The sequence below is a fragment of the Struthio camelus genome, chromosome 30 (assembly GCF_040807025.1).
Source record: "Struthio camelus isolate bStrCam1 chromosome 30, bStrCam1.hap1, whole genome shotgun sequence".
NCBI classification, from domain to species: domain Eukaryota; kingdom Metazoa; phylum Chordata; class Aves; order Struthioniformes; family Struthionidae; genus Struthio; species Struthio camelus.
Window position 1 is genome coordinate 350,279 of NC_090971.1, and position 217,089 is coordinate 567,367.

The 217,089-nt window shown below is 63.5% G+C and overlaps 21 protein-coding genes and 1 long non-coding RNA gene across 48 annotated transcripts in view; 12 read left to right on the forward strand and 10 right to left on the reverse strand.

Moving 5' to 3' along the window:
- The window catches only part of CELF3 (CUGBP Elav-like family member 3), a 9,057-nt gene extending 444 nt beyond the window's left edge, over positions 1-8,613 (reverse strand). Inside the window, exons 1-11 of the mRNA XM_068922007.1 lie at positions 8,430-8,613; positions 5,647-5,729; positions 4,164-4,212; positions 3,805-3,933; positions 3,203-3,282; positions 2,981-3,124; positions 2,216-2,354; positions 1,694-1,843; positions 1,560-1,625; positions 951-1,049; positions 1-71 (exon numbers count right to left, since the gene is read on the reverse strand). The exon at positions 1-71 is cut by the window's left edge and continues 1 nt beyond it. Of these exons, the coding sequence (XP_068778108.1) occupies positions 1-71; positions 951-1,049; positions 1,560-1,625; positions 1,694-1,843; positions 2,216-2,354; positions 2,981-3,124; positions 3,203-3,282; positions 3,805-3,933; positions 4,164-4,212; positions 5,647-5,729; positions 8,430-8,574 (1,155 nt within the window). The 5' untranslated portion in view covers positions 8,575-8,613. The remainder of the gene's footprint in view (positions 72-950; positions 1,050-1,559; positions 1,626-1,693; positions 1,844-2,215; positions 2,355-2,980; positions 3,125-3,202; positions 3,283-3,804; positions 3,934-4,163; positions 4,213-5,646; positions 5,730-8,429) is intronic.
- A 1,588-nt stretch (positions 8,614-10,201) lies between these two features.
- RIIAD1 (regulatory subunit of type II PKA R-subunit domain containing 1) lies at positions 10,202-11,791 on the forward strand. The gene is made up of 4 exons (XM_068922623.1): positions 10,202-10,269; positions 10,802-10,878; positions 11,240-11,286; positions 11,595-11,791. Exons 1-4 carry the CDS (start codon positions 10,222-10,224, stop codon positions 11,663-11,665), a joined length of 243 nt encoding a protein of 80 aa, XP_068778724.1. The 5' UTR covers positions 10,202-10,221; the 3' UTR covers positions 11,666-11,791.
- A 457-nt stretch (positions 11,792-12,248) lies between these two features.
- Positions 12,249-18,384, reverse strand: MRPL9 (mitochondrial ribosomal protein L9). The gene is made up of 7 exons (XM_068922622.1): positions 18,199-18,384; positions 17,068-17,227; positions 16,455-16,579; positions 15,300-15,350; positions 14,410-14,511; positions 13,728-13,811; positions 12,249-12,696 (listed from the first exon to the last, which is right to left on the reverse strand). The coding sequence occupies exons 1-7, from the start codon at positions 18,277-18,279 to the stop codon at positions 12,565-12,567; spliced, it is 735 nt and encodes a 244-aa protein (XP_068778723.1). The 5' UTR covers positions 18,280-18,384; the 3' UTR covers positions 12,249-12,564.
- A 2,530-nt stretch (positions 18,385-20,914) lies between these two features.
- Positions 20,915-31,858, reverse strand: TDRKH (tudor and KH domain containing). 3 transcript variants are annotated; one of them, XM_068922248.1, is made up of 14 exons: positions 31,809-31,858; positions 29,736-29,871; positions 29,226-29,332; positions 28,804-28,993; positions 27,919-28,058; positions 27,512-27,836; positions 26,862-27,028; positions 26,576-26,748; positions 26,224-26,288; positions 25,926-26,077; positions 25,511-25,636; positions 24,937-25,033; positions 22,344-22,442; positions 20,915-22,136 (listed from the first exon to the last, which is right to left on the reverse strand). In XM_068922248.1, the coding sequence occupies exons 2-13, from the start codon at positions 29,857-29,859 to the stop codon at positions 22,381-22,383; spliced, it is 1,728 nt and encodes a 575-aa protein (XP_068778349.1). In that variant the 5' UTR covers positions 29,860-29,871; positions 31,809-31,858; the 3' UTR covers positions 20,915-22,136; positions 22,344-22,380. The 3 variants fall into 3 exon arrangements, with proteins under 3 accessions (XP_068778349.1, XP_068778350.1, XP_009665757.2); XM_068922249.1 differs by having other exon boundaries at positions 29,226-29,329; positions 31,809-31,843; XM_009667462.2 differs by lacking the exon at positions 31,809-31,858 and adding an exon at positions 30,459-30,546.
- A 427-nt stretch (positions 31,859-32,285) lies between these two features.
- On the reverse strand, positions 32,286-43,473 carry RORC (RAR related orphan receptor C). 6 transcript variants are annotated; one of them, XM_068922226.1, is made up of 11 exons: positions 42,517-43,355; positions 42,337-42,415; positions 38,432-38,517; positions 38,206-38,347; positions 36,525-36,562; positions 35,866-35,987; positions 35,631-35,763; positions 34,804-34,923; positions 34,617-34,727; positions 34,037-34,146; positions 33,254-33,532 (listed from the first exon to the last, which is right to left on the reverse strand). In XM_068922226.1, the coding sequence occupies exons 1-11, from the start codon at positions 42,596-42,598 to the stop codon at positions 33,377-33,379; spliced, it is 1,179 nt and encodes a 392-aa protein (XP_068778327.1). In that variant the 5' UTR covers positions 42,599-43,355; the 3' UTR covers positions 33,254-33,376. The 6 variants fall into 6 exon arrangements, with proteins under 6 accessions (XP_068778322.1, XP_068778327.1, XP_068778326.1 ...); XM_068922225.1 differs by lacking the exons at positions 42,337-42,415; positions 42,517-43,355 and adding an exon at positions 43,373-43,472 and having other exon boundaries at positions 36,525-36,965; XM_068922221.1 differs by lacking the exons at positions 34,804-34,923; positions 42,337-42,415; positions 42,517-43,355 and adding an exon at positions 43,373-43,473 and having other exon boundaries at positions 32,286-33,532.
- A 3,049-nt stretch (positions 43,474-46,522) lies between these two features.
- On the reverse strand, positions 46,523-47,737 carry LOC104139341 (uncharacterized). The gene is made up of 4 exons (XR_011136652.1): positions 47,503-47,737; positions 47,299-47,352; positions 47,098-47,217; positions 46,523-46,629 (listed from the first exon to the last, which is right to left on the reverse strand). It is a non-coding gene; the product is annotated as an uncharacterized lncRNA (long non-coding RNA).
- A 1,176-nt stretch (positions 47,738-48,913) lies between these two features.
- LOC104139779 (acyl-coenzyme A thioesterase THEM4-like) lies at positions 48,914-52,636 on the reverse strand. Its single transcript, XM_068921936.1, has 7 exons — positions 52,561-52,636; positions 52,004-52,182; positions 51,690-51,849; positions 50,718-50,880; positions 50,508-50,618; positions 50,207-50,331; positions 48,914-49,713 (listed from the first exon to the last, which is right to left on the reverse strand). Exons 1-7 carry the CDS (start codon positions 52,634-52,636, stop codon positions 49,655-49,657), a joined length of 873 nt encoding a protein of 290 aa, XP_068778037.1. The 3' UTR covers positions 48,914-49,654.
- Positions 52,637-56,627: 3,991 nt separating this feature from the next.
- S100A10 (S100 calcium binding protein A10) lies at positions 56,628-61,844 on the reverse strand. 4 transcript variants are annotated; one of them, XM_068922240.1, is made up of 3 exons: positions 61,653-61,844; positions 57,167-57,310; positions 56,628-56,892 (listed from the first exon to the last, which is right to left on the reverse strand). In XM_068922240.1, the coding sequence occupies exons 2-3, from the start codon at positions 57,296-57,298 to the stop codon at positions 56,731-56,733; spliced, it is 294 nt and encodes a 97-aa protein (XP_068778341.1). In that variant the 5' UTR covers positions 57,299-57,310; positions 61,653-61,844; the 3' UTR covers positions 56,628-56,730. The 4 variants fall into 4 exon arrangements, with proteins under 4 accessions (XP_068778341.1, XP_068778340.1, XP_068778339.1 ...); XM_068922239.1 differs by lacking the exon at positions 61,653-61,844 and adding an exon at positions 59,152-59,252; XM_068922238.1 differs by lacking the exon at positions 61,653-61,844 and adding an exon at positions 57,750-58,026.
- Positions 61,845-61,924: 80 nt separating this feature from the next.
- DEDD (death effector domain containing) lies at positions 61,925-86,464 on the forward strand. 3 transcript variants are annotated; one of them, XM_068922236.1, is made up of 8 exons: positions 61,980-63,647; positions 64,477-64,554; positions 66,093-66,244; positions 67,303-67,533; positions 77,352-77,751; positions 82,281-82,388; positions 83,884-84,030; positions 84,513-86,464. In XM_068922236.1, the coding sequence occupies exons 5-8, from the start codon at positions 77,427-77,429 to the stop codon at positions 84,887-84,889; spliced, it is 957 nt and encodes a 318-aa protein (XP_068778337.1). In that variant the 5' UTR covers positions 61,980-63,647; positions 64,477-64,554; positions 66,093-66,244; positions 67,303-67,533; positions 77,352-77,426; the 3' UTR covers positions 84,890-86,464. The 3 variants fall into 3 exon arrangements, with proteins under 3 accessions (XP_009665721.1, XP_068778337.1, XP_009665729.1); XM_009667434.2 differs by lacking the exons at positions 66,093-66,244; positions 67,303-67,533; XM_009667426.2 differs by lacking the exons at positions 64,477-64,554; positions 66,093-66,244; positions 67,303-67,533 and having other exon boundaries at positions 61,925-63,647.
- On the reverse strand, positions 86,366-89,706 carry NIT1 (nitrilase 1). 7 transcript variants are annotated; one of them, XM_068922233.1, is made up of 7 exons: positions 89,534-89,706; positions 89,035-89,136; positions 88,683-88,943; positions 88,402-88,505; positions 88,186-88,319; positions 87,766-87,891; positions 86,366-87,280 (listed from the first exon to the last, which is right to left on the reverse strand). In XM_068922233.1, exons 3-7 carry the CDS (start codon positions 88,919-88,921, stop codon positions 87,005-87,007), a joined length of 879 nt encoding a protein of 292 aa, XP_068778334.1. In that variant the 5' UTR covers positions 88,922-88,943; positions 89,035-89,136; positions 89,534-89,706; the 3' UTR covers positions 86,366-87,004. The 7 variants fall into 7 exon arrangements, with proteins under 7 accessions (XP_068778334.1, XP_068778332.1, XP_068778333.1 ...); XM_068922231.1 differs by having other exon boundaries at positions 89,035-89,256; positions 89,534-89,696; XM_068922232.1 differs by having other exon boundaries at positions 89,530-89,696.
- On the forward strand, positions 89,694-91,885 carry PFDN2 (prefoldin subunit 2). Its single transcript, XM_068922242.1, has 4 exons — positions 89,694-89,819; positions 90,954-91,042; positions 91,118-91,241; positions 91,582-91,885. The coding sequence occupies exons 1-4, from the start codon at positions 89,748-89,750 to the stop codon at positions 91,759-91,761; spliced, it is 465 nt and encodes a 154-aa protein (XP_068778343.1). The 5' UTR covers positions 89,694-89,747; the 3' UTR covers positions 91,762-91,885.
- A 548-nt stretch (positions 91,886-92,433) lies between these two features.
- LOC104139752 (V-type proton ATPase catalytic subunit A) lies at positions 92,434-99,558 on the forward strand. 2 transcript variants are annotated; one of them, XM_068922227.1, is made up of 14 exons: positions 92,434-92,561; positions 94,733-94,861; positions 95,210-95,424; positions 95,601-95,738; positions 95,837-95,988; positions 96,512-96,674; positions 96,952-97,060; positions 97,591-97,713; positions 97,829-97,943; positions 98,039-98,102; positions 98,182-98,385; positions 98,897-98,991; positions 99,113-99,284; positions 99,384-99,551. In XM_068922227.1, the coding sequence occupies exons 1-14, from the start codon at positions 92,480-92,482 to the stop codon at positions 99,474-99,476; spliced, it is 1,854 nt and encodes a 617-aa protein (XP_068778328.1). In that variant the 5' UTR covers positions 92,434-92,479; the 3' UTR covers positions 99,477-99,551. The 2 variants fall into 2 exon arrangements, with proteins under 2 accessions (XP_068778328.1, XP_068778329.1); XM_068922228.1 differs by lacking the exon at positions 92,434-92,561 and adding an exon at positions 94,337-94,557 and having other exon boundaries at positions 99,384-99,558.
- A 1,324-nt stretch (positions 99,559-100,882) lies between these two features.
- Positions 100,883-109,230, forward strand: LOC138062896 (lens fiber membrane intrinsic protein-like). Its single transcript, XM_068922131.1, has 6 exons — positions 100,883-100,960; positions 105,822-106,981; positions 107,587-107,765; positions 108,033-108,173; positions 108,580-108,714; positions 108,874-109,230. Exons 3-6 carry the CDS (start codon positions 107,597-107,599, stop codon positions 108,939-108,941), a joined length of 513 nt encoding a protein of 170 aa, XP_068778232.1. The 5' UTR covers positions 100,883-100,960; positions 105,822-106,981; positions 107,587-107,596; the 3' UTR covers positions 108,942-109,230.
- Positions 109,231-109,796: 566 nt separating this feature from the next.
- NECTIN4 (nectin cell adhesion molecule 4) lies at positions 109,797-125,084 on the forward strand. The gene is made up of 9 exons (XM_068922110.1): positions 109,797-110,127; positions 114,896-115,249; positions 116,077-116,367; positions 119,029-119,143; positions 120,289-120,452; positions 121,960-122,107; positions 122,255-122,333; positions 122,876-122,980; positions 123,387-125,084. Exons 1-9 carry the CDS (start codon positions 110,040-110,042, stop codon positions 123,633-123,635), a joined length of 1,593 nt encoding a protein of 530 aa, XP_068778211.1. The 5' UTR covers positions 109,797-110,039; the 3' UTR covers positions 123,636-125,084.
- A 1,000-nt stretch (positions 125,085-126,084) lies between these two features.
- Positions 126,085-135,544, forward strand: ARHGAP30 (Rho GTPase activating protein 30). The gene is made up of 12 exons (XM_068922245.1): positions 126,085-126,372; positions 127,441-127,543; positions 129,923-130,067; positions 130,202-130,284; positions 130,420-130,527; positions 130,666-130,793; positions 130,947-131,115; positions 131,733-131,833; positions 132,098-132,175; positions 132,485-132,961; positions 133,074-133,288; positions 133,742-135,544. Exons 1-12 carry the CDS (start codon positions 126,264-126,266, stop codon positions 135,335-135,337), a joined length of 3,312 nt encoding a protein of 1,103 aa, XP_068778346.1. The 5' UTR covers positions 126,085-126,263; the 3' UTR covers positions 135,338-135,544.
- Positions 135,545-135,932: 388 nt separating this feature from the next.
- USF1 (upstream transcription factor 1) lies at positions 135,933-149,192 on the forward strand. 4 transcript variants are annotated; one of them, XM_068922635.1, is made up of 11 exons: positions 135,933-136,070; positions 142,692-142,782; positions 143,167-143,216; positions 143,778-143,896; positions 144,415-144,516; positions 145,027-145,219; positions 145,490-145,577; positions 146,043-146,101; positions 147,568-147,662; positions 148,060-148,188; positions 148,338-149,192. In XM_068922635.1, the coding sequence occupies exons 2-11, from the start codon at positions 142,775-142,777 to the stop codon at positions 148,425-148,427; spliced, it is 933 nt and encodes a 310-aa protein (XP_068778736.1). In that variant the 5' UTR covers positions 135,933-136,070; positions 142,692-142,774; the 3' UTR covers positions 148,428-149,192. The 4 variants fall into 4 exon arrangements, with proteins under 4 accessions (XP_068778736.1, XP_068778738.1, XP_068778739.1 ...); XM_068922637.1 differs by having other exon boundaries at positions 143,784-143,896; XM_068922638.1 differs by having other exon boundaries at positions 135,945-136,070; positions 143,778-143,862.
- A 1-nt stretch (position 149,193) lies between these two features.
- Positions 149,194-163,396, reverse strand: LOC104139738 (immunoglobulin superfamily member 11-like). Its single transcript, XM_068921937.1, has 7 exons — positions 163,351-163,396; positions 162,174-162,328; positions 151,247-151,451; positions 150,765-150,920; positions 150,520-150,642; positions 149,997-150,156; positions 149,194-149,861 (listed from the first exon to the last, which is right to left on the reverse strand). Exons 1-7 carry the CDS (start codon positions 163,394-163,396, stop codon positions 149,594-149,596), a joined length of 1,113 nt encoding a protein of 370 aa, XP_068778038.1. The 3' UTR covers positions 149,194-149,593.
- A 2,996-nt stretch (positions 163,397-166,392) lies between these two features.
- F11R (F11 receptor) lies at positions 166,393-179,550 on the forward strand. 4 transcript variants are annotated; one of them, XM_068922641.1, is made up of 10 exons: positions 172,822-172,911; positions 174,266-174,339; positions 174,414-174,470; positions 175,008-175,121; positions 175,309-175,452; positions 176,272-176,474; positions 176,554-176,656; positions 177,210-177,321; positions 177,735-177,783; positions 178,828-179,550. In XM_068922641.1, exons 2-10 carry the CDS (start codon positions 174,282-174,284, stop codon positions 178,861-178,863), a joined length of 876 nt encoding a protein of 291 aa, XP_068778742.1. In that variant the 5' UTR covers positions 172,822-172,911; positions 174,266-174,281; the 3' UTR covers positions 178,864-179,550. The 4 variants fall into 4 exon arrangements, 3 of the variants coding, with proteins under 3 accessions (XP_068778741.1, XP_068778742.1, XP_068778743.1); XM_068922642.1 differs by lacking the exon at positions 172,822-172,911 and adding an exon at positions 173,782-173,787; XM_068922640.1 differs by lacking the exons at positions 172,822-172,911; positions 174,266-174,339 and adding an exon at positions 166,393-166,462.
- A 1,499-nt stretch (positions 179,551-181,049) lies between these two features.
- Positions 181,050-190,088, reverse strand: KCNJ10 (potassium inwardly rectifying channel subfamily J member 10). Its single transcript, XM_009667382.2, has 2 exons — positions 190,001-190,088; positions 181,050-182,297 (listed from the first exon to the last, which is right to left on the reverse strand). The coding sequence occupies exon 2, from the start codon at positions 182,295-182,297 to the stop codon at positions 181,161-181,163; it is 1,137 nt and encodes a 378-aa protein (XP_009665677.1). The 5' UTR covers positions 190,001-190,088; the 3' UTR covers positions 181,050-181,160.
- Positions 190,089-194,112: 4,024 nt separating this feature from the next.
- KCNJ9 (potassium inwardly rectifying channel subfamily J member 9) lies at positions 194,113-198,013 on the forward strand. Of its 2 annotated transcripts, XM_068922536.1 has the most exons (3): positions 194,113-194,174; positions 195,335-196,252; positions 197,661-198,013. In XM_068922536.1, the coding sequence occupies exons 2-3, from the start codon at positions 195,358-195,360 to the stop codon at positions 197,957-197,959; spliced, it is 1,194 nt and encodes a 397-aa protein (XP_068778637.1). In that variant the 5' UTR covers positions 194,113-194,174; positions 195,335-195,357; the 3' UTR covers positions 197,960-198,013. The 2 variants fall into 2 exon arrangements, with proteins under 2 accessions (XP_068778637.1, XP_068778636.1); XM_068922535.1 differs by lacking the exon at positions 194,113-194,174 and having other exon boundaries at positions 194,367-196,252.
- LOC138062961 (MAPK-interacting and spindle-stabilizing protein-like) lies at positions 196,326-197,648 on the forward strand (the record flags this gene model as incomplete). The annotated part of the gene is made up of 2 exons (XM_068922548.1): positions 196,326-196,494; positions 196,708-197,648. Coding segments are annotated over exons 1-2 (1,110 nt in total), but the record flags the coding sequence as incomplete, so codon positions are not given.
- A 4,289-nt stretch (positions 198,014-202,302) lies between the features above and the next one.
- Positions 202,303-215,646, forward strand: LOC104139719 (sodium/potassium-transporting ATPase subunit alpha-2). The gene is made up of 23 exons (XM_068922208.1): positions 202,303-202,359; positions 204,862-204,966; positions 205,297-205,356; positions 206,077-206,280; positions 206,489-206,602; positions 206,852-206,986; positions 207,224-207,341; positions 207,943-208,211; positions 208,477-208,675; positions 209,302-209,411; positions 209,514-209,648; positions 209,819-210,008; positions 210,796-210,971; positions 211,145-211,281; positions 211,560-211,710; positions 212,151-212,319; positions 212,529-212,683; positions 212,762-212,885; positions 213,454-213,599; positions 214,108-214,238; positions 214,374-214,475; positions 214,632-214,723; positions 215,309-215,646. The coding sequence occupies exons 1-23, from the start codon at positions 202,348-202,350 to the stop codon at positions 215,335-215,337; spliced, it is 3,063 nt and encodes a 1,020-aa protein (XP_068778309.1). The 5' UTR covers positions 202,303-202,347; the 3' UTR covers positions 215,338-215,646.
- The last annotated feature ends 1,443 nt before the right edge of the window (positions 215,647-217,089 follow it).

Sequence of the window (217,089 nt, forward strand, 5' to 3'; positions counted from 1 at the left end):
CATCTGGAGGATCTCGGTGTCGGCGAACTCCTGGGGCAGGTGGTAGATGAAGATGTTACAGCCCTCGGGGCCTGCGGAGGGAGTGGGTGTCAGAGCGGGCACGTGCGGTGCACCCCAGCAGCACCCCCAAACAGGATCCCCCCAGATTTCCCCCCCCCCGAGCTCCATGGGGCAACCCTAAACCCAGCCCCCCCCCCCCCCCAAATTGGGCACACCAAAGCTGTCCAACCATGAGCCACTGCCGACCCTGGACGCCCTCACGACCATCACCAAAACCAGGCACCCCCTCCCTGCCAAAACCAGCCCCTTCCTCCCCTCCCCCCAAGACACACCAGCCCCAGACCCCCCCCCCATGGAGACACCATGAAACCCTAATGGGGCACCCTAAAAAAAGGGCCCCCCCCCCCCTTGGAGTACCCTCAGGCCCAGACCCCTATGAGGTACCTCCAAACCCAGCTCCACATGAAGCCCCCAAATCCAGACCCTGGTGTTGCATCCCCCCCACCAACACCCCCCCCCAAGGTGCCCCATCATGGGGCACCCCAAAACCCAGACCATTATGGGACACCTCCAAATCCAGCTGATCCCTCTCCCCCAGTGGGGTACCCCCAGCGCCAGACCCCCCCCCCAACATGGGGCTCCCCCAAACCCAGCTCCACATCAGACACCTTTCTGCATCCTCCCCACCCCCAGCCAGACTCCATGCGGGGGCCCAGACCCCCATGGGACACCCCCCACACCCAGTCCTCCCCAAGCACACCCCTCCATGGTGCAACCCCCCCCCCCAGCTCCAGACACCCGGGGGCACCCCCAAATCCAGGACCCTCCATGGTGCTACCTGCCCCCCCAGCCTCCTCCCTCTCCAGGAGCACCCAGACCCCTGCCAGGGGGCACCCCAAAACCCAGTCCCCTCCCCCCATGGGGCACCCAGCCCCCCGGGGGTCCCTCACCTTCACGCTGCTGCTGCTGGGGGGGCGGCTGGGCCAGGAGGGGGGGTGGCTGGGCGAAGGCCGGGCTCACCAGCCCGTAGGCCGCAGGGTAGGCGGCTGCTGCGGGCGAGACGGGGGTCAGTCCCCACACCCCGAAACACCAGCACCCCCCCTGCCCCACATGCACCCGCTCCCAGTGCCCCCAAAGCCACAAGGTCCCCAGTGCCCTCGTAATGCCCCCCCAAAGCCACTCATCACCCCCCCCCCAGTTCCCCCAGTGCCCCCCAGTGCCACGCAATGAGTCCTCAGGGTCTCCCAGTGCCCCCCAAAGCCCCAGAGTCCCCCCAGGCCATCCCAGTGCCTTGCAATGTCCCCCAGGGCCATACAGTGCCCTCCAGCATCCCCCAGTGCCATGCAGTGACCCCTCCAGTGCCCCCAGTGCCCCCCAAACCTGTGCAACAGCCCCCCAGGGTCTCCCAGTGACCCCCCAAAGCTACGTAATGCCCTCCCAGCACCACCCGCTGCCTCTCCAACGTCCCTCAGTGTCACACGGGGACCCCCCCCGTGCTGCCCAGCGCCCATGCGATGACCGCGCCAGGTCTCCCCCCAGTGCCCCCAGTGCCCCCAGACCTGTGTAGTGCTGCATCCCGGCGTAGGCCTGCTGCAGGGGGTCGAGGGGGGCGGCGGGGCTCTGGGCTGCGGGCAGAGGGGGGCCGTTAGGGGCGGCGGGGGGCCGGGGGGCGCGGGCGGGGGGCGGCGGGCACCTGGGTAGGGCTGGACCCCGTTGGCGTAGATGGCGTCGGAGGCGGGCGGCCCCGGGGGCTGCGTGGGCACCGGGCTGTAGCCGTTGACGCTGAGCGGGGCCGCGATGGCCGGCACCGGCGTGGCGGCGATGGCGGGCGGCGTGCTGGTTCCTGCCGGTGTCCCCATGAGCCCCCGTGTGGCCCTGTCCCTGCTGTCCCCCCACCCCGCTGTCCCCACCCCGGTGCCCCCGACACTGGTGGCCTCCATCCCCCAGCGCCACCCATGTCTCCATCCCAAGTGCCCCCCACCAGTGCCACTCCTCCATGGCTGGTGTCCCCAGCCCTGGTGGCCCCCAGCCCCTAGTGCCACCCCATCGCTGTCCCTGGTGTCCCCATCCGCAGTGCCCCAATCCTCAGTGCCCCCCCCATCCCCATTCCCAGTGTCCCCCATCCTCCAGTGCCACCCCCACTTCCCTGTCCCTGGTGTCCCCTGTCCCCCAGTGACACCCATCCCCGGTGCCCCCCATACCAGGTGCCACCTACCTGAGGAGGGGGGCAGGGGGGTGGCGATGAGCCCGTTGGGGTTGACCGTGCCCATGTGCTGCATCTGGACGGCCATGGTGGCCATGGGGCTGAGGTAGGCCGAGTGGGCGGCCACCAGGGCCGCCTGCTGCTGCATCAGCTGCGGGGACAGCGCTGGCACCGGCCCACGGACCACCGGCGGGCACCACCACGGCACCCAGCTCCCAGGGTCCCCTCCCTGGAGCAGCAACCCCAGTGCCCCCACCCCTCGCAATGGGGTCCACCATCTCCCCATGCCCTGCACCCTGGGCAATGGGGTGGGGGTGGTGGTCACCAATACCTGTCACCCCATCCTGGCCCATGGAGTCCATCATCTCTCTGTGCCCGTCCCTGCAGGGTCCCCATCATGAACTATGGGGCCCATCATCCCCCAACACCCATCACCTCAGTGCCCATCACCCCAGGCCCCCATCCTGGACCATGGCGGGGGTGGGGGGGGCCTCATCTCCCAGGGCCCATTACCCCAGTGACTCCATCCCAGCTCTGGGGGGGGGGGGGGTCCATCACCTTCCCCTCACCATCCTAGTGACCCCATCCTGGACCATTGGCGGGGGGGGGGGGCATCATCTCCAAGTTTCCATCACCCCAATGTCCCCATCCCGCCCTGGGCTCCAGGGTCCCTCTGAGCCCAGTGACCACCCATGGGGTCTCTCACTTCCCCGTGCCCCCCCACCCCCACCAGATGGCTTCTGCGCACGCCCCCCCCCCCCCCCAAGGCCACCCTACCGCCTGCGTGTAGGCGCTGTAGGCCCCGAACTGGAGGGCGATGGGGCTGAACATGCCCAGCTGGCTGGCGACCTGCTGCATCCGCCGCAGGCCCCGCTCCTTCTCCGTGTCCGCGAACTTCACCACCAGGCTGGACGAGGCGCCCTGCGAGGAGGCACCGTGCTGTCTCCCGGGCACAGCCGCCGCGTCCCCCCACCCCGGCCGCCTGGGTCCCCGGCTCACCGGCAGCGTCCGGCTCCCGTGCAGGGCGGCGATGGCAGCCTGGGCCTCCGCGTGGCTCTGGAACTTGACGAAGGCGCAGCCTGGGGACCGCGAGGGGTCAGCGCCCACCCCACACGGCCCTCTAGGGTGCTCCCCAGCCTGCGCTGGGCCCCCCCCACCCCATGGCACCCCGGGGTGTCCCCACTGGGGATGGAAATGGGCACTGGGCCACCCTGCAGGATGCCCAGCACCCTCCCCTGCCCCATGGGACTCCCTACGGAGCCCTTAACCACATCCTGGCCCCATGGCATCCCCCACCATGGGCACCTTACCAGCCATTCCTGCCCCATGGGAACCCCATGGCCCCTTAGCCTCCGTTCCTGCCCCATGGGCACCTTAACCCCCCCCCCCCCAATTCCTGCCCCATGGGCACCTTAACCCCCCCCCCCATTCCTGCCCCATGGCACCCCCCCCCGCCCAAGGCCACCTTAACCCCCCCCATCCCTTCCCCATGGTAGCCCTTTACCCCAATTGCCCCCCCCACCCTGCCAAGTCCCCCTTTGCCCCTGCAGCCCCATGGTTGCCCTGTTCCCATCCCTGCCCCCCCCCCCAGCCAGTGACACCTTTGCTGGTGCCGTCGGGCCCCCGGAGCACGGTGCACTCGTCGATGGTCCCAAAGGGCTCGAACATCTTGCGAACGTCCTCGTCCGCCTGCTGCTTGCTCAGCATCCCCACGAAGAGCTTGCGGTCCTCTGCGGGGACGGGGACACCGTGCCAGGCCGGATCCTGGCCCCGGGGACAACCCACGGGGACGGGGGACCAGGACAGGCTGTGGGGACCCTGATGCCTGGGGAGGAGGGGGAGCAGGGGTGGCCCTGGGGTCTCGGGGGGGGCACAGGGGGACAGGGCCTTGCTGGGGCAGGCTACGGAGGGAGCAGCATTGTTGCTTGGGGGGGGGCAGGGGGTTTGGGGGCACCAGTACCTCCTCGGCTCTCACTGTCTGCAGGCTTCACCTGGATGGGACGGTTCATCTGTGGGGAGAGGGGGAAGCGGGCAGGATGGGGCCAGGCCGGACCCAGGTGTCCGGGAGCCTCCCCACCCCCATCCAGCTCTGGGCCGCTCCATGAGCCGCCCCCCCCCCCCCAACCCCCAAAGGCATCCAGATTCCCTCCCTCCCACCTTGGGCCTTGGTCCCCCCCCCCAAGGCTGATACCCCCAAGATGCTCCCATTGCCATGGCAACCCCACATCCTGTTACCCCAGCAACGGGCGCTACAGTGACCACCATAGGGGGACCCCCCCCCCCCAAGATGCCAGGCCCGGGTGGGTGCTAATGAGCTGCTGTGTTAATTAGGGTGGCGGGGGGGGGTGTACCACTACCCCCACCACCCAGTAACCCCCAGGGGCTGGAGGGGGGAGGGTGCAGATGCCCAGTAACCATGGCAACGGCAGAATATGCTCCATGGCAACCGCCTACTCATCCCCAATTTACCCATCCCGTTGCCGGGCAACGCTGCTGACATCATCAGCGCTCGCTATAAACAATGACGGGGCTGAGGGGGGGGAAGGGGGGGTGGAGAGATTTAGGGCTGGGGGGGGGGGTCCCAAAAGCCTCCCTCTTCCCCCATCCTCGCTGACGTGGCCGGCGTGGGGTGCAGCGGCTGTGCCCCCCCACCCTGGGGAGTCACCCCCGATCCCCCCGCGCTGCCCCTTGCCCTCGGCTGAAAGCGAAGGTGGCCCCAGACCCGCCCCCCCCCCCCGGCCCAGCTGGTGCTGGAAACCCCCCCCGGGGGCACTAATCCCCCTAATCCTGCCGGCAGCGGATCAGCCCCGCGGGGCAGCCGGGCGGCGGGCCGGGCTGGCCGGACCCCGGCGGGCCCCGGGGGTGGCGATGCCGCCGGGCAGCTGTCGGGGCGGTGCCCGCTCTAATCCCCCCCCCCCCCCGAAAATCCCCCCCCCCGGATTTACGGCCCCCAAATCCCCGGATTATCCCGGCCAAGCCAAATCCCCCTTGGGGCCAGTGAGCCACGCGCCAGCCCTGTGCGGGGCCGGGGGGGGGGGGGCCTCAGTGACCCCAGACGGCCCCGGCACCCCCACGCCACCCGCCCTGGTGTGGCGGCAGCCGCCCGGACGCCTGGGCCCCCAGCCGCCCCGGTCCCCCCCGGCGGGCCGTGCCTGGCCCCCCCCCGCCGGCGCCAGCAGCTTTGTTAGCTCAGCTGCCCGGTGCCCGCGGTGCCCGGCGCCTGCCTGGCAACGCTTCGTTAGCTGCTTCGTTAGCCGCCAGGCCCTTCATTAGCTGCCAGCCCGTTTCCTAGCGACCCGCCGCCAGGGCGCTATTTATAACCCCCGGGGCAGATGTTGTCGGCAGGGGCATCCCGTGCAAGGCTCGCACACGCGTGTGAGCCCGTGGCAGCAGCACACGCATGATGCTGACGTGTTCCCCCCCCCCCCCGGCGCCCCACTCACCCCCGGGAGGGTTTTCTGCTCGTGCAGGGCGCTCTGGGCCTTGAGGGCCGACTCGCGGGCGCAGTAGGTCAGGAAGGCGCATCCTATGGAGGGGAGAGCCAGGGAAACTGAGGCAGGGGCAGAGCAGGGGGCCCAGGCGTCTGGGAGCCCTGCGCTGAGTGGCCCGTGGTGCGCCCATCACCGTGGCCTCAGGGCAGGGCTCACCCCGGGGTGCACCTAGGTCCACCCCCACCCCCCGCCGGCAGCACCCACGCTGCCCTGACCTGTCCCCACCACCCCCATGTACCCCTGGCGGCACAGCTGGAGCAGGGGTTCGGGGACAGCCGGCGTCCCTCCGCAAGGCCTGGCCTGGCTGGGGGGGGCGCCCCGCGTGGGGCTCATCTCCTCCCTTGGACCCAGGCCCTGGCACAGACACCCGCAGCCAGCACAGCCCTCTGCCGGCACACACCCCGCCACCGCACACCCTTACCGGCCATCACATAGCCCATCGCCATCGCACACCCTGCCACCAGCACACACCCCACTGCCAGCACGCCCCACCGCCATCGCACACCCCCTACCATCGCACATCCCCCAGGCAGCACACACCCCACCACACACAGCCATTGCACACCCCTACCAACCATTGCACACCCTGCAGCCCGCACACCCCTGCCCACTCACCGCCCGCCCCACACAGCCATCACACCCCGCAGCCGTCACAACCCTTCCAGCATCACAGCCCACGCAGCCAGCACACACTCCACAGCCACGGCGCCCCTGCCCAGCCATCGCACAGCACCTCCATCTCATACCACCCACAGCTGTCACAGCCACTGCCCACACCCGTCACCCAACATGGCAAAACAGCACCCACACAATACCCTGTGCCAGCACAGCCGCTCACAACCATCACCCACGCTGCACTCAGCACCCACAAAACTGGTCGTCACCCTCACAAACACCCACAACTCCCATGCAACACCCTCACACAACACCCCACCACCATGCACAACACCCGCTGCACACAGCCTTCCCCCACAGCCCTGCACAGCGGCTCCATCACACGCGGCTGCACAACCACCACCCAGCACACCCCACAGCCACAGCACCCCAATACCTGGCAGCAGCTGTGCCTGGGGCCGGGGCTGTATGTGGGGCTGAGCCTGGCATGTGGGGCTGTATCTGGCTCCCGGGGCTGCCTGTGGGCTGTGTCCAATATGTGGGACTGTGCCCGGGGCTGTGCCCGGTGCCTGGGACCGTACATGGGGCTGTGCCTCATGCCTGGGGTTGTACGTGGAGCTGTACCAGATGCCATTTGTGGGGTTGTACCCACTGCCCAGGGCTGTGCATAGGGCTGTACCAGGTGCCAAGGGCTGCCTGTGGGGCTGTGCCCAGGGCTGTATACAGGCTGTGCCTGGGGCTGTGCCCAGTGCCCGGGGCTATACCTAGGGCTGTACCCATCGAGGCTGTGCCTGGGGCCTGGGGCTGTACAGAGGGCTGTGCCCATTTGGGCTGGACCCGGTGCCTAGGGCTGTACATGGGGCAGTACATAAGGCTGTAGCTGTCGGGGCTGTGCCCGGGGCTGTACATGGGGCTGTGCCTGGTGCCTAGGACTGTACACAGGGCTGTACATGAGGCTGTAGCCATTGAGGCTGTGCCCAGTGCCTGGGGCTGTACCTGGGGCTGTGCCTGATGCCTAGGGCTATGCCTAGGGCTGCACCCGTCAGGACTGTGCCCGGTGCCTGGGGCTGTACACGGGTGGTGGCCGGGGCCTGGGGCTGTACAGAGGGCTGTGCCCATTTGGGCTGTGCTCAGTGCCTGGGGCTGTACATGGGGCTGTACAGAAGGCTGTAGCTGTCGGGGCTGTGCTCGGTGCACAGGGCCATACATGGGGCTGTGCCTGGGGCTGTGCCTGGTGCCTAGGGCTATATCTAGGGCTGTACCTGTTGGGGCTGTGTCCCGGTGCCTGAGGCTGTACATAGGGCTGTAAGCATCGGGGCTGTGCCCGGTGCCTAGGGCTGTGCATGGGGCTGTGCCCAGTGCCCGGGGCTGTTCATGGGGCTGTGCCCGGTGCCCGGGGCTGTTCATGGGGCTGTGCCCGGTGCCCGGGGCTGTGCATGGGGCTGTGCCCGGTGGCCGGGGCTGTGCATGGGGCTGTGCCCGGTGGCTGGGGCTGTGCATGGGGCTGTGCCCGGTGGCCGGGGCTGTAGCCATTGGGGCCATGCCTGGTGGCCAGGGCTGTGCATGGGGCTGTGCCCAGTGCTTGGGGCTGTGCATGGGGCTGTGCCCGGTGCCTGGTGGCCGGGGCTGTGCATGGGGCTGTGCCTGGTGCCTAGGGCTGTAGCCGTTGGGGCCGTGCCCAGTGCCCGGTGCCTGGGGCTGTAGCTGTCAGGGCTGTGCCCAGTGGCTGGGGCTGTGCATGGGGCTGTGCCCGGTGCCTGGGGCTGTAGCCATTGGGGCCGTGCCCGCTGCCTGGGGCTGTGCATGGGGCCGTGCCCGGTGCCTGGGGCTGTAGCTGTTGGGGCTGTGCCCGGTGGCCGGGGCTGTGCATGGGGCCGTGCCCGGTGGCCGGGGCTGTAGCTGTCGGGGCTGTGCCCGGTGCCTAGGGCTGTAGCCATTGGGGCTGTGCCTGGTGCCTGGGGCTGTGCACGGGGCCGTGCCCGGTGCCTGGGGCTGTAGCTGTCGGGGCTGTGCCCGGTGGCCGGGGCTGTGCACGGGGCCGTGCCCGGTGGCCGGGGCTGTAGCCGTCAGGGCCGTGCCCGGTGGCCGGGGCCGTGGCCGGGCGGTGGCCGGGGCCCTACCTTTGTGCATGCCGGTGTACTTGTCCTTGATGACGGTGAGCTCGTAGATCTTGCCGAACTGCTCGAAGATGGGTTTGAGGTCCTTCTCCTCCAGGTGCCGCGGGATCTGCCCCACGAAGAGTTTGATGGCATCGGGCTCCTTCATGGGGCCGCCGGGGGGGGCCGCGGGCCCCGCCGCGCTCCCGCCGCCGCCGCCGCTGCCGGGGCCGCCGGTGCCCGGTGCGCGGAGCCCGGAGCCGGCCCGGCCGCGCCGCACACAAAGGACGAGGCGGCCCCGGGGCTCCGCGCCGCTCCGGGGCCGGGGCCGGGGCCGGGGCCGGGGCGCGGCGGGGCGGGGGCAGCGCTGCCCGGGGGCGGCGCTCCCGGCGCTGGCCGGCGGCTCCCGGTAGATGCCGGGGGGTCCCGAGGGCTCCCGTTACACCGGGCCGCGGGTTTTGTTCGCTTCCCTTGCCCGGCGCCGCCCGCTTGCCCGGGGTTTCTCCGCAGAGCGGCCCCGGTGCGCGGCCCCGGTGCGCGGCCCCGGCGGGTCCCGGCCCCGGTCCCGGCCCCGGCCCCGGTCCCGGCCCCGGGGGCTGCGGCGGCGCCGCGCCCCGCTCAGCGCCCGCCCGGCCCCATGGCGGCCCCGGGCACCGAGAGCCGCCGCCGGCGGAGACCCGGCCCGCTCCGGCCGCTCCCGCCTCGGCCTCGCTGGGCACCGGCACCGGCACCGGGGACTGGGGCCGAGCCCGGCTGGCAGCGCCGCTTCCCCGCCCGCCCGCCCCGCCCCGCCCCGCCCCGCCCGGCCGGTGATGTCAGAGCCGCCACCGGCAACCGGCACCGGCAACCGGCACCGGGAACTGGGCATCAGCACCGGCACCGGCAACCGGCACCGGGAACCGGCAACCGGCACCGGCAACCGGCACCAGCACCCCCCCCCCCCCAATGCCTTGCCCGGGGCTCCCTGTCACCCTCAGGGCTCTGCTGTCGCGGGCACCTGGGCTGGGGGTGCGGGGGGGGGAGCTGATGTGTGTGTGTGTCTGTGTGTGTGTGTGTGTGTATGTGCGTGGTGGGGGGTGTGCACACGCACATAGGGCCTGTGAGCGTCTGTGTGTGCACACAGGGTGTGTGTGTGTGTGTGTGCACGCGTCCATGCACATAGGCACGCAGGGCCTTGCATGTGCGCACACGTGCACACAAGGGCTGTGTGTGCGGGTGTGTGTGTTCACGCACAGGCTGTGCATGTGTGCATGCCCGGCGGGGCGTGCAACCACGCGTGTGCACACAGACGCGCAGACAGAGGGAGGGCTGTGTGTTGGGGTGTACCTGTAAACACGCGTGTGCGCGCACATACAGCTGCGTGGGGGTAGCGGTAGCAATAGGGGTGTGTGTGTGTGTGTGCGCGCGCACACACTGTGTACAACGCACGGGTCTGGCTCCTGCGTGGCGTCCCGCTGCCGCCTGTCCCGGTGCCGGTGCCCGGGGGGGGGGGGCGCTGTCCCTGGTGCTGAGGCCGGAGCGGAGCCGCCGGCCCGGGCGGCAGAGGCGGGCTGGGGTCGGGGGACACGGGGGGGGCCGGGGCCGGGGCCACGCACGGCCGCACACGCACGGCCACAGCCACGCGCGGACACCCACCCGCGGGGAGGCGCAGGCACGTGGGAACACGCGGGGGGGGGCAGGCGCGCGTGCGGGAGCGCGCACAGGGGCGCGCACCGGCGGGGACACGCGCGCACACGCACGCGCGCTCACACGCGCAGCCGGTCACGCACTCGCCCCCCCGCCCCGTTGCCATCGCGACGCCCGCGGCGCAGCCAAGATGGCGGCGCGGCCGCAGCAGCCGGGGCGCCCGGCCCCGCCCCGACAGGTCCCGCGCGGGGAGGGGGGGGTCGCGGCGGGTGGGGGGGAGCCGCAGACGCAGCCGGGGTGCGCGCAGACCCCCACCCGGGCACGGGGGTACCCACACACAGAGTACCCCCGCACACTGGGGTACACACCCACCCCCAGGGGTACCTGCCCCCCGACCTGCAGACACACACCCGGGGGTACACACACCCTCTAGGGTACACCTGGGGGTACACCCACACCCACACCCACCCAGGGAGCCCCATGGGGGGGGCTACAGCCACATATGCAGGGACACACAGGTGCCCAGCTACACACCTGCAAGGACACATACAACACACACACGGACACGCGGGGCGGGGGGGGGGTACAACCCTGGGCCCCTGGGGTTGTGTGGGGCTGGTCAGGGGTGGGATGCGGGTGACACCCTGTGGCCCTGGGATTGTGCAGGAACAGTTGGGGGGGGGCACAGGTGACACACCGTGCCCTCAGGGTTGTGTGCAGCCAGCTGGGGCGGACACGGGTGACACCAGCACTGTCTTTTCCCTCCACAGTCCACCTGCCGCATGGCCAGCGAGAGCTACCTGCGGGCACAGCCGGCAGTGCGACTGTTGCTGGGGGGGTTTCTCAGGTAGGTCAGGAGCCATGGGGGACAGCGTGGCCCCCTCGTCCCTCAGTTTCCCCACTCACTCCTCCCCAGACTGAGACGTTTCCCTCCTTGTTCCTCCCCCGACTGCGATGCGGTACCCCTGCTTGTTCCTCCCCGGTTTGGGACGCGTTTCCTTACCAGCTCCCAGAGCTGCAAGAGTAATTGAGCAAAGACCCGTTAATTGTTATATGAAATTCCCAAGCTGAACACAGACAGAAAATAACTATTTCCCTCCAACTCTTATCAATTGGGTTATTGATTCCCTGGGCCCAAGCCAAATTCCCCAATTCTGCCCTGATCTTCCAGGGAGCAATCAGGAAAAGCCTGTTTTTGCTCTTTCCAGAGAAGTGATGCTGAAGAGACCGGAAAATATCCTGGAGTTTGCAGCAGGTGAGGGGGGGGGTGTTATTTAAACAGTGGCACAACTGTCCCTCCCCACCCCCAGAGAGCACAGCGGGGTGGCCTGGCTCTTCCAGGTACCCTGATGAGCTCCCCAGCAGCGTGTCCCTCTCCATAAGGGGCCCTTTTCCCAGTAAGGGCAGAGCTAAAGCGGATGGGGAGGAAGGGGCTCCCATCCCTGCAAGGGCAGTGTTAAGGTGATGGGGAGCAGCCAGGACGGACCACGGCTGCCTTCGGTCCCTTCCCTGCTGCTGCCAGAGCGCAGGGGGATCCTCTCTCACTCCCCACTGCCATTTCAGAATATTTCACTGACCCAGAGCTGCCCGGCAAGATCCAGAAGCAGCTGCAAGAACTGGAGCAAAAGGATTAAGTGAGCAGCACTGGCTGGAAGAGGGTTGCGTATGCACAGGGGTTTCCACTCCTCCAAATCGGGTTGTTAGTGCTCAGCTAATAACAGTCAGCAATACCTGGAGCTGTCTTAGTGCCTTTTTGGGTCGCTGCTCGCCACCAGCCCCTTCTGCCATGAGGTCCTCTCCGGACACGAGACAAGAAAGCATCGTCCAGGAGGAGGTGGCTGAGCCGCCGGGGGGTCTGAAGGGAATCTCCGGAGAAGCTGGGGCGTGAGCTCGGTCCTACCAAACCTCAGCCCAGGCCAAGGGCATGCAGGGGGGTCGAGCGCTGTGCTGTCCCCACGGAACGGCTCCCCAAGAGCTCGAGCATGGAGGTGGGCACGGGGAGATGTGGCCCAGCCTCTCGGGGGGGGGGGGGGACGACACACAGAGCCCCAACATGCAAGCATTGCCTGCTGCGACACGACTCCCACCTCCTGGCGTCACAGCCCCATGGCGCTGACTGCCACAAGCACAGCTCCCTTGCTGAGGCACATCCCCCTCCTCACCTCCCCCAGCTCAGCACTCCCGGCCCTCCTCCAGCTGTAAGCGGCCCCACCACGCTCCGAACCACACTGAGCCGTTTATTAGCCACAATGAGGTGTCCACAGCCCCCAGTGCACACAGAAACAGGTGGTTTAGGACTATCCGTTGGCCCAGACAGCTCCTCAGAGAGAAGGGCAGGGAGTCCCAGTCCAATATGGGGGAATAGACCCTTCCTCCGGTGCCTACCAGTATGAAAGGAGGTGCTGAGCACACTGGAGATCCAACTGCTGGTGGGGAAATGAAGAGCGCCATGCCAACGAAGGTGCCGGGCTCTTTAGCAAGCTGGATGGGGCTGTGCCGAGGCCCCCACGTGCAGAACAGTGTCCCCGGGCACTCAGAGGAACTCTTTCTTCCTGGCTGCCAGCTGGGCTTCCTGGAGGGCCAGCCAGTGCCTGTACCGTTTCGTCTTGGGCCGCATGAACTGCACCACAGACATGGGAACGCGGACAGTCTCCAGCCCGTTCACCTGCGGCACACAGGGGAAGGGCGGTCAGGCTGGAGAGAAACCTCCCTTGTGCCCCCTCAAACACAACACTTTGGGTCATGTTGCACCCCAAGGCAGGGGGACTTGTCCTACTGCTGCCCTGAGCACTCCAGCTGGGTGAGGGCCTATTTCCCCTGCCGAAGAGCCTCTCTCTTAGTAAAACACTGGCTAAGGTGAGAAACTGGGAGCCTCCAAGCCCCTTCCAGAGCTCCCCAGAGTCTCTGCAGTCTGCTTACAAGCATCTGCCCCTCTGCAATCGCTCTCCCTTGGACTTTCTGCTGCCTGTACCATACTCTCCCCACCCCACTCCTTCTGATCTCGTGGTAGCTTCATCCTCAAAGCCCAGCGAGGTTACAGCACTTGCACACGTGGGGAGAAGCAGGAGAAATCGCCTTGCTTGTCAGGCGCATAGCTTGGCTGCTGTGAGATGGAAACAAAGTGCCCTCGCCCCTTCCCCACCCTCTCCCGCTGCAGGAATTCAGCGCAGCAAATTTAACAGGAGACTATGCAAACGAGCCCAGCGGTGATGACATGGTTTCAGAGCTCCAGGTGGCAGCTTCTGAGCCGGCTCTGCTCCCTTGAGAGGCTGGGAAGGACAAAAGATGAATGGAAATGCGCGAGGAGATGCTCTCGTCTATCTAGGTCATGGGGGGTTTTTACAAAGCACATCTGCTCCTCACAACCTGCCCCACGCTGGAGAGCTGGCGCCACCAACTCTGCGCTTCTCTCCCTCTAGAGCCTGCCTGGGTGCAGGCGCACGGGCAGGGCAACACCGTTAGCATCAGACTCTTGTCTCTCGCAGGCATAAGCATGACATGGGAAAGGGTCTTGCCGTGCACTTCTCTGCCCTGTGGGGTGGGGAGGTGCTGAGGAGCCTCTACCAGAAAAGGGAAACTGAGGCAGAGGGCAGCCACCAAGTGGTGGCAGAACTGAGAAAAGAACTGGGGCCCAGACTCCTCTCACCAGGGCAGGAGGGGGACAGAGAGGTCCCGACAGAAAGGGGGTTCACTCACCGTCACGTCGCACCAGTATTCGCCCCACCTTGTGATGGGCTCATCCGGCAGCTTTAGCACGTGGGGAGGCACAAAGACCCGCAGCTGGGAAACAAGCCCCACGAGTTAACCCATCAGTTACAACGCAGGATAACAGGTTAGCCTGGAGCGCACCAGCCGTGCCCTCAAGCCCGCTGACAGGATCCCGAGCAAGATAGGCACATAGACCAAGGGGGGGATGTACAGAGCCGATCTCCACCACGGGGCACATGGGATAGGCAACAGCCAGGCTCAGAGGTGCCTGCAAAGACTGCCTGACTCCTGCCAGCGCCGGCTTGACTTGTAACGTGGAAGGGATGTAAGGAGGAAACGAGGCCTCTTCTCCCGATTTATCATCTTCTTTTCTTAATCCCTTAAGTTCTTAAACCTCTGCTGAGCTGCTCTCTGCAGTTCAGCACAGAGCTTGGATGAGGCTGAGGTACCAGAGCATACCACACCTCAGCTGAGTCCAAAACCAGCCACAGACTCACAAACAAGAGAGAAAACCCTTGACAACGAGCCACCATGACTGATTCCTGTGGCTCAGCTCACAAGTGGGATGTCATGACACTGTTAAAGACCTCCCAATTGGTGCACAGCACCTCCAGGGCAGAGCCAGCTCAGCCCCCTTCACCTCAGGACAAACCTGGCAGGAAATACTAACGTTTTTGAGGAAGTGGCGGGCCACAATTTCATTATTCAGCTCCCATTTCACATTGTTCTTCATGCCCACCTCCAGGCGGCAGCTCTTGAGGAACTTGACAGTCTGCAGGGTTGGGGCAAAGAAAAAAGGTGTCAGAGGAGCACAGCGATAAGGAGCAGCAGGGGCAGTGCTCGTTTCTGATGCCTGAGATGTAAAGCCAGTGACTGAACGCTACGAGATGTCCTTGCTCGCTTTGTGAGGAAGGTCCCGAAGGGCTCAGGTACGTGAGTGGGATATTGCTGGGGTAAGGGGTGTCCCCAGCTGGCTGTGTTCAGAGGGAAGCCTAAGCTCTGCTGGGCCCTCCAAGCTACCCAGGCAGAACTTGCTTTTTTTAAGAGCTAGCCCAGTGAAGATCACCTAGGTGAAACATTGCCTGGGCCACCCTGGGAGAGAAGCAGCCACACTGGGCTATGCTCTGCCAGCAAAATCACCTTCAGACACAGCCAATGGGCTGTCTTCTGCATCAAACCAATTCCCAACTGATGCCGGCTGTGTGCCACAGGCTGAGACCGCCCAAGCACAACTGCCGGACTGAACCTAGACTCAGCCTTCTCCTGCCCTCCCTCTGCTGTGGGCAATCATCATTTATTTAAAGGCACTTTAGAAAGGCAGAGACCCACTTGTCTCCTCAGCTGCACAGCCTACAAATTAGGCTTTGCTTCTTTGAGAGAACAAAAGCACAGAGAAGCGCACACGTGTATAGAAAGCTGCCTGCTAGAGCCGTAGCTGGAGGCAGAGGGTTCCCGGTGCCTTGCCAGGAGATAGGGAGTCTCTGGCTCAGATTTTCTGCTTTCCAGGACTTAGAGATTTCTCTGGAACAACTTTAGACGTGCTCGTGCCCCTCCTCTCACCTTTTCACCACTCTGGGTTTGGATTGCCTCCAACTTCCCTTCTTGGCGCAACTACAAGAAATAGGATTGAAGAGAAAAATGAAGCAAAGGCTTTGTGATGCAGTGTCCCAGTCAGCCTGCTTCCATACTGTCCAGGATGAAACGCATCATGGGAGAGAGTCCAAAAGGGTCTCTCCATGGTACGTACAGCTCTCCTTCGCTTGACAGCAAATTCAGTGACTGTCATTGCAACCCTTCAGTGTTAGTCATTTCTCTGCAAATAATTTTATTAACGAGCTGAGCTCATCCAGGTTGTAGCTGGTATGGACAGTTCATGTGTTTTTTAAGCTTTGTATCATCTAAAGGACAGGGCGCTTAAAATAAGTTCTGCAATGCCATACCCTCAGTTTTTTAGGGTTTGTGTTGCGCTAGGACACAGGCCAGGATCCTGTTGTGCTGGATGACTTTAACGGTACTTGCTCATTTGCAGAAGCCAGAATGGCTTTCCTCAACACAAGTATATTTAGACTGAGACGCTTTAATGAATTCTCCCATAAAAAGTCATATGTAAAAGCATGTGATTTGAGCCTAGCAATTTCAACTGGATGTTTTTTGAACAGTTTCCTACACATTACCTTTCAAATAATTTCTGCAAGCTGCTTGGCAAGATCACAGCACTGTATTGCTAAGGTGATGAGAAAATCGAACCCCAGGAAAAAACACAAACATGGGTGGAGAGAGATAAACGATTACAAAACACAACCAACCCTTTTAAACAAAAACACTACCTTTCTTCAGTTTCTTGATTACAAAGCTTCGACAAGCTGAAAATGTCCTAGCTATGCTCATAATAAGGCAGCAGTTTCATTCTGAGGCTGTGACCCAAAAGACTTGCTGAATTTGCTAAAATATCTCAAGATCCAGCGTTCCCCCTGCTCTCTTTTGACAAAGCAAAGAGGGAGCTATGCAAGTGACCATCAGACAACAAGTGTCTCTGCACTGACTCTAGTGAGAGTCTCTAACTGCTCCAAACAAAAAGTCGCACGAGTTCACGAATTAGGGTGGCCAAGAGAGCTGCGTGCACTTGGAGACCGAATTCCTTCCCTCCCTGCCATGAATGCCAGGAACTAACTCACCTTTTTTTCCTCCTCAAACATTTTCCTGGAACTAACTCACCTTTTTTTCCTCCTCAAACATTTTCCTGTTCTCTGGTGACGCATAAACGGCAAGCCCTTGAGGGAGGAGTTTGTTGCGACCCACAGACTTCTTAACGAAGACCACGTCTCCTCGGCTTCCCAAATCTGCGTGTGTGACACCAAGAGACAACGACAAGACAGTGCTAGCGAGGTGCACGCTGGCTCAGCCAGGAAAGGTGCCCCTTGGCTAACGCATAATAGAAAATCCCACAGGCGCTGCACCAAAACTCTGTAGTCCCAGCTGCAGCTCCATCATCTGAGGGAAGTTTAAAAAAAAAACAAAAACAAAAACCAACACCCAAAACAATGCAAAACCACAAAACAGTCATCTTTAATGCTCTACAATCCTAAACCATCTTGCGTTTCGAGTGATGAATCCCTGCCACCACTAGATCACCCAAATTTTGCCTAAGGAAACAGAGACAAGGCTAGGACCTAACCCAGGAATCCCTCCTCTTCCCAATATGAACACAGATGGCCTTTGTATGCAGATGAGTGCAGAACAGGACAGAAACAGATTTAACTTATTACTGATGCCCAGCTACAGCTCAGCTCTGCTGTAGGAAGGAAAATATATCTTAAAAGGAACCTACTCTCCACTGACTGAGTGAGGATCAGCTCCAAGTCCTTCTTGGGCAGGTGCTTGGTGTCTTCCACCAGCCTGTAGATGCGGTGCCTCCTGGGGTGCAAGCGGGGCTTACACCCCTCTTTGCTCAGTGGCACCTGCCACCACCGCTCCACCACCACCGTGGGCTGTCGCAGGAGGGAGGAATGAGGCCAAAGCACAACTCCAGACTGCAAATCCCGCTCCACCCCAGGTAAGAGCGGCCAAGAGCCTCCTCCACCACAGGGAGGAACCCGCCGGGCCATGGCAGTACCCCAGCTCTAGCCCTGCCTGATCCAGCCTGCGCAAGGAGGATGCCCCTCCCCCATATCCACCAGCTAACCTTCCAAATTCCTCCTCAGATAACCCCCCCAAACCCTCCTGCAGCCTCCCTTAACTTCCTTATGTACATCCTACACCCTTGCACTTGCACATCCTAGATACCAGACCCCCCAATACCCTCCATCCAGTCCTCCTTGCATACTCCCCCATGAACCTCAACATACACCCAATGGCCCCAAACAGCCCCCCCACTCCCCAATACCCCTGGCCTGCCCCCCCCATACTGCCTCTATCCCAATACTCCCACCTGTACCCAACCCAGTCCCTAAACATGCCCTAAGTCCCTAAACACCCCCACACCTCCAAAACCCTGCCTGTCCCCAAAAAAACCCTCTACCCTAGCACCCCTCTGCCTGCTTCCTGCCCACCTCCCTCACTTAAATCCCAACCCAGCTCCTCGGACATGCCCTCAGGCACCCCTCGACAGCTCCACACTAATACTAACTACCCCCCAAAATACTCCTCCACACCAATACTACTTGCTTCTCCACCCCGTGCCCCCTCTAAACCCTAACCCTGCCCCCAAACTAACCCCCACAAGCCCCAACACCCTTCCTGCTCCTTAAATCCCCCCCACCCCCATAACCCTTGCCTGCCCCCCACGTGCCCCCTCACAGAAACCCCTAAATCACAGCCCAGCCCCCAGACCTGCCTCCAACAGGCCCAGCTCCCTTCCTGCTCCCCGCCCAGGCCCCTTACGGAAGCCCCCACACCTCAACCCGGCCCCCAAACGCAGCCCCTCGACCGTCCCCCCCGCGCTGCTGCCCCCGGCCCGCACCCGGCTGTGGCTGAGACTCAGGGCCCGGCTCGCCGCCCCCACCAGGAGGCCGCAGCCCCGCGCCGCCCTCGGGCCCAGCATGGCGCCCCCCACCACAGCGACGGCGCCGCCGAAGGACCCCAGGATCCGGCGCGGAAGGACCCTGTCGCGGCTGCCCGCCGCGCGCCTGCGCTCGAGGACACCCCCCACCCCGGGCTGCCCGCCGCGCGCCTGCGCAGAGCGTCCGCAGCGCTCCCAGTGCACCCCCGTGCCTCCAAGCACACCCCATCGCCTCTCTGTGCCCCAAACTCACCCCAGTTCCCCCAAAAACACACCCCAGCCCCTCTCCTGCTCCCAAAACCGCCCCAATCCCCCCTAAACGCACCTCAGTGCCTTTGTCGGCCCCCAAACTGCCCCAATTCTCCTCACAACCCACCCCAGTGCCTGTTCGCCTAAAACTGTCTCCATCTCCCCCCCCCCAAAACACCCACCACTGCTTCTGTCTGCCCGCAGACCACCCATGTTTTTCCCCCAAACACACCCTACACCTGTCTGCCCCCAAACTACCCCAATTTTCACCCAAAACACACCCCAGCACCCCTGCTTGCCCCCCAAACCACTGATTCCCCCAAAACAAACCCCAGCACCTGTCTGTCCCAAAACCACCCCAATTCCCCCCAAAACACACCCTAGAGCCTCTGTCTGCCCCCCAAACTACCCCAATTCCCCCCAAACACACCCCAGTGCCTCTATGTCCCCCAAACCCATGCCAATTCCTACCAAAACAAACCCCATTACCTCTGTCCCCAAACTGCCCTGGTTCTCCCCCAAAACACACCCCAGCACCTGCCTGCCCTCCTAAACCACCCCAATTCCCCCAAAACACACCTCAGCACCTCTGTCTACCCCCTAGACCACCCCCATCCCCCCAAAAACACATCCCAGCACCTTTCTGCCCCCCAAACTGCCCCAATTCCCCCCAAACACACCTCCCTACCTCTTCCCCATCCCGGGACCCAGTTGTCCTGAGCCCCACAGCCGCTGCCGAGCGTGTTCCTCCCGCAGGAGGTGAGCGCCCGCCGGATGGCACAGGGGGAGCCCGACCCCCAAACGGGGACGATGGGGTGTAAAACAGGCAGAGGAGGGAGTCATTTTCCGTGTGCAATAGGGAGCGATTTCTCGATAGTGGCCTGCGTGGGAATACACAGCTGCTCTGTGCTGGGGGTCGCTACAAAGGGGGATTTTATCGGGGTCAGTGCTGAGCCCGGGGCCCCTGCCTGCCCTAGCGCTCCTGCGGCTGCAGGAGGGAAACGCAGCCGGGGCAGAGGAATGTCATGTCGGGGGGGATATTCCCCAGGGAAAAGCCCTGGGGGCCCATCCAGCTGCAGTGGGTGGGAAGCAGAGTGCAGAGAGCACGTGGGCTCCCCGGCCAGCGGCCCATGCTAACGGGGGACGGCTTCGGGCATCCGCGTGATTTCCCCCAAGGTGCTGGGTCCCAGCATCCCCGGGCTCCTGCCAGGAAGAGAAAGCACCTCCAGCAGAGGCTTTTTCCTAAAGCTTCCCCATTAAAGTGCTTCCCTTCCTAACAGCGATCACAGTGACAGCCTTTCTGCTCGGCAAGGAGGAGAGGGTTCAGGCACGTGCCACCGAGGAAATTGCGTCCGTGCTCACCGGCTGACCGGGCCCAGGTTTCCGTTGACGGTGCCCGACTCCTCCCGGGCAGGGAGCCATACTGCCACCCCTCACTGCAAAACCAAAAGCTGCAAATCTCAGGAAAACCCGCCACGTTTTCATATGCAATAAGCAGCTGTACTCCACAGTCAAGCAGCGCTGCAGCATCTGAACCCAGTGCCAGAGTAGTTGAAGCAGAGGCCAGCACTGTGATTCTGGGGGGTCTGCTGCTGGCCCAGACGTTTTCTATGGGTCGTTTCCACCTCTGTGCCGCAGAGATCCAGATCTTCCCTCTCTCAGCAGCACTTTGGGATCCAGACGGGCACACTCCAGGACTTCCTGAGAAGCAAAACCATCAGTTCTGGCCCCACTCCCATCCAGCCTGGTCCCTTCCTGCTGCTGTTTCCTACCCGATGGCGGTGTGGACAGGACCCCGGTGTAACGTGAGGCAGCAGCTCTCCAAAGTGACTGTTCTTCTGTCTCAAAGGTGCTTTGCTAGGGGTATTCAGCTACCTGGGCTTCGAGGCAGGCAGACGTGACCACCTGTTGCTGCTGCCCTGGGAGGACGCATTCTTCACGGCGTAGCCCCTTGAGCGAGGCTGCTGCCTCAGCCCTGGCCATGCTCCCTGGGGTGGGCGCGTGGAGTGAACAGCATGGTGACCGTACCACCACTGTGCCTCGGGCCAGTGGAGGCAGGAAAAGCCCATGAGGCCTTGTGCAAATGGGCAAAAAGCAGTATTAAAGGGTGTGAAAGCTGGAAGCGTGAATGTGCAGGGAGAGAGATAAGCCACATGCCGACAGGTTACCATCATTTCAGGGAACGTGAAATTCCTCCTCCAACACAGCTCCCTGCTGCAAACGGTCTGGCTGGGGAAACCACTAAAACCATGCCACCAAAGGCCACTTGATGGATTTTTGAATCATTCAAGGACATTTTGCATTTCTGTAGTAATTCTGCAGTGAGATGTTACCTGGGCAACAAACCCACATCTGAATCCCACCTCTAGCTCACCTCCCACTTCCGACTCCCTTCCTGCTGTCCAAGGATCAGCTTCATCATACCCCATTAGCTCTAAAACGCTCAACTTTATTGAATCAGGAAACAAAAACAGGCTCTTTCCCCTCACCATAAAAACAACCAGGCTGGGGCGAAAACAATAAAAACACAACTGAACAGAGCCAACAGCATGAAACAAAGTCACACCAGTGACCGCAAACTTGTAAACCAAACACAAAACAGAAGAAACTCATCTTAAATGCAGTGCTTTACAGTCCTTCAAATCCACCCCGGCTCGACACTACAAATCCCTCTGCCTTGGGCACATGCTTTCATTTTACCCACATGATTTCCTGCAAGGAATGGGCAAAAAGAAGCCCTAGTTCATCTTTAGTGCCGAGATGGAGACTTCACTTTTCTCTAGTGAGGGATTTTTCAGAAATGGCTAGGATTGCATTGTCCCCTTTGGGGTAGGGGAAAGACAGGCCAACGCAGCGGTTAAGATACAAATGATGCTTGGAAAACCATTTTAAAGTCAAATTTGGAATCAAAGTTTGAAAGAACTGCCTACCTTGAGCTTATTTCAGGGGAATCAGTTCAGAAATTTCTATTATAGGAAGATCTCTTGGATTTTATAGAGCTGCAGCCAGTTTCGTTTCCAAAATCCATCTGACCAGGAACAGACCGAAGCAGAGACCCTTGTCGGGCAGAAAAGGCTTTGCCCGTTTCTTCCAAGTAGTGTCAAGAGCAAGGCCAAGGTGTCCCGCTCCCCCTCATCCTCCACGGGATCGGGGCAAAGCAGGGGAGAGCTCACTCACCACAGGGGCACCACAGGGGTGTGATCAAACTGGGGGCCAGGATTAGGTCCCCAAAAGCTTTTCGTAGCCTCCTCCCGAGGCAAGGGGTAAAGCCAGTACCTCATGGGCTGGCTCTCAAGGAAGGGCAGAATGGCTGTTTCTTTGGTGAACGGACCTCATCCCGAGAACGGAGCCGAAAGGCAGGCAAGAGGCAGTGTCAGTGCAAGGCGCGTGCGTCTCAGCCCAGCAGGGCAGAAGGCTCGGCTGGGCAGGAGTGAACAGGGGCAGAGCAGAAGAGGAGGGATCAATCCTGCATTAGAGGTGCAGGAGAGCTCTGAGGGAGCCAGGGGTGCACGGCACGAGGGAACGGCCCAGGGCATGAATGACCAGAGCAGCGTCGCTGGAAAGCCGTGCTCGCCTGTGTGTTGTTCCCCTGCACGTCCATTTCTGTCCCTCCGCCAGAATTGTCTCATTTCCATCCCCGCTCCGGCCTCCTAGGAGCGAGGAGAAAGTGGCAGTGGTGAGCTCCTGGCCCGGGTGCCCAAGCCTCCCACACAGCCCTGAGTGGTTTGCTTCAGTCTTGAGGCAGTCGAGCTGAGCTCTGTGCTGCTCCTTACCCTCCCAGGGACCCCCACAGGGCCAGGGGCAGCTCAGCAACCACCCTGGGCACGGGGGCAATCCAACAGCGTGATCTGACTCACCTGAACCTGGCCCAGCTGCCTCCTGCTCACAAGGGCATCACAGGGAGCTGTTCTCCGCCACCACGACTTCGTCACCGCTGCCGGACACAGAGGCACCTTCTGCAGAGAGAGGGCAGTAAGAGCCCCGCACAGGCTCTCCTGACACATCACCTGGCCAGCACAGAGACGAGAGGATGCTGGCAGGGGAGAAAGTCCCCAAGAAAGTGGGGACTGTGTGAGCATCCAGCTGTGGGCGGACGGGCAGAAGGCAAGCGCCATGCCAGTCTCGCACTAGGAGGGGAGGAGGGATCGTTTAGATGAAGCATGCGAGAAGCCTTTTGCCTTTTATTAGAGTTTCATGCAGTTTTCAGACAAGTTAAAGCACTAACAGATGTCCTGGACCTTGTATAACTCTGGAAATGCTGTAATGCTTTGGGAAATGTTACAATCTGCAAAGCCACCGTTTAATGCTAAAACAAAACCACTAGTTGAACATCACAGAGATTGAATCTAGTGCCAGATTCCCAGGAGGCCTTGGCTTGTGTGTTACTGGGGAAATGGTGCACATCTCCAACCACAGTCTCCTCTGACATGAGGAACAAACCCAGCCAGAGCTGATGAACCCAACCCTTCTCTTCTCCAAAGCGATGAGTCTCCTTGGATTGCTGTGCGAGATGACCCCACAGGGGACGGGGTATCCCCATGTCGTGAGGGCCAGCCTGAGCCCGGTGATGTCACAAGCCCAGTGTGCCCACACACAGCAGTGACTCCCTCCACCGTGCACAAACCCTGGCAAATCTACCCCTGCGCTTGTGCAGTTGTTGCACAAGGAAGGCTGAAATCTGCTCTCCGTCACCCCTGAGGATCTGCAGATTTACACCAAGCTGCGAGAGGAGAGCTCAGCCAAGGGCTTGTGGATCACGTAAAGGGATGCAGTTTTGCTCTCCAGACACCTCTGTGTCCCATATGGTGCTGTAACAGAGCCGAAGGCCACCGTGACGTGTCTGCAGCCCTCTCTGTACCTTGCAGCCTGGTGTTCAGGGCTCTGCCCTCCTCCTCCTCACTGTCAGAGCTGATGAGGATGGGGCTTGGGAGGGGGCAGGCGCCAGGCTGGGGACTGCTGTAAAAGACGGAGGAGTCGGAGCCGGTGCCAGTGTAGAAGACAGAATCAGAGCCTCCATCTGAGAGGGAGAGGCGGTAGAAGCAGCCCCGGATGGCACTGGCACTGCTGTCTCCCGAGGTCAGGGCAGGCGGGCAGCTACCATCAGAAAGGACCGAGGCTTCACTTGAGAGGGTGATGGGGGACACCGCTCCAGTGAGGGCTACGTGCTGCCCATGCTCCACGGGACTGGACGTCAGGATGGAGTCTGCTGCAGGGCTCCTGGCATCTGGCTGAGTGCCCACCGGCTTGCTGGGCAGGTGAGGGCAGCTGGGGCCAGGCTGGGTCTCACCATCCCTCAGAGGACGGGAAGAAGCCAAGGTCACGGACTGGAGAACGAGGGTCGGCTGGAAGGGCGGCTTGGCAGACTCCACATCGCTCCGGAGCTGCTCAGGGGACTCATCTACCAAGCCAAAGGTGTGTGTTGGGCAGGCTGGGCTGACTCCCCTGTCTCTCAGACAGCAACCATGAGGAGCCATCCCTGCATGGAGAGCATCTCCACAGTTCCTGTCACTGCTCTGCCTTTACTGATTATTCCCCTCCTCCTTCTCGCTGTCCTTTAAGGAAAGGGTTGGGACCTTGCACGTCCCAGTGAGCGCGCGTCCCCTCTGAGCTCAGCCCTGAGGTGCCTCTTACAAGGCACTTGCAGGTCTCAATGCAGCTGGGTGGAGACAACGCGGGGGCTCTGCATCTCCTGCTGCTTATAGACCTCAAACTCCTCCTCCAAAGATGACCATGAACCCACAGAGACTATGAACCTACCCACAGCTAAAGGAGAGCTCCAAGAGCACCTCTGAGCTGCAATGCAGCAGCAGCAAGCCGATGCCATGTGCACACACCCCGCACCACCCACTCCTGACATGGCCAGTGCTCCAGGCAGCAGCAGCCACACGGAAACACAGCAGCCAGAGGCCAGAAACCTCAGCTGAAAAGTCAGAGCTGATCCATAAGGAGAGCTGAAATAGTTGCAGCATTTCGACAGCTTCCCAGGGCTGGAGGCTGACCCTACTGAGAGCCTCCTGCTGCATTACAAGCCCCCCATCTCTGGGATTCATGACTGGTTCCCACTCCTCAGCACCACACAGAGCTCGTTCCCATCGTACATCCCATCCTCATGTTCTGGAAAATCAACTAAGATTGCTAAGAAAAGCCGACACAACCACTTGCAGTGTCTCCTTTAGCTTCATGCTTCACTCTTTCCTTTCCCAATCATCATCCCTTTTGGTGCAGAATTATGTGTTTGGCAGGAGAGTTATCACCAAACCACACAAGATGTGGGAGAAAAGGAACAGATGCGACTTGCTCCAGTGCCACACAGGGTAAGGGCAGAGGCTCCAGGTATCCAAGACCCTCCCGCCATCCTGACCCTTCACAGGACTGACCCCTCATGTCAAGGGACACATGGATGACAGGATTCAGGTCTGTGTCTGCCCAAGGAGGGCAAGCAGAGCTTACCTGAAAGACTGACACAGGACAGGGTCAGGGAAGTCTCATTAGGACTCTTCCGGGGCTCTGACAAGAGGCTCTCGAGGGAGTCGCCCGTGATGTTCTCCTGTAGCAGGGAAAAGCCGGGTTAACACAGCTCCTGGCACAGGACAGGGGTACACGGCACGGCAGCGTGGTGAGCAGCTGCCCAGACAATCTGCCTGCCCCAGAGCTCTCCCAAAGCTGCCCCCATCTCCATGACGCAGAGCGCCATACAGGAAGGGCCAAAACTCCCCCCGTTGCTGGAGCCGCTCCACCAGAGCCAAGTGGCATCCAATTTGCAGTCCCTGGCATCTAGAGCCTCCTCCATGACTGGGAACAGAGTGCAGACACTGGGATCACAGAGGAGCTTTTGCCAAATTGCATCCAGATCCCACTGCATCTTGGCTCAGGAAGGAAGTGTCCCGACTCTGGAGAAAACGCTTCGAGGAACTAAGGGCTAGTTCCCTACCAGGCAGCTGAATTCATTCAGGAAGCTGCATCTGAGAGGATGGGAGGACAAGCGGCCCTCTCCCATCCCGCTGAAGGTCAGGTGCTTACTCACCAGCATCTCTGCCGTGGCATCCTTCACCAGCCGCGGAGGTCCATCCCCTGCTGCCCCTTCCTCATCTTCCTGGGGACGCCAGGCAGCATAGCCCAGCCGCACCAGCTCTGCCCCAATGTCGAGGTTCTGCGTGGAAACAAGATAGCGGCTGGAAAGTTGCAAGCTCATGAGAGCAGAGGAGGCAAGGAAGAGCCCCTGGAGGGATGGGGTGAGGAAGGGAAAGAGCTGTTGTGGGTCTGGGTGATGCCAGAGCAAGGCAGGTCAGCGAGGCAGGAGAGAGAGTTTGAATGAATATGGCTCCCCAAAAAAGGGGGACAGCTGCCAAGCGGGCCTGGCAGCAAGGGAGCAGTGGTGGAGATGTGCTGCCGAGGCCCCGCTAGCATCCCTGCTGAGACTGGGGCCGCATGGGGCTTACCTTCCCGTGGTGGACGTCGTACAGGGTGACGTGCGGCCAGGTGCAGAGCCCAGCCTGGATGTAGCTGGAAATTTTTGCCACCAGAGGCTTCCAGTTGGCGCAGTAGGTGAGCCGGTCAAACTCATCCAGGGCTGCCTCTTCCCACTCGTCCCCTGCGGGAGAGGAGGCAGAGGGTCAGGGTTGTACAGAAGCAAGCAATCCTGGTTGTAATAAGGGGGAAGGGACATGGACAAATTCAGCCCTTTCCTTTCCGCCTTGCCTCTCCCTCCAAGCTTCCCAAGGTTTCCTCCCAACTCACCAGCAGGCATGATCCCAGCCAGACTGCACTCGATGGCCTGGAAAGGCAGGCTCAGGAAGTCACTCCTGGAAGGGAGAAAAAGGCATGATCACTCCATGCTTGCCACAGTGAGGAGGACCCACTCAGCCCACCTTGGTCATTCTCCCGGCTTCACAGGGATCTCTGCTGCCCTTCACACCGCAGCCACCTCATAAACACTGAATTCTCTTGACTAATTCCTCCAGCAACGCAGCCATGAGCAACACTGCTCTCACACAAGCCAAACTGCAAACCTCCCTGGGGATGTTAAACCATGGCTCTGTCACCCTAGCTCTTAATGCCCGCCGTTCCCCAGCTGACGTGCAACACTCACCGCAGAGCTCGCAGCGCCTCTTGGGGGGCCTCCCCATTATCCCCAAAATCCACGTAGTAAAGATCAAAGTTGCCGTTCTCCAGAGGGCCGAGAACACGGGCCCGGTACCAGGCACTGCTATCCGTGTAGGGAGCAGCCACAATGTCCCCTGCTTGGACAGTCGAGAGCTCTGCCTGGAGGTACAGGGCAGGAGAGATGCAGTCATGGCCCGAGAAAAGGGATGAGGGAAGCAACACAGGGTCTGAGCCATGGAGGAGAGGGACAGTGCCATCTGTTCAGGTCTCACCGTGCGGCCGCTGCTCGCGTAGTACTGCGACATCTCGCAGGTCAGCTTATCCAGCTGCAGGCTGCGGTTGCCAATGATCTGGATCCAAAAGTGGTTGGGGTTTTCCGCAGCTGAGACATAAACCTCCAGGTGCTCGTCTGCGTGGAAGCTGAAATCAGGGCTGGGAACTACGAGAGAGGCACAGAGAGTCCTGGTGAGAGCAGGCCAGCCCAAACCTTTACCTGAGGAAGGCCAGGCGGGGAAGAGGACACATAGGTCTCTTTCAGAGATGGGGAAAACTCGAGACAAGCTGAGAGCAGAAAGCTGGCCTACTGCAGCACACGGCTCCTGCTCCTAAGAGCACGTTCGAGACCATCCAGACTACAAACAACTTGGCTGCTGACTCCTACAACAGCCCGGGATGCAGCTGAGCTGTGCTGCCCTGTCCGCTGGGCCCAGGGTCCTTTGAAGGATGCTTGTAGCTCCAGACACATCAACATGCTGACTAGGGAAGGAGGGAACAAGTGACAAAGCCACAAGTCAATACAGGATGACCGCAGACCCTTAAAGTGGGTCCCAACACTTTGCTAGTCCCTAAGGGACCTTTGCAAATACACCCCTCTACCACATGTTCTTTCACACGCAGGAGATGAGGAAAACACTTTTCTTACCCTCAAATTTCGGCACGGCCGTATCGGGCCTCACAGCCAGCTCTTCCAGGGACTCGCGCTCAGCCCTCATCTCCCGGCCGTCCTCAAAAGCAGCCTCATCCAGGAGCGAGCCTCCATCCCAGAATAAGCCTCCGTCCCCTTCTCCATGCTCAGGAGCAGCTGGCCGGTGGGTGAGAGCCCCATTGGGGAGTGGCACTGCCTCGGGCTCTGCCACCTGCTCCCTCCTTGTGCCCAGGGGCTGCTTGCGCTGGCACCGCATCGCTGTCGACTGGGCCAGCTCCCTCCGAAACGTGTCATCTTCCATCAGTTTCTCCATGATGAGTTTCTTTGAGGAGAGGAGAGAGTTTGGTTCAGAGTCTGTCCTGCAGCAGAGCTCAGCAGGCCACAGCCCACTGCTCACCACTCACCTTGGCAGCGGCCACCTCCTTCCGGGTCCCCGAGAGCTGGATGAGTCGGGTCAGAGCTAGGCTGGCATCGGCCTCGCGCTCACAGATCACCTTGGCCCCTGAGCTGCGGCAGATTGCCCGCACCGTCTCACCGCCCCGGCCTGGAGAGACACAGCCACGTGGCAGGTGGGGATGGGGAGAGGATCTTCCCGCGATGGAGACACAAACGGCACAGCTTCAGCCCTCTGAGAAGCTGTTTCTTGCTCTGGATGGACCACACACCTTCCCAATGGCCCAGCCTAGGGTTTACAAGGGCCAGCTCATACTCGTGTCCTGGAGGTGGCGTGGTCCTCGAAGCCCCAGGCGCAGGGTCCAACCCAGAGTTGGGATGGAAACAGGGTAAGAGCCAAACGTGACAGGGTGCAGCTTCCCTTGTGTCTCTGCTCCTCACATCAACACACCAGCACATCCTGCAACCTCCATTACCTCCCACTGTCACAGAGCCTGACTGTCCCTCCTGCCCCCTGGGGAAACTGAGGCACAGTTAGACATAGGCAGTGCACACTTCCCTGCTGAGCAGAGGCCTACTCCTGCTCAAAGTGAAGCAGCTCTTCCACCCTGATGAGTTCAAGCTGTTCAGCACCTAGAGGCCAGCAATCAGCAAGCTTTTTGGGTGCAGATCAGTAACGATGTAGCTCTATGCACCCATGGACACACAACAGGTAATGTCACGACACCTCCGACCACCTCCTGCCTCCTAGGAGGGGGGTAAGTGCTGTACTAACACACCTGCAGCCTAACACACCTGCAGCCTGTGGTCTGCAGCAAGCTACAAACTAAGTGACTGGAACAAAAGTGCCTGGGATCACACAGGCAATTGGAGAGAGAGAGTGGCTGAGGAGGTACCGATAATCCTGCCGATGGCTCTTTGGGGCACGTGGAACTGCTCCAGCACCGGTGCATTCTCTGCCACAATCTGGTGGATGGCAGCTTTCGCCTTGCACACTTGGTCGGGGGAGCCCGAGATCACCAGCACCTGCTCCTCGCTGCTGTCCTCAGCCTCCATGTCGATGTGAGCCCCTGTCTCCCTCCTCAGCTGCGGACACAGGGCACATTCTCAGCCACACGGCACTTGGCGGACCAGGCCCTGGCTGCGATTTGGGCTCCCAATAAACGACCCATGGGCGTGATTTGGCCTTTTCCCTTGGAAGACCGTTTGCAGTAGTGTTTTCAGAGCTGTTCAGAGCCCCACTTCCCCATGCAGGGGGCAGAGGGAACAAAAACAACCCCCCAGAATGAGGTGGCCTTTTCAGGCAGGCAGCACTTGCCTGTTTGATGGTGGCTCCCTTCCGTCCGATAATAGATTTCACAGCCGCCCGGGGAACTTTCATCTCAATTTCCAGGTCCTCCTCGCCCAAGAAGGTCAGCCGCTCTTCTGAGCACAAAGCGGGCAGAGTCACCACAGAGAACCTGGCGCGGCCGAGCCCCCTCAGCCCCTTCCCCGCACCGCCCACCACTGCAGCAGACAGAGCACGGGCACAGACGTGCGGGGAGGAGCAGCACACTTCAGAGACTCACACATCACCGCTCCTTACTGGGGAGGGAGAAACCCCAGGGATGTTATAAATAGTGCGAGCAAAACGCAAAGCGGGCAACACTGCTCCAACAACCTTCCTGTCCCCAGGGACAGTTCCCACGGGGCAGGACGCTTTGTCTCAGCTCTAAAAATTCGAGGGGTGTTTCTGAGCATCTGTGATTGATTGGGGGAGGCCAGGGTATGGGAGAGGTGAGGAATAGCACAGTCTCAGGACACACAGAGGCTACACTGTGACGCCTACCTCGGCTCTCCCGGTACCTGCGGTACAAGATGTAAAGGACAGTTGCGCTGGCCGGGATCCCGAGGACCAGAGCGACTTTCTGCAGGGTCGTCAGGTTATTCCAATAACCCCGTTCTGTCGTCATCTTTCCCGTTTCCTAAAGAGGGAGGGAGTTTTTACTTTAATGGCAGCAGCGACCCTATCCCCGAGCAGGAGCGTAACCCTCTGCCATGCATGCAGCTCTCAGCTCGAGCCCAGCAAAACTCCCTGGCCCTGCCCACGCTCAGGGGGGCTGGGACACGGCCAAGCTGATCGCTGCGAGCTGAGCGCGGCTGCTCCGCTCCGTGAGCCGGGGCTGTTGGAGCCCGGCAGCCATCAGGTTTACACTGTGCTCCCCTGACTGCAGCAGCAGGGAGCTGGAAGGAGCTGCCAGCTCAGACACGTGAGCAAGGAGCAGTTGGGAGGAATGACACACAAAGCTTTCCCAGCGCTGGTCCAGCCCATCTGCTCCCGATCCTCCTCTCTGGGAGCTACTGCTGCTTCTCGCCTCCCCGTCAGTGTACCAAAGCAATCTCCTTCCTAGCTGCCTGCTGCCTGGAAGGGCTGCAGGATCTCTCGTAATTTTACTTCTCCACTCACTCCTGCCTTTGTATCCCTCTATGAAGCATTCTCTCACCACCCCCTCTTCATCCCGCTAGTCCCCACTTCCCCGTCCCTATTTCAGGGCTGACGGCACTTTCTTGCCTCCCACTGAGGATGGTAAAAACGCCGATCCAGCTGGACTAGACACCATTAAGAGTTAAGATGAGCTGAGCTCGTTCTTGGTCTCATCTGATCAGGCCAAAGCCTCTGTCATCCAGGGAAAAGACCACTGCCTTGGACAAAAGTCAGCCCGGGCATAGCAGCCCAGTCCCAGGCCACTTCCCAGAGTGGGCTCAGCACCATCACACACTGGTGTCCTGAGCCAGCGCTGCTGCTTAGACCCTCAGAGTGATTAGTAAATAATTAATGAGGCTTTGAAGGGAAGGTGACTCCCTACAGGCCACACAAAGGGTTCAGGGGGAGGTAAACCAAGCCACAAGAACTATGTCTGCTCAGGCCATTCTGCCCCCCAAAACGCGTGTTTCTGGATGCGCTGCAGGCGGTGGGGCAGGGTGGAGTTTGGAGTCAGGAGCTGGAGTTTGACCGCAGGCAGGACGAGACGGGACGGGACAGAGCTGGACAGCAGGCGCACGGGGAGGGTGGCCGTGGGGTGCTGTCGCGTCCCTTCACGTCCCACCCGCCAGGCAGGATTTCACGTGAAACCCCCCCAGGTCCCAACACCACCAGGCCCACTCATGGGACCACAACCCTAGCCCCGAAGCTCCCAGGGCCTGTAACCCCCCTCCCCCAGGCCCAGGAGCCCCATTCCCAGGTTGCCCCCATCCCCAATCCTCCCAGTCCCCCTTCTCCAGTTCTCTGAGTCCCATCCCACTCTTGTTCCCAGTCCTCCCTCACTGTTACCCCATACAGAGTCCTCCCAGGCCCATCTCTCTTCCTTCCTCCAGCGCTCCCGGGCCCCCAGCCCCCCCAGACGCCCTCTCCCAGCGCTCCCGGGCCCCCCAGACCCCTCAGTCTCCCCAGACCCCCTCTCCCAGCGCTCCCGGGCCCCCCAGACCCCCTCTCCCAGCGCTCCCAGTCTCCCCAGACCCCTCAGTCTCCCCAGACCCCTCAGTCTCCCCAGACCCCTCAGTCTCCCCAGACCCCCTCCCAGTGCTCTCAGTCCCCCCAGCCCCCTCTCCCAGCGCTCCCAGTCTCCCCAGACCCCCTCTCCCAGCGCTCCCAGTCTCCCCAGACCCCTCAGTCTCCCCAGACCCCCTCTCCCAGCGCTCCCAGTCTCCCCAGACCCCCTCTCCCAGCGCTCCCAGTCTCCCCAGTCCCCTCAGTCTCCCCAGACCCCTCTCCCAGCGCTCTCAGTCCCCCCAGCCCCCTCTCCCAGCGCTCCCAGTCTCCCTAGCGCCCCTTCCCAAATCCCCCCTTCTCCCTCCTCCTCCTCCCAGTGCCCCCCAGTCCTCCCAGTGCCCCTCCCCCAGCCCCCCGCTCCCCCCCCCGTACCTGCCACCTCCCTCTCCTCACACGACCGCGCCGCAAGTCCCGCCCCTTCCCCGCTCGCTCCAATCATAACGCCTCGCCTCCGCTCCTCACCAATCGCCACCGGCGGGGCGGTGGCCAATCCCCCACCGGCCGCCCACAGGGGCGGGCCGCTCCGCGGCCAATCGGGAAGAGGGAAGCGGGAAAAGGGGGCGGGGCAGGGACCCAAGCCTGGGAATAAAGGAGCCAGTCGCAGCCGAGCGAGAGGCCGCTGCAGCCAATCAGAGAGAAGAAGGGTGGCTTCGGCACGCCCCCAAAGCGCGGAGGGATGGAACAGACCATTCCGGGCCGGGGGGGGGGGGAGAGTGGGAAATCCTACCGCGCCCTGGGCGGGGGGGGGGGCACTGCCCTGTCCCACAATGCCCCGGGGCTGGGGACTGCCCGAACTCCTGGGCCCCTGGGCCAAGGCCAGGCGGAAACATGCCAGCGTCACGCGTGTGGTGGTGTGTGGTGGCGTGGCGGTGCAGCGCCGCACCCAGAGCAGTCTTTATTGCCCGCCCATACCCACGCGTGGCTGCGGGGGCGCTGGCCTGTCCGTGCGGGTCACCGCCGGGGCAGGGCGAGGGGCCCCCCGGGGGACGGCGCGTCTTCGGGTGATGCAGCACCCACAGTTGCTGGAGCGCCCTTGGTTGATGCAGCACCCCCGGGTGATGGAGAACCGCCAGGTGCTGGAGCACCCCTGGGTGACAGAGCATCCCCGGGTGACGCAGCACCGCCGGTTGTTGGAGCACCCCCGGTGGCGGAGCATCCCCGGGTGACGCAGCACCGCCGGTTGTTGGAGCACCCCTGGGTGACAGAGCATCCCTGGGTGACACAGCACCGCCGGTTGTTGGAGCACCCCTGGGTGACAGAGCATCCCTGGGTGACACAGCACCGCCGGTTGTTGGAGCACCCCTGGGTGACAGAGCATCCCCGGGTGATGCAGCACCGCCGGTTGTTGGAACACCCCCGGTGGCGGAGCATCCCTGGGTGACGCAGCACCGCCGGTTGTTGGAGCACCCCTGGGTGACAGAGCATCCCCGGGTGACGCAGCACCGTCGGTTGTTGGAACACCCCCGGTGGCGGAGCATCCCTGGGTGACACAGCACCGCCGGTTGTTGGAGCACCCCCGGTGGCGGAGCATCCCCGGGTGACGCAGCACCGCCGGTTGTTGGAGCACCCCCGGTGGCGGAGCATCCCCGGGTGACGCAGCACCGCCGGTTGTTGGAGCACCCCCGGTGGCGGAGCATCCCTGGGTGACGCAGCACCGCCGGTTGTTGGAGCACCCCCGGTGGTGGAGCATCCCTGGGTGACGCAGCACCGTTTGTTGTTGGAGCATCCCCGGGTGACGCAGCGCCCCCAGGTGATGGAGAACCTCCAGGTGCTGGAGCACCCCCTGGGTGACGGAGCATCTTCGGGTGACACAGCACCACCGGTTGCTGGAGCGCCTCGAGGTGACCCAGCCCCCCGCACCCCCAGCCCCAGGCAGGGGGAGCCGGGGGCAGGGCAGGGCAAGGACCCAGGCGTCCGGGCGCCCCCGGGGCGGTGCTGGCTCAGTGGGTGCCGGGGGGCTCGGCCTCGGAGGCGAAGAGCTCCTTGTAGAGCGGGGGGAAGGCGGTGTGGAGCACCCCGGGGTGCCGGCGCCGGAAGGCCTGCAGCTCCTCCACGTGCTGCGAGCACAGCGCCCGCAGGCGCCCCTTGGGTGGCAGCTGCCGCCCGGACAGCACACACGGGTCACCCCCGGCACACGCGGGTCACCCCGGCACACACTCGTCACCCCCGGCACATGGGCAGCCCGCGGGGAGGGGGAGGGACAGGGACGTCACGCGTTGGCTCCGCCAAGGGGACGCTGCCGTGACCCCAGCGCCATGCAGCAGGCTGGGCATGCACCGAGCTGGCATGTCTCAGCCCCGCGCCCATGGCACCCCACACCCTCATGGCCGTCCCATGGCCCCCTCACCCAATGGCACCCCCCCACTCTATGCCCCCCCCACGGTTCCCCCCACCCTATGACACCTCCAAGGGCACCCCCCCACCCTATGTCACCCCCATGCCTCATGGCACCCCCTATGGCTCCCCTCATCCCACAGCACTCCATGCCCCACAGCACCCCCATGGCCCCTCTGTAACCCTCCCCATGCCACCCCCACCCTATGCCCCCCTGTGCCCCAGGGCCCCCTCAAAGCCCCGTGACACCCCCGGCCCCAGCCCACCTTGGCCAGGATGCCCTCGCGGTGGGTCTTGCGGAGCAGGAGGCGGAAGGCGACTTCCAGGTCTCCCTGCAGCCGGGCCACCTTTGCCCGCTCCTGCAGCCACGGGCGGTCTGCGGGGATGGGACGGGACAGGGACAGGACATGGATGGGGACAGGCAAGGGGACAGGCATGGGATGGGGACAGGATGGGGATGGGGACAGGATGGCAGAGCAACAGGACGGGGACAGGCATGGGAGGGGGATGGAAACAGGGCTGGCATGGACATGGGGACAGGGACAGGATGGACATGGGGATGGGGATGGGGACAGGACAGGGACACAGGGACAGGATGGGGACAGCACACATGAGGGCACCTTGCAGCGCCACCTACCACCAGCACCCAGCACTACCCCAGCCAGCACAGCCCCCTCCCGCCCCTCCCACTGGGAAACTCAGAAGGATTTTAGGATAAAACCATGGGAATTTGGTCAAATCCTTGTCTGGGCTTCTGCTGGGGTGGAGGAGGACCAAAGGGGAGGGAAACCAAGGCACAGGACAGGGGCGGGAGGGAAACCGAGGCACGGCACAGGCGGCCCTCACTGGCGTTGACGAGGACGAGGGCGGTGAAGAGGGCCACCTCGCTCTCGGAGAAGTGCAGCGAGCAGAGGCTGTGCGCGAAGTCGAAGATGGAGCTGATGAGCTCGGGGCAGCCTGGCGAAGGGAGCCCTTCGTTAGCACCCTTCATTAAGGCCCGCCGGCCCCCAGCCCGCCCCACCACCGCCCCTACCCAGGGACTTGAAGAGCTCCGGCCCAGCAAATTTGCCCTCGAAGAAGACGGTCCGGTTGTCCGAGTTGAAGGCCCGGCACATCCTCACCAGCACCACCTCCATGGCGCCTGCGCGAGCCCCTGAGCGCGGGCCGGCGGTGCCAGGGCAGGGGACGGTGGCACTGGGTGCCAGGTCCCCCCCAGCACTGCCAGGGGCTGCTCAGGGCTGGGCTCGTGCCCGAGCGTCCCTGACCCCCAGCAGAGCATCCCAAAGGGACCGTCACCCCCCTGGTGGCACCAGAGCACCCTGAAGGGACCATCACCCCCATGGCACCAGAGCATCCCCTCAGGACTGTCACCCCCAATGGGATCAGAGCACCCCAAAGAAACCATCACCCTCCCAGTGGCACCAGAGCATCCCCTGGTGACCATCACCCTATCATCTCTGGGTAGAGCATCCCTTTGAGACCCGTCACTCGGGGATGCTGGGATGGGTCCTGCAGGGATGCGGGGACAGTAGTAACCCCCAGGCTGGGGACAGAGGATGGTGGGGACCCTGGGGGTGGGGACAGGGGATGACAGGGACCCTGGCCACAGTGTGGGGATGGTGGGGACCCCAGGGTGGGGAATGGCAGGGACCCTGACCAAAGTGTGGGGACAGCGGGGACCTCAGGGCTGGGGCCAGGGGATGGTGGGGACCTTGAAGCTGGGGACAATACCCCAGGGCTGGAGGTACAAAAGGTAGAGGATGTTGGGGACACTGGCTGTGGTGTGGGGACATCAGAGACCTCCGAGCTGGGGCCGGGGTGGTGCAGGGGACAGGTGGCCAGCCCGCTATGGCACCATACCCGCCTTGAGCAGGATGATCTGGTCATTCTGGCAGAGCTCCATGAAACCGCCCATGCGCTTAGCGAACTCCACCACGTGCTGGATGGCCTCGGTGATGCGGCAGGCGCAGCGCTCCCACATCTCCTCCGTGGACTGCGCGGCACCGCATGTCACCCCCTGCCGGCCTGCGGGACTGTCCCCACCAAGCACCCGGCCACATCACTGCCCCCTGCTTGGCCCCCAACCTGGTCTCACCTTCTTCTGGTAGGCGCCGACCTCGTCACGGGAGAAGGTCTCCCAGCGCCGGAGCTGCAAGTCGTCGGTGTGGAGCTGGCATGTTTCCTGGTGTGACTTGAGGACATTCTGGGTAAGACGCTCTGTGGGGATGTGGTGGTCATGGTGGCACAGGTACAGGATGGGGACATGGCTGTGGGCCCTCCCCAGCATGGCCCTGGTCCCTACCTTGTCCTCAAGCCATGTAACTACCCCCACCAGTGATGGAGCCAGGTGCCGTGTGCTGGTTGAACTGGGTTCCACCAGCCTGTGGCACCCATCAGTGATGGAGCCAGGTCCCACCAGCACATGGTATGCATTGAGCCAGGTCCCACCAACCCATGGCACCCATTGAACTGGGCCCCACAGCACATGGCACCCATCAGTGATGGAGCCAGGTCCCACCACCGTTTGGCACTCATCAAGCCAGGTCCCAATAGCCTGTGGCACCCATTGGTGATGGAGCCAGGTCCCACCACTGTTTGGCACCCATCGGCTATGGAGCCAGGTCCCACAGCATGCGCACCTACTGGCAATGGAGCCAGGTCCCACCAGCCCGTGGCACCCATCAAGCCAGGTCCCACTGGTATCTGGCACCCACCAAACCAGGTCCCACCAGCCCATGGCACCCGTCAACTCACCGATGTCCACAAGGGAGGTGGTGGGGGGCTCCAGGAGGCTGCAGACACCGGTGTAGGAGTCGAGGGCGTCCCCAGGTCCCTCGGGGCCCCGCTTGGCCCCAGTCGCCCGGGCAGGCTCCAGCTGGGGCTCAGGCGCTGGCTGGGGCTCGAGGCCACCCAAAGCGCCTGCTCTGCCCTCCGCCTTGCCAGGCTCGGGGCTGGCATGGCGGGCGAGGGGGCGCAGCGACTCGCCGAAGCGGCCGTGGGTGGCCGAGGGCACTGGCGGGTGGCCCCGGCGCCCCAGGGCCAGCGGCCCCGCAGCGAGCCCCAAGGTGAAGGCCGTGGCACCCGGCTCAGCGCCCCTCTCCCGCTCCCGCTCCCGCTCCCGCTGCTCCAGCTGCTGCTGCACCTCAGCGTGCAGCCGGTCCCGCTGCTTCTTGGACATGCGCCCGAACTTGACGGCTGCAGGCACACGGCAGGTGTGCAAAAGTGTGTGCACATTATGGGTGCACGCGGTGCACAAACACATACAAGATATGCATGCACTGTGGGTGCGTGTGGTGGTGCATCGTGGTTGTGTGTAGTGCGTGAACACCTGCAAGTGCGTGTGTGCCTCATGAATGTGTGTGGTGCACGAGCACGTCCAAAATGTGTGCGCTGTGCGTGCGTGAGGTACATGAACATGGGTTGCAAAATGGGTGCGCATCACGGAGGCATGTGATGCACAGGCATGTGCAAAGTGCGTGTGCATTGTGGGTGAGTGTTGTGTGTGCCATGCATGAACAAGTGCAAAGCACACGTGTGCATCATAGGTGCGTGTGGTGTGCACGAAGGTCTGTAAAGTGCATTTGTGCGTTGTGGGTGTGTGTGTGGTGCATGTGTGCAGCAGGTGAGGCATGAATACCTGCGCTAAGTGCCCGTGCGTTGTATGCGTGCGAGTGCAGTGCATGGAATTATGTGTAAAGTGCATGTTGGCAGAATTTGTGGGGGATACCTGATCACGCGTGCACAGTACACGTGTGCTGTGAGTGGTTCATGCACACCTGTGCAAAGTAGCCGTGTGCTGTGTGTACACGCGATGCACGAACACGCCTGCAAAGTGCATGTGTGTAGAGCATGTTTATGTGTGTGCATATACGTGTGTGTGTGTGTGTGTGTGCGTGCGGGCACGTGGTCGCCCCCGGTGCTGCCCTACATGTGCTGGCCGGCTCCCCGCGACCTACATAGCTGCCGTGCTGGGGCTTTCCGGCCCCACGCGTGCTGCGCGGCGGCCCTACCGCTGGGCTTCCTCCGGCTGCGCCGGCCCCGGCCCCACCGTTTCCTCCTGCGAGGGCGGCCATGGGCCACCGTGTCCCCCCGAGGGTGTCGCATTGTCCCTGCTTGGGGACACACGGCGGGGAGGCGTTGCCTCGGGGTTGCAGCAGACTCTGCTCAGCCCTGGGGGCCGCTGGGGTGGTGGCGCCTTGGGTGGGGAAAAGCACCTGGTTCTGGATGGGCAGATGCACCCGGCTCTGGGGTGCTGGGGAAAGGGACCTAGCTGTGGGGTGGGGAGATGCACCCGGATCCAGGGTGGGGAGATGCACCCAGGGCCGGGGTGGGGACATGCACCTGGGTCTGCGTGGGGAGATGCACCCAGGTCCAGGTGGGGAGAGGCAGCCGGGCCCGGGTGGGGCGGCAGGGGGCCGGGGGCGCGGGCACTCACCGTCCCGTGACATGCCGAGGCGCAGGCACTTCTGGAGGCGGCAGTGCTGGCAGCGGTTGCGGCTCGCCCGGTCGATGGGGCAGTTCTGCTGGCGGCTGCAGGCGTAGCTCAGGCTGCTCTGCTGGCTCCGCCGGAAGAAGCCCTGCGCACCCAGGGGTCAGAGTGGGCCGGGACCCCTGGCTGGGACCCCCGGCCCTGGACCACCTGGCCGGCCCTGGGCACTCACCTTGCAGCCCTCGCAGGTGATGACGCCGTAGTGGATCCCCGAGGACTTGTCCCCGCAGATCTTGCAGGGGATCACCTCGATCTGGGCTGCCGGTGAGAGGGGCAAAGTGTGGGCAGCAGCTCCTGGCCCACAGCGGGTCCCCCAGGGGGCCATGCGTGCCACCCATGGACTCACATGTCCCCCATGGGCTCCTCTGACCCCTATGGGACCATGCATGCCACACATGTTCTCATGTGTCCCCCATGGGCTCATGTGTGCCCCACAGCCTTGCGTGTCCCCCGTGGGACCATGCAAGCCACCCATGTTCCCACGTGTCCTCCGTCTGCTGACGTGTCACCTATGCGCTCACGTGTCCCCTATGGGATTTTATGAGCTACCCATGTTCCCACATGTTCCCCATGGGCTCATGTCACCCCATAGGCTGACGTGTCACCTATAGGCTCACGTGTCCCCATGGACTCACATGTTCCCATGACACCACATGTCCCTGTGAGCTCACGTGTCCCCCATGGTCTTACAGGACCCCTATGGGCACACGTGTCCCCTATGGGCTCACATGCCCCCCCACGGGGTCCCCTGTCCCCACAGGACCCTATGTGCCCCCTGTGGGCTCTCCTGTGCCCCATGGTCCCACGCGTCTCCATGGGCCCACACATGTCCCCCAGGGGCTCCCATGCCCCCCCAGCACCCACCCACCCCGCACGTGTGTGCAGCCCTGCGCCCCGGCCGCACCACCCCGTCCCCGTCCCCGTCCCTGTCCCCCACCCCGAGCTGGGCAGCCCCGGGCACCGCCCGGATGCCTGGGTCCCCGCCACCCCCCAGGGAATCGGCACAGGAGGGCCCTGCCCGGACGCCTGGGCCCGCGGGGCAGCCGGGGCCTCGCTGGAACCGCAGCGCCAGCCGGCGCCTGCGAAGCCGCAGCGGGGACGCGGCCCCACCTCGCGGGAAAGCGCCCGGCGCTGGGCGTAAACACCCACCCCGGGGGCACCTGGCTGTAAACACCAGCGGGGGGTGTGTGTGTGGGGGGGGGACTCGGTCATAAATACCCGCCCAGGGGCACCTGGCTGCAAATACACACCGGGGAGGGGGTGGGATGGACACCAGAGTGGGGGGGGGCAGGCTGGAGCCAAGGGGTGCCAGAGCTGGGGGGACACCAGAGCCAGGGAGGGGGGACACCAGGCCTGGGGGATGCCCCACTGCCTGGACACCTGCATATGCACAGGCTTGCACACGCTTGTGTGTGCTCTTGCACACACACACACGTGCGCGCACACACACGCTGACAGCTGTTTGTGCCTGCTTGTACATGGTCACACACGCTTGTGCACGTGTGTTAGCTCCCATTTGCACGTGCTCGTGCACACTCACACCTGCCTGCACATGCTTGTGCGTATACATGCATACCTGCATATCCTTGTGCACGCTTGCACATGCTTGTGCATCTATGTGCATGCTCACACGTCTGTGCACACTTCTGCATGCACACACATGCTCATGCACCCTTGTGCACAATCATGCACACTCCTATGCCCTTCCTTGCATATGCTTGGGCTTGCTCAAACACGCTTGTGCAAGAGCACACATCCTTGTTCACGCTCGCACACGCTTAGGCACACTCGCACTCACTTGAGCGTGCTCACACAAGCCTGTGCATGCGTGTGCACATGCGTGCCCACACACGTACGCACCCACTCGCACCTCTTCCTCCCGGACACAAATCCGCTTCGTCGGCTTTTTCCACGCGACCCACTTTTGGCGCCGGGCGCCGCGGCCCAGCCCGGCGGCCGCCCTCACATCCGGCACCGGGGGGCCGCGGCGAGGCCGGGTGGCCCCAGGGACCCCCGTAGCGGCGCAGGGCGAAAAGCCCCAGGAGGCGGCGCAGAGCCGGTGGGAATTCGGCCTTTGGGGCTTTGAGTCAGCCCGGGGCGCCGGCGCCCGCATTAGTCAAAGCGGCGGCGCCGGTGCTGCCAGGAAGCGCCGCTTTCGGGTGCCGCTCCTGCCGGGAAGCCGCGAGCGAGAGGTCGCCGAGGTCTCGCCGAATTCCCCCCCACCGCTGCCCCGGCGGCACCCACCGCCCCGGCACCCACCGCCCTGGCAAACACCACCCTGCCGCCGACCCCCGGGCACCGGCCGGCACCCGCCGCCCCTGCACCCATGGGCACCTGCCAGCACCCACCATCCAGCACCCGCTGGCACCCGCCGGCCCTGAGATGGGGAGAGGGTGGGAAGTGTGTGCACCTGCCCCGGCACGGCGCAACGCGGCACAGCCAAACGCGCCACGGCGCAGCGCTGACAAACATGGTGCGGCACATGCAAACATGCCACGGCACCAGCAACCACACTGCAGCACATGCGAACACGCCACAGCACATGCAAACACACCACGGTACATGCAAACGCCACAGCACATGCAAACACACCACAGTACATGCAAACGCCACAGCTCATGCAAACATGCCACAGTACATGCAAAAATGCCACGGCATCAGCAAACACCCCAGCAGGAATCACACTACAGCACATGCAAACACGCCATGTCACAGCGCAGCCAACCCAGCCCCGGGTGCAGGACACCTGGGTCCCCAGGGAGGAGGAGGGGGTGGGAGGAAGCCAGCTGGACCCCCAAAATCCATGCTCCCTCCAGTGCCTGGGGCGAGGCGCTGCCCTGGCCGTGCCGGCTCTCCCCAGGTGCGGGACCGGGCTCAGGTGTCCGGGACCCTGGGCACCCAGGGGCTGGACCGTGCTCAGCCCTGCATCAGCCCCGCGTTCCCTGCCTGACCCCCAGCCGCAGGGGTGGCGTCCCAGGATGCCTGGGCCCCTTTGCCGGCACAGCCCCGGAGCCGCCCAGCACTGCCGGGGTGTGCGGAGCACCGAGCCCCTGCCTCGGTTTCCCTGGGGCCCGGCGAGCTGGGGTGCAGTGCAGGGTGATTGCAGCCGGGGTGCAGCGCTGGGGGGGGGGCAGCTGCGTCTGAGCAGTGCGGGGCTGCAGCTAGCTGCAGTGCGGGGGCTGCAGGGCAGCACAGGGGGGCTGGGGGTACGGGGGGGCCGAGGCTGGGCGCAGGGCAGGGGCCGCGGGTGCGGGGGGGCTGAGGCTGGGCGCAGGGCAGGGGCTGGGGGTGCGGGGGGGGCTGAGGCTGGGTGCTGCGCGGGGGCTGCAGCTGGGGCCGGGGAGCAGCACGGGGCGGCCGCAGCCCCCAACCGTGTGCAGCGGGCTGGGGTCACCCGCCTCTCCCCCCGCCAAGCGTGTCCCCCTCGGCGTCACCTGCGCCCGGCCCCGCGCACCTGCCAGCCCCGACCACATCTAACACGCGTGTTCCCGCGCCGCCGCCGCGGCACCCGCAGGTGCACAGGCTGGGGGGGGAGTGGGGGGTCCCTGTCGGGCTCTCTCCACACACACGGACACACATGTCCCCACAGGGACACGGCAGAGCTTCGCAGGGCACCCCAAGCCAGTGCAGCAGTGGTGCCAGCAACATGTGTGTGTGTTTGCACACACATGTGTGTTCGCACATGTGCACATGTGTGTAAAAAGCAGCAGAGGACAACGTAGTGATGTGAGCCGTGTGCACAGCAGCAGACGTGTGCGTACTGGGGACATGCAATAACATGTATGCACACCCGGCGGTACATTGCAGCACCCAGTGACACATGGGCTTGCACAGTATCACATGCACCTGGCAACACGCGGAGACATGCAATAAAACACCTGCACATGCTGTAACATACTGCTACGCAGCCTGACGTGTGTACACGCACAGCAGCACACGGCACCCTGCACAGCCCCGTAGCACACCTGGCTGTGCCATCACACGCATGTCCTCGCTGGAACATGCTACAACACGTCTGCAAATGTCTGAAAATATGTTTGCCCCTGCCGGGGCGCCCCGCAGCACACCGTCACACACCTGCACCCGCTGCCACGCGCTGGTCCTGGGCGCTGGCTCCGCTCCGACGTTCGGTCACGGTGCCTTCGCAGCAGGACCCCTGAGGGACCCAGGCGTCCGGACTGCCCCCACCCCGCAGGGTGCACAGCATGCATGTGTGTCCTCGTGCAAGTGTGTGCACGCTCACACGTATGCGCATACCTGCTCGCACACACTTGCCTGCCCCCGCGCTCACATGCACGCAGGCTCGCAGGCAGGATCCCCGAGGCGTCTGCATGTACATGCAGCCTAATCGGTGTTTGCACAGCTACGCAAGCAGTCTTGCACGCACAACCACATGCATGTGCTGGCTTACACACTCACCCACGCATGGATGCACATCCTCACACGCACATACACGCTTGCACAAACACACGGCCTCTCCCACAAATGCGCACACTTACATACGGTCTCCCGTGCTGGCATGCACACATACCTGGTGTGGCATGCTTGCACAGGCTTGCATACATGCCTGCATGCTCCTCAACACCTGCATGCACACACGCCTGCTCACACACACTTGCACACATGCAGGCATGCTCCCACATGCTTGCATGTACACATGCCTCCTTGCACATGCTCCAACATGCTTGCACACAAGCATGCCCACTCCACATGCTTGCAGAAAAACATATCCACTCCCACACGCTTGCACGTATACATGCCTGCTCGCACATGCTTGCACGCATGCATGCAGGCTCCCACATGCTTGCATGTACATATGTCTGTTCCCACTAACTCTCACACACTTGCACAAACACATACCTGCTCCCACACGCTTGCACAAGCACAGACCTGCTCACTCGAGCACAAACCCACTTGCACGAGCACATACCTGCTTGTACACACTTGCACAAGCACAGACCTGCTCACTCGAGCACAAACCCACTTGCACGAGCACATGCCTGCTTGCACACGCTTGCACGAGCACAAACCCACTTGCACGAGCACAGTCGCTCGCACGCACTGGCACACACCACACCCGCACGAAACCCCGCGGCCCCGCGCACGGCCCTACCTCGCATGGCGGCGGCACGGCACGGCACGGCGCAGCGGCCCCGCGTTATAAGGGCGCCGCGGCCCCCCCGGCATCCTGCCCCCCCGGCATCCTGCCCCCGGCCCCACGCACTGGAAATTTCCGACTTTCCACGGTGCGGGCGGCCCCACAGGGGGAAACTGAGGCACGGAGGGGCAGCGCGGGGACCCAGGCATCCAGGTGGGCCCCCCGCCCCCCCTGGCCCGCAAACCTGGTGACCCCGGTGGCATGGGGCAGGGACCCAGGCGTCCGGGCGCGCTAACCTAGATTCCCTCTGCCACCCCCGACCCAGGCTGGAAACCCCCCCTCGGGGCGGAGGGGAGGCAAGAACCCCCCCCCCAAGCGAAGCAGGGCGAGCCCAGGCGTCCGGGCTGCTCTGAACCTCCAGGCTTGGCCCCACCCAGGGGGTGCAGGACGCCTGGGTCCCCTTCGTGGGGCTCAGCTCTTCCCTGAGCTGCTGTCCCGCACCCTCCTCCGGAGTGCAGCAACGGGACCCCCCCCCGCATCCACATGCACCCTCCTCCGGGGTGCAGCAATGGGACCACCCCCCCCCGCACCCACATGCACCCTCCTCCGGGGTGCAGCAACGGGACACCCCCCCCCCCGCATCCACATGCACCCTCCTCCGGGGTGCAGCAATGGGACCACCCCCCCCCGCACCCACATGCACCCTCCTCCGGGGTGCAGCAACGGGACACCCCCCCCCCCGCACCCACATGCACCCTCCTCCGGAGTGCAGCAACGGGACACCCCCCCGCATCCACATGCGCCCTCCTCCGGGGTGCAGCAACGGGACCCCCCCCCCCCCGCATCCACATGCGCCCTCCTCCGGGGTGCAGCAACGGGACACACCCCCCCCCCCCGCATCCACATGCACCCTCCTCCGGGGTGCAGCAATGGGACCACCCCCCCCCGCACCCACATGCACCCTCCTCCGGGGTGCAGCAACGGGACCCCCCCCCCCGCACCCACATGCGCCCTCCTCCGGGGTGCAGCAATGGGACCCCCCCCCCCGGCACCCACATGCACCCTCCTCCGGGGTGCAGCAACGGGACCCCCCCCCGGCACCCACATGCACCCTCCTCCGGGGTGCAGCAACGGGACCCCCCCCCCCCGCACCCACATGCACCCTCCTCCGGAGTGCAGCAACGGGACACCCCCCCGGCACCCACATGCGCCCTCCTCCGGGGTGCAGCAACGGGACCCCCCCCCCGCACCCACATGCACCCTCCTCCGAGGTGCAGCAACGGGACCACCCCCCCCGCACCCACATGCACCCTCCTCCGGGGTGCAGCAACGGGACCCCCCCCCCGGCACCCACATGCACCCTCCTCCGGGGTGCAGCAACGGGACCCCCCCCCGGCACCCACATGCGCCCTCCTCCGGGGTGCAGCAATGGGACCCCCCCCCCGCACCCACATGCACCCTCCTCCGGGGTGCAGCAACGGGACCCCCCCCCCCGCACCCACATGCACCCTCCTCCGGAGTGCAACAACGGGACCACCCCCCCGCACCCACATGCACCCTCCTCCGGAGTGCAACAACGGGACCACCCCCCCCCCCGCACCCACATGCACCCTCCTCCGGGGTGCAGCAACGGGACCCCCCCCCGCACCCACATGCACCCTCCTCCGGGGTGCAGCAATGGGACACCCCCCCCCCCGCACCCACATGCACCCTCCTCCGGGGTGCAGCAACGGGACACCCCCCCCCCGCACCCACATGCACCCTCCTCCGGAGTGCAGCAACGGGACCACCCCCCCCGCACCCACATGCACCCTCCTCCGGGGTGCAGCAACGGGACCACCCCCCCCGCACCCACATGCACCCTCCTCCGGGGTGCAGCAATGGGACCCCCCCCGGCACCCACATGCACCCTCCTCCGGGGTGCAGCAACGGGACACCCCCCCCCCCCGCACCCACATGCACCCTCCTCCGGGGTGCAGCAACGGGACACCCCCCCCCCCGCACCCACATGCGCCCTCCTCCGGGGTGCAGCAATGGGACCCCCCCCCCGGCACCCACATGCACCCTCCTCCGGGGTGCAGCAACGGGACACCCCCCCCCCCGGCACCCACATGCACCCTCCTCCGGGGTGCAGCAACGGGACCCCCCCCCCCGCACCCACATGCACCCTCCTCCGGGGTGCAGCAACGGGACACCCCCCCCCCGCACCCACATGCGCCCTCCTCCGGGGTGCAGCAATGGGACCCCCCCCCCGGCACCCACATGCACCCTCCTCCGGGGTGCAGCAATGGGACCCCCCCCCCGGCACCCACATGCACCCTCCTCCGGGGTGCAGCAACGGGACACTCCCCCCCCCCGCACCCACATGCACCCTCCTCCGAGGTGCAGCAACGGGACACCCCCCCGGCACCCACATGCACCCTCCTCCGGGGTGCAGCAATGGGACCCCCCCCCGCACCCACATGCACCCTCCTCCGGAGTGCAGCAACGGGACCCCCCCCCCGCACCCACATGCACCCTCCTCCGGGGTGCAGCAACGGGACCCCCCCCCCCGCACCCACATGCACCCTCCTCCGAGGTGCAGCAACGGGACACCCCCCCGCACCCACATGCACCCTCCTCCGGGGTGCAGCAATGGGACCCCCCCCCGCACCCACATGCACCCTCCTCCGGAGTGCAACAACGGGACCACCCCCCCCCCCCGCACCCACATGCACCCTCCTCCGGGGTGCAGCAACGGGACACCCCCCCCCCCCGCACCCACATGCGCCCTCCTCCGGGGTGCAGCAACGGGACACCCCCCCGGCACCCACATGCGCCCTCCTCCGGGGTGCAGCAACGGGACCCCCCCCCGGCACCCACATGCACCCTCCTCCGGGGTGCAGCAATGGGACCCCCCCCCCGCACCCACATGCACCCTCCTCCGGAGTGCAACAACGGGACCACCCCCCACCCCGGCACCCACATGCACCCTCCTCCGGGGTGCAGCAACGGGACACCCCCCCCCCGCACCCACATGCACCCTCCTCCGGGGTGCAGCAACGGGACCCCCCCCCCCGCACCCACATGCACCCTCCTCCGGGGTGCAGCAACGGGACCCCCCCCCCCGCACCCACATGCACCCTCCTCTGGGTTCACCATTGGGACTCCCCGCACCCCTCTGCACAGCCGGCCCCATGGGGACCTTGGGGGGGGGGGTCCCGCATCCCCTGGGTGGGGTCCCATGGTGGGTTGTAGGACTCAAGTGTGGGTCTTTCTCGTGACACACCACCCTGCAAAGAAGGGCGAAAGGGGTTCGCTGGGACCCCTGGGACAGCCCTAACCCGGGGACCCCCAGCTCGGGACCCTCCACCCTGGGGACTACAGGACACCCACCCCAGGGACCTCAAGGACCCCCATCCTGAGGACCCCCCCCCACCCCAGGAAGTCCAGCCCCACCCCGAACCGCTCACCCCATGTTTCATAGCCAGCAGCTGAAGCGGACCCAGGTGTCCGGGCCCCACCGGCTGCCTCGCTCCCATCTCAGACCCAAAACTAGGACCCAGGTGTCCCCACAGCCCGGCCTCCCCCACCCCGGCTCTCCCCATTTGGCCCTGCTCCCCAGCTGGCCCTGTCGTGCCACGGATGGATCCTGTGGGAGATGGCTCTGGAGGGCTCCAAGAGAGCTGGTTGCTATTCTGGGATCCCCTCCTGGACTAGCCTGGAACGGGTTAGGGATGACTGGAGCCAGCTGGCCATACCCACGTCCATGGGCTCTGGTGGGATGCACCCATGGGGCTGAGGGAGTTGGCCGACGTCGTTGCAAGACAACTCGCAATCATTTTGGAAAGGCGGTGGAGATCAGGAGTGGTCCCTGAGGGCTGGAAGAAAGCCAATGTCACCCCAGTCTTCACAAAGGGCAAGAAGGAGGATCTGGGGCACCACAGGCCGGTCAGCCTCACCTCGACCACTGGGGAATTGATGGAGCAGCTCATCCTGGAGACATTCCCAAGCAGCTGAAGGACAAGAAGGTGATGGGGAGCAGTCAGCATGGGTTCGCCAAGGGGAGATCACGCTTGACCAACCCCATGGCCTTCAATGGTGGGATGATGGGCCAGGTGGGGCACTGCTCTCCCAAGGCAGGGAGAGCAGCGGATGTTATCTACCTTGACTTCAGGAAGGCTTTTGACACTGATTCCCATGACATCCTCATGGGCAAGCTGGTGACGCAGGGGCTGGATGAGCGGACAGTGAGGTGGGTTGGGAGCTGGCAGAATGGCAGGGCTTGGAGGGTTGTGACCGGGGCGCAGAGTCCAGCTGGAGGCCTGGAGCTAGCGGTGTCCCCCCGGGGTCAGGGCTGGCTCCAGTGTCGTTCAGCTTACTCATCAGTGATCTGGAGGAAGGGACAGGGCGCACCCTCAGCAAGGCTGCCGATGGCCTGGAACTGGGAGGAGCAGTGGGTGCACCCCAGGGTGGGTCCCAAGGACCTGGCCAGGCCAGAGATGGGCAGAGGAACCTCCCGAAGGTCCACCAAGGCAAGTACCTGCCCTGGGGAGGAGTGACCCAGGCCAGCAGCATCAGCCAGATGCCTGGGTCCCTTAGCTGGGCCAATCCTCTGTGCCTCAGTTTCCCCATGTTGTCTCCCAGCCATGGGGACAGGGTCCCTGCAGGATGCTTGGGTTCCCAGCCCACCCGTGCCTCGGTGTCCCCTGAGTGACAGGGGCCACCTCAGCCCTCCCTCCTCCCCGCCAGAGAATACAGACAGGAGGGGACCCAGGCGTCCGGGGCTCCCCTCCGGCCCCAGCCCTGGTCTGCAGGGGCATAGAGGCCCATGCGGTGGCACCAGGCAGGGACATGTGTCCCCTTGGGTGGCACTGCCAGGCAGGTGGCACCCATTGAGGTCTTGTGGGTGACACCCGTGGGTGACACGTGGCAAGACCCCATGGGTGACACCCTACGAGGCTTCGAGGGGGCACTGTGGGGTGGGGGCCACTGGGTGACACCCCGTGGATGACACCCAATGGGTGGCACCACTGGCAGGTCACACCCGCTGCTGTGTGGGTGGCACCCTGGGGGAGGGGCACTGCCGAGGGCCCCACGGGTGACACGGATGGGGCAGCGCCAACTCCCCCTGCCCCATGCCAGCCAGGGCCACCCTGGCAGGGGAGCCGCCGTGCCCGGCCCCCGAGGCGAGCGGCTCCGGGCCCGGCCCCTCGCACCTCGGCCCCATCCGGCCGCAGAGACGCCGGCAGGGGAAACCGCGCTCCCACGCCGCGGTCGGGGACAGCGAGGGGCTTCCCCCCGCGGCGCGGGGCGGGAAACGGGGCGCTGGGCCCCTTTTGCCCCCCGGGCCCTGAGGGGTTAACACGCCTGGGACGAGGACAGACAGGAACAGGGGCAGGGATGGGGACAGGGACGGAGGCAGCCCGGACCCCGCTGGGCCCAGTTCCCCGCGGAGCTTTGGTCCCCGGGGCGGCTCCATCCTGGATGCCGGGGCCACCCCTTCGCGCAGAGCCCAGTGGCACCGGGAGCCGCCCCGGGGGCAGGTTTCGTAGCGCCGCCACAAGCCACGAGCACTCGCGTCCCCGAGATGCTTTATTTCCACGCTACTTCGCGCTCCCAACAGACGAGCCCGGGGCCCGGCGCGGAGATGCCGGAGGGGGCCGCACCTCCCGGCCACGGCACGGCAGCGAACGTGGGTAGGTGCTGGCCCTCGCCGCTCCTGCGGGGCTGAAGCAATTTTGGGTGTCTCCCTCCTCTCGGAAAAATGGGACCTCCTGGCCTTTTGGCAAACAGCCACAGCCCCTTTCATCCCACCAGTGCTGTCAGAAACATGGCTAATTCCTACTGAAAACATCAATAAATATTAAGTATATTCCTTGTCAATTTAGGTGCTGGTGTTCGCTCCACAACCCCCAGCTCTGCCTAAAACAAGTCGTTTAGTACTCTGCAAATGTCCCCCCTGGGCCAGGCACCACTGGTTGCTTCAGGGAAACTGAGGCACAAGGCTGAGGTGCCGACAGGCATCTCCCTCCAGTTTCTATCCAATATGGGTTTTTCTGGCTGCTCCGAAGCTGCCTCGAATGCACTGGGATGATGCTGGTCCCAGTGGCAGGGACGAGGTGTCGCGTGGGGAACCGGACCTGGGCAGGAGCAAGGGAGAAGCGCTGCGGGAAGCATCTTTGGGGTGGCAGGGAGGGTGCATGCCTTCGCCCGGAGACATGGGAGCGCTGCGACGGAGCGGGGCGGATCTGGGCGGCTGTGACCAACGGCATTCGGGGGCCCGGAGAGCCGGAGCTGCCCCCAGCCTCATGGGGCCTACTGGCAGCTAGCCTGCTGCTTTTGGGACGTGGTGGCATCCAGCTGGATAAAGAGAGCTAAAAACAGAGAAGGAGGAAAAAGGAGGATGACTCATTAACGGACAGCAGGGAGAAGCAGGGACTGTAGCCGCTGGCGAGACAGCGCTGTCCCGGGACGTTTCCAACACTGCTGCCAGCTCACGGGGGTCCGGTCACGGCCTGAGCGTGGAGCTTGCAGATAGGGCCGGCGTGTGACGGCATGCGATGGCGTGACACGGCGTGACGGTGACATGGCAGGGCTCTGGCGCCCTCTCCCGACTGCCAGTCTCCGACTCTCTGGGCTGCACTGGAGCTTAACGGGGTCTCGGGGGTAAAGCCCCTGCCAGTGCTCACTCCGAGCCCTTTGCACCCCCAGGAGAGGCAGGGAAGAGCCACAGATCCCTGACAATTCCCCTTCCCCAGGCTCCCTCCACTTTTAAGCGCCTGAAACGGGGAAGATGAGTTTCAGCACTGCCCTGGCCACTCCCACCCCAGAGCCGGGTCCCCATCGTGACGCGGAGCGCATCTTTACCCGTCGCCTCCGCGTGGAGGGTGCCACCGTCAACGCTCTGCACTTTACAGGACAGAAAGACTTTCCGGCCCTCCACTTTGTCCACCTTGCTGTCCACGAGCACCACGGAGCCCAGCGGGACGGGGCTGTGAGGAGAGAGCACCCCAGGGAAGGGGCTCCGTTGGAAAGAGCACTGAACCGAGCCCCAGCGTTGCTGATCAGCGCCAAAGGAAGAGCCGCGGATGGAGAACGGCGCTTCCCCTGCTTGGGGGCTCGTCCTGGCTCCCGCCCTCCCCCAGGGACATTCAGGAAGGTCACTCACTTTACGTAGTTGATGCTGAGGTTGGCCGTCATCACCCTCCCCGCCACGAAGATGGCGCAGCTCCCTATCGTGCTGTCGATGATGGTGGCGATGGAGCCACCGTGGGCAAAGCTGGGGGCCGCAGGGGGAAGGAAGGGTTGAGAATGAGCCTGGAGGGAGAAAATCTGCCGCATGCTAGCTGAAGGTAGGGGGGCTTCAGCGAGCTCTTACCCGGGATGCCCCTCCAGGTAGGAGCCGGGCTGGAACAGACACACGACCCTTTTCTCCAAGGCGTTCAGGAACATCACATACTCGAAGCCCACGCCTTCGGCGTCAATGCTGCGAAGGAAGAGGCGTGTGCCCTCCTTCTTCTCTTGCACCAACTTCATCGATTCTGCCAAGGCACGAGAGAAGAGCCCAGGTTAGAAGCAAAACGGAGGGGAGAGCATCACACCAAGCCTTTCACCAAGTCCCTGGCTTGTTATAAGGGTTATTTTTCACGCGTGGGGGCTGTCTGCATTCCCCAAGCCTGCAGAGGACATGCTGGGAGGCAGTTCTGCTTAGGCCCACTGGGGAGATGTGACTCAGCGATGATTTAACTCAGCGATGAGGGTTTGCTCTGCCTCAGCAGCAGAAATCCATGAAAATTGCAGCCATGAGCCCAGATGCAGGGAAACCCAGGAGGGAGGGATCTGTGGGTGCTGATTTTTAAACTGATTTAAATTCCTGTTTTCCTGGCACTGCAAAGGGCACAAGCTGCTTGCAGGGCACCAGCAGAAGAGAGGAATGCCTGTGGGGAACAGCAGACCAACACCATGGCACAGACCGCAGGGAACAGAGGTTGTTTTGGCCCAAACTACGCCCTGCTGCTGTTTCCAGGGAGCTCTAATGTCACCCTAACAGGCTCTGCCCTGACAGGGGAAGGCTGAGGGTCTAATTCAACACGCCCTCTGGTGCCAGTCCCAACAGATGCTCCACGGTCACAGCTGCCAGGTGACAACTACAAGGATGGTATCTCGAGCTTCCCAAGACACCAGAGCTACCATCGGGGATGTTTTAGAGCCAGGCAAGGGCCAACTGTGGCCAGGAAGAGGCCCGGGAAGCACGTGAGCATGGCAGAAGCAAAGTGTCACTCGCCGGGTCGTGCCGTGAGCTGGTGACACACGGCAGCGGCATGCGGCAGGAGACACCAAAGGGCCTTGCCTGGGATATGATCGAGGATGTTGTTGTAGGAGGGAATCCTCTTCCACAGCCCGTCCTTGGTCATCTCCAGGAACCTGTTGTACAAGTCCAGCATGTCCTGGCTCCAGCTGGCATTGGGCAGGGCGTAATCCTTCGGCTGGCCCAGCTGCGAGTACAGGGCCTGGATAGATCGGGAGAGGCGCACAGTGAGCAGCTACGCCCCCGATCCCTTCGCACACGCTCCCCGCACCTAGTCTATAAGGAGCAGCTCTGCTCCTGGTTGTGCTTTCGACAGCAGAACCCAGCACTGCACGTTTTAACCACCATCAATTCACCTTTAGCTCCCCCGCCTGCTTTGGCCGGAGCTGCAATTCCTCTGCCAAAGAGTTAAGGAGGTTTTCCGAGATATGTGCGAGGCAGAACAAGCCTCCCCGCCCATGAATCCTGCCAGGTGAAAGTTGTTTTCGTGACAGCCTGGCAGAGTCTTTGACGGATGAACTAAACAGGAAACAATTTCAAGCATTCCCTGAGGTGTGTGGGGGGGAAAACTATTGTTTCTGCCCTCTTAGTCACTGTACCCAGTGAGAAACATGCAACAGCTTCACGAAAGCAGCAATTCTCCTGAACAAAGAGAGGATTTATCCCCATGCTGAACGAGCCAAGCCTCGCTGTTACTAACAGCGGTTGTGAAACCACCGCTGTTACTAACAGGGGTTGTGAAACCACCTGGGGCGGGGAACAGAGATCAACCGCTGCTCACAGTCCACCGCTGCTCACAGTGGCTTTTCGCATCGATCCAACCCCAGGGGAGCCCTGACACTGGCACAAGGGTTTTTCTGACCGAGCAGCCAGTTTGGGATGTTTCAGCCGCCCTGCTCCGAGCAGGAGTTACCTCCAGGGGGATTTAAGCCCAGAGATTGATTCACAGTTGCGCAGCCCGGGTGTTTCTGCCAGCGCGGCGCCCACATGGCGCCCGGCTGACGGTGGAGTGCCCGTCCCCGCCACCGAGGGCTCCGAACGTCACCAGCGCCGGGGCAGCACCAGCCCGGCAGCCGGGGCCGGGAGAAGCCCCCCGGGCCCGTTCGGCCTCCGAGGGACCTTTATCCCACGTGCGCCCTTGTGAGCTGCCACCGCGCCGGAGCCGAGGGACACAGGGGACGCCGCGACCTCCCCGCGCGGCGGGACGCGGCCGCTGTCGCGCTCGCCCCCGGGCGCGGTGAGCGGGGGCGACCCGGGCCCGACGCGCAGCCCCCGGGCGGCAGCACTCACCGCGGCGCCCCGGGGCGGGCAGGGGCGGGCGGGGGGGCTGGGCCCCGGCGCCCCCCAGCCCCTCGCGGCCCCGGGAGCCAGGCCGGGCTGCCGGCGGGGGGCCAGCACCTGCCCCAGTGCCCCGCACCGCCTCCACATGGCTCCCTCCGGGCCGCCGCCGATGTCACGCCGGGGCGGCGATGTCACGCCGGGGTGGTGATGTCACGCCGGGGCGGCGATGTCACGCCGGGGCGGTGACGTCGCTCCTGCTCGCGGACGACAGGCGGTGATGGCGCTCCTGGTTCTGGGGGCCTGGCCGTGACGTCCCCCCGTCAGCTGGGCCTGGTGCCGACGTCACTGCTGGCAGTGATGTCACTTGCGCTCGCTGGGCCCTGGAGGTGACGTCACTCCGTCAGTGAACGGTCCAGTGCCCACGTCTCGCCGGTGGCAGCCGGGTCCCCCCCCGGGTGACCTTCGACCCCCGGTGACCTTCGACCCCTCCCGGGCCCCCCCAGCGCCGAGGGGGCGCTCGCCCCGCCCCCGCCCCCTCCCCCGTGACCTTCCCGTGACCTTCGACCCCGCCCCGCGCTCCCCTTCCTCACCCCGAGGCACCGCTTCCAGCGCCGCGCCGGAGCGTCCTGACGTCACGCGCCCGCCCCGTGACGTGCGTGACGGCGAGGGCACGCCCACTGCCCGCCCCGCGCGCCCGAGGGGCGGGGCCGCGCGCGCCGTTGCCGGGGCGGCGGCGGGGCCCTGCGGAGCCCTCGGCGCCCCTATGGAGCCCTATGGAGCCCTGTGGGCACCTATGGGCGCCCCTGTGGGCCCCTCTACACCCCGGCACACCCCTCCGGACACCTGTAGACCCCGCTACAGCCCCGTGGACCCCTGTAGGCTGCCCCATAGGGCCCTGTGCGGGCATCTATAGACCCCTGTGTACACCACAGACCCCTATACAGCCCTGTGCCAGCCCAAAAAAACTCCGTGGGCCAAAAAAACGCGATGGACCCCTATAAAACCCTGCACAGCCCTGTAAGAGCCCTATACAGCCCTATGCATCTCCGCCCAGCCCTGTCCGGGCCCTATACACAGCCTTGTAGGGGGCCTGTACATCCTGCACAGCTCCCTACAGCACCTATAAACCCCTACACGTCCCCATACAACCCTTAGGAACCCTAAGGCCTTTACAGGCCCTATAGCCTGGCCTTTACAGGCCCTATAGCCCCCTAGAGACCCTGTACACCCCCATACATCCCTGTACACCCCATACATCCCTATGTGAGCCCTGTACACCCATATCCAGCCCTATACGGGCCTATACAACCCTATACAACCCATATAGCCCTGCTCAGGCTCTAAACAACTCCATATACACCTATACACCTCGCACAGCCTTGTATAGGCCCTATACAGCCCTCAGAGCACCTTTGTGTCCCTATGAATGCTCTACATCACTACACAATGCTGTAGACCCCTATACACCCCTATACACCCCTGCATAGCCCTGTATGTCCCTTATATCCTACACCCGGCACAGCCCTGTACAGGCCCTATACAACCCTAGGAATCCCTATATAGCCCTATACACACTGCACAGCCCAGTATGGGCCCTGCACAACCCTATACCCCCTCATACACCCTGCACAGCTGTCTATGGGTCTTATACACCCCTATAGACCCCCTACAGACCTGTGTGGGCCTTTCACCCCTAGGGACCCCTAGAGACCCTGTAGAGGCCCTGTATGAGCCCTATACACCCCTACGCACAACTGTAGCTACCTATGCAACCCGCTCAGCCCTGTGCAGGCCCTAAACACCCCTATAGATCCCTATACATTCCTGTGTGAACCTCATACAGCCCTATTCACCCCATACACTCTGCACAGCGCTGCATGAATCCCATATGTGCCTAAACACCCCTATACACTCTGCACAGCTCCCTACAGCCCCTGTACAACTCTTCATACCCCTATATACATCTCTATACCCCTACACACCCTGCAAAGTCCTGCACAAGCCCTATATATCCATATATATCCCATGCAACCCAAACAGCCCTGTGTGGGACCTATACACCCTTATACACTCCTAGAAAAAGCTGTAAACCCCATACAGCACACACTGACTTGTATAGCCCCTATATACCCCTAGAGACCTCTTTACACTCTGCAAAGCCCTATGTGGGCCTTATACACCCCTACACACTCTATATGCCCCATACACACCTACAAGGCCCCACAAAAATCCATACAGCTATACACACCCCTATAGAGCTCTTTACACCCTGCAAAGCCCTGTACAGGCCCTGCACACCCCTACACACTACTCTATGGTTCTCTATAGCACCTATAGGCCCCCTATACACCTCTGAACAGCCCTGTACAGGTCCTATACACCTCTACAATTTTCTGTGGCACCTATAGACCCCCCTAGACACCCCTGCTCAGCTCTTTACCAGCCGTGTACACACTTATGTACCCCTATAGAACCCTGTACAGCCCCTATACACTGCTGTACACCCCTGCACAGTCCTTACAGATGTCTATACAGCCTCTGAACACCCCCAGACATGGGCCTATACAGCCCTGTACATCTCTCGTCCATCTGCACCCCTGCCCCCTGCACACCGCCTTGCACATCCCTGGCTGGGGGATGTCGACACCCCTTGGTCTGGGGGCACCAGCTCTGGCACCCATTGGCTCTGGCACCCACCAGCTCTGAGCACTCCCCTCCCCCCCACTCCGTCGCTCCTAGGCTCCAGCACCCATCGGTTCCGGGCCCCCCTTCCCCAGCTCCAGCACCCTTCAGCTCCAGCACCCTTCAGCTCTGGGCTCCCCTTCCCCAGCTCCAGCACCCCTGGGCTGCGTTGCTGCTGGGCTGCTGAAGCATCTGCTGCTCTGGCACCCGTGGGTGGTGGCGGGGCCGGGGGGAGGCAGGGGTGACTCATGCGCAGCCCAGCCAGCCCCGTCGCTGCAGCAACCACCGCTGTTTGGGCCAAACACGCTGAATCACCGAAGCCAGGCGCCGCCGCGGGCAGTGGGGCCTCGGGGCGCCGGCCCAGGCGCCCCACGGCCCAGCAGGGCAGGGATGCCTGGGTCCGCTGCATGCCAGTGACCTTGCACATATGCACGTGTCTATGTGTGTGCATGGGCACGCATGTGTGTGTGCATGGGTGAGTGTGCATCTGTGTATGCATGTGTCTGTGAACACGGGTGCGCATGTATGCAGGCACGCACATGCATCTGGCTGAATGCATGCACATGCATGTGAGTGCATGTGAATGCATGTGCATGTGAATGCATGCACGTGTCGGCATGTGTGTGCATGCAAGTGCACAGTCACAAGTGTGGGTGCACACGTGTGCATGGACGTGTGTGGCATGTGCATGCATGCGTGCGTGTCCCTAGCTGTGCAAGTGTGTGCCTGCAGGCACACATACACTGGGGTGATTGCATACTTACATGTGTGAACACGTCTGCACAATGTGCACGCCTGTGCACATGGGTGTGCACACGCGTGTGTGCACGCACACCTGAACACACTGGCGTGCGTGTCAGTGTGTGCACGGATGTGCATTTGCACCCACCAGGGAGTGAGGTGTCCCCAAGCAGGGACCGCCCAGGGACACCACATCCACACCCGGGGGGGTGACAGGGACCCCAGGGTGACCACACAGGGACGGCAGCCCCAAGGGAAAAGACCCCTCCAGCATCGTAGAAAACACACCGCAACTGGGCAACTTTATTGGGGGCGAGCGGGGGAAGAGGGTGCCGGGCGCAGGAGCCCCCTGGGGCGCCGGCCCCAGCTCCCGGCCCCCTCACTTCTTCCCCTTCTGCTTCATGTGCACCACGAAGTAGTCGTTGCAGGCGATGGTGAGCCCGGCCACCAGCGAGAAGAAGCTCTGGAAGCCGACCTTGCCGTCGCGGCACTGGTCCAGGTCCTTCATGATTTTATCCAGGGCCATGGGGTCCTTCTGGTTCTGGGGGGACGGAGAGAGCAGGGCGGTTAGGGGGGAGGGGGCCGGGGCCCTCACCCTGGCGTCGGGGCTGCGGCAGGCAGGTCACAGGGGTGCCTCCCGCGGCCCGGCACGTTGAGGGGTCGGAGGCCAGTGCGGTGTTGGGGGGAGTCCGACCCCCGCCCCGCGCCACGGGGGGGTCCAATGGTGGCACCGTGCCAGGAGGGGTTCGGCACCGCGCCGTGGCGGGGTCTGACCCTGGCACTACGCCGGGGGGTGGGCGGGGGTCCGGCCTCACCTCCAGGAAGCCGGGAAACTCCTTCTCCATGAGCACCCGCAGGTCCTCCTTGGCCAGGTAGTTCTTGTCGCCCGCGTACTTGTGGAAGGTGAACATGAGGGTCTCCATGGCGTGCTCCATCTGGGACGGCATGGCGGCGCGGGGCTGCGGACATGGGGCGCGCCGTCAGCCGCCAGCCCCCCAGCCCCACGGAAACCCGCCGCGGGGCCCGCCGCCAGCCCGCGCCCCGTCTGGCTCCGAGACCTTTGCCCGGAGCAGGGCGGGCTGGCACGCTCCCCACAGAGGCCGCCGCCGCTCGGTGCACGTGTGGGGGGTGCCCGCCCTGGTGTTTTCCACCCTGCGAGCAGGCAATGACTCAGCTCCAGTCCCGGCATCCCGGCCAGGACGGGGGGGGGGGGGGGGGATGCCCTGCAAGTGCCCCCACCCTGCTGCGGGGCATCCCAGCGTGGGGAAACTGAGTCACGCCGGGGAGGCGCTTCGGGCACGCGGCACCATGGAGGATGCAAAGCGCTCCGTGCCTCAGTTTCCCCATCCCGGCCCCGGACCGCAGGGTCCCCGCAGAGGCACCCAGCAGCAAACCTGCCTCCAGCTTCGCCCCGATGCGGCTAGGGACGACCATCCTGGCAGCTCCCACCGCCAGCCCCTCCCCGCAAACCCGGGCGGGGGCCCAGGCGTCCTGCCCTGCCCCGCTCCCTGCGGCACATTTCGGGAAAGGAAACCGGGGCCTGGCAGAGGTCTGGGGCTGATGCAAGCCATGCGCGGGGCACACCCGCTCCCGCGGGACCGCTTCCTGCGCGGTCAGCGCCAGGACTCCTGGTTCCCGCCCGCCCTCCCGCCTGCCTCAGTTTCCCCTCCCGGCTGCAACGCGAGCAAAAGTGTCGGGGCCCGGGCCAAGGCCGGCGTCGCGGCCGGGGGGGACGGCGGCCCCGCCGCACCCAGCGCCGGCCGCGCCATCTGCTTTCGGAGAAGCTCCCTGGGAAGGAAAACAGGAACTGGCCCCGCTCCGGTGCCCGTGGCTCGGAAAACTGGCCGGAGCCGCCAGCCGCGGGCGACGGGCCGGCCGGCCCCGGGGCGGCACGGGGGCCGCCTGGGCAGCCGCCCGGGGGTGCCCCCAGCCCGCCGCCCCCCGCTTCGGGTGCTTGGCCGGGACTTTGTCCCCCCCCCACCGGACGGCGCAGCGCCCGCGCCCCTGCTCCCCGCCGTGGCGGGTGCTGGGGCCTCGCTGCGAACGCGAAATATGCCCTAAATCCCCCCCCGCCCCACCCCACCCCTGCGGGGGGGCCCAAACGCTGGGGGCGCGAGGGTGCCAGCACGGGGTGCAGGGAGCCCCAGGGAGGCGGGTGCTCCCCGGCGTCGTCCCGGCCCCCGTGTGCCCAAGCTGGGGGGGCGCCGGGGTCCCCCTCTCGCGGGGATATGCCTGGGGGGGCCCCCCCGGGTGGCCGTTTCTGGGAGTCCCGCTTTGGGGGCAGGATTGGGGTCCCCCCCTCTAATAGGGGTGCAGGATCAGGGTCCCCTTGTACTGGGGGGCCAGCCTGGGGTGCCCCTCTAACGGGGGGCAGAATTGGGGTCTCCCCCTCCCGGGGGCATTCCTGGGGGGGTCCCCCTTTAAGAAGGGGCAAGTTTGGGGTCCCCTGCCCGGGGGGGGCATATCTGGGGGTCGCCTCAAATGGGGAGCGCAATCGGGGTCCCCCTCTAACGGAGGCGTACCGAGGGGGGGCCCCCTCTGAAGGTGGGGCAGGATTGGGCCCCCCCCATCGGACCACGGCTGGTGGGGTTCCCCTCCGGAGGGGGGCCGGAGCGGGGGGGCCCCTCCGAGGGGGGTCATGCCCGGGGAGGAGGGGGTGTCCCACTTTGAAGGGGGGCAGGATTGGGGGTCCCCTCTAAGGGGGGGGCAGCAACGCGTTCCCCGCAAGGGCGGGCCGGGATCGGGGTCCCCGCCGAGGGGGCGGCGCCCGGGGGTCCCCCCCGCCGGGGCCGGTACTCACGGAGCGGCGCGGCGCGGCGCGGAGCGGAGCGGGGCAGTGGCGGCGCCCGGGCGCGGTGCGGGCTGCCGGGGGCGGTGCGGGGCGGCCCCGCTGACTCAGCGCCCGCCGCCGCCCCCCGCCCGGCCCGGCCCCCCCCCGCCGCCGCCGCCGCCCTTCGGCCCCGGGCGCCTCCTCCGCCCCCCGCCCGGAGCCGCCAGCCCAGCCCGCCTCCGGCCAGCCGCTCCCCCCGCCCCTCTCCTCGCACTGTCCGTCTGTCCGCCCTGCCCTCCGGCCTGCCGTCTGTCCATGCACCCGGCCACGCACGTACCCTCCATCCATCCTGCCATCCATCTGTTCACCTGGCCGCTCACCCACCCATGCGCGTACCATCCGTCCACCCAGCCATGCATGTACCCTCCACCCGGCCACGCACCCGGCCACGCGTGTACCATGGGTCCGCCCAGCCACCCAGCCGGCCACCTGGCCACGCACGTACCATCCATCCATCCTGCCATCTATCTGTTCACCTGGCCGCTCACCCACCCACGCACGTATCATCCGTCCACCCTGCCCTCCGGCCACCCACCCAGCCATGCACGTACCATTCGCCCATCCACCCATCCGTCCACCCAGCCATGCACGTGCCATCCACCTGGCCATGCACCCGTCCATGCACGTACCCTCCATCCATCCTGCCATCCATCTGTTCACCTGGCCGCTCACCCATCCATGCACATACCATCCGTCCGCCCTGCCCTCCAGCCATGCACCCGGCCATGCATGTACCCTCCATCCATCCTGCCATCCATCTGGCCATGCACGTACCATCCATCTGCCCTGCCCTCCAGCCATGCACCCAGCCATGCATGTACCATCCATCTGTCCATGCACCTGTCCATGCACGTACCCTCCAACCATCCTGCCATCCATCTGTCCACCCGGCCATTCACCTGTCCATGCACTTACCATCCATCCATCTTGCCATCCATCCATGCACCCAGCCATGCACATACCATCCATCCGTTCGTCTACCATCCGTCCACTCAACCATGCACGTACCATCCATCCATTCATCCACCCATCTGTCCACCCAGCCAAGCACCCGTCCATGCACATACCATCCATCCGTCCTGCCATTCGTCTGTTCACCCAGCCATGCACCCATCCATGCATGTACCATCCATCCAGCCATCTGTCTGTCCATCCAGGCACCCACCCGCACTTGCACATCCATCCATTCATCCACCCGCCCACCTATTCAACCACCAATCGACCCATCCATCTGCCCAGCCACTTATCCGTCCATCCGCCCACCCACTCATCCACTTGACCACACACCCACCCATCCACATATCTGTCCATCCATCCATCCATCCTTCCATCCAGGCATTCATCCATACCCATCCATCCGTCCACTTATCCACCTGCCTGTCCATCCTTCTGTCCATCCGTTCATCCACCTACCCATCCACTTAACCCTCTGTCTGTCCCTCCCTCCCTCCCTCCCTCCGTTTACCCTTCGATCCAACCATGCCCCCGTCCATCTGTCTGTCTACCCCCAGTGTCCCTGTCCCCCAGGCTGCACCCCCTGCCCTGTTCCCAGTATCACCCCCAGCCCCCTGCTGTCCTGGCCCTTGCCCACCGCAGAGGACCCCTCCCCAGCCCACAGCAGAGAACGGGACAGCTCATCACACCCACACTGGCAGCTGCTGAGCCCCAGCATGCCAAGGCCTGCAGCAGAGAACGGGGCAGCTCATGACCCCCCCACCCTGCACTGGGGTTCCCTTCCTCCCCCCAGGGGACCTTTCCCGGCCTCACAGGGCTCCCACAGCGCCTTGCACGTGGGGGTAATTAGGACTAATTGGGTAACGAGCCCAGGCACAGGGTTCAGGGCCCCGGGGCGACGGCTTTGGGTGGCAGGGAGCCCGGGAGCCGCTGCGCCGCCCCCGCAGCACCCCGGGGCGTCCTTCTCCCAGCCAGCCGGCGCACAGGGCGGCTTACGTAGTGGGGTGAATCCGCGTGGAGCCGCTGGGGTGGCGGAAGGGCACCCGGGGGGCACCCAAACCCACCTGCTCGCCCTCCGGGGGGCACAGGGACCCCTGGGGCTGAGCCCCCCAAACTTGTGCCACGTGAGAACGGGGGGGGTGCCCATTTCCTGCCTCAGTTTCCCCACCCGGAGGTGGGGGTGACCCCCCCCTTCCCCAAAGCGCCCTGAGGTGGAGGGGGGCGGGCTGGGCCGGGGGCAAGGGCTCCCCAGCACCCATGGGGGCTGAGAGAGGGGCGAGCCCTGTCCCCAGGGTCCCCCCAGCCCTCAAGGGACCTCCCCTGCCAGACCCTCCCATCCACCAGGGAGCCTCCAGCCCCCCCAGCCCCCCCTCCAGGGACCCCCCTCCCCAGGCCTCCCCACCCTGCACTGCCAGCGCTTCCCTCCTGCCACTCTGCCCCCAGGCAAGATGGCGGCGCTCCCTCATGCTCTGCAACGGGCGCGAAGCCGCGCCCAGAGGGTCCCCGAGCGCCCTCACCCGACATGGCGCCCGCACCCCGACGTGCCCTTAACGGCGGGGAGGCCGGCCGGCAGCTTGCCAGCTTGCCCTCACCCGACATGGCGGCGCTCCCCTATGCTTCTGAGGGGCGCTGAAGCCGGCCACCGGTGACCCGGATGAGCCCGCCCGCCTGCCCTTAACCAAGAGGGCGCCTGGCTCCCCAGCTTTCCCAATGGGCGTGAAGGCGGAGAGAGGTGAGCGGGGGCCCGGATGTGGGCGGGGCCCTGGCGCGCGAGGGGGGGCGGAGCCAGGGGGCCCGGATGTTGCGTCGCGCCGGAGCCGCGGCGGCCGCCTGCGAGCGGGGAGAGGAGCGGACGGAGCCAACATGGCGGCGCCGAGCCTGAGGCGGGAGTGAGGGAGGCCGCGGCGCCCTCCAGCCCGGGCAGCCCGGCAGCGCCGGCGGGGCCGGGGCCGCGGCCCGGATAGCGGAGCAGGGGGCCGAGCCGGCGGGCATGGCGGGGGCGGCGTAGGGGAGGCCTCGGCGGGTCCCAGCGGGGGTGAGGGCAGAGGCCCAGGCCGCCTCCCCCTTCAGCTCGGTCGGGCCGCCCGGCACCGGAGCAGGAGAGGCCTCGGCCCGGCCCTCGGGCATGGGGGCCTAAGGGGGCCGCTGTGCTCTCGCCGGCGGCCGAGCCGCCGCCCTCCCTCCTCCTGCCGGAGCCCCCCGGGCGGCCCTTCCCGCCGGGCGCGGGGGGAAGGCGCTGCTGGGAGAGGCCGCCCTCTGCCCGCTCCCCAAACCCCCCGGATTTGTGGCTTTTCCTTGTATTTTTTTTTAGGGGGGAGGGGAGGGAAGGGAAAGGCAGATTGACTTGTGGGGGAGGAAAGGTTTGTCCCTGAGCAGCACTTGCTGGACTTTCGACCAAGACACTTAAAAAGCTGGGCGTTCCCCACCTTCAGAGGAGGCCAAATTTGCCTGGCCAGGGAGGAGGAGGGAAGGCAGGAGCAGAGCCGCGCACGCACCGGCGTGCGGGAGCTGCCGAGCTGGTGCAGCATGTGATAATAAAAGGGAGGACGGAAGCGAGCAGAGTTTAGGAGCAAGCAATGAAACGTTAACTGCCTTCTAGCTTCAGAAAACCCTATTTTGATGATTTAGTTACATATTTTGGGAGCTTTAATTTCTGGGAGAGTCAGAGTTTTTATTTTTAGTATTTAATGCAAATGTAGGACAGCGCAGCTGTACAATTTGGGAACTGAGAGTGGAGAAGCTGGAAGAGCTGCTAGCTGTGTGACAGACCAGCTTACCGCTCCATCTCCAGGCCCAGCTTTCAGAGAAGGCTCTCTCCTGGGAGATAAGACTAGTGTTAAGGAGCTGGTGGAGAGAAGACAAGCACTAAAAGTTGTAATTGTGAGTAAATCATGAAGGAGAAGGTATGGGCTGAATTTTAAAGTAACCTAGTTCAGATTACCTTCTCTTGGCTTTTATATTAAGGTTTCTAACTTAACCCAATTCAGTTTCTGGAAAAAGGTGTTGTATTAAGAAAGCAAACTTAGATTTAAAATATTCTGAACAGCCTGCCCATCTCCTTGGTTTGTGAGGGTGGCATAAAGTGCTGCTGGTAAGAAAGAAACAGTCGAATTCTTCAAAAATGGTGTCTTTAAAAGAAATGACCTAGAGAGTGCAAGATTGGTTCTGGACCTTCCTCTTCCTCCTCCCCCATGTCAATAAATTATTTTAGGGTGAAGTAGGAAAAAAGAAGGTTTAGGCATCAGAGTTGTTAGAAAAAAATCTCTTGGGTGGCTTCTGGCAAGTCTACCAGCTTTAACATTGAACTCTGAATTTGGAAGTTAGGCTTCCCTGATATAAGAGCCATATGTGAAACTCTTTGTAGGAGCTTAAGCAGTTTTATTGGGTAGTTTATTTAAAAAGTCAAGGAAAAAAGGGGATAGAAGACTTCTTAAGAATTCTTGTTTGGCCACTGTGTTCAAATTGCCGTACCGGAACGGATATAAACAAGACAAGAAGAGCTTCTCAGTAAGGTTGGTTTTTGTATATGTATTTTTTTTCTAGTATGCTCATGATTCACCCATCCCTCTCGTCTTCCTGTAAGGAACTGCTAGCATAAGTGATAACGTTCTGCCTTTTGCTGACTTCTGCTTTGAGTGATGAGCGACTGCCTTGGTGTCAAATGAGTGTAGCCCAGTGACGTGGACAGTGTTTCATACTGGATGAGCCCTAAACCCTCTTAAAATAAGAGCCTTGATTTAGGAGGGTAGTAGAGTTTTCAAGCAGAACTGATAAGGGGGTTGCTAAAAAAGAGTCTGGCTACAACAGTGCAAAGCAGTTGCTTTCTTTGCCTTCTAGAATTGGAGTGAAGGCTAGTACAAGAATTCGTGGAACTTGGGACAGTATTTCCGTTGGGACAGGTAGGGGGAGAAGAGGCTCAGTCCTCTATGCGGTGCACAGAGACCAAGCTTGCTATATGTTCAGATTTGTATCTCGAGATTGATGGACGTTTTAACAGCCTGTGGTAACGGGGTTGTGGTTGGCCTGACTTTCTGGACTTGAAAAAGTTTGGGAAGCTTTGCTGTAGTCAAATAGTGGGTAATTCTGAATGGGGGAGGGCTGAGTAATCCTGCTCAGGTGTCTTTTTGCTGATGGAAACAGGCATATTGATAAAGTCAGCTGGGCAGTGTGTACTGTCCTCCTGATAAGCTGTTGAGCGTGGTCCAGGGCTCTGATCGTTGGCGTGGGCGGCCAGGATCTGTCAGGCCCTGCCACTGACTGACTGTGACGTTGGTCATAACGCCTGCATTTCGGTTTCCATGGCTTGAGCGTTGTGTCACGTGTTGTTACGTATTTATGTAGGGAAGGCTCAGGGAGAGCGCACGGTGGTGGTTGAATAGCTCCAGCTCAGCACTGATTGGAGTTCCCTCTCAAGAAAAGGTACTATTTCTGGTTTCTTCAACATGGTTTTGATTTCTTTTCTACTTCAAGTTGGTGTCTGGCCCTGATGCTGGCTAAGCTGTTTTTTTCTCTTTGAGCAGTGTGCACAACATAGCTTTTAACCAGCTCTGGAACTGTCAGTGCTCCCATAAACTTGGCCTGTGTCCGTGTCAAGTGAGTCTAGCGCTTGGGTGAACGCTGGTGGCTGCTTGGCCCTTGGCAGCAGCCTGAGTTAACCCTGGGCTGCTTTTATGCTGTTGTTATGGCCCACTGGGTACTTGCCTGGCTGAGGACTCTCCTATTCTTTCTTTACAGCCCACTTCAATATTTTCTGTACTGTTTTCTTCTTTTCTCCCCCTGTGTTTCTGTGTGCGGTAGCTCAGGCTGAACTCCCACCTGGTGGTGGTGGTGGTGGTCTGTTTGTGCCTCTCAGGCTCTGCTTGTGGCTGAAGCATTGTGGGAGAGCGTTCAGATGCCAGCAGTAACCAGAGAGATCTCTTTTTACAGGGGTCTGTTCCTGGGGCACCCTGACGCACGTGTGTCTGGGAGCATGGGACTCCGATGCGTGGAGAGGCTTGGTGCGCAGTTGGGCTGTGAAAACCAGCTGTTGTCTACATGGGCTCGCATTCGCTGAGAAGCGGGTCAGGGGGAGGGCATTAGATCGGCATGTGAAATCAGGGTTGTAGTTTTTACGAGATTCCTGGCTTTGCCACTTGGTGGTAGGAATTAGAAGAGGGAATTAATTGATGTGAAAAGCACTTTCTGCATTTAAAAAAAAACAAAAAAACAAAAAAACCTTCACTCCCCAACCAAATCTACACATCAAAAAAAATCCCACCTCAAAACAGCTGATAGGACTATTTTTACATCTGGTTTGTCCTCATGGGGTTACAAATAATTTGTCTAGTGACGTAAACCGTATTTAAATGTAGCATGGCCGAATACTTCCGTGAGAGCCTTAGCCCTTGTCTAACGTAGCTCCAAGGGCGGTTTAAATACATGGTGCTTATCTGACACTGTACACAGCAGCTTCTTTCTCCTGGGAATCTTGTGCCTGTATATAATGTTCAGTGTATGGTGCAGACATGGCAGAAGCTTCTAAAGTTACTGCTAAACAGGTCAGAGGGTTTTTTTTTAATTTATTTTATTTTTTTTAATGGCCAGGCCTTGCCTCTGGTAGAGTTTCTAGTGATGGCAGTGTAGTTTTCAACTGCAGCTGCAGATAAAATCAAGTGCACTTTTCTGGACTGGGACTAGTCTGGTCTGCTCTAATTAGAGTAGAAACTTTTAGATGATTTTTCTGAGCTATTGACATTATTGTACTGGCTCAGACCCACTGTTCTGTCCCTAATGCTGACCCAAATACAAAGTGATCCAAAAGAAAGGGTCAAAAACCTCCAAACAGGACGATTATGGATTAATCTTATTTCTTCTCAAGTCTCTTTTGGTGATTGCTTTACGCTCTGTGCAACAGCAACTATTTATATGTGCTCTTTTCTAACTAATCTCTCTGTCTTGTCCTCTAATTAATTTGTCAGCTACCTCTCCCAAGTGTACAGTGTTTGGTTGCGAGCGTCTTTGGACAGGAGTCGAGGCAGTCCCTCCATGTTGTGTCAGCCGTGCTGTGAGCGGAGGGCTGCGGGTTGTCGTGAGCAGTGCCTGCTCGTGTGCTGTCCTGGGAACTGGGAAGGTGCGCTAACTGTATGGCTAATTTTTTGGATCTATGTTGCTGAGAAACATGCAGGAATCTGGTTGTTATGTCAGTTCTGGTTGTTATATCAGTTCTACTCATCTGGTGGGTTGAAATATGAAGCTTGGGTATATTTAGGAACTGTATGTTAAATATGTTCCATTTCTGGCCGGGTTTGGGGAGCTGATTGGGGCAATCTATCCTGCAAAATGCTACCCTATTTCTTACGTTTTAAAGCTCCATTGTATTCGGAAAGGGTCCAACATCTCAAGCAATATGGAAAGGAATATTTTGAAAACAAGCTAGTTTTAGCTGCTGTGGATGTCTGTCAAATCATAAAATGCTCTCCCAGCCTTATATATAACAAATACTTTAGTGTGTTAGATCTCTCTGCGCTTGCTAGCAGTGATACAACATAAAGGAAGAAATGCCTGAGTGCTTTTCCCTCCCTTGTGCAAAAAAAACCCCTCCTAAGCCAAAGGTAGGGTGCTGTTCCCTTCCCAAAAAGCGATTGTGACAGTGGAGGAGAAGGGCCAGCTGCTAAGGAGAGTTGAGGCAGAGATTCCCGATGCTGGCACTGCTGCCCTCCTGTGAAGTCAGAGGGGTTGACCAAGCAAAATTTGACACTTTGTGCTCAGAAGAGAGTGTGAAAGGCAGTGAAGGACTCGGTCCTTTATGGGTCAGCTGGGGTGATGGGTTGAGGAGGTTGCTAGGCAAGACATAAAAACGAGTTTGTTTTTTTTTTTTTTTCCCCTTTCCTGTTCTGCTGATCTTCCTGTGTCTTGGGGATTTGGGGTTCTCTGTGAGTTCACCTAATCCAAGGTTGGGGCAAAGTCTCTTTACAGTTTTTGAGTAGTGCCTAGAGCCCAGAAGCATCCTTCACTAGTCTACCTGGTGAAACTGAGATGCAAACAAGTAAGTGTGTCATCATGCCCTTTGGGGCAGGGATAAAGAGTTTGACTAAGGTTTTCTGGTTGCTCTGTCACTCTTAAAGTCTATGTCTACTTCAGTTAGAAACGCTTAGTCTAGAAACACTTAGTTGTCTGTTTAACTTCCAGGTGGAGATGGAGCTGTTTCTAACCCGGAGTTGTTGCAAAGAGCCCAATTCCAGCCCTGCAGAAAAGCAGCAGCAAAGTGACTTCAGTGGAGCAGTTCATACGCTTAGCTTTTCACAGGATGAGAGCCCGAGGCCTGTTCTGCAAAGGCCCAAGCTCACGAGGAACTTCATGCCTCGGAGTAGTTTCGCTGAAGTTGAGTAGGGTGCGGGTGGATGTCTCTGCGCCGGCTAGGTTTGTGGCATAGGATTGCTGTAATTGGAAGAGACTGGGGAAGGTGGGGGATGTCCTCCTTTTTTCTGTCTGGGTGGTTAAGCTGTTTTCCCAGTGTAGCTGGCTTCCTCTCTTTGTGGGGGGGGTCTTTCATAGCAACAAAGAGGGAGGAAGCAGGGTGTGTTTTGTGTGTGTGTTTGACTATAACCACAGGAATTGTCAGGAGGAGAGTTGGGGCGAGCAACACAACTGAAATGAATTGCATTTTACAAAGGGAGTTGCAAGTCGAAGGTGTCTCTAAAGAGGTGAAGAATGAGAGAAAGAGATCTTCAGATTAACTACTACTGGGACTGTGAAACCAAAACTTTCAGCTGTTTGTTTCTGTTTGCGTTTCCTTCTCTTTGGTAATCACATTGAATTAGGAAAGTTGGTATTTGGGTTCTTGTACCAAGCCCGAGGCATCATGCCACTGTACATCTGATAGTGTGCCTGAGAGAGACTCTTCTGTGTTGGGAAGATGCGAGTTTGGCAATTAGAGCGTTTATCCTTCATACCCTGCCGTGATGAGTGTTTTTACGCTTCACAAATTAAACAAGATTAGATCTAGTCAGTAAAGAAAATGCGACTAGGTGTCTCTCTTGTATCTGTTTTCAGGGAACCATGTAATGAAACATGCAAGAGGCTGTATTAGGGCTGTTCTGGAAAATTAACCTCAAAGCAAAATTTCAGTTTTTGGTTGTATTTTTTTTTGTGTGCATGACTTCTGTGCACGTTCAGACAATGATGTAAAGAGGTAGGTTTTTGTGGTAGTCAAATGGCAAAAAAAAAAAAAAAAAACCCTCCTGCATGCACATGGGTTAGCAGTCAGATGTCTTACAAAGAGCAGTAAGGCTTGAACTGATTAACCGTAGAGCACTTTGTAGGCACCAAAAGCTTGTTTTTCCTGTTCATGTTAAATTATTGTAATGATCTTTGAGTGCTGTGTAAAGTCTCCTCTCGAGTCTGGGATGTGATGCTTGTTTATGTGCTGGCTACAAGGGTAAGGCAAGGTAGGGCAGGTGCGATTGTGGAGCGAGCAGAGGTTTTTGGGGTGCTCTGTGCCATGTGTGCGGAGGTGTCACTGTAGCTGGGTCAGTCTTCCTCAGTGCGATCCCACGCATGGCCTGAAGGTTTGCTCTTGTCCTCCCTGGGGAGGAGCTGGGCTGCCACCTCTCCATGCTTGAGGGTTATTCATGAGCAGAGCTTGCTGCCCGCGCGCTGCGGCACCAGGGGGCAAGGTGGCACAGCCAAACCAGTTATGTGGGCGTGGAGCAGCGGCCCCGTCTGCAGCATAAGGACGATGAACTGCTCATGTCAATGTCCCATGGTGCCTGCTGGGCCGTTAGTTTCTGTGCTGTGGTTACCAAGAGCACAGTGTGAGAACCACTGGCAAAAATTGTAGCCTGTGTGAAGTTTGGCTCTGCTTTGTTATGAATAACACACAGGTGATAGATTAGAGACTCTATCGCTTGTGGAGTCTGTTCATGGTTTCTTCACAGGTGTCTGACAGCAGTTTGCATAGTCCGTTCACTCTTCAGGTAGGCTTTTTCCCACAACCGTGGGGGAGAAAAGCACACTTAAAAATAGTAGAATTGTCCAGAAAGCTAAGGGCAAGACCAGCATTGCCATTACACTTGAAGCTCACTTCAACCTCTGGACTGTTGAACCATGTAGGCACCTCTCTCCCCCTAAAATAGATCCAAAACCCCAGAGAGGATCCTTGGCTGCTGTGAGTTGTTGCAGAAATACCACTGGTAGATCTGGTGTCATTTTCACTGGGACCATGCGTGCTACTCGTTAACTAAGTTTAAAATACAACTTACTCTTCAAATCTTTCAGTAAGAGATCTTCCTGCTCCTTACGCTCACATCCTTGATGACAGGACCATTCCTAAAAAGATCAAAGGATTCTAGTTTTTTTTGTGTATGCACAGCAAAACAGTTCATAGTCTTCTGATCCTGTTAAGTTTAAAGTGGGAGGAAAGCCAAATTCGAGGGGAAATGGGGATCTCTTCCAAACAATGGTCGCTGGAATCCCCTACTTGAAAATAAATTCAGCAGCTCTGAGTGTTTTGGGTGGTGTAGCTATAAGAAGCTGCTCACCAGGACTCAAAATTGAAGAGAACCACTGAAACCTGCAATTAACCGGTGAGGGTAATTTAGATAGTTTTTCCTGGTCTTGTATTGTGGAGGCAAGTGAGGAAAGAACAAACGTAGACGAAAGGGGTGTTGTGCGACAGAGGTTGGGTTTCTTGGGCTGCCTCTTCACCTGTGAGGCTGCAGTGCTAGTATGGAGACAAGGATCCCAGCTGGAGGGGTGAGGCCAAAAAGGGAAGCTGTTGAGGTGTAAATATTCAGGCAATTAGCTGATAAGTAAATGTTTGGTTTTACTTTCAGCGTTTATAGAGAGATCTTAAAGCTGCTTGGAAGATTTTCCTTGCAAGTAAGCAGTGACAACTTACTTTGAGATGTCTGTACTTGTTTCTTGTCCCTCCCCGCTGCTTATGTTCTTTCCTTGTTCATTTTTAGTGCACCAGTATTTATAGCTATTGCAAAACGCAAGACCAGAGCAGTGAAATACTGAGCCACCAATTAGCATACACAGTATCTTTAAAAAAAAAAAAAAAAAAAGACAGCTGAATGGAAGCGTTGCAGAGAGCAGAGCTGTAGGTGAGATGCCTTTATACGAGAAGCAGAGGGATAAAATGCTTGATTCTATGGGAAAGTGTGATGTTACCTGGATGCCTCTCCTTTATGATTAGCATAGTCACCTTAGGTGATGTTTTCCCATTCTTGCTAAGACTTTCCCCTGGAAAATCTACAGGGTAACAAGTGGCTGCTGGGGTTATACGCAGTGTCTGTGCTAGTGAGCTGAGGACTGAGTGTGACTTGAACCCGAACCTGTGTTTACACACGCTGTTTAATTGTGACCATGCCTTCTGGCATGTGGGTTGGTCATGCTAGCTTGCACTGTCCCCCCACTCAGTGACTGGTTTGGGGTATGAGCAGGGGACTGTTTCCTTTAAGCAGTGTGGATGTGGTCACTGCTGTAAGAGAAGATTTCAGCCACATAGGTGCAGGCTGTGCTGTGTCACTTGCCCACAGGGCCAGAAAATGACAGGACAAGTGCCTGGTTTTACTTACTAGTATAGACACAGCTTTGGAGACTGTAACGCCAAAACCAGCTTTATTGCAGCCGAGGAGTGGTGGTAGCTTTATCCCCACAGCCTGATTGTCAGCTTGAAATGCAGTTTTTGGTGAACGCTTTGCTTTTGGTGTTTGCAGCTCGTTACGCTGGCTGTTTCTTCCCTTCCTAGAGAGCCGGGATAAGGAACGGAAAACATGCGGCTTCTGCTTTTTGTTCCTGCTACTAGTGATAGCTGAGCCTATTGGGAATAAATGGTGTTTTGGTCACAAAGGTAGGCTTGCTTTTGCAATAGGCAAAGCTCTGGCTCATTCAAATACAGTGGAAAGGTGTCTGCTATATCCAGTAGGGTGTGTTGAGAATAATCTGAATTTTAATATGATGTTCGGCCTTCAGAAGTTCCCATCAGCTAAGTGGGGTCGTGGCATGCTACGATCTGGTAGCCACTGCTCCTCAGCGATGTCCTCTTCCCCCTCAGTGCTGAATATAAGGGCATGAGTATGTTTTTCTTGTTTTTTCTTCCAAAGTTGCTTTTTACTTTGAGTTGGGTTGGGTTTAATTTTCTTCTCTGGTGACAGACAGAATGGGTGGAGAGGGAAAGGCTCTGAGAAAGTGCTCTGCTCAGTGTCCCCAGCTGGAGTTCTGGTCTGACAGCACTTGTGCTGGCAAGGCCAAGTCTGTTCTCTGCAGGGATGACTGTGTCAGACCTGAGTTTCGTTACCAGAGGCTGATATATGGGCTGATTTGGAGAGGAGAGGAGCTGGAGATCAAAATCAAGTGACTTAGAACTGCTTTGTTTCTGTCCTGTTGGGCTGTTGTCCAGATAGCTTTTGATGCCAGGCATTTTGAATGTTTCCCTGTCTGCCTAGAAGAAACTAGCCCTGAGAAGGTGGTTTAGAGCAGTTTATCTTCCATCACGCGGTAGAGCGGAAACAGATCCCAGATCCGTTCTTTGCCATGTGTCCTGGCAGCTGGTTAGTTCGCGGCCAGTTTCACACTAAGGTGCTTTATTTGACTTGCAGTTTGCAGACCTATTATTTAACCCTAAGTCTTCAAGCAGACTTAAAACACACACCCTACAGTGGTGTATGATGCTTAAAAGTCAAGACCAAAGATTTTAGTTTTTATTTTATATTCATGTAACTGCATAATTCCAGTTGATACTCCAGCACTGCTTCAATTTGCAGTCCCATGCCCATGTTGTGTTCGTTCTGGCTTACTTGTTATTTTGCACGATTTGGTTAAAAGGCATTTTTGTTGCTGTGAAGCCCCCTCTTTGCAATCGATTCCTCAAACTCTTGCAACTGCTCAGCTAATGTTGACCCAAGGAAGCTCTTTTGGCACTGAGGACTGCGCAAAGCTGCTTGTTCATGACCTGGACATAATGCAGGGTGGACAAGATGAGAGTTACCCTTCATTGCACTGGGGTGTGAGCATGGGCTACTAGAAATTCCCATGTGTGTGTGCTTTCCACCTCTCCAGGCTCTGGCTCCAGCAGTTGCAGCTCCTGGCCACTCTATGAACTTTGTTTTCAAAGGGTTTACAAGACTTGAGAAACTTTCTCTTTCATTGGATATGCTGGGCTAGAGCCCAGAGCTGTATTTGAACACTCTGTTTGACTTTTCAATGTAGCTAATGTGCCTGGACTCCCAAGGGAAGAGGAGTGGTTATAGAAGTATGAAGGTGCTTTATTTTGTGGTGTGTGTGCGTGTTGTTTTATTTTTTTAACCCCCTTCTTCCTATGTAGAAATAGCTATGAGCTGTTTGTACTGAGAACTGTCTTCATTATAAGCTGTACTGATAAAACCGTTCTCCTCGGGGATGAAAAAGTTGTGTAATATATAATGCCCTCCCCTCTGTAGCAGGAGTAGTCGGAGCTGCACAAAACTGTTTTCCGGCTTGGAGTGGTAGTCACTGAACGTGTTTTAATTTAAGCTATTTGCATTTTATATAGGAATAAAAAAACCTTTCAGTTTAAGTCTTGCTAGAGCCTTGAGCTGTCGGATTGGTTGCAGCCTTTAGCTTAACCCATCACAGTGGTGACAGTGCCCTGCCAGTGGGGCAAGGAGTGGACTGAGATTGCTCCCCCTCTCAGCGGAGCGACTTGCGTGGAGCGTGGCAGCTACTTAGCGTTCCTTGCTGAGCCAGGAGGGGAAGTGAATGATGGTTGGTGCAAGCGCTCAACAAACAGTCATTAATGCACACAACACCCTGGGAAGTAGGACAGTGTTATCATCCTCCCTACTTGCCCAAAGGCCAGAGAGTGAGTCATTGGCAGTGCCAGGAATAGACTTGGAGATTCCTGCCTTTATCCCATGTTTACTCCGTTTGCCTGCGTCATGGCTCTGGATGCTGTGACCCGGCAGATCCACTTGGGAACTGCTGTTGTTGCGTGTAACGTACAGTTGCGGTTTGGGCTTTTTGAGGGAAAAGGGAATAAAAGCTGGGTGCTACTCAAAGCAGGTTTCTATTGGCTTGTTTTCTTCTGTCTGAGGGACTGAACTAGGGAGGGTAGGAGAGGGGAGTGTGGCCAGTCCAGCCCGGACCTGCTTCCTTGCACACCAGCTGCCTGCGCAGACATAAGCTTTCATGCAAGTTACTCCCCCCATGGCCAGAAGGAGTGGATCTGCACAGGGAGGAAGGAGTGAATTAAGGTTAATACCACTTTTTTCCACTTCTTTCTTGTATTACTGCCTAAATTGGGCTGCTCTCTCTGCCTAGCTCTCCGAGGCAGGGAAACGCTGCTATGTCTGCTTAGAAACCACAGAGGCTGGTGTCAGAGCTGAAATCTTCTCTCTCGTGCAAAAGAGACCTTTAGTGACACTGACACAGACATTGATAACCCTCGGTCTAGCATGTCACTGGAAAGGAGGACTCCTGACCTGTTTAGGCTAACAAGGGCCAGTGTTTTAGGATATATTAGTGATGCAGTTGGTGCATGACTCCACCATACAGTACACATGCTGTCATGCTGAGGGTGTGCCTGCAGTAGGTGCCTTTGAGCCATGGGCTCTTTGTAAGAGGAGAGCTGAAAATGGGGATCTTCCCCACATATCACCATCTGCTGCGAGGTGGCTGGAAGCTATTTGGTCGGAAATGCACTGCCAGTGCTTAAATGCCCATTTTGGGGTCTGAAGCCCACCAGGGTTGCCTGTACAGGTTGCTTTGGACTGAATAGCTTCAAAGAGAGTACCCACAGTCAGTGTTTCATCCCAACTTGCTCCTAGCACCAAACTTGCTTGCTTCCCATGGGGCAGGTTTAATGGGTTGTAAGATTGGGCTTTATATTCAAGGTGGAAATATTTGCCAAGAACGAATGAAATCCATTTTTAGGCTACGTGCCATGGTCTTACCTGGCTGCCTCCAGTTTCCCACCTATAGCTTCCAAGGTAAATCCCAGCCATGGAAAAGTCTCCTGAGATACAAGTTAACTGTTGAGCGTTTCTGCTTCAAGAGGCCTGGTAAGTGAGCCTTGAGGAGCAGAAAGGAGCAGAAACTTTGAGATTCACTGACCTAGTTCCCGTGGAGAAACCTCCTCCGAGGCAACTTCTTTTCTGTCCAATAAACTTTCTCTCTTCACTCCTATTGGGAATTCTTCTCATGCCATTGTTCAGATGTAAATGTGGCAGCGGTGGCTTTCCTGGGGACAGGGAGGTTTCTCGGCTGTCCAGAGCACTTGGGGCAATGTTTGAAACACTTCAATGTTGTGCATGTTGCATGACAAATGTCACCTATACGTAATTCTGTTTTAAGCATGTTCTTAGCATTGTGTACAGGCTTCCCGATTCATTCGAGTGTGCTACTGATGTGGAGGATACCCCTAGTGACAGGGTGCTTTGTCCAAGCCTGCCATTAAGAGTGAAGATTTCCTTCTGGCTTTGTTTTCTTTAAATTCTCCCTTTCTTAGTACTTATCCAGCCTCCTAAGTTGGGCTGTAGGGTTGCATATGGATCGTAAAGCCGTTCAGGATTACTCAGGGTGTACGTGTGTTTGCATGTATTAGCCAGGCTGAGTTCTGCACTCGCTTGTAGGAGTTAATCTCAGCTTTGCGTGAAAGCTTGTCGCACTGTGGTCAGCATCTGTGTTGACGTAAGGGAGAAGGGGAGGGGGCTCTACCATTAAATTTCAAATCCAGGGAACACAGCTCTTTTTCTCTTTCCCCTTTGCTTTCCCCACCGAGTTGTATGTGTGCACACTTACTCTGGGCAGGCAGGAGGAGTCCGTAGCAGCTCCTCCAGCACCACTGACGGTGTGAACGGAGGGAGGACCCAGCCTGGTTTCAGCAGTGTCGCTCCCTGAGAAAGATGGGAGAGGAGCTGAGGCATTGAGAGGGCTGCAAGCTCGCTGCCTCCGTGTGCCCTTCTGTTGAAGGACACTTGTTCCCTCTGATTTCACCGCAACAATGTTTTCCTCATTGTTTGAGTTGTACAGTTTACTCTTAACCCAATTCCTGCACGCCCTGAATGACAGCTCTTTCAAGAGACTTGCACTTCCAAATGGCTCGTCACAGATTTCCAGCATGTCTCGGGTGGTTCCTTGCAGCGCTGTTGTCACAACAGTGCTTAGCGTGGTGCGGTTCCCCTGTTCAAACATCCAGGTGTGGGACACTTTAATTTCCTATGCTTAGTTGTGACAACGCTTGATCTCCGAAGGAGGACAAGGACAGGATTGTGACTGCTCCTTCCCAGCAACCGTAGTTGTATGATTGCTGTCTCAGAAATGTGTCTGAACAGGAGGTGCGTTTGCTTTTGAGCCAGCTAGCTCGCTGCGAGCAGGTACGTCTCCTGTTCAGCTGGAGTCGTAGCCTCTGAAGCGGGGCAGAGTGTGCCCGGGAAGCACTGATAATCATTTCAGCCCTCCCATTTACACTGCCTACTGAGTGTAAGCTAATGTGCAGAGATGCGCAGAGGCCTCTTGAAGCCACCTTGCAGCAGTGGGCGATTACCTGGCCCCACGTGGGCTGAAACGCTTTGCGTACTCTGCCCTCAGGAAGCACTCCAGCTATAAATATTCATACCGATCATATATGAGCTTGGGATTAAATGTGAAAACTCTACTTCAGTGTTTCCTTTGAAAACACAAAGACATTTAGATGTAGAGTTTTCTCATAAGGAAAACTCAGATTTGTCCTAAATCTGTTCTTTGGGTTAAGACAAATCCAGCAAGCCCGTTTGTGCGGTGGGAACCTTACAGACAAACTGATGGGAAATGAAAATGTAACAGACCTAATTTCTTATTGTTTGAAACAAATAGGCAAAAAGCCTTAGATCAGGTGAAGAGAGATTGTTACCTTTAATTTCAGAAATGTGTGAGTGTTGATCGTGGTGAAGAAATTAGGTTGTCAGGCCCATGGGAAAGCCAGATGATGGCAGACCTATGAGCAACTGCCTTGGGGTGGTAACAAGCCCTCCCTCTGTCCCTTTGAGAGGGTTTAGGTGAAGGGTCCATGGCGCAGCTCAAAGGACCAACCCTTCCTCAACACGGAAACTCCCTGTGTCCCCTCTCGTTGCCCAAAAGCTCCTGCGTGCCAGGGCACGTGGGGAAAAGCCTGCCTTTTGTGCTTTCCCCTAGCTTCTCCCTGTCCCCCTGCTGTGTTGGAAGGACCTAGGTCTCGGCAGAGCTGGGCTGTTCCTGCTGGGCTGGCCCTTTCCGTCACAGGGGTGTCTTTGATAGCCTGAGTAAGAGAGCTGCTGAAATGAGGAGGGTGAGCCCAGAGACAGTCACTGAAGCCAGTCTGACGAGGCCTGCGCTCATCTGACTTTAAAAATAAAACAGGTTTGGGCCTGCCAAATGGCTGATTTGCTTCTCGCTTAATGTTTTGGTGCGATGCTAGTGGCTGCGCTTAATGGCTTAGTGTATTTAATGCCTATTGGTGCGCGCGGTGGTGGGGAGGAATGAAGCAAGCAAGCACTCTTCCTGCAAAGCTGAAGGTTGTTAGGACTGTCGAGCAGCCTATTTAAGTCTACTAGGTACAAGGAGTTTTGCTGGAGTGGAAAAAGCCAGTTCTTGCTTGGGTTATGAGTCTGGATTCCTTCTAATGCTCTGCCCTGCCACTGGGGTTCTGCAGCTTGTAGATATTTCTACCAGAAGAGGTTTGGGTTCATAAGTTAATATGACAAAGACCTGTCAGTGGTAACAAAGGTCAGTGCAGTCTGTTTTGTGCCCAGTCTTCTGTTTTTAATGTAAGCTTTTCCAGCGGAAGAGCTGTTGTGCAGAGAGGAGGACAAGTAACTGCCAAAGGTGGGGAGAATTAAATGCTGCGCCAGGGAGACTGGGCTGGGAGGGATATACAAGTCACCCCAAGCATGTTGTTGAATCTTTCACGCTGGCAATCAGAGTCGGGGATTGGGTATTAGGACTCCTGGGTCTCTTTGCGGATCCAGCAGGCTGGGCCATGTCTGAGGCTGAGCGTCAGCTTTTCTTTTCTTTTTCTTTTTTTTTTTTTTTTCTTTGAATGGTGAAGGAAGGTAACACTGACCTCTGGATGGGAACGTTAAGTAGGCAGGAAGCAGAAGTAATTCCTTGAGGAGCTGAGCAGGAGCTACTGCTAGTGGAGGAATTCAGCCTGGGATTTTCATTAAGCATCTTGCTAAGAATAATAGGGAATGAGTAGCACAATTCCCAGTTAAAGCCCAGTGGCCTTCTTTATCTCCTAGGGTTGCAGCGATCAGAAGGGCCTTGCGCTTCGCAGGGAACTGCGCAGCACGTGCCAAGACCAGCAGCTGTGTAAGATGGCCTCCTTCAAGCGGAGCCGAGCGCAAGCCTGGCCGGAGGAGAGGGGGGACCGTGAGCACGGACTCTACAGCTTGCATCGTATGTTTGATATTGTGGGCACCCACCTGACCCACCGAGACGTACGCGTGTTATCCTTCCTCTTTGTGGATGTGATCGACGACTACGAGAGGGGGATGATCCGCAGTGGCCGGGACTTCTTGCTGGCACTGGAAAGACAGGGCCGCTGCGATGAGACCAACTTCCGGCAGGTGCTCCAGTTGCTCCGGATTATCACTCGCCATGACCTACTGCCCTATGTCACCCTGAAGAGGAGACGGGCTGGTAAGTGCCATTTGACCTGCATTCGCAGTCATTCTTGCGGTGCTATTAGAGCATTTAATTCATTAGAAGCAGAGTCCACTGCAAGCCAAGTTGCTAATCCTTGGTGTTGACAGCAGGAGCAGGAAGAGCCTCTCTGTACCTGTGCTAGAGCCGTGTGGGTGGCTGCTTGACTGTGCTGCTGAGCGAGGATGGTTAGCGTGGCCCATTCCCTAATGACGTGTGCTTCGTTGCAGAGCTGTCTCCTGTTTCTCCTCTGCTGACACCCTGGAGCTTGAAAACATGGTGGGTTGGCTAAAGGACCTTGAGACTTTTAAGGACTAATGGGTGCATGGACAGTACCCTAGCCAGAACAGCACGAAGCACAGTAGGAGAAGGCAAAGGAGTATCTTACAGGCTTTTAGCCTTTCCCCAAGGCTCGCTCTGACCTGATGCTCTTTAAAAGCCATCCCTACATGCAGTTTTGGTGGGTTAAAGCCTCCCTTTGTTTCTTGTGAGCACTGAGGCCTCCTTGTTTCTTTAGTGGTGAAGAGCTGTAATGAGATTTCCTGCTGCACACTGTGTTGCTGACTGACTGCCGCTGTGTGATTTTGCATCTGTGACTCCCAGGCTTCCTTAGTTCCCACCGTTTACTTGTAGATTTAGGGAAAGGTCCTTTGTGGCCTGAAGTCCCCGCTCTTGATGCGATGCCTCATGTGGCCTTCAGATGTGGTGTGTGCGTGGGGAGTGAGATAGGGGAGCAGGATGAGAAGGTGTTCAGAGGGTCTTGTTAAACTTGCTTCTGCTTTGCTTGACTCAAACGGAGTCATAGGTTGTCTTCAAGGGAAGAGTTGATCAAATCCTCAGAGGTGAGCGCAGTTTTGGAAGGTGAGCGATATCTCCCTTGAGCTGTTGTTGTCCAGGTCCTCTAGTGTGCCATATGTAATGAGGTTGGATTCGGTGCAAGAAGCTGGAGCGGGAAACCTGTGTCACAGTAAGATTTCAGAAGGACGTGTGCCTTCTTCCAGTGGGATACCGTGGGGTCCCAACCCTTCTTTCCCTACGGCAGCCTTTTTTCCCTTTGCTCTGTCCTCGTTTGGTAGTTTGTGGTGTTCTGTTGAGCCTGACTGCGAGATGCACCACTGTACGAGGGTAACAAATGCTTCAGTAACGACACCCGTTTAAACACTGACGCAGCCGTTCAGGTTTGGGTAAGGTGGTCAGTAGGCTTTCAGTTACTTTGTAAACTGAAGCAATCATCTAGCTGCCAGACTCGGCTGACTTGCTCCTGCCCTCCATCTGCTCGGCCCCATGCCTTTCTTGGCTAAAGCATTGGCTTGCAGTTTGAGGAACCTAATCCAGATTAACCAGAATTGAAAGGAGTCTCGTTCCAGTCGCAAAAGAAGTGTTCAGTTGTGGCAGGGAATGTAAGGCAGCCACTTCAGCAGGATTAAACCTCTGAAATTTGCATTTTCTTTTTAAATTAGTATAATTGTGCTTTCTTGGCAGTTCTAGCCTGCTGAGTCTCTTCAGTTTCTAGCCACACTGTGGGCAATGGAGATGTTTGCTGCTAGTGTTTGGGAAAGCAACAAACATGAGTATAGGTAGGCATAAAAACCTGTGTTTGGGGGTGAGACACGTGGAGGAGAAGTGAGGGGGCCTCATGGACAAGCAACGGGATGGTAATGCTGGAGCTGAACAAATCCTTTAAGTCGGGGTTGTCATGAGAAGCATGGTGCTGTGCGGCACTCGGCCTTGTGCTGGCTGTGGTGTCCCTCCTGCCCCAAGGAAAACTCAATCAGAAAACCAAGGCAGCTTGAAAATTAACCAGGTCTTGTGCTAGGTTAATCCTTAACCAGGGTCGTTTCCCTAGACTTAGGGGCATGGTTGCTCAAATGCATGAGCCGGCACAGCGGAGGGAGCGGTGTGGGCTTGGGAACATGTAGCTTGGATCGGGGAGGGGACAGGACTGCTCCTTTGGGTGGCAGTTGCTGGACTGTGCAGGTATAAAATGCTCAGGCAGTTCAATGTTAGTCACTAGCCATTTCTCCTTGCAGGGCATCCTAATTGCCTTTTTAATGGTACTAGAAACTTCCAGCTCTGAGAGACTTTAGAGAGATTGTGCAGTCTGAGTGTGTAGGAGAAGAGCTCTGCTGCCCTGTGCAGACTCAGCCTCGGAGAAGTCAGCCTGGGAAGTTTTCCAGGCTCTTGTGCCCTTCAGAATCTCATCTGATGGAGCACCCTGAAGAATTAGTATTGATGTGGTGGACTTCTGCCGTATAGAAAAGATATCTTGAAGACACCTGGCCTTTTCTGAGAGAGGAGAAGTTTTGCTCAGTCCTGCGTGATGCTCAGGGAGGTGTCTGGACATTGCTGTAACCTGCCAACTCGCTTCCTCTTTGCTAAGCCAACACAATTAGAGGGGAAAAAAACTGAACATGCTGAAATACAAACTGGAGGGGCATGCGTTGTACAGAAACCCGCCACATGGGTGTCTGCGTGGGGGAATTTAGCGATGTTTCTGGAAGTGGTAATCCACTGTGAAGGGGTGCAAATGACCAGAACCTTCTTTCAGGTCAGTTTGCATCTCTAGGTTTCTGTACAGTTTGGAGGATGTTACAGAATTTTTCCTGTTTCTTGAGAAACTTTCTTTACTTGTTTCAAAAAATCTAAACCAAAGGGAGAAATTCACTGCTTTCACAGTCAGCTAAACCAAGGTGATCCCTCCACGTGTCAGATGTACAAGTTTTCATGGTAATGATTTTAAAACAAGAAAATTCGAAACGCTCCATCTTTGCAGTATTTCACAAACACTCCCAGTGTGTGAAACTATCCTTTCCTCATCTCCTGTCTAAGGTAGATTTATTTAAACAGCTAATTTTAATTTTGTTTGCACTTCTTTCCCCTGAAGAGGGTTCAAAATGGTTGGTCTAACTGTATTATTTCTTGCTTACCGGGAGAGTATGCTGTATTTATGCAGTTAGGGAGTTGGAGACTAGCATTCACGTGTTAATATGCTGCTGTGTTATGAGAAACGATGCTTCCTTGTTTGTTAGATTTTGTTCTTGATTTGTCCAGCCGCGTTTGGATGGAAATAGTTTAATTAAATGCACAAAAATAGCACTTGAAAAAGCTTTATTAAATAAGGCATCTTACATGTGGTTTATAACGTATCATGTTTTGCATTTAAAAAGAACAGATTGATTGGTTAAAGGAAGTCTCCTCTAGGCTTCATGAGCTGACTCAGTTTCTGGTTACCACGTCCTTCCAGACCTTGCAGCTAGTAGATCTCATCTTCTTACGTCTTGTTCTTCTTAGCTCGGAAAAGCAGAGAAACCCCGTCCCTGAATTAGCTCAGTGTGGTCTCCCCCAGTGCGTGGCGACTGCCGCTGCAGGTCCGTGGGGCAGGGGAGCAGCCTTCTCCCCAACTCTCAGACCAACTCGGTCCCCCTGTGAACTTTGCTCAGTGGCAGCTTCTGCTTAGAGGTTTGACTCTCCTCGAAACTCTGGCAGCAAATGTGTCCTGCCTCAGCGTGTTATTTCAAAGGTCTGATCTACTGAAGTCATTTAAATAATGTAGCCTCTTATAACATCGGGTCTCAATAAGTTTATTTGAAAGCTTTTTGAGTAATCAAATCCTTCAGCAGCGATTAAGTTGTCAGGGAGCTTGTCCCCCTTACAGGCCAGCTCTGACATCTGTGAGCAGCCTGCAGGGAAAGGTGAAGCCATAGAGGAATTTCACCTACTCTAATAGATCTTTAATCAAGCGTGGAGATCAATGTGTAATTTGATAGCTTGTGTAGGCAGCTTAAAAGGAATCCTGTAGCTGGTTCCTCTTAGGTGGCACTTGCCAGGTACATACAGCTCCATGTGAGAGAAGGGGCCGGGGGTGAGCATTAATGACTGAGGGCTGGAGGAAGTTGTGGCCGCTTATGGTGCCAGAAAAGTGCTGTCAGGGGCCACCGTGCTGCCTGCTCAGGGAGGGGGGAAGCTTTTCCCCGAGGGTTGTGTGTGGTATGACACTGTTGGGAGCAGTCCGCTCTTGCTTTCTCCAGAGCCCGGATGTTGCAAGTAACCATGGTAATGAATGCAAATGGCCTCTCCTACACAAAGCTGCTGTTTTTTTTTTTTTTTTTTTGAATGCTCTGCTCTAAAATGCAGGCGGCTCATCCAAGAGGACTGGTTTGAGAAATGGCAGTTTTTGACGTGCAGCTTGGGTTGTTGGGGGAACGTAGGGAGTATCTCTGTGATAGCAAGTGTCATCATTAGGGCTAGGAAACACTGGGTGCTTGAGAGCCTTAAGGTATCACCTTCTGTAAAATTTTGACTTTATTTTTTTTAAACAAAACACCCATAAATTCCCTCTTAGGCTTGCGAAGGACCCAAATGCTGATTCCTACAGAGGCCCTGTCGCTCATGGGGCAGGGGAAACTGCAGTGTTTCTCACTGCACAGCAGTTTGATAAAGCAGTTTAAGCGCACGTTGGCATCTGCCACGTCAAGACAGATCTCCTCTGGCTTCTTTTTTGAAGAGCAAAATGTTCTCTCTTCTAGTGTGTCCAGATCTCGTAGACAAGTACCTAGAAGAGACGTCTATTCGTTACGTGACACCCCGAGCTCACAGCGACACAGAGCACGGTCTCGGTCACCCCCACAAATCAGGTGAGTGTTCAGGCCTGCTGGCAGGCATCAGGGTCTGGCCGTGAGCAGGTAGGACTTCTCACAGCCCTGACTGCCGGCGCAGTCAGCAGGAACTTGGCAGAACCATCGGACTTTCGCCTTGGGGTTTGTCCACGTTCTCCCTCGCTTCACTGTCTAACTGGCCAGAGCCCTTGCTTTGTGTTGGGCTGAAATCCCTGATTTTCCTATTAATAGGGAGCATCCTCTACCAGGTGGAAGTTATCGTATGAATTTTTATACTAATACTTCAGCCCAGTGAGGGGGGGATGCAAAGCCCAGCTGGGCTGAGGGATGCTGTCCTGCTGGTTCGCCCTGCCCTGGGATTTGGGGGTGCAGAGCCATAGCAGCCCATGAAGTGCTGAGCTGCTCAGGAGGTGGGGTGTCCTGAAGGCAAATGCAAATTCAGAGTGCTCAGGAATAAGGATGAGTAATACCCCCTGGGAGGGGAATGTGCAAAGCAAAGTCCCTGGCCTAGATAGTCACTAGGGATAAACACTTTTCCAAGGAAGTGGCTTGTTGGCCAGTGTTGTCCCAGGTGAAATCAAGCTGCGTTGTGTTGAAGGCTGTATTTTTTTAATTTTTTTATATATATATTTTTTTGCTGCTGTGACGTGGTAACTACCTGTCTCACTTGCTGGTGGAGGGCTGGGAGTCTGCCTTTCCTGCAAAGCACTCAGTGCTTTTAGCAGTACTGAAAGCGGGGGGGGCCCTCTCACCTGTGGCTGGCAGTGACAGTTCTGTCATTGCTGAAGTTACACCTGATGTCTGCTACAATAAGCCCTGTTTTTTAGGGGAAGATCAAATGAGGAGTTGGACATCTCTTCCCTTAACCATGGTGCTGCAGTGAGACTGTTCAGTCTTTGGGTTTAACTTAATCCCCAGGTCTTTACATTGCACTGAAAGTTTTCTCTGAAACCAGAGGACTTCTCTGAATGGTACCCCTTCCTGATGTGTGCATCTTTCAAGCAGCAGATTTAGCGCCCAGCTGCATCCCAAGCGTGCTGGGGCCTGCCACAAGAGGGTGTGCACATCCCTGTGATGCGATGGCAGCCGCTGGCCCTGCCCACATCCCCAGCAGCTCCTGGGGGACCACCTCTCTGCTCCTGCCCTGGAGAGATGCCGGCATCTGAGCTGGAGCAAAGGGATTCTTGCCCTGAGTATGTGGGCAGCTCTCCTGGGGCTGCTGAATGCCTCTTGGCCCAAGTCTTTGGGGATGGGGGAAGAGCTAGGAGGTGACAGCAGTGTGGAAAGGAAAGTGTGATTGGGGCGGGGGAAAGAGCTGTATATGGCCACCTGGGAGCTTTGGTAGGGTCTGGCAAGGTGGTGGTGGGAGACAGAGCAGCCTCTTGGTCTCTGGACACTTATAGGATGTCCCCAGCACCATCTGCAACTGCGGCGGGGGTTGCAGGACCTCCTGGCACCTAGGGATGGTGGGGACGGCTCTGCTGCCTCTAACCCCCATCCTTTCTCCGAGTAGTGCCTCCCCACCACCCCGTGGTCTGCTGTTCCTCTGCGGGACCTCAGATATGTACCAAGAGGCCTGGCCGTGGGAGAGCCCTTCTCAGCAGCCAGCGTAAGAGGAGGAAGTCAGTGACACCGGACCCTAAAGAGAAACAGACCTGTGGTAAGAGCCTCTGAGAAGGCTGGCAAGGCCAGGGTGGGCTTGCTTGGACTTCATCTGGCCACCTGCAAGACTAACGTCCGGGTCGGTCATGGCTTGAACGCTGATTCAGGGCATCTGTCCCAAACCAGAGCTCATCGGAGGCAGCATGAGTCGGATGGCTTCTGGATGGATGTGCTTTCTCCACTCCAGCTCTGCCCTACACCCTGTGTGTGTCCTCATGGGTTCAGCTTGGCAACAGGCACCCAAGTTCAGCACCAACATGCAGAGCTGGGTACATTAAGCTCCCTTTGCTGGCGTGGAGTGGGGTGACTGCAGCCTGTGGCTCCCAGCACAAGGGAACAGTCCTCTGTCTGGGGTGAGGGAAGGGAACGGGGTCCCTTCTGCCGAGTTTCCCCTTCCCAGGAGAGAGGGTTGAGCCAGGATGGAGCCGTGGGCTGCAATCAAAGTGCTAACTGCCTTTCCCTGCTTCCCTCTGCCCTCAGATATCCGCCTGCGAGTCCGAGCCGAATACTGCCAGCATGAAACAGCGCTTCAAGGCAACGTCTTCTCCAACAAGCAGGACCCCTTGGAGCGCCAGTTTGAGCGCTTCAACCAGGCCAACACCATCTTAAAATCCCGGGACCTGGGCTCTATCATCTGTGACATAAAGTTCTCAGAGCTCACCTACCTCGATGCGTTCTGGCGCGACTACATAAACGGCTCTTTGCTGGAGGCCCTCAAGGGCGTCTTCATCACGGACTCGCTCAAGCAAGCCGTGGGCCATGAAGCCATCAAACTGCTGGTTAATGTGGACGAGGAGGATTACGAGGTCGGGCGCCAGAAACTCCTGAGGAACTTGATGCTGCAAACAGCCCCCTGACGCCCTGCCGGGCTGCAGCCTGGCTGCTCTTTGGGATCCAAGCTTTTCTCCACCTTCCCCTCCTCCTCTTTTTTTTTTTTTCTTTTTTAAAAGAAAAGGAAAAGATCATTTAACACCCCCCTCCCCATACCTGGACTCCTGCGAAGTACTTTGTGACTCTAGGACCCGGTTAAATGTGAGGAAGAGTGTCTTGCTGCCATGGCCATGGCTCTGCAGGGCCCGTGGGCTCGCGCCACTGTGAGGGGAGATGGGGCACTGCTCCCCTCGGCACTGGGAGCTCAGCTGGAGCGGGAGGGCCTGCCTGGGAGTGGGAAGTGGCCATGGGCACTGCTGGAGGCTTACGTGTTTTCTTGCCCTTCTTTCCTGTCTTGTCATCTTCTCTCTTGCTTTGTTTCCTTTCTCTTTTATTTTGTATCCATTAAAAAAAAAAAAAAGGCAAAAATCCTGTGTGGGGCCTGTCAGTGACAGGGGCTGGGCTGGTGCTGAGAGCAGCTGTGGATGATGGGATGCTGGAGGTTTATAACAGGAGTCTGCCAGGTTTGGGGCAGCCTGAGCAGGGCAGCTTTGCCCCAGCTCTGCTGCAGTGTCCGCTGCCTGCCCAGGCATGGGGTGGGGGCTGCCTTGGTGCTGGGCGATGCCCCTCCAGCAGTGTCTCACCCTTTTTTCTCTCTCGTTCCATCCCACTGTTGCCTCTGTGGGTTTCTCAGGAGTAAAATCATCCTTTTGCTTTGGTCTGTGCCCTTGGGACCAGCCAGGCTGTGTTCCCTGCAGTGTCCCCCCAGACCATGTGCCTTCGTGCCCCCCTCCTCTGCTGGGGGGTGAGGGGGCAGGGGAGGGGGAAGCATCACCCTCTGGCTGTGTCTCTACCTGGCCCCCAGGTGTGAGGGTTGGCCCTGTGCTGCTTCCCTCCCCTCCCCTCCGCTCTGCTGCTGCCTGGCTCTGTTTCCTCGCAGCCCTGGCTCCTGCTGGCAAACTGGGTCGAAGCGAGGTGGTGCTGGGGAAGGCCTGGCTGGCCCCTTGCTGGTGCAGTCAGCCGAGCCTCTGCCTCGCTAATGGGGGCTGCACGTTTTGGGGGGCGGCAGCACATGCTGCTCCTTGGTCCACAGCCACCTGGCTCCTCCCAGGTCTCCAGAGGACTGTCACCTCAGGCCACTGAAATGGCTGCAATGGGCCCTGTCCTATTGCTCCCTGGCTGCTTGTGGTGGGTTCCTAGGGTGGTTTTTTTTTCCAACTTAGCTGGTTTTTGTGTTTCTTTTTTCCCCTGTTGCTGCTTGGCTGCAGGCTCTTTCCTCCTGCTCCTGCTCCAGTGTGTGCGTTGAGGGGTGAAGCAGGGGCATGTGAGGGCTTGTGCTTTGGGATGGGAGGACCACCATGGGGCAGCCCCCCCAGGACTGCTGTGGTGTGCATGTGGTTCCCCCTTCCTCCCCTGTGCGCACACACACCCCTCTGGTTACAGACAATTCTGGCACAACTTGGTGTAATTTCTGTGACTTCTGTATTTTTTAAAAAGTCAATATAACAGTCATATTCCCTGTGTAGCTTCCAGTTTTCTTGAAATAAACATCTACTGCAGTGCATGGCTCCTTCCTTGCGCGGGTGGCTGCCCTGTCAGGCTGGGTGCCCTGCTCCTCACCAGCCCCTGCAGGCACCTCTGAGGCAGGCAAGGGAGACAGGTGCTGGGAGCACCCCACATCTGGGGTGCTGCTTTGGGGGCTGCAGCTTGTAAGTGGCAGTGTGGAGGCTGCCTTCCCCCCCCCGCCCCCAGACTGAAAGGGGGGGGAAACATCCCCCGGCTCTGTTCCCTGTTCCCAGGGTACCCTGTAGCAGCCTGTGGAGAAACCAGGGCACCAGCACGTTCCTGCCTCTCCATGTTTCAGAGGCTCTCAAACAGAGCAGCTGCAGCCCTGCTCCACCTTCAGGTCAGGGGAAAATGGACGTGCGAGGCAGGCACCATTAGATTTATTGGGTGACAGGGTGGGGGGGGGCGGGTGCCCCAGCTCGCCTGACACTGGCCTTCTCATGCAGGAGAGCCCTGCTGCCAGCCCAGGGCCCCGGAGGTGAGTGGAGATCAGCCAAAATCACCGTGCTGAGAGGGTGCACAGGACAGGCAGCGCCTCAGGGTGCTGGCCCTGTGCCTACTGCCACAGTGCCGTAGAGGTCGGGCCGGCGGTGGCTGTGCACCGGGATCTCCCGGCGGACGCGGTGCAGGTAATCCAGATCGATCTCAGCATAGCACAACCCTGGGCCCTCCTGGCACTGGGCCACCACAGTGCCCCAGGGATCCACCACCAACGAGTGGCCGTAGGACGTCCGGCGCTCATGGTTCTTGCCTGTCTGGGCAGCTGCCACCACGTAGCACTGGCTCTCGATAGCCCGGGCCCGCAGCAGCACCTGCGATGGGGGGACAGGCCTTCCCAGTGGCACCAGCCCAGAGCTGAGTGCCCCACTGGGGACACGGCACAGCCCTGTGGGTGCATCCCTGAGAGGGGCCTCATGGCAGGAAGGGACTAAGCTCAGATAGGCGGTGCCCCCTGGCCCTGGGCTTTAAATAACAAAAAGATGAGGCTTTTTATCTTAAATTTGCCTCCCTTTGGCCCCCTCAGCTGCACCCAGGATGCTTGGTCATGGCTGAGTTTCCTCCCTGCTTGCCTGCTCAGGCTGTTGGAGATGAGCAGGGTGAGGGCTCAGTCCTGCTGCAACAGCCAACAGGGCTGGGGTGTCCCCAGACCCACAGGGGGACAAGGAGGGGCTGTGCCAGGCAAAAGCCACCTGGATCAGGGCAGGGATGGAACTGAGGCCGAGAGGCGTGTTGGAGCGCAGCTCCCTGGCTAGGAAAGCCAGGGGGAGGATTGGGGGCAGCAATGGGGCATGCTCACCTCCCAGTGTGCGGAGCCTGTGGTGACGGTGAAGGCCGAGGGGTAGGTGAGGATCTCGGCCCCAGCCTGCCGCAGCGCCAGCGAGATCTCGGGGAAACGCAGGTCGTAGCAGATGGAGAGGCCGAGCTGGCGGGGACAGAGGAGAGGACGTGAGCGAGGACACGGCGCCTGGGGACAGGCACCCAGTCCTGTTAGGGGCTCTGGGCAGGGGAATGGGGTAGGTGGGACCAGGACAACATGGAGGAGATGCAGATGAGGGACAGCGTCAGCTGCAGATGGGATGCAGCGTTTGAGCTGGGACTTCTGCTAGGGCAGAAGAGAGGGCAGGAAGGGGAACCCCTCTCCCTGCAGGGACAGGGCGCCGTACAGCCTTGCGGCATCTGAAGATGGCCGTGCCCACCTTCCCAGCTGCCCCCATACCTTCCCTGCCGGCGTGCTGACCGGGGGCACGATCTCGGGGCCGGGGTTGGTGAAGCTGCTCTCCTTCATGGACACGCGTCCCTCCAGCTCCACATCACACAAGTGGGTCTTCCTATATGCAGCCACACGGCAGCCTGGGGACAAGAGGGAGCAAGGTCGGGAGGTCTGCAAGGGCTGAGGGACCCCCGGGCAGCGGGCAGGGCCAGGGGCTCTCACCTGCAGGGTCCAACAGCACGTGGCAGTTGTAAATGCGCTGCGTGGTCGGCCAGTCCCGGCCTCGCTCGTGGAACCCGCCCAGGGACAGCCACACGCCGCAGTCCCTGCACAGCAGGGACATGGGGGTCACCTGGTGCAGGGCCAGGCCCCCCCCCAGTCCCCTGGCCCTGGCTCTGCCTCCCACTCGCGCTTGGAAAGGGGAACCTGGAACCATTCTGCAGGATGGGATCAGCCACACTGGGACTGGCCCCGGCAGGAACGGGGTCTCCCTGCAGAAGTACCTGGCCAGCCCAGCGTAGCGCCCCAGGAGATCGCCATCCAGGCTCTCAGCGAGGCTGAGGGTCTCCGCGGTGTTGGAGCCGATGTAGTCAAAGCCCTCGGGGAGGAAGACGAGGCAGGCGCCGCGCTGCGCCGCCTCCCTCACCAGCCCCGCACAGGCGGTGAAGTTCAGCTCCTTGTCAGGCGTGGACGTGACCTGGCACACAGCGATGAGCGGCTTGAGCCTGGGTGAGCCCGCCATGGCTCCGGGCAGGCACAGGGAGCTGTGGCAGAGCATGGCTGTCAGCCGTGGGGCCGGTGATAGCCCCCCAGGGCTGGCACGAGTAGCCCCACACGCATGGTCCCGCTTGGCACCTGTTTGTGGCAGGGTGAAGGCTGGAGCTGGGCAGCTGCCTCTGGGCGCCCAGGAGGTCTTGGCACAGGAAGCGCAGCAGGATGCGGGGTGCCGTGCTCAGCCTGGGGGCAGGAGGGAGCTGAGACCCTCCAAGTGAAGGTGGTCCCGCACCCGTCCCCGGGGCACAGCGAGGGAGGTGGCTTCTTCCCCCACTGCCTGGGGACATGGCTGCCATCTCGCTCCTGTGCAAGGGGGACGCGGCCCCGAGGGGATGGCGCCAGGCCCCAATCACGGGCCTGCAGGCAGCTGGCCCCGGCCCCCCACGGCACCCCAAACTGTCGAATCCTCTCCAGCCCCCCCAGCTCCTCAGCACCCCAAACGGCCCCCAGGCCCCACCAACACCCCCAAACGGCCCCCAGCTCCTCAGCACCCCAAACGGCCCCCAGGCCCCACCAACACCCCCCCAAGGGCCCCCGCCCGGCCCTCCCAGCCCTCCAGGTGCCCCCAGTCCCTACATGCCCTGTCCGCGGCTCCAGCCCCGCGACGCCGCCGGGGCCGGGCAAAGTCCCCCCCGTCGGGGTTGCCCGCAGCAAAGATGGCGCCAACACCACCCCCGCCTCAGCGGCCAACGCCGCTGCCCTCTGTCAAGATGGCGCCATGCCTCGCCCCGCCCCTTCCGGCCGGCCCCGGAAGGGGCGTGGCCCGCAGCGCGTGCGCAGCGCGGCGAGGGAAGATGGCGGACAGTGCGAAGGGGCGGCCCGGGGCGGCGGCGCCGCCCGGTGGCAAAGCGCTGACGGCGGAGCAGGTACCGGGCGGGGGGGGTGTCCGGCAGCCCGGGCGGGACCGCGGCGCGGGGGGGCAGGGCAGAACCATTGTGCTGGTGGGGGGGTCCTGGCAGGGCTATGGCTAGGGAGGGGGCTGGGCATGACCATTGCGTGGGGTCTGGGCGGCACCATGGCACAGGCCGGGGGGGGGTCTGGGCGGCACCATGGCACAGGCCGGGGGGGGTCTGGGCGGCACCATGGCACAGGCCGGGGGGGGGTCTGGGCGGCACCATGGCACAGGCCGGGGGGGGTCTGGGTGGCACCATGGCACAGGCCGGGGGGGAGCTGGGCGGCACCATGGCACAGGCCGGGGGGGAGCTGGGCGGCACCATGGCACAGGCCGGGGGGGGTCTGGGTGGCACCATGGCACAGGACGGGGGGGAGCTGGGCGGCACCATGGCACAGGACGGGGAGGAGCTGGGCGGCACCATGGCACAGGCCGGGGGGGGGTCTGGGTGGCACCATGGCACAGGACGGGGGGGTCTGGGTGGCACCATGGCACAGGCCGGGGGGGGTCTGGGTGGCACCATGGCACAGGACGGGGGGTTGCTGGGCGGCACCATGGCACAGGATGGGGAGGAGCTGGGCGGCACCATGGCACAGGCCGGGGGGGGTCTGGGTGGCACCATGGCACAGGCCGGGGGGGGGTCTGGGCGGCACCATGGCACAGGCCGGGGGGGGGGTCTGGGTGGCACCATGGCACAGGCCGGGGGGGGTCTAGGCGGCACCATGGCACAGGCCGGGGGGGGGGTCTGGACAGCACCATGGCACAGGATGGGGGGGTCTGGGTGGCACTATGGCACAGGCCGGGGGGGGTCTGGGTGGCACCATGGCACAGGATGGGGGGTCTGGGTGGCACCATGGCACAGGCCGGGGGGGGGGTCTGGGTGGCACCATGGCACAGGCCGGGGGGGGTCTGGGCGGACGGGCGGGTCTGGGTGGCACCATGGCACAGGACAGGGGGGGGGCTGGGCGGCACCATGGGGCTGGAGGGGACTGGGCAGCACTATTGCACAGGGCGGCGGGGGCTGGTAGGGGCTGGGCAGGGCCAAGGCATTGGCAGGGAAAGGGACGTTACCAGCCCCGGCACTGTGTCCCCATCGCTGTCCTCACAGGTGGTGGCCAGGTTCAACCGCCTGCGGCAGGAGCAGCGGGGCCTGGCCTCGAAGGCGGCCGAGCTGGAGCTGGAGCTGAACGAGCACAGGTGGGAAAACGAGGCCTGGGGTGGGGGGGCCGCGGTCGCAGGGGCTTCACCGCCTCACTCTCCTCTTCCTCCCAGCCTGGTGATCGAGACGCTGCGGGAGGTGGACCCCACCCGGAAGTGCTACCGCATGGTGGGCGGCATCTTGGTGGAACGAACCGTCAAGGAGGTGCTTCCGGCTCTGGAGAGCAACAAGGAGCAGGTGACCGGGCTGGCCTTCCTTTCGCCTTGGTGCCCTCGTGGCAGGGTCCCAGGCTGGTCACGGCCTGCAGAGCCTCCCCCAGGGCTTGCAGGGCCCAGCTCTCTCCTCCAGGCAGGAAGTTGCTGCCCACAGGGATGCACAGGACAGATCATGGCCAGGGCAATTCGCCATGGGGTGATTCGGGAGACACTGGGTTGTCCCGCTCACTGCGAGGCCCTGAGTGCGAGCCCTCATCTGCGAAGCTCTAGCCCCCGTCTTTGTCTCGCTTCAGAGACCTGGGAGCGAGGACTGAGCCAGTCTCCCTGCTGCTTTGCCCTGACTCATCTTTACCCCTTTCCAGATCAGCAAAATCATTGAAACGCTGAACCAGCAGCTGCAGACAAAGGGCCGGGAGCTGAACGACTTCCGGGAGAAGCACAACATCCGCCTCATGGGTGAGGACGACCAGAAACAGCCCCCCAAGGAGAATACCGAGGGGGCTGGAGCCAAGACCAGCTCGGCCGGGGTCCTGGTCTCATAGGAGCTCATTCGCACTGTCCCTAAGGACTTTCCTCCTGTCTTAGCCTCCCTTCCCCTCTCTGTTATTATTTAGTGTTGTTCATGTCATATTTTTGTTAAATACATGTGAGATTTTTTGGTCACGAGATGAGTGTTAGCACGGATGGTGGCATGTTCCAGGGGCCTTGGGGTGAGTGTCTTCTGCCCTATGGGCGGATCCGCCCTGGACATGGAGAAAGGAAAAGAGGAGAGCAAGCCCAAGCAGGGGAGGCAGCTGGGGTGTCCGTTTGTGCTGGGACCCTGGGATGGGGATGGCCAGGTCTGGCCAAACTTTCCCACGGCGAGGCTGGTGGTGGGGCTGTCTAGGGCCACCGTCCCCTCCCGCGCCAGGGGAAGTGGCGCTTCGGGGACCCTTCTTGGTATGTTTGCGGCCTGCTGCCATCTCCCGATGGCCTGTGAGCACCCGCCGAGGAACGCGGTGCCGTGAGTCCTCCTTCCTGGCAGGCCTCTCTCTGCGTGACTGCAGCCAGCCGTTGTTTTCTTGCCGTTGTTGCCAACGAGCGCTCCGTGGCGCTTCCCCGGGGGCCGTTCCCAGCCCGCGCCGCTTTCCGCAGTGAGTGAGCGCATTCCTCCCCAGGCAGCGCGCGGCAGCTGCGGCCAGCTCAGCCGGGCGTGGGAGCTGAACTGCCACCGAGGACTTTCTGCAGCCAGCAGCTGCGATATGATGACAACCAAAAAAAATGTCTGGCCAAAGCTCAGGGAAGGCGACCAAAGGGGCTGGGCAGCTGGCAGCGGCTCTATCCTGGATTAGAGGTGGCTTAAGTACGTTGATGTGGCCCTGCTGCTTCGGTCTGCTGCTGGGAACAGAGGCAGGCGTTTGCTGGTGGGAAAAGTGGCGTTTCCTGAAAACCTCTGGGTGCTGAACCTCGCCGGGGCCGGTGCCCGAATGCGGCCGGCTCTGGGGTTGCTCCGGCGAGGAGCCTGGCCCGGAGCTCCCCTGTGGGCGCCTCGGCCGTGTGCCGCCCCGGAGGCAGCCAGCAGCGGGCGAGGGAAGAGGGTGGCAGCCGCGTCCCCTGCTCCGAGCCGGGGTCCTGCGCGAGGGATTGGGGATGAGGCCCTGCTGGTGCCGCATGTGCACACGCGGGCGCGAGCGCCTTCTGGGCCTGCGGTGCACACGTGGGTGCGTGCATTTGCAGCTGTGCGCAAGTGTGTGCTCACACTCAGCCCCTCCCTCACCCTCGCACCCTCAGTTAGGGTGCGCTCGCGTCCCCAGCTTGTGCGTATTCACCCTCACACTCACACCTCCAGCCCGTGTGCGCTCACACTCGCTCCTTGCCCCCCAACCCCGGGTACTCACCGCCTCACACACACCCACTCCTACTCACACCTGTGGTGTGCACTCACACTCGCCCCTCATGCTCACCACTTCCCCACAACACCCCCCCCCCCACGCTGGCCGGATGCCTGGGCCCCTTCTGCTGCCAGTCCCCCGGGGGCTCAGTTTCCCCATGGGCAGCACCCAGCCCCCCCAGAGCTGCCCCCACAGGGACCCCCAAGGCTGGTGAGGGGCAGGGACCCCGGGGCCGGTATGGGGGGGGACACGGGGACAGGGATGGGGACCCCGGGGCCGGTATGGTGGGGGGACACAGGGACGGGGGCAGGGACCGCGGGGCTGGTCTGGGGGGGGGGGGGGACATGGGGACGGGGACCCTGGGGCTGGTCTGGGGGGGGGGACATGGGGGCGGGGACCCTGGGGCCGGTATGGGGGGGGGGACATGGGGACGGGGACCCCGGGGCCGGTATGGTGGGGGGACATGGGGACAGGGTCGGGGACGGGGACTGCGGGGCCGACATGGGGGAGGGACATGGGGATGGGGGCAGGGACCTCGGGGCCAGCATGGGGGGGGAGACACAGGGACCGGGACGGGGACCCTGGGGCCAGAATGGCAGGGGGACAGGGACGGGGACTCTGGGGCTGGCTGGAGGGACACGGGGATGGGGGGACGGGGACCACAGGGCTGGTATGGGGGGGGGGAACACGGGGACCGGGATGGGGACCTGGGGCCGGTATGGTGGGGGGGGGACACGGGGACAGGGATGGGGACCTGGGGCCGGTATGGGGGGAGACATGGGGACCAGGATGGGGACCCTGGGGCCGGTATGGGGGGGGACACGGGGACCGGGATGGGGACCCTGGGGCTGGCCGGAGGGGACACGGGGACAGGGGGACGGGGTGGGGGACCACAGGGCTGGTATGGGGGGGGGCACAGGGACGGGGACAGGGACCGCGGTGCTGGCCTGGGGGGGACACGGGGACGGGAGGGCCCTGGCGGGGGCAGGGACTGCGGGGCCGGTATGGGGGGGGACACGGGGACTGGGATGGGGACCCTGGGGCTGGCTGGAGGGGACACGGGGACGGGGGGACGGGGTGGGGGACACAGGGACGGGGGCAGGGACCGCGGTGCTGGCCTGGGGGGGACACGGGGACAGGGGGGCCCTGGCGGGGGCAGCCCCCCTTGGCGGCCCCGGGGACGGGGCCGGTGGCCGTGGCCGGCGCGCGGCGGTGCCGGTCGGCCGGGGCGGCGGGGGCCGGGGCGGGGGCTGTTGACTGTACACAGGCTGCGCCCGCCGCTGCCCTTGGCGCGACCTCGGCGCCGGCCCCGGCCGCCCCGGCCCGCTCGGCGGGGCCATAAATGCCCGGGGTGGCCGGGGCGGCCCGCTCGGCCGCCCCGTCGCGCCATGGAGCCGGCGCTGGCCCGCCTGGCCGAGGCCGACGCGGAGAGCCGGCTCGGCTCCGTCCACGGCGTCTCGGGGCCCGGTACGAGGGCGGCGGCGGGGGGAGCGGGGCGGAGGCATAATGGCATTTTTGGCCCCAAAACGGGGAGGTGACGCAGCCCGGCTTAACGCCGGCCTGCGAGGGTGGGGGCGGGCCGGACGCCGGGGCCCTGCGGCGGGGGGGGTCACAGCGTTCCCCCCCCCCCTTGTCCCCGCAGTGGTGACCGCCAGCAGCATGGCCGGCGCCGCCATGTACGAGCTGGTCCGCGTGGGCCACGCCGAGCTGGTGGGGGAGATCATCCGGCTGGAGGGCGACCTGGCCACCATCCAGGTGTACGAGGAGACCTGTATCCTTCGGGCGCCCTGGCCTGCCGCGGCCCCCTCTCCTCCCCCCCCCCCCCCGCCCCCGTCTCCGTTTCCATCTCCGTGCCTGGTGTTTCCATCCCAGTCACCATCTCCCTCTCCACCTCCCTCTCCCTATCTCTGCTTCCACCTCCATCTCTCTTCCCATCTCCATTTCCATCTCCACATCTCCATCCCCCTCTCCACCTCCTTTTCCACCCGCTCCTCCATCACCATCTTCATCTCTGTGTGTCTCCATCACCATCTCCACCTCTACCGCTGATTCCACTTCTACCTACGTTCCCATCTCCGTCTTCATCTCCATCCTGGCCTTTTCCTGAGCGCTGGCCCAGCGGGTGTCTGCGTGGGCGACCCGGTGCTGCGCACAGGGAAGCCGCTCTCGGTGGAGCTGGGTCCCGGCATCATGGGCTCCATCTTTGATGGGATCCAGCGTCCCTTGAAGGACATCACAGAGCTGACCAAGAACATCTACATCCCTCGGGGAATCAACATCCCTGCGCTGGGCCGTGATGTCAAGTGGGACTTCACCCCCAGCAAGCACATCCGAGTGAGCTGGGGCCAGCTATTTTCCATGGGAGATGGTGTCTGGGATGGGCATGGAGCTGAGGAGGGGAGGACACCCCCGGATGTGGGTCCTGCACCCTCGCTGGGGCTGGGGATATGGGGACACCCTTTCTCGAAGCATCTCCCTTGTGGCTGGTCTTCACAGTCCTCTTGTCCCAGGTCGGGAGCCACGTCACGGGCGGAGACATCTATGGCGTGGTGACCGAGAACTCGCTCATCCAGCACAAGATCATGGTGCCACCGCGGAGCCGGGGCACCGTCACCTACATTGCACCCCCGGGGCACTACGACATCTCGGTAGGGGCTCTCGGGGCTGGGGCTGGCCTTCGGGGATGGCTGGAGCCATCCCCCCATGGCTCCCCTGGTCCCATGTCCCTGTACCTGTCCCCTGCCAGGATGTGGTGCTGGAGCTGGACTTTGAGGACACCAAGGAGAAGCTGACCATGATGCAGGTCTGGCCTGTGAGACAGACCCGGCCTGTGGCTGAGAAGCTGATGGCCAACTACCCACTGCTGACGGGCCAGAGGGTCCTGGATGCCCTTTTCCCGTAGGTCCAAGGCTGGGGATGGCATGGAGGACAGAGGACAGGGATGGGAAACACGGATGGGGGACAGGGAGGGGGATGGGGGACAGGGAGAGGGATGGGGGACAGGGATAGGGGCCAATGATAAGGGCCAGGGATGGAGCTAGGGAGAGAGACAGAAACAGGGGATGAAGATAGGGGACAGAGTTGGGGCGGGGGGACAGGGATAGGGGATGGAGTCAGGGATGGGGATGGGGAAGGGCATAGGGACAGAGATGAGGAAGAGGATAGGGATGGGGACGGTCCTGGCAAAGAAGAGGGCAGCCAGGGGCTCCCGGGTAATGCTGGGGACACCGGGGGTCTCACCCACTCCCGACGTGGATCCCAGGAGGGGATGGGACAGGGGCAGTGGGTGGCCAGGCAGGTCTCGGCTCCATCTCCTTTTCCATGGCTCTAGTGGGGCTGATTTTCCCCACCTTTGGGGGGAACCCAGCTCCCCTCTGTGGGCTCTAGCACGCCTCTGTCCCCACGGTGTCCCGGTCCCCAGGTGTGTCCAAGGTGGCACCACTGCCATCCCAGGGGCCTTCGGCTGCGGCAAGACGGTCATCTCGCAGTCCCTGTCCAAGTACTCCAACAGCGACGTCATCATCTACGTGGGCTGCGGTGAGAGGGGCAACGAGATGTCCGAGGTGCTGCGGGACTTCCCAGAGGTGAGCTGGGGACGCCCAGAGGTGGCACGGTGGGGACAGCGAGCTGTCTGTCACGGCAGTGGGGACAGCAAGCTGAGCATCACAGCAGGGTGACAAGCCATGTGTCGCAGTGGTGGCAGCAAGCTGGGCATCATGGGGGGGCCATCAGGATCATGGTGGCACGTGCCACCAGGCACAGGGGGCTGCACCGGGCTGGGCACAGGCAACCAGGGCAGTGGTGGCCCCGATGTGGTGTTGTGCCCATCGCACCGGCAGTGATAGTGCCGGTGGCCCCCAGCTCACCATGGAGGTGGACGGGAGGACGGAGACCATCATGAAACGCACAGCGCTGGTGGCAAACACCTCCAACATGCCCGTGGCCGCCCGTGAGGCCTCCATCTACACTGGTGAGTCAGGGCGCATGTGTGCAGGCAACTGTGTGTGAGTGTGTGTGTGTGTGTGTGTCAGTGTGGGTGCACATGCATGGATGTGCACGTGCAACAGTGTGCAAGCTCTTGTGCTTGCATGCGTGTGCGCTCAGGTGTGTGGCGAGTGTTTGTGTGTGTGTGCATGTGTGGGTGTGCTCAGGCATGTGTGGCGAGTGCTTGTGCACGTGCACGCGTGTGTGCATGCATGTGCACGTGCAACTGGGAGCGCAGTTGTGTGCATGCATGTATGTTTGGTGCATGCATGCACAACAGAGAATGTGTGTGCATGCGCACACATGTGTGTGAGCAGCTGCATGAGCTCAGGCATGCATGTGCATGCATGGGTGCATGCATTTGCAACTGGGAGAGCACTTGTGTGCCCATGCATGCATGTTCGGTGCACGCATGTGCAACTGAGCGCACGCACGTGCCTGCATGCGCGTGAGCTCATGCACGCACATGTGCACGCATGCGCCTCTGCCTGGGCGTTGGCGCACGGTGCCCCGCAGGCATCACACTCTCCGAGTACTTCCGTGACATGGGCTACCACGTCAGCATGATGGCCGACTCGACGTCGCGCTGGGCCGAGGCGCTGCGCGAGATCTCGGGACGCCTGGCCGAGATGCCAGCGGGTGAGCACCTTCCCTGGCTGCTGCTGCCAGCAGCCACGAGACCACGGTGATGGCCTCCAACCGGCTCCGTGGGTGCTGGATCTGGCCGTGCACTAATGGCAGCCCTCCTTTGCAGACAGCGGCTACCCAGCGTACCTCGGCGCCCGCCTGGCGTCCTTCTACGAGCGAGCCGGGCGGGTGCGATGCCTGGGCAGCCCCGAGCGCGAGGGCAGCGTCAGCATCGTCGGCGCGTGAGTGCCCGCCGGGGCGGTTGCGGGTGCTGGGCCGGTGCGGGGGGCTGCCGTGGATGCCCCCACCGAGCCCTCTCCCTCCCTGTCACCCACAGCGTGTCCCCGCCGGGAGGGGACTTCTCTGATCCCGTCACTTCGGCCACGCTGGGCATCGTGCAGGTGAGCAGGCATCGCGTGCCTGCGCGCCCCTGAGGGCCGCCCCGGCTGGCTTCGGCGCTGACTGCGGCTCCATCCCCAGGTTTTTTGGGGGCTGGATAAGAAGCTGGCGCAGCGCAAGCATTTCCCCTCCGTCAACTGGCTCATCAGCTACAGCAAGTACCTGCGGGCGCTGGAGCAGCACTACGAGCGGCAGCACCCTGACTTCCCAGCCCTGCGCACCAAGGCCAAGGAGATCCTGCAGGAGGAGGAGGATCTGGCCGAGATCGTCCAGCTTGTGGGCAAGGTGCCAGCCCCGGGTGGGGGATATGGGCTGCCAGGGGGCTAATGGCCTTGGAAAAGGGATGGGGAGAGGGGATACGAGATGGGAGAGGGGATAGAGAGGGGGATATGGGGTAGAGATGGGATGGGGGTGGGGGGTAGGGCATGGGGATGAGGGATACAGGATGGGAGAGGGGATAGAAAGGGGATGGAGATGGGGATATGGGGTGGGGATGGGGGATACAGGGTGGGAGAGGGGATGTGGATGGGGGATAGGGGATGGGGGACGAAGCATGGGGAGGGGAAGAGGGGATGCAAGAGGGATACGGCATAGGGATGAGCGTTATGAGATGTGGGAGGGATGTGGGAGGGAGATGAAGGATATTGGATGGGGCATATGGGATGGGATGGGGGGATATATGGGATGGGGATGGGGTCACGGGCTGGGAGGAAGGCTGGGGAGGGGGGATAGGGGCTGGGAAGGTGCAAGGGCAGAAGGGGAACTCAGGGGCACCTTAACGCGCCCTCCACCTCAGGCCTCCCTGGCCGAGGCCGACAAGATCACTCTGGAGGTGGCCAAGCTCATCAAGGACGATTTCCTGCAGCAGAATGGCTACTCGCCCTACGACAGGTACCCACGCAGCCCCCCAGCCCCGGCGGGCCCGGGCCCCTCCTGAAATGGCTGGGTGGCGCTGCCGCTTCCTGCCCCGGGGCAGCCCGGGCAGCCCGACCCCCGGCCCCTGCCCTCCCAGGTTCTGCCCCTTCTACAAGACAGTGGGGATGCTGCACAACATGATCACCTTCTACGAGCTGGCCCGGCATGCCGTGGAGGCCACGGCGCAGGCCGAGCGCAAGGTCACCTGGGCCACCATCCGCGAGCACCTGGGGGACATCATGTACAAGCTGAGCGCCATGAAGTTCAAGGTAGGGCACTGGTGGCACAGGCACAGCTCCTGGCCCTGGCCTGGGGGATGCAGCGGCGGTGGGGAGGGGACAGCCACCCACGGCCCACCGTGTCCTCAGGACCCCGTGAAGGACGGCGAGGCCAAGATCACCGCGGATTATGCCCAGCTCAATGAGGAGATGCAGACGGCTTTCCGCAACCTGGAGGACTGAGGGGAAGGAAGGGGATCTCGCAGGAGGCCCCCAGGGGCCACTGACAGCACGAATAAACACTCGGTGGCGATTGTTTGCCTCCAGGTGTGGTTTCCCCCCCACGCTGGGTGGGGATGCATCCGGCCCCTAGCATGCCATGGGGCTCTGCAGGACCCTTGGCATCATCTCCAGCTTTTGGCTTGGCTGCCAGGATGGCTCAGGCTGGGGGGGCAGGATGCCTGGGTCCTTTTCTGGTGTGGAAATGAGGCTTGATGGGTCAGGCGGGAGGAGAGCCAAGGGGCAGTGGTGGCTGCTTCATCACGGGGGTGTAGGAGCCTTTTGGGGGGGGTGAAGTGGCAATTATGGGGTACAGCTGCCCTCAGGATCCTCTGCTGTTCCCAGGGCTCTGCCAGCTGAGCACTGGGGGATTCGCTGCACATGTGGGCATCCTCACCACCAGCGGGATTGGCTAGTGAGCCTGGAGGCTTGCAGCAAGCATCCTCTGTCACGGCCTCGCTCCCCGGTGGGGAGGGGGCCCGGGGTGACGGTGGCACCAGTGGAGCTGTCCCCGAGCCTCAGCGCCGCCGATGCTACGTGCCGCTGCTGCCTCCGGCCCCGCGGCCCTGCCAGCAGGAGGGAGGAGAGGCAGCGCCGGGATTATGGAAAGCCCCGAGCCCCCCCGGGTGCTGGGGGGGGGGGCACTCGGCTCTGGCGCGGGGGGGACGGTGGGGACCTGGCCCCGAGCGCTGCCAGGCCGGACGTCGGCGCTGGGCTGGCTCCAGCACCGCCAAGACGAGGCGGGGTGTTTGCGGGCTGCTAAGGCAAATAAAGGGACGGAGCCACCCCCCCCCAACGTGGCCTGCCGTCCCCCCGGGACCGGCCGGTCCAGGCTGGATGCGGCCCCCGGGCAGCGGGTGGGGGCTGGATCCGGTCGGCCGGTGCAGGGCCCCCTCCCGCACTGCCGCCGGTACCTGCGTGCAGGCAGCCAGAGGCGGGACGTGCCCCCCCCCCCCCCGGGTCAGGGTGTGACCACCCCCATTTCTGTGTGCCCCCACGGGCGGATGGGCCCCCTAGTGCGGGCTGAGCCCCCGCGTGCCCCGCGGGAGGGGGGCCAGGGAAAGGCGCGGGGCCTGTTCGGGGCCCCCAGCAACCCCCGAGCGGGATGGCACCGCAGGGGGGGGACACGTGTCCCCCCCCATCCCCGCTTGCCCCTCAGAGCTGTTAGGATCCCCCCGGGGGGGGGGTCCCGGTGCCCCCTTGCCCCCGGGCCGGTCGGGATCCCTCGGGAGGGGGGGTCCCGCTCCCTATTTGCCCCCGGGCCGGTCGGAGGCCCCCGGGGGGGGGCACGTCCGTGGCCGCCGTGGCCGCCCGGGGCGGTGCCTCTGCCCCCCCTCCCGTCCCGTCCCGCCCCGCCCGGAGCCGCCGCCGGAGTCGGAGCGGGAGCCGGAGGGAGATGTGGGTCCTGCTGCTGCACCTGGGGCTCGGCTCGGCCCTGCTGCGGCCCGGTGAGTCCCGGCCCCGGCCCCGGCCCCGGCCCCGGCCCCGCGGGCTGCGGAGGCGCCGGCAGCGCCGGCAGGGCGGGGGCCCCGGCGTCCGGGGCTCAGGTTTGGGCGGGGGGCAGCGAGCTCGCCCCGTCCCTGCCCGGCCCCGGCTGGGTCCCCGTCCTCGTCCAGGTCCTGTCCCTGTCCGTGTCCCCGGCCGCGGGCCCTGTCCCCCTCCCACGCGGGCCGGGGGTGCTGGGTGGGTGTCGGGGGTGTCCGGCGGGTGTCAATGAGGGAGTGCAGGGGTGCCGGCGGGTGTCGGGGGGGTGTCGAGGATGCCCGGCGGGTTTCGGGGGTGCACAGCGGGTGTCGATGTGGGTGTGCAGGGGTACCGGGCGGGTGTCGGGGGGATGTCGGGGGTGCACGGCGGTTGTCGATGTGGGTGTGCAGGGGTGCCGGGCGGGTGTCGGGGGTGTCCCGGTGTTGGGGCGGGAGTGCAGGGGTACCGGGCGGGTGTCGGGGGGATGTCGGGGGTGCCGGGCGAGTGTCGATGTGGGTGTGCAGGGGTACCGGGCGGGTGTCGGGGGTGTCCCGGTGTTGGGGCGGGAGTGCAGGGGTACCGGGCGGGTGTCGGGGGGATGTCGGGGGTGCCGGGCGAGTGTCGATGTGGGTGTGCAGGGGTACCGGGCGGGTGTCGGGGGTGTCCCGGTGTTGGGGCGGGAGTGCAGGGGTACCGGGCGGGTGTCGGGGGGATGTCGGGGGTGCCGGGCGGGTGTCGATGTGGGTGTGCAGGGGTGCCGGGCGGGTGTCGGGGGGATGTCGGGGGTGCCGGGCGGGTGTCGATGTGGGTGTGCAGGGGTACCGGGCGGGTGTCGGGGGTGTCCCGGTGTTGGGGCGGGAGTGCAGGGGTACCGGGCGGGTGTCGGGGGGATGTCGGGGGTGCCGGGCGAGTGTCGATGTGGGTGTGCAGGGGTGCCGGGCGGGTGTCGGGGGTGTCCCGGTGTTGGGGCGGGAGTGCAGGGGTACCGGGCGGGTGTCGGGGGAATGTCGGGGGTGCCGGGCGAGTGTCGATGAGGGTGTGCAGGCGTGCCGGGCGGGTGTCGGGGCTGGAGTGCGGGGTAGCGGGCGGGTGTCGGGTGTGTCCGGGTGTCGGGGGGCGGGTGTCGGGGCGGGTCTCCGGGGCGTGCAGCCCCCTGGGCGCTGCTCCCGGGCACCGTCCTCCCCGCCGTCGGGCAGGGCCGGGGCGCTGCGGGGGCCGCCGGCGCCTGAGCGCGCCGCCCCCCCCTCCCCCTCCGCAGGCTGCGCCACGACCCCGGCCCCGAGCCCGGCCCCGACGGCCCCGACGGCAGCGGCGGCGGGCTGCGCGGCGGACTGCGGCAGCCGGCTGGGCGGCGCGGCGCGGGCGCGGGCGGCGGCGGGCGCCGACGTGCGCCTGGGCTGCCCGGCGGCGGGCGGCCGGCTGGGCGGGCTGCGGGCCGTGCACTGGCGCTACGGGGGCGGCGGCGCGGCCGTGTGCAGCTGGGCGGGGGACGCGGCGCGCTGCAGCCCCCGCTACGGGCAGCGCGCCGGGCTGGCGGCCCCGGGCCCCGACGCCGCTCTCACGCTGCGGCGCCTGCGGGCCGCCGACGGCGGCACCTACACCTGCCTGCTGCTGGGCGAGCACGACTGCGCCTGCTGGGAGGTGACGCTCTCCGTCGAGGGTGGGTGCCCCGGCCCCCGCCCCGGCCGCTGCCGCCCCTCGCCGCGGCGTCAGGCCCGCGGCGGTCGGCGCTCCGCTGGTGGCTGAGCGGCTCCCCCCCCACCTCCTCCGCAGACAGCCCCTGCGGCACCGGGCCCTGCTCCGGCGGCCGGCGCGCCGCCCGCCCCGCGCTGCTCGTCCTCCTCCTCCTCGTCTTCCTCTCGGCAGCCCTGCGGCTGCCGTGACGCCCGGCGGCGCAGCGAGGCGGGCGGGCGTCTGTTCGTGCGTGGAGGTGTGAGTGCGTGGGCTCGCACGCCTGTGTCTGCGTGCTGGTGTGTGTGTGCACGTGCAGTGTGTGCATGCCTTTGTGTGTGCACCTGCATGTGAGGTGTGAGTGCAAGGGTGCACGCATTTGTGAATGTGCATGCATGTCTGCGTGCTGGTGTGTGTGTGCACGTGCACCGTGTGCGCCTGTAAGTGAGGTTTGAGTGCATGGGTGCACACATGTTGTGAATGCACATGCGTGTGTCTGCATGCGGCCGTGCGTGTGCACGTGCAGTGGTGTGCATGCCTTTGTGTGCGAGTGCATGGGTGCGCACGTATGTGAGTGTGCGTGCATGCATCTGCATGCTGGTGTGTGTGCACGTGCAGTGTGTGCCTGCCTTTGTATGCACTTGCATGTGAGGCGTGAGTGCATGGGTGTGCACATGTGTGGAGTTCAGGATCCTACGAGGAGGGAGCAGGGCAATAAGTAGGATTGCAATGCTGGACTTGAGGAGAGCTAACTTTGGCCTCTTGAGGGACCTACTTAGGGGAATCTCATGGGGTAGGGCCCTAGAAGGAAGAGGGGTCCAAGAAAGCTGGTTAATATTCAAGCGTCACCTCCTCCAGGCTCAAGATCGGTGCATCCCTCTGAGTAAGAAATCCAGCAAAGCGGGCAGGAGACCTGCATGGATGAGCAAGGAACTCCTGGCAAAACTCCAACAGGAGAAGGAAGTGTACAGAATGTGGAAAAGGGGACAGGCCACTTGGGAGGAATATAGGGATACAGAGAAGGCAGAGTTGCTGAATGCCTTCTTTGCTTCAGTCTTTACTGCTAAGGCCAGTCCTCAGGAATTCCAGACCTTGGAGACAAGAGAGGAAGTCTGGAGAAAGGAAGACTCTCCCTTGGTTGAGGAGGATCGGGTTAGAGATCTTTTGTCCAAACTCAACATCCATAAAACCATGGGCCCTGACGGGATGCATCCGTGAGTGCTGAGGGAGCTGGTGGATGTTATCGCTAGGCCACTCTCCATCATCTTGGAAAGGTCCTGGAGATCAGGAGAGGTGCCTGAGGACTGGAAGAAAGCCAATGTCACTCCAGTCTTCAAAAAGGGCAAGAAGGAAGAGCCAGGGAACTCCAGGCCTGTCAGCCTCACCTCCATCCCTGGAAAGGTGATGGAACAGCTCATCCTGGAGGTCCTCACTAAGCATCTCTGGAGGACAAGAAGGTGATCAGGAGTAGTCAGCATGGATTCCCCAAAGGGAAATCATGCTTGACCACTCTGATAGCCTTCTATGACGGAATGACTGGCTGGGTAGATGAGGGGAGAGCAGTGGATGTTGTCTCCCTGGACTTCAGCAAGGTTTTTGACACTGTCTCCCATCACATCCTCCTGGGTAAGCTCAGGAAGTGGGGTTAGATGAGTGGACGGTGAGGTGGATTGAGAACTGGCTGGATGGCCGAGCTCCGAGGGTTGTGGTCAGTGGTGCAGAGTCAAGTTGGAGGCCTGTGGCTAGTGGTGTCCCCCAGGGGTCAGTGCTGGTGTGTGTGTCTTGTTCAATATAGTCATCAATGACCTGGAGGAAGGGACAGAGTGCACCCTCAGCAAGTTTGCTGATGATACTAAACTGGGGGGAGTGGCTGACACCCCAGAAGACTGTGCTGCCATTCCGAGGGACCTGGACAGGCTGGAGAGGTGGGCGGAGAGGAACCTCCTGAAGTTCAACAAAGGCAAGTGCAAGGTCCTGCACGTAGGGATGAATTATAACCCCGTGTACCAGTACAGGTTGGGGGCTGATGGAGAAGGACCTGGGAGTGCTGGTGGACAACAAGTTAAACATGAGCCAGCAGTGTGCCCCTGTGGCCAAGAAGGCTAATGGGATCCTGGGGTGGGTGCATTAGGCAGAGTGTTGCCAGCAGGTTGAAGGAGGTGATCCTGCCCCTGGTGAGGCCTCACCTGGAGTACTGTGTCCAGTTCTGGGCTCCCCAGGACAAGAGAGACCTGGCGCTACTGGAGAGAGTCCAGCGGAGGGCTACAAAGATGATGAGGGGACTGGGGCATCTCTCCTCTGAAGAAAGGCTGAGAGAGCTGGGCCTGTTCAGCCTGGAGAAGAGAAGACTGAGAGGCGATCTCATCAATGTGTGCAAGTATCTGAAGGGGGGGTGTCAAGAGGATGAGGCCAGCCTCTTCTCCGTGGTGCCCAGCAACAGAACAAGAGGCAACGGGCACAAACTGAACCACAGGCAGTTCCATCTGAACCTGAGGAAAAACTTCTTTGCTGTGAGGGTGACAGAGCACGGGCACAGGTTGCCCAGAGAGGTAGTGGAGTCTCCTTCGCTGGAGATATTCAAAACCCGCCTGGATGCGATCCTGGGCAATATGCTCTAGAGGTCCCTGCTTGAGCAGGGGGGTAGGACTAGATGATCTCCAGAGGTCCCTTCCAACCTCAACCATTCTGTGATTCTGTGATATGTGAGTGCGCACGCCTGTGTCTGCGTGCTGCCGTGCGTGTGCACGTGCAGTGTGTGCATGCCTTTGTGTGTGCACCTGTATGTGAGGCGTGAGTGCATGGGTGCACGCACACATTGGTGTGCATGCCTTTGTGCACGCGGTTGTGTGAGATGAGTGCCTCTGTGCGCATATGTTTGTGAGCACGTCTGTGTGTGCACACAAGTGGTTGCGTGCATGCCTTTGTGTTTGTGTATGTGAGGGGAGAGCACGTGAGTGTGTGTGTGTGTGTGTGTGTGTGTGTGTGTCTGCACGTGTGTGCATACGTGGCGGTGATTGCGTGGTGAGGCATGCACATGTGCAGCAGAGCACATGCATGTGCACGTGAGGCCACGCGTGTGCACAGCGCCGTCAGCCAGGACGAGAGCGTCACAGCGGCAGCCGGAGCCAAGGCTGCAGAGGCTCAGGATTTGGCCGTCTCCGTCTCCGTCTCCAGGAAAGGTGCCCTGACCCCAAACCGGGTCCTTTTAAGCCCAAAATGCCCGGCACAGGGGCTCCAGCACCCCGAACCTTCGCAGCCCGCCAGGACGAGGAGGGCTCCCTGTTCCCGTCTCACAGCCCTCTCAGGCTTCAGGGGCTGCAGGAAATACTGCTCAGCGCTGCGTGGCGGTGACTTTCCACCTGGCACCCCTGATGTTCCTGGCATTCCCAGCGCATCAGCAGCCCCCTGCCAGCACCGTCTTCCTGGGACAGCAGCAGCGGGTCCGCCGAGCGAGTCCCGGCCCTGGCCGGCACTGATCCTGCCCCAGCGATGGGGCTCTGGTGGCCCCTGGGGTGCTGGTCCCCAGCCTGGCACAGCACCAGCTGTGTTTCTGCAGCAGGATCCTCCCTGCTGAGGGATATGGGGCTGGATGGGACCCGAGGCTGCATGCGACCCCGGGCTGTATGTGACCTCGGAACAGACTGAACCCCAAACCCCGGGCTGGATGTGGCCCTGGACCAGATGGGACTCCACTCTGGACAGGACTCTGGGTTGGATGGGACCCCAAACCAGATGGGATCCCATGCTGGATGTCACCATAAGCTGGATGACACCTGGGACCAGAGGGCACCCTGAGCTGGGTGGGACCCCATGCAGGACAGGACCCTGGAGCAGATGTGACCCCCGACCAGATAGGACCCCAGGCTGTTGGGACCCTGGGTCAGATGGGGCCACAGGCTGAATGTGACCCTCACCCAGATGGGACCCCGAGCTGGATGTCACCCTGGACCAGAGGGGACCTCGGGCTGGATGCAACCCCAGACTGGATGCCACCCTGCCCTTTCCCTCTTGTCACCCCGCCGTGCCACCCAGGTGGCTGGTCGTCATCAGCACGTCGCCAACGTCCCCGGGGACCCGACGGCGGTCGGGCCAGGAAAGTGCCCGCTCGACGTTTTCCTGCCAGCGCGGTCCCGCGTCAGCACTTCAGGCCGGGCTGCGGCGCCGAGACCTTTCCAGCCCTTTGTGGCATGGGACAATGGCAGCGCCGCACGCACCCGACCCTTTAACCGTGGCTGGGCCCCCGTGCTGCTCACTCGCCCCTGCGCACGGACACACGGACACACGGACACACGGAGGTGCCCAGCTGCGGGCCACGGCGCTGCAGGGTGCTGAAGGTGGGTGAGCGGGACAGATGCCACCCTGGACCAGATGGGACCCAGGACCCCATGTGCCCTCACCTGTGCCAACCCTGGGGTCCTCAGGGTGCCACCCTGGATACTTCAAGGTGGCCCTAGAAGTGGCACCTCTGGAGGTGCCAGCCCTGGCACCTGGGAGCCCCAGAGCCACCACCCTGTGTGCCCCAGTGTCCCCTGGAGATACTACCACCCCTAGCATCACTGAAGATGTCACCCAGGGTGGCCGCAAGGTCCCTAGAGGCCTCATGTCCCTCAGCATCCCTAGAGGTGCCACCCACGGTACCCTCAGTGCCCTTTGGAGATGCCACCCCAGATACTCCTGGTGTCCCCAGAGATGCCACCCCATGCCCCCACCATCACCAGAGGTGCCACTCTGGGTGCCCCCAGTGTCCCCTGGAGGTGCCACCCCTAGTGTCCCAAGCAGTGCCACTGCTGCCCCAAGCCCCCAAGACCGTGGGCGGCACCGTGGCAAACTCAAAGTCCACCGGCAGGGTGGGGGGATCCCCAGGGTGGCCTGGGGAATGGCAGGTAGGTGGCTTGGGAAGCAACCCCAGAAGCAACCCCAGCCCCCTCCCTGTGCCCAGGGCCACGGCGATGCCGGCCCGTGGGGGGCTGCTGTGCGCCGCCTCCGGCTTGGCACTGCTGCTCGCCGCCACCGCCACCGACTTCTGGCTGCAGTACCGGGCGCCCGACGGCCCTGGATGCCAGGGCCTCTGGCGCGTCTGCCTGGGCAGCGCCTGCCACCCGCACCCCGGCACCCCAGGTAGGTGCCAGCTGGGGGTGGGTGGTGGGAGACACTGGAGGGCTGTGATTTGTCTGGTGTCTGGAGGGTGGAGGTGGGGCCGGGCGGTGGTGGGCTGAGTTGTGTCTGTTCTCTGCAGACGCACCTGGGGGGCTCAGTGCCATCCCTGTGCTGCCTCCCGCATGCCCATGGGGTCTGTGGGGCGACGCAGTGGGGGATGGCTCTGAGGGGCGCCTGCTCGCATCCCCGCGCCCCGGGTCGTCTCTGACACGTGTGTCCTGTCGGCAGCGCTGTGGGATGCCACGCGGGTGCTCATGCTGCTCTCCATCCTCTCCACCACGGCGGGCATCGCCCTGGGGCTCTCCGCCGCCGCCAGCAGTGCCCCGCGGCTGCGCATCCGTGTGGCCGGCGCCACCCTGCTCATGGCCGGTACGCAGGGCCGGGGCCGCGGGGGTCGCGTTGCGCTGGGCACGGTGCCAGCTTGTGGGGTCAGGAGCTGGGGCAGTGAGATGCTGGCCCTGCAGATGTCCAGGGAGCTGTTCCCAGGGAGAGGGGACCCCGGGGGCCTGGTCACTGCTGTACTGAGCTCTGCCTGGTCTCTGCTAGGTTGAGCTGTACCTGATCTCTGCTGGTCTGGGCTGTATCCAGTTTCTGCTGGGCTGATCTGTGCCCAGTCACTGCTGTACTGAGCTCTGCCTGGTCTCTGCTAGGTTGAGCTGTACCTGATCTCTGCTGGTGTGGGCTGTGCTCAGTCTCTGCGGGCTCAGCTGGGGGCTCAGAGTGCCCTCTCCACACACCCCATGCCCCTGACCTGGGCTCGCACCTGCCCCCACAGGGTTCCTGGCACTGCTGGGCCTGGCAATGTTCACGGCCGCGACGGTGAGCGTCTTTGGGAAGAACCACGCCGACTGGCGCTTCTCCTGGTCCTACATCCTGGGCTGGATCGCCGTCGTCCTTGTCGTCTCAGCAGGTAGCGGCGCCTGCCCAGGCTCGCTCACTGCAGGGCTGAGCTGTGCACGGTCTTTGCTGGGCTCCGTGCCAAGGGCACCCATGGGCATGGGGCTGCTGCGAGGGCACCCGTGCCTGTGCCAAGCCCGCCCCATTGCCCCACGGCCTCGTCTCCCCTCAGGGCTCTTCCACGTTTGCGCAGCCTCCAAGGACCCGACTCCGGAGAGCTCCGAAGTGGCGGGTGCCTGATGGGTGCCTGGACCTTGCCCCTGCCCTCTCCCCCCAACCTGCTGCCCCACAGCCCCCGGGGACCAGGTGGGGGCACCCTGAGCTGCAGGACGCTGCTGAACTGAGCTGTGCCCGGTCTCTGTGGGGCCAAGCAGTGCCCACTCACTGCTGAGCTGAGCTGTGCCCAGTCTCTGCAGGGCTGAGTTCCCCTGGCTCCCCCACCTTGCTGCCCTCATCCCAGTCTGTGCCCCCTTTCTCCCCCCCATGTAGGCGCTGTCCTGCCATGCTAATAAACAGCCGTGGCCTGGTGCTATTGTGTCCGGGGGATCTGTGGCCCCCGCGGGTGGTCGAGTTTCCCTTCCTGAGCATCATGTAACAGGGATGTTTATGGGGCGCCCCCCCCCCCGCACCCCAAATTGCTGCCCACCCTCGTCTGGGCAAGGATGGGGCAGCTCCCCCCAAATGGGGAGTGATGGGGTAGGACTGGGGTGCCAAGGGGCACCGGGGGGGGCATGAACCCGGGGGTCGCTGGGGGACAGTGGGGGGCGGCACAGGGGTTATGGGAAACCCTGGGAGTGTGCCGAGGGGGTCAGGGGAGGGACTCGTGAGGGACCCTGGGGGGGGGAGCCAGGGGCGTCCATGGGCGGGGGGTCCGGGCGGAGCGGCGGGGGCCGTCTCCCGTGGGCCCCACCCGCCCCGTCGGGGACTATCGCCCCTTTAAGGCCGCGCCCGCGGCTCCACCCCTGCCGCACCGGCCGGACCGGTCCGCCCCGCCCGACCCCGCCCCGAGGCCCCGCCCCGCCCGACCCCGCCCCTGAGGCCCCGCCCTTGAGGCCCCGCCCTTGAGGCCCCGCCCCTCCCGACCCCGCCCCTGAGGCCCCGCCCCGTCCCGTCCCGGCTCAGCCGCGAAGCACCGACCCCTGCGCTGCGCGCGGCCCGGTTCGGCCCGGAGCGGCCCGGTTCGGCCCGGCTCAGACTGGCCCGGTTCGGCCCGGCTTAGCCCGGTTCGGCTCGGTTCGGCCCGGCCCGGGCCGGCCCGGTTCGGCTCGGTTCGGCGCGGGACGGCCCGGATGGTGTTGGCCGGGAGCCGAGCCGCGCCGTGAGCCCGCAGGTGTCCGCATGGCCCCCCGCGGGATGCGGCCCGGGGCGCCCTGCCGCCGCCGCCTCCTCCTCCTCCTCCTCCTCCTCCTCCTCCTCGCCGGCACCGGTAAGGCACCGCCACCGGGACCCGGACCCGGACCGGGACCGGGACCGGGACCGGGGGGCACCGGCTTCCTCTGGGCTGGGGAGCCCAGACCGGGAGCGGGACGCACCGGCAGCGGGACCCGGGGGGAGCGGAGCCCCGGGGGGGCGGTGCGGGGTCCCAGGCGTCCGGGCAGGGCCCCGGCGGGCGGGGGGGGGGCAGAAGCCCGTGCGTGTGTGCACACGCGTGTGCACCTGTGCGTGGGTGCGCGTGCACCTGCGCGTGCACCTCCGTGTGTGCACGCGAGTGTGGGTGCGTGTGTGCACGGCGGGGCTGTCGGTGTGCGTGTGCGTGCAGGTGTGCGCGCCCCGTGCGAGGGGTGCGTGTGCGCGCCGTGCGGGTGCAGGTGCCTACACGCGTGTGCGGGCTGCGCGCCGTGTGCCCCGCGGGTGGGGGGGGTGTTCCCGTGGGGCGCGGGGGGACCCCGACCCGTGTCCCGTCCCCTCTGGGTGGTGGAGGAGGCACACAGGGCCTGGGGACACGGTGGGGACAGGGCTGGGGACGTCGGGGGAGCGGGATGGGATGGAGCTGGTGGGGGGGCAGGGCTGGGGACACAGGGGGACAGGGCTGTTGGGGGGGACGTCGGGGGGACCGGGCAGACCCCTCCGGGGACACGGGGAGGGGACAGGGCTGTTGGGGGGGACGTCGGGGGAACCGGGCAGACCCCTCCGGGGACACGGGGAGGGGACAGGGCTGTTGGGGGGGACGTCGGGGGGACCGGGCAGACCCCTCCGGGGACACGGGGAGGGGACAGGGCTGTTGGGGGGGACGTCGAGGGGACCGGGCAGACCCCTCCGGGGACACGGGGAGGGGACAGGGCTGTTGGGGGGGACGTCGGGGGGACCGGGCAGACCCCTCCGGGGACACGGGGAGGGGACAGGGCTGTTGGGGGGGACGTCGGGGGGACCGGGCAGACCCCTCCGGGGACACGGGGAGGGGACAGGGCTGTTGGGGGGGACGTCGGGGGGACCGGGCAGACCCCTCCGGGGACACGGGGAGGGGACAGGGCTGTTGGGGGGGACGTCGGGGGAACCGGGCAGACCCCTTTGGGGACACGGGGAGGGGACAGGGCTGTTGGGGGGGACGTCGGGGGGACCGGGCAGACCCCTCTGGGGACACGGGGAGGGGACAGGGCTGTTGGGGGGGACGTCGGGGGGATCGGGCAGACCCCTCTGGGGACACGGGGAGGGGACAGGGCTGTTGGGGAGGACACCACTGGGGGCACAGGGCAGCCCCTGCATCTGGGGATACAGGGCTGGGGGGGGAACAACCCGCGGGAGCAGGGCTGGCAGGTGTTCCCGGACACTTGGGTCCCTTCCTGGCCACCCCCCAATCCTGGGCACTGCACCCAAGCGGGGGAAGCAGTGCCCCTGCCCTCCCGCCATGCCTCAGTTTCCCCTCGCGTGCCAGGGAGACACAGCCAGCTGGCAGGGGGGACCGCCGTACGGTGGACCCAGGCGTCCGAGGCCCGTGGGAACAGCCCGGGCACCCCGGGGCAATGGTGACGTCACTGGAGTGGGGCGCTATTCCCCCCCCCCCCCGCATCCCCAGGTCCCACCGGGAGGGGGGTCAGGGGCCGCAGGGCCCTGTGCCCATCCCCCAGCGTCAGGCCTGCGCCCGCCCCAGCACCCCGACCAGTCCGGTGGGTGCCGCTGGTGCTGCTGGGGAGTGGGGGCTGTGGGGTGGGGGCGTCACGCGTGTGCAAGGGAGAGGGGGCACCTGTGAGCGTGCGTGTAAGCAAGCACACGTGTGTGCTCACGAGGGCGTGCAAGCATGCGTGTGCATGGGTGATGGCGCGGGGTGTGCCTGTGCAAGCGTGTGGGCACACGTGTGTGTGTACAGGAATGGAAGGAAACTGAGCGTGTGCACTCACAGGCGTACGTGTGCACATGTGTGAGAGAAAAGTGAACACATGCTAGTGTGCACGGTGAAAGTGCGTGTGTGGCCGTGTCCACGGGGCTGTGTTTGCACACGTGTGTGTTCATGGCCACCCGTACACCCGCGTGCAGGGAAGAGGGGCAAGATGCGCGAGGTCCCCCGTGTGTGCCTGAGGAGACACAAGTGTACGTGTGCAAGGGAGCGGGTGCGTGCGCGTGCACGGGACAGGCCTGCTGGCGTGGCGGGGAGGCCGCGGCTGTGCCTCGGTGTGCGTAGCAGGGGAGAGGGCTGTATGTGCGATGCGTGTGCTGCACCCATGGTGCACACGCGTGCACGTGGGGGACCCCGTGCTCGGCTGCTGCGCAGGAGCCCGCCGGCGCCTTGCAAGCGAATCCGCACGCCATCCGGGAGGGGAAACTGAGGCAGGGAGTGGGGCAGGGGCGCCGCTGTGCCGGGGAGGGTTGAAGGCAGTGACCCTGCACGGAGCCGGTCGAGCCGGTTCCTGGCTCCGTTCTCACGCGGTTCTTCCTCCGGAGTCAGCCCGGTTGGGTGGAGATGCCCCGCGGCGGGCACTGGCTGCCCGCCGAGCCGCCGGGGCCCGGGCGTCGTGCGCAGCGCCGGGGCCTTGCCGTGACTCACGCGCTCCCTGGGCTGCTCCGGCGCCCCGCGCGCGGGCGAAGCGTGCGCTCACGCCGGTAGCGCTGTGCGCGGATTCCCGCTGCCGGGGTCGGACCTCCGAGGCTCCAGTACAGCCGAGTCATGAGCGATGGCCCAGCCACCTGGGCCGTGGCCCTGGCAATTATTTAATTAATCTAGCGGCTAATCGTGGTGTAATTAGTGTCCTTTAATTACAAGCATCGCTCCGAAGCCACTGGCGCAGCTCCAGGGCAGTCTCACTGGCTGAGGGGCAGAGTTAAGGGTAAATTGGGGGGGCCAAGCTGGCACCCAGCGCTCAGAGCAGCTCCGGGTGCACCGGCGGCTCGGAGCACCCCAAGGTGCTGGATCCGGGTGGGACGTGGGAGGTGGCGCGGTGCAAGGGAGTGGATCCCTCGCAAGCTGCGGCAGGGCCCCGGCATCCGAGCGGGCCGGTTTAGCTGGCCTCTCCGGCCTGGGCGCTTCGCCGGAGGCAGGCGCATTCCCGGCGTCGCCGCACGCCCTCGCCGGCGCACGGGCTGCGGCCGGGCCGACCGGCTCGGTGGGGTGCCCCCAGCCCTGCCCTTCGCCCGCCCGCGCTGGGTGGGGGAGCCGGCCCGGACGCCTGAGCTCCTGGTGCTCCTTGGGGACTGGGGCCGGAGCCGTGCCCCGACGAGGGGGACCCCGGAGGGTTGTGGAGGGGCCGGGTGGCGTGAGCATCCCCCTGCGCGGGAGCGTGCACACAAGTGCGTGCGAGGGTGTGCATCTGGATGTGAGACGTGACATGTAAGCGTGTGCATGTGTGCCTGTGCATGCGCAGGCACGTGAGCATGCGCGAGCATCTGACATGGACGTGTACAAGTGTGCAAAGGTGCGTGTGGACACGCACACACCTGAAAAGCATGCCTGAGCCTGTACGAGCATGCCCATGTGAGTGAGCACAAACGTGCATATATGTATGAGCATGTTGAAGCTTGTGTGAGTGTACATAAGCGTGCATGAGAACATACAAGCGTGCATAGTTATACTGGAGTGCTTCCAAGTATGCGTGAGCGTGCACAAGCGTGTGTGAGAATACACAAGTGTGCCCAAGTGCATGTGATAAGCCCAAGAGTGTGTGTGCCCAGGCATGTATGAGTATGTCCGAGTGTGCCCGCCTGTGCCCAAGCACCCATGAGCATGCCCAAATGTGTGAGAGCATGCCCAAGCACACGTGAGCGTGCCTGAGTGTGCCTGAGCATATGTATGCACAATCATGTATGAGCATGTGTGAGCACACCCAAGGGTGAGTGTGCCCAAGTGTGCATGAGCATGCTGAAGCAAACGTGAGTGTGCCCAAGCATGTATGAGTGTGCCCAAGCAGGCAGGAGCGTGCCCAAGCACATGTGAGCGTGCATGTGTATGTCCAAGCATGTGTGAGCATGTCCAAGCATGCATGGGTGTGCATGAGCAAGCCCATGTGTGCATGAGGGTGCCCCAGCACGTGCAAGTGTGCCCGAGCTTGCCTAAGTGTACAGAATCATGCTGAAGCATGCATGAGCATGCCAAAGTGTGCAAGGATGTGTGTGAGCTGGTCCAAGTGTGCATAAGCATGCCCAAGCATGCTGAAGTGTGCCCAAGCGCGAGTGAGTGTGCCCAAGCATGAATGCCTATGTCAAGGTATGCATGGATGTGTGTGAGCATGCACAAGCGTGTATGAGTGTTTTTAGCCATGTATGAGTGTGTCGAAGCATGCATGCACATGCCAAAGCAAGCGTGGATGTGTGCAAGCGTGTCCAGTATGCATGAGCTTGCCAAAGTATGCATGCACATGTGTGGGTGTACACAAGCATCTGCAAGTGTGCACGAGCATATCCAAACATGCGTGAGTGTGCCAAAGCATGCCTGGATGTTTGTGAGCATGCACAAGTGCCTGGAAGAGTGTCTTTGAGTGTGCATGAGCATGCCAAAGCGTGCCTTATTTTCCTGAGTGTGCACAAGTGTGTGCGAACATGCACAAGCATGCACGAGCACACCAAAGCATGCATGAATGTTTGAGTGTGCACAAGCATGCAGCGTGCAGGGTTGTTTGAGCTTGCCCAAGCGAGTGCAAGCATGCCTAAACATGTACGAGCGTGCCAAAGTGTGCATGGATGTTTGAGCATGCCCAAGCGCGTGCAAGCGTGCCCAAGCACGCACAGGCGTGCGCTACGACACCGTTGTCACCCTGGGGTGCCCACAGGCTGCCGCTCGGGGGTGGTGGAGGTGGAGCGCAGCGTGACGGCGGTGCTGGGCCAGGACGTGGTGCTGCCGTGTCACTACCGGGCGCAGGAGGGCGAGAAGGTGGTGCAGGTGACGTGGCTGAAGCAGGGCCCCGCGGGGCGCAGCGCCGAGCTGGCCGTGCTCAACCTGGAGCACGGCGAGCACGTGCAGGAGTCCTACGCAGGGCGGGTGCTGTGGCGGGCGCCCGGCGCCCTGGAGGACGGCGCCATCGTCCTCAAGAACGCCGTGCAGGGCGACGAAGGCGACTACGAGTGTCACCTCATCACATTCCCCATGGGCAACTTCGAGGGGCGCCTCACCCTCAAGGTGCTGGGTGAGTGCCGACGGGTGGGCACGGGGCGGCGGACAACGGGCACCGGGACTGGGAACAGGGACTGAGCACGGGGCAATGGGGACTGGGAAGAGGGACTGGGCACCAGGGCAATGGGGACTGGGAATGGGGGTGTGGGGACTGGGAAGAGGGACTGGGCACCGGGGCACTGGGGACTGGGAACCAGGGCAATGGGGACTGGGAATGGGGCCTGGGCACCAGGGCACTGGGAATGGGGCAATGGGGACTGGGAAGAGGAACTGGGCACCAGGGCAATGGGGACTGGGAATGGGGCCTGGGCACCAGGGCACTGGGGACTGGGAAGAGGGACTGGGCACCAGGGCAATGGGGACTGGGAAGAGGAACTGGGCACCAGGGCACTGGGGACTGGGAATGGGGCCTGGGGACTGGGAAGAGGGACTGGGAATGGGGCAATGGGGACTGGGAATGGGGGTGTGGGAACTGGGCACTGGGGACTGGGAAGAGGGCCTGGGCACTGGGGCAATGGGGACTGAGAATGGGGCAATGGGGACTGGGAAGAGGAACTGGGCACCAGGGCACTGGGGCCTGGGAATGGGGCAACGGGGCCTGGGCACTGGGTGTTGGGCCCTGGGCAACGAGGACAGGCATGGGGTGCTGGCCACGGGGCAGTGGGCATCAGGTCGTGGGCACCAGGCCCGGGACTGGGCGCTGGTAGCGGGCGCTGGCCGCAGCGCGGGTCGGAGGTGGTGGGGCGGGAGGGTGACGCCTTGGGGGTCCCCCGGCAGGAGGCGGGTGGCTCGGGGGTCCCGGCGGGCGAAGGGGAGGCTGACGCGGCCACCTGCCCCCAGTGCCACCGCTGCCCATCCTGAACCCGGGGCCGCCGCTGGAGGAGGGCCAGGGCCAGGCGCTGGCGGCCTCGTGCACGGCAGAGGGCAGCCCGGCGCCCACCGTGCGCTGGGAGACGGAGGTGCGGGGCACCAACGCCACGCGGCGCTCCTCGCACGCCCGCTCCGCCTCCGTCACCAGCGAGTTCTTCCTGGTGCCCGGGCGCAGCATGAACGGCAAGAGCCTCACCTGCGTCGTCGCCCATCCCGGCCTGCGCCACGAGAAGAGGATCACCCACGTCCTCAGCGTCGCCTGTACGGCCCTGGCACGGGGGGGCCTGGGGGGCTTGGGGGGCCTGGAGGACACGGGGGGGGGCTGCAGGTGTGGGGGGATGGGGGCTTGGGGCACCTGGAGGACATGGGGGGGCTGCAGGTGTGGGGGGATGTGGGGGGCTTGGGGCACCTGGAGGACATGGGGGGGCTGCAGGTGTGGGGGGAAGTGGGGGACCTGGAGGACACGGAGGGGGCTGCAGGTGTGGGGGGATGTGGGGGGCTTGGGGGACCTGTAGGACATGGGGAGGGGGCTGCAGGTGTGGGGGGATGTGGGGGGCTTGGGGGACCTGGAGGACATGGAGGGGGCTGCAGGTGTGGGGGGATGTGGGGGGCTTGGGGGACCTGTAGGACATGGGGAGGGGGCTGCAGGTGTGGGGGGACGTGGGGGGCTTGGGGGACCTGGAGGACACGGAGGGGGCTGCAGGTGTGGGGGGACGTGGGGGGCTTGGGGGGCCTGGAGGACATGGGGGGGCTGCAGGTGTGGGGGGATGTGGGGGGCTTGGGGGACCTGGAGGACATGGGGGGGCTGCAGGTGTGGGGGGACGTGGGGGGCTTAGGGGACCTGGAGGACATGGGGGGGCTGCAGGTGTGGGGGGCTTGGGGGGCCTGGAGGACATGGGGGGGCTGCAGATGTGGGGGGATGTAGGGGGCTTAGGGGACCTGGAGGACGTGGGGGGCTGCAGGTGTGGGGGGACGTGGGGGACCTGGAGGACATGGGGGGGCTGCAGGTGTGGGGGGACGTGGGGGACCTGGAGGACACGGAGGGGGCTGCAGGTGTGGGGAGATGTGGGGGGCTTGGGGAACCTGGAGGACATGGGGGGCTGCAGGTGTGGGGGGACGTGGGGGGCTTGGGGGACCTGGAGGACACGGAGGGGGCTGCAGGTGTGGGGGGACGTGGGGGGCTTGGGGGACCTGGAGGACACGGAGGGGGCTGCAGGTGTGGGGGGATGTGGGGGGCTTGGGGCACCTGGAGGACATGGGGGGGCTGCAGGTGTGGGGGGATGTGGGGGGCTTAGGGGACCTGGAGGACATGGGGGGGCTGCAGGTGTGGGGGGCTTGGGGGACCTGGAGGACATGGGGGGGCTGCAGGTGTGGGGGGATGTGGGGGGCTTGGGGGACCTGTAGGACATGGGGGGGGGGCTGCAGGTGTGGGGGGACGTGGGGGGCTTGGGGGACCTGGAGGACACGGAGGGGGCTGCAGGTGTGGGGGGACGTGGGGGGCTTGGGGGACCTGGAGGACACGGAGGGGGCTGCAGGTGTGGGGGGACGTGGGGGGCTTGGGGGACCTGGAGGACACAGAGGGGGCTGCAGGTGTGGGGGGATGTGGGGGGCTTGGGGGACCTGGAGGACATGGGGGGGCTGCAGGTGTGGGGGGACGTGGGGGGCTTAGGGGACCTGGAGGACATGGGGGGGCTGCAGGTGTGGGGGGCTTGGGGGGCCTGGAGGACATGGGGGGGCTGCAGATGTGGGGGGATGTGGGGGGCTTAGGGGACCTGGAGGACGTGGGGGGCTGCAGGTGTGGGGGGACGTGGGGGACCTGGAGGACATGGGGGGGCTGCAGGTGTGGGGGGACGTGGGGGACCTGGAGGACACGGAGGGGGCTGCAGGTGTGGGGAGATGTGGGGGGCTTGGGGAACCTGGAGGACATGGGGGGCTGCAGGTGTGGGGGGACGTGGGGGGCTTGGGGGACCTGGAGGACACGGAGGGGGCTGCAGGTGTGGGGGGACGTGGGGGGCTTGGGGGACCTGGAGGACATGGGGGGGCTGCAGGTGTGGGGGGACGTGGGGGGCTTAGGGGACCTGGAGGACATGGGGGGGCTGCAGGTGTGGGGGGCTTGGGGGGCCTGGAGGACATGGGGGGGCTGCAGATGTGGGGGGATGTGAGGGGCTTGGGGGACCTGGAGGACATGGGGGGGCTGCAGGTGTGGGGGGACGTGGGGAACTTGGGGGACCTGGAGGATGCGGGGGGACCTGGGGGACATGGGGGGGCTGCAGGCATGGGGGGACGTGGGGGGCCTGGAGGACGTGGGGGGCTGCAGGTGTCGGGGAATGTGGGGGAACTTGGGGGACATGTAGGTCATGAGGGACCTGGAGGACATAGGGGGCATGGAGGACAAGAGGAGACTTGGGAGATATGGGGAGACTTGGGGAACCTGGAGGGGTACGGGGGCATGGAGAGCATAGGGGATATGGGGGACAGGGAGGGTCATGGGGGACAGGGAGGGACAGGAGACGTGAAGAGGCGTGGGGGAACGTGGAGGAGGACTTGGGGGATGTGGAGGGACACAAAGGACTTAGGACATGGGAGGCATGGAGGGACGTGGAGGACAGGGAGGGTATAGGGGACGTGGAGGATGGGAAGGGATTTGGGAGACGTGGAGGGACAGGGGGCGTGGAGGGGCAAAGGGGACAAGGGGAGACTTTGGGGACGTGGAGGGACACAGGGCATGAGGGAACTTGGACATGGAGGGACTTGGGGGACATGGGACACGGGGCATGGAGGGACACAGGGGACTTGAGACTTGGAAGACATGGAGGGACACGTGGGACTTGGGGGACATCGAGGAGCACCGGGGCCTTGCTAGGCTGCGATGGCGCGCAGGGAGGAGTGCCCCCCGTCCCCTCACGATCCCCTCATCCCCAGACCTCTCGGACGCCTCGGTGCTGGGGCACACGGAGGACTGGCAGGAGGGCATGGAGGGTGCCACGCTGACCTGCCTGGGTGACGGCAACCCTCCTCCCACCTACAACTGGACACGGTAAGGACACACGTGTGCTGGGACAGGGTGCAGCGCCTGGGGTGGGGGAGTGACCCTGGGTGCAGCTGTGGGGGCTGCAGAGCAAGATGGGACCCAGGTGTCTGGTTGGGGGCGTCACAGAGACGACGGGGGCTGGTTGGAGCACCCAGGTGGGAGTCACGTGTAAATGGCGTGTATGTCTCCCGTGCATGTGTGTTCGTGGCTCCTTGTGCGACGCCCTGCATGGGGGAAACTTGGGTCCCCGTGCGGGGAACACGCGCGTGGCCACGAAGGCGTGAGCGCATCCATGTGCTTGCACACGCATGTGAACTTGCACATGCATGTGAGCTGGATGCCCAGTGACAGGCATGTGTGGTCCTTGTGCACACGGCTGTGTCCCTGCTCCAGTGTGTGCACTTCTGTCCCTTGCATGTGTCGGTGTCCGTGCTGTGCTGCGTGTCCCTGTAGCGCTGTGTCTTTTGCACCCATTTGTGTTCCTGTCGTGCTGCGTGCACCTTGCACATATCTGTGTCCTTGCTGTGCCCTTGTGCCTTGCATACATCTGTGTCCCTGCTGTGTCCCATGCACACCTCCATGTCCTTGCCGTGTTCCTAGTGCATGGCAGTGTCCCTGCTGTGCTGCGTATGCCTGCCACGCTGCATAACCTGCGTGTACATGTGTCCCTGCCACGCTGTGTCCGTGCACACATCTGTCCTTGCCGTGTCCTATGCATACGTCAGTGTCTGTCATGCCAGATGTCCTATGCACACGTCTGTGTTCCTGCTGTGTCCCGTGTATGCATCCCTGTCCCTGTTGTGCCATCTGTCCCGTGCACGGATCCATGTCCCTGCTGTGTGTCCTTTGCATGCATCCGTGTCCCCGCCATGTGTCCTGTGCCCGCGTCTGTGCCCGGGCCCGTCCCTGCCCAGGCGTGCCGTGCCGAGGGGCCGCGGCGGGCAGGCGCGGCACAGCGTGGCGGCGGCGAGCGGCGCAGGTCGGGCCGTGCCCGGGCAGGCTCGGCGCCGAGGCCAAGCAGGGCGTCAGCCACCCAGGCACCGTGGGAACCGCAGCTGCGCTTTGATTTCGGCACCCGCCGCCTGCGCCCGCCCGGGCACGCCGAGCCCCCGCCGGGCACGGGGGCTTCATGCTGTCCCCCCACGCCGCAGGCTCGACGCCCCGCTGCCCGCCGGCGTGCGGGTGAAGGGGGACACCCTCGTCTTCCAGCGGCCGCTCATGGTGGGTGATGCCGGGGACTACGTCTGCCGCATCTCCAACCGCATCGCCGCCAAGGAGGTCCGGGCCAACGTCAGCGTAAAGAGCAGAGCGGCAGGTAGGCGCGGGAGCACGGGGGAGCCGATCGCACCCAGCGCTCACTGAGATGAGTGGGTGTCCTGGGGCACCCGGAGGTGCCACCTGGGGTTCATGCTGCCAGAGGGGTTCCCTGAGCACCCACTGATGTCACCTGGGGCTTGTGGTGCTGGGTGGGTGTCCGGAGTGTGCAGCAGGCACCGATGGCCCCCAGAGTTTGCCGTGCTGGGTGGGTGTCCCGGGGCACATGATGATGCTGTCCAGGGCTTGCCATGCTGGATGAGTGTCCCACGACATGGAGCAAGCACCAGTGCTACCCAGAGTATGTGGTGCCCAGGGTCACCCTGAAGGGTGCTTTGGGCTGGCGATTGGGGTCTGGGTGGGAGCTCTCAGCAGGGGGACCTGGACCTGGGACCCAGTACTGCCAGGGAGGTGCCAGGTGCTTGTTGGTGGTGGGAGCCTCATTAGGGGGAAAGAGGTTAATTATCTGCAGAGCCTGGCAGGGTCGATGCGGTGTGGGGTGGAAGATCTCTGTGCTCTTTCTTGCCACATCCACTCCTGTGTTCGCCTGTCCACTCATTTGTCCCCAGACTCATCTCTCCCTTCATCTACCTGCCCATCTGTCCATCCTTCCTGCCATTTCTCTCCATTCATCCTTCTATCCCTTTGCAAGCACTTCTGCCCATGCATCACCCATCTGTCCATCCTTCTGACCCTCCTTCCCCCATGCTCTCTCTCTCCCCGGATTCTTCTATATGTCCATCCACCTGTCTGTTCATTCACCTGTCCATCCCCAGACACTCCTTTCCATCCATTCACTGGTCTATCCCTCCGTCCATTCACTCCCCAACTCCATGCCTTCATTGCCACTTCATCCAGTGAATCTGTCTGTCCATCCATCTCCTCTGCCTCATCTCCCATCCATCCATCTGTCCATCTAGCCACTCATCTGTCCATCCATCTTCTCTGCCTCGTCTTGCATCCATCCGTCCATCTATTCATGTGCCCATCCATCCACCTGTCTGTCCATTTGTTTGTCTGTTCATCCATCTACCCATTCATCCATGTACCCATCTGTCCATTCATCCACCTGTCTGTCTGTCCCCCGTCACTTTTCTCTGTCTATCCACCTGTCTCCATCCATTTGTTCATCATGCATCCACATAGCCTTTTGTCCATTCACCTGTCTGTCCATTCACCTGTCTGTCCATCCACCCATCTATTCATCCATCTGTCCCTCACCACTTCTGTCTATCCAACCCTCCATCCATTTTTCTGTTCATCCATCCATCCGTCCATATACCTGTCTACCCACCTGTCTACTCATCTGCGGTCATCCATCTACTCATCTATCCATCCACCCGTCTACTCATGCATCCACCCATTACTCACCCATCTACTCATCCATCCACCCACCTACTCATCCTTCCCCCCCACACACATCTCTCCATCCCTCTCCCTCCTTCCCTCCCTCTCCCTCCACCCACCGCTCCACGTGCCCAAGCCTGTCTCACGGGTTGTCCCCACAGACCACGAGGTGCGCCAGGTGGACTTGGTCTCGGCCTCAGTGGTGATGGTGGGCGTCATTGCAACAGTCCTGCTCTGCGTCCTTGTGGTCGTCATCATCGTCATGGCTCTCTACCACAAGCGCAAGACCAAGCGCATCTCCGAGAAGTAGTAAGAGCGGGCAGGGGTGCAGGATGGGCACGGGTGGCTGGGGGTTGGAGGGTGACCCCGGGGGGTACTGGGCAGGGGGGAGGTGTGGGTCAGGGGTGCTGGGGGTGGCAGTGCCCACTCTCAGGGCTGCCACTGCTATGCTCACAGCGAGGAGGAGCTGACGCTGACCCGGGAGAACTCCATCCGGCGCCTGCACTCCAGCCACAGCACCGACACACGCACCCAGGTGGGCGCACAGGGCTCGGGTATGGGGGTGCCCAAGGGGAGCTGGGTATTGGGTTGCTTGAGGTGTTGGGTAGTGAGGTGCCCAAGGGGAGTGGTGGATTGCGGTGCTCGAGGTGCTGGGTATTGGGGTGCCCTAGACGGGTTGGGAAGTGGATCCCAGGGAGCCAAGCATGGGGGTGCCTGGGTCATTGGGGTGACCAGGGTGCTGGATGGGGCAGCAGGATGCCCAAGGGGAGCTGGGCATCGGGGTGCCCAGGGTATTGGGGTGCCCAAGGAGGGGTCAGACTGGGCATCGGGGTGCCCAGGGAGGCTGTAGGGTGGCCAGTGCCAGGCAGCAGGTTTTGCCCAGGTTGCTCCTGGGGGCTGAGGGTCACCTGTGCATGGGACCCTTTGGGTGCTGCAGGAAGCAGGGCCCAGCCTACCCCTGCCCCAAATCCCACCCTGGCGTTCCTGGGCCTGTGGGGCTGGAGTGGGTGCCCGGGGGAGCAGCGCCCACTGGATGGGGGCCCCTTCCCCCCGGCTTTCTCACGATGGGTATTTCAGCTGGAGGAGACACTGCACCTGCGTGCGGAGAGCCGGCAAGGCAGCCTGCGTGGGGACAGCCTGCGCGGGGAGAGCCTGCGCGGCACCAGCATCTGCTCCGCCATGGTGAGAGCATGGGCACAGTGGGGTCATGGCCGGGGTGGAGGACTCAGCTTGGCATGGGCCCAGCCCTGCACCATGCTCTGCCCATGGGTGCCAGAGCGTGTCCCCCACTTCTGTTCTGCTCCCATGCATGTGGAAATCCCCCTTCCACGTGTGCAAACCCCCTTTCGGTGTGCCTGCAAGTCCCTTTCTGTGTGTGCAAACCCCTTTCCCATGGGCACACGTTTTCGCACATCCAGGCACCGAAGCCTTGGGCGCCACCTCCCACGCGTGGCCGTGAAGGCACCCGTGTCCCCTGTTGCCCCCCTGCGTGCCAGCCTTGGGTGCAGCTGTGCCATGCCCAACAGTGTGGCCTGGCAGGGAAACTCAGGTCCCTGGGCGGACCCCAACTCACTCCTTGTCCCCGCAGAGCGAGGAGGCCGAGGGGCGCAGCTACTCCACGCTCTCGACAGTGCGGGAGATCGAGACACAGACGGAGGTGCCGGCGGCCCCGCTGCTGCCCACCCTGGAGGGCAAGGAGCCCAAGGAGGAGGAGGAGGACAGCAGCGACAACCCCATCAAGCAGGCCATGACCCACTTTGTGCAGGAGAACGGCATGCTCCAGGCCAAACCCACCACCAACGGCATTTACATCAACGGCCGCGGGCACCTGGTGTGAGCATGGCTGCGGCGGGACAGGATGGGACGGGACGTGCCACCCGGCCCCTTGCCTCGCCGCCGGGCACCCCTGGAGCAGCAGCCACAGGATTTGGAGGGGACGGCAGTGTGATGGGGGGGCTGCGCAAGGAGCCTCCCTTCCCTCCTTGGCTCCCCCATCCCCCTTTGGCCCGCCTGTGGGGTTGGCACGGACACCCGGCATGGGGCTCTGGCCCCCAAATGCCACCTTTGCTGCTGGCACAAGGTTGGGGACATGCACCATGGCCCGGGATGGAGATCTGGTCCCTAAATGCCACCGTTGGTGCTGGCATGAAGCTGGGGGTGTGCACCATGCTTGGAGTAGGGGCTCTGATCCCCAAATACCTCCTTTGCTGCTGTCACGATGTTGGGGACATGCACCATGCTCCAGCCTGGGGCTCCGGTCCCTGAAAGCCACCTAAGTGTTGGCACAAGTTTGGGGGCACGCACCGTGCCCCAGGCTGGGGCTCTAGTCCCCAAATGCCACCTTTGCTGCTGGCACGAAGTTGGGGTCGTGCACCGTGCTCTGGGCCAGGGCTCCTGTCCCTAAATGCCACCCTTGGTGCTGGCACATGCTTGGGGACACACATCGTGCCCTTGGACATGGCTCCGTTCACCAAATGTCACCACTGGTCCTGGCACGAAGCTGGGGATGTGCACCAGGTTCGGGAGAGTGCTCCAGTCGCCAAATGCCACCTTGGCTGCTGGCACGAGGTTGGACATGCCCTGCTGGGAAGGAGGTGACAACAGCGCCCCGGACCTGCAGGCATTGGAGCCGCCAGCGTGGGACTGCGCTCCAGAGGGAGCTGCTTCTCTAGGCTATCCCTAGACATGGGGACACAGTTCTCCCGCACGGGGACACCAGGACCTCAAGCCCCAGGACCATGAGGACAAATATGTGGGCAGGGGCGCACTGAACCCCACTGGGGATGTGGTTCCCCCCCCCCTCCAATCCCCCTTTGAACTCTGGATCAGATCCTTTCCCTGCGTGGTGCTGGGGGGATGGCAGAGGGGACGGTGTCCCTGCTCGGGCTGTGCTTGGCATCGCGCTGGTGGTACTCGGGACGCTTGTGTCCCCTCCCCAATCCTGCCTCTCCCCTTCTCCCTGTGGCACAGGTGGGTCCCCGTGTCCCTCCTCTGCCTGGGGCGGGAGGGGGACCCGCGTCCCATCTGCCGACCCCTCAAACCTGGGGCGAGGAGCCTGGGACCCCCCAGGGCCGGACCCCCCCGCGGCCGGGGCTGGCGGAGCGGGGCCCCGGTGTACATAGAGCCCCGGCATGTACATACGTGTATAGGACGGTGGTCCCCGTCGCCCTTTCTTATCTGCACTGCTGGTTTTGTAAATAAATCCCCGTGCGGGACCCTGGGACCGGGTAGCGAGTGCGTCTGGTCTCAGCCTGGGTGCGAGGGCCGTGCACGGGCGTGGGGTTGGACATGAGCATGTGTGTGTGTTTACACTAGTCGGTGTTCACACTAGTGGGTTGGCATGCTGGTGCACGGTGCGTGCACGTGCAGGTGCAGGCCTCTGTGTGCACGTGCACGTGTGTGCTAGTGTGTTCACATGTGCCAGCCCATGGGTGGGCTGGTGTGGGCGTGACAGCAGGCGGGTCTGTCGGCACGTGTGCCGGTGTGTCCCTGTCTGCGCCCAGGCCTGGAGTGCTCACATGCTGGTGCCCCTGCCCAGATGTGGTGCTGGGTGTGTGCACACAGGGACCTGTGTGTGCATACATGTTCAAGCATGTGTATGCATGTCTGTGTACGCATGCCCAGTGCGTGCTTGCACACGGGTGCTCCTGCATGGGCATGGCCACCAGGCCTGCACAGCCGCTGGGCCGAGTGCATGCACGCGTGGGGGCATCCGTGTGTGCACACAAGGCCCTGGGTGCGCAGGTGTATGCATGTGTGCCCATGTCTGCACACAGGCCTGGTGCGGGGTCACGTGCGGGTGCCCCTGCACAGATGTGGCACCAGGTACATGCACATGTGGGAGTCTGCGTGTGCAAGCATGTGCATGCACGGCTATGTCTACACGTGGGCTCGGTGTGTGCTTGTACAAGGCTGCCCCTGCATAGGCACGGCCACCGGGGCCTGCAGGGATGCGGCGAGGGGATGCCCCTGGGGGCGTGCATGCGTGCACACAGGGCTCTGAATGTGCATGTGTGTGCATGCATGTGCAAGCATGTTTAAGCATGTGCAGGTGTGTCTACACACAGGCCTGCTGCCTGCTTGCACGGGGCGTCCCTGCACGGGCGCAGCCACCAGGGCGGCACGGCTGCGGGGCCGGCTGCGCGCACACCTGGGGGCGTGCGTGCGCGTGCAAGGGCCTGCGTGTGCAGACGTGTGCAAACATGCGCAAGCATGTTTAAGCGTGTGCAAGCGTGCTGCCCGCGCCCTGCCCCTGTGGTTTCGACGCACTGAGGAGCAGGAAGCGGCTTCGCAGGCAGCAGCCGCCTTCCTGCTGCTGCGCCGAGGGGCGCAACGGGGCCTCGAGGCTACGTCAGGGCCCCGGGGCCGCGGCACTTCCTCTCCCTGGGGCCGCTTCCGCTCGGCAGTCGCCTGGCAGGGCCGCGGGCGCCGGGCTCGCGGGGTGCCGGGGCCGCCCGCCGCCCCCATGTCTCTGGCTCTCAAGGCCCGGCAGAAGGCGAGGCGCAAAGGCGGCGCCAAGGAGCGGGTTTTCGGCTGCGACCTGCTCGAGCATCTCCAGCAGTCGGGGCAGGACGGTAAGCGCCCCCGTCCCGGCGGCGCTCGGGGGCGCCGCCGCCACCGCCTCCCCGGCGCTTTGGGGGGCGGCGCGAGCCCCCCGCGGCGGGCCGGAAGCGGGGAGGGCGCGCGGTGCCCGGGCGGCCGTGGGAAGGGGACGGCGGGTGACTTGGGCCATGCGGTTGCATCACCGGCGCTTGAGCAAGGCGCGGAGCCGGCGGCACCGCCCAGCACCCCGGCTCGCTGCCCCCTGGCCGGGTGCCCCCCGAGTGGGCCGCTGAGATTCGGCCGCCCCCCGAGGGAGGTGCCGGCGGGTCCCAGCGGCCCCGCGCCGGCGGCGGGCAGGGACATCCCGGCCTTGGCCCTTCCCGCACGGCTCCGTCGTCCGTCTCCGGCGCCTCGGTCTGCTGCTGGCGGATGTGGCCCCAGGCTCAGCTCTCCGCTCCCGCCCCCCGGCCCGGGGGTGAGACAGGGAACGGTCCCTTGGGAGCGCGTCTCTTGGGCGGCCTCAGCCCGGACTCGGTGGCCGGCCCCAGCCCAGGTGTCCTCCCGAGCCTGCAGGCAGCCCTGGCGCCCTGCGAGACGCCTCGGGTGGCCGCACATCCTGGACGTGGGCTGGTGCGGGGCACCGGCCGCCCCCTGGGGCACCGACATGGCGGGGTGGGGACCCAGCAGAGGACGTCGGGGAGGAGCTCGGTTCCTCTTGTGACTCCCTGCTCTCGGTGGGAGCAAGTTTGGGTGCTTGGGGGCATCGGTGGGAGTTAGGGTGAGACCTAAGCAGAGGCTTGGGTGAGGGTGGGAGACGCTGGGATCCTCCCGACAAAGGGACATCACTTCTGCCCCATCCTAGCAGCCCCAGCTTAGTTCTCCCAGTGACTCCCAGTAAGCCACACAGTGGCTGGACTGGGCACCCTGCACACCTAGAGCAGCCCAGCCACAGGCAGAACAAACCCCCGGGGATTAAATGTACTGAAACCTGCAGCCGCACGGGCCAGGCTGGAGCTGGCACAGCCGGGGCGGTGGGTCGGGTGGCCGGTGCATGCCCGGCCCCAGGTGCAGGCTCTGTCACCTGATGCCCGTCCCCGCAGTGCCCCAGGTACTGAGGAGCTGCACTGAGTTCGTGGAGCAGCACGGGGTGGTGGACGGCATCTACCGCCTCTCCGGCGTCTCCTCCAACATCCAGCGGCTGCGGTGAGCGGAGATGGAGCGCGGGCAAGAGGGAGAGGGACAGGGATGGAGGAAGGTTGGGGTGGAGGCAGGATGGGGATGGGACAGGGATGGAGATGGGATGGAGGTACGAGGGAGATGGAAACAGGAGCAGACAGGATGGAGATGGAGACAGGAAGGAGGTGGAGGTGGGAAAAGGCGATGGGAGGGAGACAGAGATGGGGAGGGAGATGGGAGGGACCAGGTGGGATGGAGACAACAGGGAGATGGAGACAGGACTGAAATTGGGACAGGATGGGAGGGAGGCTGGAGGGTGATGGAAAAGGGACTGATGGGAGTAAGATGGGAGGGAGTTGAGGATGGGATGGCGATGGGTCCAGATGGCATGGAGATGAGGGAGATAAAGACAGGGCAGAGACAGGACAGAGATGGGACCAGATGGGAGGAGGTGGAGAGGGACAGGATGAGAGGAAGATGGGAGGGAGATGGGGTTGGGATGAAAATGTCTGGACTAGATGGAAGGGGGATGGGACAGTGATGGAGATGGGGCTGGATGGGAGGGAAATGGAGACGGGATGGAGATGGGACAAGATGGGAAGGAGACAGAGACAGAACCAGACGGGAGGGAGATGAGCCACAGACAGGACCAAATGGGATCAGATGGGAGGGAAACAGGAGGGAGATAGAGATGGGACAGAGATGGAAGGGAGATGGAGATGGGATCTAGGTGAGAAGGAGACAAGGATGTGAGGGAGACAGGACAAGATAGGATGGAGGGAGAGGGAGAGGGAGACAAGACAGAGATGGGAATGGGATGGAGAGAGGACCAGCTGGGACAGATTGGGGATGGAGTCAGAGACAGGATGGAGATGGGACAAGGTGGGAGGGAGACGGGGATAGGATGGGGATGGGAGGGATATGGGAAGGAGATGGGGACAGGAGCAGGGTGGGAGGGAGATGGGGATGGGATGAGATGAGATGAGATGAGACAGCAGGGAGAAAGGAGGGAGAAGGGGATGGGACAGAGATGGGACAAGATTGGAGGGAGACAGGGATGAGATGAGATGAGATGAGATGAGATGAGATGAGATGAGATGAGATGAGATGAGATGAGATGAGATGAGATGGGAGGGAGATGGGGATGAGATGGGAGGGAGATGGGAGGGAGATGGGGATGAGATGGGTGGGAGGCAGGAGGGAGACAGGGGTGGGATGTGGACAGGATGAGATGGGAGGGAGATGGGGACAAGATGGAGATAGGGTGAGACAGGAGAGAGATAGGGCTGGGCTGCAGATGGGCCGGAGCCAGCCCACACACAGTCTCCAAGGTGCTGAGACAGTCGGCGGTGCTGCCGTCCCCTCGTTCCCCCTTGCACTCCTCCTCCCCTTATTCCTCCTTGTAGTCCCTTTCCCTTGTTCTTTTATTCCCTCTTTCATTTTTGTTCCTTCATTCTTTTGTTCTTTCATTCTTTCTTTCCTTTACTTTTTCATTCTTCCTTTCACTTTCCAGCTTTCCTTGGTTAGTTCTTTCGTTCTTTTGCTCATTTCCTTGTTAATTCTTTCTCCGATTCTTTCTTTTCATTCACTGTTTCCCCTTCAGCCCTGAGGGTGCTTTATCCCTGCATGTCCTTGAGATTTCCCATCTTGGTGGGAGCCCCTGGTGTCCCCAGTGTCCCTAAGATCCTCAGCGTCACTGTATCCTCTGCACCCCCAGTGTCCCTCTATTGCCAATGTCCCCAACATTCCCAGTGTCCCTGTGTCCCGTGTCCCTAAGGTACCCAGTATCCTAGTATCCTGTATCCCCAACATCTCCAGTGTCCCTGTGTCCCCAGTGTCCCCAACATCCCCAGTGTCCTTTGTCCCCTGTGTCCCCAACATCCTCTGTGTCCCCAAATCCCGTGTGCCCAGCATCCCCAGTGTCCCCAATATCCCCAGTGTCCCTGGCACCCCCAGTGTCCTCAGCATCCCTGTGTCCTCAGTGTCCTGGCCACACTGCAGAAAGACCCAGCTGATGAACCCACCTCGTTTGCAGGCCACTGGGGGCATGTCAGGTCCCCAGGACCATATTAGGGCCATGTTGTGGGGGTCCCCGTGTGTCCCCCGAGCCCTGCTGGCAGGGAGGTATGTGTCCAGACTCCATTCCTGTGGCCTAGCTCTCCATGGGCTCGAGAACATCCCAGGGACATGTCTTGGGCACAGCCCAACTCACTAGCCATAAGAAAATCGTTGTGGCACTGAGGCCGAGCTAGGGCCGGGGCTCACGGGGGATGTGGGACAGCCTGGCGGGACCATGCCGTGCCCCAGCTCCGCGGGCATGTCCATCCCACCCCACAGCCCTGAGCTGGCCTGGGGTGTCCCCTGCGGGGACACGGGGACCTGATGAACCATGTGGCTCCCTCACAGGCAAGAGTTCGACAGTGACCGCTGCCCAGACCTGCACAAGGATGTCTACCTGCAGGACATCCACTGCGTCAGCTCCCTCTGCAAGGCCTATTTCCGTGAGCTCCCCAACCCACTGCTCACCTACCAGCTGTACGACAAGTTTGCTGTGAGTCCCACCGGCCCCCGTCCGAGCCCCGCCACGGTCCAGACCCTGCTGTCCCCCAGCTTCACTGGGGTAGGAGGTTGGACCTGGGCTGGCCCTAGGAGGTGGCATCCATCACCCTATGCCTGTCCCCGCAGGATGCTGTGGCCATCCAGATGGAAGAGGGACGCCTGGTGAAGATCAAGGAGGTATTGAAGGAGCTGCCAGCGCCACATTACAGGTATGGGCAGAGCCCTATGGGGCGGCAGAGCCCCAGCTCCCCCAGCCTGTCACGCAGGAGCAGGGGGACCCCACTTGTGCCTCTCCCAGTGTCCCCGCTGCTCCCTTATGCTCCTCCCTGCTCTGGTGCCTACAGGACCCTGGAGTTTCTCATGAGGCACCTTCTGCACATGGCGTCCTACAGCAGCCAGACTAACATGCACGCGAGGAACCTGGCCATTGTCTGGGCCCCCAACCTGCTCCGGTGAGCACTGCAGCTTGGGGACCCCCAGGCGTCATGCTGGGTGGGCAAGGGGTGGCCCAGGGGCATCAGTGCCCCAGGGGATGCGAGATGCTGAGCATGCCTGCCAGGAGCCTAAGACACCCTCTTGCACTGCGCCAGGTCAAAGGACATTGAGGCCACGGGGTTCAATGGCACAGCAGCATTCATGGAGGTGCGCGTCCAGTCCATCGTTGTGGAGTTCATCCTCACCCATGTGGAGCAGCTCTTCGGGGACGCCCCTCTCTCCGGTATGGCTCCGGTGGGCAACGACCAGTGGGGATCAGCCCTGCCTGGTGTTGGGACAAGCAGGTCCCCCAGGGGGGCATCAGAGTCCTCCCTGTGCCCTGGGGTGTGTGAGCATCTCCCCAGGGGCACCCTAACCCTGTGTGTGTGGCACCCAGGCAGTGAGCACAAGTCCCTGCGGAGGTCCCTGCTGCCTGGCGTGGGGCTGCCGGCGTCTCTGCCTGATGGCCAGCCCGTGCCCTACCATGTGCCGGCCATGCTGAACCAGGGTGACGGGCCACCGCAGATCCGGCCCTACCACACCATCATCGAGATCAGTGACCACAAGTACGTGACGCCTCCACCCCCTGCACCAGGCTCTCGTCTGGTGTCACCCTGTGCATCCTGTGAAGCCCCGTCCTGGTGGGTTCTGCCCTGTGGAGCCCATGGCCATGACCTGCAAGGCATGGTGTGCTCACACGGCCATGTACACAGGTGTGCTCACATGTGTGACCCTGCACAGGCACAAGCACACATGTAATGCAGTGCACATGGGCTCTCAAACATGTGCGTGCACATGTGCTCATGTACTTATGTACATATGTGGTCGCGCATGTAATCCTAAGCACGCACCATACATATATGCACATGCAAATATGCACATGCACACATGTGCACTCATGTGTGCTCACAAACATGCTCACACTCGGTCATATAAGCCACTGCATACACATGCTTACATATTTATATACGCACACGCACCCATGCTCACGCACGTAAGCCTACACACCCACACATTTGCACACTCACACCCATGCAAACCTCCCAGGACCAAAGTGCCCCAGGCAGCACCATGCGCCCCAAGAGCCCTGCTCCGGTCTAGGTACATGCATGCGCACGCGTGCTGCTGGGCTTGGGTGCCTGGACACAGCCAGACAGGGACCTCATATCCCCACTCCCTGCAGAAGGAAGGGCTCCCTCAAGGCCAAGAAGTGGAAGTCAATCTTCAACCTGGGCCGCTCAAGCCATGAGTCCAAGCGGAAGCTGGTGAAGGCGGAGGAAAAAGGTGGGGAGCCCTGATCCTGACAGGACCCCTGGGAGGGGGGGGGGGTCCACCCCTTGCTCATGGTCGCTCGGAGGGTGTCCTGGGTCAGTCCTGATGTGTCCATCTGATGGCCCCTTGTGGCCAAATCCAACCTTGTTTCCAGCTCGCAGGGCCCTTGGGGCCCTCTGCTGTGCCCTGGGGGCTGGGGACACACGTGTGACAGCGGCGGGACCCCCCGCTAGCCCACCCCTCTTGTCCCTATTCCATTTTGCTTTCTTTTCCCAGAGGATAAATGTGGTAAAATAAGCTTGAGGCCAGCCAAGAGCATGGACTCACTCAGCTCCATGCCTTTCGTCAGTGATGGTAAGTGGGATGTGGTATACAGCCCTCACCAGGGATGCACTTTTTCCCCCTGCAGAAACCCCTGTCTGCATAAAGCCACCTTAATCTATGTCCCCAAAGCCCTCTCATGTGGTCACAGCTACATCAAATGGCCATAAGGGTAACCATGGTCTCCGATGGGGCCCAGAGCAAAGTGGGGACAACTGACGGGGCATTGCCCCAGTCCTCTGGGTCTGCAGCATCTCCTGGCTGGGATTGGACCCTTGGTGAAGGGAGGTCCAGGAGTATTGGGTGCCTCTTGGCCATAAATTTTGTCCTGGTTGGGTTTAGATGTCCCTCAGGTTGGCAAGAAGAGGTCGATAAAGCAGCCGCCGCAGCGCCGGGAGAGCTTTGACACCTGCTCCTCGCCCTCACGGGAGGAGAGTTTCCCAGAGCTGGATGAGAGCCTGGAGGAGAAATTCAAGGCAAAGGAGGAGCCACGGACCCTGGAGTCGGAGGGCGAGAGCAGCACCAAGTCGGAGCCCACCACCCCCAAACCGGGCCGGGCATCACTGGTGGGGGTGGCTGCCCCAGGCCGCTCGCCCAAGGCCACCTGCAGCCGTGCTGAGAAGTGTGCAGGGGTCCACATCTCGGGCCCCTTCTCCGTTACTGTCCCCTTCCATATCACCTCCAACCTGTCCCGCCTCACCCGGGGGCTGGAGTGCCCGGCACTGGGCCACCTCAGGGAGCCCGCGGCCAGCCCTCCAGTGCCCACTCGTGCCACCGCCGGGGAGCCTGAGGTGCCCAAGCCACAGGAAAACCCCACGGGTGAGATGTGGCCGCGTGGGACCTCACACGCGGTCTGAGCAGGGACCTCGGGACGCAGGGATAGCCTGCGGGCCACCATGCTCAACCCTTCCCTCTTCTCCTTTGTCTACAGGGGAGGCGAAGATGGATAGCCCTGTGGACGTGGAGGAAACCCGGCTCTCCCTGGAGCTGCGGGACTCCTTTGCCTTCCTGGACAACCAGGACTCGTGGCTGGACTATGCTGGCGAGGGCGACACAGCGGCGCGGTCCCTGCTCGGAGATGCCAGCCTAGAGGACAGGGAGGGCTTCCCAGCCATAGAGGAGGGCATGGAAAGTGGCTTTATGAATGTAAGCTGAAATCTCTGTCCTAGTACTTTGTGGCTGGGCTTGCTGGAGGTACCATGCCACCTCTGCTGTCCCCATACCCAGGGGTAGAGAAGCTGGTGGCCAGGTGGTGACTGAGAAGGCAGGATGGTTACAGAGAGGGCAAGGTGGTAACAGAGAGGACAGGGTGGTGATGAAGAGGGCAGAGGTGGTGGTGGAGAAGGTAGGATGGTGACGGTGAGGATGGGATGATGGTGGAGAGAGCAGAGGTGATGATGGAGAGGGTAGGATGGTGGTGGAGAGGACAGGATGGTGACAGAGAGAGTAGGGAGGCATGGATCCCATTCAGCTGGCTTCAGCATGGTGCTGGATCTCAGGGCCAGGTTGAGGTTGGAGCTCAGGGCAGGCTCTGTGCCCCAGCAGAGGCTGGCGGTTTGCCCACGTAGCTGTTACCCTCCTGTCTGTCTCCATGCCCAGCCGGGGGAGTCCCCCGTGGAGCAGCCCGCCAGCTACTTGTCCATTGAGGAGTGCATGGACGAGGAGATGTTCTTCATGGCTCCCAGCGGCTCTGACGCCGAGGATCCCTCCAAGGACACCGACTCCGAGGACATGTTCCTCAGTGCCCATGATGACCTCAGCTTGCTGGCTGCAGAGCTGGAGCCCCATGCGGAGCCAGTGGGCCAAGCGCCGGCTCCGGAGCCGCCCGCACCTGCCGAAGCAGTGACCACTGACACCGCTGTGCTACAGGACGGCTTCCCAGCGCCGGAGGCGGCAGGGCTGCGTCCTGCCAAGGAGGATGCTAGAGGTGACGGGGAGCATCCAGGGGGTCCGGGTGGGGAGACGGCAGAGCAGGGTGCAGGCAAATTCCCAGAGGACGAGGGGCAGGGAGGAGGTGGTGAGGATAAGGCTCCTGATGACAGTGCCAGCCCAAGCAGAACTGACTCCAGCGCTGAATCCAGCCCTGGAGATGAAGCTGGACAAGCCCTGGGCTGCACAGAGGCAGGGCTGCTCCCCAATGTGCCAGATGAGGAAGTTGAAGAGGATGGGGCTGGCTCTGGTCCCCTTGTGGCAGAGGAGCAGGAGATGGGGAAGGCTCAACCCCAGCCATTACAGGGGTCCCCTCCAGCGGCCTCGCTGGAGCCACAGAGCCTCCCAGGCCCCGAGCTTCTGCCTTGCTCAGCGGCACGCATAGAGGGGACCGTCCCTGGGGGCATCCCTGACGTTTCCCCGCTGTCCGCCTCGGCCCCGGAGCTGCGGGACGCTCTCCCCGAGGCGCCGGCGCGAGGCTGCACAGAGCCCGCCCTGCGCCCCGAGCCCGCGGCTGTGCTTCGCCACGATGGCAGCGCTGCAGTCCGCCTGGCCTCCCGCACCATCAGGGTGCAGCAAGCCAAGTCCGTCCCAGTCGTGCCCCCCAAGCCTCAGTTTGCCAAGATCCCCCCGGCCCTGAAGCCCAAGACGCTGCCAGCTGCCAGCGCTCCCTGGGCCAGGGGCTGCGCGGACGGCGAAGGCTGGGGGGTAGCCTTGCCCCGGCAGCTGCCCGACCCCACGGCGCCAGAGAGCCCCGACAAGCCGCCCCGGGGGGTGACGCTGGAGAAGCGCCACAGCAGCTCGGGGTGCCCGGACGGGAGCAGCGACGGCAGGCAGGCGGCGAGGAGAGCAGCGTGGCGCAACAGCGGCAGCATGTCCTTCGACACCGCCGTGGCCTTGGCCGCCGAGAGGCACCTGGCGCAGATGCCGGTGAGGAGGATCCAGACCTACAGCGGTGAGGAGATGCCGGAGCCGCCCGGTGCTGCCAAGCCCCTTCCCTTCCACAAAGCCCCCCTGAAACCGCTGGGCCAGCGCCTGCTGCGGCCCCTCAGCTGCGTGGCGGCCCCCGAGGGCCCGGCCCCGGGCAAGGTGCCGCACGCCCCAGCCAGCCCCGATCCGCTCGGAGAGGCTCCCGGCGAGGCTGCCCGGCAGCCGGAGGCGCCGGCGAGGGACAGACTGAGCCTGCCCTGGGCAGCCGAGGAGGCCGGGGCCGCTCCGCGGAGAGCGCGGGCGATGGTGGCGCAGGGCGCGGAGGGTGAGGGCTGAGGCGGCGGCGCCCGGCGCCCCACGCTGCTCGGACGCTGGCGCTGGGCTGAGCTCTTCCTCCTGCACTGCTCTTTCCCCTTGGACACGTCCCGCTAGGCTCGCTCGGGGGCTCGGCCCCTCCGGGAGCTCCCGGAGCCGCGGCCTCGTCCCGCCGTTGGTGCGAGGCGGAGAGACTTCGGGTGCTGTGTGGGTGAATAAAGGCCTGGGGTTCGGTGTCCTGGTGTGGCGTGGCCTGCTTGATGCGGGGTCCCGGAGGAATGGGGCAGGGGCCCCGGGGTAAGGTGGGTCGGGGTGTCCCCGGCCCCACAGCGGTGGCACTGGGCCGGGCGGGGGGAACAGGTTTTGGGGGTGGGATAGGGTGGGGGGCTTTGCCCTTCTCAAAGATGGCGTCGCCCTCAGCAAAGATGGCGGCGGGCGGAAGCGCGGCGCTTCGCCGTCTAAGATGGCGCCCGGCGGGGGCTGCACGCACTAAGATGGAGGCGGTGACGCGCGAAGGAGGGAGGGGCGGGGAGGCCGTGCCCGGCGCCAAGATGGCGGCGGCGGCGCCCGGCGCGCTGCGCGGCGGCCCTGCCCAAGATGGTGGCGGGGGCGGGGCGGGGCGGGGCGGCGGCGCGCTTCCGCCCGGCTCCGGCATGGCGGCGGCGGCGGCGGCGGCGGCGGCGCGCTGCGCATGTGCAGAGTTCCATGGCGAGACAAGGGGGCGAGCGCGCACAGGGCGGCCCGGGAGAGCGAGGTAACGGGCCGGGCCGGGGCCTCCGGGGGGGGCCGCGGGCACGGGGGGGGCCCCTCTCCCTCCCCCCACGCCCCCGGGCCCCCCCGGCGTGCGCGCCCCTCTTGCCTCCCCCGCTGCCCCCCGGGGGGGCTTTGCCCCCGCTCCGCCGCCCCCCAGTGGGGTAGGGCCCCCCGCCCCCGCCCTCCCTCGGGCCCCCCACCCCCCCCGCTGGGGTACGGGCCCCCCATTCTCCTGCCTACCCCCCATGCCCCTCCCAATGGGGTACGGGCCCCCACACTGCCCCCATTTGGGGTGAGGCCTCCCCAGGCTCCCCCTCATGGGGTACAGTTCCTCCTCCCAGACTGCCGCCCGGGGGGGTGCAGCCCCCCCATTTCTCTGCCCCCCCAGTGGGGTACAGTACCCCCACTCCCCTGACCCCCACGCTGCCCCCAAACTGCAGTACAGTCCCCCCCCCCCCCCGCTGCCCCGCCGTGGGGTGCAGCCCGTCCCTTCCTTCCCCCCAGCCCCTTATGTCCCTCCAAATGGGGACCAGCCCCCCCAACATTGCCCTGCTCCCTCTGCAGTGGGGGTCTAGCCCTCGCCCCCCCCATTTGGGGTGCTGCCCCCCATTCCCCTCACGAAGGCCCCCCCACATCGCTCTGTTCACCCCGTGCCCCCCCCCCCCCGTTTGGGGTGCAGCCCCTTGTTGCCCTCCAGCTGTGGGTTCACCCCCCACAGCTGCCCCATTGCCCTTCTAGCCCTGTTCCCCCCCTGCCTGGGGTCAAGCACCCCATTTTGCACCCACCCCAGCCTGTCACCCCCTTTTTTGCTGCCCCATTGCCCTGCACCCCCCTCTGCCACCCCCACCCCTTATTGCCCCCTCTTTGCCTGTCACCGCCCTTTTTCTTCCCCCCCCCCCCAATTGCCCCACACCTAACCCTGTCCCGCTCTCGTCCCCAGGGTGGGAGCGGGGCCGTGTTTCGGGGTGGGGGGAGTGCTCCCTGTCCCCCGGGTGCCAGTGCAGGGCACCGCAGGGTGGCACCGGTGTCCCTGCCCGGGGCCGGCGCGTGCAGCCCCCCGCGCCGGCCGTCCTTCCTCCCGCGCCGCGATACAGCCCCCGTCGTCCGCCTCCTGCCCAGCCTGGTGGGCGCTGTCGGCCCCCCGGACGCTCGGCCTTTGCTTTGGGCGTTTATTTCCCTTTTTTTTTTTTTTTTTTTTTTCCCCCCCTGCCCGGCCGTTTTGCCGTGGCGGCGAGCTGAGGCCGCTCGCCGGCCGCTCTGCGAAATCATGCGCCGGGTGGGGGGATTTTAACCCCTTTTCGGGGGGGCGTTGCTCAAGCACCTCCGGTTAGGGAAGGGCTGTGGGCTTTCGGGTCTGAGCAGTGGGGTGGGTACGGGCAGGCTTGCTGCAGCGAGGAACTGGGAAGTGGCTTGATCTGGGATTAACTGATACTGTTTTTGTATAGGCAGGCCTGGAAATTGTAGTCCTGCTTAAAGGCAGAAAGGGAATCGAACGTGCTTCGGAAATGATTTTAGCTCGACCCGATGCGAGACAGGTCCTTGAGCTGCTTCGAAACGGGCTGGGCAGGTTTTCAGTTTATTGCCCGTAGATTTGCCAGCCGTTTTCGAAGGCCGGTTGGGCTCGAATCGAAGCGTCTCGGATGGTGCAAAAACAAAGAGCTTTCCTGGAAGGCCTCAGCCGTTGGTAGGCTGGCGGGGGGACAAACCCGCACCAGGGCGTTTGGGCTGGGTGGCGGCGTGGGCGCCGCCGCAAGGAGCGTGGCGGCGGCGGGCCTTCGGAGGAGGAAGAGGGCCGCTGCCGAGCCCGGGCGACGGCGGGTGGGGGGACGAGTGACGCCAGCTGGGTGACAAAGAAACAGATGGGAGAGGAGCCGGTCGCGGCTCCGACACCGCGTGCCGCCGTGCGGGTGGGAGAGCTGGCGGCGGGCTGGGGAGTGCCGAAGGGAGAGGGGCGCACGTCCTTCCCGGTGATTTTTTGCATGGAGACGGGCTGGGAAGCTGCCTGGCGATCCTCCTCCGCTGAGCTGGGCCAACCCGGTGTTTTCCTGGGTTAACCGGCTGCTAAAAAACAGGAGGGGAAGCCCGAACCGCTGGCCTAGCCTGATGTGGATGCTCAGGTTGGTTCGGGCAAGGAGAGGCCTAATTGGAGTTAAACTCTCCCTGGCTTCTCGTGGGATAAAAATTCAGCAATTTTGTATACGTGAGGCTCATAAATGCAGAGCCCCCCCTCCGTCTTTGCAGCTGGTCTTTTAAATCCCACAGATAGCCTCAGCCCTGGCCAAAGGGTTTCTTTGGCTGTGGGCAGATCCGTCCTGTAGATGTGTCGAGTCACTGCTGTCAAAACCAAATTACTTACTCAGTTCAGCTCGGTCTCTAATAAAAAGATAAAATGAAATCCCCTCGGGAGATTAGAAAGCTGGTGTCCACTAGAAAGCCTCCGGCTGGCAGGCTTGCAAAGCTCTGGTGGGAAGAGTTATTTACTTGAAGGAAAATAACCTTTTCCCGGCGGCGCTTGAAATCGAAGCGCGGAAGCACTGAGGATGTGAAAGTGAAACGAGCTCCCGCGCCGGAGGGGGAAGAGGGACGGGCTGCTGGGGACTCCTCTGTCCCCCCAGTTGTCCTAAAATGGTGCCTGTGTGTGCCCTGGCTTTGCAGGGACAACTTGTGCTCCTGTTTTACTGAGCAAAGTGGCACCTGAGCTCTGTCCACAGTGGCCCTTGGGACAGCAGCAGGATGGTAAACGAAGCTCTGTTCGGTCTTTGTCCGATCCCTTCGTTAAAGGCTCCCCCCCTTGTTACAGAGCCGGATGACACGCTTCCTCCTGAGCACCTGGGGTGTTGAGGGGGTCTCGATAGAGTTGCTTGCCTGCAGGCAGCTTTTGCTGGTGGATGGGGTCTGTGGCTCGTGATTCCCTGTCACACACCCACCGATATTGTGTGTTTAATCCTTGTGACGGCAGCGGAAACCATCCGGGAGCCTCTACCGGGCTGCAGGTTTGCCCTGCGTGTGGGCATTGCCCTCGTCCTCGCAGCCCCTTGAGGGGATTTGCCTGCCTGCTGGCTCCTCTTCCCGGGGACGCCCGAGGGCAGCAGTGCTCCTGCTGCGCAGCGCGGTCCTTTCTGGAGCTGGGAGAGCCGTGACAAGTGGTGCCGGCAGAGATTGGGGCTCAGAAAAGGCCAAAGGAGCATTGCGGCAGGTGTGCGTTGTCTTGTGCTGCCATTCCCCAAAACGGCCATGAAGCTGAAGGTAGAGAAGGGACCGAGCTCTCGTTTTCTGACTTGGGGCTTTGCGTGTACTGGATCCCCACAGCTCCCACTGGAGCCAGCCACGGACAGGGGCAGGAACGCCTGCATACCTCCCTGCGGGACTCGACTCTGTTTGCAAATCCTCCCGCGCCTCTCTGCTGCTAGCGGGCATCACCTGGGGATCCAGCAGCACAGTGGCCGGAGCAGAAGGGCTGCTCGGCGAGGCTCGCTGTGAGCCCCGTCCTCTCTCTAACGCGGCATCCAGTCCAGGGCTGCTCCCATCTCGGGGCTCTGTCCCAGTTCTCTGCAGGTCCCAGCAGCGCTCCGATCCTGTCATCCCACAGGAATCCGCAGGGCTCAGCACAGATCCGATGACAGCCGGGACCTGCCACCCCCTGTGCTTCGACCTAGAAGGAGCCAGTTTATTGCTCTCCCAATTTGTCAGAGAGGTGCCAGCCTGCACATGCCTCCTGACAGGGCTGGAGTGGGTCTCGGTTCAGTCCAGAGAGCAGCAGGTAACCAGTACCTTGGTAGATCCCCTGCCCTTGTTATAGGGGAGGAGGAGGAGGAGCAGGCAGGCTCTGAGAGCCGGTGCCCGAGGCTGTGCGTGTTGTTGTGCGTGTAGTGTTTCCGGGGACATCTCTGATCCCCACAGTCATGTCACAGCCGGAGAAACGGGTCACCGCTACGTGCTGGTTTTGATGCTGCCTCCACCTCCAAACGGCGGCGCTGCTTTTAGCTGCAGTTACGCTGGATCCTTTGCTCCCAGCTCCGTGGGCGATTTAAAAAGGAAAGTCATAGGGATTTACTACGCTGGTGTCTTTGATTGCAACCAGAGGTGAGGGCAGGACAGGGCAAAGGCTCTGTCGTCGGAGAGGTCAGCCGTTGCCTCGCCGGGCTGCGGCTTGATGGAGCAGCCTGTTCCCTGAGAGCAAAGTCTTGCGGTGAGGCCGTTGCTGCGGCCAGCTCGCTCCGCAGATGTGTGGTTGTTGCCCTTGTGTAGCTGGGCTTTACCCCGGGAGCTGCAGCCAGGCCCGTGGGGGGTGCAGAGGGCAGCAGGACTGGCCCCAGCGGGCATCAGCCGGGGCAAAAAGGTGGAGCCACCTGCTTAAGAGGAATCTGGAAAGACGAGGTTGCCTTTTTCTGCTCTGTCCTCTTCCCTTGCGTTTTGCCTGCCCCAGCTTTGTTTTCGGGCTGAGCTCTGCCATGCCAAGAGCTGTTTCAATGCCGCTTGCCCTTCACCCAGTGTTAAACTCCATCCCCGGTCGGTGCCAGGAACCGGACGACATTCCCGAGCAGCAGTGCAGCCGGCCAATGGCTCCGTCTCTCCCCTAGTTAGTGGCGTGTTAATGACTCAGTGGGTGAGCCCAGCTGGGCAACGCGGGAGCAACAAGCTGAAAATAACCAGAGAGCCCCGCAGCTGCGGGCCACCGTGTGGGGACCGGAGGAGGAGAGAAGAGACCAAGCCGTGGAGAGATGTGCTGGGCCAGGGAGGCAGGTTGAGCCTGGATGCAGGAGGATGCAGTGGGCAGTGCAAAGCCACTTCAGCTTGTCCGATAGCCTTGCTGCCCCGCGTCCTGCACAGGGGACAGTCTCCGTGTGTGTTCCCGACGGGCTTTCCCCACTTTGGCACAGCATGACCTTCTTAGGCTGAAGCTATTCGCGTTATGAAACCGCTCTCTTTTCAGCAGCGGTCGCGTTAACCTGGAATCAGCGAGCGCAGAAACAATCTGGGGCTTTCGGGTGGCCACGTGATCCCGGCACTGGCCCCGCGTTTGGCGCGAGCCGGTCCCGCTGGGCGATGGGAGTTGTGTAAAGTCACAATGGGCGAGAGCTGGGGAGAAGGAGCGCCGAGGCACCGCTCGTTCGAACAGATGTAGCTCAGTGAACCTCTCCTGCGGTGGCTTTCGGCCGGCGTCAGGGATGAGGCAGGCAGGCAGATGTGCTGCAGAGAACTGACACGCTCGGTTCAACAGGGAGCGATGCCGCTGCTTGGGTGAAGCGGCCCAAGTCCGGGGGGGACAGATGAGGAGCTAGCAGGGGACCTGGTGTGGATCCTGGGTTGGACATGAGTGATGCTTGAAGGACTCAAGGTCGGCGAGGAAGGAATTAATATAAACGAAGGCACAAGAGTGATGTACTGATGCCAGCCGAGCCCCTTGGCCTCCTCCTAAGGATGCTCTGAGTGCCGGGCCGGGGTGACGTGGGCTGACCCGAGCCCCAGAGATGACAGGATGGGGATGGGATAGGGAGGGTGCTGGTGAGGCTGCGATGGGCTTATTTCCTAAAAACTGAGATCCTTGTAGTGAAGCAAGGTAAAAGTTGGTGAATGGCTGGATCCTGGGACATGGTGTGGGGTGGAGAAGCCCTACTGGGATGGATTGGCAACCGCTGGCCTTTAATACACTAAAAATAGCATATATGTACATAACAATACATATAAATGTAGGGATGTTTGTGGGTGGTGTCACCCGGGACGGCCAGGTTCCCCCACACTGGGAGCAGAGGGCATGTGCCGGGATGAGGACGGAGGTGGTGGGATGACAGGGGCCATCCCTGTCCCAGCCACGTGTGGCCCATCCCCTCGCGAGGCAGCAGGGTGATCTGCTGGCAGGAGATCCAGGACACTGGGCTGGGGACTGAGTCCTGGAAAGGTGCAAACATGGAGCTGAAATCCAGCGTGGCATGAACTAAAAAGGACCTGCACAGGGCAGCTGTTGGTCCCCGCATGCCTGGTGTGGCACCCCAGCCCATCGTGGGCCAGGGGGTGACAAACCTGAGCAGGGACAGGGGAGATGGGGAGCCTGGAAAGGGGCCGCAGCTGAGAGAGGCTGCTGTTAGGAGAGGCTCTTGGGTCATTCATGCATGCCCGGTGGGGCAGGAGAGCTGGGGGCAGCAGGGACCGTTGGCGGCTCAAGGCCGTTCACCAAGCCTAGGTGTGTTCAGTCTAGATAGGACAGGTGGGTCCGTGCTATAGGAGGAAGTGTTTCCTGGGATGTCCCCAAGCCAGACAAGCCGTCCCCGGACCATGGGGGGCTCGGCTGGACTCAGGAAAGCTGGGGTGGATCTGTGGCTCATGGTGGGGTCATGCCTTGGGAAAGCTGCTTTTGGCCCTGCTCGACTTGATGTCCCTGCCTGTCCTGTCAGGCCCAGCTGAGGGACTCGGCAAGGGATGACGGGGCTGTTCCTCATCCTCTGCTCTGGGAGGAAGGCCAAGACCAAGGGCTGAAGGGGAGCCCCACTGGGGGAAGCAAGCAGAGCTTGGCCAAGCTCCTTGAGGGAAAAGTCTGCGAGAGTGGCTGTCACCCAGGCCAGGGAGGCAGCACCATCGGTCGCGAGGCTGTCGCCTCTGAGACGCTGCTTTTGTTCCTCCCCAGGGCTCTGAAAACCAGGCTCTGAAGTGAGAGGCTCGGGAGGAAAATCGGAGACCTGCTCTTCTGATGCCTGACGGAGCAAAGAGATGAAGGGGTGAGTACCCGGGCAGCGGCCGGCTGCCGCAGCGCTGACAAAGATGCCTTTATCCAGCGCGTTACTTGGGCACCAGGGCTGAATAGATGGGAACAACAGCTATGTGACTGCGTCCCATCCTGTCAAAGGCCCTCTTCAGCAGAGACACTTGCACAGGCCAAATCCAAATTTTCCACGGATAACATAAGCTGTGGTTGAGGGTTAATGTTGAAGCTGGTCCAGCTAGTGACCGAGCTTGTGGTGTTTTTGAAGCCAATAATTAAGCTTCCCACACCCCAAACCTCTGAGCGAGCCCACGTTAGAGGGTCTGAAATGCTGCTGGTCCCCCAGCCAGTCTCCGTCTCGCGTGTTCGCTCCTCACCATGACTTCCTTTGCATTTGCAGACAGCAGAAAGCAGCCGAGACAGAAGAGGGCACAGTGCAGATCCAGGAAGGTGAGAGGGGACCCCCATCACCAGCGCTAGTGTGGGAGGGGAGCCAGCCTCGCGGGAGCACGGCGCACCATGGTAGAGCTTTTGGGCTCACAGCGGTCTGGGAGGTCGCAGAGCGGTGAGGGATGTCCGGGCCGGTGAATCTGGCTCCTGCTGTGTCTGCCACAGCTGGAGTGAGAGTCCCATCGGTGCCCATTGCTTTGGGAGGGGGGATGAATCCCCATATGCCTGCAGGAGAGGTCGTGAGAAGCGATGGATTGGCTCCAGGCAGCTCTTCCTGCACCAGCTCCGAAGTGGAGCAGTGCAGGGCAACCCTGAGCCCCAAAAATACTGGATTTACCCCCAGCATAAGGTGTCCTGTAGCAAGCAGCACATGCCGGCGTAACATGGGACCTGCTTTAGCCACTAAAATCCTATCCTTCCCCTGCGTTGCCCTGCTGGGAGAGAGGGGCTGGCTCTGAGCTCATCTCTGTGACAAAGGGAAAGCTCCTGGCTGCTAGGCTGGGCCCCGTGAGCACCTGTTCCCTTTCCCCGTTATGGGCTTCCCCCCCTTCTTTCCTTAAGGTGCAGTGGCCACAGGTGAGGATCCCACCAGCGTCGCCATTGCCAGCATCCAGTCCGCGGCTACTTTCCCCGACCCCAACATCAAGTATGTCTTTCGCACAGAGAATGGTGGGACGCAGGTACGGACCCAAGCCCCTCTGGCTGCGGCATCTCACAAACTTGTCTCTGTCTCGCTGCTGGGCCAGGCATAGGGTGTCTTCCAGGCCCAAAAACATCCCATGGATGTGGGAAAAGGGGAAAGGAGAAACACCAACAGACCCTACAGATTTATTTCCCCTATGTAGGATGTGGTGGGGGAACCCACGAGTGCAGGGGTCAAGTCCGTTGCTGAGTGAGATAAGTCAGGGCTTATTTTTGTGTTGGTGCTGGAGGCGGAGCAGGATTTGTCCCCTCCAGACAGTCCCATGTCTTGGTGTTACGGCTGGAAGGATCTGCAGGGGATGTGAGGAGCAAGAAGGAAGCGGAGGGGTTCAGGGTGCAGAGCAACCATGCAGAGCCGGGGGGCTGTGCTCTTGGACTGATCCTGTGCTGTGCTGAGCACCCACTGGGCCTCCAGGCAGGGTTAAGCCCTTGCAGGAGAGAGGTGCAGGATTGCGTCCTTGTTCCCCGTCCCCATAGTTATGGCTCTTTTCCCCAGGTGATGTATAGAGTGATCCAAGTGGCCGATGGGCAGCTGGACGGGCAGACGGAGGGCACCAGTGCCATCAGCGGGTACCCAGCGGCACAGTCCATGACACAGGTAGGCACTGGGAGCCGCGTTGTTCCCAGCCTTGTCCAACAGCTCCCTCCAGAGCCCACTGCGAGGTCTCAAGGCAGGCAGGGAAACAGCCTCAGGGCAGGACGTGGCCTTCCCTTCTGTTTGTCCCTGGCTCCCAGATCCCAACCACCCACAGTGGGACATGGCGGAGCAGAGCTGCGATGCGCAGGGCCGGCACAGCAGCATCTCCTTCCATCTGTGGGGCCTCCTGGCAGCGCTGCGTGGGAACGGGCTTGGCCCCGTGGGAGCCAGGCTAAGAAACGAGCTGTGCTGGTGGGAGGGCGCCTGGCGTGGGCTTGTGCTGGCAGGCGCAGACGGTGCTGAGTCAGCGAGGCTGGAAACGCTCGAGGCACCCAGCTGCGGGCTGGCAAGGCTCCGGAAACGGAGCCTGGCTACCGCAGCGCTCTGCTCTCCGGCCCTGCGGTGCCTGTGGTCCTTGCTCAGCACCCTGTCTTAACTCAGGGACCCCTTTCTATCGTGCATCCCCTCCAGGCTGTCATCCAGGGCGCCTTCACCAGCGAGGATGCGGTGGAGACAGAGGCCACGGCGACGGAGACTCACTACACCTACTTTCCTACCACGGCTGTGGCTGACACCAGCACATCTGCTGGGGCAGGGACCACGGCCACTGCCGTTGTCACCACGCAGAACTCGGAGGCCCTCCTGGGGCAGCCCACACCTACGGGTACGGCTCGGGGGCCTTGGGATGATGGGGACAGAAGCAGGCTGCCCTTCCCCTACGCCATTGGGTTTTCTGGGCTCCTTGCGAGCTGGGCCAACCGTTGCTGGGAGGAGGTGGGGGGACGTTGCATCTCTGTCCCCTTGGGAACCCCCCAGGAGGTCCTGGTCCCCTTTGGCTGTATCTGGCTGCCGGGTTGTCCCTGCTGGGATTGAATTTTCCCTGCCTTGTGGTTTGTTCCTCGCATGAGCTCGTCTCCTGTTTTTGGCCGTGCAGGGCAATTCTTCGTGATGATGTCGCCCCAGGAAGTCCTGCAGGGTGGAGCGCAGAGATCCATCGCTCCCCGCACCCATCCCTACTCCCCGTGAGTACCTGCCCCTCTTCTCTCCCCTCCCTGTGCTGCTGGGTGCTTTGTGGGGTGCTGTGAGGGTAGTCCCCAGGCGAAGGGCCGAGCATGCAGAGAGGCAGAGAACGAGCTGTCCTTGGCACTTGCCGAAGCAGAGCAAGTAGCCACGGACTTAAATCGCAGCCATGGGGAGGGGGGAAATGTTTTGATGGTGATGTGCTGGGATGGAGACCTGGAGCCTCTTTCCTGGCGCTTTCAGAAATAGGTTGAGTTGTGCTGATCCTGCCTCAGGGTAGAGCCAGGACTCGGCTGCAACTAAACGGTGCTGCGGGGCTGGGAGCTGGAATTACTGGTCCTCCACGGTACCCGCAGTGTGGTACCCGCCGTGCCGGCTGCTTTGCCTGCAGGGGGAGCATTTGAGATGCCGGAAAAGCCCCCGCCCACATGCCTGAGACCAAACCTCCCACTTGGCTTTCCTCCTAGGAAATCAGAGACGCCCCGGACGACCCGGGATGAGAAACGCCGAGCGCAGCACAACGAAGGTACTGGCAGGAAGGGCTGGGAAGGGCCCTGGGGAAGGAAGAGAGATGTCTTCTTTGGGCAGTAGCTCTCTCTGAGGGAAACTTGGCCTGTGGAAATGTCAGGGAGCAGAGGTTTCCCTGGGTTAACTCTTTATCTATTCCCACCTAGATGGAAAAGCTCTAAGGACATATCACAAAGCTCTTATCAGTTAAGGGTAAAACCTCTTATGGGAGAGCTGTAATTATCAGAAGCAGGGAAGCCAGAGCTAAGAAGATTAAACTTGAAAGAAACTCAAACCTTGGAAAGCCTGAGAACGTACAGGTAAGGCACCCAGACAGGCCTTGGCTCTGCCCTTGGTGTGAGCGAGCCTATCAACCCTCACCGACACGACCGAGGGGCACGGCAGCCCTGGCGGCGTTTGCTGGGGCTCAGGGGCTCTGCTTTGAGCCCCTCGTGTGTATCTGCGCCTGCCATCAGCATGTCGGCATCTTCTAGCACAAGCAGTCAGGTGGAGACTATGGTCCAGGGGAGCGATCGCTCAGCGAAACCCCTGCAGAGTAGCTTTTGGAAGCGTCCTGCAGCAATGGTGTGCTCATACCGGGCTTGGAGAAGAGATTCAGTTATGGAAACTAAAGCCAGGTGGAAATTTGAGAAAGGATCCAAATGACACATTTTGCCAATTCCTGACTCTTTTGGCTTCAAAAATAACTTCTCAAAAATGCTTGAAAGGCCAAGTGAAAGGTGAGGGGGGGACAGGCTGAGAGGTGTATCCTGCTTAGCTTGAAACAGTGGCCCTCATCTTTGCCAAAACCCAGAGGTGCTCATGTGGCTTGACCCGGAAATCGATTTTCCTATCCCTGTGCCTCGGTCAAGCCCTTAAATTGCCCCCATCCTTTGCTATTAGCCTCCCCCTGGCTTCTCCAGAGGCTGCTGGGCCAAGCTGGGGCTGTTAGCCTGAGCTCTGGGCTCCCTGTGCTGCACCAGGAAGGACAGGTTGTCCCCTTACTCTAGAGCTGGCAGGTTGGCACCCATCCGTCAAATCTGGACCCTGCTGTCATCCCATGAGGAGCTGGAGCCTGGCTGAGCGAGTGTTAGTCCTGCTTGGCGGTCCGAGGGTCTGAGCTCAGGGGTTAGGGTTAAAGATGGAAGTGGTCTCAGGTCCTGTGCGGACACAGCTACAAGGACAGAGCTAAGGCCATTTGGGTGCTTGATCTTTGCTTTCCCAGACTTTCAAAAGGTTGGGTTCCTGGGCCCTTTAGTGCCACTTCCTGCCCTCTTCAAGGCACCCCAACTTCTCCGTAGCCAGGAGGGTGCTGGGATGGCACTGCCCATCCTTCAGCCAGGGCTGGGTGGGGAGAGACATCGCGTCAAGGTTTGCACTGGGGTCAGCTCCCTCTGGGGACCCAGCTAGAGGGAGATGCTTTGCCCCGGAGGGGGTCTCCAGGCTGGGATGGTGCTGATGGCACTGGTCCTCTCTCGCTTGCAGTGGAGCGCCGGCGCAGGGACAAGATTAACAACTGGATCGTGCAGCTCTCCAAGATCATCCCAGACTGCTCCATGGAGAACACCAAGTCAGGGCAGGTAAGAGACCCTGTCACTGCCCGCCCTGGTGAGGTCAGAGCCTGGCTGCAGGAACACAGCACCTCAAAGAGGGCTGCAACCACTTCTCATAGTGCCTTGCATGAGAGACCGGCGGTGAAGCAGGGCTGTTTGCATGGAGGGGGCACAGAGCTGGGCTAGCGGGACATGCCATGGAGGGTGAGGAAGCTGCGTCCTCACAAGCGCTCGAGGAGCACCCAGAACTGCTGGGCTGTGCAGCAGCCCTGGGTGCCCTTCCTCTGTGGCGAAGGGGCTGGTTTCATTGTCCTTGCTGGCTCTGTGAGTGCCATGCAGAGCTGGTTCGGTGGGGACACAGGTTGGAAGCAGGGTGGCCGGTAGGTCCCGGCATCCCTTTTCACGTCCCATCCCTCTGGCCCAGAGCAAAGGTGGGATCCTCTCCAAAGCCTGTGACTACATCCAGGAGCTGCGACAGAGCAACCACCGCCTCTCCGAGGAGCTGCAGGGCCTTGATCAGCTCCAGATGGACAACGAGGTCTTGCGGCAGCAGGTGAGACGAGCCCCAGGGGATCTCGCTCTGATCCCCACTTCCTGCCCGGATCCTGCGGGCTATGAGGGTGTTTTAGCTGGGGTGCCTGGCTGGCCAGAGAGGTGCCAAGCAGGGTGGCGTGCTTGGCCTCACACCCACTGCTCTCCCAGGTGGAGGATCTGAAGAACAAGAACCTGATCCTGCGGGCACAGCTCCGCCAGCACGGCGTGGAGATCGTCATCAAGAACGACACCCACTGACGGGGGCCAGGGAGGGCGCCCGGCACTGCGTGGGGCTGGGGACTCAGAGGGGCCGGCGGCCAAGGACAGCCCCGCCGTGCCCGTGGCCGCCCGGCAGCAAGACTAGCAGCGGCAGCACCCCGCGCCACCCCCACGCCTCCCGTTGGGCCTGAATCGAGCAGCTGGCACCCATTAGAAAGTACCTCCTTGGTGTGACATAAGGACCCTCCTGTTTGGTTTGTCCCTCTTGCCCATGTTGTCCCTGCCCGCATGGGTGCGCTGGGGTGGCCCGCCGGTGCCCGCGCGCCCAGCGTCACTGCTCCCCATCTCATGCCCTCGCGCTTCGTGCACACGTGCTTGGCCCGGCCGGGTGCTGGCCCCAGCTCCCGCTGCCCCTCCAGCACTGCCTTCCCCTCTCCTTCCCCCCTCCTCCGTCTTGCCCCCGGCCGAGCCAGCCCTCCCCTTGCTCGTGGCTGCCTCTGCCTTGCCGCCCCAACTCCAGCGCGGCAGGGGGGTGCAGGGGTGCCGCCGCGGGTCTCGCAGTGGCGAGGCGGGCTCTGCCCCTTCCTCGCCCCATGCGCTGCCCTCTGTGGCCCCCAGGCCCGACTGGCCCTGCCTCTGGGCACCCGCTTAGGGTGCTGGGGGTGGCAGGGCCCCGGGGGCAGCGAGAGCACCCCCTTCTCCCCTGCCCACTGCAGCTGGCCCAGCCCAGCCCTGGGGGCACAGACTTTTTTTTAACTCTCTGAATTTAAAAAGCAAAAATAAATAAAAATAGTGATTTGTTTTTCCAGGCCCCACGCTTTATTCCCCTTCCCCACACTGGAGCCCAGGGGCCAAGCTTGGCACCAACATGGGTGTGAGCTCTGCAAAGGGTGTAAAACCCAGGGGCGATCAGGCTTTTCTCCCTTGGGGAGCCCTTTGCCTTCCTCGCTCTTGCTTTGCCCCTGAACAAATTTGAGGGGACCCGGGACTGGAGGAGGCCAAGCCAGGCACCACCTGCCCCTCAGGGTGCTGTCAAAGCCCTCTGGGGATCAGCCCTGGCCCTTAGGTGTGACTCGGGGCAGCATCACCTGGCTTGTGCCCAGGCTCGTCCTTCTGGTCCCCCTCTCAGGGATGGGGTTTGTTGCAACCTGGCAGTGACAAGTGGGGGGGACATGTGTAGGACAGGACTCAGCTCTGTGTGTAGGCTACACCCGCACCCCAGGGTGCTCCTGGCGGCACGCAGGAAGCCAGCGTCCTTCCTCTTCCTTGCTGCTGGCCGAGGAGCCTTCTGCCGGGCTGCTCTGTGCGGGTGGCGGGTGCTGGTTCCCGTCGGCCGCCCGCCGGTGGGCGTATGTGGTGCAAGGGGTGGAGGTGGTGAAGACCCAGAGGGGCCCAGCAGGCCGTGGAGCCAGGGTGGCCTCGCCGGCAGGGGGCTTGGAGACAACCAGGCGCCCCGGGGCAAAGCTGTCGATCCTGGGGAGACACCGGAGGTGGATGGGGCTGGGCTTCCACCGAGGATCCCCAAAACAGAGGGGCAGAAAGGCAGCCAGCCCTGGCAGGGAGCATCGGGGGAGTATTTCCAGGCTGCAGGGGGCAGGTTTTCCTCACCTGATCTCATTGTAGGACCCTTCCTCCTCTTCTTCCTCTGGCTGCTTGTGGCTGCTCTGGTGATGCAGCCAGAGGGCCAGGGCAAAGAGGGCCAGGAGCACCAGCGCCATAGTGAGCGTGACCGAGATACCCACGGCCATGCCTGGCGTGCTGCGGGCAGCTGCGAGGCACCGGCGCAGGGTGAGCAGTGCCCTGCCGAGGTGAGCACAGCACCCAGCACATCCTCCCATCCCAGGAAGCATCCCTGGTGCAGGTGCTTGCCCAGGTCCTGGTTTGGTACCCATGGACGGTTCAGCCTGGGTGCCCCGGGAAGGATTTTGGCTGCTCAAATCGTGGGTTTGGACCAGTCCAGCATGTCCAGTGCCCTGATCCTCGCAGGGGACAGAGCACCCAAGGCATCAGGCAGGACCAGGCCCCCTGATGTGCTCTGATGTCTCCAACGCTGTCACGGGGCATCACCTGGGTGCTGTCCCCAGGGCTCGGGGGTGGATCAGGTGGGGACATCGTGGCGTGGGGGACTCACCAGTGCCGACACGGAGCTCCAGGGTGCAGGAGGCAGCACCCAAGGCGTTGGCCACGGTGCAGCGGTACAGCCCCGCGGTCCCGGCTGTCACGTTGTGCAGGGTCAGCAGCGCCCGGAGCTCCCCTGGCCCCCGTGGGATGGGCAGCGTCAGCAGGGCCCCCCCGGTACGGGGCCCCTACCTCTGTCCCCCCCTGCTGTGGCTCCTGAGCGGCCCCCACCCAAGGGTGCCCCGTTGTCCCCCATACCATCGTGGGTGGGTTGCAGGGGTTGCTCGGCCGGGGGGACTCGGTCCCAGGTGAAGGTGGGGGGCGGTACAGCTTCACGCACGGCGCAGCCCAGGCGCATGCGGCCGCCTGGCTCAGCACTGCCATCGCGTGAGCACTCGGGGCTGGAGGGTGGCACTGCGGCGACACAGCGTTGCGTGTGTAATTAATCCCAGTGCGCAGCCAAGGTGTGTAAGCACACCCAGCATGCACACGTGTGTGCAGATGTGTGCGCACAGTTACACGTCAGTGCACAGACGTGTGCAGACAGTTTTCCCAGCATGCAAACTTGTCCACACGGCTGCACGTTTGTGCATTGAGCCAGGCGTGCAAGCCGATGTGCACACACGTGCACAGTCACGTTTGCGTGCCCGGCCTCATGGGTGTGCATGCAAGCAAGTGCGTGCACGGTGACCCTGCAAATGCACATGAAGGTGCACGTGGGTGCACGCCCCGTGCCGTACCAAGCACAGTGAGCCGGATGAGGCCGACGCTGGGTGCCTGCCAGTCGGGCGGGTTGGTGACGCTGCACTGGTAGACGCCAGCGTCGGAGGCCCGTGTGGCATTGAGGATGATGGTGGCGCTCTGCGTGGGGGCCGAGGCAAAGGCCACGCGCCCTGTGTAGGGCGAGAGGCTCTCCCGCACCTCACCCCGCTCATACGCCAGTATCTGCGGTGCAAAGAGGGGAGGGGCTGCCAGCGTGGGCACCAGCGCTCCCTGCTGCGGTGCTGGCTGGGGGCACCCTGTACGCCCCACTGCCTCCTCACCCCCCAACCTTGAACCCTGCAGCCCTCGGGCACTGCGGTGGGGGCACCCACGGACGCCGCCATGCCTTTCTCACCCGACAACCTTGCACCGTGGGGCCCTCGGGCACTGCGATGGGGGCACCCACGGAACCCCCAGTCCTTCCTCACCCCCCAACCTTGCACCGTGGGGCCCTCGGGCACTGGCGTGGCGGCACCCTTGGACCCCCCCGAGCCCTTCCTCACCCCAAAACCTTGCACCATGGGGCCCTCGGGCACTGAGGTGGGGGCACCCAAGGACCCCACTGAGCCCTTCCTCACCCCACAACCTTGCACCGTGGGGCCCTCGGGAACTCAGGTGGGGGCACCCTTGGACACTCCTGTCCTTCCTCACCCCCCTAACTTGCACCGTGGGGCCCTCGGGCACAAGGTGGGGGACACCCACGGACACCCCAGTCCTTCCTCACCCCACAACTTTGCACCGTGGGGCCCTCGGGAACTCAGGTGGGGGCACCCAGGGACCCCCCCCGAGCCTTTCCTCACCCCAAAACCTTGCACCGTGGGGCGCTCGGGCACTGGGGTGGGGGCACCCAAGGACCCCCCCCGAGCCCTTCCTCACCCCCCAACCTTGCAACGTGGGGCCCCCGGGCACTGGGGTGGGGGCACCCACGGACCCCCCAGTCCTTCCTCACCCCCCAACCTTGCACCGTGGGGCCCTCGGGCACTGGCGTGGGGGCACCCAAGGACCCCCCCCGAGGCCTTCCTCACCCCCCAACCTTGCAACGTGGGGCCCCCGGGCACTGGCGTGGGGGCACCCACGGACGCCCCCCAGTCCTTCCTCACCCCCCAACCTTGCACTGTGGGGCCCTCGGGCACAGGGGTGGGGGCACCCACGGACCCCCCAGTCCTTCCTCACCCCAAAACCTTGCACCGTGGGGCCCTCAGGCACTGGGGTGGGGGCACCACCGAAAACCCCGTCCTTCCTCACCCCCCCAACCTTGCACCGTGGGGCCCTCGGGCACTGGCGTGGCAGCACCCACGGACCCCCCGTCCTTCCTCACCCCCCAACCTTGCACCGTGGGGCCCTCGGGCACAGGGGTGGGGGCACCCACGGACCCCCCAGTCCTTCCTCACCCCAAAACCTTGCACCGTGGGGCCCTCAGGCACTGGGGTGGGGGCACCACCGAAAACCCCGTCCTTCCTCACCCCCCCAACCTTGCACCGTGGGACCCTCGGGCACTGGCGTGGGGACACCCAAGGACCCCACTGAGCCCTTCCTCACCCCACAACTTTGTACCGTGGGGCCCTCGGGCATTGGCGTGGCAGCACCCACGGACCCCCCATCCTTCCTCACCCCAAAACCTTGCACCGTGGGGCCCTCAGGCACTGGGGTGGGGGCACCACCGACAACACCGTCCTTCCTCACCCCACAACCTTGCACCGTGCGGCCCTCGGGCACTGGGGTGGGGGCACCCACCGACAACCCAGTCCTTCCTCACCCCCCCAACCTTGCACCGTGGGGCCCTCGGGCACTGGGGTGGAGGCACCCAAGGACCCCACGGAGCCCTTCCTCACCCCACAACCTTGCACCGTGGGGCCCCCGGGAACTCAGGTGGGGGCACCCTCAGACCCCCCAGTCCTTCCTCACCCCACAACCTTGCACCGTGGGGCCCTCGGGCACTGGCGTGGGGGCACCCAAGGACTCCACGGAGCCCTTCCTCACCCCCCAACCTTGCACCGTGGGGCCCTCGGGCACTGGGGTGGGGGCAGCCACGGACACCCCAGTCCTTCCTCACCCCACAACCTTGCACCGTGGGACCCTCGGGCACTGGCGTGGCGGCACCCACGAATGCCCCAGTCCTTCCTCACCCCACAACCTTGCACCGTGGGGCCCTCGGGCACTGGCGTGGGGGCACCCAAGGACCCCCCGAGCACTACCTCACCCCACAACCTTGCACCGTGGGACCCTCGGGCACTGGCGTGGGGGCACCCACCGACAACCCAGTCCTTCCTCACCCCACAACCTTGCACCGTGGGACCCTCGGGCACTGGGGTGGAGGCACCCAAAGACCCCCCCGAGCCCTTCCTCACCCCCCAACCTTGCACCGTGGGGCCCTCGGGCACTGGGGTGGGGGCACCCAAGGACCCCACGGAGCCCTTCATCACCCCACAACCTTGCACCGTGGGGCCCTCGGGCACTGGGGTGGGGGCAGACACGGACACCCCAGTCCTTCCTCCCCCCCCAACCTTGCACCGTGGGACCCTCTGGCACTGGCGTGGGGACACCCAAGGACCCCACTGAGCCCTTCATCACCCCACAACTTTGCACCGTGGGGCCCTCGGGCACTGGCGTGGGGACACCCAAGGACCCCCCCGAGCCCTTCCTCACCCCAAAACCTTGCAACGTGGGGCCCCCGGGAACTGGCGTGGGGGCAACCACGGACCCCCCAGTCCTTCCTCACCCCACAACCTTGCACCGTGGGGCCCTCGGGCACTGGCGTGGGGGCACCCAGGGACCCCACTGAGCCCTTCCTCACCCCAAAACCTTGCACCATGGGGCCCTCGGGCACTGAGGTGGGGGCACCCAGGGACCCCCCCAAGCCCTTCCTCACCCCACAACCTTGCACCGTGGGGCCCTCGGGAACTCAGGTGGGGGCACCCTCGGACACCTGAGTCCTTCCTCACCCCACAACTTTGTACCGTGGGGCCCTCGGGCATTGGCGTGGCAGCACCCACGGACCCCCCATCCTTCCTCACCCCACAACCTTGCACCGTGGGGCCCTCGGGCACTGGGGTGGGGGCACCCACGGACCCCACGAAGCCCTTCCTCACCCCACAACCTTGCACCGTGGGGCCCTCAGGCACTGGGGTGGGGGCACCCACCGACAACCCAGTCCTTCCTCACCCCCCCCAACCTTGCACCGTGGGGCCCTCGGGCACTGGGGTGGAGGCACCCAAGGACCCCACTGAGCCCTTCCTCACCCCACAACCTTGCACCGTGGGACCCTCGGGCACTGGGGTGGGGGCAGCCACGGACACCCCAGTCCTTCCTCACCCCCCCCAACCTTGCACCGTGGGGCCCTCGGGCACTGGGGTGGAGGCACCCAAGGAACCCACGGAGCCCTTCCTCACCCCCCAACCTTGCACCGTGGGGCCCTCGGGCACTGGGGTGGGGGCACCCAAGGACCCCACGGAGCCCTTCCACACCCCAAAACCTTGCACCGTGGGGCCCTCGGGCACTGGGTGGGGACACCCACGGAAAACCCCCAATCCTTCCTCACCCCACAACCTTGCACATTGGGGCCCTCGGGCACTGGCGTGGCGGCACCCACGAATGCCCCAGTCCTTCCTCACCCCACAACCTTGCACCGTGGGGCCCTCGGGCACTGGGGTGGGGGCACCCACCGACAACCCAGTCCTTCCTCACCCCCCCAACCTTGCACCGTGGGGCCCTCGGGCACTGGGGTGGGGGCACCCAAGGACCCCCCGAGCCCTTCCTCACCCCACAACCTTGCACCGTGGGGCCCTCGGGCACTGGCGTGGGGGCACCCACCGACAACCCAGTCCTTCCTCACCCCACAACCTTGCACCGTGGGACCCTCGGGCACTGGGGTGGAGGCACCCAAGGACCCCCCTGAGCCCTTCCTCACCCCCCAACCTTGCAACGTGGGGCCCCCGGGCACTGGGGTGGGGGCACCCAAGGACCCCACGGAGCCCTTCCTCACCCCCCAACCTTGCACCGTGGGGCCCTCGGGCACTGGGGTGGGGGCACCCAAGGACCCCACGGAGCCCTTCATCACCCCACAACCTTGCACCGTGGGGCCCTCGGGAACTCAGGTGGGGGCACCCTCGAACACCTGAGTCCTTCCTCACCCCACAACTTTGCACCGTGGGGCCCTCGGGCACTGGGGTGGGGGAACCCTCGGACACTCCCGTCCTTCCTCACCCCCCAACCTTGCACCGTGGGGCCCTCGGGCACTGGCGTGGGGGCATCCACGGACCCCCCAGTCCTTCCTCACCCCCCAACCTTGCACCGTGGGGCCCTCGGGAACTCAGGTGGGGGCACCCACGGAAACCCCCCAGTCCTTCCTCACCCCACAACCTTGCACCGTGGGACCCCCGGGAACTGGCGTGGGGGCACCCACGGACCCCACCGAGCCTTTCCTCATGCCAAAACGTTGCACCATGGGGCCCTCGGGCACTGAGGTGGGGGCACCCAGGGACCCCCCCAAGCCCTTCCTCACCCCACAACCTTGCACCGTGGGGCCCTCGGGCACTGGGGTGGGGGCAGACACGGACACCCCAGTCCTTCCTCACCCCCCAACCTTGCACCGTGGGGCCCTCAGGAACTGGCGTGGGGGCACCCAAGAACGCCCCCCAGTCCTTCCTCACCCCCCAACCTTGCACCGTGGGGCCCTCGGGCACTGGGGTGGAGGCACCCAAGGAACCCACGGAGCCCTTCCTCACCCCCCAACCTTGCACCGTGGGGCCCTCGGGCACTGGCGTGGGGACACCCAAGGACCCCACTGAGCCTTTCCTCACCCCACAACCTTGCACCGTGGGGCCCTCGGGAACTCAGGTGGGGGCACCCTCGGACACCTGAGTCCTTCCTCACCCCACAACTTTGCACCGTGGGGCCCTCGGGCACTGGGGTGGAGGCACCCAGGGACCCCCCCCCGAGCCTTTCCTCACCCCAAAACCTTGCACCGTGGGGCCCCCAGGCACTGGCGTGGCAGCACCCACGGACCCCCCGTCCTTCCTCACCCCCCAACCTTGCACCGTGGGGCCCTCGGGCACTCGGTGGGGGCACCCAAGTACCCCACGGAGCCCTTCCTCACCCCACAACCTTGCACAGTGGGTCCCCCGGGAACTGGCGTGGGGGCACGCACGGACGCCCCCCAGTCCTTCCTCACCCCCCAACCTTGCACTGTGGGGCCCTCGGGCACTGGGGTGGCGGAAACCACGGACCCCCCAGTCCTTCCTCACCCCCCAACCTTGCACCGTGGGTCCCCCGGTCACTGGCATGGGGGCACCCACGGACCCCCCAGTCCTTCCTCACCCCCCAACCTTGCACCGTGGGACCCCCGGGAACTGGCGTGGGGGCACCCACGGACCCCACGGAGCCCTTCCTCAACCCCCAACCTTGCACCGTGGGACCCTCGGGCACTGGGGTGGGGGCACCCTCGGACACTCCCGTCCTTCCTCACCCCCCAACCTTGCACCGTGGGGCCCTCGGGCACTGGGGTGGCGGACCCCCCGTCCTTCCTCACCCCCCAACCTTGCACCGTGGGGCCCTCGGGCACTGGCGTGGGGGCACCCAAGGACCCCACGAAGCCCTTCCTCACCCCACAACCTTGCACCGTGGGGCCCTCGGGCACTGGGGTGGGGGCAGCCATGGACACCCCAGTCCTTCCTCACCCCAAAACCTTGCACCGTGGGGCCCTCGGGCACAAGGTGGGGGACACCCACGGACACCCGAGTCCTTCCTCACCCCACAACTTTACAACGTGGGGCCCTCAGGCACTGCGGTGGCAGCAACCACGGACCCCCCCCCCCGAGCCTTTCCTCACCCCAAAACCTTGCACCGTGGGGCCCCCGGGCACTGGGGTGGGGGCACCCACGGAACCCCCAGTCCTTCCTCACCCCACAACCTTGCACATTGGGGCCCTCGGGCACTGGCGTGGCAGCACCCACGGACCCCCCGTCCTTCCTCACCCCCCAACCTTGCAACGTGGGGCCCTCGGGCACTGGGGTGGGGGCACCCTCAGACCCCCCAGTCCTTCCTCACCCCCCAACCTTGCACCGTGGGGCCCTCGGGAACTCAGGTGGGGGCACCCTCAGACCCCCCAGTCCTTCCTCACCCCCCAACCTTGCACCGTGGGGCCCTCGGGCACTGGGGTGGGGGCACCCAAGGACCCCACGGAGCCCTTCCTCACCCCACAACCTTGCACCGTGGGGCCCTCGGGCACTGGGGTGGGGACACCCAAGGAACCCACGGAGCCCTTCCTCACCCCCCAACCTTGCACCGTGGGGCCCTCGGGAACTCAGGTGGGGGCAGCCACTGAAACCCCCCAGTCCTTCCTCCCCCCCCTACCTTGCACCGTGGGGCCCTCGGGCACTGGGGTGGAGGCACCCAAGGACCCCACTGAGCCCTTCCTCACCTCCCAACCTTGCACCGTGGGGCCCTCGGGAACTCAGGTGGGGGCACCCTTGGACACCTGAGTCCTTCCTCACCCCCCCAACCTTGCACCGTGGGGCCCTCGGGCACTGGCGTGGGGGCACCCACCGACAACCCAGTCCTTCCTCACCCCCCCAACCTTACACCGTGGGACCCTCGGGCACTGGGGTGGCGGCACCCAAGGACCCCCCCGAGCCCTTCCTCACCCCAAAACCTTGCAAGGTGGGGCCCTCGGGCACTGGCCTGGGGGCACCCAAGGACGCCCCCCAGTCCTTCCTCACCCCCCAACCTTGCACCGTGGGGCCCTCGGGCACTGGGGTGGGGGCACCCAAGGACCCCCCGTCCTTCCTCACCCCCCAACCTTGCACCGTGGGGCCCTCGGGCACTGGCGTGGCGGCACCCAAGGACCCCCCCCGAGCCCTTCCTCACCCCACAACTTTGCACCGTGGGGCCCTCGGGCACTGGCGTGGGGGCAACCACGGACCCCCCGTCCTTCCTCACCCCCCAACCTTGCACCGTGGTGCCCTCGGGCACTGGGGTGGGGGCACCCAAGGACCCCACGGAGCCCTTCCTCACCCCACAACCTTGCACCGTGGGGCCCTCGGGCACTGGCGTGGGGGCATCCACGGACCCCCCAGTCCTTCCTCACCCCACAACCTTGCACCATGGGGCCCTCGGGCACTGGGGTGGGGGCACCCAAGGACCCCACGGAGCCCTTCCTCACCCCCCAACCTTGCACCGTGGGGCCCTCGGGCACTGGCGTGGCGGCACCCACGGACACCCCAGTTCTTCCTCACCCCCCTACCTTGCACCGTGGGGCCCTCGGGCACTGGCGTGGGGGCACCCACGGATCCCACGGAGCCCTTCCTCACCCCCCAACCTTACACCATGGGGCCCTCGGGCACTGGCGTGGCAGCACCCACGAACCCCCCAGTCCTTCCTCACCCCACAACCTTGCACTGTGGTGCCCTCGGGCACTGGGGTGGGGGCACCCACGGACACCCCCCAGTCCTTCCTCACCCCCCAACCTTGCACCGTGGGGCCCTCGGGCACTGGCGTGGGGGCAACCACGGACACCCCCCAGTCCTTCCTCACCCCCCAACCTTGCACCGTGGGGCCCTCGGGCACTGCGGTGGGGGCACCCACAGACCCCCCCAGTCCTCCCTCACCCCCCAACCTTGCACCGTGGGTCCCTCGGGCACAGCGGTGGGGGCACCCACGGACACCCCCAAGTTCTTCCTCACCCCCCTACCTTGCACCGTGGGGCCCTCGGGCACTCGGTGGGGGCACCCAAGTACCCCACGGAGCCCTTCCTCACCCCACAACCTTGCACCGTGGGTCCCCCGGGCACTGGCGTGGGGGCACGCACGGCCCCCTCCCAGTCCTTCCTCACCCCCCAACCTTGCACCGTGGGGCCCTCGGGCACTGGGGTGGCGGAAACCACGGACCCCCCAGTCCTTCCTCACCCCCCAACCTTGCACCGTGGGTCCCCCGGGAACTGGCATGGGGGCACCCACGGACCCCCCAGTCCTTCCTCACCCCCCAACCTTGCACCGTGGGACCCCCGGGAACTGGCATGGGGGCACCCACGGACCCCACGGAGCCCTTCCTCAACCCCCAACCTTGCACCGTGGGACCCTCGGGCACTGGGGTGGGGGCAACCACGGACCCCCCAGTCCTTCCTCACCCCCCAACCTTGCACCGTGGGTCCCCCGGTCACTGGCATGGGGGCACCCACGGACCCCCCAGTCCTTCCTCACCCCCCAACCTTGCACCGTGGGACCCCCGGGAACTGGCGTGGGGGCACCCACGGACCCCACGGAGCCCTTCCTCAACCCCCAACCTTGCACCGTGGGACCCTCGGGCACTGGGGTGGGGGCACCCTCGGACACTCCCGTCCTTCCTCACCCCCCAACCTTGCACCGTGGGGCCCTCGGGCACTGGGGTGGCAGCACCCACGGACCCCCCGTCCTTCCTCACCCCCCAACCTTGCACCGTGGGGCCCTCGGGCACTGGCGTGGGGGCACCCAAGGACCCCACGAAGCCCTTCCTCACCCCACAACCTTGCACCGTGGGGCCCTCGGGCACTGGGGTGGGGGCAGCCATGGACACCCCAGTCCTTCCTCACCCCAAAACCTTGCACCCACGGACCCTCGGGCACTGGGGTGGGGGCACCCTCGGACACCTGAGTCCTTCCTCACCCCACAACTTTGCACCGTGGGGCCCTCAGGCACAAGGTGGGGGACACCCACGGACACCCGAGTCCTTCCTCACCCCACAACTTTGCAACGTGGGGCCCTCAGGCACTGCGGTGGCAGCAACCACGGACCCCCCCCCCGAGCCTTTCCTCACCCCAAAACCTTGCACCGTGGGGCCCCCGGGCACTGGGGTGGGGGCAGACACGGACACCCCAGTCCTTCCTCACCCCACAACCTTGCACATTGGGGCCCTCGGGCACTGGCGTGGCAGCACCCACGGACCCCCCGTCCTTCCTCACCCCCCAACCTTGCAACGTGGGGCCCTCGGGCACTGGGGTGGGGGCACCCTCAGACCCCCCAGTCCTTCCTCACCCCCCAACCTTGCACCGTGGGGCCCTCGGGAACTCAGGTGGGGGCACCCTCAGACCCCCCAGTCCTTCCTCACCCCCCAACCTTGCACCGTGGGGCCCTCGGGCACTGGGGTGGGGGCACCCACGGACCCCACGGAGCCCTTCCTCACCCCACAACCTTGCACCGTGGGGCCCTCGGGCACTGGGGTGGGGACACCCAAGGAACCCACGGAGCCCTTCCTCACCCCCCAACCTTGCACCGTGGGGCCCTCGGGAACTCAGGTGGGGGCAGCCACTGAAACCCCCCAGTCCTTCCTCCCCCCCCTACCTTGCACCGTGGGGCCCTCGGGCACTGGGGTGGAGGCACCCAAGGACCCCACTGAGCCCTTCCTCACCCCCCAACCTTGCACCGTGGGGCCCTCGGGCACTGGGGTGGGGGCACCCACCGACAACCCAGTCCTTCCTCACCCCCCCAACCTTACACCGTGGGACCCTCGGGCACTGGGGTGGCGGCACCCAAGGACCCCCCCGAGCCCTTCCTCACCCCACAACCTTGCAACGTGGGGCCCCCGGGCACTGGCGTGGGGGCAACCACGGACCCCCCAGTCCTTCCTCACCCCCCAACCTTGCACCGTGGGGCCCTCGGGCACTGGCCTGGGGGCACCCAAGGACGCCCCCCAGTCCTTCCTCACCCCCCAACCTTGCACCGTGGGGCCCTCGGGAACTGGGGTGGGGGCACCCTTGAAACCCCCCGAGCCCTTCCTCACCCCAAAACCTTGCACCATGGGGCCCTCGGGCACTGGGGTGGGGGCACCCAAGGACCCCCCGTCCTTCCTCACCCCCCAACCTTGCACCGTGGGGCCCTCGGGCACTGGCGTGGCGGCACCCAAGGACCCCACGGAGCCCTTCCTCACCCCACAACCTTGCACCGTGGGGCCCTCGGGCACTGGGGTGGGGGCCCCACGGACACCCCCCAGTCCTTCCTCACCCCACAACCTTGCACCATGGGGCCCTCGGGCACTGGGGTGGGGGCACCCAAGGACCCCCCTGAGCCCTTCATCACCCCACAACCTTGCACCGTGGGGCCCTCGGGCACTGGGGTGGGGGCACCCACAGACACCCCAGTCCTTCCTCACCCCCCAACCTTGCACCGTGGGGCCCTCGGGCACTGGCGTGGCAGCACCCACGAACCCCCCAGTCCTTCCTCACCCCACAACCTTGCACTGTGGTGCCCTCGGGCACTGGGGTGGGGGCACCCAAGGACCTCACGGAGCCTTTCCTCACCCCCCAACCTTGCACCGTGGGACCCTCAGGCACTGGCGTGGGGGCAACCACGGACACCCCCCAGTCCTTCCTCACCTCCCAACCTTGCACCGTGGGACCCTCGGGCACTGCGGTGGGGGCACCCACAGACCCCCCCAGTCCTCCCTCACCCCCCAACCTTGCACCGTGGGTCCCTCGGGCACAGCGGTGGGGGCACCCACGGACACCCCCAAGTTCTTCCTCACCCCCCTACCTTGCACCGTGGGGCCCTCACACATTTGGATGTGGCCCCCACGTGATCCCCCAGTAACTCCTCACTCTCCCCCCAACCCTGCAGCACCTTGTGGCACCCAGGGGGCTCTCCGGTGTTGGGTGCTGGCACCTAGCAACTCCCAGAGCCTCCTGCCCCCCCCCCAACAGCTTGGCAGCAGCTGTACGGCTCTTGGACGCCAGGGTGGGGGCACCCAGAGACCCCACAGCACCTCCTTTCCCCACCAGCCCTGCAGCACCCTGCATCCCCCGGACGATCACCCAGCTCATCCCAGCAGTGCAGAGCGGGGACGTGGGCAGCACCGGGGCTCCCCTGCCCTTTGTGTGTCCCCCCATCCCGGGGGGGGGGGTTCCTGGGTGCTGCCCGGCCCCAGGGCCCCGGCACCCACCTGCTGGGGGTGGGCGTGCGGGGTGGCGGCGGTGGCCGTCCAGACGATGTTGAGGCGCTGGGGGCCGGCGGTGGTGTGGAAGGAGCAGGGCAGGGTGACGCTGCCCCCCCGCAGCACCCGCAGGCTGCCGGCACCCACCGACACCCGCACGGCGCCTGCGCCTGGGCACCGGCGTGAGCGGGGCGTGGGGTGACCCCCAGCCCCACTGCGGCCCCAGCCCACCGTGTCCCCCATCGCCACCATATTCCCCGTTGTCACTGTGTCCCCCATCCCTGCCGTGTCCCCCATCACCACTGTGTCCCCAATGTCCCTCCCATCCCTGTGCTGTCTCCCAGCCCCGCTGTACCCCCCATCCACACCATGTCCTCCATCTCCTGTGTCCCCCAGTCCCACCACGTCCCCCAGCCTTGCTGTGTCCCCCATCGCCACCATGTGCCCCCCAGACCCATCATGTCCCCCAGACCCATCCTGTCCCCCCATCCCTGCTCCATCCTCCTTCCCTGCCATGTCCCCCCATCCCCACCCACCATGACCCCCAGGCTCACCGTGTCCCCCTATGGCCACCACCACCCCCACCCCTGCTGTGTCCCCCCATCCCCATGTCCCCCATCCCCACCACATCCCCCATCCCCACCAAGACCCCCCAGCCCCGAGCTGCCCCATCCCCTTGGGGCCCTGGGGGTCCCCGGCCAGGGTGAGGAGGGAACAATCGGCCCCTTGTCCCCTGGCTCGTTCCCACGGCCGCTAACGAAGCAGGGGGGGGCCCTGACAGCTCCTCACCCTTAATTGCCACTAATTGGAGACAGTTCGGGGCCAGGGCTGGGGGGGCCCGAGCCGTGTCAGGGGGCTTCGCCGCCAGGGCCCCGTGCAGCAGTGGGGACGCTGGGACCCCCCGCTCCCCTCCACGCCCCCGCTGGGGAAACTGAGGCAGGGAGCAGGGCGCTGGAGGGAGGACCCAGGCGTCCGGCGGACCCCCAACCCCCCGCGCTGTCACCGCGACCCCCTCAAAGTGTCCCCAGGGAGTTGGGGGCCGGCAGCAGGGAAGGGGCAGAGGGATGCGTCCCCCCCAGACCCGGCCGGCCCCCCGCCTGCCCCATGCTTCGGGGTCCCCCAGGGCTCCCCCCGACGGCTGCGGACCCCGGCCCCCCCCGACCCCCAAAGCGAGGGAGGCCGGTACCTGCCAGCAGGCAGAGCAGCAGGAGCCCGCCGCCCCCCGCCGCCATCGCCGCCGCCGAGCCCGCGCTGGGGGACGTCGCGGCGGCGGGGCGCGGGGACAGCGCCCGCCCCTCCCCGCGGCCTCGGGGCTGCGCCTCGCGGAGCCCTTGCGGGGGGAGCGACCCCCCGGGGAGGCCGTGAGCCGGCTTGAGGGGGAAGGGACCCCAGCCCCGCCGCTGCCCGTGGAGACCCTGCCAGGGCCGGGGTGGGGAGTCCCGACCCACGCTTTGGGTGAAGGTTGGCGGGGGGGGGGGGCCAACCCACATTTGGAGGTGGGAGGTGCTCATCTGGGGGGGTTGCACACTTTGGGGAGGGTCACAGACCCAGTGAAAGTAGTTGCACGATGGGGGGGGGTCGCATACCCGGGGAACAGGGGGCTGCACACTTTGAGGGGGGTGGTACATCCAGAGGAGGGTTCTGCACATTTTGGGGGGGGTGACACACTCGGGGGAGGGGGGGGGCTGCACAAGTTGGGTAATTCACATACCCAGAGGAGGGGGCTGCACACTGCGGGTGTTTCACACACCCGGGGGAGGGGGCTGCACACTTTAGAGAGGAGGGTCGCACGCCCAGAGGGGGCTGCACACTTTGGGGGGTTCGCACACCAGAGGGGGCTGCACACTTTGGGGGGGGGTTCGCATGCCAGAGGGGGCTGCACACTTTGGGGGGATCGCACACCAGAGGGGGCTGCACACTTTGGGGGGGATCGCATGCCAGAGGGGGCTGCACACTTTGGGGGGATCGCACACCAGAGGGGGCTGCACACTTTGGGGGGTTCACACGCCTAGAGGGAGCTGCACACTTTGGGGGGGGGTTCGCACACCAGAGGGGGCTGCACACTTTGGGGGGTTCGCACGCCTAGAGGGGGCTGCACACTTTGGGGGGGGGGGTTCGCACACCAGAGGGGGCTGCACACTTTAGAGGGGGGTCGCACACCAGAGGGGGCTGCACGCTCGGGCACGGTGGTGCCCACCGCGGAGTACCTGCATCCCACCTGCACATCCCCCCCCCCACATTGCCTCTCTCCCTCCCCCAGGCGGTGGCGGGGGGGTCCCATGGGTGCCCCCTCCCCGTCCCCCTCCCCCGCGGCTGCTCGTGCTGCTCCAGCCCCGCGGCGGGCAAGCGGGGCCCCTGTGCACCCGCCCCCGCGCCGCCCCGCGCCCACGCGTGTCCCTGCGTGGCGTGGGAACTCGGCGGCGGTGGGCAGGGACGGGGCGGCGGGGGCAGCCCGGCGCGGCGCCCGGCAGGACGCGACGGGACGGGACGGCGATGGCAACGGGGGACAGTGGAGCCCCGGAAACCAAGGTGTGGGGCTGGGGGGCTGTGGGACTCGTGGTGGCTGCGGTGGGATGGGGAGGGATCCCGCGTCACCTGTATCCCCACACCGGGCTGGGTCAGTCCCCGTGTCCCCATGTCCCTACGCCACGATGGGGCCGTCCCTTTGTTCCCATGTCCCCACACCAGGATGGGGTTGGTCCCCACATCCCCATACCACGATGGGGTTGGTCCCTGCATCCCCACACCATAATGGGGTCACTCCTCACATCCCCACACCAGGATGGAGTCGATCCCCACATCCCCATTCCACAAAGGGGTCGGTCCCCACATTCCCACACCATGATGGGGTCGATCCCCATGACCCCACACCAGGATGGGGTTGGTCCCCACATCCCCATACCACGATGCGGTCGGTCCCCGCGTCCCCACACCATGATGGGGGGTCGCTCCTCACATCTCAACACCAGGATGCAGTCGATGACTGCGTCCCCACACCACGATGGGGTCGGGCCCCGTGTCCCCATAACACGATGGGGTTGGCTCCCATGTTTCCATGTCCCTTTGCCAGGATGGGGGTCAATCCCAGCATCCCCATACCACGATGCGGTCGGAGCCCTTGTTCCTGTGTCCCACCACCACGATGGGGTCAGTCCCCACGTCCCCATACCACGACGGGGTCGGAGCCCTTGTTCCCGTGTCCCAACACCACGATGGGGTCGGTCCCCTTGTTCCCGTGTCCCAACACCACGATGGGGTCGGTCCTCGTGTCCCCATAACACGATGGGGGTCGGAGCCCTTGTTCCTGTGTCCCAACACCACGATGGGGTCGGAGCCCTTGTTCCCGTGTCCCAACACCACGATGGGGTCGGAGCCCTTGTTCCTGTGTCCCAACACCACGATGGGGGTCGGTCCTCGTGTCCCCATAACACGATGGGGTCAGAGCCCTTGTTCCTGTGTCCCAACACCACGATGGGGGTCGGTCCTCGTGTCCCCATAACACGATGGCGTCACTCCCCACGTCCCCATACCACAATGGGGTCGGTCCCCACATCCCCATACCACGACGGGGTCGGACCCCTTGTTCCCGTGTCCCAACACCACGATGGGGTCGGTCCCCTTGTTCCCGTGTCCCAACACCACGATGGGGTCGGTCCTCGTGTCCCCACGAGGGACACGAGGGGGTGGCGTCACCCCCCCGTCCCCACACCAGCAGGGGGCGCTGCCGGTCTCCCCCGGCCGACAGAGCCGGGGCGCCCGGACCGTCTCCATAGCAACGCCCAGGCGCCCCGCCTGCGGGACCTCGGCGAGGCGCGCGCCCATTGGCCAGAAGTTCGAGCGCTCTTTCTGATTGGCCAGCGCCCCTCCCGCTCGACACCTGTTGCTCCTCCGCCTCAGCCAATGGGGCGGAGCCGCGGGGCGAACGAGCCAGTCGGGGGTAACGGGGCGTGCTCCGAGGAGGAGCCGCGGGCCGCGCACGAGGGCGGGGCGTGCCCCCGCCTTGACGAGACACGCCAATGGAGCGCGGCTGAGGGCGGGGCTTCGCCTTCACCTGGCTGAGGAGGGCGTTCCGGGTTGGCCCGGCTCCAAAGGGGGCGGGTCCGGCCGGCGGCGGAGCCCTATCGGCGGGCGGGGGCGGGGCTCACCTGGGCGGGGCGGGGCCGCGGCCGCACCTGCGGGCGGGGCGCGGGGGGCGCTCAGTGCGGGCGGCGGCGCGGCGGGAGCGGCTATGGCGGCGGCGGGGCGGCGCGGGGCCGGGCCCGGTCCGCTGCCGGTGCTGCTGCTCTGCGCGGCCGCCGGTGAGTGCGGGCCCGGGGAGGGGGCGGGTACCGGCCGCGAGCTGCTGGGGCGGGGGGCGGCACCGGGGAGGTGCCCGTCCTGGGGGCGGCGGGTCGGGCCCGGCGGGGGGTCCCGGGGACCGGCGGGGGGTCCCGGGGTCGGTGCCGCTCCCGGCGCCGGCGGCCCTTTCCGCGCCCCTCGGCCCCGCGCCGGCCCCCGGGGCCGGTTCCCGTCGCTTTCGCCCCGGCAGCGCCGCGGCTCCTCAGCGCCGGCCATAACGGGCTATTAATAACCTGCCCGGCGCTTCCCTGCCTGCCGCGGGCCTCCTGCCGCCGCGGCGGGGGAGCCCCCGGGTCGCCCGGGCCCGGTGCCGGAGCTCCCGCTCGGCCGCCTGCGGCCTCGTGGCGCCCGCCGGAAGATCCCGGCCCCAGCTCCCCTTATCCGGTGTTTCCCTCGGCGGGGGCCTCCTGTCCCCCGAGCCGAGAGCCGGGGGGCCGGCCGGGGGCCCTCTGCGGCAGCCGCGCGACCTTCCCCTTCCCCGGTTCCCGGCAGGTCGCGCCCGGCTTCGAGATGCTCCGAGATAGTCGCCTGGCTCCGCTTGGGCCTTGCGTTCTGGAGGCGGGTGCTTAAAAAACTTATTTTCGTTTTTCCTCCTGTAAAGATTGAGATGAACGTAGGTTTGACGAGGCACAGCGCAAGAGGCTGGTGGGGGATGAAGCCCGCAGGGGCTTTTTGGGCTGGTGGAGTGTGCTGGCAGCACCTTGAACCCTGCTGGCCGTTCCTGCCGGTTTTGCCCCAAAACGGTCCCTCCGATGCCCTCGCGCCTCCCGCATGGTGACGACCAGCGGGACCTCGATAGTGTCCCGGCGCTGGGACCGTAGCGGTGCCCCCTCGCTTGGGGACGATGCTCAGCCCTGGGGGGACACAGCCGCGTGTCCCTGCCACGGTGATGCTGGGGGCAGCTTACAGAAACGCTTCGGCCAAAGGGCGATGTGGGAAGAGGCGCCGGTGAGCCTGGCGTTAGCGCCCAGGTCCTGGACGTGGAGGAATCGGCCCCAAATCTCGGCTGGGAGTCTGGGCCGCGCTGCCGAAGGGGCGCTGCCAGCCTCCGGGCCGCGAGGTGTGACCGGCCCCATCAAACGCAACTTAGCTCCTTCCAAACCTATCATCGCTTCTCACTGACGCCCTGCAATTCTGCGTGAGTCAGTGACCCTGGGGAGGGCTGCGCGCCCCGGCGGGACGCGAACGCCGTCCCGAGTCGCGTGGCTGCTCGCCCTGGGGGTCACTGCCAAGCGCTGACTCTCCTCAGTGTTTTGCACCGGGGAAGTTTGGTCTCGGCTTCGCCTTCCTCTGCTGGGGCGAGTGGTTGGGCGCAGGGCTGCCGGGACCCTTCCCTCTGCGGGGACGGGGCTGCGCTAGGACTGAGCGCGTGTAACCAAGGCCCGTCGCGCGGACTCTTTCGCCGCGGTGCGCTGCCTGCAGGCTCAGGCTGACGTTTGGGGCTCGTCCAACGCAGAAGGCACAGCTGCACCCTCTCACCCCGCCGTGGCCGCGTTCCTCGGCTGGCCGAGCCGGTCTGGACGTGCTTTTGGTTGTGTTTTGAGCGGCCCGGGTTGAATCTTTGCCCAGGGCGAGCTGGGCGCTGCTTGGGGGCCGCGGTGAGGGCTGAGCCGCGCGGGCTGCCGTGGAGAGCTGATCTGGAAACCCAGAGCAGGAACAAACGCGATGTGGGATTTTAACCCCCGAAGTCTGGCCTTGAGCTTGTTTAATGGGTGCAGGGGGATGGGACAGCTCAGGAAACCTGGTGCAAACAACCCTGCTCGCTCTCCCTAGGTTTTAGCCCAGCAGCTTCTTGTTAAACAGCTTTTCTTGTGTTACAGATGTTTTTACATCCTTTAGACACGGTTCAGTGGAGATCTCAGCACCGGCAGCTATATTCCCCCTGCTCTTCCATCCTGCTGGCCTTTTGTCCTCCTTTTACCAATTCCAAATTTCTTCCAAATCGGGCTGGGAAACCAGTTGTGCCTCCTAACAGTGTTCCCGGCGGGCAGGACAGCAGCGCGGGTATCTCTGCCCCAGCTCCCTTACAGCAACAGTGAGAGTTAACTGCTGCTCCCGGTGTCTCAGGTTAATGTGTAGCTGCTCTTACATTGCCCTGTGCTGACAAAGGCCAAAGTTAAACTGTTACTTCAGCGTCTTTCTCATCCACCTTTGGAGGCTGGGTGAGAGCAGGCACGTCCCAGCCCTTCTCCGGGACCAGGCGTTGGCCCTGTGAGTGCCTGGGTCGCCGTCCCAGTCGCCCGACTAGCCCTGTTGGCCGTATGTGCTGTGTCCGCCCCATTCCTGGGGCTCAGGCTGAATTTTCCTCGGGGTGAATTTGATTTAAAGTGTCGCCTGCTTCAACGGGCACCCGTTGGTCTCCAGCACACGAGACACAGTGCAGACAGCCACGAGTCAGCTCGGCAGTTGTGGCCTTCCTGTTGCTGTGCCGTGCCGTCCCCTCCCCTCCATTGTGCAGGAACAATTCTGAGAGCCGGCGCGGAGTTGGCTCCAAATTAGGGATAAAATGCTTTTATCCTGCGGTAGCCGGCAGCCATCTCCATCCCATGCAGTGGACATGGGGCAGCATCTGGGGTGAGCAGCAAGCGATACAGTCAGCCTGAATTTGGGTTTTACTAAACTTTTGGGGTTTGCTTGGGGGCTGAAATCCAGCCCAGGGTGAGCCTGCGTTACAGCTGCTGGGCCCGGAAGTCTGCTTACAGCAAGGCTCCTGTATTGCAAGGGAAGTGGGACTGTTTCCTGGAGGACAAAATCTTCCTGGTGAGATGGGGAAGGTGGTTTGCTCCGGTCAACAGAGCTGTTGCCCAAATGCCTGGGAGGGGGTCAAATGGCTGTGTCTCGAGTGGGCATCCTTGTCCATATCCCTGCTGGAGGAGAGGTGTGAGCGGCATTGGGTCTTGGCTGCTCGCTGCACCCGTCCCTGGGGCTTTCTGCCTCGCCAGTTCGGCTGCCGCTGCTTGCATGGCTCCTTCCCCAACCCAGATCTGTCAAAGCGGACTGGCTGCTGGGAGAGGAACTGGAGCCCTGACGTGTTGTGACAGAGCCAGCGCAGGAGCCGGCACATGGGTCGTTTTGCCACAGTGCTGGCTGGCGGAGCCGCCCTGGCCTCAGCAGCGAGGAGAGATGGGGACCGGTGCGTTTGCACCTGCGGGCCGCGATGCCGAGAGCTGTCTGTGCACCTCTAGGCCAGAGGGAGACTGAGGCAACGCTGTCTGTGCCAGGGCTGTCGGGTTGGGAAGTCCCGTTGTCTGGGCTGTGGCTGCCTTGCCAGTCTTATCTGGGCTGAAACCAGCCTGCATTTACTGGCTGTGATACTCATCTCCTGGGCCAGGTTCCTCCTGGGGCTCACCGCGAGCAAGCCTGTGTGTCGAGGCCAGTGTCACCTCTTCTCTGCTGGCTTGAGACCTGTCCTCCATGTGGGATGGGGCAGGGATGTCACCTTTTTGCTGTTTTCCTCCCCCAGGTCCATCAAAAGAAACCCTGAAGCGCTTCTTCCCTTGCTGCCCACCCGTGTGGCTCCTGCTGAAAGCTGCAAAATGGTTTTGAGCAGCCGCATGGAGCCTGCCTAGCGCCGCAGGAGCATTTCTGCCTTTTCACATTGATGTTAAACCGGGTGGGCAGTGAGTCCTAAGGGTGCAATGCTCCTTGGGGGGGTTTCTTAACGTGACGGCTGCGGTGCCAAAAACATCCCAACGCTGGCGTCTGTCACAGGGATGGGAATGTACCCCCCCCACCCTAGGAGCAAGCACAGGCCTTTTCCAAGCTCAGCTGCCACTCTGCTGTGTGGGGATGTCATTGCATCCGGCAGCTGAGGGTTTTTTCCTGTCCTGGGGCTTGAGCAGTGCCCCCTGAAAGGGCTGCACCGCATGGGATGGGATGGGGAGCTGGCCGCGGGCCCAGGCGCAGGGTGTGTTTGGTCTCCCTTCCTCCCTCCAGGAGCACACATTTCCTGCAGGAAGCTGGGGCTGCTCTCTGAATCGGGAGCTTTGAGTCCCGAGGCTGAGCCATCTCCGCACGGCAGAAACGCGACAGAGGGGAGCCAAAGCCACCAGCCCAGGAAGGGAGCACGTCCCGCGTTGCTGGGGGGGCGTTCCTGGGTGCTCACGCCGCGGTGGGTGCCTGTTGCGTGCGCCGAAGTTTCCAGTCCTTGTGTGGAAGCGGGAGGGTGTGGAGCCCTTCCCTTTGTGTGGCACTAATCCCGGCAAAGCTGACCATAAATCATGCGGTCGTTCGCTTGGCATCGCATGAAGGTGGTGACCGGCCCGGCCGGCCCCGCTGCTGCCTGTTTGGTTTGCATTTGCCCAGCGTTTTTTGGGAGCTGGCGTTTTGAAACGCACCCCCCTCTTGGATGCTTTGTGTTTTGGAGCTGTGGCTCCTGACACCTGGTCTTGTGACTTCTTGTTGGTCTCCTGCGTGTTTCACCTTGGTATCTCTTTCTGGTGTTGGGCCCTGTCGTGACTGCAGAGAACCGCACGGGTTTTGCTAGGGATCGGAGGCTGAGCACTGCTCCCCACTTTGGGCAGCATCTGCCTCCTTGGTGTGTCCATGTGAGCTGCAAAACGCGCCTGGGGCAGGCGGGGACGGCCCGGGGACTCCGCGCAGGGGAAGGGCTGTCCCCATGCACGTGCTGGCTCCAATTTCCGTCTGCTTCGATCTCGGGGGCTGTTCACCTGCCCTTCCTCGGGAAGCCAAGCCGCTTTGCTCAGCCCTGCTTGGGTTTCATTTGGCAGCTGCTCGGGGTGCAAAGGTAACGCTCCCTTCGAGCGACTCGAGGCCAAACCAGGTCCAGTTCCCGGGCGCTGCAGCCAGCCCAGCCTTTCCCTGCAGCATGACTCACCGACCCGTCACGGTCATCCTCCTCCACATCCCCAGAGCCCGAAACTCTGCTGTGGCTCTCGCTGCGAGGGTGGCTCTGCCCGGCTGCTGCTCTGTGCCCTCGTGCTGCCCGTTTCGACATTGGGCTGGTTTGCAAGCTGCTTCCTCTGGTAGCAATTGCGGCCTTGAGCCTCACTCCCTGCTGCCTTTGTAAACAGCCTTGTTGACAAGTCAAACGGGCTGGCTGCAGCACCCAGGCGTTTTGCTCCTGTGAGCTGGGAAACCGGTACCCCCTCGGCTCCATGAACATGCTCCTGAGGGGCGGACTGGTAGCACGAGCCCGCACTGGCTGGAGGGACCAGCCGCTGGCCCTTGGTTGCCCCGTCGACAACCACATCCTGCCAGTGGCATGGCAAAGCAGCGAGCTGGGTGTCTCGCAGGGCACGGGGAACAGCCACGTTTTCTCCCCTGCCCTCACCCTGTCGCGTTGGCTCAGGATGTTCCCAGGGGTCAGTCTCTGCCCGTGGCAGCACCAGGGTCCACACAGGAGATGGCACGAAGGTTGATGCCTCGTGGGTCCTCTGCAAAGCCTATTCGAAGCAAATGCTGCCATCTCACTGCACACCTCCGGACAGGCAGTGCAGGAGAGGGGGGTCCCCAGGACGAGCTCTCGTCTGTTGTGATGGGATGTCCCTGAGACGTGCCCCATCACCAGGGCCGATCCAGCCTCGCTGCAGCTCAGGTACGACTCTGGCCTGAGCGGGCGACGCTTGCACCAGTCTCTTCTCTTTGCCTTGCGCTGCCTCTGGGGAAGACCGAAACCTGGTCACTGCTGGCTCCCAGCACCTCCCGGGGTCGATCGTTGCTGAAAAATCCTCAACGGGGGATTTGTGGGCGATGCGGGATCTCTGGGCCTGGGGCTGTTGAAATCCAGCAGTCCTGAGCCATTTGTGCATCAAGCAGCTAGCGTATGGGCAGACCTCTCCCTCCACGCTCCCCGTTGAACAGGGGGTGGCAGGGAACAGAGTGGGGGATAAAGAGGGGTTTTCTGGTGCTCTGTTTCTGAGGGTGCACTGCCTGGCCCCCATGCCCAGTGTGCGACTGCTCCATCGAGGCGCTGGACAAAAACACCAGGGAGCCCGGAGCAGACACCAGGTTTCTGGCTGCGTTACGTCAAGCTGCCGGTTGTCGCAGATGGGGACTGCGGGCAGCCCTGAACAAGGTCTCTGCAGCTGCTGGTTTACTTTTCCCATTAATCCTGAGGGCTGAGCATGGCGGGACATGTTGCTTGGGGGTTTCCTCTTGGTAGCTCTGTGTGTGCTGGGCCTGGAAAAATTAGGCTTTAGAAGTCCTTGTAAAAGCAGCTAGAAGAGGAGGAGTGCATGCATGTGTAAAGGGGAGGCATGTGTGAAAAGGGAAGAGGAGGTGTGTGCATGGCTGTTAAGGGGAGGTACATGCACGGGTGTAGAGAGAAGGGATGTTTGTGTGTGTATGCATAGAGGGCAGGGTGTTGTGAAACACTCTTAGAGGCCACCCTGGCTGGTTTCCTGTGAAACTCGGGCAGGGAATGACGGCAGGGGCGGCGCTGGAGCAGGTAGGACAGGTCTTTCCAGCTCTTGTGGCCCCTTGATGGCAGGCAGTGCCGCACAACATGCTGGCCTTTCTGCCCTGCGGCCCATCACCATGGCCTCAGGGCTGTCACTGTTGTCCTGCAGCCTGTTGCCATGGCCTCGGGGCTGTTGCCATGGCCTTGAGGCTCCCAGTAGCCTCCCCAGCTTGGCAGTGGCAGCAGAGACTGGGTCTCGACTCCATTTTGGGATCCCAGACTGCTGTGTCATGTGACTGTCCCGATGTCCTCCCCTTCCCATAGCACCAGGACATGAATGCAGACAGGCTACGAGGCAGCAAGATTTTGGCTAAAATCTTCCTTGCTGCTTTGAAATCACTTCCAGGGTCTGCCCCCCAAATCTCTCCTGATCTCAGAGTATGAAGAAATGCACCCAGCTGGTACTGTTGGATCTTATAGGGGTGCCCTGTGCTGGCTCTTTCCCCATGGACACCCTTCCTTGCCTCCCAATGACCTTGTCCCCTCCAGCTGGGTGCACTGCCACTGGCCCCTGCTCCCCAGGGATGCCACCCTGCAGCCTGGGCCTGTTTTTGGGACATTTGGGAGAATCTGGAGCTCCCCAAACACATGGCCTTGGAGAACTTCTCGATGCTCCATGCTTTCCTGGTGCGCATCCCCACCGCCGGCACGCAGTCACTGCCGGAGCCCACCAGCACCCAATGCGTGGCGCCTGGCACAGGCAGCGCCGAGTCGGGCTGCTTCTGGCTCTGCTGGCAACTGGGCTGTGCTGATAAACCCTGGGCCTCGAGGTCAAGAGGTGCTGTTAAAAGCTAACTACATTTGTAAACTGATTAACAAGCAAATCAAGGTAATGTAAGCTGAGAGGAGAAACTGGAGTGTGGGGTGAGCTGGGTGGAGATACAGGTTGGGGGCGGGGGGCAGGGGCTTTGCCATAGGCTGCTCTGGCAAGATAATTTGTCCGTGGCCCTTTCTGGCTCTCAGTCCCTGTATCTCAGGCGCTTGTGCGTGGGGACATAGCCGTTGCTTGGCTGATCGCCGTTGCTTGGCTGATCGGGGCTGGTGATGGGGCACGTCTCAGGGACATCCCATCACAACAGACGAGAGCTCGTCCTGGGGACCCCCCTCTCCTGCACTGCCTGTCCGGAGGTGTGCAGTGAGATGGCAGCATTTGCTTCGAATAGGCTTTGCAGAGGACCCACGAGGCATCAACCTTCGTGCCATCTCCTGTGTGGACCCTGGTGCTGCCACGGGCAGAGACTGACCCCTGGGAACATCCTGAGCCAACGCGACAGGGTGAGGGCAGGGGAGAAAACGTGGCTGTTCCCCGTTGCTTGGCTGATCGGGGCTGTCTCCCTTCCAGGGAAGGGAAAGCTGTAATGTCTCCACAGGCCCCCTATATTGCTCCAGCAGCCAGTGGCACTGGACCTCTCCGTGGTGAGCATCTCTGAGCATCTCTTGGTTGCGTTTTGCCCTCCGCATGTCTCAGTTGTGCCTTTTCCTCCCCTCAGGGTCGCTGGTAGGAGCCCAGATAACCTCTGAGACGAAAGAAGTGCCTGAAAACCAATGTAAGTGCAGTGCTGGCTGGGAGGGCTCAGGGCTGCCACATGCTGACCTAACCCGTGACTCGGAGCCATTCCCTTCCTGCGTGGTCTGTGCGACGCTGCAGCGCCTGGGCTCGGACACGCGGGCTAAGTCATAACTTCTCCACAAAGCCCTCAAATATCGTGCTCCAGCAATTCAGTATTGATTTGAAGGATCTGAGAGCAAACTTCCCGTATTTAGCCTGTCTCGAAGGCAGGGCACCCTGGTTTTTGGCTGGAAGGTGTATCTGGAGCATGTCCAAGCTCACATGCTGCAGTCTTATTCTCCTGACACTTTTGGGAGCTGGATGAGAAAGCATTTTCCTGTGCCTCAGGTTCACCTTGAGGCCTCTGAACCCTCAGAGTAAGCTTCATCTGATGCTCGGGGTAGAATTCCCCTATGCTGGGGCTTAATCCTGTCTTGGAGGGGTTTCCCATTTCAAAGCTGCTCCCAGAGCTGCATGTCTGTTTGCACGTGAGATCTGGGCACACAGCCGCTCAGCATCCACTCTCTCCTGCCAGCTGCGGACATCCCCTGCTCGGCATATCGCTCCAAGTGGAACAACCCTCGCATCGAGTGGAAGTTTCAGAAGGGCTCATCGCTTGTGCTGTTCTACTATGGGGGTCAGCTTACAGGTACTCAGCCTCCCACGGGCATCCCAGGGTGTCCCCCTGGTGCCGGAGAACCAGGCACCCTCAGGTTTGCAGTTCGCTCCTGCGTTGGCTGGCGCATCCCGTGGGCACTGGTTTTATTGCTGGTGATACCGGGACGGCCATCCCTCCATCCACCAGAGCTCGCTGCCTACATGGCCTCTCTCCGCAGAGCCATATAAAACCCGCGTCCAGTTCTCGCCCACCATGATCCACTTCACAACGGTGACGCGGGCTGACACGGGCAAGTACATCTGCGAAGTGGTGGGGGAGAACAGCGAGATCGCCAAGTCGGAAGTGAACCTCATTGTCCAAGGTATGGACTTCCACACTCTCGCAGCCACCGAGTCCTGCTTGTTCTCGCTCATCCTGTTGGGAAGATGTGTTTTTTGGGTTTTTCTGTTTTTTTTTGTCCTGGAGAGCCTGCCCTGATACCTCCTGCCTTAGCTTGTCCCTGAATGTCACTTAGGAGGGGACTCAACCTGGCCGAATGAAGGATGCTGAAACAGCTCCCGCATGTTGGCAGCGGGGTCGGGCTGGAGCCTGCAGGGTCGGGTTAACCAAGCATTTCCAGTTGAGCGGCTCCTGTGCATGATGCTGGCCATGAGCAGAGCTTTAGGGAGCGTTATAGCCCATGGCCCTTCTGAACCTCGGGAGACCCCTGAGCCTAAGGGTCAATAACAGGCCCATGGTGGCTTGGTGGGGACACTGCTTTCGATGACATGAGATGCAGCTGATGGGGCTGGCTTGGTCCATTTCTCTGTGAGATGCCCCTGGCAGCCAGGACTCTCCTCAGTTTGATGCTTCCCCCTATAAAACACTTGTTCAGTGGGTGAATGTTAAATGTGAGGGTGACCGTGCTCCAGGCTGTATTTGGTTAGTTCTGGGATCAGGGAGGGATTGAGCTCTTCTTCCTTCTTTGGCATGTCTTTGGGCACCAGCTTTTGGTGTGGCTTTGGGTGCCTCAAAGATGAGACACAAAGCAGGGTGACAACCTGCTTCTGGTGACTGGGCTTCGAGCCCCCTGCTCCTTCCCATCACCAGGGCAGCTGGTTGTGACCCACTGAGCAGGTCTCAGCCCTGCACGCCCTGCCAAGGCATTGGGGTGAGCCTTCATGCGGCCCTTTCCCGGCAGTGCCTCCTTCCAAGCCTGTGGCTCACGTGCCCACCTCGGCCACCATCGGCAGCAAGGCCCTGCTGCGATGCACCGAAACAGATGGCTCGCCGCCCCCCACCTTCCAGTGGTACAAGAACAGCATGCTGATGCCCGCAGACCCCAAGACCAGCCTGACGTTCAGGAACTCCTCCTATACCATAGACTCCACCACGGGGGTGCTGGTGAGCACAGGGTGGGCCCTGAGCTCCGGGAACCCGAGCGTTTTCCCCGGGCTACCATCACGTCTTCTCTCCCATCTAGACTTTTGAGCCTGTAAGCAGCTTCGACACCGGCGACTACTACTGCGAGGCGTCGAATAACGTGGGGTCCTCCCAGAGATCAGAGGCCATCCACATGGAAGCCAGTAAGAAATAGTGGGAGCAGGCAGCATATGTCTGTCCCTATGTGGGGCCCTTCTAGGGCCTTGTCTGTTTTGAATGTCTAGCACAAATCATATTCTGGGGTATACAAGTGTCTGGGTTAAAACACTACCCCAAAACTAGTTTATCTTTCCAGTGCTCGGGGTTCGGAGACACATTAATTAGCTATGCTGTTAATGACCCTGCCATATGGTGTCCTGGGCTGAAATGAGCATGTGGACTGATGCTATGGAGGGGGAATGGGGTAAAGGTGTCCTTGGAGATGCTTGAAACTTGCCTGGGCCTGGTTACGGCAACCTGATCCAACTCTGCATTGGATCCAGCTTTGATGTAGGCCCTCCTTTGAGCTGGGGTTGGACCAGAGACCCCAGAGGTTCCCTCTGACCCCTGTCATGGTTCTTAAATGCACTTCTGTGTGTTCGTGCTGGACTTGTGGGTGTTGAGCTGAGGGTTTCCGTGTCGTGCCCAGAATAAGCCAATCTTGTGCCCTGGGTTGGGATCCAACTACCCTCCGACAGCCCTGTTCTCTTCTGCCAGGCGAAGTCAACGTGGGCGGCATCGTGGCTGCAGTCGTGGTCCTGCTGATGGTGCTGGCACTTGTGGCCTTTGGCATCTGGTTTGCCTACACGCGGGGCTTCTTCAGCAGTGAGTACTGCGCTGCACGCTGATCTCCAGGCGCATGGCGTTGGCCGTGGCTCCCCATGGCTTGCTCACGTCTGTGCCAGTGTCTGTTTTCTCTGCCATCCCCTGACAATCCTGTTCTGTTTCTTCTTTTCAGAGAGAAGAGAGTAAGTGAACCTGTAATACTGCTGATTCCTTCCCTGCTGGTCCCTCTGGATCTCTGCTAATGGGAATGAGTGGTGTCTCCCTGGGGTTTGCCCGGGCACAGTGATTCCTCTCCCAGCCCAGTGTCTCCTTGCGGGAGCAGGCAGAGGGCTGTGCCTAGCACTGGGTGCCAGCACTCCTGCCAGGCTGGGCACGTGGCCTGGCGTCACCAGGTGCTTGGGGGCGGCCGAGGGGCTTTGGGTGGTGTGAGGGGTCCTAACGTCTCTCCTTCTCCAGCACCGCCGGCAAGAAGGTCATTTACAGCCAGCCCTCGCACCGGAGCGAAGTGAGTATGCTGGCTGGGAGCTGTTCATCCTGGCAACGATGTTTGCTCAGTGTGGGGTATGAAGAGGGGTGGTGATGGGCACTGCACAGTCATGTCACATCTTGTCAGGACGTGTTCTTACCCCAGGACACATTCCCTGGGGAGTTCCCCTCAAATACTTCTTGATGGCTGTGCTTGGCCTTTGTCCTCAGGCTGCTGAGCCCTCTTCTTCATTTTAAAACCCTGTGCCCAAAGGGACGAGCGGGGACTCCAGTGTCATCCTGGGCTCATGGGTGCCGTTGCTGTCCTGGGCTCCAGGGGAAGCCTTTCTCTGAGGGTCCTCAAGAGCTACAGGGCTGCTATGAGCCCCGAGCTGGCAGCAGATGCTCTGTGCTTGGTAACATCTCGTGCTGCTGGTGGCTTCTCAAGCATTCAGCACAAGCTGAGCTGGGCTCCTCGGGGACTGGGAACTGGTCCCACTGGGGGGCAGTGGCCAGGCCTCCTGTGGACATCGCCTGTCCCTGCGTCCGACGGCAGGGGCCCCTCGCGGGCTGGAGATCGGCAGCCTGAGGGTTTCCCCAGCTACCTGTAAACTGGCTCACTGTCCCGGTCTGTTCACAGGGAGACTCGCTCCTTTTTAACACTTACTATGCAAAGTACAGAGGGGGGGAAACCCTGCAGCGTGCAAAGAGAGGAAGACTGGGGCTTTCGGATCACTGGGGTGATGGTGTGCGGCACAGCGAGCGCAGGCTGGGTGGAAGAGCAGTGTCTATGCGCTTTTCCCCTCCGGCCAGGCCCAGCCGGTCGGTACTGCCATCCAGGGCTCGTTCCTGAGCTAGCCGCAGGGAAGAGCCGCCGGGTACCTGAACCCCCTTCTCCAAGCAAATCTTAGCAGCTCGAAAGGACCAATTCCCCCCTGGGGTGTGCCCCGGTGCCCACAGCCTGGGGGTACCTGTGGGTATTGGGCAATTTGCTGCACCCCGTGGGCGTCCCACTGCCTTGTGCCATGCGATGCCCAGTCGCTGTTACCTATCGTCACTGACGTCCCCCCCTTTCCATCCACAGGGAGAGTTCAAACAGACATCGTCCTTCCTGGTGTGAAGTCTGCAGGAGCTGCTGCTCCTCCCTCACCATGAACTGTTGTAAATGTTTCTGAATTACTGTAGCTATGCCATGATTTTAACTTTTTTTTTTTTGTCACATGGTGCCTTTTCAGTGTCACTTCAGACCCCCTTGGTTTTTCAGGGTAGGTCTCATCTTTCCCCCAGCAACCCAATGCCTTATTCCCTTCCCCTACGTCCCAGCGGGACCCACGTCCTGGCCGTGACTCAGAGGGACCGGTCCTGCCTCTCCCCTGTACCCAGCGCTGGGCTCGTTCCTCCCACTACTCTGCTTGTTGCAAAGCACCAGCTGCTGCTAGCGGCTGTGTTGAGGTTGGTGCCACAGCCGCCGTGGGTTTCTCTGCTGTATCCTTGCCCCGCTCCCAGGAGGCCCAGGGCCTCTGGTCCTGCTTGGCTCCTCCCGGGATGAGGTCTGAGATGCTCCTCGGAGGGGATGGATCTGGGACTGGGAGCTGATGTAACCCTGCGTCCTATCCTGGGGGGCCGGGTCTATGTCACCCGTGACTGCTCTTGAGGCTGGAATGGCCGCTGGTCCCAGTTGCCCCCCTTTAACTGGGCACACCAGGCCGTTGGGGCTGAGCTGTTTCCTCTCTTAAAATAGTCGTAACCACTAGTGTGATGACTTCTGATGTCCATTGCTGGCATTAAATAAACGTGTGTCCTTGTACAGAGTTCCTGGTGCCATTTCTGGGGAGGGAGGGACAGGCTCTCCTGACCTCAAGCCTCCCTGGTTTTGGGGGCTAAGCTGTGAGTGGGAGGAGAACGTGCACCCTTCCAGCCACCGTGGAGACGCTGGTCATGGCAGCAGTGACACGGGGACAGCCTAACCTGGACCCCTGTGGCCAGGGACCCCTGGGCCCCTCCTAGTGTCACTAGTCCCATCCCTGAGCATCCTCTAGTCCTGGAGTGAGTGGATGCAGCAGAGCTCTTCCCAACCGCGAATATATGTTTTATTTAGTAATTTTTTTTTTCCTAAATGCAAGAAAAAACGATGTGCCCCTGGCAGAAGCAGGGCATTTAGTGAGCAAGTCTTTCCAGTGGGTAAAACGTTTCTTCCCAATTTATATATATATGTGTATATATATATTAGTGGAACTATATATATATATATGTATGTAACCTGGACTCAGTGCAGCGAGGGATTAAGAGGCCCTACAACCCAAGCCCCAGAGCAGCGGTGGTTTTCCCCGGGATAAGGAGGCGTTAATAGGCAGAGGCTCTACGTTAGCAGCAGCGAGGTTGCTCGAGGGCTGCCATGGAGGTGGCTCCAGCGTGGCTGCAGGCCCGGGGCCCCTCCCATGGGGCCTGGTGCTGCAGCCATGTCCAATTTTCGGTGGCTGTCCCTGGGAAGGCAAGAGGGCCCCACTCGGAGAAGGTCCTGGCTCTGGGAACATCCCTGGTTTGGCTTGGAGGGTTAGAACCGACAGGGTGCTTTTCCTGCCTCAGTTTCCCCATTTGGCGCAGGAGCCCTGCCGCTTGTGCGTGCACACTCACGTGCAACACCCTGGCCATGGGGACTTGCCCTGTGGCCCCCAGAGGCTCGGGTGCCCCCAACCCATGGTATGCTGGGGGCCGGGGGCTGGCAAAGCAGCCCTGTTCTTGCCCTGGGTGTGTGGGGTGAGATGGGGCCCCCGACCTCATCCCGCTCTCAGCCTGCTGGGGGCCGTGGCTAAGCTGCAGGCCGGGGTCAGTACCCCCTACCTGAGCCTGTTTGGCTCTGCCGCAAGGTCCCCAGGCGGCAGCAGGGGCAGCTCCTCTGCCTGGCCCCGTGTGGAGCAGTCAGAGCTTCCCCTCCCCGTGCACGTGCATAGCGAGCAGGTTGGCCAGGCCATGGCCAGACCATGGCAGGATCCTGGGCCTTCCTCCAAGCAACGTGGCACCTCCACAGCCAGACACTGTGGCCATAGATGTGCCCAAGGGCCGGAGGTGTCCATGTCCCCCCAGGGGCCAGCATCTCCCGGCAGGGTTGTGCCCACCGTCCTCTGAAGCACAATACCGGCGCCATCCCTGTAGGTGGCGTCGGGGGCTGAGGATCTTTCTAGCTGGGACCAGCAGAGCATTAGGTTGGGGGAGGGAGTGAGGACAGACCTGTCCCTGGCTGGGCTGGGGTAGGGGACACTGTCCCACCGGCAAGCAAGAGACCACAAGGCTCTCGGCAGCCCCAGGCTGGGGCCCGAGAGAGCTGCCCCATGCGATGAGGAAGGGGGAAAAGGCCCGGGAGGATGGTGAGAGCCAGGATGGGGGGAAGAGCCAGTGGCATCTCCAGGCGCCGGCAGTTCAGACGTTGCTGATGCGGACGCTCAGCGGTGCTCCCTCTCGCTCCTCTGCCTCCCGGAAGGACTCCTCCAGCTTGACCTTCTCGGGGTCTCCAAACCGGACGGTCTCGTGAATGCAGCAGGGTGCTGACACCTTCACCACCTGGTCAAAGAGGCTGAAGTCAGCCACGTACTTGCCGCTGGCTGAGAGGGAGATGGCCGGTGTGAACTCGTAGCCCCAGAGGATCTCCTCGGGCAGGTAGGATGTGCGCACCTGGCATGTGGCGCTGGTGGACTCTACAGTGCCGCTGAGGATCACCACGAGCTCAAAGTCGCCTTCGCCTGTCCGCAGGGCCATGTCCCGGAAGGGGCTGGCGTCATCCACCACATGGTAGAAGGTGAGGGGCAGGATGAGGAAGGGGCTGTCAGAAGACGTGTCCACCTGGAATTCCACGTTGACCTGGTTGAGCCGGACGCTTTCGCCCTCCTTGGTGAGGTGGGTCTGGAGGAGTTTGCCCGTCACCTGGCAGCCGATGAGGAGGCTCTTGCGCATGTTGGCCACGCGGATCATGAGGCAGGTCTTGCCATTGTGCTGGGCCACCACAGCATTTTGACTGAACTTGATGGTCTCGGCTCGCTTCTTGGGCCGGGCGATCTTGGCCAGGAAGGTGCCGGTGATGAAGATCTCCATGATGGTGGTGAGGACCAGCTGGGTGATAAGCAGGACAATAGCAAGCGGACACTCCTCGCTGATGTAGCGGAAGCCATAGCCAATGGTGGTCTGGGACTCGAGGGAGAAGAGAAAGGCACCGGTGAGTGTGTGCACCTGCATGACGCATGGTGTGTGGTTGGCTGGTGGGTCGAACTCCAGCAGGTCCCCGTGCATCACGGCCACCAGGTACCAGATGACGCCAAAGGCAAACCAGGTGCCAGCAAAGGTGGCGGAGAAGAGCACCAGCTTGTACCGCCACTGCATGTCGATGAAGGTTGTCCACAGGTCCTTGAGGTACAGGAAGCGCTTGTCAGCAATGTGCTCCATCCGCACATTGCTCCGGCCGTCCTTGGTCATCACCCGGCGCTTGCGCAGGCCCGAGCCAATGAGGGGGCGACTGTCAGTCTGTGTGGTCTGGCTGTAGTACACCTTTGTGGCTGACGTCATCTGGAAGAGATAGCAACGGATGCATGGTGAAGAGCTGCCATGTGGGTGTAGGGATCACTGGGATGGGCTCATTGAGGCTTTGGAGACATGGAGGCAAGGTAGATGGATGGGACAGAGTGGTTGGATGGATGGATAGTGTGTGTTAAGTGGATGTACAGATAGCTGGATGGACAGAGAGGATGGATGGCACATGTTGGGTGGATGGATAGATAGATGACAATGGATGAACGGCGTGTGTTGAGTGGATGGGCAGATAGGTGGATAGATGGATGGAGAAGATGGATGGATAGCAGATGAATGGATGGGACAAGAGTCTTAGAAGGCCAATGGTATCCTGGGCTGCATTAGGAAGAATGTTGCCAGCAGGTTGAGGGAGGTGATCCTCCCCCTCTACTCAACCCTGATGAGGCCTCACCTGGATGGAGTGCTACATCCTGGTCTGGGCTCCCCAATACAAGAGAGACATGAACTCCTGGAGTGAGTCCAGCAAAGGCCTACTAAGATGATAAAGGGACTGGAGAATCTCTCTTATGAGGAAAGGCTGAGAGAGCTGGGACTCTTCAGCCTGGAGAAGAGAAGACTGGGGGGGGGGGGGGGGGATGGAAATATGCATAAGTATCTGAAGGGAAGGTGTCAAGAGGACAGGGCTAGGCTCTTCTCCGTGGTGCCCAGTGATAGGACGAGAGGCAACAGGCACAAACTGAAACACAGGAAGTTCTGTTTGAATGTGAGGAAAAACTTCTTTCCTGTGAGGGTGACTGAGCACTGGCACAGGTTGCCCACAGAGGCTGGGGGGGGTCTCCTTCCCCAGATATATTCAAAGGCATCTGGACACATTCCTGTGCAATGTGCTTTAGGTGACCATGCTTGAGCAGGGGGCATTGGACTAGATGATCTCCGGAGGTCCCTTCCAACCTCAACCATTCTGTAATTTTGTGAATCTGTGACATTGTGTGGATGGAAAGAAAAGAGTGAGTGGATGGGTAAATGAATGGATGGACCTGATGGCAAGGTGGATGGATGAAAGCTGAGGCTGGATGTACGGTGCTTCTTGGGCAGCTTGGGTGGAGTGAAGTGGATGGGCAGATGGAGAGGGAGGCTGCACTTGAGTGGACTGGAGGAAGTTTAGCCATGGATGAATGAGTGGGTGGATGGAAGGCTGAGCTGGTTGGGTGGAAGAAGAGGCAGGATGGGTGGGAGGATGGAGTGATGAAGAGGATGCCAGGGTGGCTGAAGAGGATGAGCAGGGGTGGATGGAAGATGGGTAGGTGGACAGATGGAAATCTCTCTACAAAGAGATTTCCTGGGATCAGGGTTCTTCCCCCTCACCAGTGCCCCCCCCCCCCATTAGGCCATGCTTCCCTGCCCCATCCTGTATGGGACTCGGGGGGGAAACGGCACTGCAGTATGGTGGTTGTGTCCCCCTGTCCTCACCCCATCGATGCCCATCCTTACACATAGACATGCTGATGTTTCATATAGGTTCAGTGCTGCTGAATGGGGCCCAGGGGGGGCATGAGCAGCCACAGCCCCCCCCCCAGCACAGTGCCAGGCCGGTACAGGCTGAGCCAGGCACCACAGTGAGCATGGTGGGGGGGGGGGGAATCATCTAACCTTGGAGGGGCATGGGATCCGTGGCACTGTCACCCGGCAGCATGGGGACGCTGGGGCCCCAAACCCCGGGGGGGGGGGAGGGGCTGACAGACTCGTGGCACCTCAGGTACAGTGTTGCTTTCGCTCTCATCCTTCCTGCCCAGCTGCTCCTCAGCCAGCCCCTAGCCAGCTTTCTGTCCACCCGCCTGCCCAGCCTTCCTTCCATCCACCCGTCTGTCTGTCCATACATCCCTCTATCTATTAACCCATCCATCCACCTATCTGACCATGCACACATTATCTATCCATTCAGCTGTTTGTCCATCCACCCTTTGTCCACTTATGTGTGCATCCATCTATCCAGAATCCAGCCATCTGCTCATCTATCCATCTGTCCATCTGTCCAGGTATGCATTTACCCATCCACCTCTCTTCCATCTGAGCATGCATCCATGTGTCCATCCATCCATCTATTCATCTACCCATCCATCCCTCTGCCCATCCATCCATCTATCCATCTTCTGTCCGTCTTCTGGCCAGTGCCAGCCATGGGTGCCTGGCGGGTGCAGGGGCTCCACTTCCCATCGCAGCCCCACAGCCCCAACCCTGGGGCTGTCCCAACTATCCCCTGCCACATTGCTGTCCCCGCAGCAGCCCCCACGCTGGGCACCGCAGGCTGCTCCGTGCCTCAGTTTCCCCTGCAGGGACTTGTGCCAAGCAGGGGCAGCACGCAGGCTGGCAGGGACTGGAGAGGAGACCCAGGCGTCCTGGCCTGGCCTTGCCCTCAGTGTCCGGGAGGACGAGAGGCTTGAATCGCCCTGGGGAGGAAGAGGATGGCGGCGGTAAATGGGAGGTGACAGAGACAAATCGCTGGCGGCACTGCAGGCTCGTTTCCGTCTCCGGCGCCGGCCCCGTTCCCGGCAGCACAAAGCCCCGTGGCGGGCGCAGAAAAGGCCCTTGGAGCCACCTCAATGCCTGGCCGCTGCCATCCCCCCCCACCCCCCCCGGGTGAGGAGATGCCCCGGATGTGGCCGGGCTGGCGGGCAGAGTGCCGGGGACGTTGGAGACACGGTGGCACCTCCAGGGAGTCTCCGGGGGCCCCGCCGCTGTGGGTGGCCCTGCCACTGGCACTGCTGTGCCATGTCCTGTCCCGCTGCCTCCGGGCTGCTCTTCCCCTCCTTCCAGGGCCTTTTCTGAATGGGGGGATGTGGGGACAGGCAGGACACGGGTGCCATGGCCGTGCCACAGCATCACAGCCACTGGGTCACCCCGGCCCACGCTGACCCCAGCATTGCTGCAGCCTGTCCCCCTGCAGTGTCCCTATCCCTGGCAGATGCAGCCCTGCGGGCGTCCCTGCCCATGCCACCTTGCCGTCCCTGCAGGGACACAAGTGATGTGCAAGCTCACGGAGGAGATGGTGGCAATGGGACCTGGAGATGCCGGTGGCATGGACCTGCCACATCCCCATCCTGTTCTGAGCTGCTGTCTGTCCCTGGAGCTGCCACATGTCCTACAGCCACCATGTCCCCAGAGCCACAATTTTTCCCCAGAGCTGCTGCCTCCGGGTCTCCAGGGCTGCTATGTCCCCAGAGCCATTGTGCATCTCTGCAGCCACCACTTGTGTCCCCAGAGAGGCAACATGTCCCCAGAGCCACCACATCCCCACAGTCACCACATGTCCCCAGAGCTGCCATGTGTCCCAGGGCCACCACGTCCCCGGTGCAACCACATGTCACAGAGCCATTGTGTCCCCAGAGCTGCCACTTGTCCCCAAAGCTGCTGCATGTCATGAAGCCACAGAATCACAACAGAATGGTTGAGGCTGGAAGGGTCTGGAGATCATCTAGTCCAACCCCCCCCCTGCTCTAGCAGGGACCTCTAGAGCACATTGCCCAGGATCGCATCCAGCCGGGTTTTGAATAGCTCCAGTGAAGGAGACTCCACTACCTCTCTGGGCAACCTGTGCCTGTGCTCTGTCACCCTCACAGTAAAGTTTTTCCTCAAGCCACCACATGTCCCAGGAGCCACTGGGTGTCCCCAGAGCCACCACATCCCAGGAGCTCTGCCCATGGGCATAGGGACGTCCTCAGCCATGTGCCTGTGTGGGCCAGGTGAGCTGGCATCGGGGCTCTTCCCCGCTGGCACGGCCACCCCGTGCCTCAGTTTCCCCCGGGGATCCCAGGGACCGAGGGGAGAGATGGCCAAGGCTGTCACGCACACAGCTATAACATGGCTATAATACAGCTCCTCCTCCACACGCCTGGACACAGGTGGTCCCAGCGCCCCTACTGCTCCCCCCAAGCCTCAATCCTGGGGGTACCACCCTGCCCCCCCCCACAAAATGTCCTCCCCTGGGTCCCAGCACCCTTCTTTAGGGTTCCTGCACCCCTCTCTGGGGCCCCCGCACCCTCTCAGTTCTTGCACCCATCTCTGGGATCCCTGCACCCCTCTTTGGGGTCTCTGCACCCATCTCTGGGATCCCTGCAACCCCTCTTTGGGGTCTCTGCATCCCTCCCCAGGGTCCCCGCACCTCTCTGAGGTCCTTGGCCCTGCCAGCAGCCTTGCACACCTCTCTGCTGTCCCAGCGCCCCTCTCTGGGGTCTTTGCACTGATCTTCGGGGTCCCTGCACCCCTTCTGGGGTTCTTGCACCTGTCTTTGGGGTCCCTGCACCCTGCAGGGTCCCTGCACCCTTCTCTGGGGTCTTTGCACATGTTTTTGGGGGCCCTGCACCCCCCCAGGGTCCCTGCACCCTCCAGGGGGTGCTGGCGCCCTGGGGTCCGGGTGCCCCGGCGCCGCCTGCCCCGCGCCCTCCAGCCCCCGCCAGCTCCTGCGCCCCGGACACAGGTTGTGACAAGCTGGCGCTTGTTCCCCGGTGCCCGCGGGGCACAGCCGCACCGTTGCCACCCGCCGCAGCCTGCGCGCTCTGGTTACCCATTAACCCGCCGCCCGCCGCAGCCCCCGGGGTGCCGCGGCCGTGCGAAGCTGCGTGCAACCCCACGCGCACGCCGCCGAGGGCCCAGGCGTCCCGTTGTGGCGCCCTGACCCTGTGTGGGGGGTTGGGGACACGCCGGGGCCGGTGGCACGGCCGGCTCGGGCATCGTTCCCACACCCAGGCACGATGCCAGGCGCGTCCCCCCCTTTCCTGCCCCACGGCAGCCCCCCAAACTGGGTGCTGGGGACCAGCCCCCCCCCTTTACTGGTGGTAACTGGGAAGGGCCCCTCCCAGACCATCCCCGGCGTGGGGCAGGTCCCGTGGGGTGGCGGGAGGGAGGGGGAGGCTGTGAAAGCAGCCGGGCGCTGGGGGGGGCCGGGGCCGGGGACAGTGGTGCCTTTGTGCGCCCCGGAGGAGAGGCCTCAATGGAGCTGCCGGCGCACAAAGGCGCTTTGACGAAGCGCGCTTCGTTAGCATGCACGGCGCGCAGCCCGCTGCCATCCCCGCGGCCCCGTGTCGAACCCCCTCCACGGAGGGTCCCGGGCCGGGGGGGGGGGGGCGATGCCAGCCCTCACCACCCACCCCACTTTGCAAAGCTGCTGGCAGGCCCCCGGACACCTGGGTCCTTCACCCCCAATTTTTGCAAAGTTGGGGACACCCTGAAGCCCCCCCACCCGGTGCAGCTTTGCACCCTCCTCCCTCCGCAGCCCCCAGCGTTGGGGCTGGGTTGGGGCCACGGGGCTGTTTGCCCGTGGGCCAGGGCAGGCCAGGGGGCCCCGAGGTGGGAAACGTCCCCCTGCCCTTCCCACTGGTGTCGGAGATCAGGCGATAATTCCCAGCGCGTAATGGGAAATGGGATGCTCTGCACAGTGCACAACCCTTGTTGGACATCAGAGAATCCACTCTGCGGCGGGGGTCCACCCCCCCGGTGCTTGCCAGGGCCCCGCAAAAGCTGCGGTAGCTTATCAGCCAGGCCGGCGGCCCTGCGCTGAGCAGCCAGGGCTGCAGGTTGGGGGAAAAAAATCCCAATTTTGGCCACTTTTCAGGCACAACTTTGCTCTGCCGCCCAGGAAAGCCGCGGCGAGGCCCCGGCCGCCCCCAGCTGCGGACCGACCCCTGCGAGCTCAGGGCGACTGGATCCCGTGGCAAAGCCTGCCGCATCCCCCAGCGGCCCCCGGCAGCCGGGCTGACCGCGGCTCCCGGGCCCGCACCGGCCAGGACGCGTGGGAGCCGCGGCGGGAAGCCCGGCCGGAGCCAAGCGTCCCCACGAACCGGGAGATCTTCCAGGCGGGCCCCGGGGCCGTGGCTTGTAGCCACTTGGCCGGAGGAAGCCGGGGGCCCGAGCGGCTCCCACGGGCCCCGCTGTCCCGCCGGTCGGGGCGGACGAGGCCGGGGGGGGGGGGAGCCGAGCGCCGGCTTTGACGGAGGAGAAACGGGCGCTTATCTGGCATCGCGGGGGCGAGAGCCGGAGCTCGGCAGAGCAGAGCGACCTCGGAGCCGCAGCGCTCCCCGGGGCCGCTGGGACGAGGCCGCTGCCGGCGCCCACCGCCGCTCAGCCCGAGGATCCGCTCGGCGGCCGGTCGGAGCCGCGGCCGGGGCCCTGCCGCAGCGCAGCCCCCTGCTCCGGCAGGGTAACCCGCAGCCCGGTTAACCTGCAGCCCGATTCACCCATAGGCTGGTTAACCTGCAGCCTCACTAACCCTCAGTGTGGTTAACCTGCAGCCCGGTTAACTCGCAGCCCGGTTAACCCATGGCCTGATTCACCCGCAGCCCGGTTAACCCGCAGCCCGGCTCATCCAGGGCCTGGCTGATGCTCAGTCCAGCTAACCTGCAGCCCGGCTAACCCACCGTGGGGACAGTCGGCAGCCCAGACAACCCCCAGCCCGGGTGACGCACGGCTGGACGGCGGACGGGGCCGCCGACCCGGAGCACAGGTAACCCGGAGGCCGGGGGGCCCCGCCAGGCACCCAGCCCTCGCGTGGCCAGCGGGGACGGGGATGCCCCAGTCCCTCCCAGGCAGCTCCTCAGGTTGGGGTCATGCTCCCTTTGTCCCCCCCCCCCAGCAGGTCTGGGATTGTGCCAGGACCTCGGTGTCCCCCCCTCCGGGGCGGGGACCTGCCCCAGCGTCACGGCCCCCTGCCGGCTCCCCGCTCGCCCCGCCGGGGTCAGCACGCCCTTGAAATGCCCTTGCCCCCGGGGCCACCCGCGCTGCCGGGCCCAAACCCCCCCTGTGCAGGGTCAGCCCTGTGCCCTGGGCTTGCATGGGGACAGTGTGTGGGGGGGGGTTACAGCCCCCCCAGGGCCCCAGGCAGGGTTTAGCCTCTCCCAGCGCCAGGCTGAGACTGTCCCACATTGTTATATTGGTGGGAGGGGGGACGCAGGTGGAGCAATATGAGTGGGGCAGGACCCCGTAACCCCATCGCAGAGCCAGGGTGCCCCCCGCTGCCATTGGGGGGGCTGAGGGGTCCCCGATTTGGGACTCACTTCCCAGTGTGGGAAGAGCCCATCCTTGCAGCCTCAGGCCTCCTGCCCAGGGCACTGTAGGGATGCCCATGGGGCCTTGGGGGGGTCCTGGCACCCCCCCCGAGATACCCGAGGAGGGGAGGACAGAGGGGTGGGCAGGATAGGGGATGTGGTACCCTCTGTCCATCCTGCCGTCTGTCCGCCTGGATCCCTGATGGGCTGGAAGGGACATGGGGGACATGGGGACTTGTGACTGGGGATTTGGGGGACATGGGGATGTGGGAGAAAGGGGAGATGCAGATATAGGGATACTGGGACCAGGGATTTGGGGGCATGGGGACACAGGGGGCATGGGGACATGGGGATAGGTAGATAGGGGATAAAGGGCATGGGGACATGGGGACAAAGCAGGCATGGGGATACGGGACATGGGGATAGGAGGACATGGGGACAGAGCAACATTAGGACACAGGGATGCAGGGACAGACAGAGGGACACACCCCAGCCGAGTGGGCCGACCAGGAACGATGCCAGGCACCCCAGCCCTGCCGGGCAGCCTCTGAGGGTGGCCTGGCTGGGACGGGGGACACCAAAGCAGGGGGACGGACACACCGAGCAGGACCCCAACCCCTGTGGCGGTGGCACCACCACCCGTCCCGTCCCATCCCGTCCCGCCCGTCGGGGGACCGGTGCCAGAGCCCGGCGGCCCCTTACCTTGCTCGGGGAGGGGGCACCCGGGGGTGCCCTGGCCTCGCTCAGCCCGGCCGCCACCGGCTCCCCATGGGCTTTATGGCTCGGCGGGTCCCGGCCGTCGGTGCGAGCGGGCCCCCCCGTCCCGGTCCGCCTCGCCGGGCCCGGCTGGCACCAATTAGCGGGGCCCGGGGAGGGGGCCGGGGGGCGGGGGAGGAGCCGGCGCGGGGAGGGCCCGGGGGGGTTAATGGGGTGGAAAACGAGCCGGCCCGGCCCGGGTCACGTTACCGGCCCCGGGGGGGCGGGCACGCCGGGACCCGCCCCGCCGGGGCACCGCGCCCGGCCGCCACCGGCAGCGGCAGCGGCGCCGAGCATCGGGCAGCGGCGCCGGGCACCGGCTGCGGCGCCGGGCACCGGGCACCGGGCACCGGGTACCGGGCACCGGGCACCGGGCAGTGGCGCCGAGCATCGGGCAGCAGCGCCGGGCACCGGCTGCGGCGCCGGGTCCCGGGCACCGGGCACCGGGCATCGGGCACCGGGTACCGGGCACCGGGCAGCGCCGCCGAGCATCGGGCAGCGGCACCAGGCACCGGCTGCGGCGCCGGGCAGCGGGCAGTGGCGCTGGGCATCGGGCATCAGACACTGGCAGCAGCACCGGGCACTGGGCTCCGGGCACTGGCAGCAGCACCAGGCATCGGGCACCGGCAGCAGCAGCGGCACCGGGCACCAGCACCGGGCACCGGGCGCTGGCACTGTGCAGGGGCACCGGCACCGGGCTCTGGGCAGGGGCCTGCTGGGCACTGGCCCCCGCGCTGGGCACTATGCACCAGCGCCGGGCAGGGGCCCATCAGGCACCGGCACTGGCCACTGGCAGCGGGCAGGGGCAGCCAGGCGCCAGCGCTCACACCAGCACCAGGCACCAAGCAAGGGCCTGCTGGGCGCTGAGCACCAGTGCCCAGCGCCAGCACCAGGAAGGGTCCCACCGAGCACCCAGCACTGGACAGGGTCCCGCTGGGCACAGTAGCATCCGCTGGGGCAGCCCCCCAGAGCGGCCATGCACAGGGGACCCCCAGGGACCCCTTGTCCCTTCTCACCCCCCCCGGTGTCCCTCATCCCTCCGCCAGGTGTGCACACACGGTGCTGTGACCTGGAGGGTGAGTGCGAGTGTGAGTGTGAGTGGGTCCACGTGTGGCGGTGACAGGAGGAACTGCTGGGTGTGTCACCCATGTGCACATAGTGCATTTCCGGAGGGCGCACACACACACACACACACACACACACACACATACACACCTATGCACACGCGTGCATACACCCATGCCCATGTCTAAACACACGCCCAGAGGTGTCTCCCTGCACTCGCATGCACACGTGTACCCATGCGCACGCAGACACACACACACATGCACAGGTGCACACATGCATGCATGCATGTGCCCACAGGTGCACATACACCCCTGCACACACGTGCACACGCACAAGCGCACCTACACTTACACACACACACCCAGGGGTAACCCCACCCGCAGTTTCCATAGACCAGGGTGCTGCCCCCGAGCACATCGCTCCACCCCACGGGGGCCACACAACCAACCCCCCCCCAGCACCCCCCGGCTGCAAGCAGGGCTGACCTGTCCTGACAGCCCCTGGGGGGGGGGGGGGACAAGCCCTGGGTGCCACCCGCCCGCAGCCTCTCCCAGCCCCGATGCTCCCAGGGAGAAGCAGGGGGGCGACGCGGGGGCCCTACGCCCGGGCCAGCCCACGGGAGCACAGAGTGGCCGTGGGGCGCAGCCGCACAAGGCCCCGCTGTTCCCGGGAAGAGGCCGGTTCCCCCCCCGGGGCCAGGGCACAAAGCGCCTTTGTGGGCCGGGGCTCGGGCCAGGGAGGAGCCGGGGCCCGCCCAGGCCCCGCGCCGCAACGTGGGTTTTGCTGGGCCAGACCAGGCTCCCCCTGAGAGAGCCCTGGGCTAGTGACCAGGAAGCCTTGGCTACTGGAGCAGAGCCCTGGGCTAGCAGTGGAGGAGCCCTGGCTCCACATGGAGAACCCCCCTGGCTAGCAATGGAGGAGCCCTGGCTAGCGATGGGGGAGCCTGGAAGACAACTGGGGAGCCCTGGCTACTGAAGGAGGAGCCTGGCTAGCAGTGGGAGAGTGTTGGCTAGCAATGGGGAAGTCCTGGCTAGCAATGGGGGAGCCCTGGCTAGCGATGGGGGAGCCGTGGCTAGCGATGGGGGAGCCGTGGCTACCGAAGTGGTACCTGGGCTAGCAGTGAGAGCTGGCCCTTGCCCCCGCATGAGCGTGGAGGTGAGCCGGTGCCGCCACCCGGGTGCTGGGACACCCCAGGGACACTGTTGAGCCATGGTGCCCCGTGCCACACGCGTGTGCGTGCTGCCACACCCCCGGTGTGCCCGTGCCACAGGCGTGTGCGCGCCCCGGGGCATCGCCACCCCGGCGGGGCCGGCCCCCGGGGACCGCCCTTTCTAGGCCGTGCTGTTCCCGTGTTCCCGGGCACACGGATGTGGGACACCTGGAAATGTGCCCTGTTCCCCCCCCCCCCGCCCCACTAAGCGCTAGGCCGTGGCGCCTGCCGGGCTTGGCAGGGGACCCAGGCGTCCGGGCACCTCCGCCTGCTGTCTCTAAGCGTTGGGGCTCCCTGCCTGCAGGCGGCGGGGACACGTGTGCGGGCATGCGACACGTGCATGTGCGAGGGGTGCGCACCTGTGTGCATGCAACTGGTGCGTCATGCGTGCAGAAGCACCCCCCCCCAGCTCAGCATGTATGTTAAGCACATGTGTGTGGGTGTGCAAGGGGGGGGGGGGGTCTTTCCTGGCATATGTGAGTGTAGGACACACCTGTGCATGGGGGCTGCACATGCGACGTGTGCTTGTGAGAACAAAGCTGGCATGTTGCATGTGGTGCACACGCATGTGCGTGGCATGTAAACTGTGCAGGGGGGATGGAGTGACCCCTGTGCATGCCACACGCGTGCACACGTGTCTGGATGCCCCCGGTATGTGTGGGCCATGCGTGTGGACCCCAGCAGCCTGCGTAAGGCATGTCTGTGTCAGCCCATGTAACCCACCCGCGTGCATGGGGCAGGGAGCGCCCCCCCATGTGCGACACGTGTGCGTGGAACATGTGTTCACTGGCCTGCATGTGTGACACACGCGTGTCCCCTTGCTGGGTGCTGGCTCTGCTGGATGCCCGGAGTGGGTGGTTAGACCCAACTTGGTGCTGGCGGGTGGCCCAGGTCTGTTCTGGGGGTGACTTGGGTCAGTACCGGGGGGGGTCCCGGGCCAGTACCGGGGGTGGCCCAGGCCAGTACTGGGGGTGTCCCAGGCCGGTACTGGGGGTGGTCCGGGCTGGTACTGGGGGTGGCCTGGGTCAGTACCAGGGGTGTCACAGGCCAGTACCGGGGGGGTGTCCCGGGCTGGTACCGGAGGTAGCCCAGGCCAGTACTGGGGGTGTCCCAGGCCAGTACTGGGGGTGGTCCGGGCTGGTACTGGGGGTGGTCTGGGCTGGTATCGGGGGGGTCCCGGGCTGGTACCAGGGGTGGCCTGGGTTGGTACCAGGGGTGTCACAGGCCAGTACCGGGGGGGTCCCGGGCCAGTACCGGGGGTGGCCCGGGCCGGTACCGGGGGTGGCCCAGGCCAGTACTGGGGGTGGTCCGGGCTGGTACTGGGAGTGGCCTGGGTCGGTACCAGGGGTGTCACAGGCCAGTACCGGGGGGTGTCCCGGGCCGGTACCGGGGGTGGCCCGGGCCGGTACCAGGGGTGGCCCGGGGCGGCTGGGGGGAGCCGGGCCAGGCCGGTGCCGGGGGCGGGCGCTGCTCGGTATTTTTAGCCGAGCCGTTCCCGGTGCGCAGCCGTTGCCGTGGGAACGGCAGAGCGGGGCCGCCGGGAAGGGCCGGTCCCGGCGCGGCGCCGGCGAGGACCGAGCCGAACCGAACCGAACCGGGCCGAGCCGAACCGCGCCGAGCTGAGCGGAGCCGAACCGGGCCGAGCGGAGCCGAGCCGGGATCAGACCGATTCGGACCGAGCGGAGCGGAGCGGAGCCGGGCCGGGCCGAGCAGAGCGGGGCCGGGCCGGGCCGGGCCGGGCCGGGCCGGGCCGCCCCCGCGCTCGCCCTGCGCCATGCGCGCAGCGCCCGCGGGGTGCGCGCCCCGGCAGCGGGCTGGGCAGCGGCGGCCGCGGGGCGCTCGGTGAGTGCGGGCCGGGGGGCTGGGGCGGGCGGGGCCCGGGCAGATCGGGGGGGGGGGGTCCCGCTGCTGCCTCCCCCGGGCTCTGCGCGCCGACACCCCCCACCTGCCCCTGCGCCCCTTTTCCCTGCCTCCCCTGGCGGATCTGCCCCCCCCCCATGCCATCCAGCCCCCCCATGTCCTCACCTGTCTCTGCCCCCCGGGGGGGGTCCCTGCACCCCCGGTGCCCCCCAAGCATCCCTTCCTGCCCCCGCTCCCCCCAGCCCCAGCATGTCACAGGGCTGGGAGGGGACGCAGCAGTGGCACTGGCAGAGGTGCCCCGTCTGCCCGGATCGGGGGTTCTGGGGGGGCACCCAGCCTGCAAGCACCCCAAGCACCCACGGGTGTCCCCCCAACCCCATTAGGGGGGATGCCCCCCCCATCTGGCCTTGTCCTGCCCCATGGCCGTGGCAGGGGCAGAGGCAGAGGCAAGGCTGGCTGGGGGGCACCTGGGGCCGGGGGTGGGCACTGCTGGGTGCCCCAGGGCCCCCCAGTCCGGGGGTGTAAGGACTGGCTGAGGGTGCATGCGTGCCTGTGTGCATGCGTGTGTGTGCAAGGAGCGGCTCTGTGCATGCGTGTGTGCATGCCTGTGCATACGTGTGCGTACAGCCCGCCCCGTGTGTGTGCGCGTGTGTAGCGATCACCCCCGAGTGCCTGTACACATGGTGTGTGCCCAGTCCTGCATATTTCTGTGCACGTGGGTGTGAGCATGTCAAGCGTCGGGTGGGGGTGTCTGTGTGTGCCTGCGTGTGTGTGTGTATGTGCCGTGTGCTGGTGCACGTATGTTCATACATCTATGTGCATGGCCACACTAATATGCATGCATGTGTGTGCGTGTGCGCTCAGCACCCTAGCGTCCTCCCATGCCTTGGTTTAGCCAGTGCCCAAAATAGCTGGCGGCAGAGGGTGAGGAGGGCCCAGGCATCCTGGCAGCCGAAGGAGCATGTGCCAGCGGGTGGCTCGGGGGCAGCTGGCGGACGCCAGAGCCAGGGCCAGACGCTGCCATGGGGCTCTTAGCCACGTCCCTCCCCTTCCCCTGGCAAGAGCCTTTCCCTTCCGTCACCCCAGTCCCTCCCAGTCTGCCCAGTCCGGGGTGGTGCCACCTGTCCCCTGGTGCCCCGCAGGCTCTGAGGGTGCTGGCGCGGCGATGGCGCAGGACAACGCAGCTTTCTGCGGTGTGCCCGAGACGCCGGGCGGCGAGGCCAAGCCGCCCCCCGCGCCACCCCGGCGCCCGGGCCCTGCCAGCCGCAAGCGCCAGCGCTACGTGGAGAAGGATGGCAAGTGCAACGTGCAGCACGGCAACGTGCGCGAGACCTACCGCTACCTCACCGACATCTTCACCACCCTCGTGGACCTCAAGTGGCGCTTCAGCCTCCTCGTCTTCATCCTCGCCTATGCCGTCACCTGGCTCTTCTTCGGCCTCATCTGGTGGTTCATTGCCTACTGCCGGGGCGACCTGGACCACCTGGAGGACCACGCGTGGACGCCGTGCGTCAACAACCTCAACGGCTTCGTCTCGGCCTTCCTCTTCTCCATCGAGACGGAGACCACCATTGGCTACGGCCACCGCGTCATCACAGACAAGTGTCCCGAAGGCATCGTGCTGCTGCTGCTCCAGGCCATCCTGGGCTCCATGGTCAATGCCTTCATGGTGGGCTGCATGTTCGTGAAGATCTCGCAGCCCAACAAGCGGGCCGAGACGCTGGTCTTCTCCTCGCACGCTGTGGTCTCGCTGCGGGACGACCGCCTCTGCCTCATGTTCCGCGTGGGCGACCTGCGCGACTCGCATATCGTTGAGGCCTCCATCCGCGCCAAGCTCATCAAGTCCAAGCAGACGCAGGAGGGCGAGTTCATCCCTCTCAACCAGACCGACCTCAGCGTGGGCTTTGAGACGGGCGATGACCGCCTCTTCCTCGTCTCGCCCCTCATCATCAGCCACGAGATTGACGAGCGAAGCCCCTTCTGGGATGTCTCCCGGCAGCAGCTCGAGAAGGACGACTTCGAGATCGTCGTCATCCTCGAGGGCATGGTGGAGGCCACAGGTAACAGGGCCACCGCCACTGGCCAGGCTGGGCTTTGGGGACCATTGGGGACCCCCCCGCTGTGGTCCCCGTCATGGTCCTGCCTGGTGCTAGGAGAGAGGTGACCCCGAATCCAACCCCTGAGCTCAGCCTGGATGTGGGTCCCCCCACCCAGAATAACCCTGTTGCAGGACCCAGGGGGTCCCAGCCACCCCCTTTTCCCCCCCATGGGGATCCTCCACCTTCTCTGTCCCTGCTGAGAGGTTGGGGAAGGGGGCTGCATCCCACAGGGACACCCGGATGACAGGGACAGCCTCGGCGTCCCAGCCTGTCCCCTGCTTGCTGGGGCTGGTGGCATCAAGAACCTCGGGGTAGGGGAGGAATGGTTTGAGGGCCAGCTCAGCCTCACAGGACGCCTGGGTCCCCCTTAGCGAGTAGGGGGGTGGCACTTGCCCGTGCTCAGAAGGACATTTGAGATTCCCATGCTTCAGGACCTCTCCCCTTAGAAAGGGGACGCCTTGCCCCTCCTGTGCCTCAGTTTCCCCATTTAACACTAAGGCAGATACCAGCAGGGCTGCACAGGCCAGGGGAGGGGTGGGGGGGCAGTGCCAGGCGCTGCACAGGTCCCCCAGCTGGGATTGGGGTGCACTGGGTGCTACATGAACCCCCTAGTTGGGATCAGGGTCCTCCCTGGTGCTGCACAGGGCTCCCCCCCCCCGCTGGTATCGGGGTATCCCCTGGGCACCAGGTGCCGTGCAGTCCCCCCAGCTGGGATCGGGGTCTCCCCCATGCACCAGGTGCTGTGCAGCCCCCTCTAGCTGAGATTGGGGTCCCCCCCCGTGCACCAGGTGCTGTGCAGCCCCCTCAGCCGGGATCGGGGTCCCCCCCCCATGCACCAGGTGCTGTGCAGCCCCCTCAGCCGGGATCGGGGTCCCCCCCCCATGCACCAGGTGCTGTGCAGCCCCCTCAGCCGGGATCGGGGTCCCCCCCCATGCACCAGGTGCTGTGCAGCCCCTTCAGCCGGGATCGGGGTCCCCCCCCATGCACCAGGTGCTGTGCAGCCCCCCAGGCGGGATCAGGGTCCCTGCCATGCACCAGGTGCCGTGCAGCCCCCCTCAGCTGGGGTTGGGGTACCCCTGTGTGCCAGGCACCATGCAGCCCCCCCCAGTTGGACTGTAGGGTCCCCCTGTGCCCCGGGCACTGTGCAGCCCCCCCAGCCAGGATTGGGGTCCCCACTGGGTGCTGTACAGCCCCCCCCCCCCGGGATCAGGGTCCCCCTACCATGCACCAGGCACCATGTGGCCCTGCAGTGACAACCCTGCATGTGCCACCCCCACCCCGTGACACTGACGGGGAAACCGAGGCACGGCGGGGGCTTCCCGGCGGCGGCTGCCCCCGTGCCCAGCCCGGTGCCCCCTCCGCCGCACAGGGATGACGTGCCAAGCCCGGAGCTCCTACCTGGTGGACGAGGTGCTGTGGGGCCACCGGTTCATGTCGGTGCTGAGCCTGGAGGACGGTTTTTACGAGGTCGACTACGCCAGCTTCCACCAGACCTTCGAGGTGCCCACGCCGAGCTGCAGCGCCCGCGAGTTGGCCGAGGCGGCCGCCCGCATGGACGCCCACCTCTACTGGTCCATCCCCAGCCGCCTGGACGAGAAGGTGGAAGAAGGGACTGAGAAGGAGCGCAACGGCGCCCTGGCCAGCCCCGAGAGCGAGTCTGAGGTGTGAGGCGCTCCGGCCGCCCGGCGCCCTTGCTTTTAATAAAATACCCCCAAACCCCGACTTTGGCGGCGCCGCTCCGGGGACGGGGCCCTGTGGGCGTGCTGGGGCGATGGGGGGGGGGGGGGGGGGGCGCTGAATTTGGGTGCCTGCCAAGTGCCACCCTCCCCAGGTTCGCCCAGCCCTGGCACCCCCCGCACGGGTGCCCCCCACACCCTGGGTGTCCTCGCACACCCCGGGCCCCCCAGCTGGGGGGGGAGCACCGAGAGCCGAGGGCAGGGGGGCACCAGGGCCACAGGGCCCCCAAGATGGGCAGGGGGGCTGAGAGCCCCCCAAGCATGTCAGGGCACGGCTCAGCCTGCCCCATAGCCCTGCCCCATAGCACCACACGGCCAGAGCCACCTTGCAGCCCTGCCCTGTGGCCCCCCCTTCCCCATAGCTTGACCTGCCCCATAACTCTGCCCCATAGCCCTGCCCCAGACACCCCCAACTCCCTCATTTGCCCCCGAACCCACCTGCCCCCTCCCCTTCACCCCCCCACGCCTATCCCTGACCCACTTCCCCCCTGGCCTCGGGCTGAGCCGAACTGAGCAGGATGCAGATGGTGGAGGCACCCAGCAGCGCCGGGGGCCAGGGCCGAGCCGAGCCGGGCTGAGCTGTGCTGAGTGAAGCCAAGCCGAGCTGAGCCAGGCCAAGCTGGGCTAAGGCAAGAGGTCCAAGCCGGGCCCGGCTGGGCCGGGCCGGGCTGAGCTGGGCCGAGCTGAACAGGGCCTAGTTGGGCCGAGCTGAGCCGAGCCGGGCCGAGCCGAGCCGGGCCAAGTCGAGCTGGGCCAAGCCGGGCCGGATCGAGCCGAGCCGGGCCGAGCCGACTGGAGCTGCACCGCCTCGAACGCCCCGCCCCATGGCCCCGCCCCCTGCCTGAAGCCCCGCCCCCATGCTGCCGCGCGCCCACGTGCGGGAGGAGCGCGGCCGAGCGTGGCCGTGGGGCTGCCGGGGAGGGCAGAGCCTGGCGCCCACGCGCGGTCGAGCGCGGACGCGAGTGTGCGAGGACCACGCACACGCGTGGGGCGCACGCGCGTGTCGGTGTCGCGATGGGAGGAGACGACGCCAGCTCAGCCCCGCGTGTCCCCGCCGGGCGGCAGCTGCCGAGTGCGGGGTGGGAGGGGGCTCGGTCCGCGCGTCGGCCCGCGCGCGTGCGTGGCGAGAGCCTTCCCGCGGGGCCGGGAACGGGGGCCGGGCCCCCCTGCAGGCCGGGCGGGCGGCCCCCCGCGGGTCCGTGGCGCGGGGCCCGGCACGTGGCGGCCCGCGCGCGCGTCATCTGTTTGCTCAGCTGGGGGCAGCGGGGGGCGGCGGGGAGCGCAAACACCCCCGCGGTCCGGCCCGGCCGCGGCGCGCTGCGGGCGCTGGGCTGCGCTGGGACAGCCGGGGGGGCCGGGCGGGGCACGCTGGTTTGCACAGGGGAAGCCATGCGAGAGCGGGGGGGGGGTGCGCTGGGGCAGATGGAGCCGATGCACTGGGTTGCACTGGGAGAGCCGGGGGAGGGCGCACTGGGTTGCACTGGGAAAGCCGAGGGAGGGCGCACTGGGTTGCACTGGGAGAGCCGAGGGAGGGCGCACTGGGTTGCACTGGGTTGCACTGGGAGAGCCGAGGGAGGGCGCACTGGGTTGCACTGGGAGAGGCGAGGGAGGGCGCACTGGGTTGCACTGGGTTGCACTGGGAGAGCCGAGGGAGGGCGCACTGGGTTGCACTGGGTTGCACTGGGAAAGCCGAGGGAGGGCGCACTGGGTTGCACTGGGTTGCACTGGGAGAGCCGGGGGAGGGCGCACTGGATTGCACTGGGAGAGCCGGGGGAGGGCGCACTGGGTTGCACTGGGTTGCACTGGGAAAGCCGAGGGAGGGCGCACTGGGTTGCACTGGGTTGCACTGGGAGAGCCGAGGGAGGGCGCACTGGGTTGCACTGGGTTGCACTGGGAGAGCCGGGGGAGGGCGCACTGGGTTGTGCTGGGACAGCCCCCCTCCCCCCCCCCGCCCTTTGGTCGCCCTTGAGCGCGGCGGCAGTTGCCATGGGGATGGAGCGGCGGGGGGCGGGGCGGGGGAGAGGGGGGCGGGGCTAGGGTAGGATAGGGGTCTGGGGGCTATGGGGCAGGATGGGGGCACTGGAGATCTGGGGGCTATGGGGCAGGCTGGGGGCACTGAGGGTCTGGGGGCTATGGGGCAGGATGGGGGCACTGGAGATCTGGGGGCTATGGGACGGGCTGGGGGCACTGGGGGTCTGGGTGTTATGGGGCAGGAGGGGGGCACTGGGGGGGCTGGGATTCGCGTGGGAACAGCCACGGCTCCCGGCACAGCCGTGTCCCTGCGCACAGCCGTCCATGGGCACAGGCCCAGACACCCCCACGTCTCTGGGTACAGCCACCCCAGGCACAGCCAGCCTTGGGCACAGCCTCCGGCACAGTCACATCCCTGGGTACAACCATGCATGGGCACAGCCATGTCCCTCGACACAGCCTTGAGTACAGCCTCGGGCACAGCCATCGCTGGGCACCGCCCTGGCACAGTCACGTCCCTGGGTACAGCCAGCCAGGGGCACAGCCAGACAGAGCACAGCCGTCACCCCAAGCACAGTCGCGTCCCTGGGCACAGCCGGCCAGGGCACAGCCGTCACCCCAAGCACAGCCGCATCCTACAGCCGTGGCCTTTCCCCCCGGCTAATTTTAGCCCGTTTACGTTCCCGTTGGCTCCTCGGTGGCAGGAGTGCCCCCCCCCGGGCCCTGCCAGCGCCCCCCCTCGCCGGGGCCTGCCGCGACATACTGGGTGAAGTGGGAATGCGCTGGAGGGGCAGCAGGGGGGACCAGCCCCCCCAGAGGGGAAACTGAGGCAGGTGGCGCCCAGATGTCCAGGCTGCCCCCCAGCCCTGGGGCACCCACTCCACCTGGGGGGCCCGGACACCTGGGCCCCTGGCCTGCTCCGGCTGTGCCCTCCCAGCCCGGACACCTGGTTTCCCAGCGCTCTGCTCCCAGCTGGGGGCCCCCCACAGCCCCGGACGCCTGGGTCCCACGGCCGCCTCTAAAAGGGCAGGGCTCCGGTCCGGGACACCGGGGTCCCTCTCCTGGCTGCCACTCAGCCCGTGCCCCAGGGCTAGGAGGGGACTGGAGACCCCCAGGACCCCGTGGGGGGGTCAGGGTGGCTGTGCCCCCCCGGCCCCACTTGCCCCGGTGACTCCCGGGGGTTGGGGTGTCCCGGGGTACAGCCCTGGGCTGGGGGGGACCAGGGGGGACCTAGGAGGGGTCTGGGAGGGACCAGGGGGACTGAGGGGGACTGGGGGTCTGGACAGGGGGGTCCAGGAGGGACCAGGAGGGTCCGGGCCGGGGGAGGTCCGGGGGAGACCGGGAGGATCCAGGCCAGGGGCAGGGGGTGAGGGGGGACTAGAAGGGACTGAGCCGGGAGGGGCCTGGGGGGGGGGGCTGGGGATCTGAAGGATGGGGTCCGGGAGGGACCAGGCCGGGGGGTCCGGGGGGGCTGGGGGTCCGGAGTGGGGGGTCCGGGAGGGATCAGGCCGGGGAGTCCGGGGGGGGTGGAGGTCTGGAGGGGGGGGTCCGGGAAGGACCAGGCCGGGGGGGTTCTGGGGGGGGGCTGGGGGTCCGGAGGGGGGGGTCCGGGAAGGACCAGGCTGGGGGGGTTCCGGGGGAGGCTGGGGGTCCGGAGGGGGGGGGTCCGGGAAGGACCAGGCTGGGGAGTCCGGGGGGGCTGGGGGTCCGGAGGGGGGGGTCCGGGAGGGACCAGGCCGGGGGATCCGGGGGGGGTGGGGGTCCGGAGTGGGGGGTCCGGGAAGGACCAGGCCGGGGGGGTTCTGGGGGGGGGCTGGGGGTCCGGAGGGGGGGGTCCGGGAGGGACCAGGCTGGGGAGTCCGGGGAGGCTGGGGGTCCGGAGGGGGGGGGGGTCCGGGAAGGACCAGGCCGGGGGAGTCCAGGGGGGGCTGGGGGTCCGGAGGGGGGGGTCCGGGAAGGACCAGGCTGGGGGGTCCGGGGGGGCTGGGGGTCCGGAGTGGGGGGTCCGGGAGGGACCAGGCCGGGGGATCCGGGGGGGGTGGGGGTCCGGAGGGGGGGGGTCCGGGAAGGACCAGGTCGGGGGGTCCGGGGGGGCTGGGGGTCCGGAGTGGGGGGTCCGGGAGGGACCAGGCTGGGGGGTCCGGGGGCGGGAGCGGGGCCGAAGCGGGGTGCGGGGAAGGGGTTGGGGGCCGGGGGCCGGCAGGGCCGGCCCGGGGGGGCGCGGGAGCCGGGGGGCCGGGCCGGCCGGGGCCGGGGCCGGCCCGGGCGGGGCCGCGGAGGGTTTTTCTCCGCCGCCGCCGCCGCCGCCGCCCCCGAGTGCCCCGGGCCGAGAGCAGCGACGGCACCGCCATGGGCAGAGGGGTGAGTAGCGGCGGCCCGGGGCGCCCGCTGCACCCACCCGCGGCACCGACCGCACCCACCCGCTGCCACCCGCGGCACCCAGTGCCACCCAGCCCTCGCCGCCGGGGGCACCTCCCCACTGCCACCCCCGTGGGCACCGCCAGGCTCCCACCCCCGGCAGCGGCACCCACCCACCCACGGGGGTCCCCTGCAGCCCCCCGCCACCCCCGCTGCCACCTAGGGTGTCCCCCTGCCCCCCCTAGGGACCCTGCCATCCCCGCTGCCCCCCCCGTGTCCCTCTGCCCCCCCTTACTGCCACCCCCGTGTCCCTCTGCCCCCCCTTACTGCCACCCCGGGGTCCCACCGGCACCCCCGGATCCCCCGGACTCCCCCGCACCCCCAGCAGACCCGGACGGAGAGGGGGCCCAGGCGTCCGGGGTACGGGGGGAGGCAGATCCCCCCACCCCCGCCCCGTCCCCGTTCCCCCCAGCGGGGGAGCGAGCTAGCGGGGAAGCGGTTGCCCGGACGCCTGGGTCCTTTTCCCAGCGCCGGGAGGTGGCGGAGGGCCAGGGCTCACAGCGCTGCACTCGTGCTGCCGGGACGCCTGGGCCCCCCCAGTTTCGGGAGGGAATGGGGGGGGGACGCCTGGGTTCCCTGATTCAGTGCAAACGGGGAAGGCTCCCCCCCCCCGCGCACCCGGTGCCCAGAGCTGCCCCCACGGGGGGAAACTGAGGCACGGAGCCGGGGCCACCAGCCCGGGGTGGGGGGCTACTGCCGAGGGACCCAGGCGTCCTGGGCTGGTGCCACCCACCTGCAGCAAGGCCGGCCCGGCCGTGTCCCCCGCAGGGCCGCGGTGGCCCGGTGCCCGGCCGCTCTTCGCCAGGGTCCCCGGTGCCATGGGAACGGGCGCAGGGGTCCCGCTGGGCTGGCGCCGCTCCCGGCCCCCCCCCGCCCCCCCCACCCCCCGAGCCGCCCGGGGCACGGCCTGGGCTGCAGGTGGGGGGGGCTGCAGCCCCCCACCCTTGTCCCGGGGTGCTGTCCCCTCCTGGCACCCGCGGCGGTGGCGTGGGCTGTGTCCCCCCCCTTGCACCCCCACCCCCGTCCCGGGGTGCCAGTGGGGCAATGCTGGGGGGGGCATAAAGCGGAGCAGCCCCCCACTCTGCGGCACGGGGGACCCCGCTATCCAGGCAGGGCAGCGAGCAGAGATCGTCCCCCCGCCGGTCCCCCGGCCCCCAGCCCCGGCTGCCCGCGCAGTAACACGACCCCTTTGCTCCCAGCGGTTGTTCTTGGCACTGGGGCCATTTTCCATGACAGCATCGAGGCCGGGGCCGTCCCCGGCCCCCCGCCAGCCCCACGCGGGGGGACAGCCGCGGCCCCCCCGGCCCTGCCGCCCGCCTCGTGCCAACCGCGCCAGCACAGCAGGCAAAGCCGCCTGGGACGTGCCACCGGGTCGTGCCAACGCCGCCCCCGGCGCTGCTCTGTGTCCCCCCACCCCCAAGGGCAACTGGTGCTGAGGGGGCTCGGAGGGCCTGGCAGGGGCTCCCCCAGCCCGGGCAGCCAGTGGGGTGTTGGCACTGGTCCCTGTCCCCTGCCCACAGTGACACCCCTGGTCCCTTGCTGATACACGTGCCCTGGGCACATTGCCCTGTTTCCCGCTTGCGATGACATCCCTGTGCCCATGGTGACACCCCCTGCCCTTGGTGACATCCGTGCCTGCACTGATGACACCCGTGCCTACCTTCAGTGACACCTCTGCCTGTGGTGACATGCCAGCCTGCAGTGGCACCCATGCTCATGGTGATGCTCATGCCCACAGTGACACCTGTGCCCACAGCGGTGCCGTGTGCCTGCGGTAATGTCCCTGCCCGTGGTGTCATCCATGCCCACAGGGATGTTTGTGTTTATGGTGACACTGTGCTGATGGTGACACCTCTACCCACAGTGCTTCCTGTACCCGTGGTGACACTGTGACCATGGTGACACAAAGTGCCTGAGGTGATGCCTGTGCTTGGGTGACACCCATGCCTATGGTGATGCTTGCGCTGGTGGTGACACCATGCCAACTGTGATGCCCATGACCATGGTGACATTTTGCTGGTGGTGACACTGTACTCATGGCAATGCCCATGCCCACAGGGGCACTGAACTGGCAGTGACCCCCATACCCATGGTGATGCCTGTTACTGTGGTGACACCGCACTGGTGGCAACACCAAGCCCATAGTGAGGGTCGTGCCTGCAGAGACACTGCACTGGTGGTGACACTGCGCTGGTGGTGACCAATGCTTGTTGTGCCTGGAATGACACCATGCTGGCAGTGACACCATGCCCATGATGATGCCCGTGCCCATGATGACACTGTGCTGGTGGTGGCACTGTGCCCACAGTGATGGCTGTGCCCATGGTGACACTGGCTGGCAGTGCCACCATGCCTGTGGGGACACCATGCTGGTGGTGACACCGTGCCCGTGGCGATGGCTGTGTCCATGGTGACCATGTGCTGGTGGTGACACCATGCCCACAGGCCGGCCGGGAGTACTCGCCCGCAGCCACCACCTCAGAGAATGGGGGTGGCAAGAGAAAGCAGAAGGAGAAGGAGCTGGATGAGTTGAAGAAGGAGGTGAACTTGGTAAGGACAGGCAGCACAGGCACGGGCATGGGGGGGGGTGCGGGGACACAAGGCGCATGGCCAGGGGCTCCAGATATCGGCACGAGGATGGGTGTCAGGGCCACAGGGAGGGCAGGGTGGGGGGACACAGGTGCACCGTGGGTTTGGGGCACAATGGGGAGGAGGGATGGGTGCACTGGGGGATGGAGGGATGGACAGTGGGTGAGGTGGCTGGAGGGATGGGAGGACAGAGGGCAGGGCAGGCTCCAGCATGGTCCTGGAGGGGGGGGGACAGCCCTGGGGTGGCTCGGGTCCCAGGCCCTGTGACTTACGTACCCTCTGCCCGGGCAGGATGACCACAAACTGTCCCTGGATGAACTGGGCAGGAAGTACCAGGTGGATCTGTCCAGGGTAAGATGAGCTGCTGTGTCCACTGTGCCCACCGCGACAGGCATGCCCACAGTGCCCGTGCCCCCTGCCCCGGGCACCCGGCCCTCCCGGACCCCCCCAACCTGCCACGTCCCCTGTCCCGGCCACCCTGCCCTCCCAGACACCCCATCCCCTGCCCCGGGCACCCTGCCCTCCTGGACTCCCCGTCCCCCTGACCCACTGTGTCCCCTGCCCTCCCGGACCCCCTTGTCCCCTGCCCTAGCCACCCTGCCCTCCCGGACCCCCCGTCCCCCCGACCCACCGCATCCCCTGCCCTGGCCACCCCCCCGTCCCCCCCACCTGCTGTGTCCCCTGCCCCAGGCACCCTGCCCTCCTGGATCCCCTGTCCCCCCGACCCACTGCATCCTCTTCCCTCATGGACCCCCCCCACCCCCCTGACCCACCACATCCTCTGCCCTCCTGGACCCCCCATCCCCTTGACCTGCCACATCCCCTGCCCTCCTGCACCCTGCCCTCCCGGACCCCCCGTCCCTCCGACCCACTGCATCCCCTGCCCTCCCAGACCCCCCATCCCCCTGACCTGCCACATCCCCTGCCCCAGCCACCCTGCCCTCCCGGACCCCCGTCCCCCTGACCTGCCGTGTCCCCTACCCGGGCAGAGGAGGGTGCTCAGACAGGCGTGGGGCCGCCCGGGGGTGCTGGCTGTCGGTGCCCAGGCTGGCACCATCCCCTCACCTGCAGGGCCTGACCAACGCACGGGCGGCCGAGATCCTGGTGCAGGACGGCCCCAACGCCCTCACCCCGCCACCCACCACCCCCGAGTGGGTCAAGTTCTGCCGCCAGCTCTTCGGGGGCTTCTCCATCCTCCTCTGGATCGGCGCCATCCTCTGCTTCCTCGCCTACGGCATCCAGGCTGCCATGGAGGACGAGCCGTCCAACGACAACGTGAGGGCACCGCTGTGGCACGGGCAGCCCGGGGGCACATGGGCATGGTGGGGGTCACCGCCATCGTGGGGACACGGGCACTGTGCAGGTGTGGGGACCAGCTTGGCCAAGTGGCCTCAGCATGGGGCATGGGTTGCAGTGGGCATGGGGCATGTGCCCAGCTGGAGTACGAGCTGGGGGCACCCTGACACGGTGCCTCTGTCCCCAGCTCTATCTGGGGGTGGTGCTGGCCGCCGTCGTCATCGTCACTGGCTGCTTCTCCTACTACCAAGAGGCCAAAAGCTCCAAGATCATGGACTCCTTCAAGAACATGGTGCCCCAGGTAGGAGCCATGGGTGCCTGCACCCGGGCACCCCCCACAACACCCCTGGGCTCTCAAGGGTGCCCCATGGCATTGCCGATTCCCCATATAAAGCCTCAGGGAAGGTGGGTGCCTCGAGGATGGCACTGCCAGGTAGGAAGGACTGGGGCAAGGCCTACATGGAGGCCACAACATGGGTGGGGGGGTCCTGGCACCTTTCTGGGTGAGGGGTGCCTGTGCCACCCCTCAGGGTTCCCCTGCATCTGGCAGCAAGCGCTCGTGATCCGTGAGGGTGAGAAGATCCAGATCAACGCAGAGAACGTGGTGGTCGGGGACTTGGTGGAGGTGAAGGGGGGCGACCGGGTGCCTGCGGACATGCGCATCATCTCCTCACATGGCTGCAAGGTGAGTGGACACTGGACACCAACGCTGCCCCAGGGGGGCACTGGGGATGACGTGGGTCTGGCACCAAGGCTGGCAATGGGTGGGCACCAGGACTGGCACGGGGTGGCCAGCAAGGCTGGGGGGCGGGTCTGAGCGTCTGTGCTGAGGGGTGTGAGATGGGGCTCAGGTGGAGCTGGCCATGTCACCCAGCCATGGCCAGCACCCGCATGGCACCCATGCCCATGCTCGCCGTGCCAGGTTGATAACTCCTCGCTGACGGGTGAGTCGGAGCCGCAGACTCGCTCACCCGAGTTCACCCATGAGAACCCACTGGAGACCCGAAACATCTGCTTCTTCTCCACCAACTGCGTGGAGGGTGAGGGCAGCCAGGGGGTGCCGGGCACGGGGTGGGCACCCAGTGGGAAAGGCATTGGGAGCCCCAGCGCCGGTGGTGCCTCCAGACCCCCAATATCCCCAGTACCCCTAGGATGGGCACATGTCCCCAGTGTCTCCTGAGTCCCCTGGAAAGGTGAGTGCCCCAGTGCCCTGGTGTCCCTGATACACCTGGGAGGGGCACATCAGCTGATTCTTCTCATGTCCCCAGTGTTGGCAAATGCCCCCAGGGCCCCTTGGTCCCCTAAGTGGATGGGTGTCCCCAGAGTTCCCTGGGTGCCCCAATGTTCCTGGGCAAGCAAGTGTCCCCAGGGACCCCAGGGTCCTTGGTGTCCCCTGGTGGGTGCCCTCAGTGGTCCTTGTGTCCCCAGGGTCCAAAGTGGGCACATGACCTTCATGCCCCAATGTCCCCTGGGTGTCCCTGATGTCTCTTGGGTTGGCAAATGCCCACAGTATCCTTGGCCAGGTGGGTGCCCCTGGTGTCCCCTAAATGCATGGTTGTCCTCAATGTCCCCTGGGTGTATGGGTGCCCTCCAAGCCCCGGCACCCGGTGGGGGCACATGACCCATGCCCGTCCCCACCAGGCACAGCCCGGGGCATCGTAATCTCCACGGGGGACCGCACAGTGATGGGGCGCATTGCCTCACTGGCCTCGGGGCTTGAGGTGGGCCGCACACCCATCGCCATGGAGATTGAGCACTTCATCCGCCTCATCACTGGCGTTGCCGTCTTCCTCGGCCTCTCCTTCTTCATCCTCTCCCTCATCCTTGGCTACACCTGGCTCGAGGCTGTCATCTTCCTCATCGGCATCATCGTGGCCAACGTCCCTGAGGGGCTGCTCGCCACCGTCACAGTAGGGGCACTGGGGCACTGGAAAAGGGGGCTAGTTATACTGGGAGAGCAGGGGGACTGGGAACACTGGGGTAGCAGGTCACTGGTTATACTGGGAAGGTGCAACAGGGGTACTGGTTATACCGTGAGGGACTAGTTATGCTGGGCAGCACTTGGCTGGCCCAGGTGCTGGTGTGCTCAGCAGTCCCCAGTGCCTGCTGCTGCACCAGCAATGCCCACTGATGCCCATGGGTGCTCGCCGACACCCACGGGTGCTGCCATGCCAGGTGTGCCTGACACTGACGGCCAAGCGCATGGCGCGCAAGAACTGCCTGGTGAAGAACCTGGAGGCAGTGGAGACGTTGGGCTCCACCTCCACCATCTGCTCTGACAAGACGGGAACCCTCACCCAGAACCGCATGACTGTGGCCCACATGTGGTTCGACAACCAGATCCATGAGGCTGACACCACCGAGGACCAGTCGGGTGGGTGGCCGGCTCGGTGCCCCATCCCCTGGCACTGCCTCCCTCAGCACCTTCTTGGCTCGGCACCTGTCTGCCCTGGGTGTCCTTTCCCCTGGCACCTTTTTGCCAGGCAGCCCCATCTCTGCCTGGGCACCCCACTCCTTGCTCCTGCACCTGGATGTCACTTCCTGGCACCCCCAGCCCTGGGCATCTCCTTACCTTGGGCACCCTGAGCCCTGGGCGCCCTCTTGTTCCTGCACCCGATATCACTTCCCCGCTTACCTAATCCCTCGTTAGCCCCTTCTCCCGGGGTCTCTTTTCCCTGCCACCCTGACTCCTGGGCACCCTGGTTCCTGGTCACCTCCTTCCTTGCTCCTGCACCCAGATGTCACTTCCCTGGCACCCTGACCCCTGGGGACCCCAACCCCCAGTCACTCCCTTCCCTTAGTACCCTGAGCCCTGGGCAACCCCTTCCCTTGGACACCTTTCACTGGGGCACCCTGTCTGCAGTGGCACCCCCTTCCCCAGGCACCTCTTGGAGCCCCTGGGGCTGGGGCACTGCCCCGGCCGAGCTAGCCCAGCCAGAGAAGGTGGGGGACACTGCAGGGGAGCCCTGACGCAGCTGATGGGCATGGGGCATCCCGCAGGGGCCACCTTCGACAAGCGCTCGCCCACGTGGGCAGCCCTGGCACGCATCGCTGGGCTCTGCAACCGCGCCGTCTTCAAGCCAGGCCAGGAGAACATCTCCATTTCCAAGGTAGGCAGCCGCCCAGGTGCCACCGGGGTGGCCCTGGTGCCACCCATCCCCACCATCGCCCGCGGTGCCTGTGGTGTCGCTCAGCGCCTCTCTGTGCCCCAGCGCGACACGGCGGGCGACGCGTCCGAGTCGGCACTGCTGAAGTGCATCCAGCTCTCATGCGGCTCCGTCAAGAAGATGCGGGACAAGAACCCCAAAGTCACTGAAATCCCCTTCAACTCCACCAACAAGTACCAGGTGCGCCCTACTCAGGCAGGACCATGGCACTAGCCCCAGCACCAGGCAGGATGCCGAGTGCCAGCCCCGTGGGTGCATCATGCGGCGCCGGGAGTGGGACAGCTCATTTGGGGTGCTGCCACCCCTTCGAGCGCCGTGCCCGGTGCCACCCGTGCCCCCTGTGCCTGCAGCTCTCCATCCACGAGCGGGAAGACGACCCGCAGAGCTACCTGCTGGTGATGAAGGGCGCCCCGGAGCGCATCCTGGACCGCTGCTCCCGCATCCTGGTGCAGGGCCAGGAGGTGCCACTGGATGAGGAGATGCGCGAAGCCTTCCAAAACGCCTACCTGGAGCTGGGCGGGCTGGGCGAGCGCGTCCTGGGTGAGGGCACCTGGCCCGGTGGGTGCTGGAGGCGTGGGGAGCGTGGGGGGCACAGGAGCTGGGGGGCGCATAGTGTGGGGGGACTGGGCCAATGGGGAAGTGGGAATGTGGGGGATGGGGTCACAGGGTGATGGGGAGCAGGGGAGTATGTTGGGGGTGTAGGGTATGAGGACATGGGGACACAGGGACACGGGGGCAGCAGGACATGGGGCAATGGGGGGCACAGGGAGCAGAGGGACATGCGGAGTGGGGGGCACAGGGAAGACGGAGGATAGGGGACATGGGGGACAGGGACAAGGGGGCATGAGGACAAGGAGAAAGGAGGACATGGGGGCACGGGGGTATGGGGACAAGGGGACACGGGGGGCAGGGGGATGTGGGGACAGAGGGGGAGTATGGAGACATGGGGACATGGGGACACAGGAGCATGAGGGGATAGGTGTATGGGGGCTTGGGGGCACAGGGCAGAGGACATGGGGTGTGGAGGACATGGGGGCACAGGAGTATGGGGACATGGGGATATGGGGGATAGGGGACATGGGCAGACCAGGCATGGGGCGATAGGGACATGGTGGGGAGAAGGGACATGGGGGACATGGGCCTGGATGGCAGTGGTGAACAGAGGCAAGGGAGACGGGACATGAGGCACATGAAGGGACTTCAGGCCAAGGTGGGGCCCAAAGGACATGGGGATATGGGAGAAAGAGGAATGGAGGCCATGGGGCAGGCGAGGGGAAGGTGTATGTGGGGGACGCCTGCACTAGCGTCACCCGCTGGTGCCCACCAGGTTTCTGCCACCTCTACCTGCCCCCGGACAAGTTCCCCCGCGGGTTCAGGTTTGACGCCGACGAGATCAACTTCCCCACCACCAACCTGTGCTTCGTGGGGCTCATGTCCATGATCGACCCGCCCCGTGCCGCCGTGCCCGACGCCGTGGGCAAGTGTCGCAGTGCTGGCATCAAGGTACAGCCCTGCAGGCAGGGCGCCGTGCCTGGGGGCCCAGGTGTTCGGGTCGTACCCCATGAGCTTGTCACTGCAGGGTTAATGCTGCCTGGAGTAGGCAGGGGGCCAGGCCCAGCTCTGCCAGGGAAGGACCCAGGTGTCCTGGCTGCCCTCACACCTGCCCCGTGCCCCAGGTGATCATGGTGACCGGGGACCACCCCATCACAGCCAAGGCCATCGCCAAGGGCGTGGGCATCATCTCGGAGGGGAATGAGACGGTGGAGGACATCGCTGCCCGCCTCAACATCCCCGTCAGCCAGGTCAACCCCAGGTAGGTCACAGCACGGCCTGGCATGGTACAGCCTGGCAGGATGTAGCATGACACAGCCTGGCACAGTGCAGCATGGAGTGACATGGCACAGCCAGCACAGTGCAACATTGCACATCCCAGCATGGTGTGACGTGGCACAGCCGCATGGTGCAGCCTGGCACATCCCGGCACGGTGTGACACGGCACAGCCGGCCGGGTACAGCCTGCCACAGCCCAGCCTGACTGCTGTGGCCCTGTGGGGCCTGGGCTGGCGCCGCTCAGGCGTGCCGTGCCCACAGGGAGGCCAAGGCCTGCGTGGTGCACGGCTCCGACCTCAAGGACATGACGTCGGAGCAGCTCGACGAGATCCTCAAGAACCACACAGAGATCGTCTTCGCCCGCACCTCGCCCCAGCAGAAGCTCATCATCGTGGAGGGCTGCCAGCGCCAGGTGGGCGCCCTGTGCCCCTTACACCCTTGCCTGTGCCCCCCATGTCCCCTCTGCTCCTTTGACCCCCAGGACCTGCCACTTCCCACACTGCCGGGAACCCAGTGACCCAGCCCCTCAGGGCTGCCCATGGGGCTGGTGGGCGCCAGCGCTCCGGGTGCCCACCTACCCTGGATCTCACCCCGAGGTGGCCCTCCGTGCCACCGTGGGCACGGGGCTGAGCCCACAGTGATGCCTCATCCTGCCCAGGCTGCCAGGCCCACTCCATCCCTGTCTCCTGCCACCAGCAGTACCTGGCGCCGTCCTGTCCCCAGCAGTGCCCTCATCTCCTTGTGCCTGGTGTTGCCCTGGTTCCTTGTGGCTCAGGGTGCCCTGGTCCCCTGTCCCTGGCATTGCTCTGTCCCCGCACCCCAAGGTGCCCTGACCCCCCCGTGCCGTGCCAGGGTGCCATCGTGGCTGTGACGGGCGATGGGGTGAACGACTCGCCAGCGCTGAAAAAGGCCGACATCGGCATCGCCATGGGCATCGCCGGCTCCGACGTCTCCAAGCAGGCGGCCGACATGATCCTGCTGGACGACAACTTCGCCTCCATCGTCACCGGCGTGGAGGAAGGTCGGTGCCCAACACAGCAGGTGACGGGGGCACCGGCAGGGCCAGGTGTCCCCATCGCCCCTCCTTGCCTGCCATGGGCCACCAGCCATATGGGCTGGGTGTCACCACCCCCCTGGCACCCGCCTGCCCTGGGTCACCTCTCCCTGTCCCTCCCCGGTGGCACCTCCGGGAGGGCACCCGGTGACCAGCCACCCTGGGACCCCCTGCAGGGCGCCTCATCTTCGACAACCTGAAGAAGTCCATCGCCTACACCCTGACCAGCAACATCCCTGAAATCACCCCCTTCCTCCTCTTCATCATCGCCAACATCCCGCTGCCTCTGGGCACCGTCACCATCCTCTGCATCGACCTGGGCACCGACATGGTGAGGCCATGGGGCGGTTGGCGAGGCATGGGGTGCAGAGATGCCGGCAGGGCACCCGCTCACCTACTGCCCACCCAGGTCCCTGCCATCTCCCTGGCCTACGAGGCGGCCGAGAGCGACATCATGAAGCGGCAGCCAAGGAACCCCAAGACAGACAAGCTGGTGAACGAGCGGCTCATCAGCATGGCCTACGGGCAGATCGGTGAGGGCACCGCCGGGTGTGCTCACCCAGGGACTCTGGGGCACATCGGGGACCCACCAGGGGCATCAGGACACCTGCTGGGGAGACCAAGAGCACCAGGTGGCACCCTGGGCATTCACTAGTGACACCAGGTCACGCACTGGTGATATTAAGGGCACAAGTGGCACCCTGAGGACCCACTTGTGAAAACAGGGCACCCACTCATGACACCTGGTCATCCACCCTGGTGATACCAGGGCCACCAGATGGCACCTGAAGGCACACTTGTGATACTAGGACACACATTGGTGACACCAGGGCACCACTCACGACCCCAGGGTACCCATTGGTGATACCACGGGCACCAACTGGCACCCAAGGACCCCCTTGTGACCCCAGGGCACCCACTCATGACCTCTGTGCCTCATGGCACCCTGTGGCACAGAGCTATGCCCCAATTAGCAGTGCCCTGTCACCCTGTGCTCGGGGGGGACCCTGTTGGACAGCAGGGGACCAAGAGCACCAAGTGGTCCCAGGGACCCCTGATGGCACCGGGGACACCCATGGCTAAGGTGCCCGGTACCTGCAGGGATGATCCAGGCGCTGGGCGGCTTCTTCACCTACTTTGTAATCCTGGCGGAGAACGGCTTCCTGCCCTCCACCCTGGTGGGCATCCGCCTCGCCTGGGATGACCGCTCCACCAACGACCTGGAGGACTCCTACGGGCAGGAGTGGGTGAGTGCCGTGCCGTGCCATCCTGTGCGAAACCATGCAAGGGGCTTTAATCCCTTGCACACCTTCCCTCACTTGCTTGCACGACTGTGGGAGCCATATTCCTCTTTCTGCATTCGCGCACCACCACGCGTGCTTCCGTGAACATCCGGATGCGCCGTTTACTCGTTTCCACACCCATGTGCTCATTCCCATGGCTGTGCATGCACGAGCTGCCTGTGCACTCCTGTGCCCACACCTGTGCACTTGCACACTGGCGGGGCAGCACGTGCATGCCTGGGCACGGGCACCCTTGACTGTGCAGATTTGCACGCTCACATGGTTGCACGTGGCACTCACCCACGCTTGTCTGCACTTTCTCTGCCGCGCAGAGCTCTGGTCTCACCCCTAGCCCCCTGTTCTTGCACGCTCGCTGGTGCACAACTGCCTCGTACAAAGCCGTGGGTGTGGGGGCTGGCCCCAGGCGCGTGGCCGTGCCACCGGGCTGAGGCCACGCCACGCGCCCCCACAGACCTACGAGCAGCGCAAGGTGGTGGAGTTCACGTGCCACACGGCCTTCTTCGCCAGCATTGTCGTGGTGCAATGGGCCGACCTCATCATCTGCAAGACCCGTCGCAACTCCGTCTTCCAGCAGGGCATGAAGTGAGTGTGCCCCGGCTCAGGTGGCCCCAGCCTCGTGCGATGCCGGCTCTGCCGGCTCCTGGCAGGGGCACAGGGAGGGTGCTAGGCTCCCGGGTGCTGGGTCTCCTGCATCACCCCAACGCTGCTGTCCTGCAGGAACAAGATCCTCATCTTCGGGCTGCTGGAGGAGACGGCGCTGGCGGCGTTTCTGTCCTACTGCCCGGGCATGGGGGTAGCGCTGCGCATGTACCCGCTCAAGTGAGTGCCCACCGGGGGCTGCGCCCATGCCTGGAGCCCCCCCAGCTCTGCGGCATTGCCCGGGCATGGTGCACCCACAGTGCCCGGTGCCTCTGATGCACCTGGTGCCTCCGCTGCACCCGCTGCTCCTGGTGACACTAACGCTGCCCCGCGCAGGGTCACTTGGTGGTTCTGCGCCTTCCCCTACAGCCTCCTCATCTTCGCCTACGACGAGGTGCGCAAGCTCATCCTGCGCCGCTACCCTGGTGGTGAGTGTCACCCATGGCCCCCAGCACCAGCATGGAGCCCTGAAACACCCCAGGGTGGGCAATGTGCCCCCCAAGCCCCTCTTGTGCCCCCCAATGTGGGCTTTGCCCCCCTGGGGGCACCCAAAGGGCTTTGGGGCAGATGAGGGTGAGGGCACATTGCAGGGCACCTGAGGAGATGGAGGTATGAAGGGGGAGGGGGCACCCAAGGGGATTTGGGGGCATCGAGGGGTGGTGGGGGCACTCAAGGGGGGGTTGGGGAACATCCTGGGGGATGGGGTATACGCAAGGGAATGGGGCACACTGGTGGAACAAGGGGACACCCAGGATAGGTTGGGGGACACCCAGAGGGGCTAGGGGGCATCCAGAGGGGCTGAGGGATGACCAAGCGGCGGGGGGCACCCAAGGGGAATAGTGAGCACCCATGGGAGGGATGCCCAAGAGTGGTGGGGGGGCACCTAAGGGGGCTGAAGAACTCCCACGGGGGCTGAGGGCACCCAGAGGGGTAGGGGGCACCAAGGAGGGTGGGGGACAGGCAGAGGGGCCACCTCCAGCTTGCCCCCCACTAATGCGCACCCCTTTCCCCAGGCTGGGTGGAGAAGGAGACCTACTACTAGGTGCCAGCATGGGGCGGCCCCCACCAGCACCCGGGGGCACTGAGACCCCCACCCAGGGGTGCCGGGAGCCCCACTGTCCCCCTCAGATGCGCTGTCCATGTTAACCTTTAACTGTGGCCCCGGTACTAACCCCAGGGCTGGCACTGCCCGGGCACAGCCGGGGGGTCCCATGGGACCCAGGCGTCCGGCTCTGGCCCTGGCCCAGGGAGTGCTCCACGTGGGGACCCCGATGCCCCCCGATGTGAGCACCCAGACCCCGTCCCCCCTCCTCCCCTCTTTTTTAGTAATAAAATGATTTAAGCCCGTTCAGCCATGCCCACCCTCTTCTCTGTGCCCGGGGGGCACATGCCAGTGGCTGGGGGGGAGGGGACAAAGGGGTGGAGGGATTTGGGGACACAAAGGATGGGGGGACATGGGACAGGGTTTGGAAAGGTTTGGGGAGCCTGACAATGTCCCCCGTGTTCCCCAGGTCCCCCATGCCTTGATGCCCCCCAGGTCCTCCATGTGCTCCAGGTCCCTCTTGTCCCCATGTTCCCCATGCTCCCCGCGTCCCTTGTGCCTTGATGCCCCCCAGGTCCCCATGTCCCTCATGTCCCCTATGTCACCATGCCCCCCCATGCCCCCAGGTCCCCCATTCCCTTGTGCCCCCCAGCGAGTGGCGCCCTGCGGTGGCTGCCCCCGTGGGGCTGAGCCCAGGAGCTGGGAGGGGCAGCACCAACCCCCCCCCCCGGCATTTCTCACCACCCAAAATACCGGCAGCTGCTGGGTATAAATAACCCGGCTGCCTTGCGGCTGCCCGCGAGCATGGGCACCTGTCCGGCTCCAGCACCCCGGGGACCCCGGGGACCCACCACCCCCGAGCCAGGGTGCCCCCACTGCTGGCGGGTGTGCATGCAACACCTGTGTGTGTGTGTGTGTGTGTGTGTGTGTGTGTGTGTGTGTGTGTGTGTGTGTGTGCGCACATGCGTTTCCATAGCTGTGTGTGCACAAGCAGGTGCGCACTTGTGCTGCTGTGCCTGGCTGTGCGCACAAGTGCCCTTGTGTGTGCACACGTGTATGTGCATCCGTGTGCATCAGTGTGTACTCGTGCAGGGATGCACATGAGTGTGTGTGTGCACACACTCCCGTGTGCACCTGTGCACGAGGGCCCCACAGCTCTGTGCGTGTGTGTGTGTGTGTGTGTGTGTGCACACAACACGTGTGTGCTCACGTCTAGAGGCACGCGTGTGCACCTACCCAGATGCATGTGCGCACCTGTCGGTTTGTATGCACACGAGAGTCCAGCTGTGTGCACGCTTGCATGTGTGAGTGTGTGTGTGTGTGTGTGTGTGTGTGTGTGCATGTGTGCGCGCGCCTATCCATGTGCCCTGGCACCCTGGAGCCCCCCCGGTACCGCAGCCCGTGATGCAGAAGTGGGGGCCTGCAAGCACCCCGAGCTGAGGGTCTGGCACGTCCCTCACCCGCCCGGACGCCTGGGTCCTCGTCCTGCGGGCTGGGAGCCGTTGTGCCCCGCTGGGGTTCGGGGTGCCCCCGGCAGAGGCACGGGTGCTGCTGAGTCGGCAGCGTGGGTGGGGGCGCCGGGTCCGGCCCCGCTCAGGTTTCGCCCGGAGGGTTTCAGTGTCCGCCGAGGTTTAAAAATAAGGAGGCTCCGACTCAGGGTCATTCGAAACCGGGGCTGGCGCCGTGGGGGGGGGGGGGGGGGGGGGGCGGCCAGCACAGCCCAGCACGGCTTGGTCTGGCGTGGCGTGGGCC

Bases quoted from the DNA above. Each gene is read 5' to 3' on its own strand.
- RIIAD1 (XM_068922623.1), top strand. From the start codon at position 10,222: ATGGCGGCGCGGCCGCAGCAGCCGGGGCGCCCGGCCCCGCCCCGACAG. The intron at 10,270-10,801 runs GTCCCGCGCGGG...TTCCCTCCACAG, and splicing joins GCCCGGCCCCGCCCCGACAG to TCCACCTGCCGCATGGCCAG. The intron at 11,287-11,594 runs GTGAGGGGGGGG...CTGCCATTTCAG, and splicing joins TATCCTGGAGTTTGCAGCAG to AATATTTCACTGACCCAGAG.
- MRPL9 (XM_068922622.1), bottom strand. From the start codon at position 18,279: ATGCTGGGCCCGAGGGCGGCGCGGGGCTGCGGCCTCCTGGTGGGGGCG. The intron at 17,228-18,198 runs GTGCGGGCCGGG...CTCCTGCGACAG, and splicing joins TGAGTCTCAGCCACAGCCGG to CCCACGGTGGTGGTGGAGCG. The intron at 14,512-15,299 runs GTGAGAGGAGGG...CCAACCCTGCAG, and splicing joins AAACCCAGAGTGGTGAAAAG to ACTGTCAAGTTCCTCAAGAG.
- TDRKH (XM_068922248.1), bottom strand. From the start codon at position 29,859: ATGACGACAGAACGGGGTTATTGGAATAACCTGACGACCCTGCAGAAA. The intron at 26,749-26,861 runs GTGAGACCTGAA...CTGTACCTCCAG, and splicing joins ACGCGAGCAGCGGCCGCACG to GCAGAGCTCTCGACTGTCCA. The intron at 26,289-26,575 runs GTGAGTGTTGCA...TCTCCCTTCCAG, and splicing joins GAGGCGCTGCGAGCTCTGCG to GAGTGACTTCCTGAGCCTGC.
- RORC (XM_068922221.1), bottom strand. The intron at 36,563-38,205 runs GTGAGTGCCCGC...CGGTGTCTGCAG, and splicing joins CCTCGGCATGTCACGGGACG to CCTCCTGGAGCCCCCCACCA. The intron at 35,988-36,524 runs GTGAGTTGACGG...ACATCCCCACAG, and splicing joins CACCTCCCTTGTGGACATCG to AGCGTCTTACCCAGAATGTC.
- LOC104139779 (XM_068921936.1), bottom strand. From the start codon at position 52,636: ATGTGGGCGCCGCGCTGGCAGAAACACCCGGGCTGCGCAACTGTGAAT. The intron at 52,183-52,560 runs GTAACTCCTGCT...GGAATGCTTGAA, and splicing joins GGGCTTAAATCCCCCTGGAG to ATTGTTTCCTGTTTAGTTCA. The intron at 50,619-50,717 runs GTAAGAGCTCGC...TGCGGCCCCCAG, and splicing joins TACCTGGAGGGGCATCCCGG to CTTTGCCCACGGTGGCTCCA.
- S100A10 (XM_068922237.1), bottom strand. From the start codon at position 57,922: ATGGCTTGCATCAGCCCCAGACCTCTGCCAGGCCCCGGTTTCCTTTCC. The intron at 57,311-57,745 runs GTTTGCTGCTGG...CCATGTCCGCAG, and splicing joins CGGGGCGAAGCTGGAGGCAG to CCCCGCGCCGCCATGCCGTC. The intron at 56,893-57,166 runs GTGAGGCCGGAC...CCGTCCCCCCAG, and splicing joins AGTTTCCCGGCTTCCTGGAG to AACCAGAAGGACCCCATGGC.
- DEDD (XM_009667426.2), top strand. From the start codon at position 77,427: ATGGCCTCCTTCAAGCGGAGCCGAGCGCAAGCCTGGCCGGAGGAGAGG. The intron at 82,389-83,883 runs GTGAGTGTTCAG...TTCTCCGAGTAG, and splicing joins CGGTCACCCCCACAAATCAG to TGCCTCCCCACCACCCCGTG. The intron at 84,031-84,512 runs GTAAGAGCCTCT...CTCTGCCCTCAG, and splicing joins TAAAGAGAAACAGACCTGTG to ATATCCGCCTGCGAGTCCGA.
- NIT1 (XM_068922229.1), bottom strand. The intron at 88,944-89,034 runs GTGCCAAGCGGG...GCTCTGCCACAG, and splicing joins CTTCACCCTGCCACAAACAG to CTCCCTGTGCCTGCCCGGAG. The intron at 88,506-88,682 runs GTACTTCTGCAG...CCTGCTGTGCAG, and splicing joins CGCTACGCTGGGCTGGCCAG to GGACTGCGGCGTGTGGCTGT.
- PFDN2 (XM_068922242.1), top strand. From the start codon at position 89,748: ATGGCGGACAGTGCGAAGGGGCGGCCCGGGGCGGCGGCGCCGCCCGGT. The intron at 91,043-91,117 runs GTGGGAAAACGA...TCTTCCTCCCAG, and splicing joins CTGGAGCTGAACGAGCACAG to CCTGGTGATCGAGACGCTGC. The intron at 91,242-91,581 runs GTGACCGGGCTG...ACCCCTTTCCAG, and splicing joins TGGAGAGCAACAAGGAGCAG to ATCAGCAAAATCATTGAAAC.
- LOC104139752 (XM_068922227.1), top strand. From the start codon at position 92,480: ATGTCTGGCCAAAGCTCAGGGAAGGCGACCAAAGGGGCTGGGCAGCTG. The intron at 94,862-95,209 runs GTATCCTTCGGG...GCGCTGGCCCAG, and splicing joins CCAGGTGTACGAGGAGACCT to CGGGTGTCTGCGTGGGCGAC. The intron at 95,425-95,600 runs GTGAGCTGGGGC...CTCTTGTCCCAG, and splicing joins CCCCCAGCAAGCACATCCGA to GTCGGGAGCCACGTCACGGG.
- LOC138062896 (XM_068922131.1), top strand. From the start codon at position 107,597: ATGCCGGCCCGTGGGGGGCTGCTGTGCGCCGCCTCCGGCTTGGCACTG. The intron at 107,766-108,032 runs GTAGGTGCCAGC...TCCTGTCGGCAG, and splicing joins CCCGCACCCCGGCACCCCAG to CGCTGTGGGATGCCACGCGG. The intron at 108,174-108,579 runs GTACGCAGGGCC...CTGCCCCCACAG, and splicing joins CGCCACCCTGCTCATGGCCG to GGTTCCTGGCACTGCTGGGC.
- NECTIN4 (XM_068922110.1), top strand. From the start codon at position 110,040: ATGGCCCCCCGCGGGATGCGGCCCGGGGCGCCCTGCCGCCGCCGCCTC. The intron at 115,250-116,076 runs GTGAGTGCCGAC...ACCTGCCCCCAG, and splicing joins CCTCACCCTCAAGGTGCTGG to TGCCACCGCTGCCCATCCTG. The intron at 116,368-119,028 runs GTACGGCCCTGG...CCTCATCCCCAG, and splicing joins CCACGTCCTCAGCGTCGCCT to ACCTCTCGGACGCCTCGGTG.
- ARHGAP30 (XM_068922245.1), top strand. From the start codon at position 126,264: ATGTCTCTGGCTCTCAAGGCCCGGCAGAAGGCGAGGCGCAAAGGCGGC. The intron at 126,373-127,440 runs GTAAGCGCCCCC...CCGTCCCCGCAG, and splicing joins CCAGCAGTCGGGGCAGGACG to TGCCCCAGGTACTGAGGAGC. The intron at 130,068-130,201 runs GTGAGTCCCACC...CTGTCCCCGCAG, and splicing joins AGCTGTACGACAAGTTTGCT to GATGCTGTGGCCATCCAGAT.
- USF1 (XM_068922635.1), top strand. The intron at 146,102-147,567 runs GTACTGGCAGGA...TCTCGCTTGCAG, and splicing joins CCGAGCGCAGCACAACGAAG to TGGAGCGCCGGCGCAGGGAC. The intron at 148,189-148,337 runs GTGAGACGAGCC...CTGCTCTCCCAG, and splicing joins ACGAGGTCTTGCGGCAGCAG to GTGGAGGATCTGAAGAACAA.
- LOC104139738 (XM_068921937.1), bottom strand. From the start codon at position 163,396: ATGGCGGCGGGGGGCGGCGGGCTCCTGCTGCTCTGCCTGCTGGCAG. The intron at 151,452-162,173 runs GTGGGTGCCGGG...TTTGCACCGCAG, and splicing joins CGCACGCCCACCCCCAGCAG to ATACTGGCGTATGAGCGGGG. The intron at 150,921-151,246 runs GTACGGCACGGG...GTGTCGCCGCAG, and splicing joins CATCCGGCTCACTGTGCTTG to TGCCACCCTCCAGCCCCGAG.
- F11R (XM_068922640.1), top strand. From the start codon at position 166,393: ATGGCGGCGGCGGGGCGGCGCGGGGCCGGGCCCGGTCCGCTGCCGGTG. The intron at 175,453-176,271 runs GTATGGACTTCC...CTTTCCCGGCAG, and splicing joins AGTGAACCTCATTGTCCAAG to TGCCTCCTTCCAAGCCTGTG. The intron at 177,322-177,734 runs GTACTGCGCTGC...CTCCTTCTCCAG, and splicing joins CGGGGCTTCTTCAGCAGTGA to CACCGCCGGCAAGAAGGTCA.
- KCNJ10 (XM_009667382.2), bottom strand. From the start codon at position 182,297: ATGACGTCAGCCACAAAGGTGTACTACAGCCAGACCACACAGACTGAC.
- KCNJ9 (XM_068922535.1), top strand. From the start codon at position 195,154: ATGTGCCAGCGGGTGGCTCGGGGGCAGCTGGCGGACGCCAGAGCCAGG. The intron at 196,253-197,660 runs GTAACAGGGCCA...TCCGCCGCACAG, and splicing joins GGGCATGGTGGAGGCCACAG to GGATGACGTGCCAAGCCCGG.
- LOC104139719 (XM_068922208.1), top strand. The intron at 209,412-209,513 runs GTAGGCAGCCGC...TCTGTGCCCCAG, and splicing joins AGAACATCTCCATTTCCAAG to CGCGACACGGCGGGCGACGC. The intron at 210,009-210,795 runs GTGAGGGCACCT...GGTGCCCACCAG, and splicing joins GCTGGGCGAGCGCGTCCTGG to GTTTCTGCCACCTCTACCTG.